The sequence below is a fragment of the Crocodylus siamensis genome, chromosome 5, assembly GCF_052110815.1.
Source record: "Crocodylus siamensis isolate JL-2025a chromosome 5, ASM5211081v1, whole genome shotgun sequence".
In the NCBI taxonomy this organism is placed as follows: domain Eukaryota; kingdom Metazoa; phylum Chordata; order Crocodylia; family Crocodylidae; genus Crocodylus; species Crocodylus siamensis.
Genome location: NC_143399.1, coordinates 138326728 through 138615085, shown reverse-complemented (window position 1 = coordinate 138615085; position 288358 = coordinate 138326728). Strand labels below are relative to the sequence as shown.

The 288358-nt window shown below is 42.3% G+C and overlaps 2 protein-coding genes and 1 long non-coding RNA gene across 6 annotated transcripts; 1 reads left to right on the top strand and 2 right to left on the bottom strand.

Annotated features, from left to right (window-relative positions):
• Nucleotides 1-35296: 35296 nt before the first annotated feature.
• LOC149864671 (uncharacterized) lies at nucleotides 35297-43773 on the bottom strand. 4 transcript variants are annotated; one of them, XR_016442221.1, is made up of 4 exons: nucleotides 43636-43773; nucleotides 42957-43066; nucleotides 41742-42434; nucleotides 35297-38979 (listed from the first exon to the last, which is right to left on the bottom strand). It is a non-coding gene; the product is annotated as an uncharacterized LOC149864671 (long non-coding RNA). The 4 variants fall into 4 exon arrangements; XR_016442222.1 differs by having other exon boundaries at nucleotides 36381-38979; nucleotides 41742-42101; XR_016442219.1 differs by lacking the exon at nucleotides 43636-43773 and having other exon boundaries at nucleotides 35299-38979; nucleotides 42957-43090.
• Nucleotides 43774-44377: 604 nt separating this feature from the next.
• TGFBR2 (transforming growth factor beta receptor 2) lies at nucleotides 44378-120347 on the top strand. The gene is made up of 7 exons (XM_090046465.1): nucleotides 44378-44511; nucleotides 83185-83356; nucleotides 85151-85341; nucleotides 102562-103361; nucleotides 107365-107506; nucleotides 114701-114828; nucleotides 117963-120347. Exons 1-7 carry the CDS (start codon nucleotides 44460-44462, stop codon nucleotides 118140-118142), a joined length of 1665 nt encoding a protein of 554 aa, XP_089902591.1. The 5' UTR covers nucleotides 44378-44459; the 3' UTR covers nucleotides 118143-120347.
• Nucleotides 120348-135805: 15458 nt separating this feature from the next.
• GADL1 (GAD like acidic amino acid decarboxylase 1) lies at nucleotides 135806-264351 on the bottom strand. The gene is made up of 15 exons (XM_090046464.1): nucleotides 264103-264351; nucleotides 238603-238775; nucleotides 237541-237667; nucleotides 235305-235395; nucleotides 233918-234024; nucleotides 230351-230466; nucleotides 220708-220787; nucleotides 220542-220596; nucleotides 215661-215777; nucleotides 209771-209835; nucleotides 209437-209518; nucleotides 202668-202867; nucleotides 195645-195696; nucleotides 188765-188854; nucleotides 135806-138447 (listed from the first exon to the last, which is right to left on the bottom strand). Exons 1-15 carry the CDS (start codon nucleotides 264140-264142, stop codon nucleotides 138274-138276), a joined length of 1569 nt encoding a protein of 522 aa, XP_089902590.1. The 5' UTR covers nucleotides 264143-264351; the 3' UTR covers nucleotides 135806-138273.
• Nucleotides 264352-288358: the final 24007 nt, after the last annotated feature.

Genomic DNA, 288358 nt, shown 5'->3' with positions numbered 1-288358 from the left:
GTTGTTGACTTGAACTCTACAGGAAACCCTGCAAGATAGGGATGGCATGGATTTCCACCTGACGCCTTTGCTGAGCTTCTGTTTAGCAATATGATGAAGAGTCCACTATAAGAGGAGAGAATTAGGTATCAGTCAATGAAGAGCTGGTACTAGATTTCACATATCAAATCCTAGGAGTCGCATACTTTTAATCTGATACAAAAATATTTTGTACTCTTCATGGCAGTCCAAGGTGTCCCATTCCTTGGCAAGGGGCCCTGAAGAGTCGCGCTCCCTTTTGCTGACTCAGTCAATCTTAAATTCTCTACTGCTAAGTAAACATCCTCAGTAGGAAGGTTTGAGAGTCGCCCCACATCAGAGCACCCTATAACCAAATGCTTAGGTTGTTCTCTAGGAAGGTCAGAGTTGGGGGTTTGAATTTCTGAAGGTAGAAAAGGGAACTGAACCCAAGTCTCCTATTTGCTGACAAGTATTCTAACCAGTAGGCTAACATACCACAGAGGAGTGCTACCTTTCTTCTTCATTGGGTACATCTACATGTGCCCTTTATTGTGGAGTTGACTAATTAGCTCTACAAAAAAGTGTCACCATCTACACATGTGCCAGTATGAGGGTGCAGTAAATTAATTAACTCTACCATAGGATAGTAATTTTGCGGACAGCACTATCTTATCAGAGTACTTTACTGCACTAAAACGCACATATAGATCGTGACCAGGGGTGTAAATTGTGCCTGGCCAACCTAGCCAACCAGGGGTCTGCTCCACCCCACCTCAAATTGCTGCTGTCCTGGGTGCATGTGCAGATGCTGCACCTGGAATCAATTCACTCCAGCTCAAAGGGCTCCAGAATTTATCACGTTGCATTAATTTCACATATAGCTGAACCTACTGTGTTTTAAAAAGAAACCAGTGTATGTGAATTATACATGCGTTGAGAACACCTACCAATTTCAGCTCCATGGAAATAGTTGGCAGATGAATGGCTAGTTTATGGATCCCTATCAGATTTAGACGTAAGGGCTGCATCCACACAAGTGTGGATGTTTGTTTCCCCAGGGACAAGTAGCAGCTCTACCTTGTGCTACTGCTGCTTGTCCCCGAGCAACGCCTGTGCCATGCACCAGAGGGTACGTGGCAGGTTACCCCAGGTGAGGTAGGGGAAAATAGGGCCAGCACTGGACTGGCCCCAGAATCCTTACCTGGGATACTAGGGGCCTCCTGGGCTGCAGCAGTGGCAATCTTACTGCTCAGAGCCTGGCCAGCAGCCAAACCATGGTTCCAGCTGGCCAGGCTCCAGTTTTGGGTGGTGTGCACTGCCTTCGCATGTGCCACTCCGCTTTTTTTTTTGCACATTTTTTTTTACTTTGGGGTCTCCCGAGGTCAACTCCTGCCCCCCATGCTGCTACCTTGCAGCACAGAGAACAGCTGAATGTGCAGTATGTGGCACCACATACCGCATGGCCGCGCTCATCTAGACGTGGCCAAGAAGGGCATCAAGCTGCTCAGACCTATCAAAACTGAGGCACATCTGGACATCCACAGAATCAGAACTATAAATACTCAAGAGAACTGGAGACCTAAAACAAGAAGGGCCTATGAATTTGCAGCATCCCCAAGATATGGTAGCAGTTGATCAGGGGTTTTCAAGATTCCAATTTTTTTTGAACTAAGATGGCCAAATTCTGGCTATATGTCATTTTAGATGTCTAAGCCCTCATGTGGAACTGCCCCACAATGTACCAGGACTAGACTTTTATTTCTACCACAAAATTACTAAGACCTTCCCTTCACTGATTTACATTGTAACTTGTAGTGTAAATTAATATAGTGGAACATTAATTCCTCTCATATGAAATGCAAAACTCCAGAACTCTTGGTTCAGAAATTATACCTTTTATTAGATCAACTAAGAAATAGCAAAAAAAAATCTTTTTCTGCAAGCTTTTGGGTTCACATGTCTTTCATCAGGATCAGGGCAAATTAAGGATGGTAAAAAGCCCCCGTAGGTAGGAAATAAACTTCATTTTTACCCATGGGGACTTTTTACCATCTTTAATTTGCTCTGAGCCTGGTGAAGAGCATGAGAGTCCAAAAACATGCAGAAAAAGATTTTTTTTTGCAATTTCTTAGTTGGTCTAATAAAAGGTATCATTTCTAGAACCAAGATTTCTAGAGTTTTGCATTTCTTTTTGTCTCAGACCAACACAACTACCAAATACATCCCTCATATGAAATATATTTAGTAGGCAGGCCTTTTAAACTCACCTTTAAAAGAGGTTCTGCCATTGCTATTTTCAGTCCCACTTTCACAATATCTAAACATTATAACACCTCAGTACTAAACTTTCTCCAGAAACTGGACATCTAATTATTTGATTGTGAAATATGGCCAGAACCGTAACTGGCATAATAAATTGACATAAGTTAGTGAAGATGGTGGGCCTCTCTGGACAGACCTGCTGAGATTCTGGCCCCCAAAAAATCTAAGAAAAGGTGATGTAACTTCTAACAATAATGTATGGTGTTTCTTAATTGGGACCTAAACTACTAGTAGTTTTTTATAAGATTCTGATACTTTCAGTCTGATACAAATATTTTTGTATGGGACTTCTAGGACTTGATATCTGAAATCCAGTACCAACTCTTCATTACCTGATACCTAATTCTTGCCTCTAATAATGTACTCCTCATCGTATACCTGAACAGAAGCTAACAAAGGCTTCAGATGGAAATCCACACCACCCCTATCTTGCAGTTTCCTGTAGTTGAATTTTGTACATTGAATCAGAATGCTAAGGGCCAAATTCTGATACCTTTACTTAGTCTTGCTTCCTAACAAAACAGTGGAACTCTCTGTGGAGTTCAGGGCCCATAAACGAAAGCAAGGGCAATACAGTCTGGATCTAGGAAGCCAGAAACACATGTCCAAATTCTGTAATGATTAATATTGAGCCCCACAGAGTTCAACATAAATCAGCACAGAATTTTAGCCATTCTTATTTCCCATAAATGACTAAATTTTGCAGCTGAATTGTGAAACTTAAATTACAGAAAATAGTGCATAGTTGTGTTTCTTACCTCAGTCAATTCTAGGCTTTTTTTTCTTTATGGAAAGTATTTCTGGAAACAGTCAAAATAATGGACCCTTAAGGACCTTTTCTTATGGGAAGTGCAAGTCTGACAACAACATGAATTTCTGGAAATGCAGTAAACCACACTTTCTTAAAGACAGTGACAAGACAAATAGAAAGGAATTTAATAAACAATTATTTCTTTTCCCAAAGTGTCTGCCCTTTGTCAAACACAGCCTGGGAAGTTTGTGGGTGTTTGCTAGCAGCAACAGTATCGCCACATTTCTAGTGATGTTCTGCCTATAATAATTTAGTGTCCTGACGGCAGTATTCAATGCTGCAATTGAAGGTAATGCAGTTCATAACACACTTAGCTAAAAAGAACGACACTGAACATATGTTTGCATGTGAGAGAGAATTCCTTCCTAACAATGCTCACATTACTATGTGAAGTCTATGATGTAATATTGAACAATAAATAACTAATGTTAAATTTTCCCTCGTACAAAATCAAGGCCTAGACTTTGCTGCAATGGCCTCACGTTGGAATGCATTAATTTAACAGTGGCTACATGTTAAGTGAAGCAACATTTTTTGTTATTTCATTGCCTAGCCTTGTGGTGAAATGATCTGAGAAAGTGGAAGAAAAGCAAAATCTTTACTGTGGGGTCAAGCTTCTTTTCTTTTTTTTTCTGGGTTTTTTTGTTTGTTTGTTTTTGTGTGTTGCTACTTTTTGCAAGCATTTTCAAAGCCAGTGGAATATGTATGGTTCTTAAAAACCTGGGAGTTGATCTCCTTTTGCCTTTGTATATATTGTCTACCACTTAAAGACAAATTTGTGTACTATTTTATTTGAACTGACTATAAAAACTTAGCACATGGAGAAGTTAGAGAAGGGGACAAAGGTACTCAACAGGGTACATGATCACAGTTTTCAAATGCTTGAAGGGCTGCCATAAAAAAGAGGAGGAACACCTTTTCTGTCTTTCTGCAGAGAGTAGGACAGGAACTAACAGCTTGAAGTTGCAGCAAAGTAGGTTTAGGCTGGATATCAGGAAAATCTTTTTCACTGAGGTAGTAAAATAGACTGCCTAGAGAAGTTACGGACTCTCCATCACTGAAGGTATACAAGAACAAGTTGGATTATTCCCCCTCTCCCCCTGTCTTTTTCTGATACTTGTGTCAGGGTTTGTTCTTTCGGGTTTCTTAAGCTTTCCTCAGAGGCATGGCGTATTGGCAGGTGATTTTGATTGGGTGTGCCAATGCTTTTGCTGGGATTTCAAGCTGGAGATTGCTGGCTAGAGGGTCTTGTTCCCCTGATCAGGGTCAGGCAGATTGCCATATTTGGGGTCAGGAAGGTCAAATTGCTGTAGACTGTAGAGGTTTTTGCCACCACCTGTAGCAGGGCCATGACCCCCTACCTGGCATCTCTTCAGTGTATTTTAACAGCCTTTCCAGCAGCAGGATGTTGGCCACTGTGGTCCTCCTATTTACTTGTTAGAGTGTCATGTCTTGTGTTTTATCTGTGTAGTTTTGCTAGGAGGGTAGACAGTAGTTTGTAGGTTTGGATATACATGATCCTGCCTCTGGCAAGGGGTTGGACTAGATGATCTCTAAAGATCCCTCTCCACTTTCTCCTCTATGATTCTTTGTCTCAGTCAAAGGTGACTGGAGCTAGAGAACAATATTCCAATGAAAAAGGAATACCCCAAGTTCAGCCTTTCCAACTGGTACCATCTCTCAGTTATGCAGGGAGTTGTTGTGGGCCTGCCTCCATTTCTTTTTATTCCATTAGTTGCCCATCTTGTGGTTCATTTTCCACTCTAGCTGGACCACTAACCATTTTTCCCCCTCGAGGAAGTCACAAATGCAGTGACCTGGGAGGCCTCCATGCTATCTAAAGGTTCGCAGTCTCACGTGTCATGTGTATTTGAAGCTTTTATATCTGTAATAACCCATCCATTACAATTTTCAGGGGGATCTGTAGGCACACATTCCTCTAGTTTTAGCCTTGAGATGTCATTGGGAAGCTGTTTTAACCCCTTGACTGCTCAATAGTAACTTGTGGCTGCAGAATCCATATCAGGTATTCTTCTTGATGATTTTCCCTATCTCACATCTCCTGCTTTTCTTCCTTAGTTCCCTAGGTAATTCCTCCAAAATTTATTCCTAAAAGTAGCTCATCATTCTCTCTCTCCTTCTTGTCTACAGCCTTTTTAATTCTGCAGCTGCTGCTGGACCAACAATCATTCCCAACTGAGGAGAGTTAATTTCCCAATTAGCCCCATAGCAACTGGATAGAATAAGGTAAAGAGGTCCAGGACACTGAAAAACAAAATACAGTGAAAAACAAAATCCTAGAATTGTATTATTTCCTGTAAAAAGCTTCAGAAACCACCTTCAAAACCCTGAAAACTCCTGTATAAATTAAACTACTAAACAATTTCCACTGTTTTGAGAGCAGGTGTCCCACATGCTTCTGCTCCAGTGACATATAGCTGAGAAGTAACTTAAGCTTTTCATTTACACCAGCTTCAGGGGTAGGTAATATAATGTCATAGATAACCTCAATGCCATTGTCAATTGCTTGAAAATGTTTTAAACATCAGGTCACAAAGGGATTTTGCAGCATTTCTCACAGCTGGAGGAGGAGTCATAAAAATGAAAGGGCAGCAGCTGTATAATTTCAAAAAATTACTGAAAGAGAATTTGGGAAAAGTAACAAGCATTTGTAAGTCTCCTTCATCTGTCTCCCTCTCTCCATCTTGCCTAGGCATGTCAAAATATTGAAAATTATGGGCACTATATATCTCTCTGGGGTTCAATACAAATTTTCTGCTGTTTGAAAAATCTATCTACAAATAAATGAGGAGTCTTTTCATCTTGACTTAGTGTATTTGGCTACTAAATTGATCATTCAAAGCCCTAAGACTTCAAGAAAATATTTAGGATTTTTTTTTCAAACAGGGAGGGAAAGGAAAGACCCAAACCTGTGAACACTTTACATACAGGGCACCCAGTAACTGGATCAGCAAAGCAGTTGAGCTGGTGTTTTACTTTTAAAGCATTTACTTAAATCTCATGGAAAATATTGGGATTTAAGCAGGTGGTTAAAATTAAGCAAGCACATATATACATTGCTAAATGAGGGATTAGAATGGGAATTTCTTGAGTGGAGAGCCCAAAGGCTACTGCAATGAGTAACATAGCATAAATACATGCAAAGTTGTGTGGAATGAAAGTAAAGGAGCTGGATATCCCCTAAAATAGTGATGTAGGGCAGCCTGATTTATTCAGCCCCCATTTGAGCCTGTATAAAAATGAAAAGAGCTTCCTGTTCTTTGTGCATAGCTACCTTTGCTGAAATCTTGACCATTTTGTTTACATCTGGGAATGGTCCATTTTTGTTAAATAAAGCCACATCCCATATGACTCCCCCGACCCCAGAGATGGATCCATTTTTAATCTGAAATAAAACCACTGTTTATTTAGTACTTTCGTCATTTCTTGCTGATGCAACTTGCTCATCACAATATGGCACAGAAAAGGAAAATCAGTGAGTATATTGTTATTCTTGAACTCAGCTTTTAGTTACAAATTTCTTGGTTAAGCACTGCCAAATGCTTAACTTCTGTTCATATATAGGTGCAACATCTTGTGCAATCTGTAGCAAAACTGTTGATTTTAATGGCAGCAGCAACATGCGCTGAGTATAATTAATCTAAAGAGCATCAAATATAAATACAACATAGTCATTGCACTGAAGACAGTTTCAAATTCATTATTAGTTTAAAATCAGTTAACTCTCCTTCCTGTGTAAAATACATTATTTTATTACTAAATAATATAATGCAAGTTGTTCTATTAATATAGATTCTTTCTTAGTAGTCAATTATTGATTTTTGCCACAAGATCCATATGTGCAACAGCATATATGACCCAGAAGCATTCTGGGTACCAGATTATAACTGTTATAATCTACTTCTCTTGTTTACTTCCACTGTGGCATAGAGAGAAGTATCTGACCCTAACAAAATACCTAGTCTAGCGTACTTTGCCCTTAGCAGACTGTGCTGGCCAGAGTGTTTGGGAAACAGAGCGATGGTGTAGGATCTTCCTACTTATCATCACTTACTACTTATCAACAGCTTTAGGAGTGAATATTGAGAAGGGCTTATACCTTTGACTGGAGGCTAGACATCAAAGACCACAGCTCCTTATGCTTGTCACTAATTTGGGGACCTTTCTTTCAGTTCCTGAATGGATGTTGAGTCTTTAGAAATCTGGTCATACTAACAGGCATCAAGGTCTTCTGAATGGCCACATCTATGCTATAATGTTTTCCCTGAGTGGCTTTAATGGCAAGGAGTGTGTGGGTGGGGGGTGGAAATCTCATAGCTCCACTGTAACATAGCTATTCCAGCACTCTTTGTGGTGTGGATGCAGCTACGCTGACAATACTGAAAGACAATTATGCCAACAAAAACTGTTTTACTGGTATAGGCTGTGTCTCCAGTTGTGGGCAGTTCTATGAGCATAGCTGTATCAACATAACTAATGGGGGGTGCTCTTCTAGTGTAGACAAGTCCCAGAGATAGCAGTTAGGAATTGATACTGAAAGATCCTGAGCTTCTCTTGTGAAGTGCTAAGTCATATTGGAGCTGTGGAGCATGGGAACTTGGAACATACAGTATCAATCAGTAGCTGACTGGTAAAATACATAAGATATATTCTAGCTCTACCAAAGTTAATGGGACCTTGGTATTCTTTAGCAAATTTCATAAAATATATAGTAATGTCTAGACCACCTTGTTACATGTGTATCAAGCCCTCCTAGTTCTTGAAGAACACAAGAAAGTAAAAACAAGTCACTGAAGCAAAATTTACATGAAAAAGTTTCCAGTCATTATAGTGTCTTCTAAATCTTTCCTCCACCTGCCCACAACCTCATCTTGTCATTTTTTACTCTTTGACAAAACACTTCTATCAGAAATTAATTTCTTTTCTTCATAAAATTAATTTTATACTGCAATTAAACAAATGTTGGTATCACACTTTCTTTCTGCAATATTCTTTCTGCAAATGTTTTATGAATAAAACTTATAAAATTGGTAATAAAGAGAAAAATATAATACTGTCAAAACAATTGGAGTAAAGTACTGTACAGTAGAATGGAAGTAGTTTATATAATAGCATAGGAGTCAGTGGGCACATCTACATATGCATTGGATCCAAGATCAGTTTACTTGCAAGTAAACATCTTGTGAGTAAATGCTCCCAGGCAGGTTCTACACATCCAGGGATGTAGAAGCAGATATGCTGCTCCTAGCAGCAAACTGCTCCAACTTCCTGTGTCCCTGCAAGGTGCCCCTGCTGCCACCGGGGTAGCTCAAGTCTCCGCCTAGGTGCTAATCCAGGGGCAGGCAGGGAGCACCAGGCCAGAAGACAGCTATCTCCTAGCCAGGGCTGTGATATTGCTGCCTGCTCCCAGGGTGGGGACAATGTCCCCCTGCCCCAGCAGCAGGGAGCTCCCAGCCCTGACTCCCTGATTGGAGCAGGGGACTTGGAAAGAGCTGCAGGAGCAGCTCCCATCCCCCAAACCACCGGTGAGCCTGCTACGTGTGCTGATAAAGATCTTCCAACCTGAGCCCTGTGACCATGGAGCTGGTGCTGGGAGATAAGGATCTCCGTGGTCACAGAGCTGGTGCTGGGAGCTGCCTGCTGGTGGGGGCTGGAGAGCCTTTTCCCGGCCCAGCTCCATCATCATGGAGCTGGGTGCAGAATAGGCTGGGGAATTTATTCTCCACTCATCTCTACAAGCACAGAGCTGGGCAGGGAATGGGGTCCCCAGCCAGCTCCACATTCGCAAAGTTGGGTGGGGAACAAGCTCCCTAGCCTGTTCCCCACAGCTCTGAACTGGTAAGGATAGCCCAGCCTGAGCCCAGTGACCATGGAGCTGGCACTGGGAAATAAGGATTTCCCAGTGCTAGCTCCACTGTCAGGTAGGTGGCACTAAGAGATAAGGATCTCCCACCCCCCACTCCCTATTGCAATCTCAAAGCGGGGGGCTTGGATATCCTGGCTGCCAGGGCAGGGGGACATAATGTCCACCCACAGGACCTGGTGAGCAATCTCCTGCCCCCTCAGGGCCAGCTGACTGGGAACAGATTCAATCTCAGTCAGACATCTACATGAGCACTACTGCACAGTAACTACTCACAAGTAAATTTGCTATTTGCATTTGCTGGACTTAACTGATCAAGGGTGCATACAGTTTAATTACATTTTATTATAATACTCATTCACTCGCAACCAACCTGCCTCAAAGCTCACTAATTTTTTTAGCTAAGTCTGCAGATCTCTGTAATACAATTCACACCACCAAACAATGCTAATTATCCAAAAATGGTAATCTCCTACAAATATCTGTATCATGGTTAAAGCGGTGTCTAGGCTTTTGGTATGCTGGTTTCCCAGTTCTTTTGTGAGTTGAGTTTCAGCTGGCCATAACCCTTTATCACGGGGTCTCTCTACTTTTCCTTAAATTTTATTTATCCTATTGCAGAGGAAGCCATGGAGGTTTTTAAGCATGTTTTTTTAAATGAAATCATCCCAAATGTTTTTGCACTTATGCATCTTTCAGCACAGCATCTTGATAACAAAGTTTAAACGGGTTAATTTTCCTCTAGATATGTTGATGCATACACACACAACAATTTTAAGACTTTCTGATTGTTGTCAGTTTAGGGAACAACAGCATTTATTCCCTTGAATATTTGCAAGGTATCCCAAGTAAATTTAATGGTACTCCAAGTAATTTTAAATTGAGTAAACAGGGAGATTTATTTTTCTCTTCAAATCCATCAGTCACTACAGAATGGAAGATATATTGCTAGAATTAGACAAGGGCAGAAAACTGGTTTAGAAATTATTTGAAATTTGTTTAAAATTAAAGTGTTGTAGGGTAGCTGGGAAAACGAAGGGCATCATTCCAGCTTGCATATAAAATGTTGACATAGTTTAATATGTGGCAATATTTTGACAAGTAACATAATCCAAAGAACACAGGTCAAACCACAGTGGCAATGGAGGTTTTCATTTGATAGTAAGGAATGTGCCTAAAAAGAAACAAGAATGCAAAGAATTAAAAGTGCACATTATTCTTTGGGAAAGCAACATAAAATAAGTGTGTGCACTTAGGAACTTGCCCCAGGTCAATGGAAGTTGAGTGTCTTCAAACTCTCACTGTATTCGTTCCTAGACCTCTGAGCACATAGCAAAGACAAAAAAATTGGATGGAAAAATGTTGGATTTCTGATTTGGGCTTTGAAATATGAAGTAGGACTGTCACATAAATGATAAGAGTACTGGCCAAGCTGATATGTGCAGAGCTACAAAGCCACATCTGAAGTACCATCTGTAACAAGCATTCATCCCAGGGGTAGCCATTCAGTCCCTACTCTGCCCTCACTCTTCAGGATTGCTTCTCTTCACTTCACCTGCTGTGCCTTATTGTTCTTAGATCTTTAGAAAAGGATCTGCCCCAGGGATCTCCGATTCCATGTCAGTATTCAGGCATCTCTTCTTCCCCTTAAGCGCTCATAACATGGCTCCCGCTGCCCCTACACCATGTCCATGCCTCACAAATGTTAACAATCCTGTCCATCACCAGCCCCCTTGGGCCATGTCCTCAGTTCTTGTGACTGGGCCTCCCTGCTCATACACTTCGTCTAGCTCAGCTACTCCTGGGTGTAGCTTCCAAACTTGCCTTCTCCACCCAGGCACTTAACTTCTTAGGGCTACTTCTGAGTACAGCATCTCAGCCTGTACTCCCCACCTGGGCACTTCACCTCTGTGGGCTACCACCAGGTACCACATCCAGCTCTCCCAGGCTCCTATTTCCACCCCTTCTAGGTGTTGGACCCCTGGACCCAATCTTTGGGCTCCCTCACCCTGTTCATGCCTCTCTTTGAGCTACAGGTCCTCTGACTCCCCCGCCCCACCCTCAGTCTGCTGCAGTTGTCCCTGACCTTTGGTCTCCCTAGACCCTGGCCCTGCTCCTAGGCCAGTTGAGGCCATAGGCACCCTGGTTCTCCTTGCTTCCTGGCTCTCCAGTTCTCTACTCCCTCATGTCCCTCTCCAGACTACAGGCTCTCTAGCCCTATCTCCCAGGCCTGTCTATTTCCAGGCCTGTTTCCATCCCCTCTTGGACTATGGGCTCACCAGCTCTGCTCCCAGGCCTCTTCATTCACAGGCCTATTGGGACCTCCTCCACCCCTTAATCTCATCCACAAGCCCCCAGGGTTGCTTATCCCAGCTCAGATATTAACCAGGAGCCCTGCTGCCCAGGAGCTCCTCTTTCTGTGGGTCTTGGGGCTAGACTGCCTGACCAACTCAGGCTCTGGGCTTATACGCTTCAAACACAGCCCCCTTCTGGTCAATTGACTCTCTCATTAGCCCCTGCCATACTTGCAGGCTGCTTCTAATGCAGCCTCTTCCCCTCTTAAAGTCACAGGCATCCTAAGCACCCTGTCATACCATCTAACTTGAGGAAACATGGAGTAACATGGAGCATGTCAGATTTCAGGAGTGTTTGGGACTGAGGCATAAAAAGTTGCTTAAAGATTATAGAGATTGGTAGATTGGGTTTTAAAAAAGCAATTGACATTACTGGAGCCCACCCAATCCTGCTATAATTATTTAAAATGTTGAGTAGATAATTATTGCTATGATTCTAGGAAGCCCCCAAACCAAATAATTCTATATACCCAAGTATAAGCAAAACCAAGCCTGCAGCCATGTCATTTACTTTCTGCTACGACTGGAAGAAGGAACCAAAAAGTGTACAGATCAGAAAGAGGCGGGAGGGGGGGAGGAACGGACAATGAATGAGGAAAATAAACCAGGTAGAAAGGGCAAAAGAACCCTTCCTTATCAGTTGCCATGAGTTCATATCACTCCAACCTAGACAGTCCAGCAGATAAATAGGTAGGAAATAGGACAGATCCATATGTCAGTCATTTTCATCATAAGAGCTGCCAGTGGCCCACCCATTTCTTATAGATTTGGTCCAAAAGAAACCATAGTCAAGCTCATTATAATGAACCCCCATATGCCTAGGAGGAAAGAGCATTAAAAGAGGGCATTCAGTGCAATGGAGTTAGTTTGCTGCATCATTATAATAATAAAAAATTGGTTCTTGCTGTTAGAATTGTTAGAAGTGTGAGGTTGTTATAGACAGTGATTGTTATAATGAGCTTGTACTGTTGTCTGACCTCCTGTATACACTGGCTATTATAATCTCACCAAGTTACTCGGGTATTAATGACAGCAACTTGTGCATTGCTAAAGCATACTTACCAGAAACTCTTGATATGAAGAATTCATTACTTTCCTTGATAGTTTGTTCCAGTGATTAATCATAATTGGTATTAAAAATTTTTAATTTAAAATTGCCTGACTTCAGCTTCCAGCCATAGGTTTTTTCTGCCTTTTTCCTGATTCTTTCTCCCTGCAAATGTGCTTGTACTCTGTAATGAAGTCACCTCTCACTCTTCTTCTTAAGAATTTATTCCCTGTCTACATTTTAGAATGACTTCTTCATTGAACTGAGGCTAAAAAATTATGAGTTTGGCATAAAATTACTTAAGGGACTACCCAGTGTTAAAATGATAATAGTTAAACAGGTCCAAGTGCTATGCTTTGCCTAAAGCAATGGGATCCTTTATTGGAAGAATATTATTTACAATTAAAAAAACCTCCTCTATGACCACATATAAGTCACTCTGCTTAGTACCTCTTTCATTTTTCCCCTCTCAGCCTTTATCCTGACTTTTAAGGTTGTAATGTTGTATGGTAATATCTTACCATACAGCACTTAGCAAATCACATACAGTACCTATCAAAATATGTCTGACCCCAACTGGAATGTCCAGAAGCTACTATTAATAACACTACCATTAGCAGTTATTTAACCATTGTTAACATGGTTAAACATATCCATGTTGCAAACAAAGCAATGGTGCCACTGATTGGCCTCTTGCCATGCTGGTATTTTAAATTGATCATATTGGTAATGATCATAGGAAACATCCCAGCTTCATTGCCTTATATTTTCCTGAACCCAGTCACCTGGCCATGCCTTTAATTTAAATGCAGATACTCTAACTGGATCTGAAGAACACCTACAAGAAAATAAATTAACAAAAAATTAAGCAAGTTCATGTGGCAAGGATTGGTTGTTTACTAGTTCTGCTTACTAGTTGCATCTACTTTTGCTTCATTCTTTGATTCAGTCTCCAACTCCAGCTCCAGCTGCAACTGCTTCTAACTGACAAGTCTTTTGAGTTTTACCACAGATGCTTTATACTCCTGCAAGCAAACACCATGAGTTTTGAGGCAATGATCCTCTGACATCATCTTTGTTGGGCCAGCCATGTCATCCTGATGTTCGACTCCAGACTCCCGAAGCAAGTTTTATTCTCCCAGCTCAGCCAAGGCATACGCTCGAGAAGAGGGCAAAGAAAGTGTTTCAGGGATGTCCTCAAGGCCAACTTAAAAAAAATGCAACATTGATATCAGCTCATGGGAAACTACCACCCAGGACCCCCCCACCCAATGGAGAAAGAGTCTGCTGCAGGGATCTCAATACTTGGAAACCTCATAACAACAACAGGAGATGGAAAAGTGGGAGCAGCAGAAACAGTATGTTGTGGAACAGTGCTGCCACCCACATGGAAACATATCCAAGCTGCAATAGAGTCTCTTGATTCCAGATGGGCCTCATCACCCATCTTCAGACACAGAGATAAGACAATCATGGAAGACAATCATCCTTCACTGTGAGAAAATACTTTATGCATTTGCAGTAAATATGATCACCACAGCTCTTGCAGTTGTGGGGCGGGGGGTGGCAAGCACTTTGGAGGACAGAATTAGACTTCCAAATTATCATGACAAATTCAAGAAGTGGTCTGATATAAAAAGCATGAAAATAAACCACGACAAGTGTGAAGTATTATACTTAAATGGAAATAATAAACTTCAAAAATCGAACCTTAAAAACACATAGTAGAATGTTGTTCTTTGCAGGAGAGCATCCAGGGAGGACTTGCAAGACTATGCACTGGTGACTTAAGTTTAGGTGGATGGCTAAAGAGACAATGATGAAGATGTTGGCTTTATTTTTAATTTTGTATTTGTTTTTCGTATATTACAGATTTTACTAACATTTAAGTGGGCCCACTTTTTACCTTGTTTTGAATTCAATTTAAAAATGTGCACACATACAACTTGGAGAGATTGGCTGGGCAGCAGTTCTGCTCTTGTAAGCCTCTATCATCAGTAATTCTCAAAGTGCTTTATATAAGGCATAAGAAGCATTTTCCCCATTTTACACAATAGAGAAACTGAGATGTAGAGGACTGAACTGACTGTTGCAAGTTCCCCCAGCTAGATAATGCTAGACCTCTAGGCCACATCACTTTCCATGATACCATTGTGACTGGTGATGAGTTATAATAATGATATATCTTGCCAGATTTCTCCCATGCTTTGCAGAAATTGCAGAACTACAAAGAAATCTAGAAGAAACAAAGCTTTAAATGTGATGCCCAGCAAGATTCCACCTTCAGTAATATGAAGTCATTAATTACCAGTGCAGACATTGGTATATTAGAACATAAATACAAACATAAAATTTCAGATGGATGTATCTGTTACTGCAGAATGAGATGTCAGTTTATGCATGCATGTTTGCATACTCTGGAAGTAACCTATGCAGAGACAGAAAACAAACCAATAATCATTTTGAGACCAGTTGTGGTAAGGGGAAAAGCAGTAGGGCTGTGTGAAGCTTTGGTTGCTGATTCAATTTGGCAAAGAATCGGCCCAATATGGTGGCCAAATCTCCAAATCTGAATTGAATCAAGAGACCCTTTAATCTCTCTGAATCGAATCTGAACTCTCTGAATTGATTCAGAGAGATTCAGAAAGATTCGATGATTCAGATATAGACACAGCTTTAAATGTTTTTTCTTCATGCTTCAAGGTACCAGGTACCAGGTTCTACATGCTTCAGGTTTGTGAATGCTGAGATGCAGGGGCAGATGAAGCATCCCACAGGAGTGCAGGGGGGGTCCCAGCATGCTTGGCAGTGAACCCAGAAGTGGACCAGAAGCACTTCTGTTCCACTTCCGGGTCTGCCAGGGAGCACATGGGAGACCCCCACTCTCCCCTGGCTCGGGGACTGGTGCCTCCTGGGTCTGGGGGGGGCACCCAAGGTGCCCCCATAGCCAATTGCCAAGCCGTGGGGGGGACGCAGGGGGAGTCCCCCATGCACTCAGCAGCAGACCTGGAACTGGACTGGAAGCACTTCCGGTCCACTTCTAGGTTTGCCACTGAGCATACAGGGGGACTCCCCACACTCCTGTGGGATGCCCCACCTGCCCCAACATCACAGCATTCACAAGCTGTGCCTAGTACCTCGAAGTATGTAGAAAATACATTTAAAGCTGTCTCTAGGGCTGAATCACTGATTCTCCAAATCAGCATCAAATCTTCAGATTGAGATTTGGCCGAATCAAATCGGGGACAGTGATCCAAATCAACAAATGTAATCACCATCCCCGATTCAGGCCAAATCCAAATCTGAATTGAATATGGCCCGTTTCGCACACCCCTAAAAAGCAATATGGCAGCCACACCACCAGTGCTGCAAAGAATGTGGTTGCCCATGCAAAGAAACAGATATGGGGAAGATGTGGCAATTGCTGCTTCCCTGAAAAGGTATTTCCTGCCAATATGGAATCATTTTATCACACAAAAAATTTATAAAACTAATGGTTGCTCCTAAACAAGATCCCCAGTTGCTGGCAGTGAAGGAAAACAGTATTTCTCACTTCAGGTGAGAACATTCTTGATATTCTGTGAAGTTCTAACAGTTATGGATGTTCTGACTTTTTGAAGGTGAAAGATGTGTTACCTCAGGATCACTGAGAGTGGAAATAATAAGATCTTCCAGAGAAAACTGGCAGTAGAATATTTGCTTGTCCACAGGAAAAAAATGTACTGTTTAGTCTTGGTATTAAAGTATATATTTACAAACAGGTTTGTTGATACAGATGTTACCAAACAAACGGTAAAGCTTTAACTCTTTTCCAGAAAGGAAAGACTGTGTGCACTTGGTATCCTAATGGTCAGTTGCAACTTGGCAATGGCAAAGCCAAAATAAACTCATAGTTTCTACTTGTTGCAATTAGGCAGTGCAGGAACATTTTGACATAATCCTGGACATTTGGTTAAATACTGAATTAATCCAGCTGGTTTTGACATTGACTCAAGAAGTTATGTTTCTAACTAAATAAGAGTTTTGTTCACTGAGAGGACTAAAATACCTTTGAACTCACTTGTATTTTTGTTGCTGCTGTCTGCAGGGAAATGAAGGCAACAAGTTATCCATGCTAGCCATGTTGCAAAATTACCTGAATTTAAATGCTAACTTCATTACAAATGATCATACATTACTAAAGTCATAAATCAATTTCTGAAACACTTATCAAGCAAACCTTAAGTCTATAGTCACAGTAAAAGTGTTACATTTTCTTCTGCCATAATGATTGTATTATTATCTATTTTCAGTTATTGCTAATAAAGCCTGTTCTCCCTGTCTTAATTTCTCCAAGAAACCGTCATATGCCAGGCTGCTGCCTGTAGGTTATACAAAAGATGACATGGTACCAAAATATTATATTGAAAAACTAACAATTAACATAAACTGTATAATCATATCTTTGTATCTGGTTAAAAGTAATTTTTCCAATTCTCTTGGAGGCCTTTCCAGCAGTCCCTTCCCCTGATTGAAACAACTCTATTGCATATAATTTTGCTTGAATCATAGAATCATAGAAGTAGGGTCAGAAGGGACCTTATAGATCTTCAAGTCCGACCCCCTGCCAGGGCAGGAGAAAAAACTGGGCTCAAATGATCCCAGCTAGGTAGGCATCAAGCCTCCTCTTAAAGACACCCAGGGTAGGAGCCAGCACCACTTCCCTTGGAAGTTGGTTCCAGATCCTAGCCACCCTAACTGTGAAGTAGTTCTTGCAAATGTCTAATCTAAACCTACTCACCAACAACTTGTGGCCCTTATTCCTTGTTATGCCAGGGGGTGCTAGGAGAAACAAGGTCTCTCCCAAACCCTTCTGGTCCCCCCTAGTGAGTTTATAGACAGTCACCAGGTCCCCCCTCAGCCTTCTCTTATGAAAGCTGAACAGGTTCAGGTCCCGCAGTCTCTCATTGTAGGGTCTGCCCTGTAGTCCCCAGATCATGCAGGTGGCCCTCCTCTGGACCCTTTCCTGAAGTGGGGCGCACAGAACTGGACGCAGTACTCCAGCTGTGGCCTGACCAGCATCGTATAGAGGGGAAGGATCACCTCCCTGGCTCTACTTGAGATGCACTGTGGATGCACAACAAGGTGCGGTTAGCCCTGCCAACTGTGACCTCGCATTGTCGGCCCATGTTCATCTTGGAGTCAATAATGCTCTCAAGAAGGGAGTTTCCCATCTTATAAGTGTGCTGCTGGTTACTACTGCCCAAGTGCAGCACCCTGCACTTGTCAGTGTTGAAGCGCATCCTGTTTTTGCTAGCCCACCCCTGTAATCTAATCAAGCCTTGCTTCAGTCTTTCCCTCCCTACTAGTGTGCTCACCTCACCCCAAAGTTTGGTATCATCAGCAAATTTAAACAGGTTGCTTTTCACCCCATCGTCCAAATCGCTGTTAAAGAGATTGAACAGCACAGGCCCAAGGACCAAGCCCTGGGGGACTCTGCTGCCCACTTCTCCCCAGGTCGAATATGACCCATCCACTACCACATTCTGAGTGCAACCCTTCAGCTAATCTGCAATCCATCTGACTGTGTAGGCATCAATGCCACAGTCACCCAAATTTTTAATGAGGATGGGGTGGGAGACGGTGTCAAAGGCCTTGCTGAAGTCCAGGAAGACTACATCCACGGCGACACCTGCATGCATGGCTTTTGTGACCTGATCATAAAAGGCAATCAGGTTGGTCTGACATGACCTGCCCCTAATGAAACCATGCTGATTGCCCTTGAGCATCATCCCTGAGGCCGGCCCATCGGAGACGTGCTCCATGATGATCTTCTCAAAGAGTTTCCCTAGGGTTGAGGTAAGACTGATGGACCTATAGTTGCCTGGGTCCTCCCTCCTCCCTTTTTTAAAGATGGGGACCATGTTGGCTACCTTCCAATCATCCGGCACCTGGCCTGAGCACCATGAGTGCTCGTAAAGCCATGCCCAGGGCCCTACAATAACCCCAGCTAGCTCCCTCAAAACCCTGGGGTGGAGAGCATCTGGACCTGCTGATTTGAACACATACAGCCCCTCCAGAAGCTCTCTAACCCGGTCCTCCCCAACCTGAGGTCTGGAGGCGTTCCCCTCGAGTCCGTCTTGCATCCTGGTGGGGAAGTCCCGGTCCCTGCCTGAGAAAACAGAGGTGAAGAATTGATTAAAGAGGTCTGTTTTCTCCTCTGGCGCAACCACGAGATTGCCCAGAGGATCTTGCAGGGGCCCCACATTTCCCGGTGCTTTCTTCATCCTCCCTATATATTTGAAAAAGGACTTTTTGTTATCTTTGATTTTGGATGCAAGTCCTTGCTCTATGTCCGCCTTAGCTTTCCTGACAGCCCCCCTACAGGCCCGAGCAGAGGAGGTATACTCCTCTTTGGAGATAGCACCCCCCTTCCACCAGGTGTACGCTGCCTTTTTGCCAATCAGGCATTCCCAGACGCCCTTGGTGAGCCAGGGGGGCTTTCAGGCACTCCTGCCCCCCTTGCTTTTTGTTGGGTCAGCCCTTGGGCCCTGAGTATCATCTCCTTAAGGAACGACAACTCATCTTAGGCACTGAGTTCCCCTGCCCTTGAGAACCCCAGTGCCTTTCCCACTAATCTCCTCAACTCATTGAAGTTGGTCCTCTTGAAGTCTAGGGCTACCGCCTTGCTGCTGGCCCTTGACACCCTGCGCTGGATGGTAAACTCCAGCAAGAGATGATCACTATTACCCAGGTGGTCAAGGACCTGGAGGCCCCTTACCAGGTCATCGCCTGTGGCCAGGACCAGGTCCAACAGGGCATTTTCTCTGGTGGGACTGTGCACCTCCTGAATTAAGTGGGGGTCCTGTATCTCGGCCAGGAACCTCCTGGAACGGTCCGACCTGGCTGACTGTTCCTCCCAGCAGATGTCCAGGTAATTGAAGTCACCCATGACAACTACATCCCTTGCCTTACGTGCCTCTTCAAGCTGGCCCAAAAATTCCCAGTCCAGCTCCTACCCTTGGTTGGGGGGTCTGTAGTAGACCCCCACCGTTAAATCCCTCTCCCTATGGCCCCCTTGTATCTTGACCCAGAGCACTTCAGCTGCCCCTCCTCTGCCCCCATTTTGCTGGCAGAGGATATGTATTGCTCCTTGACATAGAGCACCACACCCCTGCCTTCCCTTCCTTCTCTATCCCACCTGTAAAGGATGAATCCCACCAAGTTTCTGTTACCCTATTATGTCTGGGTCTGAACTGGCTATTCTGAGGGCACGTTCCTCCTGCTTATTCCCCATACTACGAGCATTGGTATATAGGCATTTAAGGCCCTGCCTAGCTGCGTGTGCCACCCCCCCTGATTTGGGAGACTGTTTGGACCCCTGTTTCTTACCTGGGCACTCCTAGCATTTGTTACCTGTCTTGCTCGGGTAGTGTCTCCTCGTCTTCCTGCAGCCCTCTCCTCAAATTGAGCTAATTTTACCGAGAGAAACTATATGCACCAAGAGTTTAGAGAACATTTGAACAACACAGGAAAGAAAATATTTAGTGTAAAAGGCAAATCAAAGTGTAATTAATGAGAGGAGGAAGAGGAGATTATTTCTATATATCTCTTTCTAAATATCTCCTTAATGAGGAGATTATTTCTAAATATCAGATCATTCCCAAATGCCTTTATGACTCACAAATCTTTTAAATCCTAAACACATTTTTGACACTTATGCTGTTGAAAGAATATATACCTGTGTAAAATCCCACCATGCAAGGTAAGACATTTAAATCCCAAACTAATTATAAGTGTCACTGAAGACTGAATTTATCCACAGAACAGTAATTGTACACACAATCAAAGTGTTGCCTTCATACTGTCCCTGCCAGTTTACTTCAACTTTGTCTTGAAGAGAGTTCCATAAGAAGTGAAAGAGCTGCTTACTCTTCCTGCCAATCTGTTTGTGCATCCTTTAGTGAGGTTGCTAGCAAAGGGGAGGCTCTAATAGCAGTTGTGTAGATGCTAAAGACAATGTATTACCCAGTCTTCTTTGCAACAGCTCCTTTTAACTTGTCATCCTGATTTCCCTTATGATATAGTCCCTGCTTTTATTGAGGTTTGCTTCTACTAGACAGCAAATCAGTTAGTCCCATAGGTAACAGCAGGTGTCAGTGTATGGTACAGCAAGTGTTTAATATATTCTTCGATGTATGGTGGTGGTGGCCTTGTAAAGACATTCAGTTCCTGCTGAGAGAATCACCCTTCTACTAGCATGGGTGCACAGACATTTCAGCTTTTTCTCCCAAAGCAAAAATGGCTGCTCTGGGTGAAAAATAACCCAACAACTAGGAAGAAAAGTCTCCCAGGAGAGTTTCTCCTGGAATACTGAACATCTGCAAGCTTTCCCCCAGCTTAATTCCTCCTGGTATTAGGAGGAATGGAGCTGGGAAAAGTCTCCCTGGCCTTCCAGAGACCAGGGTCATTTATATGCAGCCAGTGAAGCTGTTTCTTAAAGGAAAGCCCCTGAATCATTTTGGTGTCTTGCAAGAGAAGTGAACCTCCACTTATAGAAAAGTTGTTCTATGGAAAGAGATAAGAAATCACTTGACTGAAAAAGGATTAAACTTTGTCTATATGTTTGCTTGCTCACTTCCCCATCACCACAGTATTCAAGAGCTTCAGAACATAGTAAACTTAGCCTAACAACGTATTTGTGAGGTGGGAAGCACTGTTATCTCCTTTTCACAGATGGAGATCTAAAACAAAGTGACGAAGCGATTGTCACACAGGAAGTCTGAAAACTGAATCCAGGTAACCACAAGAACTGCTTTTCTCAACAGGGAAGAGTAAGTGGAAACTTACCTGGTAGAAAATTCTGTGGCCTCCACAAACATTTCCCAGGTCTGTGCCTTGTTTAGACTTCAGATGTCATCATGTTGCCTTTGTGACTTTCTCATCATATTATAAGCCAGCTGTCAGTAGATATGATATGAGGCCTATAGACTGAATTGGCAATTATACAAAGTTTTACTTCACACAGCACATTTTAGAGCATAATGGGATCTGAACAGAAACAGCTGGCATAGCCTAAGGCCGTTGGGACAAACCTTTTGGCGGGCATGGCAAAAATTAGCCCTGAGCACAAATTAGTCCTGCTCTCCCTGAGTGCCACTGTGATACTCATTCCCCACCTAAACTGCTGCTCTTCTTTCTGTTCCTTTCCCCATCTGTCTTTGCCTTCCACTCATGCCACATGCATTGCACATAGGCTGCCTGTGCCAGGAGTTGACTACCTCTAGCCTAGAGTCTGAGAGCAGCCAGGAGCTTTAGGCTGACAAGGTTCTTTGGGTGCATCTGGTATCTTTTATTAGACCAACTTAAATAGTTGGAAAACAATTTTTAAGCAAGCTTTCGGGTTCCAAAACCCTTCATCAGGCTAAGGAAGTTTGTGCAGTTGGTGTGTGCTCTTCCTGGATGGAATGAAAAGTAAAGAAGCCAGAGGCTGGTCTGGTATGCATACAAGACAGGTAGTCAGTGAAAATGTAGATTGAGGAGTCAATGGGTGAGAGACAGGCTGGGGGAGGGGGAAGAAAGAAGGGAGATGAATAGTGGAGAGAGACTTGGGAAGTCAGATGTCAGGCAGGTTATATAATGTGTCATAAATCGAATGTTTATATTTAGTCCATGTTTTTTAGTATCCAGGAGGTTGATGAAGTGGAGTTCGTAGACTCATCTCTGGGATGTGTTTTGTAAGTTTCCTTTGAGGATCAGGACTGAGAGACTGGAGATAGAGTGGTTTTCTTGTGAGAAATGTGCCCCCGCAGGTAACTGAGTATTCCTATCTTTGATAGATTTCCGATGTGCATTCATTCTGGTGAGCAGTTGTGTTTGGTCTCTCCTATGTATTTTTCATCAGGGCATTTAGTGCATTGGATGAGATCTATTACATTTCTGGAGGTGCAGCTGTAAGAACCAGGATGGCTCTGTTGTGGGGTGTAGTAATTGTGGGGGTGATGGAGATGTGTTGGCAGGTTTTGCATTTCTTGTCCTGGCATGGTTTGGATCCATTTGGTGTGTTCTGGGCTTGAGGAAGTTTGCTTCTGGTGATGAGGTTAGCGAGGTTCAGTGCTTGTTTGAAAGTTAGGATGGTTGGCTCTGGGAAGATCTTTTTAAGAATAGGGTCTCTTTCTAGTATGGGTTGCAGTTGTTTAGTATGGGTTGCCAGGAGCTTTATGCACTGTTGAGGGAAGTTCTGCTGATGGTCCCAGGACACCATAAATGTGCTGGTGTTATCGAAAAGTGAACACAAACTCACTGCTTCTTTCTGTGCAGTTAGATAAGATCTGTTTTCACAAATACCCTTTATCACATTTTTTTACAAGCAGGAAGTTGCCTAGTATGTTTCAGGCTGGGTGAATTCAACTTTGTTTGGTTTGAAGTAGACTACTATTTTCATGGTGCTCCATAGAGGTAACCTGTTTAGTCAAAGGCATGGAGGAGAAAGGGGTGTTGTAATTAATAACATATATTTTTGTTTTTTTTAAGTGCCTCTCTCTCAAAGTACGATTATTTCCAAAACCCATTCCAAGACAAATGTGCAAGAGCCCATCCTAAAATCCACAGTGTGAGAATGAGTGCTCTGCAATCAATTTTGCTTATCTATACCAGGTTCTGATATTTCTTTCTCTCAGAATAATGGTTCTGCAGGGTGCTCATGCTGTCTAGAAGTAGTTGTAGTGCATTGTCACTTCTCCCCTGCAGGATCAGGCAAAGTAAAATACGAATTGTCATACTGAAATGAATCAATGGTCCAGCTGAACCTGGTGTCCTGTCTTAGACTGTGCTCAGTACTGGGACATTCAGAGAAAGTACAAACTGGGTGTGTCTACTAGGGCTGTGCAAAGCTTCAATTGCTGATTTGATTCAGCAGAGATCTGGTCCGATTCAGTGGCCGAGTCTCTGAATCCGAATAAAGTCAGGAGACCCTTTTATCTCTCTGAATTGAATTGGAACCCTCCAAATTTATTTGGAGAGATTCAGAAAGATTTGATGATTCGAACATAGACACAGGTTTAAATGTTTTTCCTACATACCTCAAGGTACCAGATGGTTTGTAAATGATGCTATGCTGGGGCAGATAGTGTCCCACAGGAGCATGGTGGGGGGGTTGGGGAGTCCCCAGCATGCTTGGCAGCAGACCCTGAAGTGGACTAGAAGCACTTATGGTCCACTTCTGGGTCCACCAGGGAGCATGTGGGGGGGGGAAACTCAGCAACTGGTGCCTCCTGACTCTGGGGGGGCACCCAGGGTCCCCCCACAACCAATCACCAAGCCAAGGGGGGTGGTGCGGAGGTGCCCCCCCCACAGGCTTAGTGGTAGACCCGGAAGTGGACTGGAACTACTTCTGGTCCACTTCCAGTTTTGTCACTGAGCATGCGAGAACCCCCTCCCCCATGCTCCTGTGGGATGCTCCATCCACTCCAGCATTGCAGCATTCATGAGCCATGCCTGGTACTTCAAGGTATGTAGGAAAAAAACATTTAAACCTGGGTCTATGGCCAAATTGCTGATTCTCCAAACAGCATCAAATCTTCAGATTCAGATTTGGCCAGATCAAATTAGGACAGTGATCTGAATCAATTAATCGAATCACTGTCCCCAATTCAGGCCAAATCTGAATTGAATATGGCCCATTTCACACAGCCCTAGCATCTACATGTGAAATGAATGCACCTGAATAAACTCTGGCACAGTTCCTGCCACCATGTTTACACATATGCCTGGAATTGCAGCATGTGGAGCTGGGTTAGAGCAGCCCTGGCTGGCAGGGGGGGCAGGGGGGTCAGCCTGCCAGCCTGGGGCTGCTCTGACCCAGCTCAATGTGCTGCGGAGGGGCTGGCTGGGGCACAAGGGTGCTCCAGTGCAGGATTAGCTGGCAGGCAGCCCCTGCACAAAAGCACCCTCATGCCCCAACCAGCCCTGTCAGCATCTATATGTGTGTTGTGGTGCACTAAATAATGCCACCATAGGATAGTACTTGTGTTGTCAAGTTGTTTATTATATTCCTGTGGCCTAGTAGGGCCACATGTGTAGGCACTGAAACTGTACTGCAGAGCTAATTAGTTAGCTCCACAGTAAACATCTCATGTAGACGTACTCTAATTAGATAGGGCTTCTGGGAATGTTTAGAGGAGTCAATCACCAGTAAGTGTACAGATATTTAGGTGCCTAAAAAACGTAAACGTAATGCCTAGACATTTTTAAATGCTCAGTGGATACTATCCTTAGATGCTTAAATAGCTTTAACAGGTGACACTGAAAGCCTAGTTTATTCTGATAATTTTGGAGTCCATGGAAAAAAGGCAGGCTCCCATTAACTTTACTGGGGAAAAAGACCAGGTCCTGAATGTTAAAAGTAAAGTTGTTTTTTAATCCAGAGATGGGACTGAACCAAAACTTCAAATCCAAACCCTTACGTTTTTGAAAAGTTTTGATTGGAAGAATAGATTTGCAGCTGGTCTTTGATTTGAATGGACTGGGCTCAAACCTGGGTGAGATTTCCTCTGAACTTTGAAGAAAATTGTGTTTGGATCCAGATCCAGACTTAACAGCTTGTGGCTGGTCCCTAAAAAGACAGAAACAAGGGCCAGAAAATGCTGCTGATTGGAACAGCAGATATACCACAATAAGTTCCCCAAACAGCTCTATATACCACATAAGGCAAGTCAGCAATGTTCATACAGTAACACTGCGGAGCAACCTCAGCAGAGGTGATCTGGTGAGGAAATGTCTGTGGTAAGTTATTTTGCAAATGCAAAAAACATACTATATCATTTACAGCACTGTGGCATTCTGGGGATGATGTAAAACAACCTCTAACTCCTGTGTAGGGCTAAAGCTGCAATAGCACCTTCTGAGCTACTTGTGCAAAGTATGACTTAAAGCCTTGAAATCTTTCTCACGCTGGCTCTTGCTTATCTAATGTTGGCACTCACCAGTTCTTATCTGCCATCAGTTCTCTCACACCTGGCAGATCAAATTGCCAGTGTATAACTGGCATCTCCTAGTATCAGTGCTTTCTATGTTAATTGTCCCCAATGTATCATAGTTGATACTATATTTAAGATTGTTTATAAGCATTGTTGTTGATACTGGCCACAGTAAGAAAGTGTTTGTTGCTGCAGCACCACACAAAAGAATTTCTGCAATACAATGTTGTATTCTGCATGTGTGTACTACCTTCTTACTGAGGACCTAACTTTACAAAACAGGAATGACTGAAGCCCTACTCCTCCCAGGGATAGGGATTATTAACCCTATTTTGCAAACGTGGAAACTGAGGTGTAGAGATGTTTGTGCAACTGTCTTGCCACAAACACGAAACATTCAATGACAGAAATAGGAAAAGAAACATATCTTTGTCCAAATTTGTTCTGAACTCTACCAACAAAATGGCTAACTTTGGGAGTAAAATTATCCCTGACTATGAGAGAAATTGGTCTATGGGTCTGTCGGGTCTCTCGCATTTAATATTGTGCATTTCACATGAGGAACCTTGTAGACATCAGTGATTCTGTTGGTATAAACATCACTAAACTTTCTCTGATTCAATGGAAGCTCTCAGGATCCTTAGCAAGATTTACAGACTGACAGGCTTCATCACACAAGCGTGATTATCCATCATTCAGAGGGATTTACTTATACAACAAATATTTTTTTTTGTAAATTTACTATATTGCTGTAGAGTCATAAGCGTGATACTCTAGTGAAGACAATAATAAACTTTCACCTGTTGCTGTGTTCTGCCCAAGGTAATTCCAGTCTGGTGATAGGTGAAGTTTCCCCTTCCCCATTTCTGCTTACTGTTCTATGCAAGGTGCTGTCGGGCACATGACTGAGACATAGGTGGTCAGATCTTGATCCTAAAGGATCATATCCAGAGGTTCAGGAACAGGAAAGGTCAGAGAAACGAGGGTCTACAGTCCAGACTACAGCCAGGAGTCACAGGTCAGGAGGCAGAAGTCTATAAGACTGACATAAACAGTCACCCTGTTTAGAGCCCCAGATTGGGGTATTGGGGATCAGGAACAGGGGTCAAGGACCAGTGTTACCAGCCAGGAGCTCTGGGACAGACAGCTTATTGTGGGCCTAGCTAAGCCACAATCCTGGAACCATGAATGGATACAGGATTTACTAAAGGAAGGTCCCTGCAAACCATGAGGGAATGGTGATGAAGCATGGATCCCCTGGAGCCGGGAACCAGGTAGAGAAAAGGCACACAAAGTGGGGGTTCCCCTGCTGACACCACTACTGTTGTCCCTGGCTGACCTGATAGTAGGGCATGGGAGTGAAAGACACCACTCCTGCTCTGCTCCAGCCACGGGCTGCATGTAGGTTTCTCCTCCCAGGCCCTGCTTCCTGCATACCCCTACCACCATGGGTGTCCAGGAGCAGGCAGTGGAAGGAGTCAAGGATCCAGAGTCTGGAACAAAGAACAGGCAGGCAGGAACAAATGATGTCAGGAAGCAGGACTCAGGGCACAGGAAACCAGGCGCAAACAGGCTCAAGAAAACTAGAGCTATCTGCCTTATTGAGAAGCCTGCCAGGCACAGAAAGGGCTGCTGTTTAAAAGCAGGGAACCCTACCTTGCAGCCAAGTGTAGGTAGTTAAGCTGCTGGCAACATGGATAACTAGGGTCAGCTAGTGGCAATCTGGCTGGCCTGTTGCCCTGGCCACTGATGGGTATCTACACTCTGGATTCCAGTAGAGAGAGGAGAGGAGGTTTCACAGAGCTGCCACGTCCTATGTCAGGAGGTAGACAGAAGTGGAGAGGAAGGGACTGTCATCCAACACAGTTGAACCAGGATAGAAGATGTGGAACATTGTCCTTGGATCAACGGTAGAACCATGGACTGAACTGTGATACTCATAGGATGTGTAATATTTTGGATTATGATCTATGGCATACTTAGTATCCAGCATTTTAAAACATACACAGGCACAGGAAAATATTTAAGAACATAGTATTTTTTCTTTGTTTAAAAAGGAGCACATTCATATAAAAAGTAGTTGGAGTGAAAGGAATGCCTGGTATCCAAATGGGAAAGGTAATAAAACATATTCATATGAACTGTGTTGTTATATTACCATTACCCTACTTTTGAATAAGTGGCATCTACTTTGCAAACAGCTTGTATAGGTAACAGGAGGAAGACAGTATAAGTTTGAACTCAAGGCAGAGTACAGTAGGTCAGTCACATGCTGCTTCATGATTAAATCAGCTAATCTGACTAACGATTAAAAGATCACTCTAACCCAGTATGAAATATATACATAATTGTGTGTATTTTGTATTGAAATTATTCATTATTGTTTATATCATTCATCCAAGGCCTCAGTCTAGGACTATTATGTAAGGTGTTGTACCAATACAAATCCTGGTCCCGTGTTATAATCCATGAAAACAGAACCCAAGCCCACTGAATTGCAAGGGGCTCCATCTGCTCCCAGACTTCCAATACTGTTTTGGGACCAGAGAGGCCTGGAAGTGAGCTATGTGATCACAAGTTTAATTACCATCCACCTTTCTGGTTAAACTATAGTTTAAGTTAACTGTGCAAACTTTATTTGCATTGCAGACCCCTGTGGATATTTCTACACTGTGCTTTTGGTGTGGGTTGCCTTGGGCATGATCCAGCCATCTGCTTCACGTGCACTGAACTCTAGAAGTGTGATAGTGAACAGGCCTGTGCGAGTAGGCAGCTATTGGATCTGGCTTCAGATCCAGCCGCTTCGGATGCCAGCAATCTGATCTGGAGCTCCGGACTGGGTTCCCGCTTTGATCCAGCCAAAGCTTTGGAGCCACCTCGGAGATCTGGCCATGGGGTATAATAGGGAATCAATGAAATGCCTATAACTTTGTTGTTTTTTGTCTGATTTGGATGAAACTTGCAGGGGGTAGTAGCCTCAAAGCCTGCCAAATTTTTAAGAAGATAGGTGCAGGGGTTTGGGGGTAACTGCACCTCAAGCTGCAGACAAGCAAAACTCATGACATGGGTGATGTGTTAAGGCACAGCAGGGTGAAAGCAGCCAGGCCAAAATGGAGGCTTGGGCCTGGATTGTTTCCAGCTGGGCTGCTAACCTGCTTAGTCTGCAGTGAGGACACAGGTAAAAATCATTAGAGTAATGACAATCCTTCAATAATGTTCCCACAATTCCTCCCACATGTCCAGAAGGAAAAATGAGTTATTCAGGAAATCGCTGAAAAAGAACCATAGAGGGGCTCAACTTAAGTAGCCCAAAGAGCCATGGAATCTGCTCCAGACTTCCTAGAAACATCCACAGAGGTGGTCATGTAGCACAAGTCATTTTAGTATGACTTTGCAGTATGGCTATTCACCCCTAGGTTAGTATAAAGAAGGTGCTCAGATGCAGGCATAAGCAGATCTAGGATTTTGAAAATGGGAGGTGCAGATGATGCGATACATCATCCCATGTTATAACACACATTTTTTCACCAGTTGAAAAGAAATGAGGTGCTTTACTAATATGTTAGGGACTTAGTGATATATTATTCAGTTTTAAAGCAAAGCAAAAGCAAATATAATTAATTGGAATGTGCATTCATGTGCTATTGTATAAAAAAATGGACAGAATTAGGTACAAAATATATATTTTTTAAATCGCTGTTTCATTAGTTCTGTAGTAAGTAGAGTTAAATGTACATTTCTTTTTCAGATTCATAAAATAAAATCTAGACTTTTTTGAGTATCTTGGCAGTACTTCCACTGCTCCATTGAAAGTTATTTCCACACCCAAGTTAATGTTTACCTGAGTCATATTTTCAGCTACAGTTAAAAACAGTATGCAACACTTAAACAGGAACTATATTACCAAGAACAGCTAACAGATAACAGAATTGCTGAAGAAGGGATAGCTTGATTAGTAGAACACCAAAGATGATTAAAAAGAAGAGAGTGTTGTTAACAACTGTGGAATGAAGTAGATTATGATGATCCATAAAGTCAACTGAGTCCATCACTGCTGCCTGCATAGAAATGCTGCTATCGCTGCCATGCAATTGGTTTTAAACTCTAAAGTGCCACTGCACACCCCCAACTTTCTCCCTTCCCCTCCCAGATCTTCCCCTGGATTGGGGTGCCAGTCATCTGGGCTTAGCTCTATAGTCAAGGCACATACTCAGTGTAGCTAGACCAGGCTAAAACCCCATCAGCCCTTTCCATAACCATTCATTATTTCTATCAAACTACGTTAAAACTAAATTAAAGGGAGGGAGGGCGCATGTGAAATAGCTATTAGATTTTTGTTTAATTTCCTTCTCTTACTTTGCTACAGTGAATGAGAGGATTATAAAGGCTAGCATACTCTTCAGCACTGATCTCCCACAGACACTGAAATGAAAATATACAACCATGGCACCAAAAGCCCCTGTTTATAGAAGCCCTCTTCAGAACTCTAGCTGTTGATTATTGATTAGTCCCCTTTCTGCTGGGGGTATAGCAAGCAATTGGCAAAGAATGACTGGCAGATTTACAGACACAGTCCACTGTGTTTGTGGAGGGAGAATTAAGAAAACAAGACATGTGAAGTGACATGAATGAGAGAAACTGACTTAAGAATTTGAAGAAAGAGAGAAAAGAGTCACGGTGGATATTGTTTCCAATATAAAGATATTTTAATATTTTTAAAGATCTTGTATTATTTCCCTTAACTCTTTATACTTTTATCTATGCATTTGCTGTATTATCTATGCTAAAATGTTCCACCACTTTCTATGATGATGAGTATTTATTCACATAGGCAATCCTAAGGAAGACAATGTGTACCTACACACTCTTGCTCATATTCACCAAACCTGAAATTGTGGCCAAAGCTGGTTCTGGGGACCCTCTGCAGCTGCTCTCCAGAATGGCTACCTGGAGCCCTCCCCGAAAGTAGCTCCACTATTAGGGCTGTGTGAGGCTTCGGACCATGCTTCAGATCCAGAGACACTTCAGACGCTTTGGTGTCCGAAGCAGCATGTCCACATCGAAGCGCTGGTTTCGTTAGGCTTTCCGAAGCGGTTCAGAGCTTTGGAGCACAAACACCCATGTCATGAGTTTTGCCTGCTAACAGCTAGAGGTGCAGGGCCCCAGAGCCCCCCTGCACTGATCTCCTCAACAGCTGGCAAGCTTCGTGGCCGCAGCAGGGACCACCACCTCTGCAGCTTTCATCCCTCCATCCTCTGCCAGGCCAGAAACCCCATTTCTGAGAGCACCAGTAAACTCACTTAAATTGGACCAGAGGGATGTTAACAACTAAGTAGGAATCCAAGTTAACTCTGTACTTTACAAACCCTTATTTTATACATGCTGAACTGTGTAAAAAGTGATGTATACTAGTGTAGCTTATGCTAATTTCTTACGTGTTTGGTTTCTTAGTTTTTTGATTGCTCCCTCTTTCATATCTCATCAGAAACATTTTCTACTCTAGCTCCATATCACTTCTCTCACTTGTTGCTCATTTCAAAGGACTGTGTTCATTTTACTCAGCTTCTAGTATTTATTCAGTTTTATGTTTGAAAAGTATTGATATTTTAATAATAATTCATATTATAAATATGGTATCATCAAAAAGAGACATATGTTCAAACAAGATGCATTCCATAGTACTTATGCTTTCTGTAAGCACACCTTTTTTTGCATTATCTTGGTGACTTTTGATGGGCCTTTGTATGCTCCCTGTATCTGTGAACCTTATGCATCCACATAAAAGGAATCATGGGAAGATAAGGAAACATCCCCTTGTCTAGATACATGCAAGAGCTGCCAAAATTTCTGGTTATTGTGAGGCACAAAGTCTGTTGCCAAGATGTTATCCACTTCCCTGGGAAGAATTTGCCTGAAGAAGAGCAGGAAAAGGCAAGAAACAGATGGAGCCAGGGCTCTCACTACTCAATGCAGTGGCCATCAGACCAGCTCAGCAATGTAAGTAGGAAAGTGTCACACTTATTTAAGGAATTTCACAGGTTGTGCTACCTAGGGTATTGCATCTACAGTGCTTCAGGTGGGTTAGCCTAGCTCTACAATACCCTTCCACAGGGTCCCAGTCCACATAATGGACTTAAACAACGACAATGAATGCAGGAACTGTAGAAATATTAAAAGACTTTTATTATCTAAATAAGTTACTAATAAATAGCCAAAAGGAAAATCCAGGAAGTAGCAGAAAGTGTGATGCAACACTACTGCACAGTAGTTGTGGGCTACTGTGCAGTCAGCATCACAAAAAAGCTGTTTGGTAACTATGCAGTCATTTAGTACTTGTCATTTAGTACTTGTTTATACAAGTACCAAATGACTGCGCAGTAACAACTGAGAAGTCAGCATTGCATGTACGCATGGCCAGAGACTGGGAAAGAAGACCAAGAATCTTAAGAAAGGCTAAGCAAGAAAGAGAGATGTAGAAAAAGGAGGAGAACAGCACTCTCCATTAGAGTTCTCACCATGTCTTTAATGGAAAGCATTGAAGACAGACATCATAAGATCATGCAGACAGCTATAAATGACATCTAATTTGTGATGGAGATTGCTATGGAAATATTTTTAGCTGACTTTGAAGTTAGTCTTTTTTTTCTATCCAACAACAATACAAACCTCAAAGAAAATGAAAGTAAAAATAAGGCCAATGTTTACACTGGGTAAATACATGAAATCAAATAGAAAATATTGCCTTACTTCTTCATCAATACCCTTTCCCTCTCCCCACAACTCTTCCCCCCACTACAACTCCTTAGAATTAGTGGCCCGCACCACACCTCAAATACTAAGTATTTTTGCTGATTCTTCCATCAGATGCATGATGCATGAAGACAAGTAAGCTTCAGAATCATGCATGATTTGAAGGGACCAGCAGGGACATGTCTTTGTCTTCATTTAAAGGCATTCACTGGTATAGAGATATACCAGGGAGAGTATATTGGCAACCCTCCCTCCTTCTTACCAAAAATAAGGCTTACATTAAAAAAAGCTTTAATTAGTATATAACTTCAAGTGGCTTCCCAACCAGAGGGCACTATGCTACTGTGTGTATTCCATAGCTAGGACAGGAAAAAGATCACACCAATGACCAACACAACTATGCTGACGAAACCGTTCAGTGTAGACCAGACCTGAGAGTTGCAGAGTGCAAGGTAAAAGGTCCTTCAGGCATAGAGGGATTATAAATATATGGTAGATGTTGGAGGGGAAGCAGCAAACATCCACCCAAATACTCCTCTAAATACATCTCCCCATCAAGCTTAATCATACTCCTACTTGATTCAGACGGGATAATTTCCAAATATGTTCCCCCATTCATGGGAGACATTGTGAACTGTGGAACAAAACCTCTGTAAATGAAGATGCAAATGGAATACATTCAAAGCTGAAATGGACATGACATGTTTTCTCTAGATAGAATCAATTCCAGGATAGAAAAACAGGTCACATGAGGAGTCCACACCCCTGCTATGTCAGTTAACAGAATATTGATAATGCTGTTCCTTCATATCCAATTATGCCAATCAGGCCTCTTTAATTAATTACTTACTTTGCCACCATTTATATTGCACTAAGCCTAAAGGGGTTACAAAGGTGTAGGTCGCATTCATCCCTACTTCAATGGCTTTGATGTTATATATTTTAAAAAGGCATGAGTGCAACTGAGACTTGGGTCCAGGAAGTAAATGGATGAGGGCACTGACAACAAGAAGGAAAATAAGAGAACATGAATCTCATTAATACAATTATTTACAAGCCACAACCCAGCCATTCATCCATTCTGCCACCCACTCCAGCTGCAACTATATCCAATTCCACAGTCTTTTGACTTTAACTGTACAGGAAGTTTCAGACATTTTAAGTGCAGCTACCACCTGCTGTCACCACAGATCGTGAAGATGCATCACAAATAAGAATTACAGAGATACATGAATTTCCTTTCAAAGGTGAACAGTTGTGCTATTGTAAACACACTTCTTTATAATCCTAGTCAAATAAGTCAGTATAACATGATCACAGTGTTGTGCTGCATTCCTGAATGGCACTGGGCAAGACATAACTTCTCCTGCCATATTAGTAATAGGAGCTGGAATGCTAGTTTCTAAAGTTTAGAGCTTCATAGTCAATATGGTGTCAGATTAAATCTAGGGATAGACTCTATCAGCTCCATACCCACATATCTTCCATTTTTTCTAGTGGAGACAAAATAGGAAAAAATCGTTTTCATTGTGTTAGAATCTGTTTAGTTCCCTTGAGAGCTCTAGGCTAGGTACAGACATTCAAAAAGTTGAGGCAGAATCAATTTAAGTTGCAAGGTTTCCTGTAAGTGGCATAGGTTAGATCGGCAATGAACACATTTGCCTTTTGAGGGCAAATCTTAGACTGGGTTCCATCATTTTTAAACTAGTCTGTATGTGGTGAACTTCTGTTCTGTTATGGGTAGAGACTGGTTTCTGATCACTTATACCAGTAAAAGTGTAATGTCCTACCTGGCCTTAAGAGGTTGACTGAGATTCTGCAACTGACATTCAGGTTTCTTCTAATTAAAGGCCTACAATAACAGACAATGAGACATAGTTTCATAGTTTCTAGGGTCAGAAGGGACCTGAGTAGATCATCTAGTCCAGCCCCCTGCCATGGCAGGAAAGATTACTGGGGTCAAACAACCCCAACAAGGTGTTCATCCTCTTAAAGACCCCCAGGGTAGGAGCCAGCACCACTTCACTTGGAAGTTGGTTCCAGATCCTAGCCGCCCTGGCCGTGAAGTAGCACCTCCTGATATCTAGCCTAAATCTACCCTCCGCCAGCTTGTAACCGTTATTTCTTGTCACTCCTGGCAGTGCTCGGGGGAACAGGGACTTCCCCAGCGCCTGCTGATCCCCCCTGACTAGTTTGTAACAAGCCACTAGATCTCCCCTCAGTCTTCTCTTCTGGAGGCTGAACAGGTTCAGGTCCCGTAGCCTCTCCTCATAGGGCCTGCCCTGCTGCCCCCGATCATGCGAGTGGCCCTTCTCTGGACCCTCTCCATGTTGTCCACATCCCTCTTGAAGTGCGGCACCCAGAACTGGACACGGTACTCCACCTGCAGCCTGACCAGTGCTGCATAGAAGGGGAGGATCACCTCCTTGGACCTGCTCGAGATGCATCTCTGGATGCATGACATCCTGACTGCATCCCCACACTGCCAGCCCACGTTCATCCTGGAGTCAATGACGACTCCAAGATCCTTTTCCGCCTCTGTACTGACAAGAACGGAGTTCCCCAACCTGTAGATATGGTGCCGGTTGTTCCTCCCCAGGTGCATCACTTTGTACTTGTCGGCGTAACCTAGCACTGGGGGTAACTTCCAGTAAGAAACTCCACATTTCTATGAAATTACCTCCAGTTTTCCAGAATCATTTAGTTTGATATTTTTAAGTACCACTTCAACTAGGCTGACTTGTGCTGGTCCCTTGTAGAAATGTAAAGCTGCTGACTGTAAAGAAAAAGATATAACGTGTAGATAGTACTTATGGGAGAACCTCCAAATGTCCAGGTCTTTACATAAAACCATGGCATCACAGTGATGGAGGCAGTGCAAGAACCAAAAGAATAAAATAGAATTCTTCAGAACTCTGTTTCTTCATGACTACTGTAAATCTCTACCAAGTGGGCTTTATTGGAGATTATTTGTATTTCCTGTTTTTGTTAGGCCAGAAATACTGAAAAAACAATCCCTCTTCTGGTATTTCAGAACTTTTGTTATCTCTGTTAGAAGTACTAACACAAAAATATTTAAAAACAATACCAAATGATTCAATGAGCCTTAGTTAGGTCTGGTTAGAATTGTGGCTTTAAATTACATGGAGATCACATGAAGATTAGTGCTTAAAAATGTAATGTTAATTTGAATAATATTTCAAAATTTCATGTTGCTAAGTGTCTTTCAAGAAATTTGACCATGTCTTAAAGATAACTGTATCCCCCCCCTAAAACAGTCAGGAATTGATAATGCGCTGCTTTCCATCTTGTGATGGATGACACATAGCAGATGGCTTAATTTGATTATATCTAGGAGATATGCATGATGCTGAATAAAGTCCAAACACTTCGTATTATTATTTCATAAATCTTTTCAACTAGTATAACCTTTTGTAACTGTCCTTGCTTGAGGCTGCACATGTTTTTCAGTGATGTGTGAGTTATTAGTAACAAGTCCAAACTAGCAGATGGGGTTAAGCAAAAGAAAGAAGTCTGCATTTTAATAAAGGCAATAACTCTGCACACCCAGATAACGTCAAAAAGGTAATATGCTAAGCATTCATATATGGCACAGTAATTAACATCTCTGTGTGATGACCCATGTGTTTTTCATTGGCAGCCAGTGGTACAGCACAACTATAGAACTGTAGGAACATGAACATTTTGATTCAGAATGCTGAAAAGGAAGTGTTACATGTGCAGGGTCTATGGTTGGAAAATTAGCAGGTTCTTATAGCATTTTGCTATCCTAATAGAGAAAGTTTTTCCTTTTAGCCAGCCTGCTCCTTTCAGCCAGAAATAAGGCTGACTTATTCCTGTCCTTTCCCCAGTGATCAAATGATCAGTGTCCATTGACGTACTAAGAGATTATCACTGATTATCACCAAAAAAGTATCATATGTACTGGTAGCCCAGTGGTAGAACTTGTGCCTACCCCATAGGACACCACAGTTTGATTCCTAGTGGGGAAATCCTTGTTGGGGAAAAGGGGTCCTTGTCTCTTTTGACATCAGGAAAAAATGCTTTACAGTGAGGGTTGCCAAAATATGGAATGTGCTTCCAAGGGAGGTGGTGATGTCCCCTTCCTTGGAGGTATTTAAGAGGAGACTGGACAAACACCTGGCTGGGATCATCTGACCCCAGCACTCTTTCCTGCCCAGGGAAGAGGGTCAGACTCAATGATCTAATAGGTCCCTTCCGACCCTAAAAGCTATGAAGTCTATGAAAATCATCTGAATCCTCCCTCCCTTCTAGAGAAAATGAATGCAGTACTTTCACCAGACATATTTTACAGACCAAAATTATCTCTGAAAGCAAATTTATTCTGTATTGTACTATAACAATTGTATTGTAGTAACCAAAAAAAACAAACAAAAAACCAAAATAAGATATTGTTGCAAAACAAAATTAAAAGTTCCATGAAAGAAAGTTGCCAGTACATAGTAGTTTGGGCATTTGATAGAAATGAAATGCTGTGGGCTGGACATGAGTTGAACTAGAAAACATTTGTTCTGTGTAGCTTGCACCTGGTGTGTTCTAAAACTGGAGCTAACATCACAGTAAGAGATTTTTCTGAATCTCTAGCTTGCGTCTTTGTGGCAGGACACGACCTAGGGGTGCTGTGAACTCCCCTAGCGCCCCTACCTACCATGTCAAATCGGGTCTAAATGCACCCTCTTTATCTCGCCCGACACGTTTTGCTGGTAAATATAGTTAAAGGGAGGCTGCCTAGTTGCCCACCTGTGCCCTCATGGGTGCCTCTTGGTATCTCCCTGCGGCTCTCGCAGCCCGCTCCGGGGCCCTGCCTCTACGCCATTGCCCGCTCTGGGGCCTTGCCCGCGATTCCCCGCCCGCTCCGGGGCCTTGCCACAAGTGGGGCTCAGGCGGCCTCAGCCTTACCTGGCCCCAGACCCCTTTTCCGGGTCTCACGCCCACTGGGCTTCTCACAATTGGGCTCAGGCAGCCTCAGCCTTACCTGGCCCCTGGACCCACTTCTCGGGTCCTACGCCCACTGCGCTCCTCCCAATATCGCCCACACTGGGGCCGGGGTCGGGACACCCCAAAACACAGCACCCTCTCCAGCACCTGGAACCCCCCCCACTACTGGGGAGCTCCCATGAGGCCTCCTCCACCCCTACAGCCTCACCCAGTCCTCCGGTGTTACACAATAACCAAAACAGAAAACACAAAGTCCCTGGGCTACAACATAAATCCCAAGCCAACCTGGCTATCCTTTATATGTATCCCTGCTAGGGTCTCCTCCACCCAGTATCCTTATGCCGATGCTGCTCAGGCCATCAGCCTTCTCTACCATGCCTGCCCTATTTGCTCCAGCAGAGCTCCAAGCCTCCTTGGCTGCCAGAAGGGAACGGCCTCGGCCTCGCTGTTTATATAGGCCAGGCCCTACCCCTTCTAGTCAGCTGACCAGACTGGTTGCTTCGGCAACCCGCACCTGTGCTGCCCTGGTGACTGGCAGCTGAGCTCATATTTTCACTATCAGTAGCAGGCACCTTAGTGCCCTGCTACAGTCCTCCTTTCCTTTTTTAATTCTTTGTGAAAGTACATGAGTTTATATGAGACATTACGTTTGTTTGTGTTTGGTGTGTCTATTTGGATTCATTTTTAAAGCTCCAGAAGAAATTATTCACTATTTAATATTTCAATATTTACCTGTGTTGCTTGCTCTTCTGATTTCAGCTAAACTATGCACTATTTGGCTCCCTTTACCTGTAGGAAACTGAAGATAATTATTCACTGTTCAATTTAGAAATAAAGCAGTAAAGTTCAGTTAGTGAGTAAGGAAATGGGAACTATGAATGAGGAAATGGAAATAAGTGACAAATTTCAGCTTTGTTTTAATTCTCAATTGTCCAGGAAATCCTGAGTAAATGGTGCTTGGGTCTAAGCATGTGTGTTAAAGTACCCAAGAAAGGCAGGAACTGGCTCTTTGTTACTCAAAGTGTACCACAACTCATGTTCAGTTTGGAGTGTTAAAAGAGAGTGAACTTGCTTTTTTCCCCCCCTGATTTACCTTCCATGTTGACTTTCTGGGCATGCCTACACAGCCCTCCTACCTCACCCCAGGAAAGTGGCTGAGAAAATAAGTCCTGCCCACTTGCTTTTATCAAGCTCATGGATAACACTAGCAATTGGAAAAAGCAGATAGTTCCTGGGTTGCTCCCAAGCGGTCTATTCTGGTTAATTGCCCATCTTTCTTGCAGCCAAGTTGGTGTGAGCACAGAAGGCTTATTTTCTTAACAGCATTTCTTGGATCAGCCAGGAGGCTGTATAAGCCTGACCTTTCTGGCCAATAAAAACTGTGGCAGTAGTAGCCCACATACTGAGTTTTCCTTTAAGACACCCAGATAAACACCCAAACACCCAGACTGACATCCAAACTCCAACCCAAGGCCCAGATGTTCAAACACTGTTCTCTCTCCCCTATTCATAATTTTGTAACATCTCTGTGGCAACTACGATTTCTTACATAGCAAAAATGATAACAATAATGTTTTACCTTATATTATTAAACCAAATTAGCACTTGGAAATAGAGAGGAGACCCTACACTATCTAACCAGCATTTCAATCCACCAGCAAGAGCTTTACGATCTGCCATTTGAAAACTACATTGCTACGATATATAAGGAAAAACATATTAAAAATTCTAATTCTTAGTGAAGTTACAGCAGTATATACAGCAGCATTAGTATACAACAGATAGATAAAAATTCCTCAGCTCTCTTCTTGTTGTTACTCAGGCAATTTTTTCCTCATTTTAGGACAGGTGGCAGCTGTACAAGTGAATCTTGACTAGATATAAAGGGGAAACAAAAAGAAAAGAAAAAATTGTTTGAGAGGTTTATAAGAATCCACACCATAAACTGCAACTGTGTAGCTGTGTAGCTATACATTTAGGGAGTTATTAAAAATCAAATTTGCATAAATGGGATTTTGAAGCTTAAATTCTAGAACAATTAAATTATGTAAATAACTGACAATTCATAAATGCTGATATGGGACATTCAGCATTATGCACATGCACGGGCTCAATCCCTATCTCTTAAATATCCTGGTCTGATGCCACTTCCAGTTCTGTAATCAAGACACAGCTGAATCATCAAAATTACAACAGAGACTCTCAAATTATTCCTGTACTTCTAGTTACTCTGCTCTCAGTTACATAGTTATATAGTGAAATTTAAAAGTCCACATACTAAAATACACAGTAAAATAATTACTTTATATCTGGAGGCTGCATTTCTAGAGACAGAGTGGCTACTACAATCCTTAGTTAGCTCAATCTCTCTATAGAGTTGATGGTCACTAACTGCTCAATAGATTATACAGAACAGCTGCATTGCATTACTTCCAACCCCAAAATGTCCTTCCCCCTAGTTTTGATTCCTCACTCTTGCAAAGATCTTCATAAAATACATTAATATTTGGTCTATGTTAGAATCATAGGGAAAATGGGACTGAATGGGACTTCAGAAAGTCCACTAGCCCAATACCCTGTTCAAAACCAGATCATTTCTGTCTAACCATCTTAGACAACAAAATTGTCTAACCTGTGCTTAAACATTTCCAGTGGTGAAGATCCCACAGTCTCTCAAGGCTAGAGAAAGAAGCAGATGAATTTCATCTACCTCACTGACCCATAATGAGCATTAGCCATTGCAAAGTCAGGACCTGTTGGATATGTAGTTGATGTCTGAGATTGCTGTGTGGCCCAGTGTTACGTGGGTGTTTGCTTGCCTTCACATAGTCTGGTAAAATACATCTTAAAGTTATCCACCCATTGCATACATTGTTGCAGGTCATTCCTGTTTGGTTGTTTGTTGGCTGTGCTTAGGTAAAGTGGCATCACAGGGTGGGAAGGAATCACGAAACATTTTCATTAACATGATCCCTTATTTCGGGTTATTTTTGTGCCTGTGTATGTAGATTTTGCATTTTAAAAAAGAAAGATGTGAAATTCTTCCAAGTATCTTTACATAACTAGCTTAGTTTAAAAAAAAAGTTGATTGACTTATTAACAATTTCCCCTAGTTTTCAGGAAAATGGTTTGCCTGTTTCTTTCTGAAATTTTTCCTTCAAAAACCACAAATTCTTTTCAGTTTTGGAATGCAATGAAGTCTCCATCACTGGAAATTTTTAAGTACCAGTTAGATACATTTTTTTGTCTGGGATAGTTTAGACAAAAATGATCCTATTTTGAACAGGCTATTTGGCTAGTGGATTCTGGAGGTCCCATTCAGCCCCATTTTCCTATGATTCTACAATTGACCAAATATTCAGGTATTTTGTAACAATCTTTGGAAGTGTGAGAAATGAAAACTATGAGAAAAGGGTGACAACCTGCTGGGACTGCAGCTGCCAATAGAGATTGGCTTCTTACATCGATACCTTGAGTACACAGCTAGTCTGCATTAACATTTCCTGTTATTGCCCTTACTTCAGCCTCTGTTCTCTCTGGTTCCTCTCACCTACCTGTTCTGTCTTGTCTTTTCAACACGGATCTTACAGTGTGCTCATGCACAGGTAGAGCTACTCTACTGTCATGTGTGGAGGTGTTGCCCTGTGGGGTCAGGCTAACTCTCAAGATCTCAATATTACGCTGTTAGACAGAAGGGTGTGACACAATTGCACATATACAAACACACAAATCAGTTAGGTGCATACACACACACACACACACAGAGTACCAGCCTCAGGCACATACACATCCAAACCAGCCTAGGCACATGCATACCTATCACCAATTCAAGCACATACACTATACACCCCAAAAGTTAGACACAGATCACTAATTTGTATATCATGCACACAATGACATATATATATATATACACACACACTCACCAGTTCACACACATACAACCCACCTACACATACACACAGGTAAATTCCTAACTTGGATGGTACAGTGTGTATGTGTGTGCTTGAGGTACCTGGGGGAAGGTTAAGGTGAGAGAGAGCATTAAAGTGAAAGTTGCCAGAACCAGGATTGGAACCGGTGGACTACAGAGAAGCTGGCTGAGGAACTGAGGCTTGGGGTTACTTAAGGTAAACTGGGGCTGGAAACTTGGGGGGGGGGTGCAGATAAGTGGTGGTAAGGAGGAGACAGCCAGGAAAGAAACTGAGATAAAAACCTGGTTGCTCAGGGGAAAAGGAAAAGGCAGTGGGGATAAGACAGCGGCAAAGAAACAGGGGTTTGGAGGCAGAGAGGAGCTCAAGACAGGTGTTGGAGGTGGCAGTGAGACAGAAGCAGAAGAGGGAGAAATGAGACAGAAGTTAGCGGGGCGAGGAGCAGAGATTGGAGCAGGGCCAAACCATAGTAAAGCAAAACCTAATTTAGGGGTCCAAATAACAGTTTTAGTAAACAGACAACACACTACACAACCCCATGAAGTTATTGGTTCACACACACGCACGCACGCACGCATGCACGCACACATGCATTCACAATGGCAGCAGGAGAAAGAGACTCAGTGGAAGGGTTAGATTCCAGGTAGGGAAGAGAAGCAGAGTCTAAGTCCTTGGTTGAAGAAGGGGTAGGAGGTGATAGCTACCTATCCAGGCTGGAAAGGCGTCCTTGTCCAGTAGGTGTTGTCCAGAGAGGAGTCACCGGCAGGGCCTCTGGGTGGACAGGTGGTGTGGCATGGTGCTGGGCCAGATGGAGAGGGTGTCCCACTGGGTGTGTCTTCACTGCCCCTTTTTATAGGGCAGACCTCGTGTGACCCTAGTGACAGGAGGCATGCCCAGGCAAGGGTCAGCCCCTGGTGTAATGAGCACGTGTGCTCCATGCACGGATATGCAGTTTCAAGTGTCTGTAATGGTGGGGTACAATGGTAGAGTTGCTGGTTCTACAGGGTCTTTTGTCCTTCAAGTACTGGGTTCTTGTCTCTGTTCCTGGGTGAGATCTGTGGTTCCTGGATGAATCAATGCAAAGTGATGGCCCAGTCGTTACAGGCCATTCAGAAGAGGCCTGCTACAATTGTATTTCAATCATTCCCAATCACTCTCATTCAACTGGGAACCAATTTACATGGAAGGGGTACATGACTCATACAGTTGCAACCCAGGGGATGCCTGGGCATAGGACACAAGATGGAGGCTTGACATACAAAATGGAAACTTGACATGATTTATGCTAACTTACATATATAGTTCTAAAACAGTAATCACACAATATAAAAGCAGTACAAACATAATCATTATCACTTATAAAATAGTGGGTATTGATATCAAAATAGCAGGGAACTCTGCGAAGAGGGGAGAGAAAAATAAAACTTATTACCTAAAATAAAATGTTAAAGCTTATCCTACATCTTAGCTTACTTATACTTATTTATAGGGAATAGAGAGGGAGAGAAAAAGTCAGAAATGGTTGAGGAAGGGGAGGGAATGCATTTTAAAATTTAAAAAAAAAAAGAAAAACTGGGGGTTTTGCTACAGAGGCACCAGGGGATTCACTGGGCCTATATGGAGAAACAGCTCAGGTGTTAACATTGAAATACAGGCCTGGAAGAGACCTTTTCAGGGGTGGACCCAGGGGTGGTACCTTGATGCACTTGCACAACCCTTAGATTCTGGGTCCCCTTGCAAAGTTTAAAACTAACTGTCTGGCAGTGGCAACAACACTTCTAGTTAGGCACTGCTGAATGAGTCCATTGACTTCATGGCTCATTATAATCTACTTGATCCCTTTATCCCTTCTAAACTCTTAATCCTCCTGAAATGAACAACTCTCTCTCCTTTTTAATGGTCTTGATGTTCAAGCTCACCTTACATCTGCCATTCTCCAGTCTCTTTGCTGCTCCTGGTCATGAAACTCCTCTTTCACAGCAAATTGTTTTTGTTTTGACTTTAAGATGAATAATCCAGCCCTAGGCCCCTAGAGTATTAGTAAAGCTTCTGGTTTATTTTTAACCAGAGAAAAACATTTTTATATGTGCATGCATGCAGCCTTAGATCTGCTCATATCCCTCTTGGTTCTTTGTGTCCAGCCCCTGGACACCATGTTACACGTGGCCAGAGGACCCCTCGCTCATTGGGCCTTTGGGGCACGGGCTGTTTGTATGCTGTTGGGCCCAAAAGAGCCTCATATGACCACACATGATAGCAGGAATACTAACACGGTTCTCAAGGTGGTTGGCACAGGGATGAGCCTGCCTCAGGCAAGGGTTTGAACTAGATGAGCTGTGGAGGTCCCTTCCAGTCCTACCTTTATTCTATGATCTCTGGATGGGAGTATGTAGGTCCCTTTCTATCCCTGCCTCTATTCTGTAATCTTGTGTTCTCCGGATGGGGGTATGTAGGTCCTTTCCATCCCTACCTCTACGTTCCTGTGGTCTCAGGAGGTGGGTATGTAGGTCCTTCTCAGCCCCACCTCTCTATTCTAGTTGATGATCTAGTTGAAGATGGTGCTGTTTTGAGCAGGGGGATGGACTAGTCCCTTCTTACCCTCCTTTTCGATGATCCTGTGGTCTCAGGATGGGGGTAGGTAGGTTCTTTCCAGCCCAGCCTCTAGGATCCTGCGGTCTTGGGATGGAGGTATGTAGGCCCTTTTAGCCCTGCCCCTCTCTTCCAGGTGCTGATCTAGTTGGGGATGGTCCTGCTTTGAGCAGGGGGGTGGACTAGTCCCTTCCAACGCTGAGGGCCCTTCCAACCCTCATTTTCTATGACCCTGTCATCTCCAGATGGGGATGTGTTAGGTAGCCCTGCCCCTCTCTTCCAGGTGATGATCTAGGGGGGTGGTCCTGCTTTGAGTTGGGGTGGGGTGGCCCTCATTGCGATGATCCTGTGCTCTCCGGGCCGGGGTGCATAGCTTCCAGCCCTGCCTCTACGGCCCTGCGGTCAGGCGCTGGGGGGACGCGGGTCCCTTCCAGCCCTGCCTCCAGCCCGTGCCTCGCTGACCTCGCGGCTGGGTAGGCTGGCGGCCGGCAGCGCTACAGGAGCCCCGCGGAGGGGGCGGGAAAGCCCGGGCCGTCCAAGCCGCCCGCTGCCTCCGTCTCGGTCCCGCGCCCTCACCTGACGGAGCGCGCGGCTGCCCGGCCCGCGCCCCCCTCTGCCGCGGCCGCGAGGGGCCGGCTCGGGGCGGAGCGGGGAGAGGCTGGGGGGGCAGGAACTACTGTGCGAGGGAGAAAGTCCTGCCCAGCTGTTGGCGAAGTTTTTAAGATTTCCTGTTTCCCCTGCAGCGCCCGAGTGACTCACTCCCCGGCAGCCTGCGAGCCTCCGCCGCGGCCTCCCGCTCGGCCCGGCCCGGCCCGGCCCGGCCCGACCCCGCCATGAGTCCGGCTCGGGGGCTGCTGCTGCTGCTACACGTCTGTCTGGGCTCCGGTGAGTGTCCGCCGCGTCCGGCTGTCAGCGCTGGCGGGGAGGCGCGGTGCCCGCCCCGGCCCCCGGGAGGAGCTGTGCGCCTTGGGGGGCAGGGCACCTCCTGGCACCTCTTCCCAGCCAGGGCCAGGGCCAGGAGCGTGGAGGGGATGAATGCCCCCTCGGCCCAGCTGTCCCGCAGCTTGGCTGTTCCTGGCACTGCTGAAGACGGGGCATCAGAGATCTCAGCAGTGCCCAGGGAAGGCAGCTCTGTTGTGCCCACATCCCTGAGCTAGTTGCTTCTTGAGGCAGCGTGTGGGCCCTGGCGCACATCGGGTGAAGCGGACAGCTGCATCTCCCAGGTGCGACCTGTCAAGTCGTGGCAGATGCCCTCGGGAGGACTTGGGATCTGCTTTCAATCCCAAACCTGCTGCGGTGCGGGATTGGACAGTCATACCCCACCCCACCCCCTCTTGGCAACTCGGTAACGCACCCCTGGATGTTTTTAAGCCCCTCCAGCTCCTAGTGCTAGTCACGGATGGATTTGTCTCGTGCCAAAGGTCTGCCAAGGGGCTTGGCCGGCAGAGGGGAAAACAAGGCCCCTGCCTTGAAAAGTTGGTAGTCTGGGGTTTCTCATCCTACACATACACTTCTGCAGGCGAGCTCAGCATGCTGCTCGCATGTCAAAAGCTGCTCCTGTAGGCGCGCAGGGGAGTAGGCCCCAAAACCTGCTTATGAAAGCAGGGTTGCCTGTTGGTTCTGCATGGTCCAGACACGAAGGAAGTGCTGAGGGGCCAGAGGCTGGTGGGTTCTTAACTTGCAGACAGCTTTTATAAATCAAGTGGATACTTAGAACCAAAGGAACTTATTAAGGTACTAAATACCTATCCCTAGGTCCTCAAGTAACGTGATCACTGTGCAAACTGCTGAACGGTTCTGGAATCAGTGTCTCTCCTCACGTTCCTTTAATTGGCCTGTATCTGATCAGTAAATAAGCACTCCACCAAGCTGTTGTTCCTTATCATCTTTTAGCAATCATCCAAAACTGCTGATGCTGTACATACTTGAGTTGCTTTTTGCACAGTGAGTAATCTTGCACACCTGGACAGTTTGGGACAGATGTGACAATGATATAGTTTGTATCTTACAGAAGGCAGCGTATTGAAGAAGGCTTATCATAGCATAAGAATTTTGCATAAGATATATTCAGCCTTCTGTCTGGACTTTTTCTTATGATGATGAACTGTTTTTGGTACCTAATAAGTGATGATTGTGATGACTGTGATAATATTTGTTCTTGGGCAATGAAAATAAAGTAATTCATTGCACTTGTTGAAAACCATTTTCTAGTGAGTTCCTATTTCAAGTTCTTTTGCATTAACGCAATTTTGTAAACTTTAGTTTTTCTTCCTTTGGACAATGATGAGGCAGATCTTTAGTTATTGCAGATTGGTATTGGTCACTTGATATCAGTGGAGCTATAAAATATACACACAAGCTCAGGATCTGACCCTGTGTGTTTCAATTTGAATTTTTAAAAGGTTAATGGATACATTTGATTTTAGTTTAGCTCTTAAGTTTTGTACAAGATTATACCTTATAACCTATATTTAACCACAGTGTGTTCTTTTAAAAGCAAGCACTTTTTTTTCCCTGGGTGAATTGTTATAGCTTCAAACTTGCTTATAACAGTAGAAAATGATAATTCCTAGCTGTTAAATGTGGAAAGGTTTTATATTTGTTTACAAGATTGAGGATGGAGCTTTATAATATAATTTAAAAATGTATATTCATAAATCTTCATCCAATAATAGTTCCTCTTCTGGGGGAGGAGGGGAGGAAAAGAGAACACAGTGTTGTTGTGGTACCAATTGATGAAGTTTCTCATGACCAGATTTCCTCTGCAGGATATTTTTAAATTGGTATTTTTGCGTTCGTGGTGTAGGGACTTTTCCTTGTAGTGTTTGTATCACAGCTGTGCCATGTTCTTTCTGCAGTTACACTTCTGTGTCCCCACTGCAACACCACTAACTTCAGCACAGTTACTCCAATTTGCACTGCTGTAAATGAGCAGAACCGAAGCCATGGGCCTTATTCTTTAGTGCTGCCACCTTGTGTAGCAATTTGCATATGGGCAAAGTGGGTATTAAATGTGAATATTCATGCAAAGGAAAAATGCTAGCCTGAAAGTGCTTTACACATGCAGTGTGCTTTGAAAGTATGCTTCAGTTCTGCTGAGGTGGTGGAAATCCAAAGCTTTCAGCCACCTTTTTGACACTACAATCCTGGGTTTGGCTGGAGCTGCTTTTGGCCTCCAGCATAATTGAGAATTCAACTCTGAACTATTGTTACTTATTCACATCTGCTCATGACCCTAAAGGGCAATTCTGGCATCTAGTAATCACTGAATAATACTGCATTCAATGTCACCTGAAGGGCAGCGTACAGCCAGCATAGCCTTTGCTTTGCTAGCTGTACATCACCCAAGGATTCCTTTACAGTAAGGAATTCTCAGCTTGGCATATTGTAGACGTTTTAGATGCTCTGCAGCTTCCAAACACTGCAAACCAGGTAGTATGTAGTTAGTTTTGTATGGAGGTAAAGGACTACACAGGTCTTTGTAGTACAAACCAGTGCAGAATCAGTCCCTCTGTTGTAAAATGGGAAGTCTCTTATAGCCCTAGCTTCAAAGATTCAGTGCCATTTTCTTCCATCTAGTTTGCTTAATTTTTTTTTACCTCAGAGCTCATCAAGTATGTATTTTCTTTTTCTACCTAATAATGAGAATGGAATGTAAAGTTGCTTTCCGTCAGTAGAAAAATGAAAATAAAGCTAATCAAAGAAGATGGAAATAGCCCCAAATAAGTAGAAAGAATGGGCTTAATCTACCGAATATTCAGGCAGTCTTGAGCTAGAGACAGAAATTACACATAAACCAGTATAAGAAACTGGTTCAAATCTGTAACACATCAGAAGTTCAGTGCACATAAGCTACATTAGAAATGGCCAAAATGGTTTAAGATAAATCTGGATGGATGTAGTATCAAACTTAACTGATTTAGGTTAAATCAGTTTATTGAACTTCTGTCCCAGATCCCGTCCAGATTCAAGTTGACTTGAAGTCCCCTGACTTCCCAGAATGCTTTGCACCTCCTCTGCCAACCCCCACCCCACCTTGTAGGGTGGGTGGGCTAGCCTTGGCCCAAGCTGTCTGCTCCAGTGGAGCAGGAAGTCTTACTCTAGCACCCCCAGCTTCTGGCCTGAGCCACTGCCGGCATGGGGCTGTATTTCCAGGATCAAAAGTGAATGTCTCTTCACCTTTTTATCGGCTCACTTTACACAGTTTAGACTAACTTGAGAAGATTGAATAGGTTCAGCCTTAGTCTTTTTGACTGTGTGTTCTTAGTCTTGATGCTCAACTCTGTTAGTAGGTGGCTGTGATAAGAGTTAAGAAATTAAGCCCCATTCTTGCTAACTCCTTTCCTCTGAGTAATGTGTTTATTACAAGTGAGCTCTGCTTTAGTTAGTGTAGAAATGAGACTGAGCATGGTTACTATGTCACAGTGTAATGGGACTGTTTCTGAGACTAAGTGAAGTATTCTCTAGTAAATGCATGTTCTGGTTTTAAGTGCTGCAAGCTAAATTTTCAACATGCATCTAAGACTTGTGTAATGTCCAATAAATATAAAGTAGGGTAGAACTGATTTCAGTTGCGTGCGCCCTTATCACCAACTATCTAAAAGCATGAAGTTGTAGTTTACATGTAGAGTTTTCTGGTCTGGAAAGACGTGTTCCAAACATAATATAATAGTGAGTTTCTTCCTAAGTATGAGCCTGATTTCAGGAAAAGAATTAAGCACATGGTTGAATAATGTCACACACCAAGAAGCTCTTAAATATGTTCTTAAGTCCTGTTGATTTTGGTGGGATTTAGGCAGTCCTTAACGTTAAGCACAAGTTTAAGTGCAGTCTTAGTACAGATGCTCTTCTCAGGCAGGGCGTTCTTCAGTTTATTCCCATTATAACAAAATTTAGCAACTGTTCTAAACTGTAAAATGTGTGTATATCACCAACATTGGCAAGAAAAATACTAATTAGTAGATTTCAGTGGTAGCTTCACCTTTGAAATAATTGAAGAGCCTGTCTCTGGACAGTTGAAACAGTCTTAATCTTGTATCATAGATATAGTTCTACATCTACATTAAAGGGTTAATGCAACACATTTAATTCATAAGCTAGCATGAAACTAGCAGTATTACCGTATTTTTCGGACCATAAGACGCACCTGACCATAAGACGCACCCAGTTTTTAGAGCAGGAAAACAAGAAAAAAAATATTCTGAACCAAATAGTACTGGTATACTAAAATATTTATTAAAGTGTGTCTCTCCTGCCATGACGGGCTCCTTGCCTGCCTGTCAGGGCACTGTGCTGCATCACATAGTCCCGGCCGGGACGTTACCTGGTACCGTACCTAGCTGCCTCCTGTCTCAACGTTCTAATCCTGTCAGTCTGTCAGTGTCACACACACACATGCAGGGGAGGCGTGCGCTGTGCCGATCATGTGACCTGACTGACTGACTGACATTGAGACTCCAGGAGGCGGGACTTCCCCCACACACACAGCAATCCACAGCATGGGAACGGCAGCGGACAGCGGACAGCATGGGACCGCAAACAAATGTTCTGGGGTACCACACCTTCGGACCATAAGACGCACCCTCGTTTTCCCCCCACTTTTGGGGGGAAAAAAGTGCGTCTTATGGTCCGAAAAATACGGTAGATCACTATCTTTTTACTTCCCACAAGCATCCTTTAGCATCCAAAGATTTAGGGCTAGATCCATGAGGATAGTCTTTCCCTCATTTCAGTGAGTATTAGGCACCTGAATACTCTTGTGTACTTGGGCCTTTGTCTTTTGGTTCTCCTAGGTACAACACATAGAGCACCTCTTAAGAGATTATTGTCCCCATTTTCTTACTCCTTACAGGATGGTGTTACATTACAAATGCCCTTAAATATAAAAGAGTTATTTGCATGTGCGCAGAGGGAAAATCCAAGGTGCCAGTCAGGCCCTATGCATTTCTGAAGTCATCACTAATACTTATATTAACTGTGGTTGGAAGAATGTTTTTATATTAAGGGATTACATAATGGTTTCCAGAGTAACATTGGAGTGGAGGTTCACATCCCATTGTGTGATCCTAACAGATCTGAGATTATCGTTATGATTGCTATTACTGTAACACTTTGAGGCTTCAGCTGAGTTCAGGACCTTATTATTCTAGGCATTGTACAGCCACATGATAAAAGGCAACTTCTGTACCCAAGGTTTGTATTTTAAATGTGTATACTGATATACAATACAGGTATGTTGGTATTAAACACTAAAAAGTAATGATCCTTTAGGACACATCTAGAGTGGGAATTTGTCGTATCCATCAGCAGCATTCTCAAATATGCCATACAGTTTTGCATGCACGTTGACACCTGTGCCAGGAAGGGATCTAGCCATGGCTATACCCAGGAAGGGAATAGCCATCTGTGTGGCACTGAGAGCAGGTGAATTAGCACTGCTAAGAGTCCATCATAAGCCCTCCCCTTGTAACTGTTCAGATTCTCATACGCTACTTCTGGTCCAGAAGTACTGCATTCAGAGCTGCAGAGCATGTTAACTTTGCAGTCTGGGCCTTGGAACTTTCATCTTGTGTGATCCTAATTTATTTGTATTTCCATGATGAAGGGTGATAGTCTAGAAATTATTAAAGCAGAAGGACACTGCACTGCTGTTAATATACACTTTGCACTTAAAAGACTTTTTTTCCTTTGTGGATTTTAAAAATGTTTTATAAATGTAGTTAAGTATTAATATCCACATTTTGTAGACAGAAAACCAGATATTGGAAAGCTCACATGTAATCCTGCTCTGGAAAGTATCATTAAAATGACATTCTTGGGTTCCAGGTTTTTAATTCTGAATAACTTCAAGAGACATGTGAAAAGCGTTGGGAGAAAGGTTTATATTGCAACCAATGTCACAAGCTCAGTATCTGATCTTAGAATCAATAAGTGCTCTTTCTGGTTCATGCATAGTCACCAATAATAAAGACTCTAAAAGGTAATTTCTGCCACCTATTACACCTGTTCAGTTCCAGTTTGTTGTTTCAAGAAATTAATTGCATCTTTCACCCTTTGTTACACCTGTTCAGTTCCAATGAGCTATGAGACTGGTGTAACTGAGGGCATAATCTGACTCTGTAACTGAATGTAGTTAAAAATTGTGTCAATACAGAAGCCAGAATTAACTCTATCTTGGTTTCTTCAAACACCACTGGCACTGGCAAGGAGTGAAAAAGAAAAGAAACTTATTTTTATTGGAAAAATAAATACATTAGACTGTAACCAGACAGCAAATTTATTGAGTAAGATGGTTTCATAGTATTACTCTTTCAAGCAAAGCAGCACTTTTCAGGTAAGGGCATAGTATCTCTCACACATTAATGTATCCAGTGGATGTATCTTGAAAAACTAGCTATTGTGCAAGTAAACTATATGTAGAGCCTCACTGTCAACTGGCATTAATTGGCATAAGTCTACTGAAGGCAACAAAGCTGCATTGATTTACATCAGCTAAGGATATAGGCCAAGGCAGACATAGGACATAATAATGTATGCATTAGGATGCCCTTAGGAGTCCTTTGAGTGGCAGGACCTACTTAGTGAGGGCATGGCTGGGGCATGCCAATGGCTGAGTCTGTACTCTACTCTCATCCCACGAGCCACTGGGGACCTCAGCTGGCGGCTCCTCCATGGAGCTGTCACCACGGGCATGTATGTGGCGAGCTTCACAGACCCCAGTTTCTTGTCCCTTGTGCAGGCAGAGGGAGGCCCTGGCGCTCATGACCCTTGAGTGCACCAGGCTGTAGCCCCTCCACCTCCATCTCCAGAACTTCCTTCTGAGGTTCTGGTTGAATTTTACCCTCCACCTTTTTATTTTTGGTCACCCCATCTGCAGCCCCACCAAGTCCCAGGACCTCCTGGTCAGCCTCCTCCTGGCCTTGGCCAAGTGTGCCCTGTACTTAACCAAGAAGGAGTCTCTGGCCTAGAAGGTGCCCAGGCACTGCGGGGCCACTTTCTTCTCACTTTTCCATGCATATTTCCAGGCAGAACACCAGTGGGCGGCAATCACTGGCTCTTTGGATGCCTTTGAGGACCAGTGGTTGCAGCCCAGGGGGCTCTGCTCTGTGTCCCTCTCTGGATAACTTCTTTTCACATTTTGACCCTTTGACCTCTATGTCACTCCTATCCTGCTTTTGCTTTTGTTGTCCCAAGAAATTAGTTGCATCTTTCACCCTTTGGCCCCACAAAGGGGCTATTAGTTAGCTGGGTGGGCCTTAAGGCCCATGTTAATATGGAAGATACAAATAGACAGGAGTCCTTTGTGACCTATTTTCCAAAAGCAAATGTGATTTGAGTTGTTTTTACTGGAAAAAGAATAATTTGGCTGCAGTGTTTAGGACTCTGTGTCATCTAGAAAGTGAAGATTTTAGAGGGCTTGGGAGAAAAGAAATATTCATACTTGTAATGGGACATGACCAAAGGCCTGACAAAAGTTTTTAGCTCAGGCACACTTGCTGGAAGAATGAATTCCAGCAATGAAACAGATGGAAGAACTCACCAAAATTTCAGCTATAAAACAGATGGGGAGTCTCTCCCAGAAAGGAGAAACTGGGGGGGAGGGGGGTGTGTGGAAGAAACATTCATAATATTTTATGTTGATGTGTTATCTTTCATTCCAAAGAACTCCAAGGCATTTCACAAACTATTGGATTGGTCATTATAGCAAGTTTTCAAGGACAAAGGGGCAAAAAGTCTTTGGAATTTTAATTTTTTTTAAGGAGTAGTTAGAAAAATGATAAGCCTGAATTTATTTTGGAAGAAGGAAAAGCTCTGCCAGCTCTTCCAAGAATTAACGTGTGATTGCAGTAAGTCTAGGTATGCCATACCACAGGCACAGGCAATTCAACCCACTCCTTCTGCCCACTTCCTCAACCCTCCATGGGTACTTTGATCCTGCTGTAAGTGTTCCAAAATCAAAAATTCATGAGTTCAGATATGTGTTCTGGACTTGCATCATGCCTAAGGTTGCTAGACGCAAGAAGGATTTCAATTTAATAAATTAATTTATCTGACTATAGCAAGTACATTTTTAATTTAACTATTTCCATTCATACAAAAAAACGCAGTTTTGACCACAATGCTAGGTCAACAATTTAAGAAATTTGTGCATTGCTTGACTGACCTCTTGATTTGTCATCCCCATGAAAGAGAACCCCTGTCTAACAACATCCATTAACCTGATCTGTGAGTTTAATGTTTGAAGTAAATCCCAAGCTGTAAGAACTGTAATATTTAACTCACTGTGTTTTCTCCCAGACATTTCAGAATGCTTAGTATGTCTGAATATATATTTTTTGCATTTGGAAAAGGAACAAGAAAGGGGCAAGATAATACAGTGTAATTAGTACTTCTTCATTTAGAGTTTTGAAGTGTCTAGTCTCTTAATATATACCTTAAGTGGACAGAAACGTATTTAGGTTTGCACTTTTCAAACTGCTGTGAAAGGGAAGGGTGTTTCTGCAGAGTCCAGTAATTTTGCTTCTGCTCATTCTGAAGCTTTTAATTAGGGCAGAGTAGCACTTCTCTGCTCTTTTGAGTAACACTTGACATAACTACAGGGCTGCTTTTTTGTCTTTGGCACCAAAATGTGCTGGATTGAGGGGGAGAAAAGTAAAAAAAAATTAGAATATGCTTTTTTTATGGTTTTAGTAATTACAAGATCAAATGACAATAAAAACAATGTGTGAGCACAGGGTCAGCATGAAATCCAAACCTCATCAAGTTCCTTCCAAAGCACACATAATAATGGGCCCCCTTCCGCTCTGGGAATATAATATTAAAGTCTCAAGTCCCAACTTGGCTCCGTAGTGTTCTTAAATATAAATTGTCTTGCTGCATGACTGGCCTTGTCTTGACTCTAGATTGCCTCACCCACTCCTTTAGAAAAAGCTTAGAGGGTAAGTCCCAAGACAAAGAAACAAATCTTTAAAGACTTACTTTGTGGGAATCACAGGAAGGATTTGGTGGGCTGTTGTTTTGAAGGATGTTGATTGATTAATCTTACTGATCGGGATAAGGAACATGTGAAGAAGAAACCTCCATGCCAAGCTTGTATACAGTGATCAAGGATCCTCCATGCTAAAACGAGCTTAGTGGAACAGTGATTACTCTGCACACATCATATTCCCCTTCAGCTACTCCTTCGACTCTGGTTGATTTCTGCCTCTGCCCCCCTCCCTGTTCCTACAGCTGCATAAGGATAGGGTGACATGACATAATACACTTACGGTATTGCCTGGTCTTCATATTTCCCCAAGGAAATCCAGGCTCTACAGTTGGCTGCATCCCCAGCCCTCTTTAATCCTTCCACTCCTATGAACCCCACCTGGTCTGGCTCTCTGATGGGCAGTATCCACATTGGCAAAAGGAGAACATCATAATGTCATGGAGGAGGTATTCTTCTGTATGTGAGTGTCTTCTCTCTTTGTAAATGGAAAGGAAGGCCCAAATCCTGATGTATCAATTCATGCATTCTGCCCTTGCAAACTAATGGCAATCCATGCCAGGGAGTATGTTCATAAATACCACAGACTATATAAATTGTTGGTTTTATTGCACTTAAAAGCTTTTTTTATAACAATAACTTTTTATCTTTACAAAAAAGGTCAGAAAGGAGGGTGATCTGTTCAATGGTCATGGTTTCATAAGTCTTCTTGAAAGCCTAGCGCAATGTAATTCAGTAACGTTGAACAAAAACTTTGCCACTGATACTTGCTCCAGGGTTATTAAATTTCCCAGGATCCATTCTTCCACTTCCTCACTCAACCTCACCACAAGGGAGTTCCTGAAGACAAAAAATAATAATAATCTGGGAAGCTGATGCCTTGTGGCATTTGTAGTATTCTCCTCTGGCATGCATGATGCCATGCTGTCAGTCTTTCAAAGCGTCTGAGTACAGCAGTTCTACACTGTCTGGCCAGAACTAAAGCCATGCCGGCACTTGCTTTAGCTCTGGAACATAGAAATGGGAAGTCATTTGATCGGCAGTTACATGGACAAATCAGTAAGAAGAAGCATGAAGAAGAAAAATGTCTTCCCATTTCTCTAACCTCTTTTCTCATGCATTCCTTTTCTTGAGTTTGTTGTCTTCTCCCTCCCTCATTTTATCTTTTTTTTTTTTTTTAATATCTGGCTGCTGTTGTGCTCCAGTTATTCCCTACTGCCAAGATAGTCCCATGGAACCTCAGACACCTGGTTACCGCCTGCCATCCAGTAGCCTATGTAGATATGTGAATGTGTGTATGTATTTATAAGAGGGTTGAGAGACAGATATAGCTTAGATCAAACCATCAAAATCACAAAGGCCCTTTAGTACAGAAAGTTAAAACTAACCTAAAGAAAATTACAATGCAATAAATTAACTCCTAGTGCATATATCCTTAAAACTACATCACTTACAAGGACCCTGTTCCTTCTTTAAATGTAAAGTCCAATTTCATCTCTCTGATCTCAGGCAAATATGCATTATCAACACCTGTGTATTTCACAATGCAAGTGTACAGTAAGAAAAACATATGTACAAGCTAATGTAACAATGACATTATTTTTGAAAAATGGATCCAGTTGTGCTGCTCAGTAGTGTTTCTCTCCAAATCTTGCTTTCGGACACTGTCAGGCTTTCATCCCTGCCAATACTTAAGGTTTTGTTCTGTAGTAACAATGGGTTCCCCAAGATCTAGTGATTTGCATGTAGAAGGGGGTTGTAAAAGTCAACCTCACCATGTATAAGGATTCCTAGGATGAAATCCCACCATGAGGTAGCAATTGAATAGCTGCTATCCTCACTTGTTTTGAGCTATTTCTACACCACTATATACAACTGACTGATAAGTATACCCAGGGATCCTAGGGTGCCAGTACACATGCCAGAAGGTTGCTTATTCAACAAGCTTTAAATAAATCACCCCCACCGCCATTTTTGAAGTGCAGGGATGCTGATACACAAGATGCTCGAGTGCTTTAATTAGAGTGCATTTTGGAGCTGCCCTCATTAAAACACACCCCCTCCCAACCCCAGAGCATATGTAAAAATGCCCTTAGTTTTCTGTTCACCTCAGAAAATTACAGAATCTGCATTTTTCTGCAGCCTACCAAAAGCGTTCTGCAATGAGTGGCAGCATTTCTGCTCTCTTTTATTTTGCCATGTTTTTTGCCAAACAGCTACTCACCAGTGGGGGGAGGGGGAAGCACATGCTACTGATTGGCCGATAGCCAAAAACTGTGGCAAAAATAAGAGAGCAGAAATACCATTGCTTACCACAGAATGCTGCCATACTGTTGGTAGGTCACAGAAAAACACAGGTTTTTTTTTATTTTTTAGGCGGAGATTTTCTGCTTTTTTTCCCATGGAGAGGGCCATCCCCAGGGGGTGGGGTGGGGGGGTGGAGAGGGAGTGAATTGGAGCAACCATCTAGGGGCAGGGCCCCACATATGCTGATATGCCCCAGCCCTGCACCCTGCTTGGGTCACCTCTGCCCACACAAAACTAGGATCCCTGCTTATAACATGTTGCACTGTTTCCTTAAGAAAACATGCACATTCCAATTCAATTTAAAACTGAAGCAAAATATAGTTCTCTCATCCAGGACCAATTCTAGCTTCAGCCTCTAATGATCTTACAGTCTATAGACCTTAAGGCTTTTTTTTATCTTCCTGCTTTTTGTCTTCCCACTTGAATGCAATTTCTTTAGGAATTCACCTATGATGCTCCATTGGAATACAGAGTAAACCAGGGCAAGGTAAACATATCCAGCCTACAATTGTGTGCAGTGACAAAACTTCCATTGACTTCTATGTGGCCAGGTCAGACCTAGAGTACTTTTATGCTTTTACCATAATTCAATAAATGCTTCTGTCTGTAGTTCCAAATGCACTATATAGCAATTAACAGACCTCTCAAAAATTACTAAACTTTTAATAAATTTATTGCAATACTAGTGTCAATAATTTATTCCAGTCTCTAGGGTTTGGTTTGGGTTTTTTTCCCATAAAAGACTTGAAAGTAAAATGCCTGAAAAAAGGGCATAGAGATAATTTTTTCACTATTTAAATATTACGGCTCCATCGACACGAGTGCAGATGTTAGTTTTCCTGGGGACAAGTCGCAGTGGCACACCTTGTGCCACTACTACTTATCCCCGGGGAATGCCTGAGCCATGCACCCTCTGGTGCACAGTAAGTTATCCCAAGGGCTGGCCCTAGCAGCCTTACCTAAGAGCCTAGTGGGTCTTGGAGCTGTGGCCGTGGCGCTCCTACAGCTGGGATCCTGGCTGGTAGCCAGAGCGTGGCTCTGGCTGGCTAGGTTCTGGTTTTCAGAGGCATGCGCTGCTGCCATGTACATCACCCTATTTGTTTGTTTTTTGGCTTGGGTTTTTTTGACCCTGGGATCTCCCAGGGTCATAAAACCCCCGCTGTGCTGCAAGGTAGCAGTGCAGGGAATGCCTGCAAGTGCAGTGTGCGGTACCGCATATCTGTGCTCATTTGGACGCGGCCTGTAATTGCAATTGAGGAAACTCTTTTTGAACCCAAATTTTGAGTCTTAAGCAATGTGAGTCCTTAACAGAAGTTCTGGATGAGCGGGTCCTCAAGGCCTTCAGGAAACTGAATTCATTTTACATTGTTTCTCCTCTCACATATTTTGCCAAGCTAAACAAGACACAATTCCAACTAATTTGTTTCCTCTTCTTTTCTGTATGAGAACTTCCATGTATTATGAGCCACGGGGGAGCAGTGATGTTCTAAGGTGGCCTTGCCTTGTTTAACTTGACCATTTATGGCCTATCTGGTATATCCTGGCTATTTTGATAAATATAGTTTGTTATGTCGCACTTCCTCTAACTTGGTCTTTCTACAAATGGAAAGAATTGTGTTATATCTTGCACTCGAGAAATAAAGGAACAAATAACTATGACTAGAGTAATCAGTGCTGCTCTTCCTGTATTTCTGTCCTGAATTTGTTTAACCCTGGCACCCAGGCATTGAAATATCTTTGTGCAGGGAGTCCATGAGGTGGCAAAAGATATTTCAATGCCTGGGTGCCAGGGTTAAACAAATTCAGGACAGAAATACAGTACAGCTGTTTAATGTTAAGAGTTAAATAACCCTTGGAGCAACTTGTTCAGGAATGTGATGATTCCTCCATATACTTATTCCAAGAGTGGCCAACCTGCAGCAGGTCCAACAAATCAGGACGGAAGCAGGGAGCACAGTGGCAGATGGGGGAGGATGCAGAAAGCAGAGCAGCAGACTGAGAAGGGGTACAGGATCACAGGCACTTGGGGAAGGTTCTGGGCTTCTCTGTGGTACACCTGCCAAAAACGTTGTGTCCCCCCACTGACTTAGCCTTTAAATCAAGGCTGGATGTCGTTTCAAAAGACATATTATAGCTGAGAGAATTTATGCACTTGATGCAGAAATTGCTGAGTTGAATCATTTGATTTGTGTTATATAAATGGAAAGACTAGAACACTGTCTTTTCTGGCCTTGCATTCTGACTTTTTATCAAGTACTAGGTTAACACCACTTAAGTGATTTCATGTGTGAACTAATCAAAATTTGGACTACACTCTCTAGAAATAACAAACAGCTGAACTACTTTGCCATCTAACCCCTTGAAACACATTTCAAATATGCCTACACTATAAAAAAAAAAGTGCATTGAAATGATTAAAAAAAGGTCTGGCTTTCTATGAAGCACTCTTTCAGTATACCCTAAAATGCGACTGAATTTCGAAAGTTTAGAATGTTTCGGTTTGATTAGACACATTTTAATTTATGTTGGAATTGAATACTTGTGAAAGGTGCTAGACTGACAGCTGCAGAGAAAAAACATCACTCACCACTGAACAGGTACAGCAAATGCAATGAATGGCAGAACATGTTTCCCCACATTGTGATTTGTCTTGATGTTGAAAAGAGCTTCTAAGTGTACAGTCTCCATGTCCATTTATTGCATGGCCATCCTAATAACTGTCAGTTGAGATGTTGTTTTGTGACATTTGTCATTAGCCCATTAAGCATTTCATGCAGGGCATCAAACAGCATGAAAATTGTTACCAGTTGCTGGTGCATTATAATTGGTGACTTGTGAACAGGAGATTAATATATGCCACAAGGAATCTCCATAAACATCTGGCCAGCCTCAAATAAACTTAGGGCTAGATCCTCAGGCAGTGTAATTCAAGGCACTATCACTGAAGTCGTTGGAACTTCCTTGGTAAAACTGGAGATGTAATGCTTCACTTTAAATAACTATTAACTCAAATATAAGATGACCCCCCAATAATTAGATTCTATATATGAACAATTAATACATTTGTTATAATTTTTCAGGTATAGAATCTAATTATTGGAGGGTTGTCTTGAATTCATCCCGGTCCCACTGCTACAGCAAGGAAAATACTGGCTGAGAACAGAAGCTGCAGAGAACAAGAGGAGGAGGACAGGAGACTGCTTTGGGTCTGACTCTGGCCCTGACCCAGACTCAGACCCATGGCAGTTACCTGCCCCCTTTTTATCTCTCACTTGAAAATCTGAAATGGAAGGGACCAAGAAACACTAACTTTGAAATAAATATATGCATAGTAATTTGATGTCCAAAACTGACATGCATTAACTTGTTGCAAACTATTGTAAGTTTTTGCACAGGCACTCCATGAACACACTTTGGAGCAGCACTTTGGTGCCCACATATACCTAGTACAAACTATGCATGCTGTTAGTCCAGAGGAAAAAGGCTCTTGACTTACCATACAGTTCATTGGGCTAGGCATTAGGAGAGCCAATAGTGTTTCAAGCCATGGTGACCCCATAGTCCAGCACTGCTCAGTATGTGTGTGTGCTCCATGTACCCCCTCCACTACACACACATGCACACAGGATGCACGTGCTAATTAGCTTCAGACTCATGAGTGGAACCAAGTGTTCTTGTCATGTCTCGGGACTCTCCAAAAATTTATATGCAGACAAGGTGCAGGACTCCCTGGCCCATCTCCACCCCATAGAGGGCAGAGCCATACTAATCACATGCAGCAGACTGGGAAAGAGGGCAACAGAACTGCTCAACTAGTTAGAAATTAGGTGATGTTTGCCAGACATTTAAAACTTGTGAAGAAACAGGAATCATTGGAAATGGGGAAGAAAGGCACAGCTCAGCTGTAGGAATGGAGAGGAAGTTAGCATGTATTTGATGTAGTGGTTCACCATGACTTTAAAGAGTTGGCACTTAACAGGTTGAGCACAATGGGCACTATATTTTAGATCAGTGATTTTCAAACTTTTTCATTTGAGGACCTCTAAAAAATTTGAAAAGGCAGTGCAGACACCTTTGGAAATTTTCTTTATATCTCTGACATGCAATAAAACTTCAAGGGTTGTCACAATCCCTTCAACAACTAGTGCCTTTTCAGAGTACAATTTGCGCTCTGGCAGCACAGTGGGTGACGGGAGCACCAGGGTACTGTCATGGTGTTTGCTGCTGTCTGCCACTACATCATCCAGCAGCAGAACAGGATGAGGCCTAGGATTCCTCATGAGTCTAGATTAAACAAGTACTCCAAAAGAAGGCTATGAATAGGCATATCTCTCTGGTGTTAGTTTTATGGGGATAATGGTAATGGCAGATTCCATTGTTCTATTGAACAAAAGGCATGATTATGGATGAAAGCAGAGGTGAAAATGGAGACAGGATTTCACCCATTATTTTTATTCTCCTTTTAAGCCTAGTAGCACTCCACCCAGGGAAGAGAAGTTGGATTCTTTCCTCTTCGGGGCCTACAAGCAGCTAAATCAGATGTTGGCAGGTAACACAAGGGATTCAGTTGTAAACCCCTTTAAAATTGCTGTTAACAGGGAAACATGCTAGGAAACCTGTGAGAGATTAGGGGCAGTCCTATATATGTCTCTCAGGAAATCTGATAGACCATAACCCTATGGCATAGCATGATGGCTCCAAATGAAAAACTTTTGAATATCAGCTATCATTCATAGACTGTTTTGGGGTCTCTACTGCCCTCTCCATGCATTGTATATAATTCCTATTAATACTTGTTGGGAATTAGAGCATCCATCAAGTGAACGTACCCCACGGGTCTTGAATTCTGTTCTTCTCTTTCTTGCATGCAGTCTGACAGAGAGAAGTACAGCCATCCATGCTGCTGGATTTGAGAAAGATAGGTATTTTTCCTCAAATCAATTCAAAGTAATTTTGCTCCCAAAGGATTATATTTGCATCTAACTTTCCTCTGAGGAGGTTGATTTACTAAGCTGATGGGTTATGAAAGGGAGAAATTTCATTCTTAGACAATCCTCCTTAAATGTCTCGTTCAAACACTTGCTATCTAAGGATAGAACTATCCATAAACAATGGTTTACAAGAAAATGGTTCCTTACAATCAGCCAGATTTTCTGCAGTTTCCAGAAAAGCTTGTTAGCCCATCAGTGACTGGCAGAGAATTTCCTTTTTGTGAAAAGGAGACAGGCTTGCAAAAAGTCTTTTTATTCAAATACAGTTTTCCATGAGGATGAATTAGAGTGGGTCAGAAGTAGTACATGCAGCCTTTATATAATAGTATACAATTTATTTTCTGTTATCAGAATGGTCTGTATTACACCATTTATATTATTTTAAATAATACTTATTGGACTTTCACTGTAGTATCTTACAATAATGTTTTTAGACACAATTCAAGAACTTAACTCTTTCCCCCTCTCCAGTCCTCCCCTTCTGAAATGTGGAGGTTTTCAAAATCTAATCAAATTCTACACAGTCCTATTTTTATATTGAGTTTGAACAAAACCCCTGACCAAAACCTGTACATTCAGTGTTGCTTGTAAGTTGTGGTTACACATTTTGCGTGTTGAGCTCTTCTTTCTTTTATTTAAGCAATAAGGAAAATGCTAAATTGTCAAACATGGTCATAGTGGATACACTCAAAAATACAAATATACTCATTGTATTTGGAACAGTATTTACCTATGTATCAGACTCGTGTAACTATGTAGCTGGGGCAGGTTTGGAAATGCTGTTGACCAGTTGATCTTTTCAGATGGGAACCTCTTGGTCTTGGAATGGACATCGATGTGCATATATTTATCATTGCATCGGAAAGTAGTTTTTTAAAATTTTGAAGTGGTTACCTAACAATATGCTTGTGCACATGCATCTAGTGCAGATTACTATGTAGATTGGAAGCTCTCTGTATGCGGATCACAGTCCTCCTACACATTGTCTCTGGGTTTGGCTGAAACCAATTTACTCAGTCCTTCCTAATCTTAGGTACATACATTGACTGAATCACACTGAAAATATGACCAGATGCTGATCAGATGCAAAAAGCAGCAGCCCATAAATCATTGCATGGAGGACTCCGGTACCTTTAAATGCCTTAAAATCTGGCACCAAAGATTCTGAGGTGCGTTTGTGTAAGACCAGTTTTGAGATGTGCAATGTGGACTCGTGCCTGGAAAAAAAGTCTAGAAACTTTAGTATAAAATTCTTTACCTCAGTAAAAATAAAAATCATGTTAGCAGCAGGATTGTAATTTACATACTCTAAACAGCTCAGTCTTAACCAAAACTTTTTTAGTTCTTACTTTTGCCATTTTTACCTCCTGTGCTTCATAATTATGAAACACTACCCGTGTGTGAATGTGACATTTTAATCTGTAGGAACAGATTCAAACCAAACACAGTGTTGTATTTTAGAACTGCTTTTGCTTTGTTGTTTTTGGTTTTTTTTAATCTAGCATCCACTCCTGGGGCTTAATTCAGATCTTATGAAAATAAATTTTACACTTCTTGAAACTCACAAGCTGTTTTCCCAGACTGGTGGCAAGTTTCAGGCAGCACTTGATCAAGTTTGTGAGTGGGAACTCTTCAAAACCACCAAGTTGCACAAGGTTTTTCCCCTACAACAAGGCAGTGCTGTGATGATTTGACTGAACTCTCCTTTGTCTTTGCAGCATTTAACTACAGTAAATTCATAGGTGAGCATCCCATGCAAACCAAACAAGAGAAAGAAACTAGAGATACTTAATACAAACTTTTCCACTATATATAAAGCATCTTCATTTCAAGAAAACAAATATATTTTACTAATGTTTACTGGAATAAACTCCAAATCCCTGCCAAGTAAGAAAAATGTGTTATTTCCCTTTACAATTGAGGAAACTGGCACAGAGACATTAAGGCCAGAATTTTCAAATACATACAGTAATCTCAGTTGACTGATTTGAGACACCTTCATTTTCCCAGACTTAGCTGCCATGAAAATCTCAGTACTCTGCAAATAACTATCAAATTCTCCTATAAGTATTTCAATACTTTTTTTAAATGTTGGCCGAAATCACTCTCCTTAGGTCACACAGGCAGTCTGTATCAGAGATAACAGAACCCAGAACTCCAGAGCCCCAGTACAATATCTTAACCATAAAAAATATTCTTCCTTTCTTCTGGGTAAGACTCTCCTGGATTATCTGATAAACAAGTTGGCAAGTGTACACTAAGAGGTCAAAGAACTCCTCCAGGGGGAAATATTTAATTATCATCATCCAAACATGTAATGTCTTACAATCACTAATGTTCTTAAAAATTAGCTATCAAAGAGGGAGTATTTGAGAGGGAGAGTTTCTTTAGTAAAATTCATTAAGGCTGAATGTGCTGTGAGCCTGAAGGTCTGTACTCGCTAACAGTCGTAAGGAAATGTACTGTGTCCCCAGAACGAATGCCATTAGAAGGCATGCTTCAAACTGAAACTACTGCTTCACACAGTTTGGGTTGTAAGGCACACAAGGAACATGCATATGGACATCAGCAGTGTTTCCTCTAATTTGCATGGCTGCACAGGCATGTCTGGCAGTGTGGCATGAGTATGCCTGTGCAGTCACACACACCACATAGCTTAGAGGGAATGCTGGACATCAGTAGTGTAGGCATGTTATAAGTGGCACTTACATGGTTTTATGGTGTCTGACTTGCTAAATACAATCCTAATCCACCCAACACCACAGCTACCAAGCCCCAAAATATCAAGATTGCTTTAAGTGTTTACATTTTGGCCGACTCCACGTATTCAGAATTTCTCTGCTCAGGTGTCCAACTGATTCTCAATCAGGGTGACACAAGGTCCTGTGAAGAGTGTGACAGAAAGTTGAAGAGATAAGCAGATAAGGGCAAAGCTCAGGCTCTCCTTGCCTGGCTGCTCCCCCAACCCATATTGTTGAGTCCTTCTGCAAGTAGCTAATCACTGTAATAAATTAGTTTTTGAAATGGGATGTTGCTTAATTCAGAAAAGTTATAGAAGGGTGCCTCATGTCTGCTGAGGAATGCCTTAATCTAAAAAGGCTGAGAACCACTGGTTTAACTCTGCTTCTGCTCTGTGACAGTCGCCCTTACTGTAAGAGTTGCACAGAAGCCTTGTCTCAATAACGGTAAGGGTATATGACTTAAACAAAATATGAGGAAATTCAAAGATAAGATTAATACTTTCTCTTTCATTCAGAAAGCAACCCAGCCTTTTGGAGGTTGGAGTATCAGGCCTGAGCTTTCAGCTTCCTGTCTTTTGGTGCGTATTGTCACAGCCTTACTCTGAGCTTCACTTCCTCTGCATAAACAAAACAAAAAACTCTTTTAGGAAAGGTCATATTATTTATCTTTTCAGACCAGAAAGGGTCTGAAGACATTCTGTAGTCTCTTTGAGTATTTAATCATCTGTCGTCATATACTGGCTTATGTTAACCCTTTGTAAAATACACAGTCAAATCTTGGAAAGACATCACTTACCGAGATAAATACTTACTTTCGTCATCTTAGTTCGAACATTTTTCATTTAGAAACATCACAGTCCACTGTATATGTATTTAGCAGCTTTCTGAACAGTAGTTTCAAGAGGTCTTGGAGATGTTTTGTTCTGTAATTAATCAAAATGCTACATTTTGCCTGTGAGATTTCATAGATTTCATAGTCATAAGGGCTGGAAGGGACCTCTGAACATCATCATGTCCAGGCCCCACCCGAAGGGCAGGAAGTCAGCTGGGGTCATAGGATCCTAGCAAGATAAGCATCCCATTTGCTCTTGAAGGTGTTCAATGCAGGTGCTTGAACCACCTCCGTTGGCAGGCTGTTCCAGACCTTGGGGCCTCGGACAGTAAAGAAATTCTTTCTTATATCCAGCCTGAAGCCATCTTGCACTAGTTTATAACTGTTCGACTTCATCATCCCTTGGGGCGCTTTGGTGAACAAACGTTCCCCCAGATACTGGTGGTCACCCCTGATAAACTTATAGTTGACCATCAGATCACCCCTGAGCCTGTGCTTTTCCAGGCTAAAGAGCCCCATGGCTCTCAGCCTGTTGTCGTAAGGTCTGTTTTCCTGACCTCTGATCATGCGCATGGCTCTTCTCTGGAGTCTCTCAAGCTTCTCCACACCCTTTTTGAATTGTGGAGCCCAAAACTGGACACAGTACTCCAGCTGCGGCCTCACCAAGGCCGAGTACAAGGGGAGAATGATGTCCCAGGATTTGCTTGAGAAGCATCTATGGATGCACGCCAGCATTTTGGTCGCTTTACTAGCTGCAGCATCGCATTGGAGGCTCATGTTCATCTTGTGGTCAATGATGACTCCCAAGTCTCTTTCTTCTGTAGTGCTAGCCAGCGTAGCACTGCCAAGCCTATAAGGATGCTGCAGGTTTTTCCTCCCAAGGTGGAGAACCTTGCATTTTTCGGTGTTAAACACCATCAGGTTCTCATCCGCTCATTTGCTGAGCCTGTCCAGGTCTGCCTGGATCACCCTCCTGTCTTCTGGTGTGGATGCTTTGCTCAAAGTGTGGTGTCATCGGCAGACTTGGCCAGTCCACTTCTGACTCCAATGTCCACATCATTAATGAAGATGTTGAACAATATGGGTCCAAGGACGGAGCCTTGGGGGACCCCACTGGTCACAGGACACCATGATCATTGACTTCCATCAAGTACTACCCTCTGGGTCCAACCACAGAGCCAGTTTCCCAGCCATCGGATCATGGTGGACCCAAGGCCACAATTGGCCAGTTTCGCCAAGAGGTGGTCATGGGATACCAGATCAAAGGCTTTTTTGAAGTCAAGATATATGACATCAATCTCTTTTCCCTTGTCCAGGTGATAGGTCACCTGGTCATAGAAGGAAATGAGATTGGTCAAGCAAGACCTACCCACGACAAACCCGTGCTGGCTATCCCTTAGGATGTTGGCATCGGCCAGTCCATTAAGGATGGCCTCTTTAATAAACTTTTCTAAGATCTTCCCCGGGATAGAAGTCAGGCTGATGGGCCTATAGCTAGCTGGATCCACATTCCTCCATTTCTTGATTGTAATCCACTTCCAACATATGAGAACATGTCTATGCTGCCTTTAGGGCACTCAAGACCACTACTGAAAACTAAGTTCCATCTACCTGTTCCTACTCTGTGGGCGCATATACACAAGATGCTACATCTCCATAATGACGAGCTATGTCATCCTAGCTCATTGCTACAGTGATGTAGCATCAGTGGGCATAAACTGTGAAGCTGACACTACTGTGCAGTAGCAATGAGCTCATTGCTACTGCACAGTAGCATAGGAAAAAACCCAAGAGGCATTGGGACTGTGCAGTAACAACTGTGCAGTCTGGCACACATGTAGATCCTGCATGTTCTAACATCAGAGGGGAGGAAGTGAAGACACTCTGGAGTGACACACACACCTATGCATACACCCATCGCATACAAAGCGGTGATGGGAGGGGGATTTTCAGTGCCTCATTTCTTAGTTTAGAGCATGTGGAATGGGAGCTGGTAGGTGGGACTTAGTTCTCTGTTCCGGCATTGAGTGCCATCCAGCAGTTCAGGCATACCATAAGTGGCATTTTACATGGCTTTGCTTTGAGGCATGGATTCAAATCTACTCTGAACAACAGGTTGTAAAGGAATTTAGACACGTTTCCATTTTTGGCCTTCTGCATATGTTCAGAAGTGGTTTACTGAAACCTCTACTCCATTTGTACTCTGCAGTCCTAATCTATCTAGGAAACTGCAAAAGCCTTGTGAGTTCCCAAATCCTTAATCAAAGAAAACCCATGATTATCTAGAAGAATAGTTTTCAAGCTGTGATCTGTGGAACCCTGTGGGCTTCTACATTAGGGAATCAGGGATTCTGCAAACAGATTGAGTGTAATGGCAGAGCAGGCAGGGATATGGTACACTGCCTGGTTCTATATCAGCTTACATGGCCCATGGAGTCAGCGGTAGGGGTTCCAAAGTAGAAGTGATGTGAAAAGGTTCTCTGAGCCAGAAGGAGGGAAGCCCACCCATCTTTTAGCCTAATAGCCTGCATAGGACACAGGCCTTGGAATTGAGTAAGTCAGGTTTTAGACCCTCCCAAGCCAGGTGGGTTTGAACCCATACCTCCTATTTCCTAGCAAAATATCTTAACCACCAACTCAAGGTCTAGGAAGGTATTGAGGGTTCCTGTCACCCCTCCTATTAAAACTGGCCACTGGAGAGCCAGGAGTGAAAGAGTCAAGTGGTCAGAGCAAATGAGGTGAGTGGCCCAATGAGGATGGCATCACCCTGGGATGGAGGAAGCCTTGAATTTTGATCCTTGCTCCCAGTTTTGTATATGACATTGAGTATATTCAGTAAATGTTCAAAACAAGTAATAGGGGCATCCACCAATTCAGAGAATATTGTGTTGCTACAGGAAATAACATAATTGTTAAATGGTTTTGTAGCTTGTCCAAAAAGTATGCTAGTTCACATCTATGACGTTGGTATATGGGATCTTGCACCAGTGATAGATATAGAGAACACAGCTCTCTGAAAGTGTACTGAACAGCTGTTCAGTCAATCTAAGCATTCTTATAGTTCTGTCTTCATTTTGCGGGAAACTCTGCCTCTTTCAAGACAGATGACTTCCCATGGACTTTATCATACAGAAATAAGAAGTCCTTTCATAATTTAAGTTAGCTTAGATTTGTTGAAGGAAAAAAAATAGCATGTTGCTATAAACATATCTCTTAATTGGCTGAGAAGAGAGTCTAGGAAGGATTCAGAAACCCAATACAGCCTGCTTGGAACTTCAAGTTTGATATGATTTTCATTCAAATAGAGCTGTACAGTTCATACTGGGCATGTCTACACATTCTTTAATGTGCTGTAGTTACTGTGCATTAAATTTAGTACTTGATTATACAAGTACTAAACTAATGCGCAGTAACTTGTGTTACTGTGCAGTAGCACCAATGTATGCTCAAGTTAGTGGGTCCAGATGTTCACGCGTTCAAGTCAGCAGGTTGACTTGATGCTCTCCACCCCAGTGTGTTGAGGGAGATAGCTGGGGTTACTGCAGGGCCCTTGGCACGGCTTTACAAGCGCTCGTGGTGCTCCAGCCAGGTGCCGGATGACTGGAAGATAGCTAACGGAGTCCCCATCTTCAAAAAAGGGAAGAGAGAGGACCTGGGCAACTATAGGCCCATCAGTCTTACCTCAATCCTAGGGAAACTCTTTGAGAAGATCCTCAAGGAGCACATCTGTGATGGGCCGGCTTCAGGGATGATGCTCAAGGGCAACCAGCACAGTTTCATTAGGGGCGGGTCATGTCAGACCAACCTGATTGCTTTTTATGATCAGGTCACAAAGGCAATGGATGCAGGTGTTGCCGTGGACGTAGTCTTTCTAAACTTCAGCAAGGCCTTTGACACCATCTCCCACCCCATCCTCATTAAAAAACTAGGCGACTGTGGCATTGGTGCCTACACAGTCAGATGGATTGCAGATTGACTGAAGGGTTGCACTCAGAGGGTGGTGGTGGATGGGTCATATTCAGCCTGGGGAGAAGTGGGCAGCAGAGTCCTCCAGGGCTCGGTCCTGGGGCCCGCGCTGTTCAATTTCTTCATCAGCGATTTGGACGATGGGGTGAAAAGCAGCCTGTTTGATACCAAAATTTGGGGTGAGGTGAGCATGCTAGTAGGGAGGGAAAGACTGCAACAAGACCTGGATAGGTTACAGGAGTGGGCTGACATAAACAGGATGCGTTTCAATACTGACAAGTGCAGGGTGCTGCACTTAGGCTGTAGAAACCAGCAGCACACTTATAGAATGGGAAACTCTCTTCCTGAGAGCATGGAGGCGGAAAGGGATCTTGGAGTCATTATTGACTCCAAGATGAACATGGGCTGACAATGCGAGGTCACGGTTGGCAGGGCTAACCACACCTTGTGCATCCACAGGTGCATCTCAAGTAGAGCCAGGGAGGTGATCCTGGTCAGGCCACAGCTGGAGTACTGCGTCTAGTTCTGTGCGCCCCATTTCAGGAGGGATGTGGACAACATTGAGAGGGTCTAGAGGAGGGCCACCCGCATGATCTGGGGACAACAGGGCAGACCCTACAATGAAAGACTGCGGAACCTGAACCTGTTCAGCCTTCACAAGAGAAGTCTGAGGGGGGACCTGGTGACTGTCTATAAACTCACCAGGGGGGACCAGAAGGGTTTAGGGGAGACACTGTTTCCCCTAGCACCCCCTGGCATGACAAGGAACAATGGACACAAGTTATTAGAGAGTAGATTTAGATTAGACATCTACAAGAACTACTTCACAGTTAGGGTGGCTAGGAGCTGGAACCAACTTCCTAGGGAAGTGGTCCTGGCTCCTACCCTGGGGATCTTTAAGAGGCTTGATAACTATCTGGCTGGACTCATTTGAGTCCAGTCTTTTCTCCTGCCCAGGCGGGGGGGTCGGACTTGAAGATCTACAAGGTCCCTTCCGACCCTACTTCTATGATTCTATGATTCTATGCCTTTTTAGTGACACTACTGTGCTCTCTGTCTTTCAAATCCAGTGAGTTGGTAATAGTACTGTGTATATTTTTTGTTTGTTTGTTTGTTTCCACAGAAGGAAAAAATATAACTCTGCTATAGTAAAATCCTTGTCTCCTTTTTTTTTTTTTGAGAGCACTGTTTCATAATTGCATGGCTGCTTTCTATTTTCAGAGTATTTAAACTAAAAATAATATTTGTACAAGTCTTAACTATGTATATCCCCTCAACTCTGATTCAGATGAAATAACTAGCTTTCATAGTACAAGCAAGAATATAAAAGGAAACAGAGCTTCAGGACACTTTTTTTAATGGCCAGATAAAAGTTAGCTATACAAATACCAACCCAAAGCCATCAATCCTACTTATTTCAAGGAATGAGACCACAAGGATCAGATGAATGCTAATGTTCTAGATATGCACTGTTTGTCTCCAAATCAAGCACTGGCCAGCAAGGTTTTCAGACATCCATACATCCATAACATCCAAAAGTTAAACCTGTTTATTTTAACTTGAAAAAATAATCCACAGATTATGTTCTTAATTGTTCAATGCTGTATGCTGCTTATAGTAATCAAGATTGGTTTGATAAGAGCAACACCAAGATGCAAGCTGACCAGAAGAGAAGAACTCATTCTATGTGGCAAGATGACACCTCATCTCAGCAGAAGGAGACAAATACAAAAACAGTGGTGACAAGATAAAGCCAAGAAGATTCAGTTCTCTGCTTACTAACATGATATGCATAGTTTCTTCCAGGCAATGGAAGTCTTCTGTGGTCCAACCTCTCATGGTCCTACTTTCCTGCCATTGCAGGATCATTTGTGGTTCCTCAAAAACAAATCTATCCAAGCTAGATGCATCATCCACAGAAGGGAGAGACCAAAAAATGCTCTAACTGACAATGAAAGAGAGGGCCTCAGCTCCAACTCAGCAAAGATCTGTTTGTGTTAAGATAGCTGCAGTGAGGTTTCAACTTGTATGAGTATGTCTGCTGTAAATAAATACAACAAGGGATAGCTTAGATCTGTTTCAGCACTCCTTCAATTCATTGTGAACTCATCCATGTTCTCAAGTGTTGCACGATGCTGACACAAGTAATTTCCTTATCTCCTGAATCCACCTGCCCTCAGGAGTTCACATTTCCCTTATACCTGTGCCAAACCCTGCTCTTTGCAAGTACAGGTCAGACAGCTTGCTTAGAGTTGCATAACAATTTTCAATCGGAACAGGGGACTGAAAAACAAAAACATTATCTATCATCTTCACTTCATAGCATCACACCACACTAAAAGGAGATGCATGTGACATGCTGTATTTGTAGTAAAATAAACAAAGATTCCTAGATGCTATCTTGCTCATCCCAACTCATGCCCTGTTACTTCCCACCTACCCATGAAGTTCATCCATCAACCCTATTCGAAGGGCTGGGAAAATATTACAGCAGTATGCATTCAGTTCACAGACAAAAACTGTAAGAAATAGACAAGATGGTTAAAAAATGAAGCTAGGATTTGGAAGCACAATGGCCCTTTTCCAGTCTTCTGGGACCTCTCCTGAGTACCAGGAGTCTCCAAATAACTTCACCAATGGTCCCGCAATGACTCCAGCCATTTCCCTCAGCACTCTCAGATGTAGTCCATCTAGTCCTGCCGACTTGAATACATTCAGCCGCTCTAAGTGCTTGCTCACCAGTCCAACACTAATCATTGGTTTGCAGTCGCCTCCCCCCGCATCCATCCAGTATCCAACCAGGTGGGCAACCAGCATTTGTATGCAGGAACACCAATGCCAGTATTCATTAAGGAGTTCAGCTTTCTCCTGACTGTCTTTTATCAGCTGTCCAGTCCCCTTCTGCAAGGACCCCACATTTCCCTTGGTCTTCCTCCTGCTCCCTATATACCTAAAGGACTTCTTATTGTCCTTGATTTCAGACAGCCTGCTCCAAACCATGAATGTGACATCCTTCCTTAAATTGCTATCAAGGGAAAGATCTTGGAGGTAGCTGAGCACTTCCCTAACCTTGGTAGCCCCGTCTCTGAAAGCAAACATTGAGGAGATCCAGTGAAGGATTTGGTGGACAAACACCTCCTTTGAAAAATTTCCTTGGTATGTTTTTAGTGATCATGCTATCCAGAAAGGCATCAAGATTCAGGTCTACAATGCAGTCATCATCATCCTTACTCTCCTGTATGGATATGAAACATGGGTGACCTACCATTGCCGTCTCAAGAGCCAGCAATGTCTCCAGAAAATCCTCTAATAGAAAGATCACCTCACAAAAGACTAGCATCCTTGCTGAAGCCAGTGTTACCAGCATGAGTCCATGAACCTCAGACACCAACTTTATTGAACGAGGCATTGTGTGCAAATGTCTGACTCTTAAAATAAGTGCCGTACTCCCACCTTAGCTGTGGTCTGAGATCTGGTAGCCAGAGAAAATGATACAATGATGCATTGTAAGCATGCCTCAAAAAGACAGACATGGACATCAAGAGCTGGGAGGAGCTGGCTACTAACTGGCTCCAGTGGAGCTGCAACTTCAACCAAGCAACAGCCCACTTTGAGGGAAAGCATCTTGCCCTCAAAGCAGAGAAGAGAGAGCAGACAGAGGAAAGAACAGGAGAGGAATCCTACCTGCAGCCTATTCTCCCCTGTGCAAAGACATGCAACTTCTGCAGATAAATCTGTGGCTCAAGGACTGGACTCTTAAGTCAGCAAAACACCCATCAATGAGCTGCTCCCTTGATATTAAGCTGCCCCTCCATACTAGAAAACTGAGCCCACTGATTTTATTGGAGTTGTACTCATTTGCCATAATGTAAGTGCCAGAAGAATCAGGCCCATAATTTTAAAATTATGGCATTTTTAAACTAAAAACTAAAGCATTTTTAAAAGTGTGAATAAAAAGATGCTTTTAATACTCCAACTAATAGAATAGATTTTCACTTTAGAAAGCACTAAGTTATTATTCTTTTTTCCCCCATTATTTTTTCCTCTGCTTTTCTCCCACCTCATTCCTGTCGTACCTGATTCTGCTTCTAAGCATCAGTGCCTCTAACAATCCCTGAAGCTGTTTTGCCAGTCCCATATGCTGTCAAAATCCAGAAATTCTTCCATTGCACAGAGTTAAACAGAGATTTCTTATGTCTGATTCCACATCCTTTTGTCTCTTTCTTCAGCAACTATTATCAGCATTGTTGTACCCCAGTGCATGCTGGGAGCAGCAGCTTTCTCTGTGTTTGAATCCTGAATATCAAATGTCTTACTGAGTGCCTTCCCATCATGAAGGATGGCTTTGGTCTTGATCTTCCAAGCCCCTGTTTGGGGTGGTTCAAGGAGTTCTGTGTCCCTCTTCCAGCATTTTCAGGGGACACACACAGGTTTTGCATTTTTATTAGAGCTGTGCGAAGCTTCGGTCCTTGATTTGATTTGGTGGAGATTTGGCCCTATTCAGTGGCCAAATCGCTGAATCCAAATCAAATCAGGAAACCCTTTAATCTCTCCGAATCGAATTGGAACACTCCAAATCAATTCAGAGAGATTCGGAAAGATTCAGCGATTTGGACATAGACACAACTTTAAATGGTTTTTTTTCATAGCTCTAGGTACCAGGCAGCTCATGAATGCTGAGATGCTGGAGCAGATGGACCATCCCACAGAAACACGGGGGGGTCCCCAGTGTGCACAGCAGCAGACCCAGAAGTGGACCAGAAGCACTTCCAATCCACTTGTGGGTCTGCTGAGGAGCACAATGGCCCCCCCCCCACCTCCATCAGCTTGGCAACTGGTGCCTCCTGGGTCGGGGGGGGGCACCCAGGACCGATCACTGAGCCGGGGAGGTATGGGGGGTGCTCCCTGATGGGCCTGGCAGAGGACCAGAAGTGCTTCCGGTCCACTTCTGGGTTCACTGCTGAGCACATAGGGGGGCCCCCTGCCCTGCTCCTGTGGAATGCTTCATCCGCCCCAGCATCACAGCATTCACAATCTGTGCCTGGTACCTCAAGGTATGTAGAAAAAACGTTTAAAGCTGTGTCTATGTCCAAATCGCTGATTCTCCAACTCAGCATCGAATCTTCAGATTCAGATTTGGCCAAATCGAATCGGGGCAGCGATCCAAATCACTGTTCCAATTCAGGCTGAATCCAAATCCAAATCTAATACAGCCCATTTTGCACACCCTTAGTTTTTATGAGACTTTCTACTAAAGATAAGCACCAAGAGTAGCAGATATGGAGATGTTATGTGACAATGTTAGTGATTCTAGGATGGTAACTGCTTTAAGAAAATATGTAACCTGGTCAGTAAAGGTGAGTGTTATTGGGTATTGAGGGGTCACAAGACTTTCTTCTGTATAGTAGAGCTGGAATATTGTAGCTGTGATGGTCCAGGAAATATACAAGAAGCAAGGTGGGGTTTTTTGGTGATACTTTTATTGGAGCAACTATATATGGTTAGGCTTTTGGGCAAAAAGTACTCTTCCTCAGGGCACTCTTTTCCCTGTCCTCCATCCCCTCCCCCCATCACTCCCTTTTTTTCATACAATAAAAGCCTTTGATTTTTCTTATACAGAAGTAGTGATATAGTTCAATGGAACTGTGGAAGAAACAAACAGAAAGGCAACACAATGGTTTTGGATGAAGACATCCTCAGCAAACGCTGGGGCCAATTACAAGGCAGTGGCATGAAGCCAAGGTGGCATGGTTATTTTGACAGGATATAAAGCTAGAGATCAAAAGAGAAGTAAGCCATTAAAATGTGTCTTGAGAATAAGGCAGCAAGGGAGTGTGATCTAACTATGGGACAGACTGACATATGTTAAGATCTATGAAAGAGTTGAGATGGAGTTTACCCTTCCAGTGTCCCCTGTAGAAGATACAGTAAGCCTGAATTACAGTTATACACACAGTTATACACACAGTAAGCTAGACATGCACCTAGTCTGTTTCTGCTTTTAATATACAATTATGAGGTAGGTAAATTATATTTGTCTTTAACAAGACTGTTCAGTCACTGTATTAACCAGTATCATTGCTCTTGGAGGGGTCAAAGTTCAAGCCCTGAATCTAGGTCAGACATAATGAGGTAAACCACCATTTATGCATGTTGACTGTAACCAAGAGACCAGAGTAACAGTGAGAAAACCTCACAACTCTACACTGAGGGTGATGGGTAGAGGCCTGAAAAAAAGACTGGTCAGCAGTCCAGTTTGTTTGGTAATAGTGACAAAATTGTGACTGTTTTCCACAAGTAGAAACATGTTGTATGCCTGACCCGTCAAAATCAAAAGCATTATGATGAGAAGGACAGGCCAGTGATTGGAGACATGGAAGGGAGCACCCAGCGATACACTTTTTTCCTTCGTCAACAGGAGCATTCAGCAGACTTAGCTTGACCTTGCAATGTGTTAAGCATTCTGGCTCCAATTTTGCAAAGCACTTTGCCATTAAGTTCTTTACAAGACTGTATTCCCTTGCTTTCTTTTTTCCTCTTTGTCATCATCATTTAGAGTTGGATCAAGTCTTTGGAAAAAAATTTTAAGTCTATGTGCAGTATCAAGCCCTTTATGCTCTCATGTACCACCCTTTGTGCCTGTACTTTGCAGGAACAGGCACTTGGATTTATCAAATCAGAGATTCACTATTCATAACAACAAAATATCCAAACACTTCTGTGGAAGCTTTGTAAAAAGCCAGCAGTACCTCATGGGAAATACTGAATAATATTCTGTTTTGTAACATTTTTACAGAGTCTGATTTTTCGCTGTCCTTTTTTATTGCAAATATAGAATATTTGTACAAAGAGAGACTTTAAGTGCTCCTGCTGCCTATCTGTTCTCTGGTGATATCATGTGCTCCGTGTCATAAGGAGTTTCAGAACAGCCACTTGCAATGTCACAGAGAGAGAGGAAGAGAAAGAGAGTGCACAAATACGAACGAATGTACTGTGGGACCAATAGCAGTTGCAGCATTTTCTTCACTTTTGTGTTTTGAAACTTCACAGGGCAAGAAGTCTTTGTCACTGTAGAAAGGCTCTAAATTATTTGTAAAGAATGTTTTTTATCCTAGTGGATGTTTCTGAGCTTGTTGGCATGTCTTGCTGAAGCTTTGTTTCAAAGTAACACTCCTGCAGCACTCACTGAAGGGGCTAAATAGACAGGTGTGTAAACAGATTTCTAATGAACCGGAATACCTATTATAGTGCATATGCTTTATGTCTTGAATTTTTGTGATAATATTGCCAATTCTCATGATTTTATCATGAATCTTGTTATATCTGGCAACCTTCTTAAAGTGCCAGCTCTTAGACTCCTGTGAAAAGTTTCCAACCCACAGTTTTTGTGGCCAAAAGCTTGAAGACCTGATTCAAATGTGTCCTAAAGGCTCAGAGACCAGGTGGTGAATAAAAAAGGACCATGATATTTGTTACTGTTTTTATTTTGTCCTTTTATTTTTTTAAGCCAATCTCATGCTTTTGTGGAGCCTGACTCATGGTTTTTAAATGTTTATAGTTGGCGATATACTGCTACTTCCTCCTTACATTACTGAAGGAGATTTCTGTAGATAAGAAAGAGCAGCAGGCTGATAGCAGATCTTAACACACAGATCCAAACCATCCTGCTGAGGAAAGATCCCCAGGGCTTGGAAGGCAACATGCACGGAGGCAAAAGAGGGTTGTTTCTGTAGCACCGTTCTCCCTTCTTTTATACAATGTGAATGTTGTAGCATTCGGCACAAATGAAGCCCTCTTCTGGTTATGGGCACAAAAGTGGGAATAAGCAGCAAAGCAGGGAATATGCTCTCTGTTGTACTGTGACTGATACTTCCATCCACTTATAATGTAATACAGCTAGGGCATTTTCCATAGTCCAGATGAGAACAGTCTCCCTGGAGCTGTGTTGTCTCTGAATGGTGGCTCCTGCCTCTGACTAAGACATCTCCCTTCCTACAATGTACAGGGTGAGACCTCAAATCAATGCCCTACCACCAACTGTTGAATCTCCCTTTCTATTCACCTTCCCCAACATGCTTTTCCAAGGGAGGGGATTCAGCTCAGAGATACTATTCTGTGCACAATTCCTAAACAGAAAATTAGGCAAGAAGAGATATGCAATAGATATGCATATGTGGCACAAGATAGGATCCTAAAAACCAGTTTGCTCATGCTTTTTGAAGGCCTCACTTGAGCACATGTGAGGCTTCAATGCAGGTATTCGGGACAAATAAAACATATTGGTGGATTTTACTTATATTTCGACAGTCTTGAAATAATACTAAATAAATAAAACTAACATAAACTATAGCCGGAGGTCTTAAGCTACAGACATATTCACGAACAGTACAAACAACATAAAGACGGTTGCTAGTCTGTGGGTGAGGCATACTTTTACATTCCAGAAAAGCAACGGCTAGGAAGTAAACCAAGGCCAAAAAGATATTGTCCTACAATTCTTAACCAAGTAGGGGGCAGGACAACAGGGACATCAGCCCTAGGCTCCAACTTTGGAAGCTAGAACCTACTTCTAATCAAAAAGTCTACATGACTTCAGTTACCGTACTGAATACAATATAGCCTTAGTGTCAACAGTTAGAACATGAACATGGGAATAGTAAATCTAGTAACACATGTAATAAATGCAATTTACTGCCAAAAGAGGAACAAGCTAGCTATTAATGAACCACTCATTGCTTCTAGGTACAACAGGGCATGAGCAAGTAATGTTCTCCCTTAGAAGAGATCCCTACCAATGTCAGGATCTGGGCCAAGGGTGTCAAACTCAAATGAGTTGATGAACTTGATCTGGAGCATGGGACTCATCACGGGCCAGCCTACCTCCAGATCCAGATGGTGGGGCTTCTTGTTATGGCTAGTGAGATGTTGGGTTGGCACCAGCTGCCAAGGAGTTAATGCCACTGCTCAACCCCAATTCAGTGGCTTACTATGGCCTCTTAGAAAACTGAGATGGGTCCAAGTTCATACCTGGATCCAGATTTTGTGTACAGATAACATGCTGGAATTAAGCTGATGACCCTTAAATAAATGCTTGATTGCAGAAAGTGAAGCCGCACTCTAATTCATTTGGAATGAAACAGTCATCTGAGCTGTCAGGGTAGCTAAAGCTGAGTTGAAATAATGAATGACACATCAGCACCTGCTTAGAGCACTATAACAATAGAAAGAAAAACATAGTCTGTCTCTAAGTGCCAGCATTTCAGATTAGATCTTGAATTTAAATGGAAAATTTTGCACACATACACACATCCATTTGTTCTGTCGCACATTTATGCAAAGAGAATAGCAACTGAGCTACTGACCTCCCAGGTGCTCTGGATTCCCTTTTAAAACAGAACTCCAAGTTCAGTCATTCTGGAAGTCCTAAAAACCTCTTTTTTGTCCATAAATGTAACCCAGTTCAGAATTAAGTTGATAGTGCTATCCAGTTTTCGTTCTTTGACTTTCTGCTGACTCTACAACTCCCAATGTTTGTGGGCTTTTGCATGGATTTTATGTTAAACTGGGCTGCTTCCCAGCATGAGCTAATTTTTTTAATCTGGTTGCCTGAAATGGAGGTTTCATCTTGGAGCGAGTCCAAATATACTATCAAGGATTTCTTATAGTTGGTGAGTCTTGGCAGAAGCTGGTGTAATCAGGGCCAACACTGAATCTGGCTCAGTCTGTCAACAAACACAGCGTGTTTGGCAAAGTCTTGTCTAAGGGCTTCCTGGTATTGCTGTGTTAACTAGTTTGGGATTAGCAGTATGCAAGCAATAGCCATGCCTGGTTCTCCATGAGAACAGAAGTCAGTTTTTGGGGAACACTCAAGTTATGCCTTTAGCTAATGCTGTCCTAATGATGAGTGTTGAAATACAAACTGAAATTGTTGCTCATTACATAGCAAACAAAGAAGTGTGCTCAGGCTGTTAAGACTCTATACTGGGTGTCAGGAGTTATAGGTTCTATTCTACCTTCTGCCACTGACTTCCTCTAACCTTGAGCAAGCCACTTATTTCGTAGACCTCAGTCTTCCCTTCGGTAAAATGTGGATAATAATATCTCTGTTCACGCATCCTGGGTCTGTCCCATCTAGGTACAACAGGGTTCTAATGTCTGGTTCTAGCATCAAGGATAAACTCTTACTACAATATATGTAATGCATTGGGGTATTGCTGAACTTGTTTGGACTTCTAAGTGCTACTGCAAGTGGGATGATGAATGGTGCTAATAATGTATCTTAAGTATTTGTTAAAGTAGAGGCACCATTACATGTAAAGCAGATAATTTTCAATGATTAATTAATTACTAGACCTCTTATAATACATTTGATTATGAAGTGCTTGCATCCCCCTCTTTGTGTTTGTTCAGCATCTAGTTTGATATGACTTCAATCCTTTTGGGAATTATTGCAACACAAATACATTTGTAAGAGTGTTCACCTCAGGCCTAAAATCCAGTCAGCTTGTAATGTTTTGCCAGGATGCTCCACCGTAACGAAAACTTCCAGTGAGCTCATTCTGTCCTTCCTCAGAACATAGAAACTTCTCCTGAACCACTCAAAATTGGTGAAAGTTTTGCTGATTGTTTTAATTGCAGTAATATCAGGACCACTGTGTTCTAAGAAAGAAAAGGAAGAGGTGTTGCTTGGCTGAAGGAGAAAGAAAGAAATGAAGGCACCTCTTCTCTGTATCTCCTTTACAGTGGTGCAAAGTTCCTATCAATAATTTATCATAAGAACTTTTTCCGTTTGAAGAAAAGCATGTGTATTTAATTCCTATAGTAACGCACTCCTGATAGTAAAATAGGAAAGTTCTAGAAAGAAAACTAGATTGCACTGCTAGGCTAGGGACAGACAGTCAAAACGCCTGAGCCTTAATTGATTCAACCTTTGCAGGTTAGTCTAACCTGGCTAGGGTGAACTGGTTTCCAACCATACAGACAATCTCTCTGGATTGAGAAAATTCAGGCAGTGCCTGCAGTGGCTCAGGCTAGAAGCCAGGGGGCACAGAAGCAGTCCTTCCTTCCCTTGCACAGTGTGGAGCTGAGGGGGGTTTGGCCAGGCCCCGGCAAGACTCTCAGTCATCAGGGAGATTTGCATGCACTATCCCTGGCTTTTCCCTGCTGGCTGTGCAAGGGGTGGGAGAGTTGTAAATCCCCAAACTCTTGCTAGCACTCTGAGGCAAGGTGGGGGGAGGGGAAGGGGGTGCAGTGCATGCATCTGTTGATGATACGGAGCTTTTCAAATTCCCTTCCTGCTTGTTGGACTGTCTGCAGCAAACTGACAGGGGAGCAAGGTAGCCTGGAGCTGATTAGAGTATTTATCACATAATTAGCAAAACAGTAGCCTCTCTTCCATTACTTCAAACTCTTCTTAACGAGCTTACCAGGACAACCTGTTAATTAGCTCCAAAAGCCCCACTCTATCTGCCTGCCTGTCCCAGTGAAATTGGAGACACACACACATAGGCACCTCTTAGCATTAGCTAGGACATCACATGCCTTGGGTCCATGTGGCTGGGGTCTGTGCTGTAGGAGATGGGAGGGATTCCTGCTTCAGCAGGTGGGGGGGGGGGGGTAGGGTAGGGGGAATCCAGCAGACCCTGCTGTGTCTGCAGTCTCTGCCAGAACCTTATATAGCACTAGCATACCACATGCTGACTATGGTCCATGCTGTGGGAGAGGGGAGGAAGGGATCCCTGCTTAAGCAGCAAGTGGTAAAAGGGGAGGGGGGAGAAAGGGGGCACAGGGAAGCCAGCAGACCCTCCTGTGTCTGCAAGTCTGTGCCAGAGGAGCTCTACCCAGGGAGCAGGGGGAAGGGGCCAGCCCTGCTGTGAAGCAGAGAGTCCTAGCGAGCCCAAAGAGCATGCCAGGATGCTGGCGTGTCTGGTTTATCTTAAACCAGCAAGAAGTCATAGATTTCATAGACATTAGGGCTAGAAGGGACCTTGGAAGATCATTGAGTCCAGCCCCACCCAAAGGGCAGGAAGTCAGCTGGGATTGAGTCCAGCCCCCCCACCCAAAGGGCAGGAAGTCAGCTGGGATCATAGGATCCCAGCAAGATAAGCATCCAATTTTCTCTTGAAGGTGTTTAGAGGAGGTCCTTGAACCACTTCCAGTGGCAGGCTGTTCCAGACCTCGGGGGCCTGGACAGTAAAAAAATTCTTCCTTATGTCCAGCCTGAAACAGTCTCACAGTAGTTTAAGACTGTTCAACCTCGTCATCCCTTGGGGTGCTCTGGTGAACAAACATTCCCCCAGATCCTGGTGGTCACTCCTGATAAACTTGTAGGTGGCCATCAGATTGCCCCTGAGCCTGTGCTTTTCCAGGCTAAAGAGCCCCATGGCTCTCAGCCTGTTGTCGTAAGGTCTGTTTTCCTGACCTCTGATCATGTGCGTGGCTCTTCTCTGAACTCTGGGACAGACATTGCTTAAACCAGTTTGAGTCAAACCAGTTTGAGACAAACCAGTTAAGTCTGATACTACATTCAACCAGGTTTATCTCAAACCAGTTTCAGCCGTTTTCACTGGCTTATGTGCACTGAACATCTTCTCTGTTACAGGTTTAAACCAGTTTCTGATCACTTAAACCAGTTTGTGTGTAATATCTATCCCTAGCCCTAATGGAGAAGAGTGGGGGAATTATGACACCCTGATTCCCTCTAATATTAAGTAATAACGTGTGGCCCTAGAATGCCAAATGAATATAGTTTTAACATGCAAGTGGCTGCAACAAAAGTGTTAATAATAAATAGATTGTCTTTAAATTGATTTCATGCAATTTTATGGAAACCTACCAATTAAATTGTATCTAAACCATTGTATTCAAAGTCTACTTCCTTTTACTTCCATGTTAATTTTAGCTTTTAAAAAATCTATGCATTGGCATTTTCTGTTCTTTACAATCATGATGGGATTTAAAAATAACATTTAAAAATGTTTCCTGAATGTTATACATAGAGGGAAAGATAGCTCATCCCTTTATTACTACCAGACTGAAGTAAACAAAAGGCGAAGACCTTTGTGAAGCATCTAGAAATCAAGTAATTGCTTCTGTGCTATCAATAACTATGTAAAGAAACACTAGCCAAAAGGCCAGTCCATGGGTCAGTTGGAACATAGATGTCTACAGGTTATATCTTCACTGCAGTATGGTACAAATCACTTATACTCAAAGTTAGCCCCTCCAGTGAGAGCAACCATGCTGCACCATAACATTTGAGCAGCACATAGCGATGGGATTAGCTGCATAAGTTGCCACAGCCCCACTGTATTACTAGAGCCCCACTGTATTACTAGTTTGAGTTTCAACCCATACCTTTCAGTTGGTACCAGTTTAAAGCACCACTTACCTTGACCTACAAATTTGTTATGTGACCAAGAGTCCAGTTATGGGCAGCGTTCATGGCAGAGTAAGCTCATGGGCTAGGTACAGGCAGTCAAAAAGTCCAAGACTGAATCAATTCAGTCTTTGCAGGTTAGTCTAAATTGCACAAATTAAATTGAAACAGAAGCGAGCATTGATTCAGGAATCCACCTACATGCCTGCAGTGGCTCCAGCCAGAAGCCAGAGAGGGTGAGGGGACACTAGAGCATGGCTCTCTGGCTGTGTATTCACTTCCTATTCCTGCTGCCCCCAGGGTCTCTGGGATTTGCAGTCCAGAATTACAGCAGCGGGACTTTGCAGGGTTGTTCATCACTGCCTCTTCCTGCTTCCAGGTCCCTCTGGGATTTGTAGTCCACAGTTTCAGCCAGCAGTAAGTTTGAATGGGGGAACAGGTGTTTAGCTTCCCTCCACCTCCCAGGTGTGGTTTGCCAGAGGGGAGCGGGGGGCATAGACTGGGCTGAATCCCAGCCAGGCTTGCCCCCACCCCCCTCACCCCTTTGTCAGCTAGCCCTCACTGCTCCAGCTGGGAAGCAGAGGGGCAGGGCCAGCTCTGCTCTCTGGAGTAGACAGCACAACCCAGTCCAGAGCTGGAAAGCATGCTGGGATGCTGGGGGACTCTGATTTAACTTGAACCAGGAAGGGGTCTGGGACAGTAGTTTCATAAACTAGTTTGACCCAAATCAGTTAAGTCTGATGCTACATTCAACCAGGTTTATCTTAAACCAGTTTCAGCCATTTTGAAACTGGATTATGTGCACTGAGGTTCTATTCTATTACAGGTTTAAACCAAATTCTGATCACTTCAGCCAGTTTACACGTAACTGCTGTCCCTACCCATGGTGTACATTCAGACAAATATTATGGTTGCCACCCACATCCCCCAGTTTTCCCAGAATCTGATACTTTGTGCTATCCTGGGTTGCCAGACTACTCAGAACAAGTTGCAACTTCTTGTATGTTGGGAATATAACTTACCAGGGACTGTACCTCCATATTAAAAATAGAATGAGGCAACTGTTATAGTATGGTACTTTTAGGTAGGGTAGAAATAATTTTCTGGTTATTAATAATAATATTAATAATAACCTGGTTAACACTGCGGTGAAAGGGAACTGAGGGAAATTAGCACTTTGAATGATGCTTTTACAGAACACCAATGGCACCTGGCAGGTTGTTAAAGAGAATTTTCCATTTAGGTAAACTGGATGTGTCCTTAACTATAGAGGAAGTTTACTAGTTTGCTACAGCTCTAATGAAGTCTGATATGCCACAGTAACTAAGGTATTTTATTTTTCTCTCTCCCCCCTCCAGTTGAAGTTATCCAGTCTATGGATGTAAGTAGAGGCAATGGATATAAAATTAAAGCACTATGCAGATTCTGTGATGTTAAGGTGACCACCTGCTCAAACAAAGGTCAATGCAATAGCAACTGCAACATCACTGCCATCTGTGAAAATGACGGTGAAGTCTGCGTGGCTGTATGGTAAGTTTCTAACTATTTAGAATTTTCCCTTATTATCAAGATATTCAAACCTTCTTTTGGAACATGCACTTCAAATACTATCACCGTAACATGCTGTATGCTCTAGCCTCTGACTCATATCTTTGCTCAGCAGGCTGAAGGGTGCTTGAAGTTAACAAAAATTCTGATATGCAATGTGTTTTTTTAAATAGTTCTGTTCCAACTATATGCTCTTGTTAAAAGAATCGTGTTTTTTCCTCAGACCATCAAACTGAGTCTATCCACAGCACTCTGAGAGTAGAAACAGATTTAAGACTCAGAGAGAACTTCATGGTAGTATTAGTTTATATGAATGAAGGAGAGTAACTGTATTTCAAGTCAATCATTAAACAGGAAACTAACCCTGTCATTTGGATAATACACATCTATCATGAAAGCCTTACATGCCGTGTATGATTGGAGGTGCTTTTCCTGTGTAAGGGATGGGGAAAGGATTCTTTATACACTACCTCTTGTTTATATGTAGTTTTTTGGAGACCCTATGGCCTCTACCTGGGACAGAAGAAAGCTTGGACATGTATAAATTAATGACTTGTGAAGCTTTACTGAAGAGCTTATTGAATCTAAGCTTACATTCCAGTCTGAAAATGATCAGGTTCTTCCTTTTGTATACATATTAAGGCAGCATTGGCAATGAAAATCTTTCAGCTCCTAGCCAGACAGAGGTAGAAGCAAGAAGTCATGGGTTTTTTCATTCATTTATATTTAAATGGATGTTAACTCTGGGGTCTAATTAGGACCAATTATGTGACAGTGTGCTTAATCAATCCATTGATGAATTTGTTATATTTGTACACTTGAAAGGTTGTCCAGGGTGAATGAACATAGGCACTTGAAACGTCGAAACAGTCCAGTGTTCTATTCAATCGTAGTACCCCTGAATATTACGTGTGTAATTAATTACTGACTGCTACAAAGTTAACATAATGGAGTTAGAGAGATTCTCTGGATTTTTTTACTGAACATTGTTCAAAAGACAAGCCCGCTTGTGAGTTCTCATTCCACACTTTGCATCTTACACGGAAGGTAGGCAAAAAAAGAAACACACACACAGAGGAAAAAAATAGAAGGTATAGGTCAGTTTTGTAATTCCTGTTTTCTACCAGTTTCATACTTTCGAAGAAACATGCTCATGCTTAATCATATGATCATTGCAGATATTAAATGTAAAAAGAAAAAAAGCTAATTCCAAAAATTCCACAGACTTCAAGAAACTCTTTTCCCTTCTATAATTTGCTACATATTTTTTACTGTCTAGGATTGTAACCGCAGATGCCAAAAGCTCAGGAGTGGGAGGAGAGCAAAGGAATCTCCTAATCACAAACTTATGCGTACCATCTACTGAGTGTCCATTATCCTTAGGTAAAATGCATTAGATTCTAGAAATAGGAACTGGGGAAATCTAGATGCCACTGAAAAGGTTTAGCTAAAAAGACGTCTTAACCCTTGTCTCAATCCTGAACCAAAAATATTCTGAGATGAAAAGCAAGTCAGTCTACCTTTAGTTCGAGTTATTTGGGGTGAGATTTTCAGAAGCAGTGTGTGCTGGCCTAGCCATCCTCCCTGAAGTCCAGTAGCACAGCTGCATATAAATCCTCACTGTGGAAAAGGCTAAATTTACTACATATGCAGGAAATCAGCATCAAATCTTAACACTACTTAAGTTCCTCTTAAGACACTTTCTGGGTGAAACTCATCTGTTCTTGTTATACAGTAGTCATCTTTGTAGTTTGTAATTCTTCTTTTAAATTTTAGGAGACAGAATGATGAAAATGTAACTTTAGAAACAATATGCCATGATCCCAAAAAGCCACTCTATGGCTATCATTTAGAAGACTACAACTCAAAAGAATGTTCGATGAGAGAAAAGAAAGCAGAAGGAGGATTGATGTATATGTGCTCCTGCAAAGAGGAAGAATGCAATGATGTGCCCATTTTTTCAGATGGTAAGGTTTTTTTTTTCCCCCTTCTATCCACTCCTACTTCTGGGCAAAATATGGAATTTTTCTTTCAGGCTTCCTGTAGCAAAGAACAACTTGAGGAAGACCATGATGCCCCATCTCCTCCACTAAGAAGGAGAAAAGTCAAGATGTTTCTTTCAATATTATTATGAGTTTAGGGTTTCCAGAGGTTTGCTGCCAATACTTGAGCTGAGTGCCTTCAGGCTCAAATCTAATGCATCCAGTAAGAGATTTTATGTTTTTAATGTGCCCATAAGTTCATTCTTAATTAAATGGTTGAATTTCTAGTAAACATTACTCTATCCAGTAAGTCCATAACTCAATTCACAGAGAATTAAGTAATTCATAATATTAATAATTTCAATTAATTTCACTTTTTTCTATGTGTGCATTTTTATTATTTTTCCTTGCATATTTGCTATTTAAAATTGCTCCAGATTTGAAGGGGAATTTTGTAGGCTCATTGGTTTGGTATTTATAACCCAAAATTTCAGTGTGTGTCATGTCACCTGATGGGGGAAAGGGAGCTTGTTTATTGAGTTTGAAGGATTTCTACTAAATGCTGTTGTCAGGCAGAGGATTAGGGGTCAGAAAAGGTGGGTGTGTGCCACGTGGTCCTTTCACAAGAGCTAGGTAAGAACCCACAAAAAGTCATTCCCACAAGTGTGTGTTCTTTCAAAGGAAAAGTCCCTAGAACTTTGAATACTAGCGGTCCCCATGTTCAAGGAGCACAATATTTTCTTAATCTGTAAATCACGATAGGACGTTTCCCTGAGGACAGGAAGAAACATGCCAGAGCTCCACCATACAAGGCATTGTCTTGTGCTACTGAATCTCCACACCACATGGGTCCTGCCTTTATCATCTTAAAAACACCATCTCTCTTGGTGCTCATGTAGGGTACTTGAGTTCTGCACTGCTCCCATTTCAAGGCTGTTTTACAGTCAAAATAGAATCCTCCAGAGATTTTTTTATTTCTGATGGGGAAGTCTTGATGCATAGAGATATTTTGGTCACTTCTGAGTCATGCCACCTATCTGTCTGTCTTTCCCACTCCCAAATGACTTTTTTTTTTTCTTCTCTCAAACCCCTAACCTCTTTGAAAGAGTTCTGGCACTCAGCACAAGTTACATGACTTGAAAGTCAAAATGCCATTCCTAAAGCAGTATGTTCGTGGAATGGTGCTCCTGACACACTATACCACACAACAGACTAATAATACTATGGAAATTACTGAAGGGTCACTTGCCACATCTAAGGACTTGTATATGGTAGAAATACGTACTGCCATAGCCTAGTTAAAATAATGAAGCTAGTACAAAATCTACATTTAACTAGTACAGAAGGCTACATTTTGCCTTTAATAAAGCACATTTTTAAATTGGTTTGTGTTGAGTAGGAACAAGCTTAATCCAACATTAAATAAAGCCCCCCTAAACCGAAATAGCAGTGTCTAAAGGCAGATTTGTACCAGTTTCATTTGGTTTAGGTTTGTGTATGGAAAAGGCTTCCAGGTGCTTGGCAACAGAGAATCAAACCCCTAATCTGCTTCAGGATTGCCAGTAAATATTGTGCTAGTTCCTGAATGTGAAAAAAGAACTGGAGTACTGTTTGTGATACCTACCGCTGTGTGCAAAGGTGTGCATGTGCACATGCATACACATACCCCATTTATTTTCTCCCTTATTAGACAAACAGGCTCCAAGCTTCCCATCACTGACTGTCAAGTCTAGGGCACAGTCTCTTTCAGACATGCCTGAGGCTTTCTGGGACTTGCTTTGTGCAGGTGTACTCCATGTGAGTGCTGTGTGCAGTACACTGAATTATGTTGCATGTATTCCTCTGATGCATGCATTAAGGACTGTATTTGAATTTCTGGAAAAGAATCAATAAGGACCCAAATCCTTCAATACTTAGTATCTTGTATACCAAATCCTGCAATACTTGGTATCTTTACTCATGTAAATAATGTAGTCATTTAAGTAACTATTATTATGCAGTAAGGGATGCAGATTCATGGTCTAAACTGTCTTGATTTAATTGCAGTGAATATGTTCCCAGTGAAAAGATACAACCATTTTACCATCTCTCAGGTGTCAAGGTTTTCTAAGTAAAGCTAGCCACACCCTTATGGATGTTGTCTAATCTGGTGTTGAATTACTCATGTTATAGTTGCTAGATAGCTTAATATAATTGGCATGTCAAATGTGTCTTCTGAGTTAATGTTTATGGCAACCATTCCATAAATCCAGCGTTATCTAATTTACACTGCCTCCTCTTTCCACTGCTAGATCAGTGTGAAAGAAGGCTTTGTATAAACATAGACCTGGTCCTTTTTTTTAGCTCTAATTTATTCTTTTACACTCTAGGATTTGTTAGGTTCTCTCTAGGTAAAGTCTTTTGTGAGTATGGGAGAACTTCATTGCCATTATGCCTAGCCTCTGAGTAGTCCAGCTGAAAAATAAAGCAACACAAATTTTCAGTTTGTAACATTTCCAGTCCATTCACAAACACAAACATTGACTCCAAAGAGAAAAAAATGAGACTTTGTCATTCCTTTTCTTTTTTTTTTTTAATTGTAGAGGGTTAGTGTTTCTTTTTAAATGAAAACAGCTCCTTTGGGTTGCTTGCCTGGTTAGCCGTGGCAGGAAGACAAACGATTTTTACAGTATCAGACATGCGGTTTCCTGTCTGTGTTTAACTTTGAGCAGAACATCACAGCCAGCTGGTCCACTGCTCCTCCAGACAACTAGATAATAGCCTGTAATAATTTTGCCATTGGAATGACTGTCATGCAGATCCGTTCTGTACATTGTTCTTGTCTTTTCCCCTACTGCTTTGTCTTGTACAACAGAGCACAGATTTTGCTATGCCTTTACATGTATTTCTTTTTCATGAGATCATGGTAATGCATAGCCTTCTAAGAGCTGATCCAAAGCTGATTGAAATTAGTGGAATGAAATGGTATAGAACTGATTTAAATGTTATTCACAAAAATAAAAGTAATGGAATCGATAATAAATGAGCAGGCTAACACAATATTTCACTGTCAGTATTTCTTCTGTTTACCTGCTGCTGAAAACTGCATACTCAGCACAGAAGTATGGTCATACTAGTTCTGAAAGATGATCTGGATTTATTTCCTCCCCTAAAAAAATCTGTTTCTGAAACAGGAGTCAGAACATTGGAGGAAGCAGCAGGTTCTAGTATCCATAAGAGGTTAGTCACTATATACATGCTCTGGGGTGGAGTGGGGTGCTTTAATTAAAGCGCCTGCAGCATCATGTGTATGCCGCATCCCATGCTTCAGAATGGCAGAGGGGAAGCTTTAACTAAAGCTCATTCAACGAGCTTCAGTTAAAGTGCCCCCACTGCCATTTTGAAACATGGGGACACTGAATGCATGTGATGCAGAGCCTGCTGGAGTGTGCTAATTATTACAGCAGCAGTCTCGAAGCAGAGTGCCATCACATGTATAGGTGCCCTAGGTCCCAGTGAATCACAGCAAAAGACTCTATATTGAAAATGAGTTGGCTTATTAGATCTTTTGCCCCTTGTCTGTGTCTCATAGTAAAGGGCTTGCCTCCTAGCTCTGGTCTCTAAATAATGCTCCATATTTAGACATTAAAATCGAAAGACTTTGGGTAGTGGGAGGTACTGTGACTCACTCAAGCATGGATTTGAAAATATTTGAAGTGGGCAAAACCAGATCAAATACCTAGTTCTTTTGTGGACTGTATTCAATTTGCCAATCTGTAAAATAAACAAAACTCACTGAAACCAGACATGTGCCTAACTAGACATATAATTCTGCTCCTGCGTGGTGCTTCTGGCCCTGATTTTGAACATTTCCACTCCAATTTATATTTGAAGAGTTGGTCTGAAGGCTGTTTTTTTATGTGTACTTACTCAAAACAATGTTGTACAGCTCAGTGGAAGGAAAAGAATCAAGGGGGAGCGGGTTAACCGCTAGGAAGCTGTCTGCTCTGTGTTCATTCAGTTCATATTCTTTTGAGCCATAAGGTTGTGGTGGAAAAATGTCTTCAAAAAGCAAAAGTCTGTTTTGACCTACTTTATTATTTATTTAACTAATTTCTGCATTACCAGAAGTAAACCCAAAGAGCAAAAACACTGGAAAAGACTGCCCAACTTCTGTTTCCTAGCCAACTCTTTTTGATGATGATGGATCCAGGGTGCAGTCCTGTTCTTCTGGAAGAGGGAGTTTTTCTATTGAGCTCAAGAGGAGCCATATTAGGCCACTAGTGTTTTATCCTGGTACACGCTAGTTATGTCTTATAGCACTGCACATCATAATAACTCATTCTGTAATCTTTCTAGGCAACATTTGCACTTGCCATCCCACAATTTTAAACTTGTCTGAAAAGTCTCTCTAATGTTTTGCACAAATCCAGACTTCATTCACCCAGGCTTCTTTTCAAAGGTGTCCTTCCTCTTTGTTCATTGTGCCGGGCCCCCACCATCAACTGGATGACAAATGCTATAAAGTGGCAGAATGTAATATTGTTGTATCAGAGCCCTAAACTAGAATTGCTGATGGATATTTAGTCTTAAAAGAGCCTTGAGGGTTATCTAGTGCATTGTTTCATCCGTGTTTTCTTGCAGTAGGAGCTCATCCTGCAGAGAATTCTCTTCCCTTCTCCCCCAAAACGTTGTACTTAACTTCTCTTCCCCATGAGATGACTGATCTCTGTTTCTCTTTCCCTCTTTTTCTGTCTCTGTCTCTCTGTCTGTCTCTCTCACTCCCTGTCCCCTGCAGAAGAAGTTAGAGACTAGTCTGGAGTCCCTCAGAAGGATTCTGTGCACCTTTGTAGGCTCATTCTGATTCAGTAGCTTGGTTCCCTATGAAATAATGCCTATGACATTGTACACTGCATCTGAAAAAATCAGAGCATTTGGTGACATGCTGTTGCTTGTTACCATTTTATTAGGTATGGGTATTATCATGGGCCTCAGATTTGACGTAGAGTAAAAATGCTAAATTCTGCTAACGGACCGCCAATTTGAACTGTGTTCCTAGCTCAGTTTCTTCTGTGCATTTCATTTTGGCTTTACATTTTGATGACTGCTTTTCCTTGCCCAGCTAAAAAAACCTCATGTGCCCTGTCTGAACTTCTGTAAGGTTCTCCGTCTTGCTTCAGGCTTCAGTGGGAATATTCAGGTAGAACCTGTTTGTTCCACTGTGCGCCACAAGATTAGATCATTGTTTCAGTCATACCAAACCTGTGTTGTCATACTATGGAAGAAACTTTTAGTGTCAATCAAGCATAAACTCAGACCTTTGATTTTCAGACTGAGTCATCTGAGCAATTGCTTTGAAACAGACTTCCAACTTCAGTATTAGAACTGGCCAAATTATTTGTTAATGAGCAGTATTTTAGGATAATTTGAGTTTTTTTCCTTTACTTCTGCCTCTAATGATCTTTGAATTGATCAACATTTCCCCAAACTTGTTCATTAATTTGTAGCTGTTTCTTGATTCATTTGTCTGAATAAATTACAGCCAGTAGATTATCTCTGAGTAGTGAATACTGTGATTATCTGTTTTGTGTGATTTGTTCACTTGGATGACATGGTAACGTTTGTTTTCTGATTTGACTGACCTAAGGTATATAAAGAGAATGCATGCCTGAAAAATGTGCTGTCTCCCACAGTGTATACAAGGACTTAATGAAAATAATTTAAAATTCCCTAAGCCTCTGATATTCTGTCTTTTAGGCTAAGTATGGACATTTGGGGAAGTTAAATCAGGTTTAAAATGGCAGCCCAATTTAAATTTAGCTGACCTTACACTTAAAGGCCCAGTCTCAGTGACCAGCAATCAGTCTACATCTGTAACTGTACAGAAGTTCCAAGCACACAAACCAGTATAAAACTGCAGAACCCAGTTTAAGATAAACCTAGATCTATGTAGTATCAGACTCATTTGATTTAGGTCAAAACCATGCGTGGAAGTCCTGTCTACTTTACGTGCTCAAGCCTGGGGCTGGAAAAACCCAGTCACTGGCTCCAGCACTAGGGCTGTTCTTTTTACCCCCTTTACTCCCTTCCCCCACACACACATACACCAAGCTATTTTTTGGCCTCCAACCCCCTTGCTCTCCCCCTCCACCCCATGTCAAAACCAGCCAGCCCTCTCAACCCCCTTCCCACAAGCTGCTCTGGGTACAGCCACTTTTATTAGCATTTGCTGCAGCCAGAACTGAGCAAGTAGGTCTTGGTGGGATAGATGGGAGTGTAGGTTTGCTAGTGTAGGTCAGGAAGCTAAAAGTAGCCCCTGATTCCCCCAAGGCCTCCCATAGACCCTGTGAGCCACCCTGATCCTACCAGACACTCCTAGACCCCAGCAAAACCCCATGGATCTTGCCTACACCCAACCTCTCATGGGTTACCCTTGTCCCCCCACCACCTGTAGGTCATTCCTGTCCCCCCACCCCACCTAAGGGTCATGCCTCCCCCTCCACCATGAACGACATGTGTCCCCAAGGCTGGGGGGGCACGGCAACCACCTGCAGGCAGCAACAGTGGTGTTGGTGATGGGGGCATGGCAATGGGGAACTCCCACAGGCAACCACAGCCGTGTCGTCAGCGGGGGAAGGCCGAGCAGGAAGCTTCTGCAGGTCACCACAGCAGTATCAGTGGTGAAGGGGGTGGCGAGCATCGATCGACCGGTGGTCAGCGACCACCTGCAGATGCTACTGGTAGCAGTGGTGGCAGCCAGCAGTGATCAAGGACTGTGTGGGTGTTGGTGGCGGAGGCAGGGGGATGGTGAGCAGTGACTGCCCACAGGTGCTGCTGGCAGCAACAGCAGCACTTTTCACGGAGGTGCACTGCCAATCTTAGGGGATGCACGTGCACCCACATGCACCCCCTATGCATCGCCAATGAACTTCACCCTTCATGGGTCGCACCTCCCCTTATCCCCTAGTGGATTCCCAATCCCCTCCAGCCTGCTGGACCCCCAACCCCCTTGCTAGCCCCTCCAATCCCCCCATTTCCTGAATCCTGGCTAATCTGATATTGGGCAACCATTTTGAACTGAGTTAACCTCCCCCTAATGTCCTCTGGGCTGGGGACAGAAGTTACACATAAACCAACTTAATCAGAAACTGATTTAAAGCTCTAACAGAACACAAGCTCAGTGCACCTAAACCAGTTTGAAAATGGCTGAAACTGGTTTAAGATAAACCTGGTTGAATGTAGTATCAGACTTAAGTGATTTGGGTCAAACTGGTTTATGAAACTTCTGTCTCAGACCCCTTCCTGGTTTAAGTTAAATCACAGTCCTTCAGCATCCTAGCGTGCTTTCTAGTCCTGGGCTAGGGTTTCTGTTCCAGCAGAGAAGAGTTGGGGGAGAGGGGAGGAGGAAGGCAGAGACTGGCCTCCCAAGGCAAACCCTGGCTGGGGTCTGGGCCCAGTGATGGGGGTTAAACTGACCTTCCTCTGAGTCCAGAGCTTCCTTGCTGCTAAACTTAGTGCTGGCTGTCACTGTGGACAACAAATCCCAGAGGCACTTGAAAGCAGGAAGAGGAAGTAATGTGCAACTCTGGAGAGTCTTGCTGTTGTGGTTCTGGACTGCAAATCCCAGAGACCTCAGAGGTAGCAAGAAAAAGAAGGAAACACACAGCCTGACCTGACTATCTTCCAGAGAGCCATGCTCTAGTGTCTCCCAGCTTCTGGCCTGTGCCACTGCAGGCATGTAGCTGTATTTCCCGAATGAAAAGTGAATGTGTGTACAGTTTTTTCTCAGTGTAATTGCTGCAGTTTAGACTAACTTGCAAAGACTGAATTGATTCAGCCTCGGGATTTTTGACTGTCTTAACCCTCATATAGGTACACAGCCTTAGTCTCTAAAGCATTAAATGTCCTCTCTTTCTTCCCCCACCCCCCATCCCCTGATCCTTGCTTTCCTTTCTCTTGATGAAATAAAAATGCCAATGACTGTATTTAGCTAAATAGGTGTACTCTGGCTTTAAAATTAGTTGGTCATGTGAGCATGACTGTGTAAATATACTCATTCAATCCGTGAATCCCTGCATTCAGATAAGCAACAGTCCTTCCACAATCATATGTTTGACCAGTCATCCAGATGTTCAGTGAACAACAAAGAGATGTAACTGCCAACCTACATCCTAAGTAAAACTTAACCAATAGTTTCATTAATCTATTTTCCCATTATTCATTTAGCTTACTTGGAAAGCAACTGTACTCAAACTTCACCATAAAAGAGGGCAGTTGCACTGGATAATGACACACAGAGCCTCTTGCTGCTCGTGCATTGGCATTGTTCTCAATGTTTTCTCTCAGGCATTTGCAGCAATGCAGACCCACCCAAGGCCTACAGCTGTATGTAATCACAGAAAATCCTCCATAACATGGAGTGTCTGAATCACTTAGTGGGTTGGGAAGGAAGCCTGAATGAGAGGAGGGAACAGAAGGAAAGAGGATTGTGTTTTGTTCTGTTTTTATCTAAAACCATTGTTTTCTCTTCGGAAAAATAACCAGGCAGTGCGCAGCTGCAGATTTTGGTCAAATCAGATGAGGCACATAACTTAAGGTCCCGCTTGGCATATTTGTTGTAATTTGCATCACTTGAAAGCTTAATAAATGTGGAAATATGGCCAAGCATTTATCAGGCTGTCATGAAAGAGACTTTAATAATTACAGACAGAAACAAACTGTAACCAACACTGGCAATACAATATTTTGGGAAAGTTTGGTGGGGTGAAACTAGGGCTGCGAATAAAAATAGCGGTTAATGTGTGGCATCTGGTGGAACATATTGAAGCTAGAGAGGGGGGAATTAGCCTATAAAACCTGCATTGTGTCATGCAACCAAGGCATTCATAACAGGATCTAGGCAAAGCAGGATGAGTAAAAGTATATTAATTTTCAAATAAATGTGTAAGAAATCTCTGTTGTGAACATCAGGGTCACAGGCAGATGCACATACATACAGAGTGAGATGGAGCGTGCAAAATGGAGGAGAGAAATGGGAGGTGATATCAGGGATAAGATTCTAAACAGATGGATGCTAGGTCAGCATATTCAGGATTGATGTGCTGCTGCCAGGAATGAACAAAGGAACAGACAAACTATTCTGTCTAAGAATTCAAGAGTTTCTTAATGCTCCTGAGCATGAAATAGAATATTTGGCAATCAGTTGGAAAATGGAAACTTGCTTATAGCAGATAATTTATCAGTTGTATAATGAAATCCTGGACAGAAAAGCATTGAGAGTGGTGAATAAACCAGGTCAAGAGGACAAGTATCCTCTCACTTTGACAAGCTTAGTAAGGTTTTGGAGTCTGAGCTGTGGTGCTTTAGAGTAGGGTTTGGCCACGTACATCCTCTGGGGCATATTTGTCCCGCAAAGAGGTCTGATTTAGCCTACAGAGGTCCAATCTGGCATGGGCCTTCAATGGCATGGAGTTGCACTGTGTCACCTCGTCCCTCTGCTGCACAGCCTCTGCATCTGCAGAGGGGATAGGATCAGTGAGGGTAAGCACAGGCAGCTGGCTGTTCCACAGGATGGCAACTTGCTGCCCGGGGCCTGGGCCAGGTTCTCAGCAGTGGCCTGCACCAGAGAAAAATTGCCACCCCCTGCTTTAGAAAGTGGCTGGACAACATTTTTTCCATTCCTAGCCCTTTACTACCAATTAGACTACAAGCACTCCCTTTACTCAGGCATGAGGAGACCTTGATAATGCACTGCTGTCCCTGTACCAAAAGAGATGTTCTGGGTGAGTTACAAATTATTGATCTCAACAGTAGGCAGACAAGGTTCTTTGAGTAAATCCAATATATTTTATTAGATCAAATAGTTGGAAAAATTCTTCTTAGCAAGATTTCGGGCACAAACACCCTTCATCAGGCTGAGGAAGCATCTACAGATGGTCTGTGCTGTTCCTTGACAGAGTGGTAAAGCAGCCAGAGGCAAGTATGTATGCAAGAAAGGCAGTCAGTTAAAATGTAAATGAGGTGGGTAGTAGGTGAGAGACAGGTGTGGAGGGGAATGGGGGAAGGGATAAGGAATGAATGTAGCTGTAGTCAAAGTATGGAGGGTGGAGTGAGACAGGGAATGAGAATAGCTGGTAAAAAAAAAAAAGCTCCACTTTTTAGTGGCTATTCTCATTCCCTCTCCCCCTGCCTCCCTGTCTCTCATCCTTTGACTACAGCTACATTCATTCCTCCCTCCCCACAACCTGTCTCCACCTAGTATCCACCTCAATTTACATCTGCAGATGTTTCCTCAACCTGACAAAGGGTGTTTGTGTCTGAAAGCTTGCCAAGAAGAATTTTTCCAACTATTTGAGTTGGTCTAATAACAGATACCGGATTTACCCAAAGAACCTGTCTCTGTCTACATCCTTGGACCAACACGGCTACAACCTACACCCCTGATCTCAACAGCATTTCCTTTAGTAGGAAAGAAAAATTCTTTCAACTGCAGACATCACTGAATGGAATTTGGTGGCTTATCATAGAAATCGTAAGAGAGAAGCAGGGTTCAAAGCAACCTTCACAGATCATCTAATCCAACCCTCAGCCTGAGGCAGGATCATCCCTATCCAAACCATCCCATACACATCCATAATCTAAACATAATAACACTGCCATCAACCCTGACACAACCCAAGACATGACACAAGACATAACCTGCTATGTGGCAGCTGGTATCCTGCTTATACACTCAAGAGATCCCAAGTAGAGAGCCACATCTCCCACTACAGAGAGAGGCAGAAACCCCCACACTCCATACCAGTCTGACCATGAAGTAAAATTCCCTCCTGACCCCAAACATGGTGATCGGTCTGACCCTGAGTGGAGGGGCAGGACCCTCTAGACAGGAACTTCTGGCTTTAACTTGGAGTATTGGCACACCCCAGTCAAAATCCCCATCCTTACACTTGATGGCATTGGTAGATCATCGTTAGCATTTAGTCTATTTGTGATACTGTCTCCTATGCCATTTCTTGTAAGTAAGCTAAGGGAATGCGGTGTAGATGGAACTATTATAAGGTAGGTGCATAACTGGTTTAATTATCATCGTGTTCAAAGAGTAGCCACCAATAGCTCCGTGTCTAACAGAGAATGGTGACTGACTATTCTCTGTGTCCACAGGGACAGAATCAAAAGTACCAATCTTAAACTTCAACAGGGAAGACTTTAAGTTGAATATTAGAAGGGCTTCCTAATTGTATGGGTATTAAGCATTACCTAGGGAGGTTGTGGAAAGCTTTTAAGAGCATGTTTGGCTGGGATGGTTTAGATAGGGAAATCCTGCCTTGAGGAGGAGATTGGACTAAATGACTTCTGGAGGTCCCTTCCAGGTGTATTTTTCCTATGGTTCTGTGCATACACTTTGCCAATATAGACCTGGGCAGACAACTATTTTCCTGTCCCTTTTCTTATTTATTTTTCCTGCTTTATTTTCCTTCTTAATACATCACAATGATAAAACACTAAAATGTCGAAGATCTCCAAGCCAAAAATCATGGAAGTATTGTTAGAAGGATCACCTTCAGGTTTTCAATACCTTCTTTTCAAAATTTCTTTTCAAGTTCCATCTTTTTCTTTTCATTTATTTTCCCATAGCACAATAATCTTAAACTTTGAAACACAGTTGTTGTTTCAATCTAGCATGCCAAAATTTTTCATTTTGATAACGTTACAACAAAATGTTTTGACAACCTTTTAAAAATATTTTTTTTCAAAAAAAAATATTGAGTTAAGAAATATGTCCCCATCAACTGCTGTGAAGAGTTTCTGTTTTGAATCAATATTTCTTGGTCGAAAAAAGTAAAGGATTCATGACCAACTCGTGACCAAAAGCACAGAACAAATAGGAGCCACTTCAGTAGTTCTGCACCAACTGAGTGGTCATCTATGTAGACTGAATCTGTAAGGAGTCAAATCAGCCATGTTAATCTGAACATTTTCAATGCTATTGCACTGACTTGAAATAATTTACAGAGGCCTGTTAATCTGCTTGAAGGGGAAGAAGAGAGCAAGAGTAAGGAGGGTCTCTTGAATGTTATCCCCTGGGGCTTTGGTCCCTGGCAGTTTGGGGAGGCCAGGGTCAAGACCCTAAACTGTAATGAAAAATTCTACTCTTAAATGGGAGCATGGCTTTGAACCTGGTCTTCCCCCTCCCAGGCCAGTCCCTGACTATCAAAGGGATACACAGACGCTTGTTGCCAAGTCAAAAAAAGCTCAGGTTTCAATCCAAAAGCCAGACCTTTTGCTGCAGTTCCATTTTCATGAAAAATATTTAAAAGGTTTCAGTTTCGTTCCAATGTGGAATGAAACCAAGCTTGGAAACCACAAACCTGAATTGTTGTCCTGCAGTCAGGTCTAAGGGCTGCCTTGTGCAGAGGGAACAGGGCAAAACACCTGGAGCAGGACCAAGACCCTGATCTCAAGGTTACAAATATTTCTTTGTGCAGGATACACTTTCAAGATCTTTTTGTAGCTGAGCAAGTTGTATTTTTTCAAGAGCAGCCAGTGAGTTTAAGCTGACTTGTGACAGTATGGAACATTCCCTTGCCACCTTGAATAGACTGACAACCTCACTGGGAGTCATACGAGCAGTCGTACAAGTCATACAAAGCAGCTTTGTAAATAAAGGCTGTCCCTTATACCTTGTCCCTTATACTCATCCTGTCCCCCCTACTTGTGTATCTGTTCTCTGCTGTATAGCAGAGATCCTAGTTTTATCAATCCTGTTATTTTATTCCTAAGTATTTAGGTGCCATTTATGTATGCAAAAACACATAATCTACCTCAAAGATTTAGTATTTAAGCAAATGAAGAGTGCTGTAGTTTCATTACTGTTAATACAGGATGCTGAAATCTTTCTATTTCTCCTAGCACTTGAATACTATTTTGCCTAATTTTTAAGGTAGTGTCAAGGGCTATGGAGATGACTTATGCTTAGGGTACTGTGCACACAGGAAGCTTTCTTTTAGCCACCATTGACTATTGTTATATTATTTTACTAGTACTTTTTTAAGCCTGAGAAATACTGCTGTTACTGAGTAATGGGTCTACACATATTACTACTCTCCTATTCACTAAGTAGCGGAGGAAATTATTTCAAAGCATGTTGGCAAGAAAAATGAATGGCTATTCTATCTAGTTGTTTCCTGACACTTTTTCATAAACAATGATGGACAGAGGAAAAGAGGTACTTTCATTTGAGCAATTGTGGGGTTTGATTCACAGACATATATTTGAGCATGTGGACATATACATCTGTCAGGAAAGTTCCTTAACCCCCAGAACACACACATATACCCAACACATGTAATCTATCTGATTTTGATTTTTGGTTCAATTCTGGCTTAGATCTGCTGGTTCAGTTCAGAATTCCCGAGATGCTGGACCTACTTTGAGTCAACACCCTATATGCTACCCAGCCTACCTCTCCCACTTCCTCACTCCCTGGCAAAGAGGATGTGCCAGCATGAGGCCAGGAATAAGAGGGCATATAGGGAGTCAGTAGCCAAAATGCTCAGCTCTTTACCTAATTTTTTTCTATATTCAGAGTTATACCTGCAACATGTATCATTTTCCACCCAAAAAAATATTTACATACCCCAAGTACAGCTAACTAAAGGGAGAAGATCCAGAACCTTCATGAAGTCCACTAGAGACTTTTCTTTTTCAATTCCAACTAATAAAGAGTGCATTCAGATTTTATAATGGTGGACAGAAGTAAGAGACCCCTAGGTAGATGGAAAGCCTTGACACAGAGTCAAATACACTTGGGAATAAACTGAGTCACAGTCTTCTCATGTGCAACTCTGTAGGCGTGTCTACACGTTCATTAATGTGCAGTAGTTGCTGTGCATTTAGTTTAGTACTTGCTTAATGAAGTAACTAAATGCACAGTAACTACAGGTACTGCGCAGTAGTACCAGCGCACAATTTTTTTGTGATGCTTACTGCACAGTACCCTAATAACACTGTGCAGTAGTGTGCCTGTCAAAAACTGCACTAAGATGCTACTGCACAGTGTTATTAGGGTAGACGCATCTAGTGTGTATATGACTACTCTGAAAGTCCTCACCCCTTGCCATGTAATTGCAAGTCCGGCTAGCTAGGTAGCCAGTAAATCTAATTTTCTCCTTCAGTCAGGAAGGAACCAATATTTTAGAAGTTGGGCCCCATGTCTATAGCTGAGCATAATGCCTTTTCCTGTTCAAAGGAAGACAGGAAAGGCTAAATGTATCCTAAAATGTCCTCAGCATTCTTATCTCTGGCTAGGCAGAAACCACCTCATGTGACACAGGTGACTAATGGCACAGCTGAAATAGCAGAGTTCAAATACTAAATACATGCTGGGGGGTGAGGGGAAGCCATAAACCTAAATAAGTTCATCAGCCATGAACCTAAATACATAAATGTATCCAGCAATTACAAATAGCAGGCACAGTGATGGAAGCAAAATCTGTTTGCAACCAAATACAAAGAACTAACCATTTCAGTGAATAATTCAGTTAAGTCTACTAGATGATACCCCTAAGTTTTTTTCTGGTAGGTTTCCTGAAAACATGGAATGCACAAAATAAGCTGCATGGGACTGTTGTTTACTGACAGCAGGATGTTAGTTTCTAAATATACTTTTCAATAAGTTTTCCCTTCAGTCCGTTGAGAAGCAGAAGAATGAAATGTGAGAGAACTGATCAGCAATGAATGTCTAAATATAGGCACAGAGTGATATGCCAAGGGAAATAATTTTAGAGTAATTGTTTTTACTGTCCCTTTTTCTTGAACCTAGCAGGAGCCAGTTACAAATGCAAAAGGAAATTTTTGTCTTTTTATTAATGCACGTGTGTCATTAGTAGTGTACTTGTGATAGCTGAGAATGTCAGTATTGAACGGAAATGAGCTCCCTCCTTAATGACTGTGTCAGACAAGCCATGATTGAGTTACTTGGTTTATACCTGATTAGCGAACTCTTTGAACAGAGCTAGGTTGAGTATTAAGATGCCCTTCCAAACAGGGGAGAGTCAATATATTCTCAGCTTAAAAGATACCTCTCATTTGTGTTACCTCCTGCCTTTTAAAAAACAGTCAGCTTTGCTGTTAAATAGAAATCCATAATATAGGAGTGATTTTTTGGGGGGGAGGGATGAGGAGTGGTGGAAGTCAGATTCTTGGGTTACAATATGGCACTCATTCTGACCATAAAAGGCTTTTTCTTTTCTTTTTTTTGCACACTCTTATATGACGTTTTAAGCAGCTCTCCTGTCTTATAGTGCAGGGAAAGTGAAGAAAATTAACTAGAAGTTTTGTGTAATATAGTGGCAACTCTGTCTCAGACATTATACTGGTTTTCTGCTTCCTCTTGACTTATTTAGCTTATTATACAAAACCTGAGACAATGGCATTGCTGTAAACAGCCCCTGAGTGTAGCACTGCCAATGTAAGACACTCACTCAGCTGTAGTTACTAGTTTAGGTGTCTTACAGCTTGTCTACACTCTCTCCATGTTTTAGTCCGGGACCACCACCAAGGGATGTGCCCTACCCACTTGCACTCATTCCAGGTATGCCAAATCCCAGTAATAATGTAGTATAGCCAGCTGAAAGTGGCCTTGGGAGAGTGAGGTACAGAGATTGTCTCAAGCCTGCTGATGCATGCTCAAGGGTGGTCTACAGTGTCTCCTTTCTAATATTTGCCATATCCTGAGCAAAAGCAGTTGGATGGGCCAGACTTCTTGGTAGTGGTTTCAGGCTCAGGATAGAGCTCTTAGTCCACTCAGCCAACTCTCAGGGCTTCTTGTAATCATTGCTTGAGATAACATAAAGCAATTTGAGTGTACTTGAAAAAAAAAGTTGTTTAAGAAAATGCATTTCTGTGTACCACAGCAAACTGGGTATAGAAATCCAACGAAATGCAGTATGAAGAAACTTCCTTTCCTCCCTTGGTATCTTGTCAAAAGAACCCAGTACACTGACACTAAAGAAGTGTAAGAGTGCCTGACAAGAGGTCTGCAATTTAGTAACCATGCAGGCTTCGGTTGTGGCCAGTTATCCACCTTCATTAAAAAATGCCTCAGGACTGACCCAGAGGAAGGACCACTAAGCAAGGAAGGTGGCTCAGACTTCTGCCTCTGCTGAGATTGCCACGAATATACCAGATAAGTGATATGGTATACACCGCTTGAGATATTTACTCTACCACCCACCCACTTAGTGTCCCTAGGACATTATACATACATTAGATTTTAGATGGTAATAACAGTCAAACCTAGCCTCCATGAAAAAATGCATAAAAATGAACATTGATACTTAAATGTTAACATTTTCGGATGTGCAAGCTATAAGGATTGTTCCTGCAGCACATATGTAGAAGCACATGTGGTAGTGAATGGTATTCGTGTGTGTGTGTGTGTGTGTGTGCGCGCGTGCGTGCGTGTGTGAGTGTGTGTGTGTGTGTGTGTAGGCATAATGTTGTGCATGTACAAGCAATAGCTTGGGATGAAAATAGTTTCATGTATCCTTTGAACATCGGATCTGAGATGGAATCAAAGAGGCAGCAGGTGCTGTATCACCAAACTACTGATCATGCCAGTCATCTCAAAGTGAAAAGTATTTCTTGTCATTAAATAAATTAATGTCATCAATAAATAATTTAAGAAAGACTTTCTAATATGCCAGAACAGTGAGAAATTCTGGCTTTCTTAAAGTCAGAAGAAATTTTAGCACTTATTCAGTAGAGCCAAGACTTCATCCAAAATGCACAATAAATCTGATCTCATAAGAGAAGAGCCCTATTAACTATATTAACAGGTTAGGATCTTTTACTGCATTAGAAGGCTCCTTCTAAATGAAGCCTAGTGTACAGAGCAAGGTTGTTATTAATGTTGCTTGTTGTTTGTTTAAACGGTTTGGGAAGCTGTACATGCACACACATATTTTTGTAAACAGAACAGTATGTCTAGTCTAAGCTATAATGAATTTCGATTTTCACTGGACATGGTTGAAAGAATTTTTCAAGTTGCGAATTTTCAACTTGACTTGGAATTTAAAAAAATTCAAAACCCCATCCTTTCCCCCCGTTTTTAACCAGTTCTTAGTTTAACATACTTAAATTGCATTTTCCTAGAGCTAGGTGCCCTAGCTCGTACCTCTCTTAGTATATAAACCTGAACAATGATTTTGTTTGTACTTTCAGATACCCAACCAAGTCCTGAAATCCTAGATGAGATTACTAAAGTCACAGTTATAAGTCTTGTCCCATTACTTGTGATCACCATTGCTGTGGTCGGTATCTTTTATTGCTACCGGAGTCACCGAAGAAGGAAGCTCAACAAAGCATGGGAGAAGAATGTTAAGCCCAGGAAACATAAGGACTGCAGTGATGTTTGTGCCATTATGTTAGATGATGACCGCTCAGACATCAGCTCCACTTGTGCCAACAACATTAACCACAACACTGAGCTACTGCCTATCGAGCTAGACACTCTTGTAGGAAAAGGCAGGTTTGCTGAAGTGTATAAGGCCAAACTGAAGCAAAACACATCTGAGCAGTATGAAACAGTGGCTGTCAAGATCTTCCCTTATGAAGAATATGCTTCTTGGAAGACTGAAAAGGATATATTTTCAGATGTAAACCTAAAGCATGAGAACATTCTTCAGTTCCTGACAGCAGAGGAGCGTAAGACAGAGATAGGAAAACAGTATTGGTTGATTACTGCCTTCCATGCCAGAGGAAACTTGCAGGAGTACCTTACACACCACATCATCAGCTGGGAGGACCTGTGGAAGCTTGGTGGGTCTTTGGCGCGAGGGATTGCCCACCTCCACAGCGACCATACACCCTGTGGTCGACCCAAAACGCCCATTGTGCACAGAGACCTGAAGAGCTCCAATATCCTAGTGAAAAATGACCTAACCTGCTGTCTGTGTGACTTTGGGTTATCCCTGAGGCTTGATCCTTCGCTGTCTGTGGACGACTTGGCTAACAGTGGACAGGTGAGTTAAAATGTTAAAGCAGCTTGTTTTGGAGTTGGAGTTCCTTTCTGGGACTGAAGGGAAAAAAAAAACCCTGCTATGATATCCATTTAAAATTATTAGCAATAGATGTGACAGTTTTTCTAAATAAAGAGGCTGTAACCTAAGTATTAAGAAACCAGTATAAATAATGCCATGACAGGTTTGTTATGATCAGTACTTTATGTATATAAGTATAACCAGCATACATATGCTTACAGTGAAGTGCATACAGCCCGGATTACATGGCCACTGTTTGTGCTAAGGTGGTATTTTATATTCTTGAAATATTATGCCACAATTCCTAATTATGATCTCTAAAAAGTTTCTTATCCAGTTCATTAGTTACTTCTGAGTTAAACCAGCATAAACAAGAATCAGAATCTGAGCTAGGAAGGGAGAATAGCTAGATCATTATTTTTTAAAGATCACTGAGAAAGCTTTTAGGAATATAGTACTTTCTCCACAAGCAGACAAATGTGAAAAATGCGTAAGTACTACATATAAGTCCCTCATTTTTCTTATAACTAGATATAGCAAGTACTTACCTACTTCAAAGGAATGCTGGGTGTACTTAAAAGATGCACTATAAAGATGAAATTATAAAAGTGCTTCTGTAAATATTAGCAATGATCATGAACACACCTTCACCGTAAATGACCTCTCTGGCTGTGTCTGCACCAGACACTGACTGCACAGTTGTTACTGCATAGTCGTTTAGTAGGGCTATACGAAGCTTCAGTCACTGATTCAGTTCTGCGGATTCCACCGAATCGGGCCAAATCTCCAAATCCGAATCAAATCAGGAGACACTTTAATCTCTCTGAATCGAATCAGAACCCTCCAAATTGATTTGATGATTTGGAGGATTTAATGATTCAGACATAGACACAGCTTTAAATGTTTTTTCTACATACCTCAAGGTACTAGGCAGCTCATGAACACTGAGATGCTGGGGCGGATACAGTGTCCCACAGGAGCACGGTGGGGCAATCCCCAGCATGCTCAGTGGCAGACCCAGAAGTGGGCCAAAAGCTTCCCCACCCCGGATTCGGCGACTGGTACTTCCTGGGTCTGGGGGGGCACCTGGGGTCCCCCTGTGTCCAATTGCTGAACCATGGGATGCAGGGGGTGTTCCCCGCGTGCTCGGCGGCAGATCCAGAAGTTCTGGGTTCACCACCAAGCTCCTGTGGGACACTCCATCTGCCCCACCATCACAGCATTCACAAACCGTGCCTGGTACCTCAAGGTATTTAGAAAAAACATTTTAAAATGTGAGTATGGCCGAATCACTGATTCTTCTAATCAGCATCGAATCTTCAGATCCAGATTCAGCCCAGTCGAATCGGGACAGTGATCCGAATCAACAAATCGAATCACTATCCCCTGATTTAGGCCAATTCCGAAACAAATATGGCCCATTTTGCACAGCCCTATCATTTAGCACTTGCATACCCAAACACTGAAAAACAGCGCAGTAACTGGTGTTACTGCGGAGTAGCATCTCCGTGTGGCTTTGTGCCCAGCAGCGTTATTGCGCAGTAGTAATGAGCTACTGTGCAGTAAGCATTTCGTGTAGACACAGCCTGTGTTAAGTAGATTAGGTCCTAAAGTAGATCTGACTGATATTTAGACCCTTTCATAGCTCACACACCACAGTTTGCATGCTTAGGGAAAGGATAAGTGTAGGTGTTCACACTGTAATTTACTTTACGTGGGACCATTTTCTTTCTCGACTAGAGACTGTTTATGGCCACCCTTTCAATCAGTGTGGCTCCAGTAAAATGAAGGGGGCTTCACTGCCTTACATCAGTTATAAATTGGCCTTTAAAATCTCTCTGGTAATTTACAAGAGTATCAATTCCACTGATGTAAATGGGAGTCTGCCACTTTCCTCCATAAGGTTTCGGGATTATTGTTCCGAGTTGGAAGGAACCATCTCAAATGAAACACCTTTTAAAAAGACCACTTCCACCAGAGTCACAAAATGCCAGGGTCACTACTGAATACAGTACAGTTAGAGATGCTCTTAAACTCAGATCTGCTTATAGCTTTTGGTTCCTTTAGAGCAGTCAGTCTCCCCTGTGTCACATGCCATTGGTGCCATTACATGCTATATAGTAGCTTTAACCAGCCTGGTTAAACTTTCACCTGCTCCTTGAATTATATATTACACTGTCTCAGACCCTTGTACACAACACTAAAATTGGTGTAATTAGGTCTAAAAGTGTATCTGCAAGGGCATCAGAGAGTGAGAAATCTCCACTGCTTTACACACCACCTGTAAATTTAATTGACAGACTCCAGGCTTTCCAATTGGAAAGCCTGGTTTGTAATGATATGTAATAAAGCAGGCCAAACATTTTCATTTGAAGTACATTTTAGTTTCTTTCAACTGTCTTTTGTGGAAAACAATTCCTGTCTTCTGCTTTAGCTCTGGAGTGTAACCTCTGAGGCCAAATATTGTTGTATGTGTGGTACACCTAATACCAACTTGATTCTTCTCCTAGACAGCCACCAGGGGCATAACATGCATTTGCCATTATCAAATATGCAATACAAGTAAGCCTAATTATAGAAGTTGGTTTCTAACCTTTCTCCATTACAGTTTTTTATAATCTGTTTTTCTGTCCATTCATAATCTGTAGATAATGTAAACAGGCAAAAGTTACTTTATTGAGAAAGCTTGAGTCTGGGCCTTTGTCCTACTGTTTCAGTGTTTTGTGTTCTCCATAAGTAAGACCTGGAAGGAAAGCAGCATTTGCAAAATAAAATGTATTAGGAAGGCAACCCTAAGGGGGTTTTGGTGCTTATCAAGCATTGTCCTCATTTCTGCTTTCTCCTGCAACATGTGTTTTATATTCTTTAACAAACATTACAGGCATGTAGAGCTATACAAAGAGAGAGAAAAGGTATTTAGTTATTTTTATTATTTTAGCTCTATTACCATAACAGCCAAGTGCACTGGGATCCAAATCCTCAAAAATTTTTAGGCGGCTGACTCCCAAATCAGTGGGACTTAGGCATTTTTAAATGCCTTTTGTGGAGCCTACCTGGCTTCACACACAAACAAAAAATGCAGTCCCTGACTCAGACCATATAACCTAAATGTAAATTAAAGAAGTGACAATTGGGATACAAGGGGGACAGAAGAAAGCCAAAAAATCTTTCCCTCTGAGAAGAGTTATCATTAATATTTCTGCCTCCAGTGCAGAAGGTTCGTAATTCTGGGTGGGCCTAAACTGAAAAAAAAAAACACTTCGAAAATGAGTAGTGTCAGCTTTTTTATGTGGGCTTTTCCAAACCAAGTGGAAGGTTCTGTTTTTCACTGAAATGACTGAGTCTGCATTAACCATTTGCATTTTTGCTTTCTTATGGGGTGGTGGGAGGGTGCTATTTTATCTGGGCCTGGTAAAAGATCAGTTAAGCAGTCCAGGATGCATTTGCAGTTTCATTCCAGACTTACACTAAAAGCTTACCCCAACCAGCACAACTGCAGATGGTACATGATCATTCAGGCTAGAGTTGAAAAGCAGTGAGACATGGTATTGGCCATACCATGCTATCACCCTCTTATGTGCTATTAGCTACTGAAGTGGATATCATCAACAAAACAAAAGGAAGGGCTAGTAGCATTATAACACAAGGTGAGTCACGTTAATTTGAAATGCACAAAAACATGCTGAACATGCAATGGATGTGGCATGTGGCATCAGGTAAGCAGCAAGGTTTATCTCTATAAACACCAAAGAGAAGCTACTAAATATAGTTTTTATCTTCTTGGATCACTGAGTCACAAGGAAGTTGGTGATTAACCCAGGGCCGGATTCTCTAAGCAGCAAAGAATTTGGTTTATTGACCTATGTTTCATACTAGAGATCAAATAATGTAGTTATGTTTGGAAACAGAAGTAAAACTGCATTAGAATCAAAAATGTGAACTGTAGTTTCAGCACTTGAGTTGTTCCTTGTATGTTGTGCTACAGGTTGGCACAGCAAGATACATGGCTCCTGAAGTCCTGGAATCCAGAATGAACCTAGAGAACATGGAATCCTTCAAGCAAACTGATGTGTACTCTATGGCTTTGGTCCTGTGGGAGATGACATCTCGTTGCAATGGTGTTGGAGGTATGTACAGTGGGCCTTTATTTTTAAAGGAATGTTCTTCAGAGACGCTCAAGCAATTCTGTGTTGTTTTTAATCCCTTTAAATGCTGTGGGACTAGTTCTGCAGTACCTGAGTTTTCTAAACTGCCTTCATAGTTTTTCTTTCAAGATGATCAGAGGCACTGTACAGTCTGAAGCACTAGGATGGAGAAGCGTTACCTCTTTAGAATTTTACATTAGAAATCTAATAAGAACCATTTAAATGAGCAAACTGTTTAGCAGAAATATCCTTGTATAAATCCTACAGACTCAACCTAATTTCATACAAAGGGCGCCAACTGCATCATGCCAACTTTTGTAATGTAGCAACACATCCACAACATATTAAAAGAACACGCACGCCCTGTGAGATACTGAATATTGAAAGTGCAGGACAAAGTTAAATTCACTGAATGTCAGAATAAAGAACATAAGGAAGATGTTCATTTTCAGCTCATTCAATAAAGTTAACTCTCTCCATTTCTCTTATACCCTTAAATCTTCAATTTGGAGCAGTACAATAGAAACCAGGAAATTGCCCCCAGGATACTGAGTTCCTCAGTGGGATTTGATTTAGTCTATCTGATATAAACCCCTGATTTAGGTTATATGTGAATTGTCCTGGTCTCGTAGAACAGGGCGTTCTGGAATGTTTGCATTCACTTTAACATCGCACACTTTGGCACATTTATGTGTGTACAGATAGGGCTGAGTAATGGAGATATTGCAGATAACCTTGACAGCTCTTGTAATAGATGTGCAGCAGGAAATTTTTCCCCTTCTTTGAAGATTTTAAGGACTCCTTTTCTATGGGAATTAGAACAGTAGCATTTCAAGGGACTGCACTGAGTGGGATCAGAGATCAACAGTGTGGACACCCCAGTGTGAAGAGGTGAGAGATGCGCTGCTGGGTGGGTCCTCCTCCTAACCTTACTGGGGCACTGTACAGGCATGGAAACCTCCATAAGTAGCTGCACAGATATACTAAGATGCAAGTTCCCCCTACCCTGGTCTCCCTGCTATCAGCCTCGCTTTCAGTCTTCCTCTATGGGCTGTGCTCTGAGCAATGAACAGTGCAAGTAATCCTGTCAAATAAGTATTCATTATTCTATCCAGCTCTAGATATAACTACATACAATCTTTTCTTTTTTTTTTAAATCAGCATTTTGTGGTTCTTGGCTTTAACCTCAACCTAGCATCTTACAAGACAAGCTCCTCCTGGCTTAGCTGTTGTGGCTCTGCACACCTCCAAATATGGGTCACCTTTTAATTTGCCCTTTGCAAACACTGGTGGCAAAATTTGAAAGCTGAATTACAAGCCCTTTGCCCTGTCTCTCGAGCTGTCTGTGCTTCTTGCATTTAGCAGCGCACTTATATTAATATATATGTGAGCTGTTTCCTCTGGAGTCTTTCATCTTTGCTGATGCCTGAGGTCCCTTCCTGTTGATATTTGCTGAGTGCAGCGGAATGGTGCTTGTGGTGAGAGCAGACCTCACGGCAGCTCTGCTCACAAGGCAGCTGCCTAAAAGAGGATATAAGCAGAGTTTCATGAGGAAGGAAAATCACCAGCTTGTTCAGCTAAAAGACGACCTGCTATAACCTTTAGAATTAAAACATAAGCCACTATGGAAAAGGAAAGGCCTCTCTGCCTCAATGTGCCTGGCCTTTCTTCATTGATCTTAACCCGCTTCCTGATTTTACTTTTTTTCTTACCCCTCAATCACCTTTGTCTCCAGAAACAAATTTCCTGAACTTCTTTACTGCAATCATCTCCCGAGGTGGCTGCGTTTCATAGAGAAAGCATGTTGATGAGGCATAAATATTTGGGTGGGGGTGTCAGCATTCAGCCAAAGAACTGAAGCCAGAATTTGGCTCCCACAACTCACTGTTGGTGCCCAGCTTCCTCATAATCACAAGACTTTTGTCAGCTCTCTCCAGAATACCCTCTCCTGGGTTGTGAGATCTGACACTTGCACCAGACAGGGGACATTGCCATACAGTATTCATGATCAAAAACCACTCATCCCTCTCTCACTTCCTCCTTCTCTTTCCCTGACCAGACCTTTTTTTCTGCTGTCACAAGTCAAGCCACCCTCCTACTACAGTGGCTCCCTTGGTGTGTAAGGAATTGTCTTGCTTCCATTATATTGTGTCATCTATAGGGAAAAATTCCTTCTCATGTGAACTAGAGTAGATGAAACAAGTGATTCTGGGATTTCCAAAGGCACCAAAAGGATTTAGGCACCAAAAATTATTCTGTCTGCAGAGACAGCAGAGACGTGGTAAGTGCCCAATCCTCAGAGAAAGTCTCTGGAAGTTTTGAAATGGAAGTAGGCAGCTTAATATCCAAACAATTACTTTTCTGAAGTGAGGAAGGTAGCTAATTTCTGCTTACAAGGGTCAAGGTACAATGACTATTGCTTTAACAAAGGGAGCTCTGGGAATGTGTTTGTAAATGTGCAGGTGTTTGTATAGGGCTGGTGGTGGTGGGCGGCAGGTCTTTTCACCAGCAGAGCATTGTCTGGCACAGCCTCTAGAGCATGCCAATCCTATTTAGTCAGCATACATTTCAAAGAAAAAAAAAGAAACAGCAGTGTAATCTGTACCATGAAGCTGCTGCAGCATCTTCCCATAAACAGCAGTCTTGTGCAGGGGAGGGAGGTTGCAGCTGGAGGGAAAGGGCACAGTGTGCATTGGTATGTTGTGACGCTATATATGGAGCAGTATGAATGGGGCAAGGGGGTGGGGAAGTAGAGGGAAAAAATGGAAGTTGGGCTTTTTCTTTCCACAGGAGTGTAATTTAGAAGGCATATTTAGAAACCTAGCAATACTGCTTTGGGGAGAGCTTTAACTGCTCTGCTCCACCATTAACTTGGTATTTCATTCAGCACAACAGCTGTGCACCAGATGCTGCATGTTGTAAGAAATATAATTTTCATCCCAACAACTCGCCTTCAGAGCAACACTGGTACAGTGAGCAAGGCAAGCAAAATTTCTCAGCCAGCCCACTAGAAAAGAAATTGAAAGCATCTCTGTGTTCAGGATAAAATCTGCCATTGGTGTGGTGTTTTGGGGGGGAAGAGGGAACAGTTCTCAAATACAATGGTGAGGAGTGGGAAGAAGAGGAACACTGCCAGCAAATGCCTGATACTGCTCCAGGTATTGAGGCAATTTTGCCTCACTTGAAGAAAAGCCTTGGTTTTCCATGGCAGCATAAGGGATGTGTTTGAAGAACAAGAACGCTGATTTATCATATGCTGTTTGGGAACAAAAGTGTCAGGCCAGCAATATAGATTTTGGCTCCTAATAGTAGTGTGTCCATGCCACTTGAGCACACAAAGGGTACAGTACCTGGCCATGGAATGGGGAGAAACAAACCTGGCATCTTTTGGAGCCAAGCCTGCCCGCTAAGCCCAGAGGTGCTGAGACACCTCAGCCTCCTCATCCCAGACCTCTGCAGCAATGGAGTACAGTAAGGTTGCTCTGATGCCTCACCTCAGGAACTGCAGCATAGCACCCAGGGAACACACAATTTTGCACATAATGCCTCTAGGTAGGCTTTAATTTGATTGTCCTCCATCTGTATGGATGGGGGCTCAGGTCTTCCCGGCTGATTTAGTTAGATGTGGAAAAGCCAGAGGGATCTGCTCCAATGGGAACCTTCAGCAGTGCTGACAGTCCCCTCCCAGGATCAGTACAGGCAGGAGATGAATTGACAAGTGCCCCTTCCAACCTCAGACGACACCCACCCACAGGAGAGGACTCCTCTTCGCCCAGCCCAGGGGACCTCCCTTCTATGTGCCAACTTCTTGGGGCCACAGATGTTGCAGTTCTGGAGCAGTTGGAGTAGAGAGCAGGATGGGGCAGAGCACCAAGTGGAGCTGAAAGTAAGCCGTTCGGCATTTGCTTAAAACCCAATCATGGAACCACTTAGAAACCTCGCCCTCATCACCTGATGGCCCAATCAGCCAACTGCAGAGCTCCTTTAGGGTGGTATAAGGGCAGAGACGTGTGTGTGTGTGTGTGTGTGTGTGAGAGAGAGAGAGAGTGAGAGAGATGCTGTGCACACATATCTATAATCTTATGAAAGGGATGACAACCATTATGCCAAAAGAAGGAACTAGGGCTCAGGAAAACCAAGTTCTATTTCCAGCTTGATCACTGAGTCACTGTGTAAACTGGGGCAAGTCCAAGTAATTTAGCCGGCCTGGGCCTCATTTTCCCCAGATCTAAAACAGGGACAGTGCTGTAGCTAGCTTTTCAAGAGCATCTATGCGATATAGAGAAACAAGATCTGCAGTGCCATTTGTGCTGCTAGATCTCCCACAAGCTGTTGAAAAATCTCATTTCCAAAATGCCTTTGACGTGGATTGATCAGTGGGTGAAGGGATGAGTATTTTGTGAAGTCAGTTGCTTGTCCACTGTTTTCAGGCTTGGGTTCTTAAAGTTAGGTATCTGTGTCCATATGTAGGCATTGAAGTGTCCACATTTTCAAGGGGACTGAGGAGCCAGTGCCTGAAGTGCCCAAAATACCCAATTTTGAACTAAATCCTATTTCCTTTTTAGGTACTTATCTGGCACATAGCCATCTGGATAAAAAGTAAGCCGCTGGCACTTGCAAACACATTGAGACTGTAAATTCCTGACATGGAAAAATAACCATGCCTTGCTCTGCATGCATGCTTGCTGCAGCTCTCCCAATTGTAGCCCAGTAGTGCTGTGAGAGTACTTGCAGGAGATCCAGGCTCTAGGCCACCTCACCAAAGCAGGTTTTGAGACTCCGCCTCTTTCTTGTCAATATGAAGTCCTCTAGCCATCATACCACAGGCTAATTACTGGCCAGTCTCTTCCAGGCCTCCTCTTGAAGCCAGCCCGCTGCACCTTGGTTTAATGTTCTTTGGATAAAGCACTAAAAAAGTTTCTGCGTCAGTGAAAGCAGCCCCCAGATAGAACCTGGAGCTCCCAAGGTAACTTCCAAAACACTGAGCCATGCAGCTGCTACTTCACTGGCTTCTTTCTGGCTCCCCATAGTTCCCTTTCTTGGCTGCCTCATGAGCCAGCTTCAACAAGAAAACTCCAGGTGATGTTTAGCCTGTGCCCTGGTTGTTAGTGGGAAGCACAGGTTCAAACCTGCAACGCTGTCTACGCTCCTGAAGATTGAAGCATCTTTTCTGTTAGTTTTTCTGTATTATGGCAGAGGGCTGTGTTTCTTAACAAGGCTCGTACCACAATCAAGTGACAAGAGTTACTTATTATTAAAGTTATAAGGATCTAATAATAGATCTGGATTCTAAGAATGCCAATCCCACTAGAGCGCATGACCAAAGAGGCTGTTTTCCAAGGGGTTGCCTGATTCTCATATTCTTTTTAATCAGGTTTGCTCCCCAGTGGCTAAGTTCATAACGGCTTTGAACCTGAAAATCAACAGCTGCTTTGTCATTGCGTTTCCACTGTATTGCAGTGTGGGTCACGCTGGGGGTTGATGGCAGATTTCTGTGCAATATAAAGGACTAGTTTATGTGGAACTTGCCCAGGCCAAGTAGTTTCTGATCTCCATTAGCCCTGTTGAAACCAGGGGCCTTTACCTGTGAAGTAAGGAACCAGTCATCAGCAGGAGGAAGACTGGGAGAGTCAGGCTCTATGGTTGGGATTTAATTAAAGACAGTGATATATTCTTAAGAACTGTGTTACTGACACACAGCCCTTTTGGTTCAGTTAACTCATTGCTGACAGTGGCCTTCACCAGATGCCTGAGATGGAAATACAGAACCTGTCTTGTTGTAGGACAGGGAGACCTACCTGCAAGCACAGTTCTGTTTCCATTATGTCTCTTACCCCTATCCTTCCAAAGTAAATAATGCCAATCTTTTACACTCTTTATAGGAGGCTTTTTCCAGCCTTTGGTGATTCTTATCACCCTTCTCAGTTCTCCCCCTCCTTTTCATTCTATAATATACCTCAGGAGGAGGGAACTGAGGTTAATGCCATTGATTTATACAATGGCACTACATTTTTCTTTTCCCTCCATCTCATGTTTTATGCATCTCCTATGTACTTAAATGCTTTCTTCAGAATATCCTGTAAATTTCATTTTGGTTTAGCTCATAGATGTTACATTTTTAAAGTGCCATCAATTAATTCCTAGAAAGAAGTAAGTGGCAGGAGAACAGGCCAGTCTTATGAATCTTTACCAATACCAGTAAGTCATTAGGGTTGTGAGTAAACTCTCCATTTGTTCCCAGAGAAACCACAGCATTTTCTACACTGTATCAGTGTCTACTGCAGAGATTTCTTGAGGTTTTTCCAATGGACCCTTATGGCGTCTTCTCTTCTTTCTCCCCCCTCCCATTCTCAAACATGCAACAACACACAAACAAAAGCTAAATTAGAAGGAGTTCTTTCATGAAGCCATGTCCACTACATCGACCAGGGCAGCATCTAATTCAGAAATGCTATTTCCTAACAGGAAAACGCATCTCAAGAAACAGACAGACATAACTGGTCTGGATGTCAAAGAATACTGACAGTACAGTAGTTATAGCTGCACGATTGTGGAGTGATACAGTTGGTGCTCCAACATTAACCTTGCTTCATTCAGGTCAATTCATGTCCCTCCCCATTTAAAGTGGCATAAAAGTACTCTGAATGTTAACCAGTGATAATACAGCAGCTTCACCACTGCCTTTGACCTGAATACTACCTTTGTAATTCTTAGGCAGCTAACTCCCTTTACAGACCAGGCATGTTAATAGCCAAGACCCAGGTAGGTTTCAGTTTGAATCCCATCTGAAGCGTAATTGTAAATCCAGGGAAGGTGATGTCAAAACCCAAGTGACCCTACCTTGCTTGGCCTAAGAGCTTGTTAAAGTCCCTTCAAGTTTTGCCTGAGTAAAGCAAAATGCGCCTTTTCCTGCATCTCCCAATTGCTGTGGGTGACTGTGGTGCTATAACTACCTACTGTTAATAGGAGTGGGTGGGGGAGGGAACAAGTGACCTGAAACAGCTTTGAAAAGGCAACTGGCCATACTTTGTTTGCATGTGGTAAATTGGAAGAGGACGGGACTCAGAAGCAGCAGCTTTTGATGCTGTAGAGAACAACAAGCTCCACTTGCTCTTGGCATCAGTGTACGAGACAAACCCATCTGAAGCTCCTTGTGTGTGCTTTTTCCCTTGGCAGAAGTGAAAGAGTACGAACCCCCATTTGGATCAAAAGTGCGAGAACACCCATGTGTTGAGAGCATGAAAGACAACGTCCTGAGAGATAGAGGGCGGCCAGAGATCCCCAGCTCCTGGCTCAACCATCAGGTAAGAACACCCAGTACAAAGTGGAGCATTGAGCCATGGCCCTGAGTATAAGGTTAGGCAGTTCAGACGTAGTCCCTCACCTCATAGGCTAGAGTACAGGGGTCTACACAGGTTATACAACCTTTAAGCTGACAGTTAATACATCCAGCACCTCACCATTCTGTACTGGGCCTCCTCTTCTTTCCTTGCCTCACCCCATTAGTGCAGAATAAGGACGGTGAATTGCACCTAAAGCTTCAGAAGATAAAAATATCAGCCCCAAATGATAGACGTTAACCAGGAAGCCAGGGCAAATCCAAGCCAAAAAACACTCCGCCAAAAATATCAGAAGAATATACTATGCCCTGTTCCCATTCAAATGCCAAGAAAACAAAAATGAGAAAATTGTACTTTAGAAATGTTCACCTAGGAGCAAGAAGCAATAGCATCCCAGCTGATATGTAGTTTAAGGCAATAGAAGAGGAGCACTCTCTGATAACAGCTTCTCTGATCATTCATGGCTTTCCAAGGGAAGCATTAACAATCCTCTTCTGGAATGGGTCTCTCTGTTGGACCTTAGTCATAAAGAACATAAGTTCATTACACACATAGCTAGTCAGAGCTTTTGAATTCAATCAAAACCTCACTAAGTAAAATGGCCTGAAAAGCAACCAGAAAAGTTAATTTCTCAAACACCTGCTCTGGGAGTACCAGAAGAGCAGCTGAGCCCACTCTGATCCCATTACTGGTACTGGTTAAATAATTTGACAGATTTTCACAGAAAATACCTACTCACAGGTTACTAAATCCAAAGTAGTTCAGCCTGATTGGTGTCCCCAGAGGGCAGAAAGCATTTTGACTTTCTCAGGAAAGCAGGAGCAGGGACACACCCCAATTCCTTGCCTACTGAAATGTTGGAAAATCAGTGGTTTATAACCAACTTAAGTAGGATCAAGTGAGCAAAAAGCCAAGGAAGCGATGCTGTACAGAAACTATGATACTACTTCTCCCCAAGCCAATGACTGCTAGGAAGCCAACAATCTTGAATGCTGAAGAAACAATTTTCTGACACATTAGGCACAAGAGAAGATGACTAGCTCTTTAAGTAAGCAGTCTAGGGACCAGGGTTGGAAAGCCAGGCCTCTTTCCTCCCAAGTGAGAGCCCTAACCATTAGGCTACAAAGTCAGGTGCCCTGTTGCATTATCTGCTTTCTAAATACAATGACACTTGAATTCTTATCTGCCCCATAGCCTAGCTTCAACAGGAGGACCAGAGATCCCTCCCTCCACCCACCCAGACAAGCCTGGAGTCGGGTGCTTAGGTCATTTTCTCAGGCAGTGGAAGAGGTTGGGTCTTCCACACTGAGCAAATTTTCTAATCACTCTTCAATTATAGAAAGGATGTGCACCACCCTGGGCCACATTTTAAAAACAAAGTGACTGTGAAATGCATTCTGTAGGTTAGCCTGATTTGTTTCCATGTATTGATGTCTGTGAGTGCTTACCAGACCAAGTACCTCAAGGAGACTTAAGTAGAGGAATTGGAGAAGCCCAGTTGGGCTTAGGTTTGAGTCTGATGCCTCACTGGGCAGTTCTGGGCCCCGGAGCAGTTATGGGAATTGACAGAGGCCTGATTCTGGGCACCCAGGGCACTTTAAGCAAGACAACTATGAAGTTTAGGGGTTTGGGTTGGGGGGGTTCAGTTGTGTTTGTGTAGGCATCTAAAAGTCCCACTTAGGACACTTGTATCCTTCACTCAATCTTTTGAGTGTAAGCAACCCTAATATATAGGAGCAGAACCAGTTCTTACTACTTCTCATTGCCCTATGGAATGTGATATCAAGACACTTTCTTCTGCCTTATAGATTCATTATGGAGAATTATAGAGCAGCTCTTACCTGACAGCTCCCCAGAGCTCTGAGACAGGAGAAGCACATGCTCCCTACTTGTAGGGGTTCTGTACAATGGTTGTAAATGAATAATTTAGGAATTCTGATGTCTGACAGTACTGCATTTTCTATCCTATTAATAAAAGTACATTTAGTTCCTTCCCAATAAATCCTTCCAGTATTTAATATAGTAACCCCTAAAATGCAGCAGCAGGCTGTTGACTTCAGTGGAGCTATGACAATCTTCAGGAGCAGCAGAACTGCTTTGAAATTGGTAGAAGTTGCTTTTAGTGTTATAGCTCTTCCATATTCATTTTCTTCCACTGCCGTTGTGTTTTTGTAATGAACTCATTATTCATCGTGATAACATTCTGGAATGGATTTACATATTGCAATTTCCCCCCCCTTAATGAGATTTGTTGCACTATTGATTTCAAGTTAATGTTTAATATTTAATTTAATTTACTGCTTGTAATTTCAATGCCAGCAAAAAATGAATGTTATTTGTATACAGACAATAACAGGCTGCTATTAGCATTGATATCAGTCAACATCACCAATTAGGTAAATTATGTAATTAATGCAGTATTGTGAAATGCTACTTTTTTAAATAAAAAAAGTTTAATATAAATTCTACTTAATGGGTTGTTAGTGTCATAAAGCAAAGGACACAATTTCCTGGCAAATATCTCATGTTTATAATGCATATCACTAAAATGCAACTGTCTTGCTTTCCTGTAAACACTGTTGAAACTAAAGCTAAATACACCTGTGAGCAACGTGCATAGCGTTTTCAGCCTCACAGCTTTTGTTTCTACACGGAGCTAGTGTGAAAGAATTAATAAAGGACTGATCTAGGATTTCATAGATTGGTCAGAGTTTTGCTTGGGAAACTGAAGTGAAAGCCAGTGGCACCAGGGCATTGGCTGATTTGCCATCGTGATACTATCATGAATCAAAAATTGTCATTGTTTTTATAATCCACAGTAATGGCTCAAGGCACTTTATCTTCTGCAGCAGTGTGCTGTTATACTGGCCCAAGAACTATAGTAGCAATGCTGTAAATATGGATGTATTTTTAACATAGGAGTTCTCATTAGACATCACAGTGACAACAGTACCCATGAGATGACTGCAGGTCCAGTTCTGTAAACCCCGCTAGCATGAGTAAATGTGCTTGCTTAAGAAATTGCATGTTTGCATTGACCAAGTGCTATGACTGTAACTGTCAGGAAATTCATTGCTATATTTCTGTGCCTACTGCAGGGTATCCAGATGTTGTGCGAGACTCTCATTGAATGTTGGGATCATGATCCTGAGGCCCGCCTCACTGCACAGTGTGTTGCTGAGCGCTTCAGTGAGCTCAGGCACCTTGACAAACTCACAGGGAGAAGCTGTTCAGAGGAGAAGATCCCAGAAGACTGCTCTGTGACCTCCACCAAGTAGCAAGTTGCTCAGGGTTGTGAATGGGAGAGAATTGCTCCTGAACTCACATATCTTGGCAAAGGAAGAGGTCTTGAACTGTTCCCTGACTTGCTTCCTGTAGTACTGAGGATCTCACCACTCCCTTTACACTAAAGCTTCACAGAGGGACAAGACTTTGTGGGAAGTAAAAGCCAGGGAGTTGGTGTCATACCATAGCATTGGCTGCCTGCAATCTTGTCATAGGATAAGCTGTGTTAGCACTTCCTCAGGAAACAAGATTTTTACAATAGCCAATAACATTTGCACTTTATTAATGCCTGTATATAACTATGGAATAGCTATTTTTATATATACAGCCGTACTCAGAAAAGAGTACAATGTGCTTCTAGGAAATTACGCATACATAAGAAAACCCTACCCATTAAGGAAAGATAATGGGGCGGGAGCCATCATTATAGCAGCAGCAATGTACAAAGGCACCATACCAAAAAGACAAGAGCAACATGCAATAAAAAGATGGCTTTCAACTCACACAATATACATAGCCTGCTGTTGCCCAGCTGCACTGTATTTTATATTAGTAAGAGAATATGCTCACTGCAGAGAGACAGATTTGGCCACAGAGTCCATTTCAGCTATGCAGTAACTATGCAATAATTTCTACAGCTGGTTTCAGGTTTAGTCTATCTTGTTCAGTGGACCACCATCACTCTCAACTGCTAACCATGCTCCTCAAAATATCCTGTACTGATATCCCTTGCTCCCCAGCATATATTTCAATGCTCATTGCTTCACCCTCACTTGCATTTCATGCTAGCAGGCTTCAAAAATATCAGAGGAACAAGTTTCCCTTCCCCATCAACCAATGAAAATCAAGCAGGGCCAACATTAATCCAGACAGATGTTTTATATTTGCTGTGCCTTCTGAATGAAATCAGTACTTTTCCCCCCTTTTATATACTAATATAAAAACAAACATTTTTTATATGCACCGTGTCTAATTTCTTGACACACACAGTGCAGATTGTTTCATGCCTTATTTGCAAAAGCAAAGAAAGAACATCAATATCCTCTAGAGATGAATCCATATGAAGCTGTCATAGCTGTGGGAATGCTTTGCAGCAACGTAATACCATGCTCTGTGCTCAGCCCTGCTGCCACGCAGAGCAGTGAATGCTGTCCCCCTTCCCACCGTTCAGCCATTCTTCGTGGCTTGCAAAAATGTACTTTCCAAAACAGTACACTCATCAGACACAGCTCACATTCTTGGAGCCCTCCAAAATGTTTCAAATTGAAGCTGGCTTCACTTTGGATTTTAAATGGTTGGATGTCTTCAGCTGTTTTTCTGTGATCTGCACATTTCTCTTAGAAGCCAAGTATGTGCCACTGAAACTAGTGAATCTGACAGCACAAAATAATTCTGCATAAATAAATGACTAGATCTTTCTATCTCTGGTGCAATTATCAACGCCTTTGTCATACAAACATCAATTTTTTTCTAGGAAATATTGCTTTTGTAAATCAATAGGAAATGCGTTTATTCAAATAGGAGTTAAGATTTATGAGGAAAATATTTTATTTAAAATGTTTTTGTATCTGCTTTTTTTAATAAACTACTTAGAAATATTTAAACAAATCGGTGCAGAACCTCAACAACTAAAGTTGAATTCAGAAAATACTATGTCAGATTTTATGGGGGTATATTTTTTTGGATGAACTGTGGAGCTACTGGCAAAAGGAGCAAACTGTTACTTTGTGCTGCAAACATCAATAACGCGGTGGTATGTTACAATCAAAGCTGTTGCCTATTGATGTTTTTGCCTTTGCAGAGCTGTGGCCCATTGCCCTCTAGTGGTGGGCTTCTAGATTGCACTCTAGCAATATTAAGGATGGAGGTAAAGACAAGCAAACTGGAAAGCTGTGTAGGGTTGTTTCGTGGTCTGTTTTTTTTCCTTTTAATTCCATACTGAAGCTCAAGAAATAACATCCAGTAGTTCCAAACAATACTGACAATTTAACTACTACATGTAAAGGGAAATTTTTATTCTTTTGATGAATACTTCACCTGTACATCATATATGAAATAGGAATGTGAACAGTATATTCTCCTGTTTATCAAATGTTTCAAGAACTTACTTTCATTGTAAACAGTTTTTGTTTGGGTTTGTTTTTTTTTGTATAAATCAAATGTTTATTAGAGCAAATAAAATAACACCATTTCGAGCAGCTAAGGGGGTTTTTTTTGGTCTATGCAGAAGCTTCTGCAATAAACAGGTGTCCTTTCTTGTGCGTAGATTCCTCAGAGAAAGCCATCCATAATCTGAAACCACCCTTCATGCCGTTCCAGTGGTCTGAATGTCAAGCTGCGAGTCACCGAGTCTGACATGCTGCAGAACTCCATTGTTTTGCTAATGGCTCAAAATCCTGTTAGCTCTCGAGGTAAAATACTGTGAAAATCAGTGGCATAACTAGGGTGAAATGACCAGAAGTCACTCCTTCACCTGTGCCCCAGGGTGCCAGACCATGTTACTATGCTGCTGGTAGATATACATATGCAGGCCAAACCTAGTAGCCCCTGTAATCTATATCAATACAGCCACCCCCTCCCCGCCTACCCCACACACACAAATGCCCTGTGGGTCATCTTTTGGTGCAAACAAATCTGTGATCACTGTTAAAGCAGAAACTGAGATGAGACCTCCATTAGAGCATCTGTGGTTTGGTCTGATATCGCAGTAATCCAGAAAGTAGCATGATAAACCTGTTTTGCAAGGTTCGTTTGTATTTTGGCATCAGCTTGTCACATTTAAGAACAACAGTGCTTCCACAGACAACATCGGTAAGCCTGGTGACAACTACAGAAACAGAGCATTTCTTTCTTTCATCTGTAGGAGTTGCCAATGATCTATATTAAGTCAGCTTGGAACTGGACACTGGACCTTGCTTCAGTGACGCACACAGGCCCTAGAGTTGTACCCACGGTGGGATCCCAACAGCACAGTAGAAGTGGAAGGCCAGAGAACACAGCCTTCCACCACTACACAATCTTGGCTGCAGAGCGGCTGTGTGAAAGCTGCTTAAATGTAGCTGGGAGGATTCACCAAGTGCTTGAATAGGTTTATCAAAGACAGTGTTGCTGCCTCCTGCACTGGGCCTCATAAGGACTTGGTTATCAAATGTAGCCCTAAGGAGTCAGATTCCTCATAAGCGAAAACATGTGCAACTCCCTTGCAGTCAATTATAGTCTTCTCTCTCTGCATCATTAGCAGATAATATAATTACTACTTCCTGTCACAAGCATATATTGACTTATACTGAGATACAGAAATCTCTCCTAGTCAACACTGATATCTGTGTACTTTCAATGGTGCCTACGCAGTGTCATCTGCTTACTTTGGATTAAAGTCAAAATCCTTTGGCATAACAAGGCAAACAAGTGTTGCAAAAACAAATACAGCGCATCAAGTATCTGAGCGGGGAAAGTCCCAGAGAACGCTCAGTTCTGATATCAAGTAAACATTATCCTGTTAATATTTTTCAATTAAGCCCTTCGCCCACCTCTGTTATCATAAAGATTGTATGCAACACCTTTCTGGCAGCAGACTTTAATTAGCATGTCAATCACAATCTTATCTCCAATGTACAAAGCAAGCAGGATTCGATTGGATACTTGGCTTTGCAAGTAAGAAAGGAAAAATTATAAACTAGATTGTAAAATTTCTGAAGCCAGACTTGTCTTCTGTGTTACCTGATTGTACATGGTTTGGCACCACAGAGCCGTAACCATTTACTGGCAGGGGGAAGGGAGGGGAGTTTCCTAAGAGCAAGTAAGCAGCAACAATAAAAACCATATATTATGTTCAGTGCAGATCAGAAAGAAGGCTACAAAGGAGATATTAAGGCATCTCTGTTATCGCTGATCTTGTGATGGGTGCAGTAGAAAATTGGCCCATATTTCAATCAGCCTCAGTACTATGCCAACTTAGACCCAACAGTTCACAGCCCCAAGTTCACATCATTAGCTGGGGAATGCCAATGTAGGGTGCAATGCCCCTCCTAGCCTTTTACCATTTAGTTTTGATAGACCTCTGCATATGCTGGACTAACTAAGGAAGCATTACCCTATCTTTTTTGGCCATAAACAAAATAGTGCAAATGCTGTATTTTTCACATTCTTCATGAACACATTCTGGCTGTGTTCAAACCTTTCTGTTGACATTCACAGACATATATGAAGCCTGCATGCCCAGGGCAGACATGTATAAGTGTTAAACTCAAGTATAAGAGATTGACACTCACTCCCACCACAGCTATCTTAAAGGCTGAGGAAGAAATCATGAGTGACTGGTGCCTCTTGAATCTGGGAGATTAATCTTGATTGAAAATTATTTTCAGTATAGTCAACACCCATTTGTAGCAACATCCAATATGTTCAACAATCTCCCATCCCTAGGAACATTTTCTGTACCATATGTACACTCCCCAAAACAGCCTCTCAGAGGCAACGTAGCCCTAGGGCACTGGCACCTTGCAGTCAAGAGGCATCAGCTGTAGGTGTTTACAGATGCTGTTGCACCTTACTGTAACAGGGACTGAAATTTATAGACTTCTAAAACATCCCCTCAGGCACAACCTAGTTGTGTAAATGAATGCAAGGGTATCCTTTGTTCAAGATGCTCCAAAGAGTGAAGGATTCATTGGATGTGTATCAGAGCTAGAAACTAAGTCATAAAAGCAGACTTTTTACCCTTCCTTTCATAAAGAGAAAAATCTGCCATTTTACACGCAAAAAATTCTAAAAATAGTCTTATTGAAAGTCATTTCTTTTATAAATGCTCAAAGTCTCCATTCTTTAACTTCAAGGAAAATATTTATGGGTTGAGAATGATTTATAAAAGTATGGACTCCTCATGCTCGTTTTTGAAGGAAAATGCTTTTTGTCCTTCACATGCTGAAGATAGCATACATTTCCTTTGAGATATTTATTTGCAAATACTTTGTACATAAAAGGCCAGACTTCATATACTAACTCCCTGATAACTTGTGAATAGTGGGACGTTTTATGGACAAATATGGTAAGACCATTTGATCCTATGATTAGTTAGTTGGTGTAAGAAGTCATTTGAATATTAATTTGGGAATTATATGGTAATGCTTAAGCAACTTGTTACTCAACTCAGAGAGACAAGAACCTTCCTCTAAAGAGTGTTAGGAAGAAAGACACCACTTTCTTTGAAAATTACTTTAAAAACTCTTAAGAAACAGAACTGTATCACCTCAATCACTGATGGGACTAAAAAGATACCTCAAAAAATTATTGAATAAAAGCAAAAGTTAAAGATGCTCTGGAAAGCTCCTCTCTCAAAAACAGAAGCAATGTAACAGCAAAGAGCCCTGCTACTTAGCCCTGCATTAGCAAACTGTGCATTCATGAATTGAAGACCTCTCGAGAAAAGGTGACAGCAGCTGGTATTTTTCTTCTACCTTCAGTGAGATTATGAGAAAAGAAATGGATTAATTTATCCAAATGGAGGCTCTCTCTCACGTCTATTCTTCTCGTTATGCTCTTATATTTATGCACATTTACACAGGTTTGTCTCATGCTTTCAACTCCACCTGTTCACCTCAGCCCTACAATCAACAGGAGCAACAAAGTAGCTAAGAGCAAAGCAGCCAAAAACATGGCATTTAGAAAAAACACGTTTCAGTCCCCTTCTGTAACACACTCCCATTTCACGTATAAGTTCTTCTGTAAAGCACCAAACACAATGCTGTTTAGTCTCTGTACTTCAGGAAAAGGAGACATAAGCTAACCTTGGTAAGCAGAGGCACATGTTCAACTTGAATGCAAGGGCCTCGTTACATAGCAATTTGGGTGGCTCCTGGAGCTCTTAACCCCTGGATTGTCTGCACATTAACACCTGAAACCAGTTTTAAACTTTTGCTATGCAGCTCAAAATTGCACCACTCCAGGGCAGGATTATCGCTGATCTGGACTATCCAGCTCATGTTACACTAAGGTGCAGCCACGCTAGGCCACACCTTAGTGTAAATACCCAACCGGCCCGCTCTCCTCTGCTAGCCTAGATCAGGCCCACTGTCCCCAACCAGCACCCCAGATCCTTGCTCACTGCCCCACTCCATTTTCCTCACTTACTTGCAGCTGCCCATGCTGTCTGTCCCAGGGGAGCAGGCAGGGAAGGGTTAAACTACTTGCCTTCTCTTAGGGAAGAGAAGAATGGCTCTGCAGCCAGGCACAAAGGCATGGGTGACTGGTGCTGCCTTAGTCAGGGGGGGCATGTGCCCCTCCAGCAACCAGTCTGCAACCAGGGGGGGCAGTCTGGAAGTGACCACAGTGCTCCCACTCCCCAGCCAGCGCTTGCAGGAGGGGCACCAACGCTCCTGCCTGCCCCCCTGCCCGTTGCCTGTGAGGAGAGCGCGGCCAGTCAGGGGGTGCACCGGTGCTCTCAGAGAGTGCATGTGCACCCCCATGCACCCTCTACACATCACCACTGCAAGGTAAACCCTTCCATGCCTGCTCCCCTGGAACAGACAGCATAGGTAGCCATAAGTAATGCCCCAGGGACAGTGGGGAGCCACAGGAGGAAGAGGAAAAACCTGGAGTGGAAGGGGAATGGATTCTTATCTTTCAGTCCTCCAGGCCCCCACTGGCCTGCAGCATGACTTCTCCAAACCCAAGCTAGCACTAAACATGGATCAACATCTGTGCAGCTCACAGTATAAGGCATAACAAATCCCTAAAGAATCTTAATATACATTGGTTAGTTTTTCTTGTGACTCATAAATATGGATTCTTTTAAAATAACCAAAATTTGCCTAGCTGCTTCTATTTTGAAGGATTTATTTCAGATCACTCGGCCCATTTGCAAACTGCTTAGGTTACCCATGAAAAGCCCAACAAGGTTCAACAACCCTTAAACAAAATTCTTTGCCTGGCTCTAATGGTTTAATTTTTCTATGATACACTCAGATAACACTCCCGACTAATGTGGGGAATAATACACTTTGGTCTATTTTTACCTAGAAAAGTGTTCACATCAGAAGAAGACTAACTCTTCAGGTATAATTATCAGGGATCCTGATAAAAAATTGCAAATTCTCTGGTAAACCCCCCCAAATCTGATTAAAATGAAAGGTCCCTCATTCCCCAACCTGGCCCCTTGTCCCGGCCCTGCCTCTGCTGCTGGAGCGGCAAGGGAGGAGAGATCCTGATGGGGCAGGAGCCCCTGTGATGGTGCCCTGGGAGCACAAGCCTCTTCCCAGTCGGGGGCTGTGCTGCAGGCAGGAGCATGGCAGTGGCTCCTGCAGAAGAGTGGAATCCGGCTGCCCCCTGCTGCCTGCCCATTGTGGACTCAGGTGGAGGAGGGGCAACTCCTCACTGTTGTGCGCGCTCCCAAGGGGTCAGGGGGGACCTGTGCCCCCCAGATCTGTGCATGGGGCAGAGATAGGCATGGACTGCCCACTGCAGGCTCAGGCTCCCATCCTGCTGCCCTCCCCCAGGGCCTCTGTAGTATGGCGTGTACAACCTGGCACTGCAAGGAACAGCAAGGCCACATGGGGAGCCACTGTGAGCTCTGTGCTGCTCTGGCAATGCATCCCCTGCACACACGGCAGCAGTGAGGGGCACAACCCTGCACCACTCCCCCCCGCTGCTGTGTGTGCAGGGGATGCATCACCAGGGCAGTGCAGAACTCACAGAGGCAAGCAGCTTTCTTCCATGGCCCCTCTCTGCCCTGCAGTGTCAGGTTGCACCTGCCGAGCTGCAGAGGCCCTGGAGGAGGGCAGCAGGGCAGAAGCCTGAGCCTGCAGCAGGCAGCCTGCACCCACCCCTACCCCACACACAGATCTGGGGGCATGGGTTTCCCCTACCCTCCAGAAGTACATGCAGTGGTGGGAAGCCACACACCCTCTCCCCACAGATGAGCTGCCCATGGCCCCTGTCCTGCTCCCTGCCAGGGCCTCGTGGCTGCGCACTGTGACCCTGGCCCCCAAACCCCACACCACACCCAGCTAGACAGCAGCCCCAGGCCTGCCCAACTCCTTCCCTCCCTCCCTATGGGGGCCTCAATTCTCTCCACCCCACCTTACCTGCAGGAGCTGCTCTCCAGGCCGCCTGGCAGCCCTGTTCATATACACGTACATGGCGCCGCCTGCCTGATTGCTCTCCTCCCGCTCCCTCCCAGCCCCTTGCAGGCTGGTGCTCTGCCAACCTGCAGAGAGCTGTTTGCAAAACTGTAAAATGCAGGTTTCTCTAGCAAAATGAACAATCCACGTTTGCCTATGATAAAGGGTAAAATCCATGGTTTTCTCCATTTTTTTGTGGGAAACAGAAAACCTGGATACCTGATAAATCACTCTTGAAAACTCTCCACTGAAATATGTGCAGAAGATACCCTAACCTGTACAATCATTTACACTGTTTATTGTTTGTTTTTCCTTTGTCTTTCTTTCCCATCCTATAAAAGCAGAATAGTGACAGGTAATAAGTGTAATAATTTTGCTTCCCTTCAATAAAGTGTCCCTAAGGCATTCCAAGAGCCCTATAAAGTATATTTATGCTTCTGCATAAAGATAACATTAGTGCTGCTCTTCATCCCACACACTGAGCATCAACATTGGAAACACTTTTGGTGGACCATCAGCTACAATCCAACCCAACCCTAAAAGTTCTGCTGACTTTCCAGAGCCTGAGATCTACTCTAACCTTTCTGCCTGTCTTTGGCTAGACCAGGCTACAAATATAGGATGTCTGCAGACAGTAATCTACAATATCCTCTTCTCCTAACGATCAGTGGCCTTACTAAGGAAGCCTGATTAAAGAGTTATGTGGATCTGTGCTCATTTCCCAGCAGACAAGAAACAGCAGAGCCACTCTAGTTTGGGAGGTGAACTGGTTAGATCATAGTGCCACATGAACATGACTATGCTACTTCTGTTCCAGAGATAGCACATGCAGAGCTAGTTCATGTGTCTCCATAGCATGCATAGTAAGAAGATCATGAAAGAATTTGGCTCTGGAGGTAGTCAAAAGGTCGAAGGGAGGTTGGTAGCAGGATGGTAATTAGGGTGCCTGCTCCGGACCTGCTGCCTTATCTGGTCTTTGAGAGAGTCCTCCAAATTCAGCCTACAGCAAAGGGGGAACTTGGGTTCCTCCCCACTCTGAGACTCCCAACTTTTGGTCTCTCACCTTACCTAAGACTGTGACCCTGCCTCAAGGTCTAAGGGTCCAGACCTTGGACCCTCAGCCTGCTGAGAGAGGGACTTCGCCTCTCGTTGGGGAGACTGGGTGCAATCTCAATGTCCATGTAGCAAAGCAGACAGTCTTTTTAGTAAACACATTTACTGGGGCAAAGGCCACCCAGCCAGAGGTTTTCGCCACCCCCTCCCTCAGGGTAGAGCTGTTCCTCTGTCCCCAATACAGCCCACAGCCCAGAACATCTGCAAAAAGATACAACCGTTTCCTTCTCATTCTTTCCAGGCTCCCCGAAGCCGGTCTTTGCCCACCCCCATCCCTCTAACCCTCCTTGCAAGGAGCTGACAACCCTCCATTTACATTCCCCTCTTCATTTACATTTATCTTTCCCCTCTTTCTCTCCCCATCTCATGGGTGCAGACCACCTCACTTTTGTTGATATGTCAACAAAGCTACTCAAAACTCTGGGATTGCTAGATCCATCTTGTCTGGTCCCACTCATTCTGCAGGTAGGCAACCTTGGCACTTAGCAGGAACCCTATCAACCTTTCTTCCTTTCTTTGCCTGTGCATTAGCATTATAGGTAAACCAAGCCATGCAACACTATAACATGAACAGGTAAATATTACAATAAACATCATAGTCTGTCACAGGGGGCTAGATCATCTGTGGGATCGCATATTATGTTAGGCAATAGGTAGGCCATGATGCTATACATCAGGTGCCAGGAGGTAGGCAGGCTCTGAGGTAGCAGGTGGGGGAAGTTAAATAAAGTTATGCCAGCATAGGTGTGGAGGGTTAAACCACAGAATTAAAAAGGTTGAGAACCACAAGTTTAGATTACATAGTTTTTAGTATTTTTTGGAGAAAATTATTCGGCATTGAATACCTTAATATAATCTTTTCCATCTCACAGTGACATTACAGCTTGCAAGTTTTCACAATACAGAACAAGTGGTATTGATTCTCAGTAGCAAAGAGAGGATGTTTTCTTCCTTTCACATCTTGCTGAGTTCAACCTTGTGGTGAATTGGTTAGTGCCCTCATTGAACTTGCAGGGTCAAGTTCTTACAGTCTGAAACCAGCAAAGATCCTTTGAAATGTTAATTGCCATGTCATTGTCACTTCACTGCCACATGCATCCCTGATGGGTCTCCACAGAAGTAGAGGTATAAATCTGGTCTATGAGATTTTAAGCTAACACGTGTAGTAGTTAAAAGAGTAGGATTGTATTTTAAGTCCTTACATGGTTATAATTGATGAGCAATATTTAGAATGATTTTTTTAAATTAAATCTATGAGATTTTACAGGATATTTTTACTCTTACATTTTCTTAATGTAATTCCTAATTTCTTAAATTAATAGGAAGTGGGTTGTTGGTGCAGATTTGACAGCTTTTGCTATTAGACCTTGCCCAATCTGTAAATCTGACTCTTGTACTATTTGTTCGGATAAGAGAGATTAATCATATTAACCTCAAAACACAATTTATTTTACAGATGAGTTTGGCACAGACTGGGTCGATGACTGTCCGTCTTTGTTTCAATTTCTTTTCTATAGTGCTCCCTAATAATTGCTTATCACATTAATAATTGGAATGTATTAATTTTATAATGGGAATGACTCCTATAGCAATCATTACTATGCACTTTCCTGATTGAGCCGCAAAGTTTAGTGATAACAAAACTATTAACTTCAGCATATTAAATGGTCTAGTGAACAACCTGTGTACATTTCTGGTTCCATTTTATATACTTTATAGTATAAATTGCATTTTTAAATAACCGAGTTAATTGACTGCCAGCAATAATCAAGATGAAATTATAGCTACTGTGAGCTGGATGTAGCACTTCCATTGAATCAGTACTTTTTCTGTATTTTTGGAAGATAGAGAGGATATGGATGTTGTTTAATTTTTTTCTCAGCTATATGAGAAAATATCCTAACCCATATGTATGAGGCAATACCCTAAGTTATATTTATCAGCCATTACAAGAAAATATCAGTATCTACTAATTACAAAAAGTTATAGCAGAACAAACAATAGGGGACATTTTCACCAAGATAAGGCCTAGATAATAGAAGCTTCTCGTACAACTGTTGGCTTGAGAAGAAGAATGATCCTGTTGATGTAAGACTCAAGAGATCTGGGTTTGGCTTGAAGCAGATAAAACTTAGACATTTCTGTTCCATGGAAATAACCCAGATTTCAGGGGGGAGGAGAAATGTCCTGCTTCAAAATAGAAATAGGAAGTTTGGAATTTTCCCTGGAATGAAAATCCCCTGGGCCTCCCCCCATATATTTTTATAGTAATTAAATTTTTTGTTTAAAGCATTGAATCTGTGAACTCAAGGTCTGAAGTTTCCGCCTCAGGTGTAGCTCGCAGAGCCTCTAAGCTCTTGGCTGCACATCACTCTTAACAGACTGTCCAGAAGAAGCCGGGAATACGGAAGCCGTGGAAGCCATGGCTATGTCTTGGGCATCCTGGAAGCCCTGTGAACCTTAGATTTTGCAAAACTTGGGAGCTGAGCCCCCTAGGCAAGCTTGCCCCAAAACCACACAAGGTCCTGTTGAGTCCTTGCTTGTGGCCGTCAGATGTCCTATGATGGTGGTGAAGAGGGAAGAAGGATACACACAGGTGAAACAACTTACTTCCCCCAGAGCTGTATTTTCTGATAAACACCACTTACGTTCCTTCCCTCTGGCCCCCTTAGTCAGTTCCTTACCCATCTTCCTGTTCTGCTAATCTACATATTCTCTATATTTTCCTCTTACAGCATTTATCAGATGCTTTTCTGACATCATTAGATGAGGTCTACTACATGTACTTGGTGTAAAAAAGTAGTTAGCATGGAAAGATATTAGGTTAGTCTGGCCCAGTCTCTCTCACCCAGGTTAAATTTTATCCTATTTTCCCAGTTATAAATATTAATATAATTCTATTCATATACATCTCTAGTTCTTCTATGACAGGCTTTGATGATGGTGGGAGAGCAGTGGATGTGATATAGCTTGATTTTTGCAAGGCTTCTGATAGTCTGTTGTAACATTCTCATTAATAAACTAAGAAAATGCAGACTAGACAAAGAACTTTAAGGTGGATCATGTGGTACTGGTTGGATTGTCATGCACAATGAGTGTGTCTCAGTGTTTAGTTGGAAGGAGGTATCAAGTGGGGTTCCTCAAGGTTCTGTCCAACATCTTAATTAATTATTTGGATGATGGGATTGAATGTGTGCAAATGAAACCAAATTGCATGGAGTTACAGGTAGTCTGGAGAGTAGAGCTAGGATCCAGAATGACCTGGATAAACTAGAGGAAGAGTCTGAAAAGAAGCAGATGAAATTCAGCAAGGACAAATGCAAAGTCCTGCACTTGGGATGGAATAATTGCATGAAAAAATAGACTGTGGAATAACTGGCTAGGCTGCGCTACTACAGAGAAGGATTTGTGGGTTACAGTAGACCATAAGCTATAGATGAGCAAACAATGTGCTCTTACTGCAAAAAAGCCAACTTACCAGGTTGTATGAAGAGGAATGTCTCTTGCAAATGAAAAGTGATTCTTCTACTCTATTCAGCATTGGTGAGGCCTCACCTGCAGTTCTGTGTACAGTTTTGGGCACCATACTTCAAGAAAGATATGGGCAGATTAGAAAGAGTCCAGTGTAGAGCAACACAAATGATTAGGGGCCTCAGAGACGAGACTTATGAGGAAAGGCTGGCTGAGGAATTGGCTCTGCAGTAGGACCCAGAGAGTGGTGGTTGACGGAAGTCAATCGTTGTGGTGTGATGTGACTAATGGAGTCCCTCAAGGCTCTGTCCTAGGGCCTATACTATTTAACATCTTCATTAATAATGTAGACCTTGGTGTCAGAAGCAGACTGGCCAAGTTCACCGACGACACCAAACTCTGGTGTAAAGTATCCATACCTGAGGACAGGAGGGTTATCCAGGTAGACCTTGACAGGCTCAGCAAATGGGCAGATGAGAACCTGATGGTGTTTAACACTGAAAAATGCAAGGTTCTCCACCTTGGGAGAAAAAAACCTGCAGCATCCTTATAGGCTTGGCAGTGCTACGCTGGCTAGAACTACAGACGGAAGGAACTTGACTGACCACTAGATGAACACGAGCCTGCAATGTGATGCTGCAGTTAGTAAAGCGAGCAAAACGCTGGCTTGCAGCCATAGGTGCTTCTCAAGCAAATCCCAGGATTTCATTCTCCCATTGTACTTGGCCTTAGTGAGGCTGCAGCTGGAGTACTGCATCCAGCTTTGAGCCCCACAATTCAAAAAGGATGTGGAGAAGCTTGAGAGAGTGCGGAGGAGAGCTGTGTACATGATCAGAGGTCAGGAAAACAGACCTTATGATGAGAGGCTGAGAGCCACAGGACTCTTCAGCCTGGAAAAGCGTAGGCTCTGGGGTGATCTGGTGGCCACCTATAAGTTTATCAGAGGTGCTCATCAGGATCTGTTCACCAGAGCACCCCAAGGGATGACAAGGTTGAAAGGTCACAAACTCCTCCGTGACCATTTCAGGCTGGACGTAAGGAAGAATTTCTTTATAGTTTGAGCCCCCAAGGTTTGGAATAGACTACCGCCGGAGGTGATTCAAGCACCTACTTTGAACGCTTTCAAGAGACATTTGGATGTTTATCTTGCTGGGATCCTGTGATCCCTGCTGACTTCCTGCCCCTGGGGCAGGGGGCTGGACCTGATGATCTCCCTAGGTCCCTTTCAACCCTAGTGTCTATGAATCTATGCAATAACTGATGTATGATTACAGAGAAGATGAAGATGTGGTTTTCTCCATAACTGTAGGGGATAGGATAAAGAGCAATGGCCTCAAACTGCAGCAGAGGAAATTCAGACTGGAGATTAGGAAGACCTTTCTGACTATGAGAGTGGTCAAGTATTAGAGTAGAGAAGTTATGGAAACTCCATCCCTGGAAATCTTCAGAGCAGGGTAGATAAAATACTTAGCTGGGATGATTTAATCAGGGATGGTCCTGCCTTGAGCAAGGGGCTGGACTCGATGACTTCATGAGATCCTTACTTTATCTAAATGGTCACACTTTTATATTATTTGGCAAAGTACATAAGCATTTACAGACAGAATCACAAAATCATAAAAAAATAGGGTTGGAGGGAACCTCAAGAGGTCTTAGTCCAACCCCCTACTCAAAGCAGGACAATCCCCAGCTAGATCATCCCAGCCAGGGCTTTGTCAAGCCAGAATGATGCAAGTCTGGTGATCTTGTAAATGTCATGACTTCACAACTCCACTGTAAAATGGTTCACAAACACACCTACAGCTTATTAATGGACATGAGATCCACTTGAAGCTCAGCCTTCCCACTGAAATGATTTCCTTTTTTATTGGTTTGCCTCTAAACCTTTACATTCTTTTATGGTACCTCTCACTGTGCAAATTTCCTTGTTTTGTTTTGCTTTGCAGTGTAATTTGTGGCTGATTATTGTGTAGTTACAGAATTAGAGTAATGACATCTAATTGTATATCTGAAGCGAAAACATATAATTGTGTGGGCCTGAATTCAATTTAAAGAAAGGAGAACCCTCCACCAGGGTTTTGCATGGGTTATACAGTGCATTTACCAGGCAGAGCTATGTTGATTGCATCCAACCTGCAATTAGCATGTGCAATTAGGATATAATGAGTATGTGCACTAACATTATTTTAGCATGTGATATTAAGACTGCTTAGCATTTACCTTACTGCATATAGTACTCATATGTTCAAAGTGTTTAATCAATATTGGCTAGTTAATTCACAGAAAAAATGGACTGTTCATATGTGGAAATTATCAGGACAATGGCTAATTTCTAGCTACATGGTCAGTCACCCTTGAGCATCACCCAGCAACAAAGGCCTGTGCCAAGACTGTGGCAGTTAGAAGACAGCACTCACGAACCTGAGGTATGGGCATTGTATAAATTCCTGAACAGATGAAGACATGAGATTATACTTTAGGAGGCAGAGGACTTTTCTTAGCAGAGTGATAACAATTAACTGAAATCCAAAGCCCTCTGATTGTGGTTTGCATTCAGCCTTGCACAGGGCAATATGGATTTGGCTGGAAATTCAGTCATGAAAGATAAAGAAAAATATGTCAAGTGAAACATTTAGGCACCTGTCTGTGGACTGTTTCTGTGACACATCTACAGATGTTCATCACTCTCTCTCTCTCTCTGAGTACCTACCTAATGCTCTAGTTAAGCAAACCCCAACTTCAGCTTGTGGACATGAAGAGATCTACAAAGCTTTTAACATGAGATTGATAGCCTGACCCACAAAGGGCAAAATTATTGGAAGAGTATCTGCAGCCAGCATGAAGAATTCAATTCTGTCTATCACTATTAATGATAAATACAAATTCTTTGTTAAAAAAAAAGAGGATTAAGAAAGACTAGTGAGATAAACATTGACACTTAGGCCGTGGTGTCACTAGCAACTGAGGCAGGGTTTTGGAACACACTGGCAAGGCTACACTTCTATTTATGACTTCTTTCAGGTGACTCCTGTTAGGGCAAAATCCTCTTAAAATGATTAGGGGCCTATTTCAGGAAACTGGACATATTTTGCCCTCATTGATTGCATCCCCTTTATCAAGTAACCCAAACATTGATTTGATAATCTAGACACTGTAAATTGCTTACTGGACATCCACACTCTTTTATGCCATGAAAATAAAGGAAGTTTACTTTTCTGTATTTCCTCCCATCCCCACCCCCACTCCCAAAAGAAAAAGGGCCTTGAGCAATTCTGCAGAGTACAAATGACTCAAAAGGGCATCTTTAAGAAACATTATTTAACCTTCTGACCAAGATGACTTGGTATTTTCTCCATACTAGCAAAATTTTTCCCTTATCTACCCAAATCCAAGACAACTGTGAATTTAAGATGACTGCCCTAATAATTAGATTTTATATGTGGAAAATTATAAATTTGATATAATTTTCCATATATAGAACCTACTAATTGGAGAGTCATCTTAAACATGTACCCCACCCTCAATGCTGTGTCAAGGAAAGCAATGGAGGGGCTCAAGGGGTCAGACCCCACACCTTGCTCCCCCCACCACTTGTCCACCTCATGACAATGCCTGTTCCCCTTGCCAACTAGCCCTACTGCCACTTGCCCCCAACCACCTTCTGCCTGGCCCTTGCCCTCCTATGCCTGCCCCCCACCACATGCCCCCTCACCCCTATGCCTGCCCCCTGCCATCTGTCTTCTCCTCTTTCCCTCCCACCACTTACTTTTGCAGTGGTTCTGGCTCCAGCTCTAGGGAGAAGAGGTGGCAGCTCCAGACCCAGTCAGGCTGAGACTGAACCTGGAGCCTAAGTAAGCAGCAAGGGGAGTGAGGGCTGGTGGTATAACACCATTGTTTGTCCCACATGAACTGTAATTGATCGGTGTGCAAAACCACAAGTGCATATGGAGAACCTGGGCTATTTTCATTTAAGTTATTGCAATACACAGTCACATTCTTGTTCTAAAACAGTGCTTCCCAAACGTTTCTTCAGCATGACCCCATTTATGACCCCATTTCCTCAGCATGGCCCCTCCCTCCCAAATCACAGCTCCCCACCCCCCCGCCAGATGCCCCTCACTCCTGATCCACAGCCCCCTGGCCCTGGTGGTGCCCCTCACTTCACAGCCCCCTACGCTCCCCAGGTGCACCCGGGCTGGGACCTGCAGCCCCATGCCTCCCCACCCCAGCAGTGCCCGAGTCCCGGCTGCCGCTCACAGGAAGCAGCTGTTGAGGCCAGAGTGCAGAGCCTGCCCCCTGCCCCTGTCCCCTCCCCCATGGGCAGCATGGAGGATGCAGGCTGCCCACTGCAGGCTTGGGGCTCCCCATCCTGCTGCCCTTCCCCCAGGCCCCTGCAGCCCAGAAAGTACCATGCTGTGGCCCTGTCCACTAACATTGTGACCCCATTTAGGAACTGCTGGTCTGAGTACTTACCTTATTCCAAAGAACTCCAATTTACAAAATCCATATATATGAATGAATCTAAAAGGGAATATAGACACAGTGGGCCACATTGTGCCTCAAGCTCTATCCATGTATCACTGCCGGGAGAATTAGGCTCAATGCTCTGAGAGGTGGTATGGCTGGAAAAAGAGACACGGAGTGATCCAGTCACTTTTACTGGGATATTCAAAATATAAAACCACCATGTTCAATAATTTAAATGTTGTATTTGATATTGGGAGTGAAAATCGTATCTCTTCCAAAATGTTTATCGGAAAATATGTGGGTAGGATGGGGTATGATGCTGCAGCCTTCAAATAACCTCTGTTTGGAAGCTGGGAGAGAGTACATGTCATTCTTAATTCAGTACAACCAGTTTGCTTTTTTCTCTTTATCTAGACCATTTGTGCTTACTCTTCCTTAAAGACAACATATATACATTAATATTTACAAATGACAAAACACAGCCTGTATTTATAAGAGTATCACTTACTTCACTTTTTATTAAAATCATCAGCTACAAAATAGGCATTTTGCATTTACTAGATCTAAATAAACAACTATAAGAAAATGTCATTACAATCAAGAAGCAGAACAATCCCATTATGCACCTTAGATGATACAAGGAGCTTTTAGTAAGAGAAAGTACAGAGATCAAATATGTTAGTCTCATTATACTGTAAAGTTAACCTCCACCTTTTAAGAAAGCAGTACAACTGTAAATCTAAGAAATATTTTCAACAAACATTCAAAAAACTTCAATTTGGCTTTCATTAAAAAATACAGCTGCTACTACAGAATTAAAAGTATACTATTTCAGACAGGCAACCATAAATGTACCATGTCTGGCACAATATCTGGAAACAGGAAAGCAATTGTGTGTTAAACTAAACATAACAAGAGGATGACATTTTTCACCAATTTTAGAGATACTAAATACAGACAATCACATTCTCAGCTGGTCTGGGATGGCTTAATTTTATTCTTATAAATAAAGATATTCTGGTTTATTCCAATTAAGGACCTGGACCCAAATTCGAAAATCCTTATGCGGTTTTTTTTTCTTTTCTTTCGAAGCCAAAAATTAAACAGAGAATGTTTAACTCTGTATTTATCCATCTTAAGAAGTGATAGCAATGCAAATTCTAGTAGCTCAGTGCCTTTTAGAGTCTGCACTCCAACCAACAAAGGTTACCCATTTGTATACACATTAGGGTCCTGAACCACAAGTGCCTTGCTGGATCAGGGCTTTAAATCATGTTTTCATGATGGATGGTACATCCAGAAGTCATAGGTAATAGCAGATTAAATGATCCTTTAAGAATTACAGGGCCAAATAAAGGGGTCAAGTTGTGCCAGTAATTTTTATACACAAGTCCCTATTAATATCCATTGTAAGGTCTGCTTATAACCCCATGGCAGGATAGGATGACTAAAAAGTATCCCTTCATGGTATGCTCTACAGAACTCTATCAAGCTTCACGAAGTGGCCCTTGTTGCCCTCTACTGTTCTGACAGCGTGATGCATCACTCATCTAACCTCTCCATATTGGAATTTTTGGAGACTAGAAGTGGGAATGTTGTGCAAAGCTGAATTCTACCATGGCATATGAAATGAAAACATGAAAGCACTGCACTTAAAGACAACGTTTAGCAAAAACAGATACGTTATAATAGAAAAGATCACATTGGTCTGTACTATCCCAAAGACAGATTATAGTACAAACAAACAAAAAAAAGATCAAATGCTCTAGCTAGGAGAAAAATGTGGCTAGTTCCTTAAGTTTACTGCTAGAAGTCCCACATAGAAATGCATTTACGATTTCTATCTTTTTGTATGATTTTTATAAAAAGAATCATTTATAGACTGGAAAAAAATCAAACTAGCTTACTCACAAAATCATTTGTCAAAATACATTGCAATTACTAGCAATAAATAAACAGGCTGGACATCAGCTTGATATTTCAGGTTGACTCAAACCACTCACAGTGTTCATGTTTTAACATTATGGACAAATTTTCACTTGAGCTTATTGCCAAAAGAGAATTCTACTCTGATCATTTGAGATCTACCAATTTTTGAATATTTAGGAAAATCAGAATGGGCTATGACAAATCTGTTGCTTTCTTACAACAATTCTTAATAAATAGCCACCATGCATTAAAAACACACCCTTTAAGATAAATATATCATATAATTTCTTTTTATGTAATTTTAAAGTGCATCTAAAGTTGCTAAAGAAAATCTTACATGTAAAGGAAATACAAACAGTCATTCAGAAGCTGGAGGTATTTCCTTTTGACAAATTAAGCAGTGATAACATATCCATTCCAGGATTCTCAGCTCAGCTACAACTGTGATGGGTTTATGGGTGGGCAAAGTTGGCAAATGCATTCTGTGCCCGGCAGTTCTTCTGCTCAGGGATCTTGAGAATCTCCTAAAGAAACTCCCCTCTCTATCCTTAAAAGCATGACATAATGCTAAAATAGTAAGATACTAGAAATGTACTTTTACATTAATACTCACTGAGCTAAATTCACCCTCCAGCATTAACTTCAATGTAGTCATGTCCATTTAGCGTGGGCCAAATTGGCCACTGGTATATCTCTGGGTATCTTCCCAATACCTGCTCCATTAGGACTTCTGATGTCATTCTCAGAAATGTCACTTCTTGAAAGTGCCAGTTCTCAGAACAGCAGCAATGGTGTCATTGTTGCAAATGCTGTAAGCAGCTATGTCCAGCTATGACTACCACAGAGGCCAGGTCAGCAAATACAATCTCTACCTGCAAAAATCCTTAACATCACTATTAAAATTTAAGTTATAAGCTATATTATTGAACTTTCACCTACCCGTTGCAAGACAGTATCAGTACATACAAACATTTCACTGCTGTAAACATCATGCATGTATGCTGTGCCTAGTGCTGTTGAATTACAGCTACAAGTCTCTGCCAAGCAAATCAATCTCATCTAGCAGGAAATCCATGTCCTCACGTCTCACCTGGGGACTGATCACTACCTGGCGAAAGAAGTTGACTTTGCCAAGGTGCGGCTGGTACCCCAGCATCATGCTGCCCTTCTTCATCATTCTCTCTTTAATTACAGGTGCAACCTGCAGCAGGGAGAGAAAATAGGTGTTTAAAGTAAGAGGTTTAAGCATTTAGTAGAGCTGGGTAAAAAAAATATTTCCCATCTTGAAAAGACTGTTGAGCTGTCTGAATTTATTTCCTCACACACAGTGGGATGAGACCTTTGAAAGTGTTGACAAAAAAAGAAAGAGACCCAAACCTCAGAACACCCCATAAATGTGTGCCTGCCTGGGATATCAAACTCTGCCATGACCACCAAGCTTTTGGTGATTTTGGAGTTGGTTATTCTTTTTTTTCCTCACCCTCTCTTCCCCACACAACTTCCATGTCAGGTCTTAGAAAGTCTTGTCACTGGAAGTTTCATTGAACCAAGCATATGCCTGCAAAACATTTCAGTTATGACAAGCCAGAATTTTCCAACAAAAGCATTTTGATGATAAAGTTCTCAATCAGTTCTAAAATTTAGCAACATAGCAGGAAGTCTTAACTGGTGACATGTGACAAGCCTGACCTCCTCCCATTCCTAAAGCAAAGTGTGGAAAAGAAAGCTTCAGCGAAGAAGACATTTGAGAATCAGTGAATAAGGCACATTAACTGGCCCAGTGATTTCAGAAGTAAAACTTGGTTGAAGAGAGGCAGGACCTGTATATAACAGTTTGCATCTTTACACTACAATGCAAATACTAACTAGTTTATTTTTAGACTTCTACCGTATGACCTTAGTATCTGAACGGTGGTTACCAAAGCCAAATGCAGTACAACACAAAACAACTATATGCCCACTCCACTGCACATTGCCTGCCATGGATCCTACACTGCAGTTTCTGTCATTCTCAAAGTTCCACAAAGGTTCTTACTCCTTTTTTAATCAAGAGATCTCTTACAATTTATGAGAGCTTTAAAACTTACCTTCCTAAATTCCTTTATGTTCACAAAGTACTTTAAAATGCAGCCTCTGGCTATGGACAGAGTGGGAATTTTGGTTTGGGAGCAAGCTTCAACTGTTATGCTGTGACCTATGTACAGCAGAGGTTCCCAAACCATGGTGCACGTACCCCCTGGGGATACACAAGACATCTATGGGGGTATGCAGTAGAAACTGCATAATGGCAGATTTAATTTTCATTATAATAAAAACTGGCTATTCCTCAATACGAGGATGATGTCTGCCAGAGTGAGGATTACTGGTGAGTTTTAAGGTGGCTGAGGAGTTCATTCCATGCTCTGGCAAGTTTTTCTTGACAAGTGGTGCTGGGGTGGAGAGAGGCGAGAAAAGGGGGAGGCACAACTGTTGGCAGGATGTTGTGTGCTTTCTTTCCTCCTCTGCTGTTTCTTAAATTCCTGAGCAAGACAGTTCTCTTTGAAGTTAGCTGTAGCTTTATGTGGTGCAGCGTCACTGAGAACTGTTACCAACCAGAACTTCCAATTTGTAGGATCAATGCCCCCCTTCTTAAGGTATGCTTTCAGGGTGCCTTTGTAGTGATTCCTCTGACCTCTGCGGGTCCTCTTAGTGTGACTAAGTCGAGAGAAGAGGACTTGCTTTGGGAAACAAGTGTCAGCCATCCGCACACAGTGTCTAGCACAGTGGAGCTGGTGCTTCATGATCTTTGCCCCAATGCTGATTACATTAGCTGCAAAGAGGATGCTGGTATTTGTGCAGTGGTCTTCCCATCTAATGCAAAGAATTTTCCTGAGGCAACATTGATAGAACCATTCCAGGCACTTAAGAGTGCTTTGATATGTCCTCCATGTCTCACACCCATGGGCATAACAACTGCATTGTAGACCAGGATCTTAGTTTCCATCTGCAGATCCTGGTCAGCAAAGACGTGACAAAGCAGCTTTCCGAAGGATACACTGGCACAGCAAATCCTATTTTCAATTTCTATATCAAGACTGACTCAGAGAGGTGACTACCAAGGTATGGGAAATACTCCATGTTTTCCAGGGGTTCTCCACCAATGGTGATTTCTGGGGGAAACAGAGCTGCTTAGGTTGAGGCAGTTTGATGAAGCATCTTGGTCTTCCCAATGTTAAGGGAGAGTCCCAGACTGTGATAGGCACCTGAAAAAAGGTCAAGGGTGGACTGCAGATCGGTCTCAGTGTGTGCAAGGATAACAGAGTTCGTCAGCATACTAAAGGTCAGTGATGCCAGTCTTGGTAACTTTCATTTTGCTGTGAAGACGCCGCAAGTTGAAAAGCTGACCGTCCAATTCAACACTCAACCCCAATTCTGGGAGGAAGGTGGTCACAGCTAAGAACCAAAATAACAGCAAGACAGATGGAAAAAAGGGTTGGGGCGATGACACAGCCCTGCTAGACACCAGTATGGATGGCAAATAGGTCTGTCTCTAATCCATTGCAAAGGAGTGTGGCGGTCATCCCATCATGTAGTAGCCTAAGGATACTGATGAACTTCAGTGAACAACCAAACCTAGCCAGCATCTTGTGAATCATAATAATATCATAATAATAAACCATATTCTGGCAGGGGTAAATGGGCAGCAGGTAAATCTGGAAGGGAATACACAATAAGAAAAAGTTTGGGAACTTCTGATGTGTAGAGTTAACGTTGCAACAGTTTTGCTACACTTTGGGCGTGTCTACACAAGATGCTAAATGTGCAATAGACCAATTCTAGTGCACATTAACACATCACAGCGAAAGCCATGCTACTGAGCTAATGTGCAGGAGAATTAGTCTACTGTGCACTGGCATCACTTAAAAGGCATGCATTGGTGGTACTGCACAGTAGTGCCAGTTACTGTGCATTTAGTTAGTACTTGTCATTAAAGGTACTAAACTTAATGTGTTGTAACCATGGCACATTAGTGCATGCGTAGACGTGCCCTGCAACTGCTACAGGTATGTGCAGACATAACAGGTAGACAGTACACAATTGCATAACATCATAGTGGCACAAGAGTTGGCCCAAAATAGAACGCTGAACAAGTGCATTACTTGATCTCATTTGATGGCTGTGCTACCAATCAGCCCCATGAATGTTTTAATGCGCAATATCTCAAAACCAAGCCTAAGGCCTATCCCTCCCTTGCTACTGATTTTTGTATTTTATTATTAAATGAATACAGCATTGAAAGATAACACAATCTATTTAATTAGCTAATGCATAGGGCAGTTCCTACTCAGGAAAGCTCCCACACCTATTACTTGAAACTATGCCATTCATAATAAGGAAATCTAGCTCCCATGGGCTAGCTACTGCTGCTGGCTCTCACTGCTTCTTGCCAGTTCTCTGGAATGACTCTGGATTTAAATGAGTACAACTGAAGAAAAGAATCTGGCCAACAACCTTATGGTTTCAGTGCACTCTAGTTCTCATTTTAAACCACAGAGACAGCAGCCCTGATGTACACCTTTGCTGGGAGTTGTATGACACGGCAGTTGAGTTCTCCCAGCTGGCCATTAGTTCCAGAGCCACTGCCTTGAGCCTCACTCTTCTGCCTCTGCCTTGAGCAAGGAGTTGTACATAAAATAAACAGCTCCAAAACCAGCCCCAGGAGGCGCTGTGCTTCAGACACACTCCTTTGCATGACAGTGTCTGCTTCGTTCTCCTTTTGCTGCAAAGAAGGAAAATATTAATTGCAGTCTTTGAAACGCCACAGTTTATCTCCCCTGGTACCTCAGCTCAGGTCCTTACACAAAGTCAACACCCTACCTCCTTCCCCAGTCACTTAAACCAAGAAGCTATGCCTAGAGAACATCCTGCTGGAGATCCCTTATCCCCCAGCACAGCTTAAAAAGACACAGTTAAGTGCATCATCTAGGAAGAAATTCTGACCCCAATGAAATCATCCCATACCATTTATTGTTTACTTGAAACATGCCATTCTTGTACTGGAGAGTGCATTATTTTGCAATTAATGCTACCAGCTGATGGAGCCCCCAAAGACTGAGAAGGGAATCTTTTAACAGTCTTCAAACACCTGAAGAGCAATTATAAAGAAATGGAGATAGCCTTTTCTCTGTGCCCGTAGGGGACAGGACTAGGAACAATGTCCTTAAAGTGCAGCAGAGAAATTCAGGTTAGAGACTAGAAGAACCTTTGGATTATGATGCTGGTCAAGCAGTGGAACAGGCTAGCTAGAAAAGCTGCAGAATTTCCATCCCTAGAAATTTTCAAGAACAGATTAGACAGACTGGGATGGTTTAGTCAGGGATGATCTTGCCTTGAGTAGGGGCATGACTTGATGATCTTGTGAGTTATCTTCAAGCCCTACTTTCCTATAATACTGTGATACCATTACTGGGCAAAAAACGAGTAGGCAGGGTGGAAGCAACGATATAGCGGTAAGTGCCTAAAGTTACCAAGCGCTGGTCCTGACCTGGCCAAGTATTTAACCTTGTTTCACTTTATGTATCTGAATAATCCTACTGAGTTCAGAGGGACTATTCACATGCCAAAAGATATGCATCTGCTTACTTTTTGTTCGGTATCTAGCCCCAAGTACACAGGTCCCAGCAGGATCAAGCCCAGCTAACTAAATTACTTTGCATTGTTGTTTTTAAACCATACTATACCCTTTAGTCCTGTTCCTTCACTTTCTTTTGTGAGATTTTGGCTTTAAAATGGGCAAATCAATCTAAAGCCCAGCTTTGGTTCCTGCATTAATTTATTTTGATTCTGGAAGCCAGTGGAAGAAAATACTACTTGGTCTACAAAAGAAGAAAAATGCTGGTGTCATCTTTTATTTTAATAGTATTACTTCCACATGACATGTATATACGCACATTTCACTAGGCAACTACCCAGTAATTCATTTTGATATAAATGTCTTAGGATTTTCAGTGTATTTTAGGATATACAATTCTGGCATCTCCATGCTAGTTTAGTTATGGATGCTTATAATGCTGTTGCCTTGAAATCAATTTTGGATTCAGAGGAAGATTGTTCATGGCACTAGTTTAAATTGCCTCTGTCCACTCTTTTTTTTTTGGCTTTGCAGTAAGTCTAATCTTTTACATTTAGTGTTTATCTTTTTAAAAAAAAACAGACTGACAGAGTTAGAATTTTAATTGAAGTCCACGTATGTGACTACCATACTTATCAGTTCAGCAGCGTACTGCTACAAGTTTGTCTTTTGTATACCAATGCAATAATAAAAGACACAAGTTGGGAAATCCATATTAGTAAAGATCTTAGAATTAAAAAGGAATATAAACACTATAAATCTGACTGAATCTAAGACGACTGAGAGAGAGATTATAACACCTCTACTCCCACTGAATAGCACCTAACGCTATATGCCATAGCAACCAATTGGGTTACTAGTGGCTTTAAGTATTACTACTGCTTGGTGGGTGCATCTACATGTGCGCTTTACTGCAGAGTTGACTAATTAGCTCCACAGTAAAGAGTTACTGTCTACACATGTTCCACTATTAGGGCACAGTAAATTAATTAACTCTGCCTTAAAATAGTACTGTTGGAGACCATACTATCTTACGGCAGAGTTATTGATGGCAGTGAAATACACGTATAAAAGCTAACCCAGGCATAAACTGCACCCTGTCAGCCCAGGCAACAGGGGGCTAGACCCCTGCTTGCCACCTAGCCACACAGCTCTGCACCTGCAGCATTCTCATGCCCAAGTCAGTCCCTCGGCCGCCCAACACCATCACCCAGAGCCTGTGGCTGACCCCCTGAGTCTGGTGCCAGCTCAGAGCTGCTCCACCTTGGTTCAAAGTGCTGCTTTTCCAGGCACGCATGTAGATGCTGCACCCAGGATCAGTTAACTCCAACGAGAACTGGTCTGGAGTTTATCCCTTCACATTAATTTCACATGTAGATTCACCCAGTGAGATCAAATCTTTCTTATAGACAGGAGAGTCAAAAACAGCTTTCCCCATTTATCTAATGCAAAAGCACCAATCTCCCACCTGGATTTTTGTCTAAATAACTGAACAACTCAAGGACTCACTGAACTTCGTGTTTCATAGTTTAGAACCAATTCAGGCTGGTCTCATTTGTTCAATACCCAAGCAAGACTTCCCTTGAAGGACAGCAAGACCCATATGCTTTGCATGAGCTATCCTCACTCAGACTGAAAAGAACAGCACTCTGCAAGTGGTCATATGAATAGAAAGTTTTGCCTTGCAAAACCAAACTCTGCCCTGACAAGTTATTTCAGTGATGCAGTACATGACAACACTTGGGGTAAGATTTGGACCCTTTATGAATAGTTTTTCAAAGTTTGGGTTTGGGGTTTTTTCTTTTAAAGTTCTTACCCATAAGCATTTGCTCTAAATATGGTATCTCAGTTGCCAGATATATTTATCATGGTGGAAATAGTTTGTAGGATCAGAAGGGACCTGAGCAGATCATCAAGTCTGACCCCCTGCCTTGGCGGGAAAAAGTACTGGGGTCAAATGACCCCAGCAAGGTGTTCATCTAGCTTTGTCTTAAAGACCCCCAGGGTAGGAGCCAGCACCACTTCTCTTGGAAGTTGGTTCCAGATCCTACCCGCCCTGACAATGAAGTAGCGCCTCCTGATGTCTAATCTGAATCTACCCTCTGCCAGCTTGTGACCATTATTTCTGGTCACTCCTGGTAGTGACCAGGGGAACAGGGACTCCCCCAATGCCTGCTGGTCCCCTCTGACTAGTTTGTAACAGGCCACTAGATCTCCCCTCAGCCTCCTCTTGTGGATGCTGAACAGGTGCAGGTCTCTTAGCCTCTCCACGTAGGGCCTGCCCTGCTGCCCCCCGATCATGTGAGTGGCCCCCCTCTGCACCCTCTCCATGTTGTCCACATCCCTCCTGAAGTGCGGCGCCCAGAACTGGACACAGTACTCCAGCTGCAGCCTGACCAGTGTCGCACAAAAGGGGAGGATCACCTCCTTGGACCTGCTTGACATGCATCTGTGGATGCATGACAAGTTGCGGTTGGCCTTCCTGACTGCATCCCCACACTGTTGGCCTACGTTCATTTTGACATCAGTGATTACTCCAAGATCCTTCTCTGCCTCTGCACTGCCGAGAAGGGAGTTCCCCAGCCTGTAGGCATGCTGCTGGTTCTTCCTCCCCAGGTGCATCACCTTGCACTTGTCAGTGTTGAAACCCATCCTGTTCTTATCCGCCCACCCCTGTAACCTGTCTAGGTCCAATTGTAGCCTATTCCTCCCATCTAGCGTGACCACATCCCCCCACATCTTAGTGTTGCCAACAAATTTGAACAGGGTGCTTTTCACCCCCTCGTCCAAGTCACTGATGAAGATGTTGAACAGTGCAGGCCTGAGGACCGAGCCCTGGGGGACCCCACTGCCCACATCCCTCCAGTTTGAAAATGACTCGTCCACCACCACTCTCTGGGTGCAGCCCTCCAGCCAGTTAGCAACCCATTTGACTGTGTAAGTGTCAACCACAGTCCCCAAGTTTTTTAATGAGAATGGGGTAAGATACAGTGTCAAAGGCTTTCCTAAAGTCCAGAAAGACTACGTCCACTACTACCCCTGCATCTAAGGATTTGGTGACCAGGTCATAGAAGCTTTGGTCTGACAAGACCTGCCACTAATGAACCCATGTTGGTTGCCCCTAAGCATAATCTCCCCCTCTGACCCCTCGTGGACATGTGCCAGCATAATTCTCTCAAAAAGCTTACCCAGGATCGAGGTAAGGCTAGCTGGCCTCATGCTTCAATTCAGCAGGAAATCCTGATCCCCTTTACCATTATGTCTGGTTATTAAGGCTAGGGACAGATATTCAAAAAGCTGAATGGGACGGGGGGGGGGGGCAGATCCTGCCAAACTAAGGAGTCGAGATGGGGAAAAAGGCCTTTCTCTGAAGCAAGCATGTATTGAACACAGCAATTTGCAAAGCACACAACAGGAAACTACCAAAAATCTTTGCCTAAGCTAAGATACAGTCCAGTTAAACACAGCATACACAATTTAGTCTAACTTGAAATGTAAACCAGGAAGACAAAATAAAGTCTTGCATTAGTTTTACTAATCCTGAGGATAGAGTGTCTCTTTACAGCCAGGCATTCAGAAAGGCTTTGTTTAGGTATTCCCACCTTTTACAGGTTCTGCTTTATAATGTAAATGTAGCTCTCCTTATTCTTTGGTGAAGATCTGGGCTCACAGGCGCAGGGCTTGAATCTGTACACAGGGGATGATCTTGCCTCTCCCTCCACCCATCCCTCAATCCACTGTGGAATTAAACCCCTCCCTGCCTGGCTGCAGGAAGCTGCAGAGACTGTGGCCAAACCCCTGGGGATTCCAGGAAAGAGGGCAGGGGGAGGAATTAACCTGCTCCTTGGCTGGCTGCAAGCTGCAGAGACTGTGGCCAAATCCAAGTGGTCCCCGTGGATAGAGAGGAGACAGGGAGAGGAAATAACTCTGTCCCTGCCTGGCTTCAGGCAAGTCATGGTGGTGCGGCTGGGGCTGGCAAACCTCAGCTGTGATCCACAGGGTTCAACACTGGGCGGAGAGGGGACAGAGGGCCCCTGAATTTACCTTAGGGGCCATGGCAGGCTAGTGTCTGGCCACATCCTGCCCCTGCCCATGCTAGAGAGCAGAGGGGGGGACCAGCCCAACTCTCTGGAGCAGAGAGCAGAGCCCCACCCAACCCAGCCCAGAGAACATGTTGGGATGCTGGAGGAGTCTGGTTTAACTTAAACCAGGAAGGGGTCTGGGACAGACAGTGCATAACCGATTTGAGCCAAATCAGTTAAGTGTGATATTACATTCAACTAGGTTCATCTCAAACCTGTTTTGGCCACTTTGAAACTGGTTTATGTGCACTGAATGTCTGTTCTGTTACAGATTTTTAAACCAGTTTCTGATCACTTAAACTGGTTTATGTAATATCTGTCCCTAGCCTAACAGTCCAACTTTTCAGTTCTCATGCGTGCCAAGTGTAATGTTAAATAATAATTCTTTGCAATCTGGTAGTGCTAGAAGGTTCCTAATCAAGATGAAGGCAAATTTGTGAGCATCGTACAAACATTTAAAAGAAGACAACTCTTGTAGTCCCGTACTCCACAAGCGGTCACAATGGAACCCCAAAGTTACATTCCCAAAGTGTCCCCATATTTTGAAGTGACTTGTTCCCTTTCTACACTGTGAAGCCAAACAATTTTTCCTTAAAAAAGAAAAAGAAAAAGAAAGCTGCTTGTTTGGCATCGTGTATTTTGTGTGTTCCATTGACTGAACATGATCAGGTCAGTGTAACAATTCTACCAAGGGTCCTTTCCACTGATGAAGGAAGGAACAAAATTCATGCACAAACTCCAAGCAAAATTATCTAAGCAAGCAGAGCCATTACACAGCAAATGCATGTAAGCCTTAGTTTTCAGAATGTAGAACACCCCAAAGTACTGGCATTACGGGGATCTGCAAGGGCTCCCACGCTCCTAAAAAAAAAATTAAAAAGTCAGACCCAGACTGATCCTGGGAAAATTCATTGCCATCTGCTTCCACGGAAATCAACATGTGGTCAATGGGAAGGGAGGGTGCTAAACTCCTGAAAGGAGCTGCACAGCACCTTGAAGGACTAATCCCTAGGAAAGCAATTTAGAGAACGAAATTGCCTCACCTTTCCAATTATTTTACTACTGGATTTACCTCAAATTGTAAATCTAATTCTTTATTTTGTACGTCATTGGAACAGTCCTAGAATTTTAAGTAAAAGGCATCCTCAATCCTAAATTCCCTTTTTCTTCGCAACTCCACATTTTTTATTTTAGAAGCAAACTTCAACACAATATCTAACCCTAGCGGCATGTCCTGCTCTGCATCTCTGTAGGTATGGGGCTGTCTCTTGCAGTAGAGCTGTTCCACTTCTGCTGTGCAACAAGAGACAGAAGCAGGGGTTTCTGCGACACAGAGGCATACACCGGATGTCACAGAAACTCCCAAGAGCACTATTGCATGGAACAGTTTATACATTTAGCCTGGAGGAGAGACAAGGCTGAAGGAGTTGGGGCTAGTAAGAACCTTCTCCTGCTTCCAAACAGTGGAGGATACTCTATTAATATGAAGCTATAGTCAGAGCAGTTCAACCCTGTCAAAAACAACACAAATAGCCTTATTTGTAGATTTCTATCATAATCCCTTTTATTAGACTCCCCTATAGATAACAACGCAGTCCAACATTTTCAATCTGTCCTCACACAGATGGCTTTCCATGCCACAAATAACTCACCAATCTCTAACTGATCTTTATTCCTGCTAATCCGAAATACAGTTGAACTACCATAATCCTTGCTCAGTAAAACAAACCTTTGCAGCTCCCCTTCAAGCCAGTGAGTTCTTTAAAAGTGTGTTTCCAGATTTCTGTTTTCTATATTTGGCATTTAATTTTTTAATTAACATTGGGCAATTGAATACTAAAACGATGGCTATACTTTATACATTGATAGGTACAGCCAATAAAAAGCCATTTCTCTGAACAGTGGAAATCACTCAAACAAGCAGTCTAGTGAAAGCCTAAACTATTTTGAACTTGAGTTAAAAATCAACACATAGTTTCAGATAAAAAATAATGGGGAAAATTGTAAGTGGGAATCTAAAGGTGTTTGAACATTTGGGGGATTGGAGGAAAGACAGACTTTTATTAAAGTTATGCTGCTCCCCCCACTACCCCCCATTCTCCCTCCCACGAATAAAAAGAAAAATGACCAGTAAACTCCCGAGTCATTTATAATATTTGTCTAGGAATCCCAAGACAAATCCTTCCACATTCCCATGATTTCACAAAAATTAAACAGAGCCTGTATTTTTTCCCTCCATAATTTTGCAAAGTGGAAAACAAGTTTATGTGGGAAACAGCCATAAAAGTCCATAGAAACTGTTTTTGGCTACAAACAGGCAATTTGGGGAGGGGGTGGTAAATTCATGATTTTTCCTAGAAGAATTTGGCCATTCTGGTCAGGTAACACTATGCTCCCTACTAGAAATGGTAATCCAATTCACAGATGATCATAATAGAATAAGATACTAATTTAGCTATATCACTTATATATAGGAGTTTTTCTCAGAAAATCAGGAAAACCTCAAGTCAGTGAAGCATGTAAGCACATTCTTAACTTACACGCATTATATACCACTGACTTCAGGAGAGTTTCACAACACATGGCCAAAGATAGAAAGGATTATTTTGTGGTTAATACTGGACTGAAACTCAAGACATGGAGGGCTGTCTGCTAGCTCTGCCACAGACTGCCTACATGGCCTTGGACAAGTCACATAATGCCAGAACCTAGACCAGGGGTGTCCAACCTTTTTGAATGTGGGGCTGGATCACAAACTTTTTGTCACCCACTTTTTGTACTAACAATTTTGCAGGGGCTCATGCAGCCCATTTAGCAGTTCTAAATCCACTCATGCACCTGATAGGTAGAACAGAATCTGGCCATTAATCTCCCCATCCCAGTTACAACACCTTCATTTTTTTCTATTACAAGACTGCCTTGACTGACATTTTTGGGCAGAGACCAATACTGTGTTTGTACACCATCTAGTAGAAAAGGCTCTGATATCACAAAGGCTCCCTGGATACTAGTACGATAAAAACAACAACTGCCACACCACATCTAACAGATTTCCTGTTTTAAGTATAGAAGATGAATGAAGTATCAAAAATACCAAATTGGTATTCCCTGATGGCAGCTGCTGACTTTTTAATATTGACCACTATCTGCAATACAAGCAAGCAAACATTTTATCTGGTTGTTTATCAGTGCTAGTCAGCTATGTGCCATAAATATTTGGAAGCAATAGCTCCTTCACCCTATTCTAAACCCATAAGAAAATATATTCTCCCCTGTTTAAAATCTCTTATCGTCTTGTGCTGCAAAATTGGTTGCAGGCCTCAAACAAAACCTTTATCCTTTTGGTGATAATTAAAAACAAACCCAGGCCATTTGTCATCTGTCACCCCAACTGGGACAATTGAAATACCAAATATTTGCACTCCCAATCACAGCTTTGTTCCTGCAGCCAAGGCGCTTTGTAAAAACCCAAACATGTTTTTCTTTTGTCTAGAATTTGTACTGGGCCTACATCCCTAAACCACTAATAAATTATTACTATACGTGATACTGCCAGCATTTCCCTCGTGCCATACCATACAGCAAAAGGAGGAAGAAATGCATTTGTCAAAATAACAGTAAACCACTTCCACATTCTTCACTACAACTAAAGAATCAAAGGGAGAAACATATGCTTCTATATTTTTGCTTTACTGTTCACGTTCTCTGTGAACTTTCATCTGGCAGCTCTGGTATGACACCTTCTGTAATGCAAATTGTGCATCTTCATTCCATCAGATGCCTTCTGTGACAAGGAACGTCATTATTCTCTCCAAATCATTTAAAATGACTGATAGGCCCTGGCATGTTGACTCTGAATTAGATTGGATAAAAAGTTGTTCTAAGCATTCATTTATGCACTAGTTATGCAACAAAAATAGTTGCCTAATGCATCACTTTTTTATTTTGCGTGCCCATAGTCACAATTATATTTTTACTTGTACTTAAATAGTGATGTTTTAACACCTCAAAACAAACATAATCCCAGGCTGAGATCTGTCATTTATGGTTAACGGATTCATTTCCATGTACCATAGTTCACGGTAGAGGTAGGAATTTTGTAGACACGGTGTATAAGTCAACCTAACTTTTTGGATCATAAATATGGGGTAGACTTATACTGCCCCCCCGTGTGCCCTCACTGCGGGCTAGGCACCGAGGGACTGGACATGTGCCACAAAGCTGCTCACAGGGGACGGGGATGGGCTCAGTGATTGGCTGCCACAGCCCCATCCTGTGCAAGCGGCGCTGCCTGGGCCATGCTAGCTGAGCACCAAGCCCGGTGCTGCTTGCATGGGATGGGGATGTGCCAGCCAAGTGCCAAGCCTGGCTCTGTCAGCTGTGTTTGGCGCTGCCAAATGTTGAACCCAGACCCATCCCCTGCAAGCACTGCCAGGCTCGGTGCTCAGCTGGGCTTGGTGCTCAGCAGTGCTGCTCACAGGGGATGGGGCCATGCTGGCCATGCCAGGTGAGCACCAAGCATGGCCCCATCCTGTGTGAGCAGTGCCGGGCTGGGAAATTGGCTCTGTGGTCGGACCCAGAGAGTGGTGGTTGATGGAAGTCAATTGTCATGGTGCCCTGTGATCAGAGGGGTCCCCCAAGGCTCCGTCCTTGGACCCATATTGTTCAACATCTTCATTAATGATGTGGACATTGGAGTCAGAAGTGGACTGGCCAAGTTTGCCGATGACACCAAACGTTGGGGCAAAGCATCCACACCAGAAGACAGGTGGGTGATCCAGGCTGACCTGGACAGGCTCAGCAAATGGGCAGATGAGAACCTGATGGTGTTTACACCAAAAAAGGCAAGGTTCTCCACCTTGGGAGGAAAAACCTGCTGCATCCTTATAGGCTTGGCAGTGCTACACTGGCTAGCACTACAGAAGAAAGAGACTTGGGGGTCATCATTGACCACAAGGTGAACATGAGCCTGCAATGAGATGCTGCAGCTAGTAAAGTGACCAAAACACTGGCTTGCATCCATAGATGCTTCTCAAGCAAATCCCGGGACGTCATTCTCCCCTTGTACTCAGCCTTGGTGAGGCCACAGCTGGAGTACTGCATCCAGCTTTGAGCCCCACAATTCAAAAAGGATGTGGAGAAGCTTGAGAGAGTGCAGAGGAGAGCTGTGTACATGATCAGAGGTCAGGAAAACAGACCTTATGATGAAAGGCTGAGAGCCATAGGACTCTTCAGCCTGAAAAAGTGTAGGCTCATGGGTGATCTGATGGCCACCTATAAGTTTATCAGGGGTGACCACCAGGATCTGGGGGAACGTTTGTTCACCAGAGCACCCCAAGGGATGACGAAGTCGAACGGTTATAAACTCCTGCAAGACCGTTTCAGGCTGGACATAAGGAAGAATTTCTTTACTGTCCGAGGCCCCAAGGTCTGTTATAGCCTGCCATCAGAAGTGGCTCAAGCACCTACATTGAACACCTTCAAGAGTAAATTGGATGCTTATCTTGCTGGGATCCTATGACCCCAGCTGACTTCCTACCCTTCAGGCAGGGCCTGGACTCAATGATCTTCCGAGGTCCCTTCCAGCCCTAATGTCTATGAAATCTATGACATGGCTTTATCCCCTACAATCTGCATTGCTAAGCACCAAGTCTGGCTGCAGCAGCTGAGACCAGGACCACTCCTAGGAGACAGGGCTGAGCTCAGCGCACAGCAGTGCTGTTTGCAGCCAATAAGGGCAGGCTTAGCATGTGGTTGGCACACCCCATCCCCTGCGAGGATCGCTGTCTGAGCCATGCCAGCCACATGCTGACCCCAGTGCTTCTCACAGGTAACAGTGATACAGTGTATAGATCAAGGTTGAATTTAAGAGGTAAAAATTGGGCTTCAAAATTCAACTTATACACCGTGAAGTAGAGTATCCGAAAATAAAAATGTTTTAACTTTATGGCATTTGTCTCTAAAAAGAATGAGGCAAAGTAGATAGCACAGATGAATCAGCACTTACAGATGCATGCATAGTTTTCACTACTGTAATAATTGTATGGGGGTGAAAAATACAATATCTCAGGTGCATAGTCCCACATCTACTTCTTGCATAGCATTTCCTATTTGTAAGAGCATTTGCAGGGGTTCTCTATTGATTCTTACGTATTCCTGGGGTTTGTGCACTCTGCTTTATCATCCTCTTATTAATCAGCTATGCAGAGAGCCTATGCGCTGAACAAAGCCCCAGAGGTTAGAACGTAAATATAGCTCAGGAAAAAAAAATTCTGATTTGTTTAAACTGTAGCAGGACAGTTATGTGCTATGGATTTCATAAACAATAATCGTTAAAGCTTTGATAGTATACCATGGTCTTCTGTGGAGCACTGTGTTAAAGTCCCATTTAGTCACTATTATTTCCCTATTTTTCAACCCTTGCAGAAGAAAGCTTTTTTTTATGCAGGAATGGAACGGTAGCTTGTCAGCTTGAAAAGAAAAGGTACTAAGAAAAACAAATCTTTTTTGCTTTGTATGTATGGGGATGAGCTTCTGTTCTCCTGTTCCACATGGGGAGGGAAAATCACAGTGCAACATGTGTGCATGGAGTATATGGTACAGTGGGAAACTTGTGTTATTTGGCGACATTAGTTTAAAAACCCAATACATTTCTCACGTAGAAAAATAAATGTCTCTTCAGAAATTTGGAATGGTTCCCTATGGTTTAAAACTCTTATTCCACTTGTATGAGCCAGCTTCTAGCATAAGGTAGAACCTTCTGTGTTTTCATTACAGTAAGAATTAAAGAATAGTAATGAATCTTTATTCATCTTTAACTGCATCTAAAGGATAAATTAACATTACAGGGAGGCGGGGGGAGCAGACTTTTTTATCTTGAAAACAATATAATGGCCTGCATGGAGGTTGCTTCAAGTTTCTCAGGAAGAGGAAAAAAAATGGGCCATTATCACAAGGAAGGCTGTATGATCTAAACATATCATCTAATAGTGAAAACACTTCCCCAGCAAAATCAAAGCAAATAACTGTCCTATGGTTTCTCTCTCCCCTCTGGGATCTGATTTCCTTCCCTCAGCCTCATTTTTCAATCTTTGATCCTGACATGAAGGCTAGGTACAGATATTCAAAAAGCTCAAGACAGAATCAATCTATGTTTTCTATAGGCAGTGGAGTTTAGATCAGTAGGAAACAGAACACACATTCACCCTTTGGGTGGAAATATTAGACCAGGTTTCACCATTTTTAAACCAGTCTGTGTGCCAAACTTCTGTTCTGTTATGGGTACTGACCAGTTTTCTGTGCCAAACTTCTGTTTTATTATGGGTATCACTTAAACCAGTAAACATGTAATGTCTGTACATGGCCTAAATAAGTGATACCCATTTGGCATTCCACTGAAGTCACCAGGGCTTTTTAAAAGCACAGGGACCCAGGGACAAATGGGGGGCGGGAGGGAGGAGGTCATTGTCACCTCTCTAATTCCTGTTAATTTCTCTCCACTCCACAGTTGTTAACAGTCTTCTATCCTTTTTAACGGTCTTAATGTCCCACTATTGAAACTACCCTTACTTTTGCAATTTTGCTGTCTTTTATGTAATGGCATAATGTCTCTTCTGTTTCACAGCCCTGCAGACTGTTTACAGCTCTTGCTAAAAAACTTAATTTAGGTGTGGTAATATTAACTCAGGTGTAAAAATGGTTGACAGTGAAGTATTGTAGGCTCAAGATGCTCAAGAAAGCAAGACTTTGTTTTATGAATCTGTATAAGAGATGTGCATTTAACCCACTACAAAACAGTATCTTGACTATTTTTCCCTAGTTTGTTGTGGGTTTTTCAACCTACATATAAATCTAGCAAATAAGTACATTTCAAGTTATATTTGTAGAGTACAAGCTCCCCCAGAGGACAGGGTGGGAGGCATGGCTTATACTAGTGCAGCCCATGAATATGAGACCCCTCTAGTGTAGCTTATGGGGTATGTTCAGCCGCCCCCATCTGCTTAGAAGTTGGACAGCCTTGTCTTAAATGATTCCTTACTACAGGTTATTTGTAACAATATGCATAAGACATACTCATCCCTGATATAATCTCAGCTTTGAGATATAAAAAATAACTCTAGCTCCATGGTTTTAGTCATACATGGAGGTAGAAAAAATTATTTGGGCAGGCTGAGCATGCCCCCTTAACCCTACAAGCAGGTAAATCTGTGGGGGAAGGGGCAACAGATCAAGAGACAGGTAAGAAAGACTAGTAAATGAACGTTTTTGTGTATGATAGCTTGCACAGTGGCACTGTGGTGGATGAACATAACATGGCATTGCATCATTGCTCAGAGTGCCAATGAGCTGTAGGAAAGAGTGCGCCAAGCAGGACCAGACAAGGTGGCAAGAAAAGGCTGTAGGATAGTCTAAACACAGGATGGGACTACACAGAGTGGAGCAATTGGTGCTCATCTAATGGGGCAGAACAGAAAAAATAAAAACATGAGATCTGATGCCAGGAAGTTTTTTCCCCACCTTTAGAGACATTTAGGTTCAGATTCCGCTGTTCCTTGTAACCATCACACTGCCTGTAGATTTATAAAACTGTTAATTCCCGATTTCCAATTCACTCCACCCAGAATTTTCAGTGCACATTGGTTTAAGTGTTAAGTATAGCCATTTCCTATTGGCATCAGGTTACAACACAAGAAACTCTCCCAGCACATGTCTTCTATAGACCTGAACAGTTTAGAAAACTAACAAGAGTACCAGCATCTTTTAATAAGAAATACACAAGCACTGTGGAAAAGCCCTACCACAACACTGAGAGAGTTCAATCAGCAATTTAGAGATTTTTCTGAAGCTTACTACAAACATTGCCCATCCTCTGGAAGCAAGTAGAGTGTGCTTCCTTAACTGCTTTACTAGATCAGGACCTTTGGGATTTGCTTCTTCAGCAATAGGATACCAAGGGAAAGAGCTGTAACTGTTAGCCCACTTTTGCTGAGTGTCTGCAAGAAGTTGTTTTTTTACCGGAAAGAATGACAAAATGAAGTCTTAATAGAAACACCACGAACCGTTCTGGGCTGAGTAACTTACCTTGCAAGCCAGCTTTTAAATTCAAGGAAAAAACCCACCCTTATTTATTATTATTATTTATTATGATGATGATTAATTAATATTAATAATAATAAGTATTATTATTATAAATCCTGTGTGAGCAGCAGAGCCTGAATGATCTTTTAAAGCAGATATGACCTACTTTAGAAAAGTTGCCTGTGAAAATCTGCTGAACTTCACTTCCTTTACAGAAACATCCTACAAACATTGATTGCCAATTTGAACATTTCCAAACATTTCCAAATGTTGAAAAATTGTTGTCTTTCAAATTCTACAAGAATTCTACATGTCCGATTCAATTCTACTTCGATTCAACAATTCAAATTCTACATTTCCTTATTGAAACATTGACCAAACTCCCCTATAAATCACCTGGTGGTTTGGAATAAGATTGTCCAAGTCAATCAGTATTAGCCTAACCATGATTCTGCTGAAGATAATGGGAGCAGAGTTAAAATAATACTGAGTGCATCTACACATTCATTAATGTGGTTTTGTTACTGTGCATTAAATTTAGTACTTCTAATGTGCCCGAATGTTGCAGTAGCAAAAGTGCACACATTTTTAATGACACTTAATGCAAAGTAGCTTAATTTTACTGTACATTAGCATATTAGCACAGTTTTTGCTTTGATGTTCTAATGCACAGTAAAATAGGTTACTATTCATTGAAGTGTATATGCAAACGTGCCCAACTGAGCATTTTTAAAAATCTCACCCATAATCTCTATTCACCGCTATAGAATGACCTAAAATCATAGAAAATTACGGTTGGAAGGGACCTCAGGAGGTCATCTAGTTCAACCCTCTACTCAAAGCAGGACCATCCCCAACAGGATCATCCCAGACAAAGCTTTGTCTAGCTAGGTCTTGAAAACTTCCAAGGATAGAGATTCTACCACCTCTCTGGATAATCTGCTCCAGTGTTTTACTACCCTCCTAATGAGAAAAACTTCCCTTGAGACCAATTGCTCCTTGTTCTATCAGCTGACACCACTGGTCTACTTCCTTACTCTTTTGAACCCTCTTCAGGTAGTTGAAGGCTGCTATTAAATCCTCCTCAGTCTTCTCTTCTCTAGATTAAATAAGCCCAGTTCCCTCAGCCTATCCTCAAAAGTCATGTGCTCCAGCCCCCTCCACATTTTTGTTACCCTCCGCTGGATCTGTCCACATCCTTTCTGTAATGGGGAGCCCAAAACTGAACAGAGTACTCCAAATGTGACCTCACATCAGTGGTGACCTACTGGCAACACACCTACCAATACAGCCCAGGATGCCATTAGCCTTCTTGGCAACAAGGGCACACTTTCTGTAGCCTTTCTGTAGTGGGGGGGGCCCAAAACTGAACACAGTACTCCAGATGTGGCCTCACCAGTGCTGAATAGAGGGGAATAATCATTTCCCTTGACCTACTGGCAAACCACCTACCAATGCAGCTCAGTATGCTGTTTGCCTTATTGGCAACAAGGGAACACTGCTGGCTTATATTCAGCTTATCGTCCACTGTAACCCCCAGGTCCTCTCCTGTACAGCTGCTGCCCAGCCAGTCAGCCACTAGTCTGTACGGGTGCATGGGATTGTTCTGTCCTGAAATGTAAATATGCTGATGAAAGGTTATCATTCTCTAGTGGTTACTGTGGGTTTTTTAATGAATGCCTGTTAGTTATAGTCATCAGGAAATTCTGGAGGACTGCTACATATTTCTGACCACTCTAATCTATTTATAAACTGTACAGTCAGTGGGAAGAGACTGATCTCTCAATTAGATTGAAATAAAACACGGCTCTATGTTTAATTATCCTAAATGTATAGCAAAATCCAAGGTTCTATAAGGCTTTGCACTTCAGTTTACAATGGAAAGCTAATTTTTTCAAATGGGAATAATGCCCATAATATTACACACAAAGTACATCTTAATGTGGACATACTTGCCACACAAGCATTAGACAGATAACGAAGCATCACTTGCTCTGGCTTCATTATTAATGATTTTTTAAAACATTTCTGCAACTCCTCGAGCAATCAGGTGTGAGTATGCCTAAATGAAGGATATAAGTAGCATTTGGGTATAACAACATAATAGGTATGGGTGTATCAATCAAAGCTAAAAACAAAGGTTCTCCCAAGCTTAGCAGCTAATCAGGCTAGTGTGATTAGATACAAGGATAAGACAAATGGAACTCCATTTGATATTGGTGAAATATTGGCAAAAAGAAACAAAAAAGTAGTAATGTATATAGTCAGCAGATACTCATTTAAGTGGAAGCCAAGCTCAAGATTTATTGACATGCATGAGAGAAGTCAATATTTATTCAGAGAACAATAAATCTTGATATTTGGATCTAACAGATGTTAATCCATGTATTATTAAATCTTTCCCATTAAAACTAATTAGATTTAGTGTGCTCACGAGTCCTGTGCCAATATACATTACTATTGAATGGGTCATAATTACTGTGTTTTTGATAATTAAATCCAATACTATTCAATCAATCTAAAGTCTAGGAAATACTTATTTTTCCTATCATAATTTTATTTCTGTATATTTTACCCCCTTGAAGATGCTAAAGAGGACTATTCTCTTCCTCCCTCAGTACTCTAAGATGTGTCACTTTTAAAAAACATTCTGATGGGCAGGTCTACATGTACTATTCATGTGCTGTTAGCTTAGTGAGCAATAAAATATTGTGCAGTAAGCTTTCCCTGGAAGCACATCTATATGTGCGCCTGTCAAGAGCAAATGTGCTCCTAACAGGAGCAGCTCAGTGCAGGGCTACTCCTTCCCTGCTCTGATCCCCTACAGCAGCCAGGGGAGCTACAGGCTCCCCCAGGTGCCAGCCCCATTATGGCAGGGGGCACCAGAATCAGGGCAGGGGATGGACAAAGGTGTCCTGCCTACTAGGCAGCTGCCTCCCAGTCCTGCAACCCTGTCCTGGGCAGCTGCCTCCTGCCCAGCCCCTACTCTGAAATCAACCCTGCCCCAGAGAGCTGCCTGCTCCCCAGACCCCGTTCCTACTGGCCAATCACAGTGGGTACTAGGCAGCAGGCAGGTGCCCAGGGCAGGGCACAGTGTCTCAGCCCCCACTCCAATCAGAGCAGGGGCTAGGAAGCAGGCAGCTGCCCAGGGAAGGGGACAGTTCCCCCACCCCTGCTGCCTGAGCTGACTGGGACCAATTTGCTACCACTCAGATGTCTACACATGCACTACTGAGCACTAGCTACTGCACAGTCAATCTACTACCTGTATTTACAGGTAGTAGCCACCTGCACAATAGACTAATCTACTAATGTGCAGCAAATGCTGCACACATGTAGATGGTGACACCTTACTGGACAGTAGAGTAGTCTACTACGCAGTAAAGCACCTCATGTAGAAGTGCCCAATGTGTCTTATGTCATAATGCTCTTTGAGCCACATTATTCTACTGTTTATGCAATCTAGGGGGAGAAGAAATGGATAGGAAGTTACTGCAAAATAGAAGTAGGAAGAAACTGCAGGTGGAAATCATCTGATGCTTAAAAACTGTATAGTGATTTTTATCCACAGATCTCAATGCATTTTATAAATCTAGATAAGTTTTCAACCCCCCTCCCACCATCATTTTATGTAAATGAAGAAGCTAAAGCACATATATATGAAGTAAACTGACAGTTTGGAGTACCAGCAGGGAAGGAACAGGGATCATTCATTTTTTAATCCAGAGCCACATTGACTGAGGAGCATTTACCCATTACTGTATATGCAGCATAAGAATGGCAGTGCATTGCCTCTCTAAGAGAACGCAAACAGAAGGCTTGAGAAGGGAAGAATCAGATTCACTGGACCATGCATCAGATGCTTCTCCCAGAACTGAAGGTAAGAAAAGAGATTCTATCCTAAGTCAGGGCTGTTACTCTCAGAGTTCATCAGTTTATAGCTGGTGGTGTTGGAGATGAATCTGGGTAGAAACAAACAGGAAAAATAGTGGCACAACAACAGAGGAATAGATCCTGCTGCTTTACTGGAGCAGATGTGGCACTTAACCTGCTCAGCCTGCCCTATGGGGCTAGGGAGAAACCCCACTTTTCTCTGCAGGAAAGGCAGGGAGATCACATTGCCCCTTGTCCCACACCATTAAGGGCAGGGCAAGGGGCTACATTTTTGTCACCCAGTGAAATGGATCAGCGGTACTGTAACATATCATGGCACAGCCGATTTGCCCATTCAGTAATGTCTGTTTCTAGCCTTTGAGTCCAAGAACAATTTTCCCTGATGCAGAACAGTTCAGAGGGGTATGCAGTACCTTATGCCATAGACCATTACAAAGGCTGGCACATGCAAATTCCCCAGGGGCACAGCTGCCAAGCAGCTCATGGGTGACTGATATAGGCATATAGCGCATGCACACAAGAAGTCTGTTATAGAACAGTAGTTCTCAACCTTTTGGGACTTGAGGCATTCCTCAAAAATGCTAGCTCTTTGTTTTCATTTGGGTTTTTTTATTATAGAAGAATAATACAGCAATACTTCCATAGCAAAAAATTCAGAAAAACCGCACAAAGTCAGAATGTTTGACACCAAATCCTAAGGGCCCAGGATTACATGATCCTTGATGTTTCTTCCAACCCTATGATTTTACCTCCCCAAAGTGTGGGGCAGTTATATAGCCAATCTGCATGTAGAATGACAACAGAAGAAGACCCTTCTATGAGCATTTGAGAAGCTCTGCACTGTTTGTGTTTATTCCCATCAGACAATTTTCATTATAAAGCAGGCAGAGTTGAAAAGTGAGTGTATTAATCATACAATCCAGTCAATCTGGAATCTTGCTTGGTTCTGTATTTCCCAACTGCAACACACATCACCACTCCAAAATATTTTGTACTTACATCACTATTTTTTGCACTATTTCTGGTTTAAATCTGTTTATGTTGTAATAACGTTGCATGCCTCAGTTTTCCTGATAACCTTGGTTGGGGGGAGGAGATGTTAAGCGAGACTGGTACCAGAGTTGCCTTGCCTACATGACAGGGTGGACATCCAGCAACAAAGAGCTAGTTAGCCAACATCAAGTGGGCTCCTAGAAAACATTCCTTGATAGCAGACAACCCACTGCTCCAGAGGCAACAAGGGAGGCAATGGACAAAAGATGAAACAATGGACTGAAAAGACTGAAAAAGCTGGGAGTCCTTAGAGAGTGGGAAAGAACAGCCAAGAGCTAACTTTGGGGTGCTCAACGGCCATGTAGGCAGTTCAAAGACTCTGGATCACTGCACTGCTGTTGCCCAAAAAGATGTCTTTGGTTGAAGAGGAGCTGTCTGCTTTTCTGCTTGGGACTTCAGGGTGCACTCCCTTCCTCTTTGAAGAGGGAAAATCCCTCTTGTGGGAGCTGGAATGGAAGGTAACGTCTGAAAGCAGGTTACAGATAACCATGGGGGGTCTGGGACCAAGAGGCCAGGTTTCAGAATCCAAGTAGCCAGGGGCTCGCCTCACTCTAGAAGCTAAGGCTGGATTCAGGCCTTTCAGGGAGAGAAGTTCCAAGCAAGTGTTCCCCTGCGGGAAACCCATGACAAAATCCAGTGGCCTCTGAGTGGTTATTTAACTGTGTCCATATCCGAATCACCAAATTATTTAACAGGTGCCTCCATAAAAATGCCCAGTTATTTCCTCTGTCACTGATCCTCATGAACAAGCTTCATCTTAATTGCTCATCTCACCAGTCAACAGGGATTCTGATGCAGTTCATTTTGGAGCCAGAAATATATCCATTCAGGAAGATCCTGGGCCAGAGATCTGTCCAGCACTCTTGAGAAGAGGGAAGGCAAAAGTGAATGATCTTTTGTGCTTCCCACATCCAGGTGCCATGTCAGCCACCAGTGTAATATAAATTGAGAAACCTCACCTGTTCAAAGGCCCACTGGTCTGTGTCAGAGGCCAGCATATTAAAGCCACATCCATTCCTACTTCCAGCACTTTCATGTCCCAGAGTCAAAATACAGTGGCTTTTAGCCACTGCAAGATAAATTACTGTTTATTTTTATTGCCACCGTACCTAGGAACAAGGCCCCACTGAGTTAGATTTCATACGTATAGAAGAAGATAGTGACAGTCTCTGCCCCAAAGAACTTGCCATCTGCTGCCTATTTAAATGTCTGAGCTCCTCCAGAGGACAAAAGGGCTATAGAACCAGCTCTTATCTTGTCCTTTGCATCTCACAGTCCATTCTGTCATAAAATTCTTTAATTCATGCACTAGAGATAAAGCAGCCAGCACTGTAGCCCTTTCCTCTGTTTTCCTAAGTCACAACAATCACCTCAGTCCTTAATGTTGTGCATTTTTCCATAGTTTTACTGCATGCTGATTTTTGTTTTACAGTATTTACCATATTTACTCAAATCTAAGATGAAATGACATCCCTCCCGCCCCCATCAGCATAGAGGGGAAAAAGGCCTGGCATCTTAGATTTGCATTCAAATTGCCGGGGGGGAGGGGGGACAGGCAGCTCTGACACTGGCTCTGAGCGTTCCCCCCCCATACAATTGCTCTCTGCAGCTTCCCCCCAACCCCTGTGCCCCCTTCCTTCCCTTACTGTCAGGTACAGCTCAGCTTTGGCTAGGGCTGAGTTCCCTCCTGGGCACAGAACACGTGGAAACTGTGTCCCCCGGCCAACAAGATCAGCAGTGCCAACACTGCTGCACTGCCTGCCCAGCCAACAAGCAGCACCAACACTGCCTTATGGCCCAGCAAGGGCTGAGCTTCCATATGCTGTGCTCCAGGAGGAAACAGAGCCCAAGCAGCATCTGAGAGAGAGGGGAGGAAGAAGGGAGGAGGGAAAGAGGCAAAGACTGTAGGGAGTAGGGAGGAGAGGAAGGGGAAGAGATTGTAGGGAGTGGGGGGAAGAGGCAGAGAACAAGGGTATGCATGTCAAGTGGTATGCAAGCCAGGTATGCATGTCAGGTATGCAAGCCTGTGTGTGGCACATGACAGATCAGGGGAAAGACAGGCATACCTGACCCCTCATCTACCTTTTTCCCTGCTCTAGTAGTGGGAGGGTGATGAATTTGACAACACTATGATAATTAGATTCTAAACCTGGACAATTATAACAAATGTATACATTTCTATATACTGTAAAAAATCTAATTACTGGGGGGTCATCTTAATTTCAGAGTCAACTTAGATTTGAGTAAATACAGTGTTAGTCTCCCCCTCCATCCCTTACAACAGTGGAGCCAACTGTTTTGACAGGCGTGTCACAAATTAAGCCCCATGCCTTTCCTGAGTGCCATTTTGATTCCCTCCTCCTGCCTGATCTGCTGCTTTGCTTTCTGCCTCCTGCCCTGCCTGACTGGCTGCGCTGCTTCCTGTCCTGTGCTCCTTGCTGGATCTCCTGTTCTACTTTTCACTTTCTGCCCCACTGGCTGCTATGCTGTCTGTCCCTACCCCAATCTGCCATGTGCCATACACAAAGACTGCCTGTGTCACTTGACATGCATGCAGCAGGTTGGCCACCCTTGTCTTAAAACTCCTCATCTAAAGTCTAACCCAGAAAATTATTTTCTAGCTTTTACCAAAAAGGAAAATCTTGGATTCACTCTCTATAATGAAATACATTTTCCAGTAGTATAATCCAAAATTCATCTTACATTCTTTCCCTCGGAAACTAGTTCTGCTCCCAAACTACAAGATTACAGTGATTATAGGGATAGGTTTGATTATTTATTTATTTTTCATTTTAAGTTGCACTGTATCAAATTTTTCTCATGAGTACATTCTGTATATTAAAAAAAAGTTTGGGAGATAGATATTTCTAAAATAATTTAGTTCTCTGTTATTTACCCAGTACCATATTGTGTTGTCAGATTTCCATGAGCAGAGAGTCAGGCAGAGGCAATTACTTTAAGAATTGGTATATCTGAATTTCTTCATTGGGGAAAAATACAAATCCACCCCAGTCTTAAATCATGGGATATTTTATTTATGTTTTGTAATGGTGACAACAGAAGCCTTTCGGCATGTTATCAAATAATTTCAGTAACAACAGCTTACAGTGATTCAGGAATTCAGCAACACTACTAAAAACGTTCACTCCTACTTTAATCATTAGGAAGGTATTCTGAGGGGGGAAAATAATCAGTCACTCTGGGATAGAAAAAGAGCAGTTTAAAAGCTTGGCAGGGAAACTGACCAATACCATGTGTTTTCATTTTCTACTGTGTTGATTGTGACTTTGGAAAACAGAAAAAACCAACACAGTTTGGGCTGCTTTTGATCTCCATCTAGTGCATGAATTAAAGAAGTGCATGAATTTAAAGAGCAACTTCCTGACTTGAAATTAAGCAGCTGTAAGATTAACAGCCCTTTCAATAGAACCTCCTTCCCCTCCCCACAACCCTGAAAAACTTTACAAGCTTGAAAGAGCAGGCATTTCTAGATGCCCATGGCTGTCTGATGAAAGCCAGCTGTGGTGTAATTACATTGTCTTCTAATTACAACTTTTCCAGTTATCTGTTTGCTATAGTCATTGTACAACAAAGCATTGTTTGCTCAACTTCTGGCAGAAATATGCATTGGCAATATTTTTCATTTACAAAGTTGATTCTCTAGGTGTGTGTTGTTACTATTTAAAAGGTCCATTTGGGGCTTTCAGTCATCTATCATGCTGAGAGACACTACCTCACAGCTGGTGGGCCAGTTACATAACAAACCTGACAAAGGATCTCTGAGCAATTTCAGTGGGGATGACAGTTCCTTGGTGGCATTAGGTTCACAATGATGTGGTATGTCAGATGAGATTAGCTAACACCTTCTAGCTGACTAGTGGCCACACCTTTCAGAAAATGCGTTACTGGAAACTACTTACATCAAAGCATGAAGTAAAGATTTCACTGTTGAGTCTTAAGAGCCCTTTTTGATTATAACTGCACTGAAAAAGGGTTCATGAACCACATAATACAATTCCCCGAATACCTGCCTTGCCAAATACTGGGCTCTGTATGAAGACTGAGAGTATATTTTTTCATAGGCACAGTCTGCTCCAAATCTTCCAGTTCTCCATATAGAGCAAATGCCAACAACAACAGTAGTCCAAGCTTTGGTCAGAAACTGTAAAGGAGTTAAAGAAGACAGTGCTGAAGAAGCTTTTGCCCTGTAGTGGACTAAGAATGATAGAAAGGGGAACACTGATGTTGCCATACACACAGGCATCTTCCCCAGCTGTTGACCTATAAAAGCTCCAAGTCGGGGAGACACTTGCTAGTTTGCTAGCCTACCTATATGCTACATATTGATGGTTGTTTTAAAGTCAGAGAGGGCATTATCATACAACATCTATTTGGGTTTAAGTCTATATATGGCAGTCGGACATAGCAGAGTTCTCTGTACCCCTTCAAAGTCTTAACTGTAGATACTTGAACTGTCATTTAGGAAAGAAACCACACAGCCTTTATTTAAGTATACAGTACATCTTAGGTGGACAAAGTTCTTTGGGTAAATCTGATATCTTTTATTAGAACAACTACAATAGTTGAAAAAATTCTTATTTGCAAGCTTTCAGGTACAAACACCCTTCTTCAGGCAGAGGGAGTATCTGCAGGTGTTTTATGGTCTCCTGGATGAGAGAGTAACATCTTAAGCATTAGTGGATTCAGACCTCTCAAGGATAGTCTCACACAGTAAGTACAGAACTGTCAATCTGTACAAGCACAGATTCATATTTTATTAAGTAGTTCTGACTGAGAGGTCAGCACTTTCCATTTTAGCTCTTATAAGTAACATGCAATTTTAGAGAGGGGATCTTTTTAATTTTTTAAAAAAGACAGTAGCTGCTGCTTCCTGGAAAGTAGGAAACAATTCACATGTTGTAGGGTATTTCCTAGCAACTTTCCGCAGAAAATAGGGCATGGAGTGGATGTGTTTGTGAGAATTATGTTTATGTAAAGACCTAGAGGAGAAAAGGCTTTTAGAGAGAAAGTCTGCATGCTTGCACCCAGCAGACATTAACAATATGTATACTAATTAGTAGCTCACAATGTATTACTGTTGTTCTGGTGCCCCCCAATGGTCTTACTGATTCACTACTAGCCATGGCTTAAAACAAAATCCTGAAGTTTTTATTTTGCAGGATTAGCCCCCAAATGCATGCCTGCTTCTCTGCAGGGCTAAATCTGCCCTCTCTCTAGATAAACAGCTGCATTCTGAATGCAAATCCAGCCATTAGTAAAATTCAGCATAGATTTTAAGACATACCGTATGGCCAAAGCCTCAAGCTAGTTAAGCCCTGTAATCAGCAATTAGTTTATGCTCAGAATGAATGCCAGCTAAGAGACCCCCATCATTGGGAAGCTTGGCCAAGAGAATACAGAGTTCTCCATGAAGGTTAATGTAGAATTGTAAAGGTTGCCCTAATTATAAAAATTCACAGCATAGGCTCTACTGACATGGTTGACAAGGATCACACATTTCCAGTCACGCTGTAGTGTTCACATGCAGCCAAATGGCATGCATACCTTGCATCAGTTGCTATATCCCTTTCATTTAATTTTGGTACCCACTCACCCACCCATCATCCCATTCACCTATCCTTCTAAATACGTATTAATTGCCTCCCAAACCTGCACATTTACTTCACATACACACACCCTTCAGCAAAAATCCACCTCATAGTTGCCAAGTTTTATGCAGTAATATGTCCAATCCTATGATAATTAAACTGACTAGGAAAGGGTATTGAATACCAAAAAAAAAACCTCACCCACAGGATATTCCTAGAGTTCGGGGGACTGAGGGGTTAACTAATCGCTGAACTGAAAGCTGGCGACTATGGAAGGACCAGTAATAATGACCTGATTGAATTTAACATGAGCAAACACGACCATCACAATTAATATAGTATATGATGACTTGGCAAGGTTCCCAAATTCAAGGGGGAAAAAACTGAAATCAAGTGAAAGAAAAATATGATTGAAAATCGGGTGATCTCAACAAAAAGTTTATCAGTAGTAATAAAGACACTGAGAGCCCATCCTTTTCAGAGCAAAATGAAACAAGCCATTCAAAATGAAGATGCAATAATTTAAAATGAAAAGAAAAAGGGAAAATGAGATTAGCCAATATACATTAGAAGTTCTCATGTGTACAAAATTTATCAGGGAATAATCCATGATTGGCAGCACTTAGGACAATACAAAATGAATTTTTAAGTATCTTAGAGACAAATTAAACCATAGCAATAATATAATCTCATTATTAAATGGAGCTGGTAAAATTCTTAATGAAACAGAAAAAGCAGAAATGTTCAATGAACATTTCGGTTCTGTGTTTGGTATGTAGCTGTAATCATATCGCATGAGGATCATGAACTATGTTCTAGTCCTTTAGGATGTTATACATCTACTACTACATTGTCAAATCATCAGGTTTGGATAACTAATGCCAGTGAACATGATTTATGGAAGATATATGTCCTGAAAAGCAAACTTGATTTCATTATTCCTTGAAAATTACAAATTTTACTAAGGAAAGAACTTGTAGTAATGCAATATATTTTTGTACATCATTTAACTTTGTACAACAAGACAGTCTGAGTAAAAAACTGCAGGAAAATGGGATTAAAAATTAGCACTACAGCTCTCCATTAAGGACATATTAAAAGGGAAAGGGATTAGGATTTGGCTAACTGACAGATCTCAGAAAACTGTCAGTATACAAATGCAGGAGTTTCTAGTGGGAGTAAACGGCTGAATACTAGGCCCGATACTATTACATTGATCAAGAAGTAGTTAAATAAAACAAAACAAAAAAACCCAGCCACTTGTGGGTTTGTCATTTGTGGATAACAGATTGGAAAAATTGTAAGTAATTAAAAGGGTGAGGCAGTTGGACAGGGCAGTCAGGATTGCATGGCTGGGCCTATTCAAAATGAAATGTGCCTTAATGCAATCATGCATCTATGAACAAGGAATCCAGATCATGAGGACTGCATCCTGGAAAGCAGCTTTAGTGGACAGGTTTTCAGGTCCTGATGGACAAGCCTCTCAACATGACTTCAATGTCTGTTCATTGAGCATCAGACTTAAAACCAAAGTAAATCCCAGTGGTACAAGCACCCACCTGACATATTCCTGATCAGGCAGAACTAGTATTCAATGTGGGTCATCAACATCACAAGAAAGTGTCCTAATTACTTGGCCATTGGCTATTTGTGCATACTAGTCTTTCATCTGAAATTCTGCTGGACCTGAGAAACCTTCTTGACAGAAATTGTGGCAAAACATTTACGCTTGTAAAGACTTCTAGTTTCAGCATGTTCTGGGGCAAGACAAAGGTTTCATGAAAGAATGTCCAACCAGCTCAAAGTTCACAGCATGATGCTGCAGCAAAAGATTAATGTGATCCTTAGATGTATAAACAGGAGCGTTGAGGTGATTTTATCTCTGTATACAGAATTTGTAAGAGTCACTAGACTACTGCATCCAGCTTTCAGTGTTCAGATGTTAAAACAGATGGTGAAAAATTAGAGGAGGCAGAAAAGATACATAAAAATTCTTCAGTGGTTGGAGAACTAGCTCTTTACTTCTAACTCTAAAGCATCATCAGCCTGGTTTATCAAAAAGGGAGGGGTGCTGATTTCAGCATGTAAGCACCTTCAGCAAGGAAGGGAGGGTACTAAAGGGCTCTTTAGTTTAACGAAGAAAAACATAACAAGAACCAATTATGAGAAGGTGAGGGGAAAAGTAAAATCTGAGTAATAAATAAGGTATACATTTTAACAGCAAGGGCTATTGACTTCTGGAACAAGCTGCCAAAAGATAGAGCAGATTCTTTACCTCTTGGGGTATAAACAAATGTGGCATTTCTCCCTAGAGAAAGCCTTTTCTCTTTTCCAAGACATGAGCCCAATATTCTGCTTTAAGTATCTGTGAAGTATGGGACAATTCTGTAAGCCCGTAAGTATAAGTTAAATGCAGGTTATTCAAGTTAATTGCTAGACATTCCAGGTACTGTGTGATCTTGCTGGCCACCTACTGGCCAAGGGCCAGCAATGCAGCTTGGAAGGGCAGTGAACTGGAAAGGGGGGGGGGCATGAGGTAGGGGGTTGGACTGGACAATCTCCAGAGGTCCGTTCCAACCCTAATTTTCTACGATTCTAAAAGAAGTTCAAGAAAGAGTTCATGCTTCCCTGTGGACTATAAGATTAAAGGAGAGAGACTGTTTGCCACTTCTAGGCTGCCCAAAGGAGGAGGAAGAGGGCACAAAGAAAACTCCCTCCCAAATCCCACCCTTCACCACTGCCCTTGGTACATATACATGTTTTCACATACAGTCCATCCACAGTCAGTATAAGAACATGGGCACTGGACTAATCTATACTCAGTACTGACAGCGTTATCATCCTTTTGCCCCTCTTCAGCTCTCTCTAGTCACAGCTAGAGTGGGGGCTGAGCTCCTTCTCTGGCATTTACCTTTCAGCAGGGCAAAAGTCAGAAGGCTTCCAAGTATCACCATTCCTTCACAGCCTCTATGTAGAGTCTCCAGTGCAGACAATGGAGTAAATCAGCAATCTAGCCATGAGTTTATCACCTTTCTGCAGTGAGCATTTAAACCTTCCCTGCAATATCAGTAAGCGGGATATATTTTTGCTGTTACTATTTAAAATGCCCACGTCAGCACTGAGTCTTGCAGCCTGGCACATGTGTTCCGTGGTCCCAGATACGAGATTCTACTGACGATTCTACTTCCAGGGCCAAATCATTCCTGATGTTAAAAGCACAATTATGTAATTCCCCAATGGAGTTATTCCAGGGATGAATTAGTCCCTTAATTGTCCTTTTCTGGCCTAGCAGGGCAAGGTATCCATTAAGAGGCAAGGCAAACAAAGGAATACCAAAAAGTTTTCACTCCCTGGTTAACTAAGAGGACCTCTGGAGGTTCTCTCTGAAAAGATGTCCTTATCTAGTGATGTGCCAAGGACATAGCAAAAGAGGAGGTAGGGACCTTGGTTAAAAAAAGTGGGGAAAATTCTAGTTTCCCTCTTTCCAATCCTCTATAAAGGGGACTAGAACATCCACAGCCAATTAATTTGATCATCACTTGCATTCCACAGCTATAGATGCACTGCCATCGTTCATTTGCATAGCTCCAATGCCAACAGAATGCTTGAGAGTGCTCAGTTCATTCAGAAACAGCCTGCGCCTGATCCCTGAGCAGAACCAGTACAAGGGCACTTAGATATGTAAAAGATTTGTAAGCAGAGAAAACTTCTTATTGTTCCTATAAAAGGGGTTTGTTTAAAAAGCCAATATCAATAGACAAAACCTAGTGTTCATTATTCATTTATGACTGTCATTTAGCCCCACTGCAGATTCTAACATTCAAATAGCTTCATAAAATATTTAAAATATCCAGAGACTCTCCTGTTACCACATACTAGCAAGGGAAAAGACTGCATTTAAGATGTGCACAGAGACCATTCCTTTGGTATAACATAGTCTTGCTGTGCACAAATAATGAGGCAAATTATTCACAAACATTGATGTGACTGATGAATATGATTGTGCTTCATCCATATTTTTGTTTCAGTTGAAGTAAAATTCACCAGACATGAAGTGGTGTCCAAGGCCCCCATATCACTTAAATCCCACAAAAGCTCCTCCAATTTGAAATATTAAAAAATCAAAATTTAGAAGGTATCACAGCCAACAATTCACAATTCAGAGGCTTTGCTGCCATACATATATATATGGAAACAAAGGAACTTTTAGGAAATTGTGTACAATGGACTAAAATGATCAAAAGTCATACTGTAGTATGTTTGCAGATAATTCTTGGAAGGAAAAAAAGGTTACAGTGAGCAAAAAATGGCTCAAATTTCAATGTACATCATCAACTATTATTTCATATTAATCTCCCCTCATAATTTCTCTTTATATTAAAACACTTCCAATGCAGCATTTGTTTCTGCCCTACTTCCCTTTATAGAATTCTATGAAATTCTCTCACTTTTCTTTCCCAGGTCCAGACACACGTTCCCCCCATGAACTAGCAAGCTTTATGAGGGGGATCTGACTGAGAGCTGGAAAGAGAAATGGAATATACACCCCATCTGCAAACATCATTAGCTTTCCTAGATAGCTATACAGCCCCTATCACCATGTTGCCCACATAAATTAAGGATTGTGATTACTGGACACAGAGGCCTAGATTCTCATGCACCATATAAGCTAAGTACAGATAGTCAAAAAGCCCAAGGTTGAATCAGTTCAATTTTTGCAGGTTTCTCTAAACTGCCTATATTGAACTGATAAGCAAGTGAACTGACGTTCACGCTTCAAGGCAGAAAGGCAGCCAGACCCCTGCAGTGGCCCATACCAGTAACCAGAACGGGGGCTTGGGGGGGAGGGGTTGGCCAGACCAGGTTGCAGAGAGCTGAATGCCAGGTGATTCCCAGCCTCCAACTGGCTGAGGACTAGGGGTAAGGGGCAACCCCAAACCCCACACAAGACCCTCAGTCAGGGTCTCCCCAGCACAGGAAAAGGGGGCAGGGGGGAAGCCCCCAGTAAGGCATTTCTCCCTTTATCCCCCATGCCAGGAGCCATGTAGGTCCCCTACTCGCATTGCATCCTCAGCCCCAGGCAGGCTGAGGAATGGACACGGAGGGAACCCTTCCCCACCACCAGCCAGGGTCTGCCTGGCACAGGGGAGAACTCCCTTTCTCCCCCGTCTGCTAGGAGCCAGGTGAGCCCTCTAGCCATGTCCCCTCCTCAGCCCCACGCAGGCTGAGGACTGAGCATGGGAGGGAACCTCCCCCCCACCCCAGCTTGGCACTGAGTCTCCCTGGTGTGGGCAGGAAGAGGAAGAGGGAAGCCCCCAGTGGGGAATTTCCTCCTCCCGCACCCCCACTTCCCACTTGCCCAGAGCCAGAAGCTGCGTAAGTTTCCTAGCCATGCTCCCTCCTTAGCTGGTGAGCCAGCTGAGGAGGGAGTGGGGGGAAAAACTTTTTTCTGCCTTCCTCCCTACCTGGCTCCAGACCCCAGCCAAGCTTTGCCCAGTGCAGGCAGGAGGGAAGCTTTATTCCCATTGCCCAAGCTGAAAGCCAAGCTGATCACCCAGCCATTCCCCCTCTTCAGCCAGCAGGACAGCTGAGGAAGGAGTGGAAGTAAAAATGTCTGCACCCCTCCCCCTCCCCCCCCCAAACACATTGCTCCACAGGTGACACAAGGGGAATTGGCAAGATTACCAGCTGTGGTGGATGGAAAAGCCCGCACTGACAGCTGGGGGTGAGGTTAGCCCTGCTCTTTTGGAGCAGAGAGTACCACCCAGGGCTGTACAGCATCTTGGGATGCTGGAGGACTGTGAGTTAACTTGAATCAGGAAGGGATCTGCGACAGAAGTGCCATGAAATAGTTTGGTCAAAATCAGTTAAGTCTGATACTACATCCATCCAGGTTTAATCTTAAAACTGTTTCAGCCATTTTGAAAGCAGTTTAAGTGCACTGACCTGTTACAGGTTAAAACTGGTTCTTGATCATTTAAACAGGTTTGTGTGTAAAACTCTGCCATATACTCAAGAATCCACATATCAATGTGGAACAGGCGGGCCAGCCTAAACCACAGATCATGTTCAGTGCCCCAGTATGTCCATTCTACAGCATCCTACACACAACACTGCCATGATTTCCCTGTGGGAGGCTTTCTGTACTGCCAAAACCTAAATGGATGTTGTCTGTCTTAAACCGAAAAAAAGGAAAAAGAACTTCACTCTCTCTACAAGCCTAGCTGTTTCCATTTTAATTCACTGCATTAAGAAAAGGATCACAATTTGTTAAAAGGAAGTGGAAAGACCTTTATTCAGGTAAAATCTAGGCACTGATTAATGAGTAAAGTTCAGGATTCCAGGACTCAGACATTCCTGGGATGCTTCAATTATTGAGTTCCTCAGTGATGTATATTGGGTTTCATTTTGATCCACAGGCTATTAAACATGATCTACGACACTTTCAAGAAAGCAGTAGTTTGGAGTTCAGTCTGTAACTCAAACAGTTTTTCTCTTCTATCATTGGTTATTAATGTGCATATGGCACAGAGAAGGCATTACATAATAGGAGGCGCACAGAGATGCAGGAACACAATGATGCTTTTTAAAGAAGCAGTAAATAGGGACAGCTAGTGCTAAGATAACCCATTATATGTCAAGAACCATTGAATCCAGGCTTCTTGTTAAAAACCACATACTAAGGCAGATGTACAAGATCAGATTACCAGCTGGTATTTAACACTTCAAAAAGGGAGTGAAGGAATGAGAAAGTGGATAGCTGCTTTCAAGCAGAGCAAACTATATATTGTTTGGCCAAAAAAGTACAGTGGAGTCAGGAATCCAGGTACTCATGATTAAGAATGAGTTGTCATGCTCTTGAAAAATACACAAGCCTCAAAAAGGAAAGATATTTGATTGTACACGGGCCAGGAATGATTTAAAAAGCCCACTATTTGAAAAAGCATATTGCAGATACAAAATCCTCCATTGCCTGGGAGTTTGTTTTTCTCTCTCTCCCCAAAGTAGCTGACAACGCAAATTAAGTAGTGAGATGTTGACTGCATTTAAAAGATATAAACAGGCAGATGCAAAAGATGCAATTATCTAGCAACCTACTCCAAAAATGAGTTAACTTAGCACCACTGAGTCACCATTTCTCCTAACTTGATTCTGTTCCTTTCATTCCAAGAATAGTAATTTTTATTCTAGATAAGCCTGATAAAAAGGTCATTATATTTATACTATATATTTGAAAAGGATGATGAGCAATTCCTGAAAACCTCCTAGAATCTCACTGACAAAACATGTAATTTTTTTCATGCCAATTCATCTCAGTAGCAATAAAGATAACAGTCTCCTGAATGTGACATTCTTCAGAATGGCAAAATTATTCAAAGTGTAAAAGGGCTTACTATTAAGCTATTTTGAAGTGACAGGTACTCTAAATAAGCAAAGGCACCTTTTAGTAGTCTAAGCACAGGGAGAGAAAGTAGCAACTCACATGTTTCCACTGCCACTCCAACCATGGAGCAAGTTACTTTTTTTTTACCTCAGTTTTCTCATCCGTAAAATATTAACAACTGATCATTAATTACCTAAATCAAGTGTATACTGAAGATTTAATAGTGATATTACTTCATTTTTTTTGGCTTTCTGGTTTTGTAACATCAATGTAAATGTCTAATGCAGAGCATGTTACTGTCATCTTTCTTTCTATACCCAGCAGATTCTACCAGTTATTATTTGTCCATTCTTCAGATAAATCCAGATGGCTAAGTCTTGATTTACTACTGTAGTACTTCATTTTTATACCAGCACAGCTATTGAAAGCAATGCAATAACAGTGCAAATCAGGACCACCAGTATATTTCCTTAACCAGAAATGCTTAAATAGTCTTTGTTTCCAATTCTGCATAAAGCATTGAGGATATACTATTATGAGAGATTAGACATACGATAAGCAAATTCTACTGCAGCCACTTTCTCATATTCTTTATGCAAACAGACATGGGTTTTTGAGAACTTGTTTTTCTGGAACAGGCATTGCTTTTGTTTTTTCCAATGCCTTGCTCTTTCTATAAACAGACATACCTGTGCTCTGACCTGGTGAAATGCTCTCTCAGAAACTAGTGCAACTTATTATTCCATAGTTTTGTTTAGACAGAAAATATCTAAAAAAGAATGCCCATGAAAAACATGAGGAATCCTTTCACTAGTCAACAAAATCTAACTAATTGAAGGGCAAGGAAGTAACTTCACTAACAAATCCCAGCATCTTTCAAATCTGTGGTCCTTCAATTTTGTTTCAATTTTGTTTGTAATTTCAATATATGCAAACACTGCTCTTTGATGTGAAGGCATGTTTTCCAACATCTGAAATGAAATTCTAGATGAGCTTCACCTTTCACATTTTAGCAAGTCTGCATGCAAGATGTACAGCACATAATAAAAATTATGCCACAGCTGGAGTACTGCGTCCAGTTTTGGGCTCCACAATTCAAAAAGGATGTGGAGAAGCTTGAGAGAGTCCAGAGAAGAGCCACGCACATGATCAGAGGTCAGGAAAACAGATCTTACGACAACAGGCTGAAAGCCATGGGGCACTTTAGCCTGGAAAAGCACAGGCTCAAGGGTGACCTGATGGCCACCTATAAGTTTATCAGGGGTGACCACCAGGATCTGGGGGGATGTTTGTTCACCAGAGCGCCCCAAGGGATGACGAGGTTGAATGGTCATAAACTCCTGCAAGACCGTTTCAGGCTGGACATAAGGAAGAATTTCTTTACTGTTCGAGCCCCCAAGGTCTGGAATAGCCTGCCTTTGGAGGTGTGGTTCAAGCACCTTCATTGAACACCTTCAAGAGCAAACTGGATGCTTATCTTGCTGGGATCCTATGACCCCAGCTGACTTCTTGCCCTTCAGGCAGGGGGCTGGACTCGATGATCTTCCAAGGTCCCTTCCAGCACTAATGTCTATGAAATCTATGCATGCCTTCTGCAATGGTTCCCCTGCCACATACACTGAACTCAAGAAGTCTCATCCTTTTTATGCACCATAAGCCTGTACCCTCCACTCTTCCTCCTCCCCCCATCCCTGCCAAGGATTCAGCCCCATGATTTTTCTGCCAGTCTTACCCAGCAACTCAAATGTTTCTATTTGTCTTGTTTCTATCCACCATACAACGTAAGAATATAAGAATTCAGTTTTACATTCTCCACCCCATCCATCACCACTACTTTCTCTTTTTCCTCCTCCATTTCATATTGCCACAAATTATTCCCACTCAGGGATATGCTGGGCCCTCTTATTTATAAAAGGATTTCAAACAAAATCAGCTTGACTAAAATCCGCTTCACCTGATTAAAAAAAAAAAAAAAAAATCACAGTAATCTTGCTGTAGGAAAATGTGATTATGCATAGCCAGAGTTTAGCATGTACTGTTACAGCACTTTCTTGCCCCCTCAGCCTCAGCAGTTTTGTGTCACAACCTCTTCAAGGCACAATCCTGAAGCATTTTCAAGACTATATTCAGCCTAAACTCAACCCTATTGTACTGGTCAATCCAGAACCAGCAGAAACATCTTCCAGGGCTCAAAGGAAGTAAGTGATTGGCTGTCATTCCTTTAGCTTCCCAAACAGGCCTAAATGAAAGGCCTCAATTTTTCAGCCAGGAGGGAATTTTATCCATTATCAATGAGTAGCTTGAACCCATGCTCACTGAAGCCAATATCAAAAGACTATGAACAGGCTAAATCATAAATCTGAATTACTAGTAAGAGAGGTCCATGATCCTCTACCACCGCCCTCAACCTCTCCCACAGACGCTTATGATCCCTGTTCCAAGGCTACTACATAGAAATGTGTACTAGTGCAGAAAGCATTTGCAGTGATTCAAGAGCTTCTAGCACTGGTAAACTATATATATATGCACACACACATAACACCATTAGAAATACAAACATATTGTTCTGACTAACAGCATGCTCGGTACTCTCTGCTCCATTCAGTTCCAAGACAATTTCTCAGAGGCATATGGCTGATGGAAGAGATAGAGATCAGGGCCACAACCTTAAAAGCACTTTCATCAGTGGTTCTTAACCTCCTTAGAATCAGAGCTCCCTCCGCCCCCCGCCCCATTTGACTCACTCAGAAAATGCCAGCTCTTAGCTTTCACTCTTTTTGACCATGGAAAAAATAATAGAAAAATTCTTCTGTTGCAAAGAACTCAGTAAGGACAGAAGGTTTTAACACTACAGATTCCTATTTGAAATCTCAGGGCACTGTTACATGTGCTCCAAGGGGGGGGGGGGGTCTTTAATTATATTGGCTCTGAGAGCTGCTCCGATTAAAGCACTGCAGCATCTCATATATCAGCATACTTGCTTCAAAATGGCTGTGAGGGTGCTTGTACTAAACCTTGTTCAATGAACGAGTCATTTTGAAGCACAGGGATGCTGATACACAAGACATGGGAGGCTGCTGGAGCACAGTAATCACCACACTCCAGCAGACTCAATTAAACAAGTGCATCAAGTACTTACAGTGCATCGGAGCAGACTCCGCACTCGTGTACAGGCACCTTCAGGATTTATCTTGTAAATCGCATAGGTGTTTCCACATCTAACTGTGCTAATATTGCATGGTGCCCTGCCACACTAAAAGGATCTCATGATACCCTGGTTGGGAATCACTCATTTACACATAAGTTTCAAGTCAAGCACATGCTTAAATGCCTGCAGGATTTAGGGTCTAATGCTTTATAGAGGCAAGGATTTAATTGTTCAGCCTGAGGCATTGCTTCCCTGCCCTAGTTGTTCCCAAGAAAACAGATCTCATAATTGACATTGTTCCCTTGGCATAGGACTCTTTGGCACCAGAGCCAAAAAAGGTAATGATAAGCCCAAGACTTATACCATGGGATACCATGTTACAAGGAAATTGTTGTCATGATTGGAAATTGTTGTCATGATCAAAAGTGAAATTTTGTAATGAGTAACAATACTGTGGGTGAGTTTTGCATTCTTAGAGCTCAAATGGAGAGTTCAACAGTTAAAAGAAATCTTTGCTAAGTCTTTTTAATTAACAGCTAAGAACAGAGTTAGTGTTTACAGCTATACAATACTTCTGAAAGCATTACAAGGGAAAGTGTGCAAATGCCTCACTAGCAAGGCACTACAAAACACTACTGTAATTTTCGTTAAAGCTTTATACCATTATATTGTTCCTTCTCATTTTATCAGCTCTCTGATCTCCATGGTTTACCATAATAGTAATTTACATGCTGCTAGCTAAACATAAAAATAGTAATTTACATGCTGCTAGCTAAACATAAATCTACTCCAGTATACAGTTCATGGTTGGTTACAAAATAAGAGGTAGGATCTTCAGCTGTCATATCAAATGGCATTGTACTTACTACTGAGTTTCAGAGCACTGTATTTTGTTCAGAAAAAAACAACACACACCCCAACATGTATCTTAGTTATTATCATATTAGCTCTTGCCATACTTACTGAACTAGCTGCACCTCTCTGCCATTCTGCTCTTTGTACATATACTGTTAAGTCTTTGTGCCATTACCTCTTCCAAGATAGTATTCTGCAGCTCTCCTGCTCTTAGGGCACAGACTCACAAGTTTACACCAATTTAAAAACAAAGAGGAAGAGAGAGGACACATGACGTACAGCTATACACCAGCATAACTTAGGCTGCATACAGGTAATCATTTCTGAAAATTCTCCACTGCTATAAATTGTTCTGGGAGCATGAGTAGTTCAGGAGTTCAAGCTGCAACTGCCCTCTCCCCCCAGCCCCAGGGATCAGTCTGGGGAAGGTGGAGGGAGCAGAGGCTGCTCCACTCCTCCGAGTCCTGAGGGGACTTGGAATAGACTGGGAGGGAAGTGTACAAGTGTTCACTCTTGCAAGAGAAACTCTCTCATGGAGGAGATCTTCCAGGCTGACAGCTGAAAGATCTTCTCCCAGAGGGGCAGTTTCTCACAAAAGAACTTGAATGAACACTTATCATTTCTACCAGGAGAACAGCAATTGTCTCAATAGAAATAACGCTTGTATGCAGCCCTGGTTCATTCTATCTTAATGAATAGAATATTTTAGGGGAGATGGGTTATAAACCTAAAAAACCTAGTATCCATTGGGGTGGGCAAAATGTGGCCCAGAAGCCAAATCTGACCTGCCAAGGGATTTTATCCAGCCTGCAGTGGGTTCCTCAGCCCCAGCAGACCAGCCATGGGAAACAACCTGGGCCATGGTGCATGCACAGCTGGTCCTGCCGCTCTTAGGTGTCCAGCAGGCCTGGGGCAATGCAGTGGCTAGAATCCACTTCCCAGCATACCCGGCGGCGGCAGCTCCTTCCAGCTGGCATTACCAGTGTTGCCACTGCTGCTGGACACAGCCCCACTGCCCAAGCACCCCAGCCCATCTTCTCAGCACTCACCACCAGGGGTGCCAGGCACAGCAGGCAGGCAGGGTCTCCATGGAAAACAGCCCAGGTCCCCTGTGAGCAGGGTGCACTCAGCTGAACAGATGGGATAGATGGGATGGGGTGCAGCAACTGGAGTGGGACAGGTGGACAGAACTGGGGGCAAGGGCCAGGACTGGGATCAGGATTGTGGGATGGTGACAGCACAGGACTGGATCCCAGCACAGAGCCTCAATCTGCTCTCCACACAATGGATTTTGTCCAGACCGACAAGGAGAGGGACAGAGTGTACAACCATGATATGGCCCCTATCCACAGCATAGGCACATGCAGGCAGCCCCAGTACAGCATGGCTGAGAAGTGGCATGGCCCAGCAGCACAGGGTGGCCAGAGCCACTGCATGCTGGCAGGCCATGTCAATCCACAGCCATGCTGTACTGGGGCTGCCTGTGTGCACCTGAGCTGGAGCAGGGGTGGTGGGAGCTGGGTCACAGGCATATGCTCCATGCTCCTACCGGTCGGGCCAGTCACGATCCATTGTGTGGAGAGCTGTTGCCGGGGGTGGGGGTGGGGGTGAGGGAGCGGAGAGGCTGGTGTTGATCTGGCCTGCAACAGCTCACCAAAATTCCCTAAGTGGTCCTCCAGCCCAAATTATTGCCCACCCCTAGTCTATATGCCCATCTATCCTACATAAAGGCTAACCTTCTCCAGAAACGTAAGCTATAAAGGCTTAACTTCTTCAGATACCACCTTAAGGTCCTTCCTTTCTACATATCTCTTAGAATCAACTACACCCATTTCTTGAGAAAGTGCTCCTTCTTAAGCTTTTTATAAACTTTTTAAAGTCTATAATGGTGCATATCTACTCTGCATTGTGCTGTTTTAAAACTTGCCAAGCTAATTTTGATTTCCTATGTTTGCAGGCCTTTGCTGGTTCTTGTCCAACCTTTTCAGCAGTTACAGTCATGGCATTGTCTCTCAGCCCTCAAGTATTTGAAAAAAAGATGGCTGTTCTTGATCCATTCTTTTCCTTCGTGTCTCTTTTTCCAGATATTTTTTCATGGTTCATTAAACCAGGGGGTATCAAACATATGGCTTGCAGGAAGTATCCAGCCCATAGAGGTGGGTCATCCAACCTGAAGGGCTTGTGTCTCTGGCAGCCAGAGACACTGCGGAGTGGTCAGCATCCAACGTGCTGGCAGGAGATAGGTATTCTCTCAGCCCACAACTCCCCTTTTCTTACAACCAAATACTGGTTTCCCTCGCTTTATGCAGGTTCTGTATGTTCAAATTCACTCTTATGCAATGACCCTTTTTATACCAAAAATTCATTATATGCAAGGCAATTCCACTCTTATATGACTAGCATTATAGAAGCCTGCAGTCAGCTACTCTGTGCAGTGCATTGTGGGAATGATGTGCACCAAAATACAGTCTCCTGTGTGAATCTGTGCTCCTCACTAGTTGCCTGCGACGCAGGTTTCTGTAGTTGCCATCTCCATTATGGCTTCTAAGCATCCTATTAGCTTATTTCCTACCCCTCTCTGCTGTTGGCGAGTACCAAAATTGTCTTGTAAAAAGTGGTAGAAATGGGTCTGGGGGTCAGTACAGTTGAGGTCTTGGAACGTATCCCTATTTGTTACATTGTAAAGTGGGTTCCCTTTATGCAAATTCATGTTATACATTGTTTTCCAGGATCGCATGTGCAGCATAAGGCAAGAGAAACCTGTATACTATTTTCAATTGCTGCTAACAGCAAGAGAGAAAGAGACAATCAGTAGCAGACAGCAAGAGGGGTAAGTGGCAGAAGCAGCATTAGCCTTGTGGGTGCTGGCAAGGAATGTGGCCTGCCAATTGATTTGAGTTTGACACCCCTGCATTAAACCTCACAGAAGATACCTCAATAACAGCATGAACACACAACATTCAAGAATTATTACAGGACAGCACCAGACCTATGACAACTACAGCTACTACGGTAATCACACACACGGGTTTCAACAAAAATTTTACCATTTTATTTTCATGGGAATTGGATAAATATGGGAATCTTTGGCAAACAGAGCTAGATCCATCAGTCAACATGACTAATGACAAAAGTAAGGATTATGCAAGTGAGCAAGGGCTTGCAAAATCCATGTGAGGAAGGGACTGCAATACCAGCTCTCCAAAACTCATTAAAATAAACTTGAAGGCATTCAAGAAGGGAGGAAAAGCTAAAGGATTGTATCAAAAGATTTTTGAAGTAAAAAGACAAAATTCTGAGTTCAAATCCTGCATCCCACATGAAAAAAAAGCTTTTAATGATACCTAGCAGCTATTTGCCTGTACTAAGACTATAAAGACTTTATTATGGTTAATGCAGCAGTAGTAACATTGCACCATTATTTTGTGGCATTTAAAGATAAGTAATGAAGATATGGAACTGTCCATCCCAGACCATTGTACATCTTGCTTTTCTATCCCATTCAAATCTCTTACTATAGTCAATAGGTGCATAAAGAATACAAGATCAGACCCTTGATTAGTATTTGATTTATACCACAAAGATCATAAGACTCAGAAGTTGCCATGGCAACCCTATTTAAACACCTTACATTTCTGCTTTGATATGGAACCTCTCATTATATTAATGTATCATAACACTAGCCAGTGACAGGCTGTTTCATAAACATGCCTTCATTTAGTGGACAGCTGTATTTTTCTCTCTCGTGAGGAGGGAAAAGGGGTATGCAGTTAGTTCTTATTAAGGAGGGGAAATGACCTACCCAAGTTTTGGATTTTATTATAAAGCTATATATGAGCACAGAAAAAAAATCTAACCCTCCTAGAATGTTTTGCATTCTGATTATTTAAATATAGCCACAGTAATTTTTGTAAAATTTGCCTCAAGCCCATAAATGACAGCATGCAAACATAAAAAGGCAAAATCCAAATAAGCTTTCAGACAGAAGTCTAGTATTATGACTGATTGAAACAATTTTGTGTAAGAGCCCAGTGAAGTGTCAGAAATGTGATGTTTTAATACAGATTGCATACAAATATAGGAGACCCACCACAAAGACATTGAAATCACTTAAACCAGTGGTCTCAAACTTTACTGGCCATGGGCAGAAACACTAAGCAAGTTACATATCCTACTTAGTTCTCCCTGTCAACCTTCGATTTAATTTCAAATTTCCGCTAGATGCACAAGCAATTTCACTGAGTCTCAGGGATAACACAAGCTATAGATTGGAGACCACCAATTCAAACCTTGGTTTATAGCCATTAATGGTAAATAGTTACAAGCTTCTGGCCATCTGCTATGTGTCACATTTCATCTCACATGAATGCATATAACTATTACGGCTGTGTGAAGCTTTGGGTGGTGATTTGATTTGGAGGAGATTCAGCCCAATTCAGTGGCTGAATCTCCAAATCTGAATCAAATCAGGGGACCAATTAAAAGGTCTGAATCGATTCAAAGCTCTCCAAATCTTCAGAAAAGATTAGGAGAGCTTTGATGATTCAAGTAGTCCCCACCCACTGGAGCCAGGCTTGGAGCTGGTAAGGGGGGGGCTGGAGGAGGGTAAGTAGGGGGGGCTGCCATCCCCTATCCTCTGCCTGCTCCCAAAGCCCCCCTGACTCCTACCCAGTCCCTCCCCACCCCCCCAGGATGCCCCGCCTGCCCCACCTCCCGGTGCTTTAAAAAAAGGCCCGACTCACTGGGTGCTGCTGGGTGGGAGGGCAATCCCCGCTGCCCCCACTGCCCCATGCTGTACGGCGAGGGCTCTGTACAAGGCCTGCAACCCCCACCTGCTCAACCCAGCCCACCCCCATGGCTGCTCCACCCACCCCCGCTCCAGCCCTTTAAGGAAAAAAAAAGAGAGCAAAACCCCAGGACTCAACGGCTCCTGCAGTGGCCTCAGGGGGCTTGTGCAGAGCCCCTCATGTGGCACCGGCCAGTGGGGGGCAGCAGGGATTGCTCCACCCCTGCCAGGTATGAATGGTGAGTGTAGAGGTCTTCTCAGGGGGGGTTTCTTAAAGGGCCAGATCCACGGTGGGCAGGTAAGCTATGGGGGGCTGGGGTGGGGGGGATGGGGGGCTCATGCAGAGCCCCTCAGGCAGCATGGAGCAGTGGGGGACAGCAGGGATTGCCCCCGCCCCGCCCAGCTGCACCCACTGAGTCGGGGCTTTTTTTTCAAAGTGCCAGGAGCTGGGGTGGGTGGGGCAGCCATTGCCGGGCTGGAAGAGTAAGTGGGGGGGTGGTCCTGGGTGATTCAGAGATTCGGAGATTCAGCGGCAGCTGTCTCTCTGAATCAATTCAGGACAGTGATTCAAATCACCTAATCGAATCACTGTCCCCCAAATTGGCTGAATCTGAAGTGAATACTAGCCACTTTGCACAGGCCTGTGAAATGGTACAGTGCATGTGGTGTGCTGCGTGTGGGCCTGGACCCTGTGCCATGGATATTGAACACGGCACAGGGAGCTGGTCTGGGGCACCCATATCGGACTGGTCCTGCACACTGGGTCTGGGGTTGAATGGGTCCATAGATCATCCCCATGCACTGCAGCCAGGGAACAGGGCCCATGCCCTGCAGCACATGCCCCATGTGCTGCAAACCCCAACCTGGGGATGACTTGTGCTACATGCAGGGCTGATCAAGGACATGCACTGCATGAGGTGCCCACACCAGACCATCCCTGTGCACTGGCTCTGGCATATTGGGCTGGTCTGTGGGTTCAGTTCAGCCTGCAGAACAGCTCTGCACCCTCCACCCAGCCCACAGTGCTCGATGAATTTGACAACCCTGGACTAGATGACGTCATGAGGTCCCTTCCAGCCCTACTTTCCTATGATCACAAGAAAGATGGTTACTTCTCCTGTCCCGAAGCTAAGCAGTGTTTAGAGCAGACTATAGTCTGCTCATGACTGCCCCAACTGATAATGCCTCCCAAGGGCTTGGCTGGTCACAGCCATGAACTAGTGGACTAGTCACAGTGCCCCATGCTCTGGCTGAACCCTCGACAAGTGCTTCCTGATCCCCAAGTCAGAAAGCTTCAAAGGTTGGCATGCCCAGGAACAAGCTATGGTAGTTCAGTATCTGGTATTGAGATGATAAAGTCAAATTGCACCTCTCTACCCTTCTAGATGCACATAATTGAACAGGGGCAGGATCTGGTCCCTTTAATCAGTACAAATAACCATAAATGCATGTAGTTATTAGATGATACAACTGAAAACTTGGAGAGGGCTGAGGTTTCAGATTTCCATTGTCCCTTTACCTGCACCTGGTACGAAGTGCCACCTTTTTCAATTTCTTTTCCTCGCTGTACCTCTGAAAGCCTTTATATTCCATTGGTTGTCTTTGTTTTAAAATGTGGAGATTTGATTTATAGGTGTGTGTTTACAAAACAGAGGAACAGAAGTACCACCAGGGGGCATATACAGTACTAACAAAACAACTCAAGATTGTCACTTCACCCAATGAGTTGCATCAATTCTTGTTTAGAAGTGATTGCCCTTATTTTGCATTGACAAACATTACTAGAAAGTTATTATGGCTCCTGAGGAGTGTAACAATAGCTTCCCATTTACCAGGATGCTCCAGTTTATTGAAGCTAAAAACCCAAAAGCACAAGAAAGCAATCCTTCCTTTCCTCTTATTTTATTTATTTATTTATCCTAGAGAGACATTTTGCTTGAATCTTTAGTTTGCTGTGTGTGTTAAGTATTGCAATAGTTTCAAAGTGATGTCATTGCCATGATGGCACAATGGATATTTAGAAGCACTTACAGCAATGCAAGGCTCATCAAGACATGGACGCTCACTATGGGTATACAACATCTAGCACTGAAAGGCTGGGCCTTAAGATCCCTTCAGTACTCACTGATAGTCTCAGAAATAGTTTTAAAAGTTTTTGAAGTCTCCCCAAATAGGCTGAATTTCACCTTGCTAATAAGAATTATTAGCCTTTTTTTTAGTCAAGCACCATGAGTTTCTATTCTCTAAAATCTTTTATTGCATGATTTAGCATTGATGTTACTGAATCTTCTTCTGGAGACAAAGAAAATCCATTCCCTTGCTCCATTTCTATGCCTTTCTGGATACTGTGGATATATATTTTTCAAAAACTGCACTCTATTTTTGTGCTGAAACAGTAAACCCTTGAAATGGAACAATATTTTAAGGGAAAAAAGTCATGCAGGGCAACTGCAGGGATGAAATCATAATGAAATATCACATTAACGTCTTAACCAGCCCTGATACATCCCCTTCATAAAGTTGCCTGGGAGGACTAGAATAAGGCAAGGATGCAGGAAAGGGTTAAGGTTACTTTGCACCTCTGTAGCCAATTTTGAGAAAGACTTGGGGTCTCAGCCCAGTGTTGTGAGTTTAACATCTTTCACAAGCACTAACTTCACAAACTAAGCTTAGGAGATATAATAGTATTCAGAGATTATTGCTGCATATGCAGTTTAATAAATCAATGAACGACACATGTGATTTCAGAGATACATCTTCGTTACTCATTCACAGATTTGCAGGTCAACTGAAAGGTAGACGATTGATCTTTGCATGAATGGAATAACTCCTGTGTTAGCAACGTATGAAAAACCAGATTGTAAATTATCTTCTTTTAATGTTCACTGTAGTGAAATAATGCAGATATTCAGGAAGTGCCAGCAGTTAAGAATGAGATCATATGCATCCCCACCCTGAATAATGGCAACACATTGCTGTCTTCAGTTGTTCATCCCTTTAAGTCTTCTTAGTAAGGAAGGCACTTCTTACTACCTTTTCCCTTTCCACATTTTTTTAGCCTTGCAACGGAACAATGATGGCTTGGGTCCAGGCAACCATTTGCCAATAGAGTGAATTTGTGTGGGAACTTCAGAGAGATGGTGATAAATTAAAGTGTGAACCCCAAATTTTTAACCTCTTTTTCCCCCCTTCTCACACATTGTTGCATCTTCTGCCCAGATTTATCCCTTGGAGTAGTGGGAAGGTGAAGGGAAAAAACACTTATTTTCTATAAGCTTGGGCTTATCAATGGAGTACCTAAGTATCTTCTAGTAATGTGTCAGTTGTTTCATCTGACATCCTCTCCTTGCCTGGGGAGAAATACATGCAGTGGCATGTGTTCTGATTTTTGGTTTTTTTAATGGAAGTATATTTTTAAACCTACATATTGCTATGTATTTATGTTAAAAAAGGCAAAGTCAAAGAAACATACTTCATACTTGGAACAGAAAAGGTTTTTACGGTGCTGGTTTTTGGTTCAGGTGGCAAGGAACAGCCTTCCATCAGGGTCTTTTATCAGTTCCTTTTCCTCCCTCAAATTCCATTAGGATCCCATGTCAACCTCACAAGTATTTCACTGCATTTATAAAAATAAAAGCTAATGGAACAGGTTAAATTGTGCCAATTACATCACAGCCCTGAGGTGGAGCTGCAGTGTTCCAGTGGGGACATCAAGGAGACCTGGACACAAGAAGGCATCCTCATACCTCAGGGCTTTTCATGTGCTAAATGTTGCTCATTGTGTTCTATCCCTATCCCTTTATACCTTTTCAGTGTTCCAGCCTGACTCCAGCTGGAGTGCTTGTACACACAATGAGGGTTTAATTTGGTTTAGTTCTCCTTAAATTGAAATGGTGAATGGTTTAATTGAATGGTTTAAAAATGCGCCGTTTCAATTTAGTGAGGACTAAACCGAACTAACCCCCTGAGGCATGTACACAAAGGTGGGGGCCCAATCCTTAGAACTTACTTGCCTCTCCCGCAGCAGAGGGAAGCACTGGCCCCACCGCAGCCACAGAGGGAAGCACCAGGCCCCCCATGCAGCTCAGGCAGGCAGGCTCCAGAAGGAAAAAAATCAGATTCCTCACCACTATTTTTTTTTCCTCCTTTTTCAGTTGAGCCCGCTTGCATTGGCTGCCTCTGGGTCGCACAGCCCCTGAGCTTCACGGGGCCCAGTGCTTCCCTCCATGGCTGCAGTGCCCCCAAGGACTGCCGGGGCCAGGTGCCAGTGGGAGGGTGCCGCCTGGTGGCTGTTGCTGCCATGGAGGAAAGCACCAGGATCCCCCACAGCTCAGGGACTGTGCAATCTGGAAGCAGCTTGCAAATTCCCCAGCCCTTGCCATGGGAGAGACAGGTAAGCTCCAGGACCCCTGCACCATCCCTGCTGCCGTCCCACCACCTGGGAATGGCTGGCTTTCCCCTGGGGCAGAGTGACAAGACAGCAGGAGGGAAGCTGGGTGTGCTGACAGCGGGAAAAGGCAGCAGGCACAGCGCATGGGGCTCTGGAAGCCCACCAAGCCCGAGCTTCCCCAAACACGGCAGCTTCCAGTGCCTTGTACACTGTTGCACTTTGTTAGGTAGCAAACTAAACACCTTGGAGGAGTTTTATCTTGCTATGTTACAAAGTCATTTAAAGCAGAATATGCCATCGAGCGTGGAAACAGCATCACCATTGAAGTGGAATATGCCACCAAGTGTGCAAGCAATGCCATTATAGTGGTGAAAAAAGGCATTTAAGCCACTTAAAAGGCCAATTTTGTTGCATGTACAAAGCCTCTTGCAGAGTAAGTTGGCCTTGCTCCTTCTGTGCATTGTCTCAGCACAAGTACTATTACCTTGAGAAGCTACTGTACAGTTGTTTTTAAAAGAGAATAGAAGTTTCTTATGAAGTTCATGATTTGACACCAACGCACATGATGCCTTGTGAAAACATGGCATATGGAAATCCCTTCCCTGCCACCCCGCATCTTTCAACCTCACCTCTCCCTGCTTGATGCCATAGTATATTGCATATAGTCTATAAACTCCTGGAGATAGGAGCTCTGAGCTAGAACCTCAGTCATTGTGGAGTTCTGCTGTACTGGATGAAGCAGTGCTGACTTATACTACCTGAGAATCTCTGCTCAAATGCAACAGCACTGTGCTTTAATTCAAAGAAGATCTTCCTATGAAGCGAGTAACGCCGGGAAGAGATGGGCTCTAAAACTACTTCTTTGGGATTTAGATAAGAACACTAGAGTTCAAATTTCAATTGTCTAGTTAGCAGATGTAAAAATGTAAAGAAAAACACAACCAAGCCTCCACAGAGCGACAAACAATCAGGTTGCCTCACTTCTTTGCAGTTACATATCCAGTAATACACAAATATCACAGTTTATACTGTGTTCCTAATTAATCTTAACCACAAGTCCCTCTTTAGTTAATTCACATCTTGATGAAAGGACATATGCTTTTCTATAAAATTACTAACATCTCAGAGCTACAAAATGTTAGCAAGAAGCTAACCATTACATTTCTCCCATTCAATTGCTAATTCCTTGATGGGTTGCTTAACATCAGAAATGTATTCTTAAGCACTTCTTCGCTTACATTATCCACTGATAATGCAAGACAAGTCCCAAGGACAATGTTAAGTGTCTGAAATAGGTAATGAATATGCTGTCTAGACAAGAAATGCAGACAATACTGTTCATCTTTTCTCAGCTCTGCCATCTGCTAACAGCTTTGATAGTAAGCTAAATACTTGTATAATGTTTGCATCTATTACATTTAAGAAGGAAGAAAGAAACTTAATTAGCCCTGTCTAAATAGAAAGAATAATAAACTTAAAAATCCTACTAACATCTATCTAAAGATTAAAACAACATTGTATTGATGGTTTAATGGCAGGTACATTCAGGATCTATTTCCCTTTTTTCCTAGCACTAGATAAATTCATAAATCAGTAAGCTACATATAAACTGTACATGTACAACTCACGTGATGAAGTTTCTCCCAGAACTCAGCTCCTTCCTCCATGTCTCTTAAGCTTGGTGGAATGTACCAAAAGCATATATTTGCATACTCTGGCTGTGTAAGGAAAAAAACAGATTGCTTAACATTTGAAACAAGAGAAAAAAATACTCTGAGCTGGTCAAAAAAATCTATTTTCTTTTTGTAAAAAAGAACCACTCAGAACATTTGGGATTGAGGTCATCTGAGAATAATTATCATCACACCAAATGGCTTTGTGTTTCCTTTTAAAAAAGAAAAATAAAATACACTGCTTTCCAGATTCACTCCCTGGAGTAAACTCCAATTTGTTTACTCTTTCCAAAGCCCCACTGAAAAGAAGGAAAGATGATAAAGGAAATCTTTTTTGTTTTGTTTTTTCCTCTTTAGCAATTATATTTTCTCTTCTCTGATAGAGAAACAAGAGTTAGGGGAAGGTAAAATAAAGAAAAATCAAAACATTTTTTTCCAGGATTTGAAAATGAGAAATTTCATGTTTAATTTTTTCTTTAGTTTTACATTTTTATTATTTAAAAAAAACATAGAGAAATTAAATGAAAGGAAAAGAAAAGGAATATTGCATCAAAATCGAATTTTTCTTAAAAAGATGAGTTTGACCTCTTCTTTTTAATCCCTCCATACAAAATCTTTTACCCAGCTAGTAGTCAGTGTATAACAATGGACATGAAGCCAGAATTTCTATTTCTACATTCAAAAAGTCTCAGCAGGTTACATGAGGTATAGCTTGCATCTACCTCCTCCAAACTTCTGTAAAGAGATCTGGCACAAACAAAGACAGTTTGTCTTTCTAAGATTAATTCTGAAAAGTTTCCAGTGAAGCCCAAGTTGAGTGCAAGACTCCAGACTATAAGAATGGTCATTCACAGGTAAAAATGGAAGTTCATACTTTTAAGGCCTCTGCCAATTCAGAAGAAAATTAAAGCATTTCAGAAGCATTTCACATATCTTAATCCTGCTCACTCTGACTTAAACACTCCGTTTCCCAAACCTTTACTTATCATGTCTGTAATTCATTGCTTTAATTGAGCAGTAAATAACAACACACCTTTTACACACAACTTTCATTAGCACCAGTTGAATAAGAATGAACAAAAAGTGAAAAGGGAGTCTGAAAACTAGATCACACTATCAATTTGCCCCAGTGTGAACGCTTCTATTATTATAGTCCACAGCCTCCTCTCAACCAAGTGCAGACTTCCAACTAAGACAAATCTTTTCATGAAAGAATAGTGGGAGCTCTTTATATCATGTCTGCCTCACTTCAAAGAATGTATTGAATATATTTCAAACACAAACAAGAATGTTGTTATCAGCAGGAAGAGATGAGCAAAGTTGCCCTTTGCGGGCACAGAACAAAATGAAGTTTATCTCTATATGTCTCAGGCCCCATCCCTAGAAACTGGCCATATATGCATGCAAACCCAGGCCCAAAAAATACAGCCATTTCCTCATAAGTAGAAGCTCTAAAGGTTAAGATGGATCTTTAATTATGAGATCCCTTTCAGAGCAAGTGGTAGAAGTGGGCAGGAAGGATAAGGAACCCTCATCAAGTGCTACTATTGCCTCAGTTTCCCTTGACTCACAGGGACATTAGCCTGCTAACTATCCACCCCTCCCAAGGTACAGAAAAACTGGCTCCACCGATTAGTTCTTCAAATGAAATGCAAGAACTGTTTCCGTGGCCGCAGCTCCAGCAAAGACTGCAGGGGTCTGCCTGACTTCCTCCTTCTACCCCCGCCACCATTCCCTGCTTAAGCAGGAATTCCCCCCCCGCCTTACGCAAACACCTCTCAGTATTAACTAGCATACCACAAGCCTGCTACTAGGGGTGTGCGAAGCAGGCCCTATTGGATTCAGATTCAGCCCAAATTAGAGACAGTGATTTGATTAGTTGATTCGGATCACTGTCACTGATTCGATTTGGCTAAATCTGAAGATTCAATGCTGATTTGGAGAATAAGTGATTTGGACATAGACACAGCTTTAAATGTTTTTTCTACACACTTCAAGGTACCAGCATGGCTTGTGAACATGGAGTGTCCCACAAATCTTCAATTTAGAGATGATTCGATTCAGAGACTCAGCCACCAAATCGAGCCAAATCGAATCAGGAACCAAAGCTTCACACAGCCCTACTGGCTATGGTCTGTGCTGTGGGAGACAAGACAAAAGCAAACAGGACAGTGTCCACTCAGGGCTTTTTGGAACTAATCAACAGGTAGCTGGTAATGTCCCTCCATTCCTTCCTTGGAAAAAGTTGTTTAAGAGTTGGAACTAATGAGAGAGGCTGTTGTTTTGTTTGATGGGCTGATAAATGCTAACAACTCCCTGCTGTGTAATTGAATGCTCTGTTATCAGCAAAGGCGGGGGAGGGGCTCCCTCATCAGAACATCCTGCCACAGCCTGGCCATGCTCCTTTAGCTTACCACTGTTGAAAGGAAGAGAGAGTTGCTCTAGCACCCCCCACTTCTAGCTTGAGCCACTGCAGGCAAGTGCCTGCATTTCTTCAGTCCAAAAGAGATGTCTGTAAGGTTATGTAGCAGGGCACTGCAGTGCCTGCTACCTGTGGAACAAGAAGTAAGGAATCCAGCTGCAGATTGCCAGGGTAACCAGTGGAAGTCAGCTGACTGGAAGGGGTAGGGCCTGGCTCCCATATAACCCCAGGCTGAGGCCAAGCAGGCAGTCCCCTGCTGGCAGCCAAGGGAGAAAGAGTTCTGTCACAGCAAACAGAGGGGAGCAGGCTGACTACATGAGTAGTTCCTGATTGCTGTTATGGGGTGGAGAGTTCCCTGGTAGGAATTGAATGCTATTTAGCTGGATGGCTTAGAGTTTATGTTATAGCCCAGGGGTTTGTGTTTTGTGTTTGCTGTTTGGGTGAGGCTATTAGGGGTTGGAGGAGGTCTCATAGGGGACCCCTGGTAGTGTGGGGACCCTGGTGCCTGTGAAGGCACAGCATTTGGGTGCACTGACCCTGGTGCCTGCGAGGGCACAGCATTTGAGGGGCACTGGCCCTAATGCCTGCAAGGGTGCAGCACTTCAGGGTGTACAGACCCCAGCCCCAGAGAAGGGGTGTAGAGTCGGAGGCCAGGTAAGGCTGAGACCACCTGAGCCAGGTGGGGGTTTGAGACCCCGAGGAGGAGAGTTAAGGCCAAGCACAGCTACAGCCATCTGGGCCCACCTAAGCAAGAGAAGCCCCAGAGCCAAGGGGGCCATGGGAGAAGCCCCAGAGAGGGGGGACAGTGTTGACAGGCACCCAGTGGAGCTGGGCCACGGAGACTCCAGGGAGGACAAAGGGGGCCAGAATATAGTAAGGCCCAGACTAACTGATGTGAGTACCATCTGCAAGGCTTGGGCTGCAGTGTAAGGGGAGGAAAGGAGCTGCATATAGTGCCCCCTGGCATCAGGGCAGAAAATGGGCAGCCTCCCACTTAATTAACATCCTGTAATTAACAACAAGGTGTGACAGGTGAGAAGGCAGGCTGTTGGCCCATAACAGGTCGGCAGGGACACTAGTGGACAGACCCCCGAAGAGGCACACCTATCACGGGTTACAAATCAGTTTAGCCTAGCCAGGTTAGATTAACCTGCAAAGACTGAATCAATTCAGACTCAGGATTTTTGAATGTCTGTCCCTAGCACTAGAGGCTAGATGGAGGGCAGCAGGTGGTGCTGTTTCTTTCAAGGTCTTTCAATCAGCAAAAGTTACCACAACAGAAATGATTGTTCCATTACGGGAGAAAAGGGAGCTCTTTTATAACCCTACCTTTCCTCCCCCACCTGCATTGCTGGCAAGGTTTCTACACTTCCTATGAGTCGTTCTGGATTACAAATATCAGAATGTTTTATCACTAGAACAAAATGGAGAGATGCTGCAAACCTGCTGACAGCCTTTGTTACAATGAAAGATTTTTCTACCACACACTTTCAAATAAGCAAAGTTTTCATAAATGTCAAAGGGAAAATGTTATACCTGAATTTCTTTCAGGTTTCCTGTGGGACAAAGAGCAAAAAATTCACAAGTGTAAACCCACGTTTAAAATGTTTAGTTGTGTTCTAAAAAGAGCTAAAACCATGTTCTTTCCACAGCTGTCACTTTTTATATGTCTACTGCTTTACTATTTCTCTCTCCTTCTCTCTTGCTCTTTCCCAAGCAGCTGTTGCTTCTCTTTCTGAAACACGCAAGTACAGAACTGCTACGGTAGTGCTGGAAAGTAATCAGAAAGGCCCTCCCAAACCTTGCAACCCATTGAGTTGGCATGGTTAACATACACCACATAAGGGAGGGATATGGCTAGCATCCCATACAACTGCCTGTGGGACTCCCAACTGAATGACCACATCTCCATTTCCAGCTTGGGATAGCCTTTGGTTCAAGCCTGGGACAAAGTTCAAACTGATGCTATAAGAAGATACCTTGACTACTCAGCAACCTTGCTTCTTCAGGACAATGCAGGATCTTCTAAATTAGTTTAAATGTAGTTTAAACCTCAGTCATCCAGGGGTGCCTGTACACAAGTGAAGAGACTGCTCCAATGCGCTGTAATTACAGCATATCGGAGCAGATTCAATTAATAAAGTCTGCTGGAGCATGGTAATTATCATGCTCCAGCCAGCCTCTGCATTTCATGTATCAATGTCCCTGCACTTAATAATGGCTATGGGGGCGCTTTAACTAAAGCCCATTGAACAAGCTTTAGTTCAAGCACCCCTGACACCATTTTGAAGTGTGGGGACTCTGATACATGAGATGCTGTAGCACTTTAATTAAAGTAGCTCTCAGAACCATTCTAAATAAAGCTCTCCCTCCCCAAGCCCCCAGAGTACATGTGAAAGTGCCCCAGATGTACAAGCCCATTTAAAATGGTTTAAACCTTCTAACCATTTAAAAAATACACCTGAATAATAGAGTGTTATTTTGAACTGGTTCAGTGTTATGTGTGAACACCAAGCTTTCTGCAATTAGTGTCTGGTCTCGCACTGCATTGCTCCTCACCCCATCCCCCACCCCTAAATGGCAACTGGGTGGTCTGGTTCAAAGCCTGAATTCTACAACCCCAACCTCTACTGCCTGCTCTTGCTGGTGGCCCTGGGAGCAATGCTCTGTCACTTTTAGAGCTGGTTAACTTCTTTCTGTTGATGACAATTGACCAAGTTTCCATGCATCCCAGGCTTATTTGGCATGGGAAGTGGCCAAGTGGGAGAGACCTGGACCCCTGCATGTGTGTGCCTGTGACTTGAGGTTCCAGGGGCCTCTCAAAGACACCACTGCAACCAATGGAAGAAAACTGACCAGCTCTTTAAAGCTGCGCCCTGAGCCCCAGCCCCAGCCCCCAGGTACACAGGAAGTACTGATCCAGGCAGACTCCCACTTCCTTAAACACACACACCTAGGCACCCCCAGTCAGGGTACTACCACACAGATTTCAGCAAAGTGCAGGAACAGGCCATTATTGAACTCAGTGTTAATGAGAAGGGGGAGCAGAAAATTGCAATTGGGCTGGGTACTCACTACCACCCTGTGGTGCCAGCTTGACAGAGCTGCAAAATCTAAAAGGCAACAGCTCTACTTAAAATGCCTTGGTAATGTATGTGTGGACATCTTGGACCTGAGACAACTGCAAACCCACTCGGAGACATTTTTGGAATGGTTCAAGTGTTATGTCTGTTCAAACCCTGACTGGCTAAATAGCTCAGAGAAGATGCTCAAGTCATTCTCCCTAAAGATTTTCAACATCAAGACATAAATTGGAAAAAAAAAAAAAAGCCAGTAAAGCTGGATGCAAAATGCTGACAGTTTGTGCTTGAAGTTTTGGGGAGGTGGGTGTGGAGGAAGAGGTCCCCCTCTGCCCAAACCATTATAAAGAAAAGTCCATTTTCAGGACAAAAATATTTCAGTTGAAAATTTCCAGTGAGCTCCAGTTTTTAGCCAAAGGCTGAAACCTCTGTCCTCTTTCCCACTGTGATTTTAAAGCATTGCTGACATGGGCCATATGTAGATGAAATGAGAGGCATGTGTGCACAACACTTTAAAGTGAGCTAAATACTTTTGCATCACTTTATGGTGTCGGTGTTTGCACGTCTTGGCAGTGTATTGTGCATTAATTCCAGCCCCTGTAGGAAATTCGGCAGTGTAATGCGCCTTAAATAACTTGGGGGGCAGCAAACTAAAACTCCTTACAGCTGCAGAGTGAAGCACCGGGCTCTTTGCAGCTCTGTAGGAAGTCCTGCAGGCAGCGTGACAGCAGCCCAGAAAAGCAAGATCCTCCCAAGAAAAGTGGCAAAATTGATCTTCCCCCCCACCAGACCCTGCCTGCCTGAGCTGTGCAGGGGCCCAGTGCTTCCCTCCACAGCTGTGATGCCCCCCAGGAGCATCCAAGCCAGGTGCCTACAAGCGGGTGCCACCTGGAGGGGGGGGGGCTGCCGCTGCCGTGGAGAGAAGCCCCAGCCCCCTCCCTACCCCCTACAGGCCAGGGACCACTTAGTCCACCAGCAGCTCGCCCTCCTGTCCCCACTGGAGAGGCAAGTAAGTTAGCAGGGTGTGCGCACAACACGGGGAGGGGGGCGTTAATCAGCCCTAAATTGAAGTGGTGTTTTTTTAAAACCCACCGCTTCCATTTAGGGCTCCCATTTTGTTTACACATGCCCACAGGTGGTGAGAGTAAGACAGGCCTCTATATGTGGGGAAATAGATGAATGGATGATGTGGAATATTGCCTGGAGATAATGTTTTAATATTTCCATACGCCAGCTGTTTAAAAGGTTTGTTTAAATACTCACCCAAAATACCAAATTAGTACTCCACAAAAATATGCCAAAAACAAAAACTCTGAATTCTATTTTCACATACCTCCAACAGAAGCCGAAATCCTTCTCTCTTCTTAATTTCATCTACTAGGTATCTGTAATTAAACACATTTTTTTTACAAAATGTAAAAACATAATGTATACAAATAGCAAAAGTTTTGAACACTTGTCCAGAATTTTTAAGGTTTGCAGAACTTAATATAATCTCTCCCTGCTACACATACCAGCTCTAGAAAACACTATTGGATCCCAGGCATGGGGATGAATGCAGATATGTCCACACCTGAATAGACTTCAATAAGAGATACTTGGAGGGAAAAGAATTATACAGTTTTACTGATTTAAGTAGTTTGACACTCAAAAGCTCTGTCGCATTAGTTTTGTTGTTTGCTGCAGACTTAACTCTATATGTGTCTGAAACACATACTGCTTAATGAGTGGAACTGTAGAATTATCAGAAGGTGCAGATGCACTTCATTCCATGACCTTACAACCACCATCCTAAATGAATCCCACAAATAGAACAAAATTCGATTTACCATATTTACTTGATTATACAATGAGGTTTTTCTCCTTGTTCATCATAGGGAAAACAAAACCTCATCTTAGAATCAAGTGTCACAACTGGGAGAAATAGCTGTGCAGGGACCCCCAGCTGTGACAGGAATGGCACAGCAATGTGCAGCAGCAGCTCTGCTCCTTTCCTAGATTCCCTCCCCACTCTCTTCCCCTCCCCTCCCTTGGTGGCAGAAAGCCAGACATGGAAGAAGGAGTCTGCATGCTGCTGCTGTGATCTCCAGCCTGCCCCACACTGCATGAAGCAGCTGTGCTGGGAGCCCAGCTTGATACCCAGGGCCAGACACAGGCATGGGCCAACTGGGCAGCCACCCAGTGCCCAGACAGAAAGGGAGCCTGAAAATAGTAATTTTTTTCTGTTGTCCAATTGTTATTATCATTATCTCTGGAGAAGGGGAAGGCAGATACTAAAAGTTCACCCAGGGCCACCCACTGTTGATACCCCACAGATTTCTGCTTCCCTTTCCTGCTCCCTCCCCCCACTCCTTCCCCTGTCTCCCAACAGAAGGGGCAGAGGGGAAGGGAGCAGGACAGGGAAGGAGAAATCTATGGGGTGCCAAGCCAGATTCCCAGCACAGCTGCTTCCTGTAGCGTGGGCAGGAGTGGCTCTGGGGCTCCACCAGTGCCCAGATAGTTTGGAAAGCAGGATGAGGAGGAGGTAAATGGCAGAGTGATAGTGACCAGAGAGGCAAAGGGATGAGGGACAGGATGCCTGCTCATCCACCCCTGCTTTTCCTTTTTCTCAGCTTTCCCCCACTTGTTTGTGCTTTCCCTGACTCCTACTCCTTGCCCCTGCTTTCCCCCACTTCTGCTTCCCCTCCACCTGTCCCATCATTTCTACTTTTCCCATTGCCTGCCCCCCTGCTGCTGTTTTCTTGCTGCAGGAGCGGTTAGGAAAAATCTAAGATAACCCCTCAATAATTAGATTCTAGACAAGAAAACTTAAAACAAAATATAGAATTTTCCATATCTAGAATCCAATTATCGGGGGGGTCATCTTAAATTCAAGGTCATCTTAGAATCGAGTAACTACGGTACACTGAATTGCTTGTGTTAGAATTGTAAGCTTCACTGATCTACCACAGTAGCAACTGCTTCACTATATTGTCATCAGTGCATAAAGCAAGCAGAAGCAGCTGGAGGGAGAAAAATCTGGCAAAAATGCCATCTTTCTGTTGCCTACATTCATGCTAGAAAATAGTCACAACATCATCACCACTAACAGAGCTTTATTATCCCATTCTGGCACTTTCACTGCAATGTTGCATAGATCGCTTGGCCAGGGACTCAATAAATAATACTCTAAGGACAATGCATTTTTCAAAGCAGAGCATGGGGAGTTGCTATGTTGTTTGTTGTTAACAAGACTTGTGCATGTGACACCTTACCCCCTGGCATATATCCATATAAACCAACTGCTGTGACAAAGTATTGCAGTCAGCTCCAGCACTGCACACTACTGAAAGCTGTATCTAACTGCATAGATGGGGATCTTCCCATCTGTAGTCTCACTGTGAAGTATGGGTTCTAAATTCTCTTATTCAATTCCGATTTAAATCACTAGCATAACTCCTGACCCAGTGACCGGGTGACATACATCCTCATCACAAAACTAGCTAGCATCCAGCACATAAAGCAGTGTGTTCATAAGATGTCCAAGGTTGGGATGGGCAGCATTTATTTTTTTTAAAATCATTAAAAAAAAAACCAAAAAACCCTTTCATTTTTATGATGTAGAAAAACCCTGCCTTCAATAACATCAACAAGATGTGTTTAAGCACTTGGAGAAGATGCACATCTACTACTCCCCCCAGTTTACTGTGATCTGCAAACTTGTTGAAGGTGCACTCCTTTCCATCTTCCATGTCGTTGATGAAGATATTGAACAAAATCGGCCCCAGGACCAACCCCCTGGGGCACTCAGCTTGATATCAGCTGCCAATTGCAGACAGCTTAGTGTACTTTTAAAAGGAGAAGGTGATTAGGAACAGTCAGCATGAATTCACCAAGGGCAAGTCATGCCTGACCAACCTGATGGCCTTCTACGACAAGATGACTAGATCTGAGAACGTGGGGAGAACAATAGACATGAGGCACCTTGATTTTAGCAAAGGTTTTGACACAGTCTCCCACACCATTCTTGCAAGCAAGCTAAGTACAAGTTGGATGAATGGACTGCAAGGTGCACAGAAAACTGACTGGATCACCAGGCTCAAAGGGTAGTATAATCAATGGCTCAATGTCTAGTTGGCAGCTAGTATCAAGTGGAGTGCCCAAGGGGTTGGTCCTAAGGCCAGGTTTGTTCAAAATCTTCTTCAGTAATCTGGAAGATGGGATGGAGTGCACCCTTAGCAAATTTACGGATGACACCAAGCTGGGGTGAAGTAGACATGCTGGAGAATAAGGCTAGGATTCAGAATGACCTAAACAAATTGGAGGATTGGACCAAGGAAGTCTCATGAGGTTCAGTAAGGACAAGTACAAAGTCCTTAGGACAGAACAATCCCATGCACTGGTACAAACTGGAGACTGACTGGCTAAGCAGCAGCTCTGCAGAAAAGGACCTGGGGTTACAGCAGACAATAAACTGAATATGAGCCAACAGTGTGCCCTTGTTGCAAAGGCTAACAGCATGCTAGGCTACATTAGTAGAAGCTTTGCCAGCATATTGGGAGAGGTGATTATTCTCCTCTATTCAGCACTGGTGAGGCCACATCTGGAGTACTGTGTCCAGTTTTCGACCCCCACTTCAGAAAGGATGTGAACACATTGGGAAGAATCCAGTGGAGTCAACAAAAATGGTTGGGGGCTGGGGCCTGTAATTTATGAGGATAGGCTGTGGGAACTCAGCTTATTTAGTCTGGAAACAGAAGACTGAGGGTGGATTTAACTGCAGCCTTCAAATACTTGAAGGATGATTACAAATAGGATGGAGCTAGACTGTTCTCAGCAGAGGCAGATGAAGAACAAGAAGCAAGTTTCAAGTTGCAGCAAGGGAAGTTTAGATTAGATATTAGGAAAATTTCTCTCACTAGGAAAGTAGTGAAGCACTGGAACAGGCTACCCAGAGAGATGGTGGAATCTCCATCCTTGGAGGTTTTTAAGACCCAGCTAGACACAGCCTTAGCTGAGATGATATAGTTGGGGATCCTCCTGCTTTGATCAGGGGTTGAACTAGATGACCTTTTCAAGTCCCTCCCAACCCTAATTTTCTATGGTTCTATGATTCCAAGATGTTAAGTAATATAAAATAGCTCCATATCATTCCTGGCTAACATTTTAATTTATTTTTTACCACCCTGTGACACAAGAACAAGATTAACAGTGGTCTGTGCTTGACTGACACCCAATGTGTCACACAACACTGCCAATGGCCTTAAAAGGCAACCATCCGTGATTTATCTCACCAGGTCCATTTGGTGTCCATTTTCTCTGCACCTTTCCATAGATGATATCAGAACTATATTCATTTTACCTTGTGGCTGTGGAATGACAGAAGGGGCTGGCCCTGGTGAAGACTGAGACAATTTAATCACATTGCACAGAAAACATATAGTACTTGAAATAATTAAAAGTGCAGAAATCAAGGGGTGCCCTAGGTAAACAAAGCCAGATCTTTCTGTTCAGAAAGAAGACAGCCAAGCAGGGTTGACAAAAACTGGAGGAATATGATGCTGTTTGCACAACATGCTGAGGTGAACACAGTTATGTGACTTACTACTTTAAAATGCACTTTACTTCATAAAGCAAAAAGAAAGTAGAGAGAATCTAATTCTTTGCCAGTAAGCCTAAATGTAGAGAAAATCTCCAGAGCAATCAGCTGAGCACTCTATTAAAAAAAAGAAGAAAAAAAAAGAGATCCTTTTAAGTAAATAGCTTAGGAAAACTCTGAATTTATCTAATCCTATCTAATGCAATGAAAACACGATTCACCTATAAAGAGGAAGAAATCAATAAAATAGCCAATGGGCAGAATCTCAGTGCAAAAGGAATACAGTACTGCAATTAGCCTAAAATCTTTGCAGCTTCAGCCAGGCAGTGGAAAAAATTCTTACCCTCAAGTTATAAGGTCAGCGGATGAGCTCCAGAATTAAGTCAGGTCTATATTCAGGAACACTGAAATACTATCTTTGCAACATCAAAGTATATTCTACTGAACCATATCACAAGAAAGGCTGCCCAGCTGGTCATGTAGTTAAGAAACCTGGCATAGTGCCAAGGAAAAGTGATGTCTCAGCTACAAAATGCCAGTGCCTAAGATAGCAAAGCAGCTACTGTACAGAATCTCTCTCCTAGTCACTATCTGATGACGGTAATTTTCTTCTTTAAAAAAGATAAGTCACTTTTACTTAGAAACACTACCAACTAACTCCTAACTATCAAAGGAAGTATTGATCCCAGAAGGATCGTTAATCTGTGTATTCTCAGCCAGATGACCTTTCTCAGGCTGAATTCCTTTCCTGATAGTGGAATGAACTGACACACTCTGCACATACACAGAATAATAGAATACCCCAGAATGAAAACAAATTCCAATTTACTCTGAACACTCTAGGGACACTTAAACAGCCAAATCATAAGATTAGATTTAGTTTTCAGTATATTCCCTTTACTGCAGTGATTCTCAACATTGTTAGACTCAAGGCACCCCTCGAAAATTGTCAGCTCTTAGTTTTCATTCTTACTTTGACTATGAAAAAACAATAGAGCAACTTTTCCACTGCAAAGAACTCAGAAAGACCAGAACAGGTTAGACTGTTTTAAACACAATTGGTTCCCATTTGAAATTTCTAGGTTTAGCTTGTGAATTAAGTCTGCACACCTAACAGTGCTAAAAACAAGGGCACCCTGTGTTGAGAATCACCAGTCCTGGGCCAGTTGAACTCTCCACTGCCCCTACAGTTTCAATCCCTAAAGCTCCAGTCCCCAGCCCTAATGCTGTCTTCTTCCCCAGCCCTAAAGGCAGTTTGGGTGCTATCAGAATCCCCATGCAGCCTGCTCAAGAGCTCTTCTTTCCATGACCCCAAAGCTAAACTGGCTGCCATGCTCAAGCCCTGGGTTATATCCTGCAAGCCATGACCCTTTTTGGGTCATGTCACTCCTGATTGCCTCCTGCCACACCTGGAGACTGCTTCCTCTGCAGCCTACCTTACCTTAAAAGTAGCAAGAGCATCAAGGCTCCTGCTTCAACATTAATGGTTTCACTTTCATGTTGTATGGCATTATTAAAGAAGGGTAGCCCGTTTGAAATGCAGCAGTGTAAATAGTAAGTTACTATTCTCCTTGACATGGTTTCTGGAATCAAATAAAAAGTTAACAGGACAGGGTTGACTGTTATCATTTGTATTGTAAGGCTTAGGAGCTCCAATTATAAATCAGGACTCCATTATGCCAGGCACTACACAGGCACAGAACAAAAAAGGAAATGGCTAAAAAGTTTTAAAAGAATTATTTTAATAAGGCTGCTGCCATATTAGCCCATTTCTTGTCTTGGAAAAAAAATCCTTTATAAATAACTTCTTTCCCAGAGACTCTTGGAAGTGTTCTGGAAAGTCTGACACAGTGCAAGCTTAGCTTGTGGAACTGCTTGCCACAAACTCAATGCAATAGAAAAAGAAGAAAAAAGATTGGATATTTGTAAAGATAAGAACATTCACAATTATACTATCACTGTTTGTTTATTTTTAATGGCTTGCTTCAGAATATAGGCCATCCTTTACTGGACTGGGTTTTAAACAACACATTCCTACCAACAGGTTATTCCACAGCTACATTCTATAGCTGCATCCACCTGTGATGCAGGGTATATTGGACATTTACCGGGACAGGACATTAATTTACTGGAAAATCTCACTGATCCAATGTTGCAATTCCAATATGCATTTTTAAACCCAGGCTATACCATTTGGCTTTCAAGAGCCTCATAGTTGTATACATTACAGCCTTGCCTGCACTGGAAGAATTTGTGGGGAGGGGTAATATCAATACAGACAGAAATTTGGTGGCAAAAGGGGGCCCAGATAGGTTGCAGCTTTCTCCTACGAATTTCTCAAGCATGCAGGCATTTGGCAAAGCCTCTAGCATGAAGCAGACAGAAGGAAAATAGCAAATTTATCTCCTGTGAGTCATGATTCAGAATCTAGCTCATTATGTTTTTTGTAAATGAAGAAGAGGTGCAATTCATTCCAAATAAGGTATTTGGAATAAAGAGGGCATCCATCACTGCCCTAAATCAGTTTCTGAGATTGTCAGGTTTAGGTCTAATATGGTTTGATAGTTTCCTTTTCAACATACATTTTTTTAAGAATATGGCACTGATCTCCTATTCATTTTTTATTATTAATATATTATTTGAAAGCACAGAGATGAAAAAAAATTACAACAGTTTAACTGATTCCAGTTAGGACATTGTTACGGAAATTTCAGTCATTTATCTAAACCTCTGCCCCCAAACCAAAAAAAACCCAATCTCAATTTGAGATAAAAGTACCTCGCTAAGGCAAGTGCCCTGTTCACTCTTTCCTCAAGGCCTGTAGTTCCCAAAGCCTTCCACGTCATCCAGAATTTGAATGCATCTGGCCGCCTGCTGCACTGGATTGATTTGTCTCCTGTATCATAGCTGACATCATAGAACTTGTCCTGCTGGAACAGGTACGAGGCATTGGCAGAGTAGCATTTCTTAAGCAGGTCCTATTTTAACCAAAAAAGAAGTTCAGATTGCTTTCAGGCATTTGAAAATCCTTTAAGCATCATAAACATAAGTAGTAAAACAACTTCCAGATCTTTTTCTCTCTGTGACAAAATTCTTCTGTAACAACATAGACCCACACCAGGCTCTCCATGCAACACAAGAGGTGTGCTTAACATCCTGGCCCCAGTGAAGTCAACAGAGGTTCTGCCTTCAGCAGGACTAGGATTCATATTGCCACTGAACAGCTAAAAGTTGCGAGCAAATGCTCTGTATCAGCCCCATGGGAGCAGGCTGTAAGAAGGGTCTCTGGATCTGCTTATCTACAGAAACAGTTGTCCAAAAACATAGAACATGGTCCTGCTGCAGCTGCCTATATGGTAGAAGAACTGTCACTGAGGTATTCATTTGCATTGTTGTGTCCTGCCTGCAGATGTAGGGTCCGTACAACAACAATTTTGGTCTTCAAAGTTCTGCCACTCTTCACATATAAAAGAAGGCTTCAACAAGGCAGTTAATTGTATTGTACTCCGGTTGTTAAAATGGAAGGAAAGGAACGCTGAGATGCAGCAGAAGCAGAGCTCTACAGAGCCTGGAAGATGAAGGTAAGGAGTTTGAAACTAGAGTACAGTGAGGCACGGTGCCAGTGTGGACACCCAGAAGGGAAGTATTGTTTTAACTAGAAGTCTTTGGCTAGCTGGACTAAAGCTATGCCTGTGCACACCTGAACTTGGCCACCAGAGGATCTAACAAAAGACAGCAGTCACCACCATCAAGCTGCCAGAGCACATGGTGGTTTCTGGTGGTCTGTAAAGCTTCACTACAGCAACTTTGCTAACAGAAGGCATTAGCTACTGAATGGACTGGCAGCAATTAAATGAAGGCATGGAAGTGTCTGTATGTGCCTTCAATCAGATGCTGAGCAGCACCAGAAGACTTTCTTTTTTGACAGTGGTGAAGCAGCTCTACTAGCATCAACAGCCCATTTGAGCAAATGTATACTTCATATTTTATTCATTTCTTTATGCCAGTTGCAAGTTTGATTCTGAAATGATAGAAGTCTGACACCACACCACATGAAAGGGCCTATATTTCGGTAATGAGAATGTACAGGTTTCAATCTGCATTACAATCCACAAACCCTTAAACTGCTAATAAAATGAGGAAAAATGTGTCAAGACAACATTCAAATGACATGGAAAAGTGACATAAGATATCCTGCAACATATGTAGAATACAATCCAAATACTACTCCTCACTTCAAGTCACCATGGAGATCTTTCTGTTCCTCCTCTCCTTCATTAATATTTAAAAAGATTATAGATGCTCTTCTGGTATTGGCCATATACCAGATACTGTAATTTACTAGTGCAGTAGTGTTGGCCCTTCAAGAAATAAACCCCAGCCCCTACTGCATGGAAATGGGACAGTGATGTTCATTTAAAACTGACATGGGCTTCTGAATTTTTGCAGTCTTTCAGCTGTGAAGGGGGCAAGTTTGGACACTGATAGATCACCTTTTGCATTATCAAAATACAACTTAGCTATATCCCAGATGGCATCTCACACAATTAGTTTCCTCGTATCATTTTTTCCAATGAGAAACAATTACTTATGTTCATCACACGAAGACCCAGAATAACATGCAACATCACTTGATACCTCACCACCACTAAAACTGAATGGCTTTATGGTTTAAAAATGTTTTTAAAAATACTTTGATGAAGTACTAACTCCTGGGAAGGCTCTTCATGGAAAAAAAAAGATGAAACAAGTAAATTATATTTTATTCTACTAGTGCACAGAAGCAGACATTGAAGGCATGGCTCGCTTAACCGTGCCCAGAAATACTGGGTAGTCAACTCTTTTCCATCTACCTTTCTTGCTGATGCACTCAAGCAACAAACTGAAGAAGAAATGCCACAGAACACAGTGCCTGCTGTCAATCTGTGAGAACACCTGCAGTACCATCCTCTCTAGCTGTGCTCCTGCAGACAGACAAATGATCCCTCCTAAATCCATGGGTTTTAAAGAAACATGCAAGTTTTCTCCCAGGTTTAGATTTTATTTAAGCCTTTCATCCTAAAGGATGCCAAAATACAGTCCAAATTATATAACGGAATCAGTTACTGAAAAGCAGCCGCAGCACCGGTCAAGGAAACGATGGCATACTGTTCAGAGCAGGTGGAAACATTTTGTCTAGAAGGTTTAGGGCAAGTTTTTACACCTACACAAAGGACCCTAAGAACTTTTGCTATTCTTACAAAAGATCTTAAAAAGGGAGATCTTTGAACAACGACTTTTCTCATAGACTAAAAAGTGGCATGTGGCTCAACTGGTCTCTTTAAGGAACAGGAGCTGATTCTGCCAAGATTGAAAGCTGTAGTTCTGCAACCCTTTACACTGAACTATCCCATTCAACATATTTAAGGTCTTCTGTTGGTATCTTTTTTTCCCTCTCTTTCATCCTCTTTCCTATATTTTGCTTAGAAGCCAACAACAGTGCTCATACACTGTATTATGGCTCCTTATAAAAGCCGGATTAAAAGAAGCTACTCTCTTTATATAGGCTGTGGTCTGTCCTGAAGCTTTGAAACAGTCTTTGCTACTGATTAAATCTATGGCTAGTTGCTGCAGTGCTGTAATCAAAGGCAAATAAATAAAGAACCCATATTGACCATAGCATCATTAGTAAAAACCTCAGTTCCTTACTGTACATAATTCAAACAGCTCTTCTCTTGGAACAAAGACGCAAATACAGCAGCCCTTCTGATCTCGTTCCATTTCCATTAAAATGGTGAATTATCAATGGATTTCAAATTTATAAAAAATTCACAGATTTATTTCCAAGGAAAAGATATCTTTCCTGTTTGCTTTATATGAAGCATCAAGGAAAAGCTTTCAAGTTGCATACTTGAAAATAATTGACAAACATGCTACAATCAATAAATAAATAAATATTTTAAAAATTCCTTCAACTGACTTCAAGAAATGACGAGGGCCTCTCAGATGTGTGAATACCAAACAAAGACATGGAGGCAAAACTTTTGCTGCAGCTGCACTACAAAGAAATCAGAGAGAAGGTATCCTTATGATTCTGATAATGAAAAGAAAGAAATTATACCTCAGATCTCTCTCCGTTTGGATCATGTCGACCAAAGATATTTTCTGCTAAAGTTGGATTCATTAAGTGTGTGTGTGTGTGTGTGTGTGTGTGTGTGTGTGTGTGTTGGGGGGGGAAGGGGGTTAGGTGGGTTTTTTTAACAAATGTTAAACATTGCATTCAGTTGAATAGCTATCTACAGTTGCTAGCTAGTTAATCTGATCTAGTGTTGTAATTATTATAGACTGTCTATACAATGTATAGAACATTGTCATATATGGTGCTCACGCTAGGTATAAAATACTCCTTTATATAAGCCTGTGTGTTTGTTCATGTATTTGTACAGAGTGATAGAGCCAGATTCTTAGCTAATACAGGTCTAGTGGTTTCAATGGTATTGTGCCAATTCATACAATTGAGGCTCCGGGTCATGGCAATTAAAGACTCAAAAGTATACAGGAGTTGATTTTTTATTTCTCCTAAAATTTAAAAAAATGAAAAAATGTCCTACCTACTGTTCTTTTTTTATAATGTCTGTCCATTTCCCTACCCTAATGTTGCTCTGGGGAATTAGACAGGTACCATGATTCAAATTGCAGTGGTAGGACTGAGTTGATGGGGGAGTTTTATTTTAATACAAAAAAAGATAAGAGCTGTTGAGTGGGTTTTTCTGCACATTTCAGGAACACTTTAAACACTAAAGAGCTATTTTGATTGATCTGAGCTTTAACAGAGGATTAACCAATCTCTCATTTTCTCTCCCTTTAGTCAAAATGCTATTCCATTCTAATCAATTTAACCCTCCCACCATACCTCTATCAATGCAGGGAGACTCATTTTAAAACATTTCACAATACTACAACATATTTTTTTTATCCTGTATGTGAAAACATTTTAAAGCAACGCTTTATACCAATCACATTTAAGTGCAAAGCTTCTAGGACTATTAACATTTTCAAACCACATAGCATCAGTAAAGCAATTAGAATTAATATTTTCTCTGGTGGGGTGAGGCACAGCTCTCCATTACTCCCCATATAATGAGGATACAAAAACCATTTGAGTTCAAACGTACTCCAATACAAAAAGGTGGAGTGGTTCTGAAAATGAGGGCATCTGGAATATTCCTTTCCTCCTCAGTCACACATCCCCCCACCCCAGGAGAAATTTAAAGTACACTGCCCAGATATCTGAATTGTAAACAAGGATCTTCATTTGCACCTCAATGATTAATAATAGAGCACTAAATTCATCCCACGATTGATTTGGCCTGAAATTTTGAGCTTATACTAACCTCAGACCATAATGGTTTTTGTTTTGTTTTAATTCCAAGTGACTGCGCTCATGAAAGGTGAGGGACAGATGGTCTGTAAATCCCCTGTTTAATCACACAGCACAAATATAGCACAGGAAGTGCTGTCCTGTCCTGCCATGTCCCCTACGTAACTTGAAGTGATCACCTCTAAGACAGAGAGCAGATTAGCATCTGTGCTAATTCCATCCTCGTTCACTGAGATTGCCAACAGGTAATTCTAGTTATGTGAACACCTCTCCAGTGCCAGATGAATTGAGACTATCAACTCATTTCACAGAGACTTGGTACATGACCAATAAACATGGACTATGTGAAAGCTAGTGGCACGGACAAGTGATCTAGAAGTGATTGGCTACCAATTCCATTAACAAGTCACTGAGTCATTTAGCATTCATACAGGGAATGTGTATGTGCCAAAACTCATCCCTGATGGCTGTCAATGAATCACAGCAAAATTAATTTGGTCAGTGTTTTAAATAATTAACTCATTGCTATTAATGAAGCCCAAACCACATAAATATAAGCACAAGACACCTACCACAGCACAAACTAATCATTTTCTGTAGCTTGAGAACTGTAACATTTTTGTTAGCCTTTTAATTTAAAGCTTTAATTAAAAGTTTTAGCTATGGCTCTAAGGAGCCTGGGCCACCCTGGCAAAGAGAAAGAAGTTGGCATACAACTAAGAATGCATAAAAACCCAATACCTATAAAGGTCATAATGAATGCTAAGAAAGGATATGCCTCACTATACTTGGATGACATAAAGCATGACCTTGACCTCTGCCTGCCCACATGAGCACCTAGTCAGCTACTTCCATGCTCTTAGGTGCTTTACTTCGGACTCTTCTCTCCCTACTTTTTCACACCTATGCAGGGGAGTGCAAAATTTAGCTTTGATACTTTAATGGATATAACATAAAGATCTAGTACTGCTGTTATCCAAATAGTGTTGAAGTGCTACATCCTATTTTACTCAGCACCTGTGACTGCAGCCTTTGTATTTGATTTAAATCAAGTACATAAGTTAAAGTAACAGGAATGCCCAGTGGAAAGTTCAACCCTGGCATAACTCTATTGAGTTCAGCATGATGTGTCAGTCCAGACCCAAGTCTTTTCTTTGTCCTTTATCAATGTGCTTGTGGCCTTTATAAAATTTACTGCAATTCTTTCCTTTGCGGGTATTTTTTTTCCTACACTGTCATGCAATTGCTTCTGGATAATTCCCACAATACATCAAGGACACCCTCCAGTTGCATTTAAAACATAGAAAGGAGAGTTTCAGAGTTAGTAGGGTCAGAAGGGACCTGAGCAGATCATCAAGTCTGACCCCCTGCCACGGCAGGAAAGAGTCCTGGGGTCAAACAACCCTAGCAAAGTGACTGTCAAGCCATGTCTTAAAGACCCCCAGGGTAGGAGCCAGCATCACTTCGCTTGGAAGTTGGTTCCAGATCCTAGCCACCCTGACTGTGAAGTAGCGCCTCCTGATGTCTAATCTGAATTTACCCTCTGCCAGCTTGTGGCTGTTATTTGTCGTAACTCCTGGTAGTGCTTAGGGAAACAGGGACTCCCCCAATGCCTGCTGGTCCCCTCTGACTAGTTTGTAACAGGCCACTAGATCCCCCCTCAGCCTTCTCTTATGGAGGCTGAACAGATTCAAGTCCCATACCCTCTCCTCGTAGGGTCTGCCCTGCTGCCCCCCATCATGCAAGTGGCCCTCCTCTGGACCCTCTCCATGTTGTCCACATCCCTCTTGAAGTGCGGTGCCTGGAACTGAATGCAGTACTCCAGCTGTGGCCTGACCAGTGTCACATAGAGGGGGAGGATCACCTCCTTGGACCTGCTGGATATAACAAGATGCGGTTGGCCTTCCTGACTGCATCCCCACACTGCTGGCCCATGTTCATTTTGGCATCAATGATGACTCCAAGATCCTTTTCTGCCTCTGCACTGACAAGAAAGGAGTTCCCCAGCCTGTAGATATGCTGCTGTAGGTTCTTCCTCCCCAGGTGCATCACCTTGCACTTATCAGTGTTGAATCCCATCCTATTCTCGTCTGCCCACCCCTGTAACCTGTCTAAGTCCAACTGTAGCCTATTCCTTCCTTCTAACGTGCCCACATCCCCCCACATCTTAGTGTCCCGAGGACTTACCAAGTTGTTTTTTGCCAAAAGAGCACAGCACTGGATTCCTGCCATCAGCATCTTATGGGGATTCCATGCAACAGAATCAGCCCTGTGAAATTAAGCAAAGAGAAAAAAATGGCTACCCTGTCCTCCATGTTAGGAAGCCATAAATATCCAGGTGCAGTACAAATGAATATATTGGATTTCTTCATTCTCCTCATCCCCATTATTAGTTCCATGTTCTCTTCAATATAATAAAAAATAAATTACTGCTTTTGGAAATAACTTGAGATGTTTAAGCAGTGCTCTTCCCAGATGAATTCCCCCATAGCATACCCCTGAACTGTTAAACTACATTTACCTGTGAATACCATGCAGAAGCTTGCGATGCTTCCTTGACATCAAAGCTGAGCCACCCCAAGATGCCTGTTAAGATATTTATATAACCAAGACAGTGTTACTTGTATATTCTAAGGTGCCATAGATAGTGCCAGCACATTATTTATACAGCCTCAGTAATCCATTTTATTTTAAATGGATTTAAATTTGAATTTCAAAAGTGTGTGTAATACTCAGTCTCGTGGCCTTCAGTTCAGCCCTGCTGAAATCAAAGCATTTTAATTGATGTCAATTTGAATAGAGGGCCCACTTCCATCAATCTCATCTTCTCAAGTTAATGCTACTCTATTCTACTCAAGCTCAGTATTTGGACCACTGAGTTTCAAGGAGAAACATAAATGCTTGAAAATATGTCAGCAGCAGCACCTAAGGAAGACTACTGCATGGATTAAGTGTGAAAAAGGCTGGGCCCAACCACTTCTATTTGCAAGGAATTTTTAGTTCTCAGATGTTAGTGAAGAGCTTCCAAAAAGCGGGGGCTGTAGGTTGTGTTTCAGTGTTTAAAGATTTTGTTTAAAAAAAAAGTTATTAATGAAAAAGAAAAGCAATCCAGTATACAAGGTGCTGACCCTGTAATAAGCTCTCTACAATCAGGGAGGGCGTGACATTCCAATGAAACATGCAGGGTTATATGCACAAGGCAGATACAGGTATCCACCCACATGCAGGGAATGATCCACCCACAAAATGGATGTGTTGAGTTCACATGGCCATGATTCCTTAATGAACAAAAAGTGTTTTTTCAAAACTAAAAACATTTTTGTGAATTTTTTTTTTAATGTAATGCCAAGAAGTCAAATGAACCTTCCATTTTTACTCAGACCTTCCCTGTAATACTATTTTGTTCAATAAAGATAAGATAGCATTATAAACTAAGTCATATCAATGTAAGTCTGCAATATCTCCACTGACTTCAGTTTTAGAGAACATGGTGGATGGCTCTGGAAGGTCACCGGCTCACACTAGCAAGAATTTGTCCCCTCTGTGGCTGTTTCTGTATGAAATGCTACTGCGCAGTCGTTACTGCATGTTTATTTAGTACTTGTAAGTTCTAAATAAATGCACAGTAACCAGAGATACTGTGCAGTAGCATGAGCAAATGTCTTTTAAGTGATGCTACTGCACAGTAGCCTAATAATGCTGCATGGTAGCAAATTAACATTGTCCATGCTGTGATGTGTTACTGCGCAGTATTATTTGACTAGTGCGTAGTCAACATCTCCTGTAGACATGCCCTGTATATACCATTTTAATCTGTTCAAAATCATTCTGTTTTCCTAGTATTTAATATATTTTTCAAAAGTCCCAAAAATCAGCACCCACTTGATAGTCACTGTACTGAACAATGTGAAAATTGACACTTAACAGGGACAATTGTGTTTTGAAAGAAACATATATCTTTTCTGCTTTCAAATACTCTTTGCTTAAATGGAGCTCATTTTTCTCAGAACTAACTTTGATTTCACAAAGGTATGACTCCTGAAGATTATTCCTGGATTGCAAGTTCCCGTGCTTATTCTTTCTTTTATATAGCATTGTCTGAAAACTATTTTTAAGGCTGCCTAAGTGAGAGTAGGCTGCCTAAGTGAGAGTAGGTCATATAACAAGTAATTTTTTACTACTTTACTGAAATTATGAGGAGTTCTCACTTCACTTCACTTCACTGAGCTTGGATATATATGAGGGCTGGTGTGTCTATAAAAAAAATTAATAAGTTTTCATCCCTACCCTTTACCCCAATGCAAAAATCACAGTTTGCATCACAGTTGATCACAGTTTGCAATCCCTTCCCTCCATCCCACAAAAGTCACATCTTAACACCAGAACCAAACTAGCCTCAGATGGAACACATCTTAAAGAATTTTTCTTATGGACCCCATGCCCTCTCATTCATAGTTTCATAGTTGGTAGGGTCGGAAGGGACCTGAGCAGATCATCAAGTCCAACCCCCTGCCATGGGCAGGAAAGAGTGCTGGGGTCAAATGACCCCAGCAAGGTGATTATCTGCCCTCCTTTTGAAGACCCCCAGGGTAGGAACAAGCACCACTTCCCTTGGAAGTTGGGTCTAGATCCTAGCTGCCCTGACAGTGAAGTAGTGCTTCCTGATGTCCAGCCTGAATCTACACTCAGTCAACTTATGGTCGTTATTCCTAGTTACTCCTGGTAGTGCTCAGGGGAACAGGGTGTCTCCCATTTCCCAGTGGTCCCCCTTGGCAAGTTTATAGATGTCCACCAGATCCCCCCTCAGCCTTCTCTTGTGGAGGTTGAACAGGTTCAGGTCCCATAGCCTCTCCTCGTAGGGTCTGCCCTGCTGCCCCCTGATCACGCAAGTGGCCCTTCTTTAGACCCTCTCGATACTGTCCACATCCCTCCTGAAGTGTGGTGCCCAACTCTGGATGTGATTTTTTATGATTCTTCAGGACACCTCTCCTTCTCCTCTCTTTCTACTGCCAATCAAATAATATCTCCATGGCAACTACAGGAATTGCTCACATGGAAAAGGTGCATTAGAAAAATATTTAATAGATTCATAGATATTAGGGTCAAAAGGGACCTCACTAGGTCATCAAGTCCTACACCCTGCTCTGGGAAGGAAACAGCGCTGGGGTCAGACAACCCCAGCTAGGTACTTGTCCAGTCTACTCCTGAAGACCCCCAAGGAAGGGGAGAGCACCACCACCTTTGGAAGCCCATTCCAGATTTGGCAACCCTTATTGTGAAGAAGTTCTTCCTAATGTCCAACCTAAATCTGCTCTCTGTCAATTTATGGCCATTGTTCCTAGTTACTCCAGGGGGTTCCCTAATAAATAGCACAACTCCTATTCCCTGCTGTCCTCCCCTGGTGAATGTATAGGCCACAAGATCACCTCTCAGCCTTCTCTTGCACAGGCTGAAGAGACCTAGGTCCCTCAGTCTCTCCTTGTAGGGCCTTGCCTGCAGGCCTCTGACAGTATGAGTGGCCCGCCTCTGAACCCTCTCAAGATTCTCTGCATCCCCCTTGAAGTGCGGCACCCAAAACTGGATGCAGAACTCCAATTGTGGCCTAACCAGTGCCTCATAGAGGGGAAACATCACCTCCCTGGACCTGTTCATCATGCATCTGCTAATACATGATTGTGGTTAGCCTTGTTGATCACTTTGTCACACTGACAACTCATGTTCATCTTGGAGTCAACTATGACTCCAAGATCCCTTTCTGCTGCTGTGCTGCTGAGAAGGTCATCCCCCAGGCGGTAAGTGTATCAGTGGTTCTTTGCACTTGTCTTTGTTGAACTTTCAGCTTAAATTCACATGATTTAGCAACTAACACAAACATAGTTACCAGGGTCTGGTCAGAAGGAGTGGCAGCAGGCTGGCTACAGCAATGGCTGGGCCAGCAGCAGCAGCATAGATTTCACTGATTCCATAGACATTAGGGCTCGAAAGGACCTTGGAAGATCATCGAGTCCAGCCCCACACCCGAAGGGCAGGATGTCAGCTGGATACCAGCAAGATAAGCATCCAATTTACTCTTGAAGGTGTTCAATGTAGGTGCTTGAACCACCTCCGATGGCAGGCTGTTCCAGACCTTGGGGCCTCGGACAGTAAAGAAATTCTTCCTTACGTCCAGCCTGAAACGGTCTTGCAGTAGTCTATAACTGTTCAACCTCATCATCCCTTGGGGCAGTCTGGTGAACATACGTTCCCCCAGGTACTGGTGGTCACCCCGATAAACTTATAGGTGGCCATCAGATCATCCCTGAGCCTGCGCTTTTCCAGGCTAAAGAGCCCCATGGCTCTCAGCCTGTTGTCGTAAGGTCTGTTTTCCTAACCTCTGATCATGCGCGTGGCTCTTCTCTGGACTCTCTCAAGCTTCTCCACATCCTTTTTGAATTGTGGACTCCAGTGTCCACATCATTAATGAAGATGTTGAACAATATGGATCCAAGGACAGAGCCTTGGGGGACCCCACTGGTCACAGGACACCATGATGATTGACTTCCATCAATTACTACCCTCTGGGTCTGTCCACGGAGCCAATTTCCCAGCCAGTGGATCATGGTGGACCCAAGGCCACAATAGGCCAGGTGCCTTTCTCATGCCCCTCTCTAAGCAGGGTGCCCAGAGCTAGTGCCCCAGTCACCCACAACTCATTATGCTATTGGAAGCTTGAAACAAGAAGGACTGGCTCTCTACACAACACTACTAAGTGGTCCACAGGCTTCAGTGAAAGAACCATAGGGTAGATTTATCTGATCAAAACAGTAGGTATGTTAATCAAATGCCATGATCAAGTTATTTTTCCAGTCCTTATGTTAAAAGAGAGAGGCAGCTCCTGCTTCTATCCATTCCAATAAACAGAAAAATTAGTTTGGACTCAAACAGAAAGATTTATATTTAGCCTGATTCTACTTCTGTTTAAAACATGGGCCATTTGCCATTACTTATTCCTAAATATTCACATTAAAAACAATAAAATAATTAAATCTGCACTGAAGATGAAGATTCTCCACTGGTTACATCAGTATTAATCCAGAGAAACTCCCTAGACTCCATTAGAGTTGCTTTGGATTTATGCCGTGCCATTAGGAAGCAAAATCGGGTTTACAAGATTTAATTTTAGATAAAAAGCAATTTTTAAAAAATAACTCTTCATGTTAGGAACATTAGCTCAATGGTTCCTCCAAAGAAGGGTATTAAATTCAAGTTTTTAACCTTCACCTTGCACTAGATTACAACTTTATTATAAAAGTAAAGAAATGATTAGAGAAGACTGTATTTCTGAGCAAACAAGAACACTTAAATAGATCAATAGTGAAGCTTAAATGAGTCAGTAGGAAAACAACCAACACCTCAGTAGGCAAACCAAACATTTAAATGCCAGACAGCCATAGGTTATTGTGACCAAGCCAAATCCTGCACAGTACAAACCGATTTCTATGCTTTTGACTTATTCAATTCAACAGTAAAACGTTGAAAGCATTTGAAAGAATATTTACATATAAATTCCCTTGGAATTTACCTCCGAAACCAATTACAAGGGGCATACTGGGGGGGGAGTGGGTGTGTAGACAAGGGGTACACCGACATGTGCAATTAATGCAGCTGAATAAACTCCAGCACAGTTTGTGCTGAAGTTTATTGTGCCCAGAAGTCATGTTTGCACGTGCACCTGGGTAGAGCAGCTTCAGCTGGCAAGGGGCCCTGGGGTTCAGCCTGCCAGCCTAGGGCTGCTCTGACCTGGCTCACCGTGCTGTGGCAGGGCTGGCTGGGGCACAAGGGTGCTTCAGTGCAGGGTTAGCTGGCAGGCAGCCCCAGTATTGAAGCACCCTCATGCCCCAGCCAGCCCTGTCAGTATCTACATCTGCACTGTGGTGGTATAAACTCCATCATAGAATAATACTTGTGTCTGGCAGTACTATCCTAAGACAGAGTTAATCACTTTACTCTGTCCTAATATCACCATAGATGTGGACACTGACATTTTACTGCAGAGCTAATTAGTCAGCTCTACAGTGAACATCTCATGTAGACACACCCAGCAAGTTATTTGAAGTGTTTATATTTTAACAGGGGATGTAGGTGGAATTAAGGGAATGGGAATCCATTTTTAAAGTATTTTGAGGCAGTCTGGCAGTCTACAAAAAGATTTTGACCTGGCTTGGGAACCAACTTTGCTGGTTTTTAGCAAGTGGAACTTTGAGAGAAATATGGTTATACTTCTGCTACCCATGCAAAGAATAGTAAATAAAATTAAACACCAACCTAGTTTTGAAATGCACAGAAATATTTCAGAAACTGAAAAGAAATTGAAAAGCACCAAAAGTACTGAAACAATACTAAAAAACTGTATGGTTTATAAATTAACTTACATCCACATGGAGCCAAAGGCCATATTTTTCACAGATATCGGCTATTTTGTCCAAAGGATCAAATGCTCCCAACACAGTTGTGCCAGCAGTAGCACTGACAAGAAATGGTGCTGCCCCCTGTGAAGTGGTCCAAAATTAAAAATGTCATTTGCACTGTTCATATTCTCTGACACATACACAGAGTTAAAATGCAATGAGGTCTAGAAAAGTAGGACAGGAATAACAGTGTCTACATTTTATTGCATCAGTAGTAAAAGCCTACAGTATGAAGCACTGTGTTTAAAATGCTGACTTTTAAAAACCAGTATCCTAGGCTGACATTATGATTGGGTGGACCTCACCAGATGCAGACTGCGCTTTGACAGTTGCTAGCCCTCTAAAGAAGAAAGCAAACTGAATATTTACATCTTTTTTTACTCTAATTTTCAGTTCAGAATCCTTTCCCTGTTGATACTTTTTTTGCTGCCACTTGACCTAATATTAAAGTACTATTAGTTAAGCTAGCAGGCTACCCATGTAAGGGAGTGACTTGTCTCCCAAGGGTTTCTATCTGTGTTGCCTCTACAATGTCTGTATTGTCACACATTTTAGTGTAGAGGAACACTAAGCCTGGTAGCACATTTTGCCTTGAGAGGTGCTATCATAATGTACATCATGAACAATCATTGCGATTTAAGCCTGATGCCAATAGGCCCATAAGTCACAGTGGCTATGTCTACACTATGGCAGCACAGTGCTTGGTCACATCTGTGGGAATCAACACTAGTTGTTAGGATACGCTGGCTCCAGAGTGATGGCTTGGGGTACCCCACAGCAGCCTCACTGTTGCATTTCCAGGATTGACATCCATGGAGTGAATGGGCAGGACTTATTGCCTAAGCACTCTGCTGCCATGATGCAGACCTATCCTGTGCCGATCCTGTGTTTTCTGACAATGTTAAGGGTGAAACAGATTAGAAGATCGTTGGCCATCTCTCTCTTCCACTACTCAGTCCATCTAATCTTTTCTTTTCTAGACTTTTGATGAGTTTGAAACCCCAACAACTATTCTATATGTCCATTTTGGCCTCAGTGGCCATAACTATAGCTGTCCTATTACTATTAGTAATATGATTAAGAGTATTAAACCAGATTCTGTCCTTAGATACACACTACTTCTTATCATAGTACCATCAGAGTTGCACGTACTTATCTAGAAGCACAAGTAGAACTTGTAGTGATTTAGAGAAATCAATGGCCTGATCCTACATAGTGCTGAACCATGGGATCCCCACTGGGAACTATCAAGAGTTTTCTGCACAACTCTGTCAGACCCAAAGAATACCATTTTAAGTCATTACATTTTACATCACATGATTACAGTTTATTACACTACAATTGGAGTTAAACTGTTCAAGTTGAGATTCACATCAACTACTTTTTTTTAATAAAAGGCTCTTCTCTCAGAGTTATTTTAAGAGCCAAACCTTCAACTTCATATATATGCAGTGCCAGCCATTGATTTCACTGGGGTTGTGCCAGTCTACATTGGTTGAGAACCTGGTCCCACACATAGTTTTCTGTGCTTTGTTAGCAATATAAAGGAGTCTTACAAGGGAGTTTAAAACCAAATTTACTCATGTTTTAAGGCTTCTTTACACCACTAAAACAGTGTAAAGTGGCCTGGGCATCAATAAAACAACAGGGCTACCTACTAGGGCTATGCAAAATGGCTATGTTTTGATTCGGTTTCGGATTCAGCCATTTCTGAGGGACAGCGATTCGTTTTGGTGTTTCAGATCACTGTTCTGTTTCTATTCGGCCCAATCTGTTTCAGAGTTTCGATGCTGTTTTGGTGATTTGGCCACAGGTTATAATGGGGAATCATTAAAATGCCTATAACTTTGTCATTTCTTGCCTGATTAGAATGAGTCCTTGCAAAGTTCAAGGAGATAGGTGTGGAGTTTCTCTGAAACTACACCTCAAACTGTTCACAGCAAAACTCATATCACTTGCTGGCAGCAGCAGCATACTGTCATCCCATGCACAGATCCAGGGGGCCGCACTCCCCAGGAGGGCTCCGGGACTGTGCCAGACTCCTCCCAGGGGCACGGGCCCCCAGATTTGCACGCAGAATGACAGCAGGCTGCCGTCCTTGCCCCAGAGCACTGGGATTGGAAGGGACCTCAGGGACAGATCACAGACACTGGCCAGCTACAGATGTCAATATCAGAGTAGTCCTTCCCCAACTCTACTTAGTTTGTGTTTTCCCACAAGCCTGCCTCCAAAACACTGAAATTTTCCAAAACGTTTCAGATGGTTTTGTTTCATTTTGGAGATGTTTCAGAGCCTTCCATTTCACTTTGGATTCGGTGTTTAGGACACTAACACAGGCTGAAATGCCTCCAAAATGAAATGGCTGCTGAAGTTTCACATAGCCCTACTATCTACCAACAGGAAATACTAGTGTATAACACCTTTCTCAACTGTTTGTTCCTCTTATGGTCTAGAAAAAAAAGCCAACTGATCTGAAACATGCAAAAAGGGCCTGAAGCCCATGGCAATAACTATATGTATTTAATAATTTGATGAAGTGCCCTTGCCACTTTGCCCTTACAGTAAAAAGCCTATTAAATATGAATGCCCTCTGAAGCCAACAAGAGGTTTGCCTAGATAGGACAACAGGACCAATCTCTCGATGAATACTCGAGCAACACCCTTAAAAATACTTGTTTAGCTAGGAAGGGACATTTTTATTCTGCTTGTCACTATATTTAAAACAATTCCTTCTTTCTGAGCCTTTTCATCTTTGCCCTTTAAGTCAAAGGCCTAGTGGTACCTTGTTAGCAAAAAGAAGCCAAGGATTCTTGTCTTTTATAGCCTTGTGTAACACTGGTGTGCATCTACCACTACAGAATAGGGAAAAAATAGTTCTCAGCCATATATACAGAAGTTTTAAGGATATTTACTGTGATTTGTTGAAATGTCTTCCTGTAGAAGTTTACAAAATAGCATGTCACAAAGGACAGAGGTACTTACAGAAGCTATAGTGAAATGAGAACCCTTCAAAGTGCTTGTAGTTTTCATTTCAAGACAAATGAAACAATAATAAGCATTGATCAAAGAAAGCAAATCTGTAAGTCAAGTATTTTAATTAAGAAATTTTAAAAAGTGCAAAACACTTCATTGAATTGTGCCAACTCTTGTTATAAACTACAGAAACTTTTCTTTAAAAAATTCTCAGGCCAAGAAATGAAATTTCTTCTCTGGTATATTCAAGTTTTTCACCATACTAGCCGAATTAATTTATTGCTTTTTATAGTTGCCCAGTTTTATTGTAGCTTCTGCTTTTTCCTATATGCTCAAAATAAGCAAAGTATAGGTCTTCTGCTCCAAGTGTTTCAGGGTGTGAAGTGGAAGGGAGGGATGTTTTTACTGGATAATTAAGCTGACGTTATGTATGTAGACAGTCTATCCAATATGGAAAGATAGGCATTTTCTGGTTAAGGACATACCTTTATTAAAAGCCTTTTCTGCTGGCCCACTGCAAGGCTGGATGAAATTGTCATTTATAGGGAGGTTCCTTTAAAGGGAAGTCAGCCAGATTATGCATGGTGCAGCACCATAATATTTTACAGAGCTGTCCAACTTCTGAATAGCTGAGCAGTGCAGGTCCCTGGGCTACATGCTGCATGAGCCATATTCTGTGCTCCCCATTGCAGCGAGTGGACCCTCTGCAACATTGCTTTGTGCCTTCTTCTACCCCAGCTGCACTGCACAGTGGGTAACCCTTGCCACACCATACATGGTGTGCAGGTCCTTCCAAATGCAAGCTCCCTGAGCACTGTGGGCCATGCCATGATGACCCACCCCCAGAGGCGGGGTCAAACAGCTGAAGAAGCAGAAAGGAGGGGGAGCCCAAAGACTCCACCAGCAGCAGGAGAACAATGGGAGCCAGCGAGGGAGAAGGACACTGGGAGCCATTGGTTACCTCTTCAGGAACCAGATGCAGCCTGCAGGCCATCAGCTGGACAGCCCTGATATGCTATATCAACTATATGGTGTTCTCAGAGTGAGTATCAAGAATTCAGTCCTGGCCTTCAGTGCTCCAGTTCACAATTTGAGTACATTAGGAGACAGGTCTAACCAACCCAAGGCAAGATGATTTGCAACTTAGGAGTCATGTTCCATCCTCCAAGCTATCTAGCACATATGCTGCTGTCAGTTACAAGTTTTTTTCTGGCTGGTTGTGGGGCTCCTGCTCAAAGGACCAATAAAAATACACCCTACAGTGCTTTTACAAATGCTGCCTTCTGGCCTTCTTGGTGATTGGGGAAAGATCCCTGTAGAAAAGTAAACAGGGAGAGCAGGAGGGAGAAATCTGTTCCCCGTCAGTGCACTGACAAGGGTGGAGTCTTATTTCCTGCAAGCTATTATGATAGCCAGCCTTTGTTCCAGAGACTACAACCCCACCCTCTTATTTCTTGGTTCCCTATTATAGCTGTGACTGCCAGCAAAAGCTATAGAAAAGACTGATCTATTATAACCAAGACAGCTGTACCTTTTTTAAAGCAGTTGAGGCACAGTCTCAACTGGTGAGGGACTGAGGGCAAAAAAAAGCACTAGAATACTTTAGTGCAGCATTATTTTTATTGCTGAATAACACAATCAAAACATCTTTGGAAATGTTAATAGTCTTGCACAACATAGCATCTAGTATTCCTGGCTTACTCCACAATATGGGGGAAGCAGATTGCACCTGTAAGAAAAGCACTGGTATATTAACTGCCCTAATTTTAACTTTTGCTTGCTCTTATTCCCCTTTCTTTCACTCAAATACACAAACACACAGTCTGCACACACTGATACCTATCACACTCAAGCTCTCTCTCCCCCTCTCACCTCTTTCCTGGCCCGCTGGACTTGTTTCTCCAGTTCCTCAGGTATCATCTTACCTCTAAGGGACACAGATTTAAAACTTTTTCAGTTATATTCAAATATGTTACTTACTTACAGCTCTACTGCATTTTAAAAGACTCAAACCACTGCAGTGGCTTTTCTTCCTTACCTTTCATCTGTTTTGATGAAGTAAACATTCTGTGTGCCAATGCCCAGGAAAGAAGCTGCCTTCTTCATGGAGTAATGACACTGGGTAATTTTTTTTTTAAAAAAGACATGAAAAAGAAAGGAACAAGCCATAAATAATATTAGCTTATTGACATGACCATTATCAAATATTAACAGCATTTCCTAATGCAAAAAGCAAATGCTGTGCAGAAATTAGGCATCTAATGACATGCACAGAAAATGAAGCAAGTAGTTACATGGTCCCTATTTAAAATAGTGATCAAAAGAAGAGCTGAGCGGAACTAGAACAGGTCAAAAGTTGGAATTTCTGCTCCATGGAAAATTCGGGGGGGGGGAAGGCGGACTGTTTTGAAATTAAAAGTAGACATTTTGAAAATTTTTACAGAGTGAACACATGGATAATAATTAAAATTCTTTCAAAATCAAAAATGTTTTTCATGTTTGAAATTCTTTCAAAATAAAACATAATTTAAGAGCTTAAGACTCTGAGCTCAGCCATGGCCCCTAGGAATTTCATGCTCCCAGCACCAATACTTTTCCTCATGTCCTGCTAATAAAATTAGAGAATTTTTCAACATAGGGCATACAGTATTGCCCAATCTGTAGCCCTGATAAGATCTTTTACAGTGCACGGTTTATCCAAGAGCCAGCAAATGAACAGACGTTAAATAATTTGTTTCACCTCAAGCAGAGATGTGGGGCAGAAAATTTTCCCGCAGACAAAAATTTCTGGTGCTTAATTTTTTCGTGGGAAACTTTCTATGTTTAAAAATTCATTGTTTCATAAAATTCATTAGGAACAATGAATGGATGCCAATATAATATTAGGCAAGCGTGGCAGTTTCAAAGTTGTAATCAATGTTTTTTAGGTGATTATCCCTAAGAAGTGTCTGAGTACATATATATTGTATTGATTTGTAAACAGGGGGGTAAATACACTCACATAATAATCCAAACCAAATTCTCGTTGTGAATTCACCTAATTGGCTGTTCAGGTTAAATCAAAACCAAAGCTAAAATTCTTATTTCATCTCAGACTGGAAGTAAAAGCAAAACCAAAACAAACTGTGATTACTTTTTGTTTCACTTTCAGTTCAGCAAACACACAGAGCAGTGTCTCATTTCTTTTCTAGAGTTGGGGAAGTTGGAAGTGCTTGCATAAGATCTGTTAGTTTTTTAGTGCTTTTGCTTTAAATTAATAATCTATAATCAGAAGAAAACTAGTTTGTGGCATTGTTATAGTGAAGTTCAAGCCACTAAAGGAAAAACAAAAGTTGGTGGATGTAAATATTGCGGGCAGGAGTATGCTAACAATGCAACAAGAATGAAGAAACATTTAATAACATGTAGAAACTGTCCTGAAAGAATACCAGCCATGTATAGAAAGCTAATACAATGAAGTGGTGGAACAACATCATCTGAGAAAAAGTCTACTTCAGGAATCCTATGCAAGTAAACAAATTAATGCTAAACAACACACAGTATAGACTAACATCTATATTGTTTTAAAACATTATAATTTTAAAAGTTGTTAATGCAACTCTGGACTATTTTATTTATTTAAAATATTTATATCCTGCTTTTCTGCTTGCACTAAGCACCCAAAGTGGCTTAGGCTTAACAATAATTTTTTTTTAAATTACATAATAGATAAATAGTTAACTATTTCAACCCAGCAGAATAAGCTTAGTCCTCTGGCCAATGGCAGAGGCCAGACTATACTTTCCTTTGGCTCTGCAGGCCCAGGGTAACTGAGCAGCAAGTTGGGCAGCAGATTGTTCCTTCTGGCAGGGAGGGAAGAAGCAAGCTCCCTGCCACTTCCCCTTCTCTTTCTAATGGATGAGGCCAGACTAGAACAGACTAAAATAAAAATCTTTTCTCCCTTTTGTTGCAGGAACTTGGTAGCTCAAGTGAAATAGGAGATTTGCAAAAAATGGCAAATGAAAAAGCTAAGCTGCCATGTCTGGGGGAAGAATCAGCAGGATCCTCACTTTCAAAATCACTGTCACCAGATATGCAATCCACCATGAGTAGCTGTTCAAGACAGTCAAGATTTTTATCAAGTTTGTGAACAAAATGTCAAAAGAATATCAAGAAAAAACAGATGAGACATTAGCTTGAGCTATATTTGCAAGTGGTACACCTCCTTCCATAACTGAAAATCAATAGTGGAAGAAACATTACAAACTAATTTGCTCATCATATAAGTTACCGTCACATTATCACTTATCACATTCTCTCGTAGAAAGTATGGCAGAGTTCAAACAACAGTTATTCAAAGGATTGGTCAAGCAGAATCACTGACTCTGATGTCAGATGGATGGACTGATATACAAGGAAATCTTTCATTGAACATTATGTTAGCAACACCTGAACCAATATTCCTGAAAGCAATTGCTATCAAATCTTCTCCCCATATTGGTGAATACATAGCCAAATTACTGAGTGAAGAGATTGGAAGTGCAGGTCTCTCCAGGGTACAAGCCCTTGTAACTGATAATGTAACATGAAAGCTGCATGGCAAACACTAAAGAAAAAGTATCTTCATATAATAGTATTTGGCCATCTTGCTCAAGGGTTAAATCTTCTGGCAAAGGACCTACTAAGTGTGAATACAATGAAGACAATATTGGCAAACTCCAAAGCGATTGTGAAGGTATTCAAAAATCATCATGTTGCTAATCAGACTTTAAAGAAATTACAGAAAGAGAAGCAGGGGAAGAAATGTGCACTTTTATTGCCAGGAGAAACTAGATGGGGCTTGGCTACAAAGTATTTACATAGTTTGCCTCACACAAAGAACTGTTTGCAGTGTGCCTCAATAGATGACAGTATCCCAGATTATTCCCGTGAACATTCAGAAGCAGATGCTCAACAACGATGTGTTCTGGGTTCCAGTTCAAGGAGCATTAAATTTGTTACTACCAATTTCAGTGATTATCAAGAAACTTGAAGGAAATACACCAAGCCTTTCAAATATTCCAGAGATATTTAGACAACTGAATAAAAATCTAACTGAGCTTTTGCCTTCTTCACCTCTGTCCAAAAAAGACATAGTAGTAGTAAAAACAAATGTTTACTAAAAGATCTGAGTTTTGCTATAATCCAGTTCATCTGGCAGCAAACCTTTTGGATCCTCAACACAGAGGACAACATTTATCAGAAAATGAATTATCTACTGCTCTCGATACAATTATGGAAGTAGCTAAGAATGTCCCCAACATCAAGAAAATAGCCATGATGACATTGCCAAGTACTGCACAAAGGAAAAACTTTGGAGCAAAGACATAACTTGGCTGGCAGCAGAGAATATGTCTCCTCTCACATGGTGGAAGGGATACCATAAGACTGTTGTCCAGGATTGCTCTAAGGATCCTAAGCATTCCACCAACAGCAGCTTCTTGTGAATGGAAATGGAAGGCTTTCAGCTCAATCAAGACAAAAAAGAGGAAAAGGCTAACAAATGAATGCACGGCTAATCTTGTTTCTATTTCTCAAAATCTCTTGCTTCCGGAGAATCAGTCAGAAGCACAATTAACGAAGAAGATGGTAAAACCATCCTTTATCGAAAGAGAATGTGGTTCAAGCAGTTCAAATTTGCATCAATTTGATTCTGGAATGGAACTAATAAGAGTGCAAGTGATTCTACAGATAGTGATGGTGAAACTGGAGGTGCCGCAATGGCCTCAGTGGAAGACAGTTGAACTCTGCTGAAGTAGATGAGTGGACAACCACGGCATATCATGCACCATTCTTTGGTGTCCTAAAATTAGCATCAACAGTTTTTAGAGCCCTCGGTTTTTTTTCTAAAATTCTAACATCACATTTCACCATATTTCTAACACAGTCTTTATGACTTAGACCCAAGTGCACTCTGTGGACATTCTTATTCCAAAGTAAGACTGTGTTGTTCCAGTTTCACTTAAATTAACCTCTAGAAGTTACTTACTGGACTTTAAATTCAATGCATATCTTTATCTGAATTAACTTCCAGCTAATAAGGGTCATATCCTGCAAGGTGCTGAGAACAAACTGCAAGATGCTGATGGAACCTCTTGGTTAGAAGGTACATAGTACACCTAGCATCTCTTAGGCGAGTTCAGCATATTGCAGGATAAAGCCTTCAAAAGGTTGGCTTCACATTTCTTTCTTCAGAGAATAGAAACAATTTTTTATGTTACTATTTAGGGGTTAAAATAACATTCAGTCCAACAACCCTGAAGATGTCTAGAATCATTACTTTTCATATAGGAGGTGAAGCCAGGTGGTTAATTAATTCTGTTTTCTTCCAGTAAGTTCATACAAATGCAGTTAGAGAGGAACATAATTATGAAAAATGTGCAGCATTTTAATGTGTGGGTATGAATATATTAAGGGTATTCAAACCTGTCATGGTTATTTTGATGAGATGGATCATCTCAAAAGGCCTTTTTTTCTTTTTGACAAAATGGTTCCCCCCCCCGCTTTTAAATCAATGCCTACTAAAATACTATCAGCTAATATCAGCCCATCTTAAAAACGTTTAATTTTCTAACATGACACATTCACAAAGCCTTTATGACTCATTCATTTAGACTATTAAGAGAATAATAGTATACATAGGTGTATAATTAATCTAATGTTACAACAATAACTTGTAATATGTTTGTAGAGCTGCAGTGTGTTTTTCACTGGAGATCTGGACTCTGGTAACAGAGTTTTAATTGACTTGTGAATAATTTAAAGTAAAAAAGATAGCCTCTGTTGCTGACTTTTATCCATTAGGTTCAAATAAAAAGTGTGCCAGGGAGCCATTTGAATAATCAAATCACTTCAGACAGAAAGAAATGGATCTGCAATTCTCTAAGTCAGTAGACAAAAAGGAGATAATGAAATTATAAATCTTACTGTGAAATATTGTATGGGAGTAAAGGGAAGAAGCCAAGAAAGGCCTGACCTTATGTAGTGGGACCCAGAAAGGGGAACTGACTAAATGCCAAAAGAATGCAACCTGTAGACATGTTGGTTCTGGACTTTACAAGTATATTTGCTTCCACTGGCGGCAGTGGAAGCTTTGCCTCAGACTTTAGTAACTGCAAATATAAGCTTTCAGTGTGGAGGCAGCTGAACAAGAGAGTGGAAAAGAGTTGTGCTAAGACATTGTTTTAGATGTGCTTCTGGTACTGGAATAATAAAAAAAAAAAGTAATTTCCCAAATATATTGTTGTAGAAAGACAACAGGATGTCTCTTGCTATTTGCAATAAGTACTAATATACTACATTACACAGCACCACTTTAAGCAAAAGATGCAAAAGGTACCTGGAGAAGTTACAGCTGAGACAGAGTCTTAATCCATTTATCACAGTGCCCAGAGTTGCCATGTGAAGTAATGATAAATAAATATTCTGAGCAAAATTTCAATTTGTATCCAGGTTGTTTTACATAAATAATACTTAAAAATAATAACAGTTGAAGGTTCTGTTGCTAGAGTTTTGCAATTTTCTTCTGAGGGTATATTATATCTCATTATATCTGTAACCATTCAGGCTGAAAAAATAAAACACACACTCAGCATAAGACCTAACTGAAATAGCAGTGCATTAAGATGAAGGAGGAAGATTATTTTGACTAGGGTAAGGGGAACTCAGAATGTTTTTAATTATTTCAGAACACAATGTTACCTTATCCTGCACTCATTAAGACAGAATATAAGTTCATATTTCTTTGTTTTGAAAAGTTTTCTAGAAACCTGAGTGCGTAAAGTGATTATGTTATTATCAGACTACTTTACTTTTCATTGTACCTAATGTAAGCTCCACAGGGATCAGAGGCATGGGTTTTATTGTGTTCCTACACTTATTTACATGCATGATCAAGTCACATTTGTGAGAAGTTTCATTTCCATTTCATTAATCTACAAACAACTAGCATTGGGGAATTCATTGCAATTACCCAATACATTTCCTTTCCCCCTCTATTCTCAGCTTCCCTGAATTCTTATCTTCCCAGCCACTGCAACGATAGTTCTCATTCCAGAACAAAGCCCAGATGAGACTGAAATAAAATGAGAAGAAAAAAAGTGATAAATGTGTGTCTATTGATACAGGTTGTGTTGTGCTCAGCTTGGTGCTACAGATTCCGAAGCATCAGTCAGACAACAGGAATACAGCTATCTCAAGTGTCATTGAGGATCTGTCCAGCAAAAGAATTCACTAATAGGAAGCAGAAAATATCCTCCATAAGTTATCATAATTTTAAACATCTATGAATTTTTGTTCCTCTTGAGTTAGAGCTCATGTTATCTAAAATATCTTTTACCTTACTACAGAACTTCTGAAGAATAAAATCAATATGCTTCTGAGAAGCAGCCTGAGAACCTGCTGAACCCCCCTGCTGAACATTCACAGACCATATCATATTGCTGGAGTTGCAATGTGAGACACAGTATTGAGACCAAGTCCTAAAATGAGGGATGACTGGCAGACAGCATGCTCCGACCCTTGCTTATCATGCTGACCAGTATGTTGGCCCTGCATCAGACAGGGAGTTGAACTAGGTGACTTCTGGAGGTCCCTTCCAGCCCTGCTTCTCTATGATTCTCTATGATCTCACTGTCTTCTTATGTAAAACACACTTTATTGCTTCATTCCTTTATTGTTTTTATTATATGTAGATTGCCAAAGCTTCAGGACCAATTCCCTATTGTTTTATTGCATGTTGCCTTGCATAATAGGCCACTACCTCCAAGTATTATCCCAAAATAAAGTCATAAGATAGAAATCGGAACAAACAGATAGTGGAAACTTGACAATAGAGTGCATCAGCTTCTTGATTATGAACATTTTTAATATAGTCTCAGTAACTGATCATATCTAAGAAGATTTAAAAATAGACATAACAAATTCCATAGAATCAAACAAGTAAGGCTGGAAGAGACATAGGGATAACCCAGTTCACCTCCCTATTCAAGCCATGTTCATCTTCATCTAAATCATTTTAGGCATGTGTTTGTCTACACCATTTTTAAAAACTTCCAAGGATGGAGATTCCATAACCGATGTAGGATAGCTTGTTCCAGTGCTTAAACACCCTCAGACTGAAACAGTTTTTCCTAATATTCAACCTAAACTTTTCCTGTCAAGTCCCCTGCAGCCACAGAGTGCGGTCTATCACCATCCTCTTTATAATCATGCAGGTGACATTCCAACCTAACCAGTCATTTCCCAATCTGAAGTTGTGCATGCAGCTATTCTGCCCCAAATACAGCACTCCACACTTCTTCTTACTGAATTTCATTCAATTAATTTTGGATCATTTCTTCCATTTTTCAAGTTCATTCTAAATCTTCAACTTGCCCACCAGGGTGTCAGCAACTCCACCCACTGTGGTGCCCTCTTCAAATTTGCTAATTGTGCACTCAATACCATCTTCCAAATCACTGTTAAAAATACGAAGCAATACAGGACCCAGGACAGACTAATGATGAAAACCTCAAAACCTTTTCCCAATTAGATATTGAGCTATCAGTGACTACTTTTTTAATATGATCATCCAGCCAGTTATGTATCCACATTATAAGAGTTCTACCTAGACCGTAACTCTTTAGTGTATTAAGTATATTAATGAATGTGAACTAATGAAGGGTAGTAAAGAGTGAAGGAAACAGGTCTTGTGGATAAAGGACTACACTGGAATTCAGGAAAGAACTGTGTAAATAAAGAATTGCTTCTGTTCATCTACTGAGCAAAATAAACTCTTAAAAAATATTTGTTTCAGGTCAGTCCAGAGTGTATTTTTCCCAATTTCCCTGGTGAAACAAAGCCAAAACAAATTCATTTCAGGTCATATAAAATGTTAAATCTTTCTTGTTTAATTTTCAGGTTACCATTCTTACAATTACATTTACGTAAATTTCTATATAAAATGAAATAACATTTAAAAAAAATTGAATGATTTCACTTAAAAAACACTAAAGCAAAATTATTTAGTTCTTTTCCAGTTCCTCCCACCCCAACAAATGAAACAAAGCTGACAAACTCAAAGTGAATTTGTACATGATTGGTTGACCAGTAGCTCCATTTAGATTTTTTTTTGTAGGGAAAAAAAAATCACCCAACTCTACCGAGGACAACTGATTTCCATTTCTGGCTCTATTATAGCATTTTTCTGCTGTCTTGGGCAAATCACAATCTTCTTGTGCCCAGATCTCCACCCCTGGAACCCTTCTTTTTGTCCAATTAAAGCAGTGGTGCTCAAAGTTTTGGCCCCATGGGGCAAATGGATGACACAGGGCCAGTCCATGGACTGGACAGGAACCTGTGTGTTGGAATCAGGGCCCGTACAACCTCTGACCAGCTCATACACCAAGATCTGGCCCTGAGGCCCCATGTCATCTCCACCTGGCCTGGTGCTGCCCTGCACATCTGATCCAGTATGCAGAGCCACAGCCCATGGGACTCCCAACAAAGCAATGGGGAGCCCTGCAGGCTAGATGATCCAGTATCAGGCGACTGATCTGACCCATGAGTCAGGGGTTGAGGACCCTGATTTAGAACATAAGCTCTTTGAAAACATAAATGCTTAAGACTAGGGATTGTATTATAACTGGGCATTTGTATTTTTTTTAGCACAATGGAGCCCTGATCTCCACTAGGGTCTCTAGACACCAAGTAACAACACCTCCTATGCTGGTCTAGTTTCCAACAAAAATTCATTGTTTATTTGAAGTGTTGTGAATGTGAAACAGTATCACAGACAGAGAGGTAAATGAGAGTTCCAATGAAAGGATGAAGCTCTGAAGGAGGATTAGCACCAATGGACATCCTTCCAACCCCATTTCCCACCCGGGTTTTGAATAGGTTTTGTTTTAAACAAGTGGTGTTAGATAATTTAAAAGAAGAGTTGTTTAGAGAGTGCAGTTACTGATTTTTGCTGAGATTCCTTGTGCTGAAAGTGACACAATGGTAAGTAGCCACAGCAAATATCTATTTGATAGCCTCAGTATAAGTTACAGCTGTAGACAACTGATGCAAAGTCCCACTTGGGTCCTATACCTGTTGGAAATTAAGGGGCACATTCTTTTCCACCTATTGGATGGAAAAGAATGGATATAAATGGATTCTGATGAGCACCTAAATGTAATTCTATTCCACCCTGTTCATGTCCCTGAATATCCACTAATGCACCTGCTTTTATAATACACTATCATCTGGCCCTTAAAACCGAATTACAAAAAAGTAACAAGGTGGAGAACAAACTGGCCACCTTTTGCATGGGACTCGAGTCTAGGAGCCTAAATCCATCCGCATGTCTTCTAGGTAGAATACAATCTGATCCCAATTGTGGCAGGGCTCTGTTCCACCACAGTCCTCAAACAAACCTTTTTTCTTCCTACATCAGAGGCTGTCATGGACAAGAAGGGTAAGAGCTACCTTCATCGGACCTCTGATAGTTTCCATGCACTGAGGAAATTCACTGCCTCCCTTTCTTAGATGGTCACCCTATTTCACAATGTATGTGGGTGACAGGTTTATTTCTGCTAGGTGCATCATTAAGCATATAAGTCAAACAATACAATTTTCGCAGCATCTACCAAAAAAAAAGTTTTCTACAACAAAGATAAGGCAGTTTTTCTCTTTCTTACCTCTTCTGAAGTAAACAGGACCAATCTGGGCAGTCCTGAAAGTCCTTTTTCCTTTATTTCAGGACAATATTTATATCTAGCCAAGTTCATAGCATACATATTAGAAACAGAGCCACCTGGAAAGTAAGCACATAAAATACCTCATTTATATATTCCTGATATCCAACCCGTGTCCTGGGTGCCTACACCAGGAATCAAAAACATAAATTAGCCAATAAATATATACATTTTAGCCTAATTCATCCTCAATAGTCTAGGGATAAAAAAAGAAAAATGGGTTTTGGACATGCCTGGGATATGAAAGATCTGGGCTCTCCTGGATGAAGCAAAGAAGGGAATGAGTAGCACCAAAACCAAGCAGTCCTCATAAAGAATGCCTACCATCAGCTCTCCTTATATTACAGCGAGGGTGTGTTAAAACTTGATGGTCTCTGCTGCTCTCAACCTTGTTGATACATCATGGAGTGACAGAAGTGACCTGGCAGCCAAAACCAAAACCATTTAGGTAGGACAGTAAATAAAAAGAAAGAATTGGGTTGGAGGGGAAAGAGTAGAGAGGACACAAAATTTGAGGACATGGGTAATACATATTTTAATAAAGTTTACATTGGTCTCAGGGCCTTGACACACAAGATACTTAGTACATGTTAAATTTGTGAAGTATTGAAAGTTAGAACTGTTCTGCCCAGCCACACAGTAAATGTTTACTACACTCTCTAAAATGCAAAACTGGCTGAGGCACCTGACAGATGTTAAAGTGCAATGGGATCTGATGCTAGATCCCAAAATTGTGCTTCCTGTCATTCATGTGTGGCATAGCAGAAGCACAATTGCTGGGATACTGCACCAGATCCCATCCTACCATATTGCTGGTGCAGGGGGAGACCTTTGCTTTTTAACAGCTCTCGTTTTAAGTATGTTTAGCACATGCTAAGTGTAACATTCAATATGGATCTAAGTCAACTTTATGTAAAGCTAGAATATGAAGACACAATTCATTTACAGGTTTCCTTCACCAACCATGAGGGTTAGGTTCCTGGAGATTCCTGTGGCTGGCAAAACCGCAGTTTGTAAAACCAGAGGCTTATGGGGAAAACGGGGTTAGGGACTTGAATGGGGCCATGTCCGGGCTGGGTCATGGGACCATCTGAGACTGGCGGCAGCAGGAGCCACCCACCCGCACCTGTGGATGAACCAGTAAGTGTGGGGAGAGGGGGATTGAGGCCCCTGTAGGGAGGGAGCTGGGCAGGGCTGGGTCTGCTGCCTAGCTGGGCAGTGCTTGCAGCTTGGGGCTTGCAGGACCCCAGCAGGAAGCAGAACAGGGCCATGGGTGGCTCGTCCGGGGGAAGGAGAGGGCCGCTGCCCTCTGTGCAGCCCCATGCACAGGAGGGCCAGTGCAGGGTGAGCGGCGGCAGGCAAGAAGATCCCCGCTCATGCTCCCTGCTACACCAGGTCGCAGGGGAGGGAAGAAGGGCGGCAGGGAAAAGCAGGCTGCCTGCACACAGGGCTGCAGTGAGGGCAGCAGCATGGGGCTGAACCCCTCAAACCAGCAGCAGAAGCAGGAGGCACGTCACTGGAGCAGCGCGTGGCAAGCAGTGGTGGGTGAAGAGATCCCCATGCAGCTTCTCTGCTGCTTTCCATGCCAAGTCATGGGGAAGGAAAGCAGTGCAACAGGGCACAGCAGCAAGCAGGCCTGCTATTCCCTGCCACCACGGATAGGGCAGCTCGGTGGTAGCAAGGTGTGGACACACAGAGCAGAAGCCGAGCCCACCTGTAGCCCACCCCTACCCTGTGCAATCATCAGGGCCTCATGTGTCCGTCCCCTCCCCCCCCCACACACACACACACACACTCCTTGGCTCACCAGGACCGCCCCCACCTCTGGAGGAGCCACTGGGCTCTGATTGCCCCATGAGCCTGCCCAGACAGGGCCCACACTTAGCACTCCCCAAAAAATTTTCTCCCTCCGCCTATAAGTAACCATGGAAATCTGTGGTTACTCAAAACTGTATACCGTGGTAGGCAAAATGGTATACAGAATATTAACTGCAGATAGTCAAAACCATGTTTGGCGAGGGAAACCTCTATTCAAGACTTGGGCACTGAGATTTTCTGAGTGGGGCAGGGTATATATCTAAACAACATCTTCAAAGAGGTTTTCAATGGATTTGCCTCAAACTGAATCTGCAAAATAAACTGCAGTGATTTTAATTATACCTAACCTGCTCTGATACCACTTAATAGGGGGTTAGATTAAATAATTCTGATCCTCTTCCACTATCTATTTTTTAAACATTAACTTTTCTCTTTCAGTAAATTGGTAGGAAAAATCTAATAGCTTACTCCTTTGATGCCAACAGTTTAGTATAAGAAGGATTTTCAGGGTCTAATGTTTGTTATGTTCCATTCTCTCCATGCATCTGTAGCAGAAATGTAATGCAACAGAATGCTGCTTTAAAGTATTAAAATAAAGTCTATACAAATGTAACTAAAAACAATGTCATGATCTGCCAGCTCCTACCATTTCAGAGTATTATCACAGCAAAAGGGGTTTGCTCAAGCCACTCCCACTAAGATCAATACTAACATCCCACCATGTTAAATAATAGGCACACCCTCTCAGATCAGCGATTACTTTCCATCCACAGCTGTTACAAGGCTTCTGGCCAGAAGAAAAAAGTAACCCTGAACAGCTCTCAAAAGATGACAGGTACAGAGACATAGAACACAGACATGAAGATGTGCAATACTGGGCTATTTTGTGCCTAGCCATCTTGGGTGGATGGATCAGGGCCACAAGGACATATCCTAATCATGGTCCCTGTGCTTCCACCCCACACTTCTAACAAGGCACCCAATCCCAAAGTGTGCACCCTTCAGAGCAGCAAAGTTGAAGCATTCAAGAATGCTATGACACAAACACCTCACACTATTTCTTCCCACAGTGGGGCAAGGGCTCTGGGTGATTTACATGATCTGACCAACAAATGGTTGCCTGCAAATGCAGAAGACTGGAGTCACTGTCCAGGAGGTCCCATTCAGCCTCCAATACTCCTAGTGCACAACAACCAAGTCATTTATTGGTGCACTGCTACATAAACCACCTGGTAAAGCATCCACATACCTTTGGGCACTTTTTGAAAGATAGATATGACCCTTTTCAGGGTCCAGGCCTACTCCAATTTCAGTTTCAGTTAATTAGTTCATTCTCATGCTTCCATACAGCCTTACTCTATGCCTGACTCAAGTCAAGAAAAGTGTGACAGTTGGCATTAGTAAGAACACAATAAGCTCTGAGTCCACAGGTACTAGAATCAATTCTTTAATTCAGTATATAGTTTTCTTAATACTTCAGAGAGCTGTCTTATTTTATGTGACTACAGAATAATTAATATGGTCTAGAAACATACAAGATAAACCTAGATGAAATAGCTTTATTAAATGCCCAAATCATATGACTTTCAAAGATGTTAGGCATGAGTGAATTACTCACTAAATATTTAATCACTAGTTTCCTGCAGCTCCTGTAAATTAGTTTGGAAACCTGAAGATGAAAAGTTTTCTTACCTGGATTAAATATGCCATCACCTTCATTCCAGCCTATAAATTCAATCATCTTCTTCAGGACTGCTTCTTCTACTAACAAAAACACAGGTGATACCTCATACGTATATCTGCATAAATACAAGCATATCATGATTAGCAACACACTGCAGAACTTATTGCCACAGGATATTGTTAAGGCCAAGAATTTCTCAAGATTCAAAGAAGGATTGAGCGTTTATATGAACAAAAGTCTCCAGATTTATAAATCCTAAAAATAGCTGAAGTAGCTAAAACTTCATGCTTTAAAGTTTAAGCCAATATCTACCTGTTACATGCTTCCTAATTCCTAATACCGCCCAATATTTACCTTCTGTGAGGCTTCTTGCACCTTCTTGTGAAGCATCCAATGCTGGCCATTGCCAGCAGGATACTGGATTAAAGTCCTCTGTTCCTAACAGCAATATCATATTGAACTTTATATTTTCAAACAATGCACACAAGAATGTTAGTCATGTGGTTCACGTTAAGTGAACAATTGTTAAAGCACTATGCTACAGTGGAATATTACCCCTTATGTGCAAATTATGCTTCTGGTTTTGCATTTATAACTATTGGCAAATTGCTGGTTCATACCTATTCTTCCTTAAACAGGACAAAAATAAAATAAAAAGAATGGGCAGGGACAAGACTCAGATTCACCAAATCTAGGCCCATAAAGTGAAAAGGGCTCCATGGGCACATCCAGACTAGCATTGATATTTGGTTCCCTAGGAACAAGCAACAGCGGTGCACCTTGTGCCGTTGCTACTTATCCTCAAGGAACGCCCGTGTCACACGCACTATGGCACTTGGCATGTTAAATCCCGGGGGTGGTAGGGGAGGCTGGGGCCAGCACAGGGCTGCAGGTGTGGCAATCCTGCCAGGCAGAGCCTGGCCAGCAGCTGCAGCATGGCTCTGGGCAGCCCAGCTTCACTTTTCAGCAGCACATGCTGCCCAAGTGTGCTCTGATCCAGTTTTTTTTTCCTTGGCAATTTTTTTTTTTTACCCTTAGGGGTAAAAAAACCCACAGAGAAAAAAACAGAACAGCACATGCTTGGGCAGCGTGCCCTTGCAGCGCAGAGATCACCAGACTGTGTGGTATGTGGTGCTGTAAACATGTTTGTGGCACCACATACTGCATGGCCACACTCATCTGGATGTGCCCCACGAGTCTACCCACATAGCTGAAGCCTTATATTGCCAAGACACTATGTTATCTCCCCAGGTTCTTACAAGATGTGCCCTCCCCACTCCCTGCAAAAGGGAGCTCTTTCAAATCCTCTTACTGAAGAAGGAATTCAAAGTAAAGACATTCTGAAATTTTAAAAAAGCATTCTAGAGTTAACGGTTACATGACAGATTCACTTACACACTTGGATTTAGTGCTTCAGTAATAAAACGAGCAACTAAAGAGTAATAATCAATGCCAGCGTACAACTGGTTGAAAAATCTTGGGTGATCTGAAAATGCAAAAAAAAAAATTAAAGTATTTTAGCACATGTGAAAATACATATATGACAGCCTCTCTCTACTAACCACAAGAATGTAGGTGCATAGGTTAAAATATGCTACAGGAACAAACAAAGTTCTATTCTATTATCTTCATAGTATTTGTAGAACTCTCCCTCTTCTTCCCAATTTGACTAATGTTTTCACAAGGGGCAAAACTGACAACTGAGATCAAGTCCCAAAACAGCTTAACATGCTGGTACTGCAGAAGCCTCATGCTGACCTCCTTCACAGGAGGGCCTGATCTTGTGAGCTGGGTGTTGAATAGCCAGCCTTTTGCTTCCTAAATCTCATTCACAATTGCCCCCTGTGCTTAAATTTATTTATTTAAGATATGACCAACCCATACTGTTTCTCTAGCCTTTGCCACTCCTCATACTCATGAAACTAATGCAAGCTGGAACTAGTCATGCAAATGAAGCAAACAAGATTTGGTCTCAGTGAACTGATTACATTATATTTATCTAGTTTGCTTTCCTCTTTTATATGCCCTTTTTCCAAACAGGAGGGGGAAACGTGAAATAAAAGATTTTCTTTTCCCTGTTAATTTTTTAAAGGATAATATCTCCTTCCTTTTCCTGCATTTTCCGAGAAATATTAGAAAAAAAGACAAATGATTTTGTAACTTACTGCTTTAAGGTGATATGACTTGGAAGTGCTGAAATAGTAAATTAAAACTTTTCTGATGATAAAAGCAATTTAATACAGACTCAGGTCTATCACCTTGACTTTGACTCAGCGCACTGTATGTAGATATTTACAAAACAAGGTAGAATTATAATAGAGTAGGAGTCTTAAATCTGAAACCTTTGCAAGATTTTATTTGTGCATCATATTTTTAAATTTAACACTCTTTTCTAAGGTTGTTGTGCATAACTGAAAATGTAAATACGAACAACCAAAATGAGGATAGAGAGAACATATTCCACTGACTCTACAATGGTATCTGCATATTAATATTGCAAAAGACCTTCCAGATCACACTGCTACTTTCTGTGCCCTTTTTTATTTTATTCTGTAGCAACATTGTCTTTAGCAGGGAACGTGACCTATGCAAGCAATGTAGCTATGTGAAATGCCCTTCTCACTTTTTGAAATATAGCATAATTAGGTGGCTATGCTTCTGAAATTTTATCTGGACTTGTAGCACATCCTACTACTTCCAAAACTGATGCTATTCATTTGTTTCAGCTGAAATTTAACAATGCAATATTATCTTCATTAAAGTTAACTATTTAGGACTAATTCTGCAAGGCACTGGATTCCTTCCCCAAGATGCTGTGCATTCTCATCTTTCTTTGAAGAGAGTAGTATATTTGTCCAGTCAGCAGATTAGCATCTGATAAAGAGATTATCAACCCCTAACAGGATCATATTCCAGGTTAGGTTCATATCCATGCATTAAGCAGCTGGTATATACTCAGTCACCTGATTATATTTAAACTTTGATTTAAAGCATGCAATAAGATTGACTTTCTTTTTGCAAATGGCCCATTTGCAACATGTTCCCAGTAAGCACAGTCAATTTCTTATCAACCGTCTGAAATAATTTTGTCTTATCTGCAGTAGATGGCAGTGACTCTGACATCACTACTAATCAATCAGACAACATGAAGTCCTAAGCAGGGATCTTGGGGTTAAAGAGTCTTATCCTGCTTGATTTGGTAAATTTTTATATCCTATTCCACACCTGTGTCTAGAGGCCAAAAGTGTCTTTCAGGAGACTTTAGAATAGCAGAATCTCCCAATAGCATCAATGGTAATCCCTTGTAGGATTTTTTTTTTTTAAACATCTCACAGATTTTGGTAACCCTCAGGAGTCCATGTGATCACACTGAAGATCCAAGTCTTAATGCATAATAACCCCATTTTTCAATAAGGATTAGATATGAAGGAGAAAATAATTACTTATGCCAGCATTTATTTGAACAGCTGTAGCACAACCAATGCTTTTGTATAGTCACAGGCAGGCAGAAAATGCTGATGTTGGCAAAATGTCATTTTGTTTCCAACAGAGTAACAAATTTTAGGAGAAAATATCCTGACTTCATAGTTTTGGGGAGCAAGATAACATAATTAGAAATCAAATTTCCTACTGGTTTTGACGCTGTATCGTATAACATCCTGGCAAAGCTGCAAGAGCTGCTGGTGAGGTTCTCCAGTATCCCTCATTTCCAGATCAAGAAGTTTTTTCAGTTTTTCAGGAGGCTGCCATTCACAAACCTAATTATGGGGGGGAATACCAGCAAAAATACGTTAGCTGAAGGGAAGATAAGTGTTATGCTGCTAACTCAGCAATAGTTTCAGTAATATTTTCCAAAGTAAGAAAATTGCACTTTAAAGTAGAATATTATCTTGAAAAGTGACTGTAAAAATGGCCTCATCTAATCCTATTTTTATTACATCTCAGGGACTACCTGACCAAACATGCTCTGTTAAAAAAATAAAAAAAGAATAAAGAAAAAGAACATGTTTTTGGAACTGTTGGAGCTGCAAACTCAACCTGGAATCTGAAGACCAAGCTATATTGCTTAGTCTGTGTATTTTCACTAAATATAACAACTCTTCAGGGCAAATTCAGTTTACTGTCACTTCTGTACAATCCCAGTACTCTCAGTATCTCCAGAGGCCTGGAGCTGTAAGAGCACATGCCCAAAAGCAGAGAAGGCTTGCCAATCCAGCACCTTTCCCAAGTCATTTCAATAAGAGGGATCCTCAGGATCTCAGATCAGTTGGCAACATTGCCCTGCTCCAGTGGTACTATGCTCCCTAACCTTCAAGACAAAATCCTACAGTCGAATAGCTGTGCTTCTAGGCTCAGTGATGCACCAAATGTATATTGATATATCTCTAAATATATATCATCCAGGTGTGCGCTCAAGGGTGAACATAGCCCCAGGACAAAAAAGCAAATTAGATTCTCCAAAGTAAAGCAGACATCAGTTTCTTGTAGACACACATTTTGATTTATGTTACTAAAAGGTCTTATGATATGCTATGTTTTTAATTTGGAAGGTTATAGTTTATTTCAGAGCCAGAGAACACACTAAAAGGAAGTTCAATGGCATTTAAGCATAATAAAATTTAGCTATCTTGGAAAGCTAAGGTAATACATTTAATTAGCAATAAACAAAAGACTCTCATGCTGACTCTCATACCTTCTCTGTTACATCAGCAGCTTTCTGTATCACTTCTTCCATTATAATCTTACAGGCATCTTCAACAAATTTTTCTCCAGCTCTTGCATCTGCTATTGGACCATTCAGAAAAACACCATCTACCAAAACAGCATTTTTCTTCCTCTGAAGCATCTCCTGTTTGTTGATGTCAACTGTAAAACAAACATCACTCAGTTAAAAGTGATGCCTTACCAACTAAACCATAAACTGGAGAAAAAACAGTCTTCTCACTGTTAAGTGAGACAGAATGTGAAGGGAGAAGCACATGGCCTATTCAAGCCATGTTTTTAAGACAACACACTAGGTTTTCCTCCCTTTGACTCTTTGTCTGTCATTCTTCCCTCTCTCCTTTGCCAAAGAAAAATTCTCTATGTCATTATGCCCCCCACCTGCATCCCAACAAAGCCTCCTTAGCCCTCTTATCATCATGACCTCCTTCCCTCTCTTTGTCTCCCTCCATTAGACTCCCCTCCTCTACTGCATGAAGGCCAAGTTTCTTGATATTGTCTTTAAGATAAAATGCTGAGCAAACACATTCCAATCTGCTGTATGTTTGATCAATCTCACACTGATGCCATGGACAGTTTTTCTATATTTGAATTTCTATAATGAAAAAACAGTTACACCGTAGTTACCAATTAATCCCATATTTTCATAACAGCGTAGGAGTCTGTCCTAATTCGTGCAATTGTTTAGAGTTCTACAGTCTCTCTGCTCCTCTGACTTGTCTTATCATGAAGCCTCACCATCCTTCTACTCTGTAAAGGATGCCAGGCTTTGTTTGTTCATTTTTCCAGTGACCAAAACTTCTCCAGTACTTCTCCAAAAACTACCTTCTCCCTCCACATCCCCATGCGCTGGATGGACCTCTTGAGATGTTCCACAAAGCTGTTATCAGCTTTTCTTCACAATGCTCCTGGGGCCCCATTTCCTCTATGTTGTCTTTGGAAGTTAGCTAAATATGGCATCTATTTCCATAAATCTCCCCTTATCACATAAGGTAAAATCAGGAGCTTGTTTTAATGGAGGTGGGGAATTCAGGAAGTTCAGCTGTAGGACAGGAGAGGAAGAAGACAGGTCAAAAACAGAAAGGTAATTCTGTGACTACTCCTCACGTACAAGAGTGGTTGTTAAAATTATGCAAGTGGAAGAAGTTACACGGTGGTAGGGAGCAGACAGTGAAAAGAATACATCCAAAGGCAGAGCCATTTGGGACCATGGCAAGTGACAGCAGGCAAGAAGTTAATCCATCAAAAGACACTCTACAAGTACAGACAATCATAGTACATGTGATTCTGTTCTTTTTTAGTTCTCCTTCCACAATAAGGTAAGAGACAAAAAAAAGCTCAACCAAGAGAAAGAAGTCATCAATATTAAATGAAGCAGTGAAATTAAAAAGAAAAAGGATGAAGCAGGGGCATCCATATCTGACCAGGAAGAATTCGTTAGAGACCTTAACACGAGAAGTTTTTCTGGAATGGTGAGGACAGAAATCAATGTAGGATGGAGTCAGAAGAGAAAAACTCAAAGCAGATTGTAGACTGCACATTTTACAAGTTTGAAGGTAAAATCCTAGGGGGAGAATGCAAAGATATAATCAGAGAGGCAGGTGCAATACAGAGTGTGACAAATGCAAACCATGGGCTCAATTAAAATCAAAAGACACTATTCTGATCTCCAGCTTTAACTAAGTGTTTCCCTCTTGACTTCAATGGAATTATTCCTGATATACTTGTATTCAGGATCAGAATCATGTCCAGACTTACATCCTTGACCCAACTTTTCTTGCTGTTATGTTGTTTGACTGGAGATATCACAAATTGGCAGTTTACAGGGCACCCATGGGATGATGATTTATTCTGAAACATTATGGAGTCTAATTGTACAAATAAGCATCATCCCTTTCAGACTTTGTTGTGGTAAAAAAAAATGGGAGGGGAAATAAGGAAGCTTCCCATAAATTCCTCATATGAAGGGGGTTGGGTGTCAAGCATGGTTACCCAAGGGAAACTTTGGCTTCACAGAGGAGCTGCTCCTACATAATCCTCCCTGGCCCCTGCTCCAGTATGGCTCCTTGAGGAGCTGTGGTATCCCTGCTTGTAACTGTTGAAAACAAAAAACAGAAAACAAACACTCTCTAGGGGACCTGCAGGCAGAGAACAAAAGTGAATGCTGCAAAGTGCAGCATTAAACTTCCGTGCTGATACCCAGTGAGCTACAGATAATGGCTGTCAACCAAACCACTGTGGCATAATCAAAACCTACAAAGTCATGACCTTGCAGTGTTACCACAGTGGGTCCTTCTGAAAAAAGACTGCAGCTTCTGAAAAAAAAACCCATGCTGTAGAAATAAAATTGTACCCTTTCACACTCGTTTTAACTGTCAATTTTAATTCCTCTTTGCTGTCACCTGTAGTGGAGAGCTGAGGCACATGTGGCACTTTAGATGGACGTGAATAAGTTACTTCCTATTTCCAGCATGCCATGTGGCACTGACACTTCTTCACTTTGGTTATTGAGTCATTCTTCACACTCCCACATGAAAGAAACTACAGAAATACAAAACACACTAATCTAGAAAGATGGAAGCTGTTTATAGGTCAGACGACTAAAGAAATATTGTTAGTCCCCTCGTAACTATTTTAACTTTCTACAAGCAGACAGCATTTGCTCCATTTCTTTCTGTTTGTTAGGACAAAACATACAAACAAATGTTGGTTCATCTATTAAAGTGTAATTATTGTTATTTCAATGAGTCATATAGACTTTAAGTGGTAAATTTAGATTAATAAGACATCTTCTAAGTAATATGTTATGTCCAATCCACAGGAGAACATGTACAAAACACACCTTGTTCCCCAGTCATAAAACAAAAGAAACCATTGCACCCTGTAGGTCAAATCCCATACTGCTTTATGGTAGAATCATTGAATCATAGTAAGTTAGGGTTGGAACGGACCTCAGGAAGTCCAACCCCCTGCTCAAAGCAGGACCAACCCCAACTAGATCATCCCAAACAAGGCTTTTTCTAGCCATGTTGTGAAAATCTCCAAGGATAGCACTTCCACCACCTCTCTGGGTAACCTGTTACAGTGTTTTACTACCCTCAAAGTGAGAAAATTCTTCCCAGTATCTAACCTAAATTTCCCTTGCTGCAACTTGAGACCATTGCTCCTTGTTCTGTCATCTGCCACTGCTGAGAACTATCTAGCTCCATCTCTTTTGAATCTCCCATAATAAAAACATAGTAATTTTTTTTTTTTAATTTTTTACTAAATTTATTGCTATGGATTCACCCAGCCTCAGCTGGGGTATCGCATACACATTGGAGCTTTATAAAATGAAAACTCTGAGATTTTTCAAAAATACAAAGTGCAGAAGATTTAAAGGGCCAGGGTTTAGTGAGGAATGGAAAGATACGAGATCTATGGAAACAATGAACAGACAAGCCAGGACAAGCTGATGTTGGTGACCAGGGTGGATGACTGGAGACCCTCTGGGTTAAAATCCATGGGGAACACGGCACAGGGGACACAACAGTGGGAATCTACTACAGACTTCCCACCCAAAGTCAAGAGCTTGACCAGGAGTTCACCCGGGAACTGGCTGAGGCCTCATGCTCCAGGACCATGGTTGTCGTGGGTGACTTCAATTACCCGGACATCTCATGGGAGGATCACTCAGCAAAATCTGAGTGGTCGCAAAGCTTCCTATTGTGTGTGGATCACCTCTACCTGACTCAAGAAGTCTATGGGCCAACGAGAGGTAAACCGCTGCTCGACCTGGTACTGGCTACTGGGGATGACCTAACTGGCAACCTAGTGATCAATGGGAAGCTGGGTGACAGCGACCACGAGCTGATCACCTTCACCATCTGCCGTAAAGCTGGAAAGTCAGTCAGCAACACTGAAGTCCTTGACTTCAGGAAAGCCAACTTTGACAAGCTCAGAAGGCTGGTCAGTGAGGCCCTAAGGGACCATGACCCCAGGGGGAGGGGAGTTCAGGATGAGTGGTTGCTCCTCAAGGGAGCGATCCTCAATGCACAAGCTAATTCTATTCCATCTTGGAGGAAAGGCAGCAAGAAGGCACAGCAGCCCCCCTGGCTCTCCAGGGATCTAGCAGACCTCCTGAGGTTAAAAAGAAAGGCCTACAAAGGATGGAGGATGGGATTCACCTCCAAGGAGGAATATTCTGCACTGGTCCGGTCCTGCAGGGAGCAAACCAGGAAAGCCAAGGCTGCAACTGAACTCCAACTAGCTTCAAGCATCAAGGACAATAAAAAGTCCTTTTTCAGATATGTGGGGAGCCGGAGGAAAAGCAAGGGAAACATTGGACCCCTGCTGAACCAGATGGGACAACTGACACCCAGGAAAAGGCAACCTATTAAATGGACCAACTTTGTGTCGGTCCTTCATCAGTCCCATGGGATGCCCATGCCCGCTACGGGATAGGGAGGTCCAAGTGAGGGAGATCCCCTACCCTCCATCAATGCTGACCTCGTGAAGGAACACCTTGAGAGGCTGGATACCTTCAAGTCAGCCGGCCCTGACAATCTACACCCCACGGTACTCAAGGAGCCGGCGAGCATCATAGCCCAGCCTCTGGCACGGATCTATGAGAACTCCTGGTGCTCTGGTGTAGTGTCCAAAGACCGGAAGAAGGCCAATGTGGTGCCTATCTTCAAGAAAGGGAGGAAAGTGGATCCAACTAACTATAGGCCCATCAGCCTGACTTCTATCCCGGGGAAGATCTTAGAAAAGTTTATTAAAGAGGCCATTCCTAATGGACCGACCAACACCAACTTCCTGAGGGACAGCCAGCATGGGTTTGCTGTGGGTAGGTCTTGCTTGACCAATCTCATTTCCTTCTATGACCAGGTAACCTATCACCTGGACAAGGGAAAAGAGATTGATGTCATATATGTTGACTTCAAAAAAGCCTTCAATCTGGTATCCCATGATCACCTCTTGGTGAAACTGGCCAATTGTGACCTTGGGTCTACCATGATCTGCTGGCTGGGAAATTGGCTCTGTGGTCAGACCCACAGGGTAGTAATTGATGGAAGTCAATCATCAAGGTGCCCTGCTCTGTGACCAGTGGGGTCCCCAAAGGCTCTGTCCTTGAACTCATATTGTTCAACATCTTCATTAATGATGTGGACACCAGTGTCAGAAGCAGACTGGCCAAGTTCACCAATGACACCAAACTTTGGGGCAAAGCATCCACGCCAGAAGACAGGCGGGTGATCCAGGCTGACCTGGACAGGCTCAGCAAATGGGCAGACGAGAACCTGATGGTGTTTAACACCGAAAAATGCAAGGTTCTCAACCTTGGGAAGAAAAACCTGCAGCATCCTTATAGGCTTAGCAGTGCTACACTGGCTAGCACTACGGAAGAAAGAGACTTGGGGGTCATCATTGACCACAAGATGAACATGAGCCTTCAGTGCGATGCAGCAACTAGTAAAGTGACCAAAACACTGGCTTGCATCCATAGATGCTTCTCAAGCAAATTCCGAGACATCATTCTCCCCTTGTACTTGGTCTTGGTGAGGCCGCAGCTGGAGTACTGCATCCGGTTTTGGGCTCCACAATTCAAAAAGGATGTGGAGAAGCTTGAGAGAGTCCAGAAAAGAGCTACGAGCATGATCAGAGATCAGGAAAACAGACCTTACGACAACAGGCTGAGAGCCATGGGGCCCTTTAGCCTGGAAAAGCGTAGGCTCAGGGGTAACCTGATGGCCACCTATAAGTTTATCAGGGGTGACCACCAGTTTCTTGGGGAACGTTTGTTCCCAGAGCGCCCCAAGGGATGACAAGGTCCAACAGTTATAAACTACTGCAAGACCATTTCAGGCTGGACGTAAGGAAGAATTTCTTTACTGTCCGAGCTCCCAAGGTCTGGAACAGCCTGCCATCGGAGGTGGTTCAAGCACCTACATTGAAAACCTTCAAGAGTAAACTGGATGCTTATATTGGGATCCTATAACCCCAGCTACTGGGATCCTATGACCCCAGCTGACTTCCTGCCCTTTGTGCAGGGGGCTGGACTCAATGATATTCTGAGATCCCTTCCAGCCCTAATGTCTATGGAATCTATGAATTCTCCTTTTGATGCAGACCTAGCACTTTTAAGTATTCACAGGAGTTGCACGCTCACCTGGGAAAATATTGCCTCATCCTCTTCTACAACTGCAGTGGCCTGCACAAACATCAAAAGTGTTTTTCTTCTATAAAAGTAGGGCTGAAGACAGGCTCTAAGGAGGCCCTACCAGGGATCTACAACCCCAGCATACTACAGATTTCACATGCAAAATTTGCCCCAGATTATTCCAATGACACAACAGAATGTTCCCCGTTCAGAAAAATGGGAGGCATGGTATTCTGTTCTGCCTTCAGACCTGTAGTTGCCAGGTACTGTGCCACTACATCAAGTCTCACTTCTTAATCCCAAATTTAAATGGGACATCTGGCTCTTGAATTTTTACTCAGTCCTGGCTCAGGAAAACTCCCTTTCATTTCAAATGGGTTTAGTAGATTTACTGTGTAAATAATGAGTAAGGAGCTCAACACTTGGCCCTCAACACATTCTTAAATTAGTAAGGAAAACAAACACATTCAATCACTTTCTAAATGGCTTTTGGCTACATTTTGGCCTATTAGGTAATTTCTGTGCTTGGACATAACATATGGGCTGTAGCTTCAGTGGAAATTAATGAAAGACACACGTTTGCATCCAAGTGCAGAATTTAATCATAAATATATAAATTTCCTGTGTTGAAAGTTTGAGTTTTGCCAATTTTACAGCACATTTTACAACATTTGATGGTTTTTATCTGAAGACCCAGCTCCTGGAGTCTGCTAGAATCTCCAATTTTATTTCCCCCCAGATAAACTCCTATTCCTCTTGGTTGCATGAAAAGTTTTAAAATATTTCCTATGCACACTCCAAAAAGCCTAAAAAGGGAGAGGGGGTCTATATTTCATATATTTAAATGTTAAACAAATCTTATACCTTTTGTGAGCCCCACTTTTTAAGTGCTTACACTTGGCAATACCAAATTGATAGCACTCTTTTCACTTTTAATGACTCAGCAGTTTGCTTAACTTATGTGCTTTTAATAAATACCCAAAGCTCTAAAGGGCACATAACTGTACTGTTCATTATAGAGACAGCTCCAGAACTTATGTTGAGACTAATATTATTTTATCCCCTATTTAAGGATCCTTCTAAACAATTAGCTATACAAGTATACCTAGTAGGTCTAAAGATCGTATTTTATTCCATATGTTGCACACTTTCGTACAGTATCCTCCCTCATGAATACTATTCTGGGGTTTGAAGAGTATGCAAGCAATTTCTACAGAAAATGTGATAGTGAGAAACTTGTTTTGCATTTATGAATGTGGAAACAGCATTCTAAGCAGAATCAGACAACAGACATAGAGAAGTACATAGGGACAAGTGCAAATTCAGATAAACGGTTCCAGGCTAGACAGTGCTTTAACACAGTACCAAACAGAAGTGCTCTAAATCTGAGATTAAGGATTACTGACTGCTCAAAATGGCCTACTATAAAAAATAGGATTTGCTCCAATTCAAGGTGATGGGGATTTATCATTTACTTCACCAGAAGTAGAATCAAGCCCCTAATTCTGGCGTTTCATTCTGAAAATAAAATATTCTACCACAAAAGTTTAAGGTTTCACATTACTAATAGTTTTTATCATCAATATTATTTTCTCAAACAACACATTAAATTGAGAGCCAGGTGCTAAAAGGATACCCATAAAAATAAACAAAATTTACTTTAACATTCCCGAATTTCTTTTTGCAAGCATTACTAACAGTTAAAGATGTACATCTGTGTTTGCCTGCAACAGAAACTTTGCTGCTACATTCTGTAAATGACTGTTTGGCATATTCTAATATTATTTGGGAAAGTAGAAGTCATTATTATGGGAAGTTTCCCATTTCCAGGAGAGACTCAGAAATAGAAGGGGACATAGTTTATTTGAATTTAGGGCCAAATCGTGTTCAGTTTGCTTGTGCACGTATCCCACCACTTACTTGAGAAATTAAAAAAAAAGAGATTTGGCTCAAAATGCCTGAATTGTAAATTGTAACAACTCAATAATTTCATCTGCATTACTGTTAAACTGATTTTAATTTCTGATTATGTATTTTGACTATGTTTATTTTATATACTTTCTTGCATTAAATACTTATTGTCACAACCTCCAAAAGCATTCAGTATCTTTTGTATTGAATGAATTAAAACAAAAAGAACAAGTTAAGTTTTAAATTACCTCCCCCTCTCCACTGCACACACACAGAGACCATGTATTTCATAGAACTGAAGGACTGGAAGGGACCTTTGAGATCATTAAGTCTCATCCCCTACTATAGGCAGGAAGTTATAGGGCTCAAACAAGCTCAACAAGGTACTTATCCTGCCTCATCTTGAACACATACAAGGACGGCGACTGAACCACCTCTGCTGGGAGTGTGTTTCAGATTCTGGTAACCCTTACAGAAAAAGTTTTTCTTACATCCTGCCTAATTTTTCCTTTTATTACCTTGTGCCCATTTGTCCTCATCCTCCCTTCAGATGCCTTCCTGAAGAGTTGCTCTCCTAGATCTCAATGCTCACCCCTAGCATACTTGTAGACAACTATCAGGTAACCTCTCAGTCTTCTCTTAGACTGAACAGGCCCAGTTCCTGGAGTCTCACCTCATAGGGCCTATCCTCCAGGCCCCTAATCATATGGTGGCCCTCCTTTCCATGACAATAATAGTAAGCCACAGCAAATATGGCAGGAAGAGACATATAGGCTTGGGACAGACATTCAGAAAGCCTAAGCCTGAACTGATTCAGTCTTTGCAGGCAAGTCTAACCTGGCTAGGCTAAACCGGTTTAGTAACCATTGAGACATCCCCTCTGGACTGAAGAAATGCAGGCACATGCCTGCAGTGGCTCACGCTAGAAGCTGGGTAGTGCTAGAGCAGCCCTCCTTTCCTTTCCACAATGCTGAGCTGGGAGTGGAGCATGGCCAGGCCCTGGAAGGATGCTCTGATTAGGGAGGTCCCTCCTGTCCCCCCACTATTAATAACAGACCATTGAGTTGCAGAGCAGGAAGTTGCACAGTGAATTTATTAGCACATCAGCAAAACAACAGCTTCTCTCATTAGTTCAAGCTCTTCTTTTTCCAAGGAGGGAATGGAGGGACATTACCAGCTACCTGTTGATTAGCTCCAAAAAGCCCTCAGCCAACACTGTCCTGTCTGCTTTTGTTCCTGTCTCCCACAGCACAGACCGTAGCCAGCATGTGGTATGCTAGCTAATGCTGAGAGGTGTCTGTGCAAGGCAGAGGAGAGGGGGGAACAGGAGGAAGCTAGGCAGAAGCTGCTGTACCTGCAGTCTCTGACGGACCTGTAGCCAGGGAGCAGAGCAGAGGGACCAGCCTGCTGGGCTGGTGCAGAGAGCAAAGCTCCACCCAGAGTTGCAAAGCATCTGGGATGCTGGAGGATTTTGATTTAACTTAAACCAGGAAGGGGTCTGGGACAGACATTGCATAAACCAGTTTGAGCTAAATCAGTTAAGTTTGATACTACATTCAACCAGGTTTATCTCAAATCGGTTTCAGCCATTTTCAAACTGGTTTATGTGCATTGAGCATCCGTTCTGTTACAGGTTTAAACCAGTTTCTGATCACTTAACCAGTTTATGTATACTGTCTGTCCCTAGCCACAGAGATCATCTAATCCACCCCCTTGCCTCAAGGGAGGATCAGCTAACTGTAACCCATTCTTGACAGATTTTGTCTAACATGCTCTTAAAACCCTCCAGTGCTGGTGATTCCACAAATCTTCTTAGGTTCCATTACTTTACTCTCCTGACAATTAAGACACTTTTCCTGATGTCTACCCAAAATATCATTTATTGCAATTTAAACCCACTGCTTCTTGTCCTAATCTCTAGTGCACATAGAGAATAGTTTACAACCTTTTAGAGTACTTTTTGCAGTAACCTTTTACAGCTTGGAAGACATTCATGCTGCATGTCATAGTAAAAACAAATTTGTGATATATTATGTGATCATTTATTTATATGAAGAGTAAATTCCTTATCATAAATAGATTTTTTTGTAATCATTCCCTTTTAAATGCCTATTACTAAAATAAACTGTTCTGGCAATAAAGCAAAACACTTTTTTTTAGTAAATCTATTTCCCAGGCCCACTACCAAGGAAAGAGCTGAAGACAACAGATGAACATTTGTTAGAATCTAGCATATAGCAATGGAAGCTGCATAGTTAGAGTTGGAGCAGTGGGGAGCAACCATTCTGGTGCCCCAGCAGGATCACCCACATGCAAAGAAGATGCTTAAGTGTTGCTGAGCTGTCGACACAACCAACCCCCTATTGCTGGAATAGGAAACACAGCCTGAAGAAGAGACAAGTGGATGAGGTACTTGTTCTTGGGAATGCTCTACCTCACATCTCTGCACACTGGAGTCCCAGGATTGTAAGAATGCCTAGAAGGGTTAGGAGACAGGACCTGAAAGGAACAACAGTGGCTGCAGAGTGAAGCTTCTGGGCTATACTATATAGGAGCCATTGCCCAAGGTCCTGTTTCACCACATGGGAATCACTGAAGAGGAGCACTACTTAGAATCCCCCTGATTCCTGGCTTCCCATTCTGAGAGAAGAGGCTATTAGGAGACAGAAGGGACTGACTGTGCCAATTATGTGCCACTCCAGGATTTCCACCCATTGGAGAACCTCTGATAAGCACGTGACTTTTCAGCTGCATTATGCCTACACATTAGTCCAAATCTTTCAAACCAGGAATCAGGTTATGCCTCTAGAGGTTTTCAGAATCCTAATCAGTCAAATGTTTGCAAAAGGTTGTGCCTCTGTGCAACCACCCTGTATGCTGACTGCTTACTACGTATTACATTTAAATAATAATAAAATGCCCAGCTAGCAAGGATCTTCACTGCAGCCAAAGCTCAGGAGATTTTAATATTTAAAAATGACATTCTGATGTCCCAACAGAGTAATTGCAATAGTGATTCATGCTGTAATATTTCCAATTAGGAAGAGGGGCTGTGGAAAATTGGAATTCATCTTGATATGAAACTAAGTAATGGCAGATGCTGAGTATGAAATGGAAATCCTAGCTCCTTGACCTCAATGAGATTCTGCAAGCTCGTATGTTCTAACTCCTAATGTCTGCCAGTGATCTAGAATGCTTATATATATATAAAATCCTTATTTTAATTAAAAATGCTACATCAATAATAATTACTTTATGCTGAACTAACAATGTCTTTGTTTCTTTTCTCTGAAAAGATAGCATGCCAGTCAATCAAAAGTAATGCACATGGTATTCTGAGGCTTGCAGCAGTTTCAAGTAGTCAAAGCTTGATTGCTGTGGGTCCCCAGTAGAATATAAATGTACCCACTGCCTCCTCAGATTTCTCCTGGAGAATCAGGGGGGGAAAGGACATAAGTTTGTCTAAATGGAGATCTTGCTACTGAATTTTAGAAGTAATTTGTGACACTGTAACTTCATGCAAGTACTATATTCTTTTATACTAAGTTAAAAACAAATGTTAACACCACTCTGCCAAATCAACTGAGGAAGCAGAAATTTGATAAAACAGTACTCATAAAACAATGCAAGTTAAAATGTAAAAATAAATAATTAGAGACATAGGGAACTTCAGATTTCTTCTACAGACAGCTTTTTTCCCTCTGGGAATTCACTCATTTACAATAACTTGGTTTTTTTTCTTTCCATTGTTTTAGAAACAACTTCTGAAGGAGGGTGATCTTAGCCAGAGGATAATAACTACATTTACTAATTTATCTTTGCAAACTTTCTGTAAGATAGATATGCAAGGGTTTTTCTACAAAGAGAAGTTACTGCACAGTAAACCAAATCGTGAATTTTCAGCACAAAAGTTCCTACACATTGGGCACATCTACACATGCACTTTAATATGCAGTAGTCTATTCTACTGTGCATTAAAGTGGCAGGTAAAAAACGGTGCTAATATGCTAATATACAGTACAGACCATTGTGCACTGTCACCTAAAAAGCGTGCCCTTGAGCTACTGTGCATTAGTGCAGCCTAATGCACATTTATTTAGTACCTCATAATGGAGGTACTAAATTTAATGAGCATTAGGAAAAGCATATTAATGCACATGTAGACACACCCACTGATTCACTACATAGGCATAATCAGTGCACATTAAGTACCAGGTACCTTAGCTACATTAAGCTACTTCACTCTATTATAATGAGACACTCATAACCTCTTTAGGACAATGGAATGGGTGCTGGATCTCAGCTGGGGCCTTTGGGACCTACCATGAATAATCAATAGCAAGCCAAGCATTGCAAATCCTATTTTTGGAATGGGACAAACAGAGGCATAGAGAGGGGATAGGACTTTCCCAGGTTCACAAAAGCAGGTCCATGTCACAGCCAGAATTAGAATTCAGGATTTCAATATTCCAACCTCATTACCCCATGATACTTACTGTCAAATATGGCTTTGTACACATAAAAAGATGTCATGTTCCCACACACCATAAACAATGATGCTGGTCTGACCAGCTTGGCACAGTCCCAGAAGTGGGGGAATCAAGATAGCATCCGTGTATCTTTTTTTATGCAGTGATGACCCTGCTATCTGATGCGTTGGTAGATAAGGTTTTTTGGCAGTACCAGTCCTAGAACCACAACATTGAGGACTGCTGAGTGGCAGTGCTCAACAGTGGCTCTCAGGACACTAGCAGCCCTTTACAGTACACAGGCATGTTCAGGAGGCAAGATACCCTAGATTAGATATCACAGTACCTTAGACCCAACTATGTCACACATGCTAGATCACCATGCACAAGGTAAGATTCAAATGGTTCAAGCCAGCTGAAATGCACCCCTTCCCCAGGCATAATATACCAGTTTCATCTCTCCTGTAGAGGCAGAATGAATAGGGGGGTTTTATTGTTCTCTTTGCTTCCCTTATACTTTGTCATCTCAGATCAGTTTCAGCACTACAGTAGATGAAAGTCAGATATGTATAATGTTCTGTTGCTTGATATATGAGGTATCAGAGCTTCAGAACACAAGAACCAGTCCTCTGTGATGGAGTAGTCTGCCTGGGGAAAAGACATTTTAGAAGATCAACAGGGTCAGTGGATCAGAAGATCAACATGGCAGAAAGCTGGCTATATACTAGTGAGACAACTTGTACAAGTGGTGAAAGGAAATGAAGCAGATGAGAGGAATACGCTGGCTGGTAACATCCTGCCATTTTTTAGGGGGTAAGACTATACCTATGAGGTATCCCAATTTTGCATAGTATTAAGTACCTGAGACAGCAGTGGGTAGGGACACACAGACTTCTAAAACTAGCAGAAGCATATTCTGGGAAACTCAAGTCCCTAATGGACTTATCTGGTCTCTCTTTGCAGTTTTTGCTGTGTCCCAGGTAAAACCTTTGGCTCAGCATAGACTACATTCCTGGAAATGTGATGTTACTCAAAATAAATTTGTAATCCTGAGACTTCTTTTAAAGCCACCCTCTGCCATCCCTGCCCTTCTCTCTTATTGTTGCTTTTCCATAGTTGGCTTTTTTTTTTATAAGCAACAGATTTACCGAAAAAATATTTATCTACAATTTGTACCTACTCTAGGTTTTATAAGCAGGTTCGCTACTAAAAGGAAATTCATTTGAATTTAAGAGCACATATTCAAATTTTGGAACACTAAAGTTGCCTAAGCTTCATTTTAGCTATCTCTATTTTTCTCATTTGTTTGGCTCTTGCTACATTTTCAGAGGAATAGATCCTCCTTTACATTCCTTTTTAGTTTTCTATCATATCTTCTATATTATCTTCAGGCTGCGTACCCAAATTCCTTTTCCTTTGAACTGTCTTTATCACACAGACATGGGGTATTTAACCTCTGGCCTCTAGGTCAGATCTGGCCACTAGAGCCATGTCATCCAGTCCACAGCACTCTCCAGGGGTCTGGAAACTGGGCAAATTAAAGGCAACATTAATTGCCTTTCCCCTGCTGCCAAATTTCCTGATCCATGCAGAGTCCCATGGACCAGATAACGTAGCCCTGTGTGCCAAATCATGTTCCCAGATCCAGGCATATAGAACTGGGCAAGCACATGGCTGGATTCAGCTGGGACACAGCAGGATCAAACTCACAGACCAGTCATACATATCCACCCTGCATAGGATCTGGTCTGGAGACCCCATGCCACTCATCTGCCCCCTAAGGCCAAAACGTTGGCATCACCTATATATAATATGATTGCAATGGCTAAACAAACTTCAACAAAACCCTCCAAACAACTTGTAATACTGAACAAAATATTTGGATATTGTGAGTTAGTTAAATACAGTGTTGCCAGACTTCATTACTTTCGAGGGTGCTAAACCAAGCTGCAGAAGCGTGGGAGCCTCAAAACCTGTTTCTGAATGAACAGAGTTACCCTTTTGCAGATGTTATAACAAGCTGGGTCAACCAAGTAAAAAAAGCAATCAACATGTCCAGCTAAACCAGAATTGAGATCAAATTAAACAGAGCAGAGCCCTGAAAAGAAACATTATACAAGAGGACTTGAAAAAGATAATCCAGATATACTATATCCTGGCTTTAGCTTTAAAATTTTAGTAGTAGCAACTGATACAACCAAATGCATTAGACATAGTTTTGCTGTAATAGATTTGTTAAATTCCTCAGATTAGTTTTAAAAGCAAAGCAGCCTTGTCAATCAAGAACATAAAAAAAGCTGAAAAGAAAAAAAAAACACAGTGGCAAGCATGTCCCAGGGGGTCCCTGAATTTTGGGCCAGGGGTTACAGAGTCAGTAATCTAGTTTGGATGGTAGTCCCCTACCTACTAAAGTCTACACCCGTATCAGAACAGCAGTTCAGCACACGTAGACTGGTTTAAAAATAGCAGAACCTGGTCTAAGATTTGCAACCCCTTCCTTCCCCGCCCCCCCGCAAGGCAAATGTGCATGCTGTTCACTACTGATCTAAACTATGTTGCTTACATAAACTGTGCAACTTGGATCAATTCCATCTTGGGCTTTTTGAAGGTCTGTACCTAGCTTAAAGGCCCAGCAGTCCTACGTAACAGAACTGGGGCCTCATCTAGGATACTAGCAGGCATGAGACTCAGCATACAAGCTGAATAAGACAGCTTCTGTTCGAAGTTGATAATACTGCAGCCTGAACTGACTGAGATAAACCAGGAGGCACGCTTGATTTAGGTGAAGGAAGGAAAACAACGGACAGCTTTTCCTTATCCATAGAAATTAATTTTTAGAAAAAGGCACCCCTCCTTAAGAAACTATATATGGTGCCAAACAGGATATTTGCAAAGATGTTGTTCCTAAGCGAAGTGGTTCCAAATGTTACTAAAAACCAAAGTGAAGGCCTGCATGGTATTGTACGCCTATGTGCTAAAGTTAGAAAGAAAAGAGATAACAAAGTTCAGCTCCAACGTTCGGAGTAGCAAGTAAGTTGCTGGCAAAGTGAGATAGCCGGTCTGAGTGTCAGGGTGGTAAACATAAATAACTAGCAGTGTAATAATAAAGCAGTTGTTCACCTAAAGCTGAAAACAAAGAACACGGAGAAGAAAATGTTTTAGTGAATAAAGAAGTTAAAGATGTTTCTGATAAAACTGCTTCAAACACTATGAATTAATTAATTCTTGTGTTAAGATTGTGGGGCCTGACACTGTTGCCACCCCCGCAAAGAGCTCAGCATCATAGAGATGGATTCATACCAACTGCTGAACTTTTGTTTTATCAGATTTAATGACATGCTGTCTGTACAAATGATCATTTTTCCCCTTGCTACTATGTCAACTTGAAAAAGTATTATATTATATTATATTATATTATATATAAATGAATACATTGCTTTTAAAAACATAAAGGTTTTTGGTGCTTGTTCTTAACTCCTGTGTTTCACAACACAAGAATATGATATTTGATTGTATATACATTTACCGAAGAGCACACACCAACTGCAGGTGCTTCCTCAGCCTGACGAAGGGTACCCGAAAGCTTGCTAAGAAGAATGTTTCCAAATAACTGAGTTGGTCTAATAAAAGATATCAGATTTATCCAAATAACCTTGTCTGCCTATGTCCTTAGACCAACATGGCTACAACCTACACCCCTATAAGATGTAAACCAGGTTTTTTCTTGTGTTTGTAGGGTAATGAACAGCTGTGACATCAATTTGTGTTAACCCTTAAGACTGTTTTTTCAACACCCAGAAATAGTTTTGCATTGCATCAAAGCACTGAGTTGATAGTTCTAAGACTCAACTAAATACATAATAAAGTTTCTTTTATTATATTCATACAAACTTTTTTAAATTAATATTTTTTCTTGAACCCTAACTTCACCTTAATTCTCCATTTAAGCTTTCTCTCCCCATTCTACAAAAAGGATTTTAATGTAAAAATTGTTTTATTTAGTGTATACACACATTGGCAACATGTAGGTCGTGCATGCAGGTGCACATTCACCCCCTCAGATTGGTGGTGCACCTCTAGAAAGGAGCACCGCCAACGCTGCTGGCAGTGCCAGCAGGTGGTTGCCACTCACCAGCCCCCCCCCCCCCTTGCTACCAACACCGCCGGCAGCATCTGTGTGTCACAGAAAAAATGCAGATTTTCTCCTTTAAAGGGGAAAAACACAGGAAATCAATGTCTTCCCCTTGCACACTGGCAGAGTTCCAGCCTGCAAGGGGCTGGGGGGAATGGGAGGAGGGTGAACACAGGCAGAGGGCACCACGTGCATGTGTGCACACACTTACACATGGCACCCAGGCAGAGTAGTGGAGAGCAATTCCTGCAGGTCCTCGCAGATAGGTCTATGAGGGGGGGCATAGGCAAGGCATTGGGGGGATGGAGGTGGATAGGCGAGGCATAGAGGGGAGATGGGGGAGGCACATGACCCCCAGATTTCTGCACTCACAGCAGGCATGGGGGCTGCAGCCTAACCAGACTGGCACAGGCAGGAGCTGCCTCCACAGCCCAGTGGGCAGGACCCAGAGCTGGAGGACAGAGGGGGATGGCAAGACTTGTTGCCACCACCACTGGGGCCCCCATGCCAGCCACGCCACCAGCAGAGCAAGGAGTAACTGACCAGAAGGGAGGCGCTACACTGCCCTCACCTCTCACCAGCAGCCACTCATGCACTAAGCTACAACTCTACCCCAGAGGGGAGGTGGGGTGGGGGGGCAGCACAGGCAGCCTGAGGGGAGTGGTGGTGGTAGCTAAGCCATGGCAGCAGGATAGAGCCACAACCCAACACACAAGCAGCTGGCAGTGAAGGAGGCGAAGGCAATGCAACTGCCCTTCCTCCCCCATCCATTAGTCTTTGCACTGCTGGTGGTGCAACAGGCATGGGTAACCAATAGCAATGGTGGCAACACATCTTGCCACCCCACTCCACTCTCCCATGCCAGGTCCCACCTGCTGGACCACAGAGGTGGCTCCTGCCCATGCCGGTCCAACCAGGCCAAAGCCCTATGCCCTGCTGTAGGCACACAAATGGGGGGGGGTATATGGACCCCCATGATCCCCTGATGCATTCCTTATGGCATCATCTATAGTAAGGCACCCTTGCCCCACACATTGAGAGGCTGAGGCCTGGGGGCAACGTGTCAGGAGTGAGGGGCACCAGCAAGACTGGGAGGGGGATGGGTCTGCAGGTTGGGAGTGAGGGGCAGCAGCAGGGCTGGGCAGGTTGTGGCATGGGGGTGAGGCACAATGGCATATCAGGACTGCTCAGCACCACAAAGCAGCAGGAGGGACAGCCACAGCTGGACTCATATCCTGGTGTGTGAAGGGGGCAGAGGGAGCTCTGATCTACTATGTTAAAAAAATCAAAATCAAACACCAAAATATATAGGTATTTAGAATGTATTTTATTATAATGACTGAGCCAGTAACAGGCTTCCAAACTGCTTTAAAACTATAAGTATATCAATAAAACATTATGTTTAGCTGATACCCAAGATATACATATTGTATAGTGGCATTTCATTTTTATTGCAGATTTTGAGGTCTTTAATCAGAGATGTTTGGATTTTTTTTATCAGAGAATTTTGGATTTTTAAACAGAGGTAACTGGGATCCCTACATATAAACCAAAGCATTTAACTTGGATCCATGCCATGTAATTCATGTAATTGTTTTGCATGTTTGGTTTGTTGCAACAAATACTAGGGGGGTACCAATAATGATTTTTTTGGCCAATGCTGATGGCCGATTATTAACCAGCCATATCAGCTGGTACTGATCTGATAGCTGATACACAACCCGTCAGTTTGGACAGCAGCATCCAGCTGGTAAGTAGTCTGTGGGGGAAGGATGGGATGCAGATTGAGGCCCCACAGTGAGGCAGGGAGTGGGGCAGGGGGCAGGGACTACCCATGTGGGACGGGACGGGACGGGGCGTGGGATGGAACTGTGCGTGGCTCATCTGTGTGGGCATGACGTGGGGAAGCGGGGGCCAGGGGAGGCATGTACTCCTGAGATTTGTGCATGGGACAAGGGCAGGCTGCCCACTGAGGGCTCAGGGCCAGGGGGTTGTGCCAGACTCTTCCCAGCACAGGGGGTTGTAGCCCACCCTGTCCCCCACTTCCAGCACCTCTGCCGCTCACCCCGCCCCACCCGCCCTGAGTGCAGGCCTGCAGCCCCCCCTACTTCTCCCACCCAGACAAGCAGACCATGGCTCCATCCCATCCCCAACTCCACCCTGGTGGAGCACCACCTGCCCCAACCCCTCCCTCACCACAGGGCCCTTGATCTGCCTTCCTCATCCCTTCCATCCCCCACAGACTTACTGGCTGGACACTGTTTTCCAAGCTGCATTCCTGGCTATGTACATGATGGCTCCATGCATGCATGTAGCATTTATCCATGACATTGTCAGCTGCACCAGCCAAAAAAAGCCAATTGCTGATAATGTCAATTTTTCTTTTATTGGTGCCCATCCAGTATGGACAAATGTATTGGTGCAACTCTAACAAACACTAATTTTATATGCATAAATATGTGTATAATTTAAATGTTGACACCACATATTTTAATATTTTATTATATAATAAATTATTCTGTTAATAATATTATAATTGTTATTGCAAGTATAAACATTTAAAACACCATCCAAATATTAATGTATTTATACTTTTTGTTTCCTTAAAATAAAAATAAAAAGGATCATAAGTAGTTTATTAATAAAGCTATTACTTTCCTTAATGTTAAGTCATTACAGACTTGCATGTTCTTTACCAGCAGCATCAAAATCCGGGCCAAATTTAGACCTCAAGACTCCTCCTGGGCCAGATTCATTCCCACCTTCAACAGTAGGATAAGTGACACAGCAGTATGAACCACTGTGGGTTTCTGACCCTCAGGAATTAATATACCTGTCACTTACCCCTCCACTGCCACCAAGCATCCTCAGTGGACATAAGACCATGAGAAGTGCCATACTGGGTCAGAGCCAGTATTCTGTCTTTGACAGCAGCAAAAATGGATGCTATGGAGGGAGAGTACTGAACTGGATCTCTAAAGCAATCTATGCCCTTATTCAATATCATCCCTGGCATCCACCATTATTGTTTTAGAGATGCCAGAGGATATATTTCCAGCCATTCTGCTCAATAACCACTAACAGATCCAGGAGTTTATCAATTCCCTTTTCTGAACTTGACTATACTATCTGCCTCCACCGCCTCCTGTGAATCCATACACAAAATCTGGGTATGGGCCCCTTCCTCTGCTCATCCCGTTTCCAAACTCCAGGCTTTTCTAGTAGTTCCACCAGCCAGATAATACAGCTCTGTGGGTTGGTCTGGCCCACAGGCCTTACCCCCGACACCCCTAAACAACTGTTTGTTCTAAACAATTAATGGCTTTGCAAAAGTAAGAAAGAAAAACAAAAAAAGGAAACAGCTTGTAAACAACTTAGTACACAAACAGGCTGAACACTAGCTTGTATACAAACACAAGAGTGTCTGCAAAAAATAATCAAAGAAAGAATGCTGTACTTTACATTTGGACATATATCATTAGTATTAAATATCTAGGCTAACAGTTTGTTCACCAAACTTGTAAGAGATTACCAAGACTGATAATCAATGTATTATCATTCGCCTTCTAACTGTAAAGGAGAGGAAGATATAAAAATATATTCCATAATCTCTATATGTGTATTAGTAAAAGGAATAATTTTAGAACTTTAATTTCAACACAAATAGGTAATTAAGAAAAATGACACATGGCCTCCAGTAGATTTATCAATGTGCCATTGGAACCTGAGAAAATGGGAATGTCAGTTTGGTCAGTGGCAATATCTAAATAAAAATGGCTGGAAAAAAACAGAGTGTAAATTTAAGGAGAAAATGGGGAAGTCAACCAAAAAACTATTATCTAGGGAATAAAAGTTATGTGTTCATTCTTTTTTAGGTGATGCAGAGAGTCATGCCAATAGCAAGGAAAGGTGTGTTTTCATTCTCTTCAAGGTGATGCAGAGTTGTATCCACTGCAAGTAGAAACAGATTGCCTGAAGAAAATACGACCAACGTATACCAAGTAGCTAAAGTTCCTTCTAAGGATCATAAGAACAAATCCTGAAGTACAAATAACTTTATGTTTACATATAACTCCTAGCAGTGTAGGGCCAACCTACCAGATTTTGTAACAAAGTATAATTTTCTCTAACACATGGCAAAGATTGAAATATTAAAAAAAAAACCAAAAACCTGAAACATAACAAACAAAGACTAATGCAAACCTTGGCAGTTATTAAAAATTTTAGCTATCACAGCTAGTCAAAAAGCTCTCTGACATCTATCAGTATATATGCTATTACATGCAATAGTTATAATTCAAATGATCTGTTATGAATATAGGTGTACTAGCTGCATAAATATGTGAAATGTAAAGTAGGGAAATATATCAGGCAAGCTTGTGGTGATAAAGAAGGATACCTTGGGAGAGATGTTCAACAAGTTTTCGCTCACAACCATAGCTGGTCCAATAAAAGATATCACTAAAAAACCCTTGTTTCTTTCATGTTTCCTGAACCATCACAGATGCAACAAAGCTCCACCCTACTACAAGGTAAGCTATTCTATTGGTTAACTATCTTTACAGTTACAATGAGTTTTACTCACACTTAATCTACAGCTTCCTTATTGCCCATTCGTTCAAATACGGACCTGTATGTTCTTCATTATATATTATACAAGGGACTTTCAAGATTCCTAAAATTCACTGAACAATGTGAGAATATCCATCATAAACAGCACTGATGTGCTATACACAATAACTTGTTGGCTTTTCTAACCATTACTCCCTCAGTGCTCATGCATAAACTCCATTAGTGCTAATAAAAGATAACTAGTGTGCACAGATGGAGGGAAAAGATAGAAAAACTCTCTCAATTTAGCTGTCCTGCAGATTCTCCGTAAGCTGCTAATTCTAATGCTTTACAAACAGTTGCCTCCAACTAGCTCTGCGATTCGTGACTGAAACATAACAAAACAAAAGGGTTGGTGAAAATGTAACTTGTTGTTATTTCAATATTGTGTGTTTTCAGTGTATATTTTGGATGAATATTTAGATTTACTGTCCCAAATTTGAACCTCCAAAATGCATAGGGAAATACAAGTGTGAAAATGTTAAGTCTGTCTATGCTTTGTACTTAACATTTATAGTACATGTTGACAAAAATGTATATGCCCTTCAAAGTACACCATTTAGAATATTTAAGAAATGAGGAATTCAGATGTATAATATATACATCCTCTAAGAAGTGATAAGAACCGAGTTAATGTGCAATAAGATCCCAACTCTATTAGAACGCAACAATTTTAGGTAGGTAATTGACAAATGAAGATCATATCTTGGGAAAGAAATAGTATTGATTTTGTTTCTCAAATGTCAAGTTAAACTATTCACCAAGTTTTCATTAAATGCTAAGAAAAAATTTAAATTTTAAAGCACTATGAATCTACTTATGTACAATGGTTTATTTTATGCTATCTTGGTTTCTTGCATACATATGTTTCTTTTCTCTCAATTAATTGCTATTTAACATAGGAGGTCATAACATGTCTCCCTCGTCAAATGAGCTTATCCCAGTGTCCCTTCTCAGGTCAAATTACCATAGACATCAAGCAGCCTTAATTTTCATTGCATTAATTAGGCTGCACATTACACCAGCTTCAGATGGAAGCATCCTACTTGAAATAGATGCTCTCTGACTCATCGTCCCATTCTGCTGGCAGCACTTGATACTGCATAGCTCCCCAGACATGCAGTATTCACATAAACAGGCAGCCAACAGTTCAGAAGTTAAAAGGGAGCATACTGCATGAACCGTTCTCCCTTCCCCCAGCAATTTCCAGCACTAATTCTATTTGGTTCTATCTGACGAGCTACAGGAGGCTGGCATCAGACTCTGCTTAACAGACAGCCTTTAGGCCCCATGAGGGAGAACTTCAGCTTTTTTTTTTTTTTCTTTTAGATAAAGCATATAATTCTCCAAGCTTTTTCCTTGCCAAGTGTACTTGGAAAAAAAAGCACCAATGCCAACCACTGCCAAAGACTGAAAGACATATACAGCTGGGCTCCAGTTGTGCTGCTGAGAGGCACCTGTGAATCTGCTACCAATAGCCATGTACCAGGTTTCTTTTTGCTGTGATAGCTATATAAAGCTGTAAGTCGAGAAGCATCCCAAAGAATTATCACCACTCCCTAAGTGGAACCACAGTAGTCAGTGAGAGGACTGTATCTGTTAGGAGTATACCCCACAACTGCATCTCTGTAACCTCTTCCATTCTACTAGCCAGTGTCAGAATGCAAAATAAGGAACATCCTACTCCTGCACTGGGAAAGAGTCTGGTAGCAATTGCATCCCACCTCCCACAGACCAGCTATAAGTATGAAGAGCTTGTCCTGGAAGGGAACATGAAGCCCTGTTACAAGGCTGCAGACAGAGGAGAACTGCTTGTGCATTAGCCCATGAAGATCTGCTTTACAAATCCAATCTAAAAGTCAGCAGGAGAGATCTTCAGTAGTCAAGGAAGACTTCCCCACCTCAAGAACTGCAGAGGAGCTGTTCCCCAACTGTTCATCATACTGCAGGGGGAATATACTCCCCACTTAACTAACAGCCCCACCACCTGAGTCCACAGGACAACATGCCTGCGACTGCTGTCATCAGCAGTCATCAAGTAACCAAATTTCCATCTCCCCTGTTGCTAGGTAAAAGCATCTGTCAGAGAAACGAGTGAAAGGACACTCTGTGAAATACTGAGCAGAGGAAAACATAGTAAGTCGAAGTGGTTTTAGGCTAGATAATGAAAGGACTAAGTTATTTGTGGGGGGAAGAAAGAATAAGGAAGTTATAGATGCTTTTGTGAGCAAAGAAGTGGGAGAACAGAATGGAAGGACTTGAAAAGCAACAATACGTACATGGTGGCTGAGGCAAATCATTTCTGAGGGAGCTCCTTATTAAAAGTGTTGACATTATGCTTTTGACTACATTTGAAACCAAGCATCACTGTACAGCAGAAGTGAACATTAAGGACTTTTGTGTGTGTACTGGAATAAAGCAGAGGCATTTTAGTAGAAGACTTTGAAATTTAGCCTTGGCAAAGAAAATTAAAATGAACTGTGTTTGAGAAAAAAACACTTTTTGAAGCTGTTCAGTCCTCTCTAGGTGTGCCTCATACAACTAAATAGCTTGAATTATGATGGACACTACAACATATTTTTACTACACACAAACTATGTCGTAAAGGTCCATTAAGCATATCTGGCACAGGGCAAATTAAATCAAAAACATAAAGCATGATTCTTAAATAATAAGTACCCGGCACTTTCATCTTTTAAAAAAATGCTTTTATTATTATGTTGTTCTCTTGAAAATTGCCCACAAAAGAGATGCTGAAGATTCAAACACCTAAACAATGTAAAAATTGGATGATCTGAAAAGTGGCAGCTAGAACACAGGTTCTTAATATGGGAACCACAACCAGTTGCAGGATTGTTAGCCACCCTTCATATATGACTAGAAGGCAGCAGGAAATCCACGACCATTTTAACAGGAGACTATCTGCTGGAAAAAAAGTCAAATAACACTTATCTGGAATATTCTTCTTGAGCTTGTGGGCAAGCACTTCTTTAAAAAAAAATATGCCCAGACTAGCAACAGAGCAAAGAAGTGCACATTTCTAACTTGTGCAAGTTAATAATACAGCAAGAAACCTAAAGGATAAATGTGCCACACTATACTGTCTTTCCAGATCTCTTTTCACCTGTCATTAAAGGTTTTCTTTTTAAGATTGAAATAACTGGCTTTTCCTTTTCTGAACATCTATGAAGTTACAGGTGAAACCTTTTGCTTTTTCATTACCTAATAAATTTAATGTCTTCCCCCCCTGTCTTTTTTTCCATTTCATTTACAATGGTGTTTACATTCGCTCTAAAACCATTTTATTTTTCCTTGCTTTAAAGCACCACCATATTTCTCTACAGATTTGGGGTTGTTTCTCTCCCTCACAGCATTTGAGGTAATGAACAAGCTGCAAAGGCAGCCTGGCTTCAGAAATGGTTTGAAGCACTTCTAACCTGTACAGGTGATTTGGAGGCATGACTGAAGCGCATATATATATATATATATATATATATATATATGTATGTATGTATGTATGTATGCATGCCTGTACAAGCGTTTCTATATGTGAGTGTGTGCTTACATACACACACACACATCAGTATATGTGTGTGTGTGTGTGTGTGTATCTATAGCTATAGATATCTAGATCTATAGCTGTATAGATGTATATACACATGTGTACATATATCTATGTCTAGAGGACTATATTTAGATCTATAGCTATATATGCATGCATGTTCATACATATACATATATCTATAGGTTATTTATGTATATATATGCGCATGTGTACATACATATAGATCTATAGATACATCTGTAGATATAGGTGTATGTGTGTAGTATATAAAAGGGGTTATTTCTATTCAAGCATGGTGTCCTTTAGGAGCTCCATGAATGGCTGGGGCGGTTCCTGAAACAGGAGAAGTACATCAAGAAGAGAGAAAGTCCTTAGAAGTTGCCCAGTCCCGTCCCCCCCACTCCCCCAGTGGAGACATCCCAACAAGGCCCAGGCAGGCAGGCCCGGAGGGCAGCGGCGGGAGCGCGGGCGGAGAAGCAGCGCAGCCAGGGGAAGAGAAGGGGCCGTGAAGCCTTCGCAGCGCACGGGGCCGGGAAGCCCTCCCACCCCCCATCCTGGTGCAAGCTCCCCCAGGAGCCCAGAGGAGGCGGCCGCCCCGCGCCGCAGGAGAGAGAGAAGCGGCGAGGCCAGGTGGCTTTTACCCTCCATGTCGCCTTCGCAGTGAGCGCTGCCGCCGCTCATGGTGCCCCGAGTCCGGCCCGCGCTGGTCCCGGCCGCAGGCGCCGCGCCGCGCCGCGCCTCGCCCCGCACAAAGGGCTGCAGGTGAAGCCGAGCCTTGGCTCCTCTGTGCGCTCACGCCCCGCTCAGTCCCCGCCCCGGCTCAGGAGGCTCCTCCAGCTGCTGCAGCTCCTCAGCCGCCAGCCCGGGGCCGCCTATTAATACCGCCCGCGCGGCTGGCCCGCTGCCAGGCCCAGCTCCCGGCGCAGCCCCGGACACACGGGTCAGGCAGCGCTCAGGGCGGTTCTCCAGCCTCCAACTCCCTCAGGCAAGGGGGCATGGCCGGGGGGCAGGCAGTCTCTCTCGCATACGCACACACGTTATTTCCACACGCACACCCCCATCTTAACGTTTTCCACACACACACACAGAGTGTTATTTTCACACACACACTCACCCCCCACGTTATTTCCACACACCCCCCATGTTAACATATTCCACACACACTCACACCTTGTGTTATTTTCACTCACACAGTCTCACATGCACACACTAACTCCCCCCCTGTTATTTCCACACACACCCATATTAACACACACTCAAGGTATTTCCACACATGCACACACCCATGTTAACATTTTCCACGCACTCATCCCGTGTTATTTTCTCACACACTCGTGCAGACATGCACACTCACACCCCCACATTATTTCCACACACACACCCATGTTAACATTTTCCACACACACTCACATCCCATGTTATTTTCACACGTGCACCCGTGTTATTTCCATGCATGGTAGCTGACTTGGTGCCCAAAAACCATGGGCACATGATACAGGAAGAAACAAAGGGGGATCTTCCAGAGAAAAAGAGCTGGCAACCTGCACATTAGCATGCACCCAGCAAAATCCAGAGGAGAAGAGCTTGCCTTTAAATCCACCTCAAACAAAGGAAGCTGTCCTTCTTCTCTGAGATTGTAAATGCCACAGAAAAACACTGTGCCGCAAAATCCTTCAATATAAAAAGGAGTTATTCACCAAAAAAAAAGAAAGGAAATATTCCTAAATGAAGGCAGCTCCCTCCTCCAAATGATGGAGAATCCCTTAAGTTTGAATGCAGGAAGAAAAGGACAAGATAAATAGATCTGGCTAGCCAGATCTCATAGGCTAGTTTTCTACCTGAAGCTAAGTAGGGTCAGATCGCTCTGTGATGAGCACAGAGAAAATCTACAGTAATAATAATTTCACGTAAATCAGTGATATTACACTAACATGAAGCAAATTAGGAAAATCCAGATTTTGGAGGTATTAATACCAGGCTCAATGTTGGGTAGAAGTTTGGTTTTGTGGACAAGAGTCTGCTACAATTTGTGACAATGTTGAGTTATCAAAAAAATAGCCAGGAGAATTTCCACACAATAGGGTTTTGGGGTTTTGTTTTTTTTAAATACCTTAATCATTAAGCCAAAAGGCTTCCACTGAAATGAGTGAGGTTTGGTGGAACTGGGCATAGGTTCCCATCAAGTAGGCATTTGTAGTAGAGTCAGAGAAATGCAAATATGCACTGAGGGCTGCAAACTAAAAAAAAGCCATGCCATGCCTAGCCATTAGCATTTATTTTAAGGCCTCTGAGCAAACTGTGTCTGACCTCCTTAATCTAGTTATTTTCAGGCCACTGACCCTATTCTACCCTTTGTGTGGATTCTGTAAAGTCTAACCTAATCCTTTTATTCCCCAAGAATTATTACTTTTTCAGAAAATAATATCAAGCTGTCTCCACACTATAGTTGATAAGTAAAAGGCATCAGGGAAATTCATGCCTACAAGTGCTAAAGACAATAAGAAGTTTTAAGTACATTATGGGTGTGTCTACATGTTGCCATATGACAACATTGCTACAGCACCATGCTTTAATACTTCCTTATGGAAGTATTAAAGCATGGCACAGTATTAGTGGTTACTGCACCATGCACATGGTGCATGGTTAAATTTTGCCACTATGTTGCCATAGCAGTGTGCTATGGGGCGGGGAGCAAGCCGTTATGGCAACTTAGCTGGCGATCTTGTGTAGATCCATGTGATCGCTACATAGGGCTATGTGTAGATGCACCCTATGAGTACAAACAAAAAAGAAAACCTAATAGTCAATTAAGTTTTGGACCAGGAGAAGTGCTTTTACTTCTTTATTTAGCTTTGGTAAAATTTTGCAACATACAATTTGTATTATGTTATACAATACAATTATATTATGAATGTGGCTATTCTTATGAAAGATAAGAATACAGAAAACTTTCTTGGTAAGTATGAAAATGTTGGATTTTCAATGATCCTTTTTCAATGAAATTGCAAAACACAAGCTATGTTAGTTACTACTTTTCATTCTTCACTACACTAAGCTGGCAAGATTTCTGTTTGGCTGAGTCACAGAACAGCTGTGAAGAGCTTAGGGAGGTGCCGGGGGAAGGGGTAGCAGCATGAATCAATGTTAAAAAGATGGAACTCCAGATTTGGCTCATGTCATAATTAGACTGCAACCCCTGAAGACTTGAATTTATTCTATATGCAATATTGCACTAGTAAATATACAACGGTTTTAAATATTTATATATTTCTTCTTAACTTGTGCATTAATGGATTGGGTTACTGCCATTGAAGCTATGATCCCCCATAATGAGATCAGGTATGCAATGGGGACTGACAGGCTTGACACTGACAGGCAATACCTGACTCTGAAAGCAGCCAGTACTACACAACTGAATGTTACCAAGCAAACTAAGAGCTACATTTAAACAATACTAAGGATTTAACATTTCTTTTAATTGGCATATTTGTCATACTGTGAACCAGCATCTTCTCTTTCCTATTTACAATGTTGAAGGAGTTCCTCATTGTTTCTTTTCTGCATTCTTCACAGCACTTTTGCTAATTCATTTAGATTATATATTCTTTGGGTAGGACACTTCCCATAAAGAAAGAGAAAGAAAAAGAATTTTTTAAGTTCTACTATCCCAAGCCTTGAGTCAGAAAGCAACATTTTCCAAAAGAGTTTGCGTGTCACAATTTTGAGATACACAAGTTGAGACATCTTACATAGTTCTGTTTTAAGAATGCACTGAGACACTGAATATTAGGCTCCTTTAAGGTGTCTCAAAATTTGAGGCATTCAAAATCACTAGACATTTCTAGAATTCTTGCCTAGAGACCTTCCACTGTGTAGTCCAAGATCCTTCTCTATTTTTTCTTCAAGAACAAATACAGACGTAATTTTTTTAAATGTGGAAGATTCCCAACTCCAAATGAAACAAAACAAAGCTGCAGGATCTCAGCCCTTATGAAAATCAGATTCTACATGATTAACAATGGAAGTGTCATGGCACTTCCTCAGCTAGCAGCCATGATAGCCTCTACTGAATTAAGGCATTAACAGACTGGAGCAGGTAACTGAGAAGGAGAAGAAAGAGCTCAAGCAGGTTGAAGGGCATCATTATCTTTTTGATGCCAAGAGGAATAATATTGCTATGCTCCTAGAGGCCATCTAAAGGTGAAGGCTGCTCACTCTACAAAGTAAAAAGAAGAGGTTAGGCTATCAAATTGCTCTCTAGCATCTGATGCCTTGAAAAGAACAATATTACAAGATTAACTGGATGGACAAACACATTGTTCAGAACATCATAAGTTCAAAACCAGAAAAATTTCCATGTGCAGCTCAAAGCTTAAGGCATCAACACAGACCACAACGCAGCAGGTGCTAAGGTTTGAAATCAGGCAGTTAAATCTGGTTTCAGTGGCATATTAAATATAAATCTAATGACATTTTTACTCTCCCTTTAAGAAAAAACTAAGAAAACCAAAGCAAAGACAGACATTACTTACCTTGATGGATTCATTTTAATGGTTTTCTGTAGTGAGGAAAATTTCAGCTTAACTTTTGTTGGTTCAAGTGAATCATGACAATTAAGAGTTATTCCAATTGTTATTCCTATAATCAGCAAAAGGCACTGTGCAAGATTATCAAATGTATAGAATTCAATAACAGAAAAAGCATCCTGGGGCTCTAATATTGGGATTCTGATATGATCTTCAAATCATGTTCTTAACTAATTGATACCCCAGGTTCTCCTCAACTCAGGAATGACAAATCAAATACCAAGGTCTTGTGTCTCATAGGAGATGCTCAGAATTTCCAGGATTTTGCTAAGTATCAGCATATATTTGACCCATTATATTTCAGTCTTACAGATTTCCTAGATAGAAATGCTGTCTGGCAAAAATTCTAATGATAAAAGAAAATTCATAAATCTCATAATCCAGGTTGGTGATGTCCCTTCCTCTTTACAATCTTACAGAGATTAGGCCATCCCCATAAATTAAAATATAAGAATCACCCAATTTCAGCAAGCTTCTTCAGGCCATTGAAACTATAGAAGATAGGCAATGGAAGGAGAATCAAGAAGAAAACCAAGTCCATGTATTATATCAAATAAATGAATACATTTTGAATTACTGGGCTATAATGTCTCTCAGGATCCTGTTCACTGCAAAAAATAACTGATTCTCTCTAATGGTTTATAGTATTACAAAAATCCTTTGAAAGTCGTGTTTTATTGTGCCCGTTCTATTGTATACTACTCAGAGAAGCCTGGAAAAATGGCTAATAAAGTGTATGAGTTTACATCTTTATTAGTGTGTCTTATCCTGAAGTTATTATAAACAAAAAAATACACCAAGAACATAGAAAAAAAGTCCTTTTTTTTCTTTTGGAATGTATATAATTTTAAAATTCAAACTCAGCTGGAGAAAGAGGTATCAAGAGAAACAAAAACCTGGAGGATGGTTGGAAGAGGTTAAAAAAAAGAGCATGAAGTATGTCTGTTGCTGCAGTCACAGCGGCTCATGTAGAAAAATTAAAATAGCTTTAAATTAACTTGTTCAGGTATTGATTACAGCATAGCCACAAAAGCATAAATCTCAGTACAGACTGCAAAACCTGCTCAGGAAACTGGGCAAATATTTGGGTGGTTAGTCTTGCCTTTTCTTAGTGTCACCACAGCTAGCTTCTTAACCTACTTCAGGTATGTCTACATGACCTGCAGGCACAGAGAGGGAGAAGACACTATTCCAGGAGGAAGAAGGTTTGTTTCAAGGCCAATGCATTACTGCATATTAGGAGAGTGTGAAGTGAGCCATATTCAATTTGGATTCAGATTCGGCCTAATTCAAGGGACAGTGATTCAATTCTGATTCGGATCACTGTCCCAATTAAGTCTGGCCAAATCCAAATCTGAAGATTCAATTCTGATTTGGAGAATCAGTGATTCGGCCATAGACACAGCTTTATATGTTTTTTCTACATACCTTGAGGTACCAGGCGCAGCTCATGAACACTGAGATGGTGGGGCAGATGTGCGCGGGGGGCCTCTGTGTACTCCAGACCCAGGAGGCACCAGTTGCCGAGCTGGGGGGAGGGGGTGTCCCCCACGCACTCCACAGCGGACCCGGAAGTAACCCTGGGGACCTCCCCCCGCGCTCCCATGGGATGCTCCATCTGCCCCACCATCTAAGTATTTATGAGCCACCTGCTACCTTGAGATATGTAAAAAAAAACATAAAGCTGTGTCTATGGCCAAATAGTCAAATCTCTCTGAATTGAATCAGAGACTTCCAATTCAATTCAGAGAGATTAACGGGTATCCTGATTTGATTTGGATTCGGAGATTTGACTGCCAAAGCAGGCCGAATCTCCTCCAAATCGAATCAGCGACCAAAGCTTCACAAAGCCCTACTGCAGATGATTTCCTCAACATTTATATCAGTATCATGGAATTTTATCTTCAAGCTCTGTATAGAGTCAGCCTATGATTTTATTTTAAGTCCTGCCATACTTGCTGATTTGCTTAAAGCCTCCATTCCAGGAGACAAGCGATTATACAAGACTCTTCTTTCACTCACAAAGGAGAGTACCATATTTACTTGAATCCAAGATGAGGTTTTTTTTCCTCCCCAGTGAGGACTGGTGGGGGGGAGGAACCTCATCTTGGATTCAAGTACCAGCCCAGGGTGGGCAGCTGCTGTAGCCCCAGCTCTGGATCAAGAGACAAAACCAGAACTGCAGCAGCCATCAGCCCTGGGCCAGGGTGGCTTGCGCAGTGGGAGAGGGGACACATGGCAAGGCTGAGCAGGCAGGAGTTTACACAGTTCGGGAGAGGTTGCACAGAGGAGACCCTGTGGTAGGGTGTGGCATATGGAGCCATGATGTGTAGCTTGAGGAGACTGTGCAGCCTGCCCCTGTGGCTCCTTGCTCCTTCTCCCCACCTCTACCACTTACCTTCAGATATGACTCCAGCCCTGACCACAACCTGGCCAGGTCCATAGCTGCTGCCACTGCTTCTGCTTGGGCAAGCTAGACTGAGGATACAGCTGCTGACTGTCTGAGACCACAGCCAGAGCCACTGCAGAAGGTAAGCAGTTGGGCAGGAGGAGAACAGGGAGGTGGCAGGGGGGAAGTCCCCAGAAACAGGCAGCAGCAGCAGGGCAGACCCAGACGGGGTGGGCAAGTGGCATGCAGGGCAGGCACTGGAAGGAGCAGGTGACATGGGGGACATGCGGAAGCAGGTAGGCATAGGGTTCTATCCACTTGTAGGAGGGAGTAATATTAAGTCTGCCCTCTGACAATTAGACTCTAAATGTGGAAAATGATAACAAACATAATTTTTCATGTTTACATTATAATTATTGGGGGTCATCTTAAATTCAAAGTCATCTTGGATTTTGGTAAACACAATAATTTTCTAACCCTCAAGCCTGCAAGAAAAAGCTTGAAAGTATGGCCCACATTCACCTTACAGCCTCAAAACCCAAAAGGTAAATCAAAAGTACAGCATTCTAATTTTTAAGTTAATCTTATGATTTTGAGCAGTTGAGTTGATAATACTACATTGTCCTCATATTGTCATATCACCAGAACTCTACTTTTGTACCAACTGATTAAGGGAAGATGTAGTCATTTATTTTTCTGAGTGTGTTATATAGGAGACTAGAAAACAGAATCATAATTATAGTCTGATGTATGAATTTTACTAAGCCCAAAATCAAAATAATAAAAAATAAGGTTTAATTCATGACTGTCAGCTAGATCAGCATAAACAAAACAATAACTAGACTCTCCTATGATAGCTTAGGTCCAAAAATTATCGTGGAGATTTTTTAATCAGGCTTTCATAAATATTCTCTAGAGGAGAAACTCAATCTGCTGGGGGAAGGAGGAGTACCTGTGTGTGGAATCTTTCCATTCGAACTGTACTGCATATTTTAGCATTTAAAAGGATGTTTAAGAAAGGTATGTTTGGTTGCTTATCCCCATCAAGTAACTTGCATGTTTCTTACAGTAAATTTAAAGTTTCCAGTGGCTACCCATAAGAATAAGGACCAGCAAAAAAATTGTAAGGCCTGTTGTGAACCTCTTACAGATTTTAAAAAACAAAAAAAACAAAAACAAAACCCTGATACTTATAAGCCATAATTTGTAAAAGTTTAATGGTGCTCATAGAATAGGGATGTATGTCCTTTCTAACTTGCATTTAATAGAATGTAATATGACCCTAACATATGCACTTCAGCAGGTCTAATGGTCCATTGAATATAGGGCATTAGGTAAAAAGAGTAAGAATCATAGAAAATTAGGGTTGGAAGGGACCTCTGGAAGTCATCTAGTCCATCCCCCTGCTCAGAGCAGGACCATCCCCAAGCAGATCATCCCAGACAAAGCTTTGTCTAGCTGGGTCTTGAAAACCTCCAAGGATGGAGATTGCACCACCTCCCAAGGTAATCTGTTCCAGTGTTTTACTACACTCCTAGTGAGAAAATTCTTCCTAATATCTAACCTAAACTTCCCTTATTGCAACCTGAGACTATTGCTTCTTCTGTCATCTGCCACCACTGCGAACAGTCTAGCATCATCTTCTTTGGAACCACCCCTTCAGGTAGTTGAAGGCTGCTATTAAATCCCCCCTCAGTCTTCTCTTTCTAGACTAAATAAGCCTAGTTCCCTCAGCCTCTCCTCAGAAATCAGGTGCCCCAGCCCCCTCACTATTTTTGTTGCCTTCCACTGGACTGTCTCCAGTTTGTCCACATCCTTTCTGTAGTGGGAGGCCCAAAACTGAACACAGTACTCCAGATGTGGCCTCACCCATGCTGAATAGAAGGGAATAATCACTTCCCTTGACCTACTGGCAACACGCCTACCAATGCAACCCAGTATACTGTTAGCCTTATTGGCAACAAGGGCACGTTGCTGGCTCATATTCAGTTTATTATCCACTGTAACCCCCAGGTCCTTTCCTGCAGAGCTGCTGCCCAGCCAGTCAGTCCCCAGACTGTACTGGTGCATCGGACTGTTCCATCCCAAGTGCAGGACTTTGCACGTGTCCTTGTTGAACCTCATGAGATTCCTTTTGGCCCAATCCTCCAATTTGTCTAGGTCACTCTGAATCCTGGCCCTACTCTCCAGTATATCTACTACTCCCCACAGCTTGGTGTCATCTGCAAACTTGCTGAGAGTGTACTCTATACCACCTTCCAGGTTATTGATGAAGACATTGAACAAATCTGGCCCTATCACCAACCCCTGGGGCACTCCACTTGATACCAGCTGCCAACTAGACATCAAGCCATTGATTACTACTCTCTGAGCCCGATGCTCCAGCCAGTTTTCTATCCCCCTTGTAGTCCATTCATCCAGCCCATACTTCTTCAGCTTGCCTGAGAGAATGTTGTAGGAGACCATATCAAAAGCCTTGCTAAAAACAAGGTACACCACATCCACTGGTCTCCCCGCATCCACAGAGCCAGTCATCTCATCACAGAAGGCAATCAGGTTGGTGAGGCATGACTTGACCCTGGTGAATCCATGCTGACTGTTCCTAATCACCTTTTCCTCCTCCTCCAAGTGCCTCAAAATGGATTCCTTGAAGATCTGCTCCATGATGCGAGGTGATGATCCTAAGGTGAGGCTGACTGGCCTGTAGTTCCCTGGATCCTCCTTTTTCCCTTTTCTAAATATGGGCACTAGGTTTGTCCTCTTCCAATCATCCAGGACTTCTTCTGATCACCATGAGTTTTCAAAGATGATAGCCAGTGGCTCTGCAATCACATCAGCCAACTTTGTCAGCACCCTTAGGTGTATCCCATCTGGCCCCATGGTTTTGTACATATCCAACTTTTCTGAATAGAAAACCCTAACCCTAACCTGTTCTGTCACTACTGAGGGCTGCTTACCTCTGCTCCAAACTGTGCTGACATGTGCAGTAGTCTGGGAGCTGACCTTGTCTGTGCAGACTGAGGAAAAAAAGGCGTTGAGCACTTCAGCCTTTTCTGCATCCCCTGTCACAAGGTGACCTCCCCCATTCAGTAAGGGACCCACACTTTCCCTGATCCTCCTCCTGCTTCTGATATACTTGTAGAAACCCTTGTTACCCTTCATATCCCTTGCTAGCTGCAACTCCAACTGCACTTTGGCTTTCCTGACTTCATCCCTGCATGCCCAAGCAGTGCTCTTATACTCCTCCCTAGTTGTTTGTTCAAGTTTCTATTTCTTATAAGCTTCCTTTTTGGGATTTCATTTACTGAAGAGTTCTCTGCTACGCCAAGCTGGTCTTCTCCCATACTTGCTAGTTCTTCTGCACATTGGGATGGTTTGCTCCTGCACTCTCGGTAAAGCTTCTTTAACATACAGCCAGCTCTTCTGGACTCCACTCTTCATCAGTCTGGCTTCTCAGCAGATCCTGCCCATGTGTTCCCTGAGTGAGTCAAAGTTTGCTTTTCTAAAATCCAGGGTCCTTATTCTGCTGCTCCCCATCCTTCCTTTCCTCAGGAGCATGAACTCAATCATCTCATGGTCACTGCTGTGCAAGTTGCCATCCACTACTATGTTCCCCACCAATTCATCCCTGCTTGTGAACAGCATGGTCAAGAAGAGCATGGCTGCCCTAGCATGTGCACAAGGAAGTTGTCCCCGACACTCTCCAAAAGCTTCCTGTATTGCCTGCACACTGCTGTGCTGCCCTTCCAACTGATGTCAGGGTGTTCAAAGTCCCCCATGAGAACCAGGGCCTGTGATTGGGAAACTTCTGCTAGCTGTTTGAAGAAAGTCTCATTAACCACTTCCTCCTGATCTGGTGGTATATAGCAGACCACCACCGCAACATCACCCTTGTTGCTCTCCACTCTCACCCTAACCCTCAACAGGCCTATCTCCAGCTTCATACTGGAGCTCTGAGCAATCATATGGCTTTTACATACAATGCAATTCTTCCTTCTCTTCTCCCCTGCCTGTCCTTCCTGAACAGTTTGTACCTATCCATGACAGTGCTCCAGCCATGTGAGCTATCCCACCAAGTCTCTGTTATTCCAATCATGTCATAATTCCACGATTGTGCAAGGACTTCCAATTCTTCCTGCTTCTTTCCCAGGCTCCATGCATTTGTGTATAGGCACTTAAGGTAACTAGTTGGTTGCCCTGATTTCTCAGGAAGAATGAGAGCACCTCCCCTGTTGCCCCCTCCTTCTTCTGAGGTAAGCAGGGTCTCCCGCTTCCCTGCTTACCTCAGGGCTTTGGTCTCCATCCCATAGTGAACCTAATTTAAAGCCCCCCTCACTAGGTTAATGAGCCTGTCTGTGAAGATGCTCTCCCCTCTCTTCATCAGGTTTAACCTCATCTCTTATCAGCAATCCTTCTTATTGGAACAACATCCCATAGTCAAAGAAGCCAGGTGTTGATCTGCACAGCCAGGTGTTGATCTGCAGGACGCACTTGCTCCTGCCCGGGCCCTTTCCCTTGATCAGAAGGATCAATGAGAACACAACCTGAACCCCAGGCCCCCTCACCCTTGCACCCAGAGCCCTGCAGTCGCTTTTGATATGCCCATGGCCTCCCCTGGCAGTATCATTGACACCTACATGAATGAGCAGCATGGGATAGTAGTTAGAGGGCCAAATGAGCCTCAGTAGTCCCTCCATGACATCTCCAGGCTTCAGGTAAGCACCACACTTTCTGAAATAACAGGTCATGTTGGCAGATGGCTCCCTCCATCCCCCGCAGAAGGGAGTCTCCAACTACCACCACCCATAGCTTCTTCTTGGTGGCAGTCATCTCACTCCTCCCCACCTTGGTGAGCCCTGGCCTGTCTTCCTCCACCAATGTGATCCTCCCTCTCTGCTTATAGGATTACATATCTGTTCTCCAGATGAACCTCTGCAGGTGGAGGTAAAGATCTCTGCTTGTCGCCAGAAGTCACAAGCCTCCAGCTTCCACCCTCTTGGGTGTCCATTTCCCCTCTCTTCTCTAGCACTGCCCCTGGCATTTCTTCCTCCACAGTTCCGGAGGTCTCCTCCAGCATTGAATTGATGAACACCTCAGGGTGAAGGATGCTTCAGAGCCATGCCACCTCCTCCTGTAGTTCTCTTGCCTGTTCCCTGAGAGATACCACCAGAAGGCACCACTCCCACTGCAGGCACTCTCTGACCTGGCTGTCACTGGAAGGAATCTGCAAGTCACAGTTTCCCTGATGCCAAACCTGGACCTGGATGGAAGTGTCAATGGTGAGCAGTCCCGCCTGGACAGAAACCTCACAGGTGCAAGCAGAAGCAGTGGCCCCGGCAATGCAACGTCCTCCAGCCATTCCCTGGATTTCTTAATCTGCCTTCCCTTTCTTACAGCTCTTCTTTCAAGCAGACCTTCCCTAGTGAACTCACCTGGAAGCTGACCTGTTTGTTGCTTGTTGGCCCCAAAATGTTCCTTTTTTCCTGCTTCCTCACTCCAAGCTGAAAAGCTTGCCCCTCAAAAAGGGGGGTGGCCACAAACTGACCTAGGAACTGGCCTGCGAACTGTCAGCAAACTGCTTACCTTGTTTGCAGCCCCTGTTTGCTGGCTCCATGGTTGCCTGAGGAGTTTCCTTTTATACCCTGCTGGGCCTAGACTGGCTCCACCTCCTTGTTAGGGCTTCTGTCAGGCCCAGGCAGCAATCACTCAGCAATCAGCAATCATTCAGCCAGCAACACTTCCAGATTCCCAGAGCACACACCTCAAACACACACAGCTCACCAAACAAACACTCAGCAAACCAAAGGCACAGGCAGCTCTGGATCACTTACCTTCCCTGGGCAAGATCTGGTGCCTGGTTTCTCTACCCTGCCCCTTCCTCCTCTTGCCCGCAGCAAACCGCCAACAAGAAGTATAGATAGATACTGCAGAACCCATATGGAAAAGAATATCTGTATCATCATCTATAGTACATAATTATTTTAAGCAGAGATAGGCTAATGCACAAGTTTTAGCCCCCAATATACAGCCACTTTCTATTTTTTGTCAATATTAAGGGAAGGATTAAGGTTATGTTGAACCAATACAAATTTTAATGAAGAATCAATTTTTTTCAATATAAAGCAGAAGTCCTACCTTGCATGGTGGAGGATTCCAAATTATTGACAATTTCAGGATAACAGAAAAAGGGTCATTCGTTTTCAATAAAGCAGCCTCTATGTTTTGCAGATAAAATAGTACCCAAGTCCACCCTCATGTACAAATGCAGCTCTTATGTATATACTATGTAGAGTTTTGAGATTTACACATCTTAATATGACATGTAGGGCCAATTTCAGACTGGATGTAAGCTGGTGGGGATGCAGTCAGGAAGGCCAGCCGTACTTTGTCATGCATCCACAGATGCATCTCCAGCAGGTCCAAGGAGGTGATCCTCCCCCTCTATGCGGCACTGGTCAGGCTGCAGCTGGAGTACTGCATCCAGTTCTGGGTGCCGCACTTCAAGAGGGCTGTGGACCACATGGAGAGGGTCCAGAGGGGGGCCACTTGCATGATCAGGGGGCAGCAGGGCAGGCCCTATGAGGAGAGGCTACGGGACCTGAACTTGTTCAGCCTCCAAAAGAGAAGGCTGAGGGGGGATCTAGTGGCCTGTTACAAACTAGTCAGGGGGATCAGCAGGCACTGGGGAAGTCCCTGTTCCCCCGAGCACCGCCAGGAGTGACCAGGAATAACAGTCACAAGCTGGCAGAGGGTAGATTCAGATTAGACATCAGGAGGCACTACTTCACAGCCAGGGTGGCTAGGATCTGGAACCAACTTCCAAGAGAAGTGGTGCTGGCTCCTACCCTGGGGGGTCTTTAAGGGGAGGTTAGATGAACACCTTGCTGGGGTCGTTTGACCCCAGTAATCTTTCCTGCCATGGCAGGGGGTCAGACTAGATGATCTACTCAGGTCCCTTCTGACCCTAGAAACTATGGTACACCAATTAAGTCACTTAGTTACCCCGAGTCTTATTATATGTCAAGATGTTTATACTGAAGATAAAAGAGGAGCTGTGGTATGTGTAGACAAACTCAAAGACTTGTTGGAATCATAACAGATGATGCCCTTGTTTTAATTCAAAGTCCATGCATAAACCAACCAGGGAGTGGAAAACAATAATTGCAAAAGGGATACTGCATTTTTATGGTAATGTATTGCAAAGAATTTAAAATATTAAATGTTCAGGTAAATGAACAGACCAAATTCATTTAAAAGGCTTTCTGCTTCTCTGGCTTTTGTGTACCAGCAATAAAGCAGCAGTGTAGCTGGACATGGAACCACACAATACCAAAAGGAAATATGAGTTCATTCCTGTTACCTAGTGATGGTGCAGACCAGAATTAAAATGAACTTGAGGTTAGGTATTCCCTTATGCATTCTGTATACTGAGAACTGTGATTGTGTTACCTACAATATTAGTGATATAAATTTGAACATCTCTACAACAACTATGGAGTAGTTACTTCAAATTTAAATGCATGTAATTGAAACTATTATCTGGTTTACTGCCTCTGATTTATGTAGGGCTGAAGAACATCAGAATTAGACTGTCATCTAAACAAGAAGACAACACAAACGTGAGGCTGGTCTTATAAATGTAAACAGGTGATAGCGAAGAATGGTAAAACAGAAGTAACACAACAATTTCTTTTTTTCAAAGTATGTTTTTGCAATTGTTTTTCCTTCAATCCACTACTAGCAAAGAGGAGAAGAAGATTGGTTTTTTACCCAATATATTTACAAAGAAATCAACAGAGGCGGAAAGTCAGCAGAATTCTTGAATAGGACAAGACTCATGCTCAGTAACTAGTGCAGTTAGCATTTTTAATTCCTAGGTTTTACATAGTACTTTTATGTCAAAGATCTCTTGGATGATAAAGCAGATGTTATTAAGTCTGTTTTAAAAATATGATGAGTGCACAGGTAAACTGACTTTCCCAAGGTCACCAGCAACCCAGGGGTACAGCCAAAAATGAAACACTGGTCTGCTGTATCCCTGTGTAGTACGCTATATGCAGAGCACATTTCCAGTTTGGGAATCTTAGAAAAGACATAATTGAAGTCATTCGTACAAGAAAAACAAAACAGGAATCTCAAACACATGAAGAGAGAAAGGCAACATTTCTTCTTTGCAGGAATGAGACTACCTTAATATGAATATGAGTAAAGGCAAAGATAAGCCTGTTACCCCAATTTTGTTTGTTATGGACTAGAATGTCTGAAGAACTGAAGAGGGGTTAGACTAGATAACCTCTGGAGGTCCCTTCCAGCCCTATTTTTCCCATGATTCTCTGATTCTGTGAAGAGAAGTAGGCAAAACCAGGTGCTTTTGTTGATAAGGATGGAAGCATGGATAGCCCCTGTTTACATAGGAAAGTTTGGGTATAAATCTAAAGTGTGAATTTAAATGCAACTCTGACATACAAGCTTTTTCCTTAAGGCTTCCACCTGTATACCTATATGAAAATAATCAGTAAAAAATTAAAACCAAACCAAAACAAGATAAATTATCATAAAACAAAGTCATTCCCATATAGGCAATGCTTATGTGACAGAATTGGAGGAATTCTTAACCAACCAGGTCATTTATTTTCACATTGGCAAAAACATACTATTAGTAATTATATAATTGAGCTGGAATCTATGTTACTACCCTTTCACCCCCATCTTCATCCCACCATTTGTAAAAAAAAAAAAAAAAAAGTATTAGCAACAGCAATTCACATGGTATTTTTAAGAACTCTCTAAAAAAGAAATTAGAAAACAACTTATAGCCAGTTGCAAACTAACAATTAAAACTTGAAAGTAATAGTTCAAACTACTGGATCCTTTAGATGAATTATGTAGACGTTATTTGATGAGGTGTACTGGGATAAGGTTGCTGGAGCAAAAAGAAAAAGAAATGTGGAAGCAATAGCTATTTTCAAAATTTGTTTCCACTGATAAATGACTAGAAGTCACTTCAACAATTCAGTGCTGTTTCTCTCCTGGGGGGCCTTCCATTCAGACCTTTAAAGATTTTTTGTATTCTAAAACAACCTTGCTCTTGGGGTCTCTCTGGATTTAACAGGTAGAGAGAGAGATGTAGAATATGATCACTCATTCAGTCAGCTTTATTCAAAAGAATACAGCACAGATCATGACAACCCTTCACAGGGAGATGAACACAAAAGCATAACTGCAAACCACTTCTCCATAAACAAATCAGGAAGAAAGAAGCTAATTAACTCACAAAATATGGGACCTGCCAGCAGTACAATAGATATTCATCAAACTGAACATCCACCCATGTTTTAAAGAAGGTGCTGGTGCAATTTTACAAATATATTAAAATATAGGGAAGATAAGCTGCAGAATCCTAAATTTTATACATCTATAGCTATATACATCTATATCCAGATATAGCTATAAATATATCACTGAATATTAAACAAAGAACAAATGTATAATTTTAACACACTACTTTATTACTTACTTACATAAAGCAGTACATAGCAGTATATGGGTGTGTGTATATATAGGCATAAAGATATTATTAAGTTATATGTACTCTACATCCAGCAACAGGTACTTAAACCAGTTACATTCTATCCTGAATGCATGAGTGACTTAAGACCACAACAACATAGAACACAAAACATTAAAATTTTACCCCAGATATGATGGTACTGCAGACTACAGACCAGTTACGAATTGCTAAGGGTCTGTCTATATGCATTTTCATACTATTTTCATACTATTTATTGGTTTAGAAAAAGATACAATTAAATCAATATACCCCCTAATGTCAGTGCATTTATTCTGATGTGAGAGGTGCTTAAATCAGTACTGTTTATTTCCACTGCAATATAAAGCTACATATATTTCCCATAAATCACAAAACTAATTGTTTCTACTTCAAAGGGCAAATCACATAATAGCTCTGATATTGCCACACAAGTATCAAGAAGCCATTACATTACAAAATAACATCTAGAATTATATATGCATTTGTGAGGATGACATTTCAAGGCTACTGGCTTTACTAAAGTATTTGAACAACAGAAGGCAACATTGTTATCACTTTGTTGACTCTTCCTTCTAAATACATAAATGGTTTTTGAAATCCTATTTGCTTGCTACCCCACACACTTACAGCAACAGAAGTGATATCAAGTTTTTTTGTGCCATATAGATGTTAAACATACAGATCCCTGAGTGCCCTTGCCATTCAACTGAGAGTCATATTGTACTGTTATTTTTCCAGCAGAAACCTCTATTGATATCAATGGGCTTTCTGTTTAATATGTGATGGTTCAGTCTAGCTCAGAATATCTTCCATGGCTACCAATTCAATTTCATAAGAAGCTATTTCTGGATATTCAAAGAAGTAATGGAAATAAGAAGGGTAATCAGAGACATCTTTTTTAATTTATTTCTTAAAAGCAAAGTTTATTGGCAGAGATACATGTATGACACCCATTGTAGAGTCATTAGAAAAATGCAGCAGTTATTAATTTTGTGATTCCAGGGCCTTTTTCAATATTCTAATTCTCACAACAATAAAAAAGAGCCAGATACTAATTAGTTTTTTAATAAGACAGGCTACCAAAAAAGAAGAGCTAATTAGTATTTTTCCCTTCCTAATCAAAAAATTAATTAAATAGGAAGGTTACAGTTAAATGGTAAATAATAAGGCTACATTTAGGAACTGTCCAGAATTTACACTACTACAAATAATTTATAATTTTTTTTTAAATTTCCTAGGGTACAGTAATCCAAGCCATTTATATCTATGAGTTATAGCTCTCAAAGGCCAACAATTTCACAATAGAATGTGACTGATTTGTAAGGAGAAATTGCCACAATTTTTGCTCATAAATGATGTTTCTCTCAATGGCCTCTAAAGTCTAGGCTTCACACTCCAGGACTCTACACACAGCTCTTGATATACGAGAATGAACCACAAAATTCCACTCTTCTTTTCTGCAGTGTCTGCTTCCTTCTGTGTGCTTGAGGGCTGGAAGCATAAGGACCTTAGTCCTTGAATCACAATAGCATAATTTCAGATCTTGTCAATGCTGTGAAGATTAAAGTGTTACCCCCACAGTTGTTCCACCTGGTTTAAATTTACAAACATATGTAGGAAAGCACAGATTTTCCATCTGATCCTAGCTGATGTAGGGAACAGAAAAAAATAGAGACAGATGCGTATGCTGCATTACAGACGTCAGCCAGCAGACAGCATTCATGTGCCAGTTTGTTTGTAATAAGTCAAACTGAGAGTTCAGAGTAGGACAAGTTCCCTCCACTTCCAGAAATATACCATGATCACTTATCTTCTTGATAAGATTTCAGCAAGGCAGGTAAAACATTGCATCTATATCACAAAAATCAACGCCACACAATACTAATCAGCAATCTTACTGGCATTCTCAGTAAGGAACATAGAATAGAACAGATTTAGATCCCCTATGGGTAGTCCCTCTGATTTATGGTTATGAAAGCCTGTTAGATGACTGATTCACTTTGCACATACTCTGCCACACCAATGAAAATGAAAAAACAGATAAGAATCTCCAGAGTGATCAGTACAGCACACAGCACTGTTTTTTTCACTTGGAAATACACAACAGTAGTATAGAATCATAAAAAGTAGTGGTGGGAAGGACCTCAGGAGATCACCTAGTCTAATCCCTAAACCAAGAAAGGATTATCCCTATTTAAATGATCCTAGATAGTGCTTGTTCTTAAAAACTTTAGGTACAACCCTCACTCATAAGTGCCAGGCATGATGCCAAAAACAAGAAAAACACCCTTTAACTTGTCTCTGGTAAAGCAGGGAAACAAGGGTATTGTACCATGTCCTGCCACTGCAAGGACAGGAAATAATTGGTTAAACTATGCTCAAGAGATCCAAGGAAAAAGGTTCAAGACACTATAATCTATGCCAAACTGACTGTGGACATACCTATCCTGGTTTCAGGTCATTCTGCTGCCTCGCTTCTCTTTCTTTCTCAAAAAAATCAGACTACAGACTGCAGATATTTTCAAAAGAGCCTTTCCCTCCTAGAGGTCTACTTCATTAATATGGAATTCAAAAAGCACAAATTTTCCACCAAGCCCCAGCTGGTTTACAAGCACAGTTATGTGATCCTTAGCCTTCAAGTTTACCTCTCAAAGTTGCACTTTTTCTTTAATTGTATCATGAAATTGCACTGGAGGTAGTAACAGTGGTTATTTTAGCACACAAAATGTGGTGATGGCTGTTAGGAGTCTGATTACTGTGCTGACTAGACAATACCCTAAACAGGATTAGAAAATAACGGTGAAATCCTGGCCCTATTCAAGTCACCTGGAGTTTTACTATTGATCTCAATGGAGCAAGTATTTCACTCATGGTGGTTAAACACTACTGGCCACTTTAAACCTTGTATGTTTGCTACAACTAGGGAATCTATAGCAACAGGGAGGAATCTGAGGGAAAATGTGTGAAGTATAGACAGTCACATACACATTCACGGGTGCATCCATATGCACACACTCACATCTTACACATTCTCTTTGATTCATACTTGTACCTGACCCAGTTTTAAATCCCTGCTATTGCAGATGGTGCTGATGCAAAACCCATTTCAGTTTATTGGGAATATGCATCCATCAGAAAAATAATGTAGTGCAGCGGTGTCTTCTTCTGTCAGGAGCAGCTGGAATTATTGCTTACTTGGTCACCCCAAGGCATTCATAATTGGAAGGCAGGAGATGTTTGTGCCAAGATAAGCTGTAAAAGACACATTTTATGCCAAAAGCAGGTTGAAAATGTCTTTGTGAGTACAGCAAACTGTTTCATTTATACCTTAATGAAGGCAATTTTCTTGGATTTCATTTTTGTAGTTTGCATAAAAGCATTTGATCTGGTGCAATGAAGATTCAAGTAACATACATTTGCAATGGCTCAGTACCAAAAACGGTTACTTCCAGTTGAAACCAAGAGGGACAAAAACTATAATTTCAGAGGAGAAAAAAACTCATTTGAGGTAGTTCAGAACTGAATCTGAGGGTTTGCCTTCACAATAGTTACTCTAGTTTAATTAAAAGCATTTAACTAAATATAAACAAGAGAGTGTATGGACTCTCTTATTACAGTTTATTTTAAGCCAGTTAAAACTGGTTTAAGATGAACTAAAATCAGCCACTTCTAAACTGAAATAAAGTGCCTGCATAGGGGTTTGCATGTTAAAATAAGTTTAAATAACAATTTAAGTTGAATTAGTGCGGATTCCTCCTGTAGACTTCCTACATTTTGCAACTAGTCTATTTTTCTGCAGTTAGCCTAACATAAGTCCCACATCCAGCCATCCCCTGAGCTTTAGGAATGTGTAAGATCTGGATCTGAACTTTGTGGCTCAACCCAGGAAATATGGGTTTGAAGAAGCTTTTTCAGTGGAGAGGCTGTTTGACTGGCAGACAAGGAAGGGTATGTTTCTTTCATTATATGCAGCATTATTACTGCCAGTTTAAAGCTAAACAGCTAAGAAATAAATGGGAATAAAGAATGAGCAGGATATGGTATTTCCAGATTAAGAAGGCACCCTAGCAAGGTTGGATCTACTACTTAGGTGGCTGTAAATAGCACCCCCTGTCCCACCACCACCAAGACTGCTCTGCAACAAATCCAGCTTCTCAGGCCAGGCACTGGATGTTATTTTCTCAGCATACCATACAGCTGTGGCCCAGCTGCTCAGGAACAGTTCTCTTTGCTGACCTCTGGACTAGCCTGCCATAATGCACCTTCCAGTATTAAAAAGGTATTATTAGACTGTGCAGATCCCAAATTTCACCTAATGAAATATTTCTGTTGCCCGATATGGAAACATTCAACTCTTCACATTTTAAGTACCTACTTAGGCAATACGAAAACATCTCTTTCTGGTGAAAGAAAACCAGCTCAAGCCCAAACAGACAGCACACCAGCCATTCACTTGCCCTAATTCTTTGGGCCACTGCTCTTTACAAATCAAGTAAGAATTGTGGGTGTTATAAAACTCTTCAGCTTGACATAGTGACATAGTGTGGGGCCCCAACCTATAGATTTCATAATTTCTAGGTTCAGAAGGGACCTTGTAGATCATCATGTCCAACCCCCTGCTCTAGGCAGGAAAGAGCACTGGGGTTAAATAACCCCAGCTAGGTGCCTGTCCAATCTCTTCTTGAACAGAATACCTCCAAGGTAGGGGAAAGCACCACCTCCCCTGGAAGCCCATTCCATATTTTGGCAATCCTCACCATAAAGAATTTATTCCTGATTTCCAATCTAAATCTACTCTCCTTTAGTTTGTGGCCATTATTTCTAGTAATCCCGAGAGGCACCCTGGTAAACAGAGTATCCCCTATTCCCTGCTGACCCCCCATGATGAGTTTGTAGACAGCCACAAGATCACCTCTCAGCCATCTCTTGCAGAGGCTGAAGAGATTCAGGTCCCTCAGGCTGTCATCATAGGATCTTACCCACAGTCCCTCAACCATGTGAGTAGTCCTTCTCTGAACCCTCTCAAGGTTAGTCACATCCCTCTTGAAGTGTGGTGCCCAAAACTGGATGCAGTACTCCAACTGTAGCCTTACCAGTGCTGCATAGAGGGGAAGTATCACCTCCCTAGACCTGCTTGTGATGCACCTACTAATGCAAGAAAGAGTGCGGTTAGCCTTACTTACCTTGTCACATTGGTGACTCATGTTCATTTTCATGTCAACTAAGACTCCAAGATCCCCTTCTATTGCCGTGGTACTCAGAATAGTACGCCCTAGTCTATAGGTGTATTGGAGATTCTTTCTCCCCAGGTGCAGCACCTTGCACTTATCCTTGTTAAATTGCATCCTATTCTGATCAGCCCACTTCCTCAGTCTATCCAAAGCCACCTGGATTTGCTCCCTGCCCTCCAGTGTGTTTACTGAGGCCCATAGTTTGGTGTCATCGGTGAATTTGAACGGAGTGCTTTCAATCCTCTCATCCAAATCACTGATGAAGATATTGAACAGCACTGGTCCAAGGACAGAGCCCTAGGAAACACCACTGCCCACATCTCTCCAGGGAGAAACCACCCCATCCAACACCACTCTCCGGGTGCATCCCATAAGCCAGCTTTTTACCCACCTATAGTTGGATTTTGTAACTGGGAGACTGAGGCTATTACTTTAAAGGTATGTTGCAGCAGATTGAGCTCACTGGATGGGACCAGCAGCTCAGCAAAGGCTAACTGATGGTGCCATAAGGGCCACAGCACAGTGTCTGAGGGGCAAGGAAAAGCTAGGCTGGGCTCATTCTGGGACCATAGGGGATATGTGGGAGACACAGGAGGACACGTGCCTCCCCAGATTTCTATGCCAACAGTAGGGCATGGGGCTGCGGCCTGGCCAGAGCCCAGGTCCAGCAGCAGCAGGGGAAGCATGATTTCTGCACCTAGAGCAGAGCATAGTGTTGCAGCCCAGCCAGAGCCAGCACCCAGCAGCAGCAGTGGCACAGAGCTGTGCCCCTCCACTCTCAACACTTATTCATCCTCTGTGTCTGGAACCCTAGGGGCAGTCTCCCAAAACCTTATAAATAACATGAAAGTGTGGCAGGAGAGATAGATGAGAGGCTACCTCAAGGAGCAGGGGTTGAGTGGCCACCTCTGGACCCTTTTGCTGTCTTAAATTTACACTGGCAGATCTGGAGATATACTGATTCAATGGGATTATGCCCAGGAAGAGGTGTCTGGATCAAAACCAAAAATTATTCAGATACAAAATTCTGGCAGTGTAAAATGGTTTTTTCCTCACCCTCTTGCTGGGCAAGCAAATCCCCCTTTAAAGCAAATCATTCTAATATAAATCAATTTAAACTGAAGTAACAAGAGTAAATTGGATGCTTATCTTGCTGGGATCCTATGACCACAGCTGACTTCCTGCCCTTTGGGCAGGGGGCTGGACTCGATGATCTCCCGAGGTCCCTTCCAGCCCTAATGTCTATGAAATCTATGAAATGCCTATGAAATCTATGAATACCAAAAAACGTTTTAGCTGAAATATTTTTTAGAAATGAGAGTGGCCCTGAATTCCCTTATATATTGTAATGCACACCTTCCTGTATTGATATGAGGGAGTAAACATTTATAATTACATTAACAAACAAAATTATAACTGTAAATATAATATTTTCTAACTAGTTAAGACCTAGATCAGAAGAGATCCTTGGTCCAAACTGACATCTGTGAATTCCAGTTCAGCGACCAGTCAAAATAGCACCATCACATTAAGAACTACGAAATATACTGGACAGTCACCTAGAAAAAGCTGATTAGCCCTGTACTTCTCCGTCCATCTCTGTAGCATCACATGTCAAGCTCCTGCCTCTTTTCTTTTCTTTTCTTTTTTTCTTTTCTTTTCTTTTTTAGCAGCAAAGAGGACAGTGAGAAACTTCCCTGACACTTGCTGTTGGGCTGCACTGACCATTAAATAAATGGATGGTGCTACAGTAAATACGTTTACGAGGTCATCAGTCTGAGAGTGAAATTAGGCATGATCAGTACAGTATTATAGCTGTGCTTCTTGAGCTATACTCTCATATAGAGTCGTATAGATAAATCAGTTCAAAAGGGATGTTGCCAATGTAGTAAATGGAAAGGGAACATGTGGATACAAAATCAAATTCATTGCCAACTTTCTCCCTCTTCCTTCTGCTTGTACTTCTACAGTACTGAAAATGCTATGCTTACGATCCTGTGATCTGATAGTGATTATCGTGATAATGAGCTAAAGTAACTTCTAAAAGCCTAACCTGAAATCAAAGTCCTATTGCAGTGGGCACTATACATACAGAGAATAAAATGTTCCCAGCCCAAAATAATCCAAATAGATAAATGAGTGTTATAATGATCATCTTCTTCATTATGCAGATAGAGATCAGAGGCACAAAACAATTTGTTCACAGTCACATAGGAAGAAGGATTTAATAGAGCAGAGACTTAAACCCAGATCTCAAGTATCTTACTCCAATACCATCCTCTCTCATGGAGGTTTTATTTCAATGCAGAGTTAAATAAGTGGAGGAATAAATTCTGGGTTTCACTGAAATGTAAATTACATTCATAATCAACACACCTACAGAAAACAGGTATTAAAGTAGCTTTATGAAAGAAAAATGGATACACTTTTTTGCTTGATCTATCTAAAAAGGCACACACAAGAAGTACCAAATTTCTCATTTGTTCAGAAAGTTAACAAGACTTCCACTCACTTGAGTTTCATAAAGGGAACTGTAGCATCTCTGTGCGATGACAAAATCTTTAAGATGAAGGGGAATAAAACTAACCGTAATTTTGAAGTAATCAATGACTTCAAGATGATTTCCCCACGTTATCTCATTGACCATAGGCACTAAGTTGAAACTGCCTTTATCTTGAATGCAGTGGACATGGTCATTTTGTTTCTGAAGCAAAACAACAACCAAAAACATTTGTGGGATTTGTATCTGGAAAAGAATTAATCAAATAAACCACAGAAAGTGCAAAGTGTGGCAGAAATCTTATTCTCAGAGTGTAAGACGTATGCAACTTCCCTGCTGGTCAAAATCAAGGCAAAGCAAAAGGGCACAGCAGGGGAAAGGTTAAACAGAGGTCTCCCAGACCCGTTAGCTGAGGGCAAGTCTCAGGAAAGAAGAGCACACATTTCTAAAGATGAAAGGCCAAAGGAAGCAGGCAGAAATCCAAGTCCAAGTCTATCTGCCAGGACAAGAAAAGAATCCAAAAGAGCAAATTCCAGGGCTCAGAAGCATAAGCCAAGGACATGCAAGCGGAGGTACAAACTGTGAGCATATAAGGATGCAGGATCCAAAAGCTGGCAGTATACAAAGAGTTGGATTCACTG

What these genes read in the sequence shown, in the direction of transcription:
- GADL1 (XM_090046464.1), bottom strand. Translation starts at nt 264,142, where the DNA reads ATGAGCGGCGGCAGCGCTCACTGCGAAGGCGACATGGAGG. An exon ending in ACGATACAGCGTCAAAACCA is followed by an intron (nt 235,396 to 237,540) that starts GTAGGAAATTTG and finishes TTGCATTTTCAG; the next exon opens with ATCACCCAAGATTTTTCAAC. An exon ending in TCTGGGAGAAACTTCATCAC is followed by an intron (nt 138,448 to 188,764) that starts GTGAGTTGTACA and finishes TCCCTGCTGCAG; the next exon opens with GTTGCACCTGTAATTAAAGA.
- TGFBR2 (XM_090046465.1), top strand. Translation starts at nt 44,460, where the DNA reads ATGAGTCCGGCTCGGGGGCTGCTGCTGCTGCTACACGTCTGTCTGGGC. An exon ending in ACACGTCTGTCTGGGCTCCG is followed by an intron (nt 44,512 to 83,184) that starts GTGAGTGTCCGC and finishes TCCCCCCTCCAG; the next exon opens with TTGAAGTTATCCAGTCTATG. An exon ending in TCGTTGCAATGGTGTTGGAG is followed by an intron (nt 107,507 to 114,700) that starts GTATGTACAGTG and finishes TTCCCTTGGCAG; the next exon opens with AAGTGAAAGAGTACGAACCC.